The following is a 288358-nucleotide window of genomic DNA, read 5'->3' as shown; positions in this document are numbered from 1 at the left end:
AATGCTCTGAGTGTGTCTGCCATGAGCTGCAGAACTCTGATGAACCTGGGTTTTTAAAGCACTGCTCCTAGTGTCTCTGTATTATTGAGAGTAATGCTCTGAGTGTGTCTGGCATTAGCTGCAGAGCCCTGATGAAAATGGGTTTTTAAATCACTGCTCCTAGTGTCTCTGTATTATTGAGAGTGATGCCCCGAGTGCGTCTGGCATTAGCTGCAGAGCTCTAATGAAGCTGGGTTTTTAAATCACTGCTTCTGGTGTCTCTGTATTATTGAGACTGATGCTCTGAGTGTGTCTGGCATTAGCTGCGGAGCTCTGATGAACATGGGTTTTTAAATCACTGCTCCTAGTGTATCCGTATTATTGAGAGTAATGCTCCGAGTGTGTCTGGCATTAGCTGCAGAGCTCTGATGAACCTGGGTTTTTAAATCACGGCTCCTAGTGTCTCTGTATTATTGAGAGTAATGCTCTGAGTGTGTTTGGCATTAGCTGCAGAGCTCTGATGAACATGGGTTTTTAAATCACTGCTCCTAGTGTCTCTGTATTATTGAGAGTAATGCTCTGAGTGTGTCTGCCATGAGCTGCAGAGCTCTGATGAGCATGGGTTTTTAAATCACGGCTCCTAGTGTCTCTGTATTATTGAGAGTAATGCTCTGAGTGTGTCTGGCATTAGCTGCAGAGTTTTGATGAACATGGGGTTTTAAATCTCTGCTCCTAGTGTCTCTGTATTATTTAGAGTAATGCTCCGAGTGTGTCTGGCATTAGCTGGAGTCCTCTGATGAACATGGGGTTTTAAATCACTGCTCCTAGTGTCTCTGTATTATTGAGAGTAATGCTCCGAGTGTGTCTGGCATTAGCTGCAGAGCTCTGATGAACATGGGTTTTTAAATCACTGCTCCTAGTGTCTCTGTATTAATGAGATTAATGCTCCGAGTGTGTCTGGCATTAGCTGCACAGCTCTGATGAACCTGGGTTTTTAAATCACTGCTCCTAGTGCCTCTGTATTATTGAGAGTAATGCTCTGAGTGTGTCTGCCATGAGCTGCAGAGCTCTGATGAACCTGGGTTTTTAAATCACTGCTCCTAGTGTCTCTGTATTATTGAGAGTAATGCTCTGAGTGTGTCTGGCATTAGCTGCAGCGCTCTGATGAAAATGGGTTTTTAAATCACTGTTCCTAGTGTCTCTGTATTATTGAGAGTAATGCTCCGAGTGTGTCTGGCATTAGCTGGAGTCCTCTGATGAACATGGGGTTTTTAATCACTGCTCCTAGTGTCTCTGTATTATTGAGAGTAATGCTCCGAGTGTGTCTGGCATTAGCTGCAGAGCTCTGATGAACCTGGGTTTTTAAATCACTGCTCCTAGTGTCTCTGTATTATTGAGAGTAATGCTCTGAGTGTGTCTGCCATGAGCTGCAGAACTCTGATGAACCTGGGTTTTTAAAGCACTGCTCCTAGTGTCTCTGTATTATTGAGAGTAATGCTCTGAGTGTGTCTGGCATTAGCTGCAGAGCCCTGATGAAAATGGGTTTTTAAATCACTGCTCCTAGTGTCTCTGTATTATTGAGAGTGATGCCCCGAGTGCGTCTGGCATTAGCTGCAGAGCTCTGATGAAGCTGGGTTTTTAAATCACTGCTTCTGGTGTCTCTGTATTATTGAGACTGATGCTCTGAGTGTGTCTGGCATTAGCTGCGGAGCTCTGATGAACATGGGTTTTTAAATCACTGCTCCTAGTGTATCCGTATTATTGAGAGTAATGCTCCGAGTGTGTCTGGCATTAGCTGCAGAGCTCTGATGAACCTGGGTTTTTAAATCACGGCTCCTAGTGTCTCTGTATTATTGAGAGTAATGCTCTGAGTGTGTTTGGCATTAGCTGCAGAGCTCTGATGAACATGGGTTTTTAAATCACTGCTCCTAGTGTCTCTGTATTATTGAGAGTAATGCTCTGAGTGTGTCTGCCATGAGCTGCAGAGCTCTGATGAGCATGGGTTTTTAAATCACGGCTCCTAGTGTCTCTGTATTATTGAGAGTAATGCTCTGAGTGTGTCTGGCATTAGCTGCAGAGTTTTGATGAACATGGGGTTTTAAATCTCTGCTCCTAGTGTCTCTGTATTATTTAGAGTAATGCTCCGAGTGTGTCTGGCATTAGCTGGAGTCCTCTGATGAACATGGGGTTTTAAATCACTGCTCCTAGTGTCTCTGTATTATTGAGAGTAATGCTCCGAGTGTGTCTGGCATTAGCTGCAGAGCTCTGATGAACATGGGTTTTTAAATCACTGCTCCTAGTGTCTCTGTATTAATGAGATTAATGCTCCGAGTGTGTCTGGCATTAGCTGCACAGCTCTGATGAACCTGGGTTTTTAAATCCCTGCTCCTAGTGCCTCTGTATTATTGAGAGTAATGCTCTGAGTGTGTCTGCCATGAGCTGCAGAACTCTGATGAACCTGGGTTTTTAAAGCACTGCTCCTAGTGTCTCTGTATTATTGAGAGTAATGCTCTGAGTGTGTCTGGCATTAGCTGCAGAGCCCTGATGAACATGGGTTTTTAAATCACTACTCCTAGTGTCTCTGTGTTATTGAGAGTGATGCCCCGAGTGCGTCTGGCACTAGCTGCAGAGCTCTGATGAACCTGGGTTTTTAAATCACTGCTCCTGGTGTCTCTGTATTATTGAGAGTAATGCTCTGAGTGTGTCTGGCATTAACTGCGGAGCTCTGATGAACGTGGGTTTTTAAATCACTGCTCCTAGTGTCTCTGTATTATTGAGAGTGATGCCCCGAGTGCGTCTGCGTTAGCTGCAGAGCTCTGATGAACCTGGGTTTTTAAATCACTGCTCCTAGTGTCTCTGTATTAATGAGATGAATGCTCCGAGTGTGTCTGGCATTAGCTGCAGAGCCCTGATAAACATGGGTTTTTGAATCACAGCTCCTAGTGTCTCTGTATTATTGAGAGTAATGCTCTGAGTGTGTCTGGAATTAGCTGCAGAGTTCTGATGAACCTGGGTTTTTAAATCACTGCTCCTGGTGTCTCTGTATTATTGAGAGTAATGCTCTGAGTCTGTCTGGCATTAGCTGTGGAGCTCTGATGAACCTGGGTTTTTAAATCACTGCCGCGACTGCCTCTGTATTATTCAGAGTAATGCTCTGAGTGTGTCTGGCATTAGCTGCAGATCCCTGATGAACATGGGTTTATAAATCCCTGCTACTAGTGTCTCTGTGTTATTGAGAGTAATGCTCCGAGTGTGTCTGGCATTAGCTGCAGAGCTCTGATGAACATGGGTTTTTAAATCACTGCTCCTAGTGTCTCAGTATTAATGAGATTAATGCTCCGAGTGTGTCTGGCATTAGCTGCACAGCTCTGATGAACCTGGGTTTTTAAATCACTGCTCCTAGTGCCTCTGTATTATTGAGAGTAATGCTCTGAGTGTGTCTGGCATTAGGAGCAGAAATTGGGTGAATATCACTTTTGTCATCGGAGCTAGGATCTGAGCCTTGAGTGACTGTGTTACCACTGGAGCAGAGCTCTGAGTAAGGTTTGTAGAATAGAGATCTTAGTGACTGCAGGAGCAGAGCTCCGAGTGAGGTTTCTAGAATAGAGATCATCTGAGTGACTGCAGGAGCAGAGCTCTGAGTGAGGTTTGTAGAATAGAGATCTGAGTGACTTCCTTAGCAGGAGCAGAGCTCCGAGTGAGGTTTGTAGAATAGAGATCTGAGTGACTGCAGGAGCAGAGCTCCGAGTGAGGTTTGTAGAATAGAGATCTGAGTGACTGCAGGAGCAGAGCTCCGAGTGAGGTTTGTAGAACAGAGATCTGAGTGACTGCAGGAGCAGAGCTCCGAGTGAGGTTTGTAGAATAGAGATCTGAGTGACTGCAGGAGCAGAGCCTTGAGCGAGGTTTGTAGAATAGAGATCTGAGTGACTGCAGGAGCAGAGCTTCGAGTGAGGTTTGTAGAATAGAGATCTGAGTGACTGCAGGAGCAGAGCTCCGAGTGAGGTTTGTAGAATAGAGATCTGAGTGACTGCAGGAGCAGAGCCTTGAGCGAGGTTTGTAGAATAGAGATCTGAGTGACTGCAGGAGCAGAGCTTCGAGTGAGGTTTGTAGAATAGAGATCTGAGTGACTGCAGAAGCAGAGCTCTGAGTGAGGTTTGTAGAATAGAGATCTGAGTGACTGCAGGAGCAGAGCTCAGAGTGAGGTTTGTAGAATAGAGATCTGAGTGACTGCAGGAGCAGAGCTCCGAGTGAGGTTTGTAGAATAGAGATCTGAGTGACTGCAGGAGCAGAGCCTTGAGCGAGGTTTGTAGAATAGAGATCTGAGTGACTGCAGGAGCAGAGCTCTGAGTGAGGTTTGTAGAATGGAGATCTGTGGGACTGCATTAGCAGGAGCAGAGCTCTGAGTGAGATTTGTAGAATAGAGATCTGAGTGACTGCATTAGCAAGAGCAGAGATCTGAGTGACTGCAGGAGCAGAGCTCCAAGTGAGGTTTGTAGAATAGAGATCTGAGTGACTGCAGAAGCAGAGCTCTGAGTGAGGTTTGTAGAATAGAGATCTGAGTGACTGCAGGAGAAGCAGAGCTCAGAGTGAGGTTTGTAGAATAGAGATCTGAGTGACTGCAGGAGCAGAGCTCTGAGTGACTGCAGGAGCAGAGCTCCGAGTGAGGTTTGTAGAATAGAGATCTGAGTGACTGCAGGAGCAGAGCTCTGAGCGAGGTTTGTAGAATAGAGATCTGAGTGACTGCAGGAGCAGAGCTCTGAGTGACTGCAGGAGCAGAGCTCCGAGTGAGGTTTGTAGAATAGAGATCTGAGTGACTGCAGGAGCAGAGCTCTGAGCGAGGTTTGTACAATAGAGATCTGAGTGACTGCAGGTGCAGAGTTCTGAGTAAGGTTTGTAGAATAGAGATCTGAGTGACTGCATTAGCAAGAGCAGAGCTCTGAGTGACTGCATTAGCAAGAGCACAGCTCTGAATAACTAGTTTAGAGAGCAGAACTTGACACATCCAAGTTCAGAAAGCAGTACCATCAGTAACAGGGCTCCACGTGATTATATTGGAAGCAACAGAGAGCTTAATGAGATTCTAAGATCAGAGCTCTGAGTGACTGTGTTAGCAGGAGCAGAGCCTTGAGTGAGGTTTGTAGAATAGAGATCTGAGTGACTGCAGGAGCAGAACTCTGAGTAAAGTTTGTAGGAGAGAGGGAGAGAGAGAGACTGAATGTGTATGTATGTGGTGTTTATATAGCACAAACCTAGCAAAAGGCAGTGGAGCTCTGCACATGGTCTAAGACAAGATTGAAATTAACAAGTAAATGGAGAGGAAGTTGTGGACGGTTAATGCATTGTGATGTAGTGTTCATTAAAGAGGCAAGCGGGGGCGTAGGTTCCATTGTTGCAGCGGGTGCACTGGCACCAGGGGGGTACAGGACCCACTGAACACTGATTATTGCTGTATTTCACAGTTCAAAGAGGGACCCAGGGGTCCATTTACTTCCTTGCACTTGCTATGCCACTTCAACCGTTTTGTAAATTGGAGCAGCGTTGATGCGGGCCTGTTGGATACCTTGGTGTGGTTCCGGATCCTGGGTGCAGAGACGGAAAAGGCTTGCTGCCTTGTGTTTTAGGTCTCTCTATTAACAGCTACTTAGCTGCATGCCGTCTCGCTTGCAAGAGATATTGTATACAACAGGGGCTTGCAGCGCACCCACTGCTTAACATTCGTTGGCTTCATTGTCACTCTTATTTGCTGCCTTTTGATTGGCTAGCGCACCCTGGCTTCATTTCCTCTTCTTTCCGAGTATTGACAAAGTACTAATTGCTTCAGCTTAATTGCTGTCCTTTCGCTGATCGCGCTGGGATTGAGGAAGTACTTTTATTTTTTCTTCTTCCCTGTCTTCCTGGTTGAACCTCTTGCCAGTTGTAGCTTTATTTTACTGTGGAACCGCACTACAAACAAGCCCTTTTCTCCTTTGAAATGAAGGTTTATTGTGGCAACAGGTTTTATCAGATTTTATCTGAACAACAAGTGTTATCTGCTTCCAAATTCATTTTCACCAAGACTTGGTCATGGGCACAATTGCTTTCTTTATGTGAAAGGATTTTTTGCCAAATGTCTTTTTTTTTTTTACTTTTTCACGCATGGGGAGATTAACTGCTCAGAATGACAGTGGTGTTGTGCAGAGTCCTAACAAGCATTGACAAACCCAATGGTTCTCACATTGGTGAATCTTGGCTCATCCGTTGTTTTTGTTCATACTGGACAGCACGGGCATTGCTGACTCTGGTAATGATTTGTGGCCGTGCTGTGTAGTAGCGTGGCTGTTGTACAACGTGGCTAAAAACAGTTTTTTCAAAAGGACTATTATGCATTTAGCGGTAATGAAGTTAAAAAACAAATGCATATTAGCCTTGGCTGCATTATAGTGCTTTTTAAAATTAGTTTTAGCCACATTGCAAAGCCTCAGTGCTGCTGTACAGCATGGCTACATAATATTGCCAAAGCCAATCGCTCTAATAGGCGAGACCTATTGGCTTTGCCAATGCTTGTTCTTTTTTAAACTTCTTAGTTTGCAGTCTGATGGTGTCCAGACTGCAGGTGTGTCGCGAGCTGCTGTCTGATGGTGTCCGACTGCAGGTGTGTCGCGAGCTGCAGTCTGATGGTGTCCAGACTGCAGGTGTGTCACCAGCTGCAGTCTGATGGTGTCCAGACTGCAGGTGTGTCACCAGCTGCAGTCTGATGGTGTCCAGACTGCAGGTGTGTCCAGACTGCAGGTGTGTCACCAGCTGCAGTCTGATGGTGTCCAGACTGCAGGTGTGTCCAGACTGCAGGTGTGTCACCAGCTGCAGTCTGATGGTGTCCAGACTGCAGGTGTGTCCAGAGCTGCAGTCTGATGGTGTCTGACTGCAGGTGTGTCACCAGCTGCAGTCTGATGGTGTCCAGACTGCAGATGTGTCACCAGCTGCAGTCTGATGGTGTCCAGACTGCAGATGTGTCACCAGCTGCAGTCTGATGGTGTCCGACTGCAGGTGTGTCACAAGCTGCAGTCTGATGGTGTCTGACTGCAGGTGTGTCACCAGCTGCAGTCTGGTGGTGTCCAGACTGCAGGTGTGTCCAGACTGCAGGTGTGTCACCAGCTGCAATCTGATGGTGTCCGACTGCAGGTGTGTCACCAGCTGCAGTCTGATGGTGTCCGACTGCAGGTGTGTCACCAGCTGCAGTCTGATGGTGTCCGACTGCAGATGTGTCACCAGCTTCAGTCTGATGGTGTCCAGACTGCAGGTGTGTCCAGACTGCAGGTGTGTCACCAGCTGCAATCTGATGGTGTCCAGGCTGCAGGTGTGCCCAGACTGCAGGTGTGTCACCAGCTGCAGTCTGATGGTGTCCGACTGCAGGTGTGTCACAAGCTGCAGTCTGATAGTGTCCGACTGCAGGTGTGTCACCAGCTGCAGTCTGATGGTGTCCGACCGCAGGTGTGTCACCAGCTGCAGTCTGATGGTGTCCGACTGCAGATGTGTCACCAGCTGCAGTCTGATGGTGTCCAGACTGCAGGTGTGTCCAGACTGCAGGTGTGTCACCAGCTGCAATCTGATGGTGTCCAGGCTGCAGGTGTGTCCAGACTGCAGGTGTGTCACCAGCTGCAGTCTGATGGTGTCCGACTGCAGGTGTGTCACAAGCTGCAGTCTGATGGTGTCCGACTGCAGGTGTGTCACAAGCTGCAGTCTGATGGTGTCCGACTGCAGGTGTGTCACCAGCTGCAGTGTGATGGTGTTCAGACTGCAGGTGTGTCAAGAGCTGCAGTCTGATGGTGTCCAGGCTGCAGGTGTGTCCAGACTGCAGGTGTGTCACCAGCTGCAGTCTGATGGTGTCCGACTGCAGGTGTGTCACAAGCTGCAGTCTGATGGTGTCCGACTGCAGGTGTGTCACAAGCTGCAGTCTGATGGTGTCCGACTGCAGGTGTGTCACCAGCTGCAGTGTGATGGTGTTCAGACTGCAGGTGTGTCAAGAGCTGCAGTCTGATGGTGTCCAGACTGCAGGTGTGTCCAGACTGTAGGTGTGTCACGAGCTGCAGTCTGATGGTGTCCAGACTGTAGGTGTGTCACGAGCTGCAGTCTGATGGTGTCTAGACTGTAGGGCCTCACAGGAAGGGAAAAGAGTACAGTGGGAAGAACCTCCCCACCGAGGATTGGAGACCAGGAGCCACAGCAGCAAGAAACAAACCTAGTTGTGAACCTGTCGTCCAGACAATTGACACAGACAGAAGATGACGTCCTCCAAAAAGGACTAGGCTTTGTCCCAACCCCCAGAGTTGATCTGTTCATGCAGACCTGTGAATTACACCAATTTTTCCGCAAGATCCGACTCAGATTTTTCTTTGAAGGAAAAGCAAAGATACCCGAAACTGATTCGGGTCTTCGCAATCCTTCTACTTTCACCCCACACGCCGGGATGGTACCAAATGAAGTCCTGACTTACGAACAGGCAGTACTTAAGGAAGTGAAAACAATTCAAGGACGCCAATTTTTCAACAACATCAGCAACAAAGAAAGATTGCCTATTGAGACACTGGCCAATGATCCAAGTATCACTATTAAACAAGCCGACAAGGGTGGGGCCACTGTCATAATGAGCACAACAGATTATGACACTGAATGCCTACGACAATTGGGGGATAGGAAATACTACACTCCTATTTCTAAAAATCCTACAGAACGTCTGAAAACAACCATTACCAGTCTGGTTGATTCAGCTGAAAGCCAAGGATGGCTTAGCGAGAATGAGGCTTCCTTTCTCATCAGAAAAGAACCAAAGACCCCCTACTTTTATTTCTTACCTAAAATCCACAAGGGGGTCACACCAGTACCAGGCCGTCCCATAGTGTCAGGTATTGATTCCATTCTCGAACCCCTTTCGCAATTCTGCGACTATTTCCTGCAACCCCGTGATGAAAGATACCCCGTCATACATACAGGACACCACTGATGTACTACGCCTACTTGACCAGATTCAGGGTACTGATGACATCAATTTTCTCATCACCCTAGACGTTGTAGCCCTTTACATCAATATCCCCCAAAGGGCCACTCTGGAGGTTATTGAGGAGATTTTGAATTCAATCCCCTGGGAGTCACTTACCCCTCCATCTTTCATTACAGATTGTGCCACACTAGCACTAACTGAAAACTTCTTTGAATTCAGGGGCCAACTTTATCACCAGACACAAGGTACTTCCATGGAGAGTACCTTTGCTCCTAGTGTAGCCTGTTTGTATATGGCTTCCTTTGAGGGAGAACACATCTTCTGTGACACTAATCCATATCGCCACAACATTCGCCTATGGAAGCGCTTTATCGATGACATTCTCATCTTTTGGACAGGAGATTGTGTAAGTTACACTGAGTTCTTCACATGGATAAATAACCTCAATCCTTACTTAAACTTCACCATAACAGCGTCCCCTACACAGATTGCCTTTCTTGATTTAACCATCAAGCTGGCACAGGGTCACTTCTCAACTACTATGTACAGGAAGGCGACTGATCGTAATAGCCTGTTACACTTCCAGAGTCATCATCCCAGATCACTCAAAGAAAATTTGCCCTTTGGGCAATTTCTAAGAGTCAGGAGAAATTGCAGCACTTTAGATACATACAAAAGTGAATCAGCAATCCTGGCCCAGAACCTGAAAGCAAGAAACTATCCACAGAGGAGTATCACTCTGTCTAACAAACGTGCCCGCAATAACAATAGAGAAGGACTCCTGGAACATAGAAATGAGCCAAGTGTTTCAGAAACACTGACTTGTGTCACTACTTTTACACCGGTCTCCACACAATTGACCCGTGTGTTGAGAAAACACTGGGACATTCTCAATACAGGAACCTTGCACCTTGAAACACCACGCTTTGCATACAAGCGATCCAAAAACATCAAGGATATGCTCATACGAACTAGGCCCAAACCCCAGATTAAGTCCCTACAAAACACACTTTGGCAACTACCGCCGGTGAAGGGACACTATCCCTGTGGGACTTGTAGTGCTTGTACTTTTACTTCTGTACATAAAACAGTCACACTTAACAGCACCTTTGTTTGGGAATTGAGGTCCCACACAAATTGCAATACATCCAATTGCATCTATCTGCTTATCTGTCCCTGCGATCTCTATTACGTGTGGATGACGACTCGCCCTATCAAATTGCGTATTTCTGAGCATCGCAGTAGTTTCCGCTGCCATAAAAACAACACCAAACTATGTGCTCATTTTCATGAGAAGGGACACTCACCGGACTCGGTAAAATGGCTAATTCTAGAAGCCAATTCCCATCTTACCAAACCGAGTCTGTTCGCAAGAGAACAGAGATGGATACACCGTCTATCCTCTAACATTGGGGGCCTCAACGATGATATCCCTTGGGGCTCGATAAAAACCTGAGCTATTCCACATTATACCAGTAGCTTGACCCTTATGTTAGATGACGTTACAGTCCCATTATCAGGCCTACATCGAATTGGCATACAGTCCTAGACACTATGTGCACCACCTACATTATCCTCTCTAGGAGTGTCTCCAACAATCATGATACATCCTTATACTGGGTTTACTGGCCTTAATGTAGCCTCAGTTATGTAGCTATTCTTTAGCCCTCCGTTTTAATATGGCCGCCACAGTTACGAACACCTTTGGTCAATTGATCAAAATTTCATCCCAATCCATGGTGGCCGCCATTTCCTTTCACTACCCACACAGACGCTTGCTCCACCCTCGCCCGGAGTCACCTGACTAAGATTTCCTCTTTTTAGTCCTACCTCTCTGACGAACAAGTCACCTTCCGGACTCGGTGGAGAGGGTAGGTGAAAACGGATGGTATGAGCGACGTGAAATGTAAGTAGATTCACGCCCTGAGCACAATACTGCTAACTCCTGACCTCACTCTTCAACTAGGGACCTGGCCCCCATTAGCCTTAGAGTTAGGAATGCTCAGCGCATTTAGGTCATTGCCTGACAGCTCGTGCCACCTCTAACTAATTTAAACTAGTTCAGCCTATTTGATTTGTTACGCCGAACTCCCGTGACTTTTCCCATCGACTTGCATCGGCTTAGAGACTGCCGAATTGCGACTTTTGGTTTACGGGACTTGTCTCTGGGTATATTAACTTCGATTTCTACCCATTCAATGATCCCTTTACTCAGGATCCCCGTACAGCCGCACGACTAACACCTCATACTCCACACACACAAGAGGGTATTTCTATCAACCGCCTCAAGCATAGTTAACCTTTTGACTCCTCAGGTGATAGGTTAATCGCTCCTCGCTTACAGCCCACGAGTCGTGCTGATTCATTTCTGTACATACCGTATATCTTTGGTGCACCATAGAAGATGACCTCCTTTCACACCGATTATTGATGTATAGATGTTACTTCAATTCATTTTACTTATTTCATTGCTACATGCTTGCAAATACATTATACCAAAATTGTGCTGCTATGCATTGTGTCTTTCATTGTTGCTTTACCCACACCATTATTTGGTCCCGTGTACAGTTCTACTTTATGAGGAATTCTAGCTCAATGTACACCCACCGAGTACTGTTGCTGTCTAAACGGATACTAAATAGGGTAAGTCCTTTCTTTAGTATTTCCCACTGCATTTTTATGAAGTCCACATAGGTGAATAGCCACTTCTAGTTCACCGTGGGGATACACCACCAATGTATTTGTTCTGATGCGTTTTTAGCATTAGAAACCACCACTGTTTTTACCTTTAGCATGGTTGAAGAGTCACGTTTTTGGCTGTTTCCCTGTACCAATGTGTCAACAGTATTCTGTTCTAACTGGCATCATTCACCTTTTCCTTTACAGGTAATACCAGACACTGACAGGTATTTTAAATAAGAGTCACTAATCGACGTGACACCATCCAGTCTAGAATACTGTTATAATTACATTCACTTTAGTTGTAGATAGTGTTTTTTCTGAGGTCCTGAAGAATCGCGAGTATACAAACTCATAGCGAGAAACATGTTGACCATTTTTAAGTTCACTCACACATGAGACATTATACTCCGTTGAGTGCCACATCTTCACGTATTTAATCAGGGAAGGAGGCCCCCAGAATAAAATTGATTCCTAGCTGGCACTCTTAACCCTGTTTTATACCACTTAGTCACATCTACACCAGTTAGGCCCCCTCACCCGCACTTCACCATACGGCAGTCGGATTGAAGATCTCCGACAAAGTGCCCCTTATTAAGGGAGCCCGTTAGGCATTGCACCGCCGGCCCGACGAGGAGCAGCCCATATGATGAAGCATGACACCTGCAAGGGTGTGTGAGGGCATTATTATACGACAAATGGATTACCAATTTCCAACACACGGTGGACACAATTGGTCCTAGCCTTCCTCTTGACTCTTCTCCCTTCTTTCAACTTTGAGGAACAGCGGAAATTTCCTTTTTGAGATTGTGTATCCCAGGGGCATTTTTTCCTGCTGGACCTCCCGTTCTCCTGTGAACGGAAATAGCCCCCCCCTTGTCCCTCTCTTTGTAACTCAGACTGTAGGTGTGTCACGAGCTGCAGTCTGATGGTGTCCAGACTGTAGGGGTGTCACGAGCTGCAGTCTGATTGTGTCAGACTGCAGGTGTGTCCAGAGCTGCAGTCTGATGGTGTCCGACTGCAGGTGTGTCACGAGCTGCAGTCTGATGGTGTCCAGACAGCAGGTGTGTCACGAGCTGCAGTCTGATGGTGTCAGACTGCAGGAGTGTCCAGAGCTGCAGTCTGATGGTGTCCACCTGCAGGTGTGTCACGAGGTGCAGTCTGATGGTGTCCAGACTGCAGGTGTGTCCAGAGCTGCAGTCTGGTGGTGTCCGACTGCAGGTGTGTCACGAGCTGCAGTCTGATGGTGTCAGACTGCAGGAGTGTCCAGAGCTGCAGTCTGATGGTGTCCACCTGCAGGTGTGTCACGAGGTGCAGTCTGATGGTGTCCAGACTGCAGGTGTGTCCAGAGCTGCAGTCTGATGGTGTCCGACTGCAGGTGTGTCACGAGCTGCAGTCTGATGGTGTCCAGACAGCAGGTGTGTCACGAGCTGCAGTCTGATGGTGTCACACTGCAGGAGTGTCCAGAGCTGCAGTCTGATGGTGTCCACCTGCAGGTGTGTCACGAGCTGCAGTCTGATGGTGTCCAGACTGCAGGTGTGTCCAGAGCTGCAGTCTGATGGTGTCCAGACAGCAGGAGTGTCCAGAGCTGCAGTCTGATGGTGTCCAGACAGCAGGAGTGTCCAGAGCTGCAGTCTGATGGTGTCCGACTGCAGGAGTGTCCAGAGCTGCAGTCTGATGGTGTCCACCTGCAGGTGTGTCACGAGGTGCAGTCTGATGGTGTCCAGACTGCAGATGTGTCCAGAGCTGCTGTCTGATGGTGTCCAGACAGCAGGAGTGTCCAGAGCTGCAGTCTGATGGTGTCCGACTGCAGGAGTGTCCAGAGCTGCAGTCTGATGGTGTCCACCTGCAGGTGTGTCACGAGGTGCAGTCTGATGGTGTCCAGACTGCAGATGTGTCCAGAGCTGCAGTCTGATGGTGTCCGACTGCAGGTGTGTCACGAGCTGCAGTCTGATGGTGTCCAGACAGCAGGTGTGTCACGAGCTGCAGTCTGATGGTGTCCAGACAGCAGGAGTGTCCAGAGCTGCAGTCTGATGGTGTCCAGACAGCAGGAGTGTCCAGAGCTGTAGTCTGATGGTGTCCACCTGCAGGTGTGTCACGAGCTGCAGTCTGATGGTGTCCAGACAGCAGGTGTGTCACGAGCTGCAGTCTGATGGTGTCCAGACAGCAGGAGTGTCCAGAGCTGCAGTCTGATGGTGTCCAGACAGCAGGAGTGTCCAGAGCTGCAGTCTGATGGTGTCCAGACAGCAGGAGTGTCCAGAGCTGCAGTCTGATGGTGTCCAGACAGCAGGAGTGTCCAGAGCTGCAGTCTGATGGTGTCCAGACAGCAGGAGTGTCCAGAGCTGCAGTCTGATGGTGTCCAGACTGCAGGTTTGTCACGACTCACCATAGCTGGTGAGTTTGCCTGAAAGATAGGCGGGTGCTGGTCATGAAGGCTGTGCTGATGATGCAGCTGGCTTTGAAGACGGTCCTGGCCAGCAAGGCGAGTCAACAAAGTCCCACCTGGATGGGAGACATGGGGGCACATTTCCTCAGGCCCGGGATGAGACGTGCTGCAGCATGTAGGATACCCCTAGCGGGGTGCCAGTGTGGAGTCGGGGAGGCCATGGATTGGGGCATTACAAACATTCAGGTGGGAGAGTACAAGGGTTTGAACAGTTCTGAAGTTGTTTTCTGGAAGAAATAGTTTGATTTTCTTTAGACGAAAAAGCTGGTTCCCGACCGTGTTTGTCTTTTGGCAGTGTGCTCCTTGAGGGTGAGCTTCTTGTCCAGGTGAATCCAGAGGACTTGGCATTCGGTGAAAGTTGGGGCTCGAGGCCTTCCAGGTTCAATCATTGAGCCAGGCTTTTACTGTATCTTGTTTATTGTTCTTGGCAAATCGCAGGGATTTATGCTCCAAAGATTGTCATAATGTTGTGCGTGAATAGATAACTTAGATGGGACTTCGTTATACCCCACAATATTTCAAAGCAAAACTCTGCGTTGTAGCATTCTTCGTACATTGCTCAGCTCAATATTTAAAGGAGCACAGCTCCCTGGCGCAGTATATTTATGCCGTGCTGCGTAGTGTGGGCACTCGCACTTATGGAGTTTCTTACCTGGCTGGTAAAGGGCGCTACACTTACATGTTCTTTAGTCCTGATGAAGACCAGGTACAACCGTTCCCTGGGGTCGAAACATTGACTTTCTTCTAGCTTTGGACTGCATCTCGCGAGTGCAATTATTATAGTTTATAACACTCCTTTGCAAACTTTTTGTGGCAGCCAAGTCCTGCATTTTCTTGTTTGTTTTTATGTTCATGTTAACAAACCATGACTACAGCACCTTCATTTATTTAATCTTGTGCACCATTATCTATGTTAATTTGATTCAAGTATCTCTAAATAAGTGTCTTTTAGCGTAAGTACCTTTTGCTGTTTATTACTCAGGATTTGTATTTTTGTAATGCCTTTATTTCTCCTTTCTCATATTTGTGTTTGCCAGCCTTGCACCTCTTTTGTAGTTCTCAAGGCCATTATTTCTTACGTTCCCTATTTTTGATGCGAGTTATTTCTACGGTGTCTAATTTGCTTTTGTTCTTATTGCTATTCCTTGTGTTGTGGAGTAGTTGTGCTGTGGCTGAGTGTGTCAGTGGACAACCTTAAGCTGTTAAACTTTTTGTGCGTTCATCTGATGGAAAAACACACTTTTCCCGCACAGAAGGCTGCCAGTGGCGGACTGGCCTAGAGGGCAGTCAGGTAGGGCCTGGTCTGACAATTCAGCATGTGAGACCCTGGTTTGGCTGTTTGTGGTCGGTATGCTGTATTAAGGTAGGGACTTGAAGCCCTGCCCATGTCACTGCCATCTTTTCAATTGGCTCCTGTTACCATTCTATCGAAATCGTTGCTTTTCATTCATGAATAGGCTTAGTAGTCCCTCCTTGGTACCGCCTTGTCTGTATTTGTAGCCCCCATACGACTGGACATTTTACTTGTGTTGTTACACAGTCTGCTTTATCTAGTCAGTGCGAGAAAGCAAAAGACACACAATTGATGGACGGAATGCAGAACAAATCAAAACATTCACCCCCAGTCAAGAGATCTCGGTTAAATCCATCATTCTTTTGTGCACCACGCCACCCCAGTTTAGACCTGGCCATATGCAAATCAGTCTTGACCCTGTGCCTCATGGGAACAGTCCAGCCCGAACTGCCAAACCAGGTCGTTCCTTGACCAGAAACAAGCATCCTGGGATCGGGTCAGGGTTTTACCCCTCATCAGCCAGGATGGCTTGAATCCACTGACACAGTGAGCCCGGGACCTCGTCTGGGCATACCCAGCGCACTTAGGGCGAGAAAGCAAAAGACACACAATTGATGGACGGAATGCAGAGCAAATCAAACCATTCATACCCAGTTAAAATGGATTTATGGCCAGATCTCTGTACTGGGGTGAAGGTATGACATTGTTCGGTATTCTGTCCATCAATTGTTCTTTTTGTATTTATCTGGTTGGTGAGCATTATTTTCTTTAGTTATCTTCCCTATTCCACCGACGACATCGCAGCATGCGGGCACCTTTTATATTGTTATTAGTCATGTGTTTTTTCATTTCCAGCGCGGCCCGCTTTAGTGATAGTAGACCCGTTTATTTAATTATTTAATTTACAGCGTGGTCCGCTTTCACTTTTGTGGCCACGCATATTTATTTATTTAATTTACAGCGCTAGCCACTTTGACTTTAGTGGCTGTGCTTATTTATTTATTTCATTTACAGCTGGACCGCTTTCACTTTAGCAGGCGTGCTACAAAATCTTTACTTTTACATTTTCACTTTAATGTTGGAACACGCCCCTTTCATTAGACGCTGCTCACTGTAACCTGAATATAGTCAGCAGCGTCTAAAGAAAGGGGCGTGGCCACCATTAAAGTGGTCATGCATTTGTGAGAGTTTGAGCTGCTGGCATTAGAAATTACAATGCCTTTTATATATGCGTTGCTTTGGAAAAAACATAAATAAAAGGCATTATCATTTACAATGCCAATAGCTTAAAATCTCGCATTTGCGAGACCTATTGCATTGTAAATGCCTGTTTACTGTTGAATTCCCTGATGTTGAAACAAAGATTGCCTGCAGCAAGCTCAAATCAATGCAGTCTTTCCTACCATGCAAAACACTTACACAGAGTGTCTTTACAGGTTTAAAAGCACGCCAATTTGCAAACATGCGTCACTTTTCCAGGTATTTAATTCACTAATGGGGGGCACTTTTATTGTGGTTTCTGGCCTGTTGTCTGACCCAGCCCGGCTCTGAAGCCACCGAGGCACGGCTCTGTTGGGAACGGAGGTGTGGAAGGAATGATGTCTTTCGGGCCGATCATTGGAAGCTCGCTGCGGCCTTGGTTTCCGGTGAGCACTTGGCACCCAGATGACTTTGTCAGTGGGAAATACTCCTCGTACCCATGGTGCAACGCTTTCCACCCAGGTCTGCCCATTCTTGAAAATACGAACAGCGAGGCCATGCTAACTTGTTTCAGATACTCTTTAATCCGGTGCCTGCGTACTCCCCTCTAACTCCTCCCTCCCCCCATCACACGTCACATCCACAGGCGGCATTGCCAGGTTGATTTTTGGAAGAGTTTAGGGCATCAGACGTTGTGCTGATAGGATGAACTGTGGGTTCATGGTCAGAGTACTGGGTGTGTGAGGTGCCTTGGAGGGAAGGCGCCTGGAGGACTGCTGTGAGGCGCCTGGGGCTTGGGCATGTTGGCTGCTCAGCAGCGGGCACCTGTAGTGGCAGCTGGCGTGTGAGTGGTGACTGTGGGACTAGGTCGGGGCCTCCTGTGGTTTGTCTGCTGTTCCTTCAGCTGGAGCTGAACCGGACCCTGCAGCTTGTTGTCAGAGTTAGGTTGCATCGAGTGGCATGTGTGGCTTGTAGGAGGGTCTTGTTGTCAGGGCTAGGGTGCATCGAGTGGCATTTGTGGCTTGTAGGAGGAACTTGTTGTCAGGGCTAGGGTGCATCGAGTGGCATTTGTGGCTTGTAGGAGGGACGTGTTGTCAGAGTTAGGTTGCATCGAGTGGCATTTGTGGCTTGTAGGAGGGACTTGTTGTCAGGGCTAGGGTGCATTGAGTGGCATTTGTGGCTTGTAGGAGGGACTTGTTGTCAGAGTTAGGTTGCATCGAGTGGCATTCGTGGCTTGTAGGAGGGACTTGTTGTCAGAGTTAGTTTGCATCCAGTGGCATTTGTGGCTTGTAGGAGCCACTTGTTGTCAGGGTTAGGGTGTATAGAGTGACATTTGTGACTCGTAGAGGTATTTCTTTCTTTATAATATTTGGTGGGTGTGAGTGTGCGAGTAGCTTTGTTCCAGGTTCTGTTCTAGGCTACTCTGAGCTTTTTTGCTGACAAGAGGCTGTTAGGTTTCATTCCCCAAGGGGTGTGTGGGTGATAACAGGAAGTGAGGTGTGTGGGTGATGTCAGGAAGTGGGGGTGTGGGCTATAACAGGATGCGGGGTGTGTGAGTGAATACAGGAAGCGGGGTGTGTGAGTGATAACAGGAAGCGATGTGTCTGGGTGATAACAGGAAGCGGGGTGTGTGAGTGATAACAGGAAGCGGGGTGTGTGAGTGATAACAGGAAGCGGGGTGTTTGAGTGATAACAGGAAGCGGGGTGTGTGAGTGATAACAGGAAGAGGGGTGTGTGAGTGAATACTGGAAGCGGGGTGTGTGAGTGATAACAGGAAGCGGAGTGTGTGAGTGATAACAGGAAGCGGGGTGGATAACAGGAAGTGGGGTGTGTGAGTGATAACAGGAAGAGGGGTGTGTGAGTGTATACTGGAAGTGGGGTGTGTGAGTGATAACAGGAAGCGGGGTGTGCGAGTGATAACAGGAAGCAAGGTGTCTGGGTGATAACAGGAAGCGGGGTGTGTGAGTGATAACAGGAAGCGGGGTGTGTGAGTGATAAAAGGAAGAGGGGTGTGTGAGTGAATACTGAAAGCGGGGTGTGTGAGTGATAACAGGAAGCGGGGTGTGTGAGTCATAACAGGAAGCGGGGTGTGTGAGTGATAACAGGAAGCGAGGTGTGTGAGTGATAACAGGAAGCAAGGTGTGTGAGTGATAACAGGAAGCGGGGTGTGTGAGAGATAACAGGAAGTGAGGTGTGTGAGTGAATACAGGAAGCGGGGTTTATGAGTGATAACAGGAAGCGGGTGTGTGAGTGATAACAGGAAGCAAGGTGTGTGGGTGATAACAGGAAGCGGGGTGTGTGAGTGATAACAGGAAGCGGGGTGTGTGGCTGCCGAAGCCACACTCTGTGCTTGTTTTTGGAGTTAATGGAATTAGCTCTAACTGGAAGCTAATGCTGAGCTTGGCAAGATCTACGATATAAATCACAGAGCGATGCAATGGGTCAGCTCCTTTCAGCCATTGGAGGCAGAGGCAGACACAGTGACAGGTTTCTGCTCCACGGAGCATGGACCATGTCAGCTTGACCGCCACACGTGCGCAGTGACAGAGGCAGGCACAGGGACAGGTTTCTGCTCCAGGACCATGGACCATGTCAGCATGAGTGCCACGGGGCCCGGAGACAGTGGCAGACACAGAGACAGGTTTCTGCTCCACGAGCATGATCATGTCAGGCTGAGCACCAAACAGGCGCGGAGACAGAGGCAGTCACAGGGACAGGTTTCTGCTCCACGGAGCATGGACCATGTCAGCCTGAGCACCAAACAGGCGCGGAGACAGAGGCAGACACAGGGACAGGTTACTGCTCCACTAGCACGCACCATGTCAGCCTATCACCAGACAGACGTGGAGACAGAGGCAGACACAGGGACAGGTTTCTGCTCCAGGAGTATGGACCATGTCAGCCTGAGCACCGCACAGGGGCGGCGGAGACAGAGGCAGACACAGTGACAGGTTTTTACTCCACAGAGCATGGATCATGTCAGCCTGATCACCACACGGACACGGAGACCGAGGCAGACAAAGGGACAGGTTTCTGCTCCAGGAGCATGGACCATGTCAGCCTAAGCACCACACAGGCGTGGAGACAGGCAGACACAGGGACAGGTTTCTGCTCCACAGAGCATAGACCATGTCAGCCTGAGCGCCACACAGGCACTGAGACAGAGGCAGACACAGGGACAGGTTTCTGCTCCACGAGCATGGACCATGTTAGCCTGAGTGCCATATGGGCGCGGAGACAGAGGCAGACACAGGGACAGGTTTCTGCTCCATGGAGCATGGATCATGTCAGCCCGAGCGCCACACGGGCACGGAGACAGAGGCAGACACAGGGACAGGTTTCTGCTCCAGGAGCATGGATCATGTCAGCCTGAGCACCACACAGGTGCGATGACAGAGGCAGACACAGGGACAGGTTTCTGCTCCAGGAGCATGGATCATGTCAGCCTGAGCGCCACAAAGGCGAGATGACAGAGGCAGACACAGGGACAGGTTTCTGCTCCAGGAGCATGGACCTTGTCAGCCTGGCTCCTCTTTGTCTCTGCCTCACCTCAGACAAACCTTGGACACACCTCGCCATGATGCGGTCGGTGCCCATTCAGGTGGGATTGGACAGCAGGCGCCATGTTTTCTCCTCTCTGGAAGTGGTGCCTCCTACAAAGAAGGGCTATTATTGGGTTTTTTCCTCGCTCAGCCTCGCTGCTGTGACACAGGAAGGAAGAGGCGTAATATGTGCCTAAAAACAGGAAGCGAGGGGTGTGGAACAGGCAGGCTGAGCTAGAAGGAGTTAGCTCAATTCAGGCCTTCACCTCCATGTGTGAAACAGGAAGTCGACATGACACACAGGAACTGTCGTCACAGAGTGCCCTCTTCCCGCCCAGGCCCTCTCCGCCTTGCCCTGTGGTTTGAAGCGTGAGGAGGAGAGTGTGCCTCGGAGGGAGGAGGACCTTACTCACTCAAAGGTAGACACCCCCTAACTGTGTATCTTTGCACGACACAGGAAGTCAGCATGACACACAGGAAGTGAACATTCTTATCCCTCTCTGCTCTGACCTGTATTTTATCTCTCAGAACTGTTTCCTGCCCCCCCTCCCTCCAAGAAACGGCAGCCTGTCTGATCTTGAGAAGAATCACGTGACCTCTGCTGAGGTTGCAGTAACTCACTCAGTCCTTCAGTGAAGACTGACGCCCTGTCCATCCACTTCTGTGCTCTATATAATGATATCTGCATCGACAGCGCAGGACATGATGATATGGACGTAGTAAAGCGCTTTGACGTTCATTCAGGCTATGCTCTTACAGTTGTAAACGTCGAATAAATAAACCCCCGTGCCCCAGCCCTCCCCCTGCTCATTGAAGACTCTATTATAGGTTAGTTTAGCGAACGGCTTAGTAAATAACTACACATTGTGACCCCAAATCCGTCCATCTCTCTTCCTGCCCCACAGGTGGTAGGCTGGGCCGTTACCCCTGCTGACCTCAGCAGTCCATCGGATGTTCTAGTCTAATGTTTGGGGACAGGAGGAGCACTGCTTAATTTGAGCTGGTGTTTGCCGGTGCTTGGCACCTGCACTTTATTCTCAACACCGGCACTTAAATCCCCCTTGGTGGCGCTGTTTGTCTAACTTTGAGGGGAGCAGAACACAGGGGTGTTTAATAATTTTATATAAATTAAACATTAACAACACTCGGCCGCCCCCGCCATTCTGACACCTTTGGGGGCCTGGAGTGGTCAGAAACGTCACACTTGTAGGAGGAGTGTGATGGTCGGTGCTTGTGTTGTTACTATCCTTGGCAGCTCCGGCGGGGGCCCTGGCACTTAACTCGTGTCACAGTTGCCCCCAGGGCCCAGGCTACCGAATGTTTAATTTCCTCGTGGCACAATTCAGTCAAGTTTTGACCTCCATCAACCCCTGACCCCGTCGAGTGACCCGGAAAGATGGGAGAGCTTTTGCCTAAACTGTTTTCACTCCCGTGGGATTAAATGAAAAGTGTCTCTCCGCGAGGGATGAGACAGCAGGAAACACGCGTTTTGTTTGTGGTCTTTGCACTCTGTGGTTCTCTCCTATGCAATGTTGCATTATTTGACAAACAGGCCCCGCGCAATGGACTGAGCCGGCCAGGCTATCTCTCCACAGAGCGCGTCGAAGGCGACTCTCCTCCCGGCTACGTGTATTTTCGAAATTATGTTTTGGCCTCAGACGTTTCTTCAACTTGATAGAAATTAATGCCAAAACACGATCTGCATAATGTGCACTTATGTTTGTTGTTAGCAAACCCAGCAGGTCTCAGCAGCGCCTTGAAGCTGGGGTAAGCCCCCTGCACGGCGCTGCACACTCTCAGGTCTGCAGCCTGTTGTTCACGAACCCAGCAGGTCTCAGCAGCGCCTTGAAGCTGGGGTAAGCCCCCTCCACGGCGCTGCACACTCACAGGTCTGCAGCCTGTTGTTCACGAACCCAGCAGGTCTCAGCAGCGCCTTGAAGCTGGGGTAAGCCTCCTGCACGGCGCTGCAGACTCTCAGGTCTGCAGCCTGTTGTTCACGAACCCAGCAGGTCTCAGCAGCGCCTTGAAGCTGGGGTAAGCCTCCTGCACGGCCCTGCACACTCTCAGGTCTGCAGCCTGTTGTTAACGAACCCAGCAGGTCTCAACAGCTCCTTGAAGCTGGTGTAAGCCTCCTGCACGGCGCTGCACGCTCTCAGGTCTGCAGCCTGTTGTTCACGACCCCAGCAGGTCTCAGCAGCGCCTTGAAGCTGGGGTAAGCCTCCTGCACGGCGCTGCACACTCTCAGGTCTGCAGCCTGTTGTTCACGAACCCAGCAGGTCTCAGCAGCGCCTTGAAGCTGGGGTAAGCATCCTGCACGGCGCTGCAGACTCTCAGGTCTGCAGCCTGTTGTTCACGAACCCAGCAGGTCTCAGCACTCAGCAGCGCCTTGAAGCTGGGGTAAGCCTCCGGCACGGCGCTGCACACTCTCAGGTCTGCAGCCTGTTGTTAACGAACCCAGCAGGTCTCAGCAGCTCATTGAAGCTGGGGTAAGCCTCCTGCGCGGCGCTGCACGCTCTCAGGTCTGCAGCCTGTTGTTCACGACCCCAGCAGGTCTCAGCAGCGCCTTGAAGCTGGGGTAAGCCTGCTGCACGGCCCTGCACACTCGTGCAGCCTGCTCAGGTCTGTGGTGAAACATTTTCTCTCTCTCTTTCACGCACACCCCTATCCCTGCAGGCACGCACGCACCCTGGTCAGAGCAGCTCAACGTGTTTCGGCAACTTGTTTTCCATCGCTCTGGGGCATTCAGAAGAGCTTCCGTGTGCAGGTGAGAGGCACAGGACGGGCCCAGTCAACCCCATGGGGCATCGGCAGAGTTGGCAGGAAGAGGGTGCCACACCCCATTCTGTGAGCCACGTGCAGTGGTACTGAGCTGACTCGGAGGGGGCATGAGGTACCCTGACTGATCGACACCGTCAAATCAATAAATATCTCTGAACAGAGGCCTCTAGCGGGTTGTTGGTTGAATTCATTCAGGCACCTGCCTTTTATTGGCAGGACATACAATTTTAGGGCCCAAACGATGAACTTACAAATTCGAAAATGAACCCACTGGCATCAGAGGGGCTCCCTGGGCACGATTCAGAGACCGGGTGGCGGTGGATATTTTCACACTCTTTCTTAGTGAGCCTTCGGAGGTGCCCCCGCCCAGGGCGCCGGTTCTTACCTATCCGTCTGTCGTCCATGCTGGTGGTAAAGCCACCTCTGTGCCCTTTGACCCCACACTGAGTAAAAGGCTGGTCACTTGGGTCTCTCCAGAGGCACGGACAGGCAGTCAGAGCCGGCAGCTGCAGTGCTCCATGACTGGTGGAGGGGGCATCGGCCGAAGGTCTGAGGGGCACCACATGCCCACACTTCTTTAATTAAAGAGAAACAGTTCCCCTGCTTTTTGTAAACAGACAGCCGTCCCTGCAGTTAATTGCAACTGTTGAAATGCAGTGGCGGCTGGCACAGATCAGGAGTGGGAGGGCAGAGGGGGTAAAGAAAAAAAAACATACCTCCTCGTTGCGTCTCGCCACCGTCATCTCTCCCTACACAGGAACTTTACACCCAGGAAGCACTCAGGCTCCCCTGTGCCAATTACAATGCTGCAATGCAGCGTTGGGATTGGTCTCAGTGCAGTGGTTCTGGGCCTGGGCATGCTCTCCACCCAGGCTGTAATGCAGCCGGGGTGGGGAACTTGCAAAGTGCACATAGCACCTTGGCTGGCCCACGACAGCTGGCAAAACACTTAGAAAATGCCTACACTCCTCACGCTGCTCTGTGAGCAGAGCTGCCCCGCCCCACCTCGCAAAGTTGCCTCAGCAGGAACAGATGAAATGATAACAAGTTATTCTAAATGTATTTTTCCTTTCTTTCACTGCTGAAAAGCAGTGGGGCGCTGCTTCTCCGCCTTAGCGGAAGAGCCGCCACTCCTGAAATGTGTCAGCTGAAGTGTCTCCTGTGCTGTGACACTGAGGGACGGGCAGACAGCTAAACAAGCCTTCCTGCCAGGGTGCTGCTGCCTGAAAGGAATTTAAGTGTGGGTCTATCTGCTCAAGTGTTTTTTTAATCTGCAAATGTAAAGGGTGCCTGGAAGCCGGTGTTGGCTTTAATTAACAGAATAATAATATTAAGTCATTTATAAAGCGCCTGGCTACACCAACTGGTGTTTCCCTGCGCTATAGGAGCAGTTACATGCGAGAGTCGGGCAGACAAGGTGCTGAGGCTTATATCTGGTAAAGCCAGGTTTCTAGGCCTCGCTAGAAGTTTCCTGAGGACAGAGATTTATTCTTTTGTGGTGTTGGAAAGGAGTTCGCAGCTGAGCTGTGAAGTGTGTGCTTCGAAGAACAGTTATACACAAATTGCACAGCGTACAGTCTGGGAATTACTATAACCTTGGTTTCGGAAGCAGTTTTTTATTTTAATCCTTTATGAACATTTTATAGCAGCCTTTCCTATACTGTGTGTCATCGCGCATCGCTTGGGGGACGATCACCTGCAGGCACAGAGCCTCTGCCTCAACGGGAGACACCAGGAGCTGCGGCGGCAGCGAGAGCAGCGGAGGCCCAGCCCCCTTGACCTCTGATCCCTCTTCTGCGCCTCGCGGGACCCCTCTTCTGCGCCTCGCGGGACGCGCGCGGGCTAAGCCCGGGCAAAGGGCGGGCCGTCAGGGGCCGGAGGAGGCCGGGTCGGGCCCCCCCTCTGAGAAATATCCATATTGAAGGTAATCAGTGTGAAAGTGTATCATTGGTGTGTGTAATGGCGAAAGGGAAAAGCTCCAATCCAAAAACACCAGTTAGTGCCGGTGCCACACTGGATTCATTTCTGATTAGGGCTACGAACTTGCTAGCACATGAAATTGAATTAACTGAAAGGAGATTGTCCTTGGAACCTGGCTGCGCACCATTGAGATTCCAGGGTTTGCCTGCCCCCTTAACTCCTCAAACAATCAATCAAGCCTCCCCAGGTATTCCACGAGACCTACTTGGATTCGAAGGCTCAATAATACATTTGACCCCAAGTATTGGAGAAACTAATTCAACAACTGGTATCCATCCAAACTCACCAACCTCTATCGAGGCCATAACATCACCCCCTAAGCTGAGAGAGTCCAGAACTAGGAACACGTTGGCCGTCTTTAATCCTATGGCCGCTAAAACGGCTTGTGCCACGAAAAAGAAAGTACCTTTAAAAAAACCAACTAAAAAGGTTCCTCAGCCTAAAGCAACCCTTGTAACATCTAACCTAGCTGTCCCTCACGGTATTAGCCAGGCCTCAATATGGGACGATTTACTTAAAAACTGGATTCCATAATAGACCCGATAATTGATAAACTGGCCAGCATTGAAGCAAGGATCTCCAAGTTGGAGACCCAATTTGACAATTTTTCTGTACAAGCTCGGGGCAACCATATACCCAATGGTCCCTCACACTGTTCTCAGCCAATCCTAACAGGAAATTCTCCTACGTCAAGGACACAGGCAGCTCAACCCCTGGCCACAACAGCTCTATCTCTAGAGCACACGGAAACCATGAGGAGCTTAGAGCATTCCAATGCTCCCAAACGTAGAGCAGACGGGCCTTGTGCATTAGACCAGCCGAAAACACCTAAAGTGATACCTACAACGAAGAACACATCTCAAACGCAATCAACGTTCCATCTATCTCCTTCAGCAGCTCCCCTGGTGCTGGTCTTGGCGCAGGTTCCCCCGTTAGTAGCTAACCAAAGAGAGTCTACTATCCATCTAATGGACAAATGGGCTCATTGGATTGCGTCGAATCTTAATGCTCCTGACTGGGTATGCCACTCGCTTGTAAATGAGATCATTATGGCGAGAAGAGTTCATTGGGTGGGCACCCAGGAAAAGAAGCTAAAAGGGGACTGTGTGATTGTACATTTTTCGAACATTAATGTTTTGCCTGTTCTCCTTAGAAATTTTTTTCCCCCTACAAAGGAGATCATATGAAATAGTGCCTCTATCATTTGACTATTTTTATAATAAACGTTATTTTAAAAACACAAGCTTAGCTAGGGTAAACGGTTCTATAGTACAGTCTAGCGCCTCAACCACGGCTAATCCATCTTGTGGCAATATGATACCGCTCTCCAATAGATTTGAAGTATTTTCCAACCTAGAAGAGTGTGACTGACTAGGGAGAAACCTTTTACCCATAAAACAATCCCCCACCAAATACATGAAAGAAAATGCTAACGCTAGTGGGTCTCGTTTTAACATATCCAATCTAAACCATTTGTCAACTCAATGTGTATTGTCTAGTTTTAAAGAACCAGCCTCAAAGGTAGAAACCATTAACGCACCCAAAGTGGAGACTCCTCGTATTAAATCTCAAATCATTACAGCCCCCTGCTCAGACCTTAAAATCAGGATTCTATCTTGGAACATTGCTGGTATAAAAACAAAGTTAGACAATCCAGAGTGGTCCAAGTTTATATCACAATGCGAAGTTGTATTATTCCAGGAGACCTGGTCACTTGAGCCCATATTGTTCCCAGGGTTCTCGGTATATAATGTAGCAGCAACCAAGGGAAAGAGGGGCAGACCTTATGGAGGGCTCTCTCTATGGGTTGCGACCTATTTAGATTGTACCATCTCTGAATTAGATTTCTCCTCATTGGATCTTCAAGGTTTGGTTCTTTCTTTTAAACCTAATTTTAAATTAATTCTTATCAATGTTTATTCACGTCTAACGAGCCTTTCTCAGGAATCCCCGATTTTTGATTTGTTATCTACCTGTATTGTAGATTTACCCAAACATGATAGATTAATAATTGCGGGTGATTTTAATTGTCAATATGAACCGCTTGTTGATCTCCCATATACATTAGCTAACGAGGAGGACATCTGTAGTTTAATACCAGATCCCCAAATTCAGAAGGTAAGGGCCTGGACTCCATTAGTTATGCAAATTAACGCATTTGTCCTTATGCATTCGCTGAGGGCCTGTAATGGCCGCCTAAAATCAGATCAGCCAGGGAAACCTACCTTCAATAGGGTCAATCACTCTTCCCTAATAGATTATATTTTGGTGGAGGTATCTTTTTGGAACTGCATTGTTGATTTTTCTGTCATTTCTCGATTTGACAGTGATCATGATGCATTGCTGCTCGAACGTACCCCGGATAAAATGTTAGAACTCTATGGGTTGATTCTCCCAGCGCTTCTTGAAACAGAAAGGTTATTCACCCCACTTCCGAGTGCCTGGGATCTACAAGCGGTAGAAACTATTTACTCCCATCTTACCTCGGCTCTCAAAACTTTTTTTAACCCTTCCTCAAGTAAATCTAGGCCAAAACATTCTTCTAACTCGTGGTATACTAAAACATGCAGACAGGCTAAAACTGCTCTCATTAATGCGATTAAATCAAAAAACAAGATTACATTGAACTCCTCTAGGAAGCTCTACAATGAGACTATTAAAAAGGCAAAAAAAGCATGGGAACTTGAAAAATGGGAGGCCCTGAAAATAGCACTTTCTAACAAGGATATGAGGGGCTTTTGGAAAATCGTTTCTAACACAGGTAACAAGGACGAACGATCCCCGATTCTCCCGAACATTGCAGCATCTGTTTGGGAAGCTTATTTTAAGTCTCTGTACTCTACTGGAGATGACTTGATAACTGTGGAGGATCTCGTGTGAATCCCGGACCAGCGACGTGGGGTAGGTCTACCGCCACCTCCGTTTTTTTGGAAACCGACACTACAACTTAGTGTCTCCACTAGCTGGATCTGAAACACCTCTGCCATGACCCTAATGGGTTATGTTTTTTGAGTTACAGGTACCACACTTTCTTTGGGTGCTGTAAGGGTGGTCAACAGTATACTTTACCACAGACCACCACCACTTAAGTGTAGGTAGTTATTCTGGTCCTGATGAATTGCCGTCTAAATTGACTACAAGGCAAGAAACATGTTGACCATCTGACAGACGCTATTAACCAGCATCCTTGCAGTTGGTTATAGCGTTGGTTTGTCGTATTATTTTTAATTAGGGTTGGGGCCACGTTCATTAAAATATTTCTGAGTGGACCACCTCCCCTATTTTAGATTCTTCACACACACATCACTATCACCTACACCAATTTTAGGGCCCTCACTTGCACTTCACCAATCGGCTTCTGGAAAAAAGATCTCCGTCAGGAAGGCCCCTACTTGGGTGCCGATCGGGGATTACAGCGCCGCCCCGATAAGGAGCAGACCCGATGATGAAGCATGACACCTAGCTGGCTGGGTGTGTGAGGGTCTTATTCCAACTAGGAGAAGTTTCTTCTCCCCTCTTACACTCTAATATTTACTAGAGTTCACTCTACATTAACATAACCGGTGTATTAGGAACTGCATACCTTCTTTGTTAGAGTCCCCTCCCATTAGTCCAATCTGAATCCATCGAGGAAATAACAGCTTCAGAAGTAGAGGGTGCCATTAAAACTCTTTCTATGTCCAAAGCACCTGGGCTCGATAAGATCCCTGGGGAACTATACAAAGAAGAACCTTCTATATGGGTACCATATTTATGGACCATATTTAATGCCATCATGAAAGGTATGAGTATCCCAGACACGTGGCTAGGAGCTGAAATATTTCCTATATTTAAAAAAGGATCACCATTGCTCCCTGTAAATTATAGGCCAATTAGCCTAATAGATGTTGCCCAAAAGTTGTTTGCTAGAATACTACTTAATCGTCTGCATTTATGGATGGAAGAGATGAACATCTTGAGTGACTTACAGGCAGGATTTAGGAAAAGGGTGTCAACTGTGGACCAACTTTTAAGGCTGCAATTACTATTTTGGAAGACAGTATCAGTGGAGGGTGGCAGTCTCTATCTGATATTTGTCGACCTGAAATCAGCCTTTGATATGGTTCCGAGAGCTAAACTTTGGGCTGCACTACATGAGATGGGAGTCCCTTTGGATCTATTAGCTACGATCATTAGACTGCATACTGGCAACTATGCACAGGTCAGATATGGGAAAGCAAGCTAGTCGACAGAGGTGTCAGGCAGGGATGCGTATTAGCCCCTACCCTGTTCTGCCTATATGTTAATGCACTGGTAACTCATATCAACAAGATGGACAATGGTGACTCCCCTAGACTCAATGGTAGAAAGGTTCCAGTTATGCTTTTTGCAGATGACACCTTACTGCTATCTAAATCCCCGATGGGTGTTCAACGTGTTTTAGATAGTTTTTCAGCATTTTGTATAGATCATGGGCTCGAAATAAACATTTCGAAAACTAAATACATGGTTTTTAACCCATCTAACTCAACTCGACCTAATCCCACACTCAACGGAATAACCCTAGAAAAGGTCTCACTATTTGAATACTTAGGAATTACACTTTCTGAGTCTTTCTCCTGGGCTCCTCAACTAGACAAAGCAGCTATGTGGCTTGCCCAATTATCTGGCGCGATTTTTAAGAACCTCTAAACACACTACATACAAGGCTCCTGGCCCTGCTGCAGAAATTTACAAAGTACAAGTGAGAAACGCAGCCCTATACGGGGCAGAATTGTGGGGCCATTCCCAGATGAAAGGTCTTTCTCTAATCGAGAACAAGTTTATTAGACTTTTATTGGGACTACCGCAAAGTACTCCCTTAATCCCATTACGTTTTGATCTGGCAATTCGACCAATAGATGAAGAAGCAGGCCTACGTCCTTTAACATATTGGCGAAGATTGTGGCTCACAGAGGAGCTAAGATCTTATTGTCGTGACCTTAGCTCAATACTAGCACTATGCACTTTTAAGAAGTTTCCTTGGCTTGTCTATATCGAGGAAATGTGCTTTAGGATTGGTTTGCCTGAACTTTGGACTAATCCTGAGGCATTTTCTTTGATGCTTCCTCGTGTAAAACTGGTTCAGGCATATAGACAGTACAGGCTAAGCGTACTACAAGGAACTAAAACTCTTGGCAGTCTTTCAAGACAATTTTTATCAATCAAAGACCAGTATACCTTTGAGCCATTCCTGAATGAATTGCACCCACCTTTGGCGAGGAAATTATATATTCAATTCAGGTTGGGCACCCTACCACTCAGGGACTTTACTAAGAACTGGTCAAAACATATAGAAATAACTTGCCCAGCTTGCGGAAGGTCGACTGAGCCATTAATTCATGTATTATTTTTTTGTGTCGCATATAGAGCCCCTAGGAAATATTGGCTTATCCCTTTATGTAAGAGTTTAGGATTTACAAGATGTACTGAAGCCTATCGCATTTTAGCTAGTGACACAAGTACTGTTGTAGTATTCGCTGTCTCACATTTTTTACACGCAATGTGGATTAAGCGTTTTAGTTTTAAATAATGTCTTGCTGCTATATACATCCTGTTCTGGTCCATCTTTAAATTAATTGCTTTTTAATGTTTTTTTATCAGCTGTTCAAATGTATTTTTTTTTTAATGTTTTTTATTAGCTGTTTAAATGTATTTTATGTGACTTTTATGATCTTTTGATCGAAATAAAGTTTACAAATGGTAAAATGGTCATGCAACTTTAAAGTAATGTAAGTCACTGTTCTCCACTGCACCAACCAGGATTCAGTTCTGTGGCTCTGGTCACTCACAGACCTCTGCGGTGCATTAACTAATAGAGGTTTCATAATGCGCCCCAGTGTATTTCCCAGATTAAGTTGCCTCGTATTTATTTTGTCACTTACGCTGGGCTTTATGTTTTTACATGTAGTTACCGGACGGTGAATGAATTAAAAAAAGTTACAAAACATTTTCTTTTCTTAGCCATACCTTTGACTCCGCCCCCATTCCCCCCCCCCCCAATCTGCCCATTTGTGCGCATAGCATCACAGTTCCCACACTTTTTATGCACTTCGACCATGCGTAGAGTGCAGGAGCTGCTCTGCGTCGTTCTTTGGGGGTGTCACACACTTGCACCTCAGTGGTTGCCTCTCGAAAGGTCCACCATCCCCTGACTTCAAGATCCACCTAACCAATCAGACGAGCACATCGGCCTTCACCAGGTCTGATGCAAAAAGAACAATTGATGGACAGAATCCTGCACAATGTCATACATTAACCCCAGTACAATGATCTGGGCCTAAATCCATCGTTTTTTTGCTCACCATGCCGTTCCAGTTTGGACCCAGTCATATGAAAATTTGTCTTGACCCTGCGCTCAATGGGAACAGGCCAGCTCCTCCCATGAGGCACAGGGTCAAGACTGATTTGCATATGGCTGGGTCTAAACTGGGGTGGCATAGTGAGCAAAAGAATGATGGATTGAACCCAGATATCTTGACTGGGGGTGAATGTTTTAATTTGTTCCGCATTCCGTCCATCAATTGTGTGTCTTTTGCTTTCTCGCCATAAGTGCGCCAGGTATGCCCAGACGTGCGTCCTGGGCTCACTGTGCCACTGGAATCAAGCTATCCTGGCTGAGGAGGGGTGAAACCCCGAAACCGGTCCTAGGATGCCTATTTCCGGTCCAAGGAGGACCTGGCTTGGCAGTTCGGGCTGGACTGTTCCCATGAAGCACAGGGTCAAGACTGATTTGCATATGGCCAGGTCTAAACTGGGGTGAGCAAAAGAATGATGGATTGAACCCAGATCTCTTGACTGGGGGTGAATGTTTGATTTTCTCTGCATTCCGTCCATCATCTGTGTGTCTTTCAAAAGGTCTGAGGCATCCATCCATGACCATCAGAGCTGCCGAAATTGGAGCTGGGGAAGAAGGTTCGAGTCCGGGTCGGCACAACATCCTGTGAACCTGGGTAAATCACTTAATCTCCCCCTACCTACCAAAAATGAATGTGTATGGGGTCTGTAATGCAACTGGTGCTAATGTAAAGCGCTCTAATACCTTCGGGTCGAGTTAGCGCTACATAAAACCACAAAAAAATGTCCACCTGATGAACATGGAGGATCCTTTCTGTGACCTCTGCATGACCTTGCCATGAGCTTTTCTGGTTGGCCCAAGTTTGATAAGTGATTGATCTCTGGCATTGCTCCCACTGTCGATGCTGACATGTGCCACCCTGGCCCGGGGCAGGGTGGGTAAGCTGGCCTTGTCGCGGGTTCAGGGGGGTTGAAGCTACAGAGGCCCAGAGTGGACACCCCCCCTGGCAAGTGATGAACCACGAGACCCAGGTGAAGGCGCCCTGCACCCAGAGTGGGCACCTCTGGAACCGTGCCTGAGGCATCCGCTGCAGTGCCCACCTCTACCGGGATTGCTTCTGCAGCACCAACCCTGCGTGGTGGTCGGGCGATGACCATGTGCCGCGTGTAGCGCCTACACTCTCTGCCTCATCCCGCAGCGCTGTGCACAGTGCGCACCTCAGATATGGACAGAGGTGCAGCGCTACCCTGCTGGATACGACTCTGTGTGTCATCGTGGTCTCTAAGAGCTGAAATCTGGGGGCGGGGGCAGACCCCGAGTGTGGGCTGGGGGGTCAGGCTAGTTTGCACACAGAGGCGAGTACTTCTAGCAGCTAAGAGCATTCTCCCCACACTTGACATCCCCCCCCCCCGGATTCTGGGGTGCCCTTATGGTCTATAGGCATTGCACTGGGCCCAGATTCAACAATGTGTGAATTAAGAGCAATATTTTTTATCAACACCGCTCCACAGACAATGGGAAAATCTATTATAAAAAACATAACTCCGAGCAATTTTTAAAGTACATTGAAGTACTGAAACAGCGTAAAACACGTATTTACAGTTGATATACAATCTTATGATGGATTCCACCGTATGAATCTTTTTTTTGTGTTGTTTTTTTAAATAAAGGTCTTAAAGTACTGTTTTCATGTGGTATTAGAGGTTTACAAATAAGCAACATGTGAGTGATATGTCTAGGCCCCAGAGAGGTGTTAAAGCTTGGGTAAAGTGGACTCTGCCTCAGGGCCCCAGCCTTTCAGGGGCCCCTGATAGATCTGGCTGTGTTCTCCACACAGTCCTGCCCTGATGAACTTGAATGAAGCTTAAAGAAAGATTGTTTTAAAGACCAGTTTCTTTTAGCGTATTTATAATAGGGGTGACGTGTGGGAGTCTTTTACAGACATTATGCAGAGGAATGTTGTGTTTACGTTTTTCAACACCATGCAGCATTCATGTAAAAGTTCCTTTTAAATCAAGACTGGATCTCGCATTTGAGAAATGTCGCCGGCTCGCAGAGATTGCTTGCACTAATACTAGTGAGCTGCTGCTGTGTTACACTATTGAAACCACTCATCACGACCCCTGAAGATTGGATGGAAACACATGTGGAGTTTGGACCAGTTTGTCTGTGCGCTGTCACTGACCTGGCCAAAGACAGCATAAACAAGATGAAAACAAATGTAAAACCATGATGGAGTAGCGTTTCTTGCAGTTTTATATAGCGCAAACTCCACACAAAGATATTGGATCATTGTGCGTGAGCACCGGTTAAATTACACAAGATCACATTCATGTTTTGAGGCACGGGGAGAAGTGATGTGCCCAGAATCACAGGATTTTGAGCACGCCAAGATTCAATCATGGTTCTCAAATTCGAAATTCTGCAGTTCACGGTTGTAACGCGGTCCCGAAAGTGAAAGAGGACCTCCTCGCTGCAGTCGGAGCATGGGGATATCTTGTCTTTATGGGGGCCATGTGTTTCTAATTAGAAACACATGGCCCCATAAAGACAAGAGATCTTTATGGAGGCTATGTGTTTCTAATTTGAAACACATGGCCCCATAAAGATAAGAAAGTGCTTTGCGACAGCAGCAAAGCAGGCCACCGAGTCCGGATCGGAGGCGAAAGGGCGTTAGTCCATATTCTTACCGTCCACGTGCGCCCACCTGCCCCTGGCACTGGTGGCTGCCCTGAGATACAAGGCACCTCCTGACGCAGGACCATCGGCTGACCTTTGACACCTCTTTACTTTCAAACACTTACACTAATAGCAGCCATTCCACAGACAAACACCGCAACCGTGTCTATTTTAAGCTGCAGCCGGAAGTGCAGCACTGCACAGACTGTAGTTGTACTGCAGCGTGAGGGGGGAAGGGTGCCTCTGGTCCTAGCACATGAGGGAGTGTCACTACACACCGGAAGTGCAGCAATGCACAGAATGAAGCTTCACTGCAGTGTGAGGGGGAAATGGAGGCTCTAGTCCTGGCACAGGAGATGTGACTGAACACCGGAAGTGCAGCACTGCAAAGACTGAAGCTGCGCTGGAGTGTGAGGAGGAAGGGTGCCTCTAGTCCTGGCACAGGAGAGTGTGACTGCACACCGAAAGTGCAGCACTGCAAAGACTGAAACTGCACTGCAGTGTGAGGGGGAAATGGAGCCTCTGGTCCTAGCACATGAGGGAGTGTCACTGCACACCGGAAGTGCAGCAATGCACAGACTGAAGCTTCACTGCAGTGTGAGGGGGAAATGGAGGCTCTAGTCCTGGCACAGGAGAGTGTGACTGAACACCGGAAGTGCAGCACTGCAAAGACTGAAGCTGCACTGGAGTGTGAGGAGGAAGGGTGCCTCTAGTCCTGGCACAGGAGAGTGTGACTGCACACCGAAAGTGCAGCACTGCAAAGACTGAAACTGCACTGCAGTGTGAGGGGGAAATGGAGCCTCTAGTCCTGGCACAGGAGAGTGTGACTGCACACCGGAAGTGCAGCACTGCAAAGACTGAAGCTTCACTGCAGTGTGAGGGGGAAATGGAGGCTCTAGTCCTGGCATAGCAGAGTGTGACTGAACACCGGAAGTGCAGCACTGCAAAGACTGAAGCTGCACTGGAGTGTGAGGAGGAAGGGTGCCTCCAGTCCTGGCACAGGAGAGTGGGACTGTACACCGGAAGTGCAGCACTGCAAAGACTGAAGCTTCACTGCAGTGTGAGGGGGAAATGGTGGCTCTAGTCCTGGCACAGGAGAGTGTGTCTGCACACTGTAAGTGCAGCACTGCAAAGACTGAAACTGCACTGTAGTGTGAGGGGGAAATGGAGGCTCTAGTCCTGGCACAGGAGAGTGTGACTGCACACCGAAAGTGCAGCACTGCAAAGACTGAAGCTGCACTGGAGTGTGAGGAGGAAGGGGGGCTCCAGTCCTGGCACATGAGGGAGTGTGACAGAGTCCTGGCACGTGAGGGGTGTGGCAGCTCACAGGCCTAGTGCCAGGCTGGGCTGTCTGCCCACTGTGAGGGTGAACGCGTGACGCTCTGTCACTCCCGCAGTGGCACCCAGGAGATGTCACGTGATTCCGTCGCCCCTCATGTGTGCCCGGGATCTTGCAGCCTTTGAGCAGTCAGGGCAGGTGGCACAGGCTGGGGTCAGTATCAGACCACTGCCAGCAGCACTGAAGACACCCCCAAGGTATGCGACGCAACACACTCCAAGGGCTTTTACAAGCGCCGCCTTTTATCCTACCGAAATGTCTTGGGCTGTGCTGAGTATTTCTAGGCGCTATGTAAAGTGAAGGAGACCCCTCCTCCCTGCTCAGCATAGCGTGCATTGTTCACAAACTCATTTACTCTGACCCCTCGCATCCTGGCAAGAAATGGAAATACTCTGGTGGTACGACACACATAGCTCTGACAGGCTGCTACCGGAAGTACCGGCCTTCAACAGACAGGCGCCTCCGTATGGGCGTCTGAGGTCTGGAGCTCACTTCCTCCTGCCCTCCACACCACCCCCCACCCGCCTTTAAAAAGGAACTAAAACTGTTTCCTCTTAACCTTCCTTTCCTGATCTGAGTGCTCCCGCCTATTCCTGTCCATGCTGCCCATCTCACTGGCCCCTCCTCTAACACCTGATTGGCTGAATACCCACGATCAGCTTCCTGCAAAGTCTGGACAGTGGTGTAATGAAACTTGAGGGGGTGCCCCTGCAAGGTACAAAGAAGCGCCTCTCACCCGGACTCAACCAGGATCTCTCAGGCTAGGGTACTATGCTGAAGGGGCCCCCTGGAGCTCGCCCTCCACACCCCCCCACACTGCGGGGGCTGCGGGGACCTATGTTACCCCACTGAGTCTGCACTCGCCTGATATGTGCACCTCTGATCTTCTTTTTAGGTATCACCTGCTAGGCAGCGTCCCCGTCCGTTGTGAGAATATTGTCTGATTACCTTGCTCTTAGAGCCCACCCATTATTTACCATTGGTTGGCTGTATAGTCACTCTAATATCCTTGCTTCTTATTTGTTAGCTTGTGTGGGCTTTCCTTCCTCTGCTTGGGTTTGTCCCTCCCCTGGAGCATGGACTCATTACTTGTGTCCTTCCACTGCTCACTTTTCAGGTGCTATTTTTTCTTTTTGTTTAAGCAGTGCACAGAGTCCATGTGTTTTTTACAGCTGTCTCTTTAGTGTACTTCTCCCACTCTGCGGTGCTTGTATTGCTCTTTCTCTGCCTCTGTGCTTCGCCCCGCCTCTCCGTGATGCATTCTCGCTTGTGTTTTCTCCCCTGCCCGTGGTTCTCCCCCAGCTCCACGCTGCTCTCTCATATGTTTGCTTTCTCCCACCCACGCTCTGCGTTTCCCCCTTGGCATTTACTTTCCTCCCTGCTCCATGTCGCTCTGTTTGCTTCGCCCCACCCACGAAGGGGTGGCTTCCCCCCACCGTGTCTTCAATGTTGCTTGCCCCATCCCCGTTCCTGCGTGGCTTCTGCCTGCCGCCATTATGTTTCCGCCCACTCCCCGTGTTGCTTGCCCCCCCCTTTGTGTTGCTTATACTCCTTGGTTTTCTTTTTGTATACCAGTCCAACTCGGATCAGTAAACAAGAAGAAAAAACAGCACTTCCACTATTTTGTTGGCGTATACTTACAAAATGACATGGCTGGCTGCCTCACAGGCTTTTTAAAAATCTTTTTTAGCCATGCTGTACGGTATGTTTGAAACATTGGCAAAGCCAAAGGCAAGACCTTTTGAATATACCAATGCTTGTTTTCTCTTGGGGGCGCTCTTCTCAGCATAGCTTAGACCAGGGACCTCTACTTCGCTTGACATCGGCACTGTGTGATAGGTAGCCAGGGTTCACTGCACAAGCAGGGCCGGCTCTAGGGCGGTGCGACTGGTGCCATTGCACCGGGTGCTGACTTCTGGGGGCGCTGTGTTTGCAATTATGTTATAGTTTTAAAAGCACCTGCTGTTGCATTCCATGCGTCTAGCAATTTTCATACAAGAAAAATGTCTAGTTAAATCCGGTGATTAATGTTTTTCCTGGAGTGAGATCGGAGTTTTGTTTAGTGGAAGTTTTGACTCAACCAATTGTAGCACAGTGGGTTAATATTCCGGATGCAAAGTACGCGTATGTGCAGATCACAGAGTGCGTATAATCTAAAGAGGTCAGTGCTTTTGTCAGAGAGATCCTTTTGTTCCTTGCAGTGTATAAGTTAAAATCCTAATATAGAACTGTAAGCTATTAACTGTCATCAAAGAGCTGCATGCAAACTGCTATATATATATATATCATTAGAGCGTTATGCTTCCCCCCAGCCTTTCATTATTCTAACCTTTCAAAATCGGTTTATTTCTGTTAAAAAAAAAAATCTTATTATTAAATGTAACCCCCAACTATGGTGTTATGTTTTAAATTCTGAGTTTGTGCTTCTCCAGACCAAGCACTCAAACTATTCTGTCTACCAGTATGGATGACATGTGTCTCCTACACCTTGTATTCGTCTGTGTTATGTAACATTTCCTCTACACTGATTTACACATGTGTGATTGATTGTCTCTGTGTAATGTGCATGTGATTTATAGTGCTTTGACACCCTACACTGGTATTAGCGGCGCTATAAACCTAATTAAATGCATCTCAGCGAGTGAGTGGTTATTGAGACGTGAGAAGCACTGTTAAAGGGTGGTAGTGAGGGAATCCATGGCGAAGATGGTCGTTTTGGGGGATGCCAACAAACATTGTTGCACAGGGCATCACAAGCGCTACAACTGGCCCTGTGCGCCAGAGGTCGTTTTGTGATCTAGTTATTGCGTCTCGTGTGTGTGCTGTTGTTCCCTACTGTTACCCTATTGTGTGCCTCGGGCCTACAGGGCGCTCCTTGAACCGCATTTTTTTACCCCACTGCGTTTCTTTCCTTTCTGTCAGACATCGTTGGACTTTAGAGCCCTGATAAGGCCCCAAGCGAAGGGCGAAACACGTGTCGGCTGCTGTTGTGATAGTGTTAACTTTAGACTGTCGGACTGTGTCCTGTTGTTACCTAAGTGAGTGCTTGGAACACGTGGCCTGTCTGTTCGTGAGAGGCCAATAGACAGGGGGTTAGGTCTAATGCATGAACAATGTACTTGTAAACTGGAACTCACCCACTCAGCAGTGCAAGGTTCCTAGGAGGGGGGTTTTACCATTGAAAAGCGCCCTGAAGCGGTCGCCTGCTGCAGGCTTCCTGCCCGGGTGCTGGCTGGGCACCCTCCCAAGACATGCCCACACACTGTGAATATTGGGGCAGGAGAGGGCAGCTCGCCTCTGTGCCGCCCCAGCCCTTTCTTGAATAGCTGAAGTCATAACAGGGGGTTTTACCATTGAAAAGCGCCCTGAAGCGGGCGCCTGCTGCATGCTTTCTGCCCGGGTGCTGGCTGGGCACCCTCCCAAGACATGCCACACACTGTGAATATTGGGGCAGGAGAGGGCAGCTCGCCTCTGTGCCGCCCCAGCCCTTTCTTGAATAGCTGAAGTCATAACAGGGGGTTTTACCATTGAAAAGCGCCCTGAAGCGGGCGCCTGCTGCAGGCTTCCTGCCCGGGTGCTGGCTGGGCACCCTCCCAAGACATGCCCACACACTGTGAATATTGGGGCAGGGGAGGGAAGCTCGCCTCTGTGCCACCCCAGCCCTTTCTTGCATAGCTGAAGTCATAACAGGGGGTTTTACCATTGAAAGCGCCCTGAAGCGGCGCCTGCTGCAGGCTTCCTGCCCGGGTGCTGGCTGGGCACCCTCCCAAGACATGCCCACACACTGTGAATATTGGGGCAGGGGAGGGAAGCTCGCCTCTGTGCCACCTCAGCCCTTTCTTGCACAGCTGAAGTCATAAGTGGGGGTTTCCTCTACTATTGAAAAGCGCCCTGAAGCGGGCACCAGCTGCATGCTTCCTGACCGGGTGCTGGCTGGGCACCCTCCCAAGACATGCCACACACTGTGAATTTTGGGGCAGGAGAGGGCAGCTCGCCTCTGTGCCACCCCAGCCCTTTCTTGCACAGCTGAAGTCATAAGTGGGGGTTTTACCATTGAAAAGCGCCCTGAAGCGGCGCCTGCTGCATGCTTCCCGCCCGGGTGCTGGCTGGGCACCCTCCCAAGACATGCCACATGCTGTGAATATTGGGGCAGGAGAGGGCAGCTCGCCTCTGTGCCACCCCAGCCCTTTCTTGCACAGCTGAAGTCATAAGTGGGGGTTTTACCATTGAAAAGCGCCCTGAAGCGGCGCCTGCTGCAGGCTTCCTGCCCGGGTGCTGGCTGGGCACCCTCCCAAGACATGCCACATGCTGTGAATATTGGGGCAGGAGAGGGCAGCTCGCCTCTGTGCCACCCCAGCCCTTTCTTGCACAGCTGAAGTCATAACAGGGGGTTTTACCATTGAAAAGCGCCCTGAAGCGGCGCCTGCTGCAGGCTTCCTGCCCGGGTGCTGGCTGGGCACCCTCCCAAGACATGCCCACACACTGTTAATATTGGGGCAGGGGAGGGCAGCTCGCCTCTGTGCCACCTCAGCCCTTTCTTGCACAGCTGAAGTCATAACAGGGGGTTTTACCATTGAAAAGCGCCCTGAAGCGGGCGCCTGCTGCATGCTTCCCGCCCGGGTGCTGGCTGGGCACCCTCCCAAGACATGATGATGCCCACAAGCTGTGAATATTGGGGCAGGGGAGGACAGCTCGCCTCTGTGCCACCCTAGCCCTTTCTTGCACAGCTGAATTCATGAGTGGAGGTTTTACCATTGAAAGCGCCCTGAAGCGGCGCCTGCTGCAGGCTTCCTGCCCGGGTGCTGGCTGGGCACCCTCCCAAGACATGCCCACACACTGTGAATATTGGGGCAGGAGAGGGCAGCTCGCCTCTGTGCCGCCCCAGCCCTTTCTTGAATAGCTGAAGTCATAACAGGGGGTTTTACCATTGAAAGCGCCCTGAAGCGGCGCCTGCTGCAGGCTTCCTGCCCGGGTGCTGGCTGGGCACCCCAGCCCTTTTTTTCACAGCTTAAGTTGTGGCCATGACGTGTTTGACCTTTCTGGGGGCGGGAGGGGTGACACGGCCCACACCAGTGTGAACCCAAACAAAAAGCGCTTTACCGGGGGGCGCAAGCAGGGGCAGGCGCGCGTCCATTGAGCGCCAATAAACTACACGTTCTGCCATGTATTTGTTTTAAATCATAAAACGCTCCCAGTGCCTCGGAACACTCGCTTCTAGGCATTGTGTATAAGTAATGGGCGCCTGTGCACCAGAGTGAGCATGTCTCTGCCCTTTACCGGGATCACGTGGTATGTAGTGCCCACGGCGCCCACCCCGTTGCTAGGTGCTTCAGAGCCTGAAAAACAGGATGCCAGAGGCAGCGCGGGAGTTTGGGCACTTTTGGTGGAGTCAGACTGCATGATGTGGGCCCCTGTGTACTGGACAGGCCCGTGAGGGGGCCACGCCCAGGCAGTGACGTCACGCTCCTGGCCCGCTTCCAGGCGCTAGCTTCCCACGCAGGCACTTCAGCCCAGGAATGTCTCCTCGGGGCAGCTGGCTGAGAAGGGTCGGGTGGGACAGTGAAAGGCGACTCCGCGGGGTGCGAGAGGGCAGGGAGACGTCTGGGAGGGAGACGTGTCTGTAATGTGAGAGGCCAGCACCGAGACTTCATTGGGCGAGAGAGGCCAACGGAAGCCATGAGTGAGGCTTCACTTGCACGTGTAAGACCAGTGAGAGGCCATGAGTGAGAAAACAGTGAACGTCCAGCAGAGACTGGAGTATGAGAGGCCAGCGAAAGGCCATCACTGAGATACCGCTGTAGTGTGAGAGGCCATGCGTCAGAGGTCCCTGCAGTGTGTTGGCTATGCGTGAGACGTCCCTGCACTGTGTGAGGCTATGCGTTTGATCCCACTGGAGTGTGAGAGGCCACGTGTGAGACGTCAATGCAGTGTGTGAGGCTATGCGTGAAACGTCCCTGCAGTGTGTGAGGCTATGCATGACAATCCAGTGGAGTGTTTATATAAGTGTGTTGGACGCCTTGCGTGAGACTTCAGTGGAATCTTTGAGGCCTTGCGTGAGATTCCAATGGAATCTGCGAGGCCTTGCGTGGGATTCTAGTAGTGTGGGGGAGGCTATGCCTGAGATTTCAGTAGAGTGCGAGGGTAGCGTCAGATTGCACTATAATGTGGGAGGCCACTCATAGATTAAACTGGGTGATGTTACACGTTGTTAATTTACTACGCCATCTCGTGTTTTTTGTCTGGTTGTGTCTTGTTCCGTCGTGTTGTATTCGTGTATTTATCTTCTTGGCCCCCTTGCGGCTCCGTGTTGCCACCAGTGTTGCCACAGGGGCGAGGGTCGTGCCAGGACCCGTGGCAGGATATTGTGTAGTGTAGATAATAGTGACAGAGAGGGCTAACGGGCATCCTGCAGAAGAAACCCTCTGTGCCCGCAGTAACGCCCCACAGCGCCCCCTGGTGCAGACTCTGCGTGCCGAGCTGTGTAAAGCAGCGCAGCCCTGCACGAGCTGGAGGCGCCTTGAGGCGGAGACGGGGGTGCAGCGCTGTAAATCTGTCCAAGACTCGCCCCACTCATCCAAACCCCCGTTTACCTCAGCAGTGCTGGCACGTGCCACGCACTGATCTCCGCATCACCGCCCTTTCATTATTTGAGCTGCAGCTGCAGGGTATGTAAAGGGTTGCAGAGTTGATTGTTATGTAAGTGCAGCCTTGTGTTCGGTGCATTAGTGCTATAGGCGCCTCCCCCCCCCCACCCTTGCTGCTTGTGAATTGTGAGGGGTGTGTGGTATAGTCTCGCTATAATAAATGTAGTGAGATCCTCACCTGCTCATGCCCCGGTGCCACTGCACCCGCTGCACCAATAATGCCACTCTACCCCACTCCACTGTATGCCTCTGCACTCTACTCTGCACCATTGGACTCCACGCCACTGCACTCTACACCAGTCCATGCTACGCCACTCTACGTGACTTTACTCTATTCCACTCCAATACACAACACTCTCTGCCACTCCACTCTACAACACTCTTGGTCATTCCACTCTACGACACTCCACGCCACCCTCCTCTACACCACTAAATATAAGCCATGCTGAACAGCAGCGACGCTGGTGTAAAACATGGCTAAAACACATTGGCAAAGCCAGGAGCTCTTCCATAGGCGAGACCTATTGGTTTTGGCAATGCTTGTTCCTCTGTGGCACAATCAGTATCACATGTGAAGGATGGACACTCATAAGACAGTCTAGCTGTGGTCACAGGACTCTGAGAAAGGAATGTAAAGCTACGTCTGAGGAGGGAGTCTCTCATGAGCACTAAGTGCTGACAGGCGACTGTCGGCTGGGGCATGTTATATGTGAGACTACACACATGTACCCGACAAGGAGCTTCTTCCTCGTTTGGTGCCTTCTATGTGACACGTGATGGGCATAGCTCATATGGAACAGTCAGTATGTGTTATACTAAATGTAAACACTATCTACACATGATACAAGTCTAATGTTTCTATGTTGCCGCAGCGGTTCCACGCGGAAGGCAAAGTGAAGGAAGAGGGCAGGATCCTGCCTCAGAGCCTTGTATGTGCTTCACATGTTCACTGGCTTTAGTGTACCTTTACACATCTTAAAAAAGGTACATCTGAAATAATCCTTTTTACGCAGTCTAGCTTATGAGAAAGTATCACTCAAACTGTCACGCATCAGTCAAATGTCGCACGTGACCACTCCCCAACCATGCACATGTCACACGTGACCACGCCCGACCATGCACATGTCACACTTAACCGCACCCCAACCATGCGCATGTAACCACATTCCAACCATGCGCATGTCACACTTAACCAAACCCCAAGCATCCACATGTCACGCGTAACCACACCCCGACCATGCGCATGTCACATGTAACAACACCCTGACCATGCACATGTCACACGTAACCACACCCTGACCGTGCACGCCACACATAACCACACCCTGACCATGTACATGTCACACGTAACCACACCCTAACTATGCACGTGTCACACATAACCACACCCCAACCATGCACATATCACACATAACCACACCCTCAGCCATCCACACAAAGTCAACCCCAACCATACATGTCACACATAACCACACCCCAACCATGCACATGTTGCACATAACTACACCACAACCATGCACATGTCACACGTAGCCACATCTCAACTATGCACATTCCACACGTAACCAAACCCCAACCATGCATTTGTCAAACTGGAACGTGGCAACAATGCCTCACCGTTCCTCTGCCCCCTCTCACCCCAAGTCACCCCCGCTCTACTTACCTGACCCTCAACACATTATCCCCTCAACCTGGCCTCAACCTCACCCCCTCCATCCCTTAGCCTGACCACAGTCCATCCTCCCCTCAGTTCACCTCTGCCTCAAATACTCCTCTCCTCAGTCTCACCACAGCCTCAAACCCCCTCCCCTCATCCTTACCTCAGCCTCAACCCCTCCTGACATCAGCCTGACCTCAGCCCTAACCTCTCCGCCCCCCCCAGTCTGATCTCAGACTCGACCCCTCCTCCCCACAGCCTCAACCCCCTCGTCACCTCGGCCTGACCTAACCCTATAGCCCTCGTCCCCTCAGCCTCAACACCTCCTCCCCTCAGCTTGACCTCAGCCCCTCCTCCCCTCACCTGACCTCAGACTCAACCTCCCCTCCCCACAGCCCTATCTCATCCTCAACCCATCTTCCCCTCAACCCCTCCTCAACCATACATCAGCCTCAACTCCTTCTGACCTCAGCACCTCCTCCCCTCAGCCTCACCTCTGCCTCAACCCCTCCTCCCATCAACCAGACCTCAGACTCCACGCCTCCGCCCTACAGCCTGATCTCTGCCTCAACCCCTCTTCCCTTCAACCTGATGTTACCTCATCCTCACCCCACATAACTTCAACATCACCTAAGCTCACTGCTCCTCACCCCAGCGTCACCTCATATCTACTTTGTCTCAACGCCGGCCTCACTTTTCACCTCACTTTAATCCATCATCAACTTCATCTCCATCCAACCCAAACCGGAACCTCACCACAATGCCGTAACCTCACCTCAATGCAGTAACCGGGACCTCACCTCAATACCGTAACCTCACCACAATGCCGTAACCTCACCACAATGCCGTAACCTCACCACAATGCCGTAACCTCACCTCAATGCCGTAACCTCACCTCAATGCCGTAACCGGAACCTCACCTCAATGCAGTAACCGGGGCATCACTTCAATGCCGTAACCGGGACCTCACCTCAATGCAGTAACCGGGACCTCACCTCAATGCAGTAATCGGAACCTCACCTCAATGCCGTAACCTCACCTCAATGCCGTAACCGGGACCTCACCTCAATGCAGTAACCGGGGCATCACTTCAATGCCGTAACCGGGACCTCACCTCAATGCAGTAACCGGGACCTCACCTCAATGCAGTAATCGGAACCTCACCTCAATGCCGTAACCGGGACCTCACCTCGTAACAGGGACCTCACCTCAATGCAGTAACCGGGACCTCACCTCAATGCCGTAACCAGGACCTCACCTCAATGCCGCAACAGGGACCTCACCTCAATGCCGTAACCGGGACCTCACCTCAATGCCGTAACCGGGACCTCACCTCAATGCAGTAACCGGGGCATCACTTCAATGCCGTAACCGGGACCTCACCTCAATGCAGTAACCGGGACCTCACCTCAATGCAGTAATCGGAACCTCACCTCAATGCCGGGACCTCACCTCGTCACAGGGACCTCACCTCAATGCAGTAACCGGGACCTCACCTCAATGCCGTAACCGGGACCTCACCTCGTCACAGGGACCTCACCTCAATGCAGTAACCGGGACCTCACCTCAATGCCGTAACCGGGACCTCACCTCAATGCCGTAACCGGGACCTCACCTCAATGCCGCAACAGGGACCTCACCTCAATGCCGTAACCGGGACCTCACCTCAATGCCGTAACCGGGACCTCACCTCAATGGCATAACAGGGACCTCACCTCAATGCAGTAACCGGGACCTCACCTCAATGCCGTAACCGGGACCTCACCTCGTAACAGGGACCTCACCTCAATGCAGTAACCGGGACCTCACCTCAATGCCGTAACCGGGACCTCACCTCAATGCCGTAACCAGACCCCCACCTCACTTCCCCACAATTTCACCTCCACCTCACCCACTCTTCACACTCACCCCCTTCAACATTTTCAACCCCTTCAACATTTTCAACCCCGCATCCACATCACCCATTCCTCAATCTGTCTGTCCTTCCAGAACTGTGCTCCAGGCGAGGTCTCAGAACAGGACATAACTCTCCAGACGAGGCATCAGAACAGCACACAACTCTCCAGACGAGGCCTCGGAACAGGACACTACTCTCCAGAGGAGGCCTCAGAACAGGACACAACTCTCCAGACGAGGCATCAGAACAGCACACAACTCTCCAGAAGAGGCCTCGGAACAGGACACAACTCTCCAGACGAGGCCTCGGAACAGGACATAACTCGCCAGAAGAGGCCTCGGAACAGGACACAACTCGCCAGAGGAGGCCTCGGAACAGAACACAACTCGCCAGAGGAGGCCTCGGAACAGAACACAACTCGCCAGAAGAGGCCTCGGAACAGGACACAACTCTCCAGAGGAGGCCTCAGAACAGGACACAACTCGCCAGAAGAGGCCTCGGAACAGGACACAACTCTCCAGTTTAGGCCTCGGAACAGGACACAACTCTCCAGAAGAGGCCTCGGAACAGGACACAACTCTCCAGACGAGGCCTCGGAACAGGACACAACTCGCCAGAAGAGGCCTCCGAACAGGACACAACTCGCCAGACGAGGCCTCTGAACAGGACACAATTCGCCAGAAGAGGCCTCGTAACAGGACACAAGTCTCCAGAAGAGGCCTCGGAACAGGACACAACTCTCCAGAAGAGGCCTCGGAACAGGACACAACTCGCCAGAAGAGGCCTCCGAACAGGACACAACTCGCCAGACGAGGCCTCTGAACAGGACACAAATCGCCAGAAGAGGCCTCGTAACAGGACACAACTCTCCAGAAGAGGCCTCGGAACAGGACACAACTCTCCAGAAGAGGCCTCGGAACAGGACACAACTCGCCAGAAGAGGCCTCGGAACAGGACACAACTCGCCAGAAGAGGCCTCAGAACAGGACACAACTCGCCAGAAGAGGCCTCAGAACAGGACACAACTCGCCAGAAGAGGCCTCGGAACAGGACACAATTCGCCAGAAGAGGCCTCGGAACAGGACACAACTCGCCAGACGAGGCCTCGGAACAGGACACAACTCTCCAGAGGAGGCCTCGGAACAGGACACAACTCGCCAGAAGAGGCCTCGGAACAGGACACAACTCGCCAGAGGAGGCCTCGGAACAGAACACAACTCGCCAGAAGAGGCCTCGGAACAGGACACAACTCGCCAGAAGAGGCCTCGGAACAGGACACAACTCGCCAGAAGAGGCCTCGGAACAGGACACAACTCGCCAGAGGAGGCCTCGGAACAGAACACAACTCGCCAGAAGAGGCCTCGGAACAGGACACAACTCTCCAGAGGAGGCCTCAGAACAGGACACAACTCGCCAGAAGAGGCCTCGGAACAGGACACAACTCTCCAGTTTAGGCCTCGGAACAGGACACAACTCTCCAGAAGAGGCCTCGGAACAGGACACAACTCTCCAGAGGAGGCCTCAGAACAGGACACAACTCGCCAGAAGAGGCCTCGGAACAGGACACAACTCGCCAGAAGAGGCCTCCGAACAGGACACAACTCGCCAGACGAGGCCTCTGAACAGGACACAATTCGCCAGAAGAGGCCTCGTAACAGGACACAACTCTCCAGAAGAGGCCTCGGAACAGGACACAACTCTCCAGAAGAGGCCTCGGAACAGGACACAACTCGCCAGAAGAGGCCTCCGAACAGGACACAACTCGCCAGACGAGGCCTCTGAACAGGACACAATTCGCCAGAAGAGGCCTCGTAACAGGACACAACTCTCCAGAAGAGGCCTCGGAACAGGACACAACTCTCCAGAAGAGGCCTCGGAACAGGACACAACTCGCCAGAAGAGGCCTCGGAACAGGACACAACTCTCCAGACGAGGCCTCGGAACAGGACACAACTCGCCAGAAGAGGCCTCGGAACAGGACACAACTCGCCAGAAGAGGCCTCGGAACAGGACACAACTCTCCAGACGAGGCCTCGGAACAGGACACAACTCTCCAGACGAAGCCTCGTAACAGGACACAACTCGCCAGAAGAGGCCTCGGAACAGGACACAACTCGCCAGAAGAGGCCTCGGAACAGGACACAACTCGCCAGAGGAGGCCTCGGAACAGGACACAACTCTCCAGAAGAGGCCTCGGAACAGGACACAATTCGCCAGAAGAGGCCTCGGAACAGGACACAACTCGCCAGAAGAGGCCTCAGAACAGGACACAACTCTCCAGACGAGGCCTCGGAACAGGACACAACTCTCCAGACGAAGCCTCAGAACAGGACACAACTCGCCAGAAGAGGCCTCGGAACAGGACACAACTCTCCAGTTTAGGCCTCGGAACAGGACACAACTCTCCAGAGGAGGCCTCAGAACAGGACACAACTCGCCAGAAGAGGCCTCAGAACAGGACACAACTCGCCAGAAGAGGCCTCCGAACAGGACACAACTCGCCAGAAGTGGCTTCAGAACAGGACACAACTCGCCAGAAGTGGCTTCAGAACAGGACACAACTCGCCAGAATAGGCCTCGGAACAGGACACAACTCGCCAGAAGAGGCCTCTGAACAGGATACAATTCGCCAGAAGAGGCCTCGTAACAGGACACAACTCGCCAGAAGAGGCCTCGGAACAGGACACAACTCTCCAGAAGAGGCCTCGGAACAGGACACAACTCGCCAGAAGAGGCCTCAGAACAGGACACAACTCTCCAGACGAAGCCTCAGAACAGGACACAACTCTCCAGAGGAGGCCTCAGAACAGGACACAACTCTCCGGGCGAGGCCTCAGAACAGGACACAACTCTCCAGACGAAGCCTCAGAACAGGACACAACTCTCCAGACGAGGCCTCGGAACAGGACACAACTCTCCAGACGAGGCCTCGGAACAGGACACAACTCTCCAGACGAGGCCTCGGAACAGGACACAACTCGCCAGAAGAGGCCTCGGAACAGGACACAACTCGCCAGAAGAGGCTTCGGAACAGGACACAACTCGCCAGAAGAGGCCTCGGAACAGGACACAACTCTCCAGAAGAGGCATCGGAACAGGACACAACTCTCCAGAGGAGGCCTCAGAACAGGACACAACTCGCCAGAAGAGGCCTCGGAACAGTACACAACTCTCCAGACGAGGCCTCGGAACAGGACACAACTCGCCAGACGAGGCCTCAGAACAGGACACAACTCTCCAGACGAAGCCTCAGAACAGGACACAACTCTCCAGACGAGGCCTCGGGACAGGACACAACTCTCCAGAGGAGGCCTCGGAACAGGACACAACTCGCCAGAAGAGGCCTCGGAACAGGACACAACTCTCCAGAAGAGGCCTCGGAACAGGACACAAAACTCTCCAGGCGAGGCATCAGAACAGGACACAACTCTCCAGACGAAGCCTCAGAACAGGACACAACTCTCCAGACGAAGCCTCAGAACAGGACACAACTCTCCAGAAGAGGCCTCGGAACAGGACACAACTCGCCAGAAGAGACCTCCGAACAGGACACAACTCGCCAGAAGAGGCCTCGGAACAGGACACAATTCGCCAGAAGAGGCCTCGGAACAGGACACAACTCGCCAGAAGAGGCCTCCGAACAGGACACAACTCGCCAGAAGAGGCCTCGGAACAGGACACAATTCGCCAGAAGAGGCCTCGGAACAGGACACAACTCGCCAGAAGAGGCCTCGGAACAGGACACAACTCTCCAGACGAGGCCTCGGAACAGGACACAACTCGCCAGAAGAGGCCACGGAACAGGACACAACTCTCCAGACGAGGCCTCAGAACAGGACACAACTCTCCAGACGAGGCCTCGGGACAGGACACAACTCTCCAGAGGAGGCCTCGGAACAGGACACAACTCGCCAGAAGAGGCCTCGGAATAGGACACAACTCTCCAGAAGAGGCCTCGGAACAGGACACAAAACTCTCCAGGCGAGGCCTCGGAACAGGACACAACTCTCCAGACGAAGCCTCAGAACAGGACATAACTCTCCAGACGAAGCCTCAGAACAGGACACAACTCTCCAGAAGAGGCCTCGGAACAGGACACAACTCTCCAGACGAGGCCTCAGAACAGGACACAACTCGCCAGAAGAGGCCTCGGAACAGGATACTACTCTCCAGAGGAGGCCTCGGAACAGGACACAAAACTCTCCAGACGAGGCCTCGGAACGGGACACAACTCTCCAGGCGAGGCCTCAGAACAGGACACAACTCTCCAGACGAAGCCTCAGAACAGGACACAACTCTCCAGACGAAGCCTCAGAACAGGACACAACTCTCCAGACGAAGCCTCAGAACAGGACACAACTCTCCAGAAGAGGCCTCGGAACAGGACACAACTCTCCAGACGAGGCCTCAGAACAGAACACAACTCTCCAGAGGAGGCCTCAGAACAGGACACAACTCTCCAGACGAGGCCTCAGAACAGGACACAACTCTCCAGACGAGGCCTCAGAACAGGACACAACTCTCCAGGCGAGGCCTCAGAACAGGACACAACTCTCCAGGCGAGGCTTCAGAACAGGACACAACTCTCCAGAAGAGGCCTCCGAACAGGACACAACTCTCCAGACGAGGCCTCAGAACAGGACACAACTCGCCAGAAGAGGCCTCGGAACAGGACACTACTCTCCAGAGGAGGCCTCGGAACAGGACACAAAACTCTCCAGACGAGGCCTCGGAACGGGACACAACTCTCCAGGCGAGGCCTCAGAACAGGACACAACTCTCCAGACGAAGCCTCAGAACAGGACACAACTCTCCAGACGAAGCCTCAGAACAGGACACAACTCTCCAGACGAAGCCTCGGAACAGGACCCAACTCTCCAGACGAGGCCTCAGAACAGAACACAACTCTCCAGAGGAGGCCTCAGAACAGGACACAACTCTCCAGACGAGGCATCAGAACAGGACACAACTCTCCAGATGAGGCCTCAGAACAGGACACAACTCTCCAGGTGAGGCCTCAGAACAGGACACAACTCTCCAGGCGAGGCTTCAGAACAGGACACAACTATCCAGACTCAGAACAGGACACAACTCTCCAGACGAGGCCTCCGAACAGGACACATTTCTCCAATGAGACCTCACTAGGGAGGTGGGCACTGTAAGCTGTGACTGACCTTCACTTCTGTTCTAGTTGTTTTACCCCTGCTCTGCACGGCAGCATTTCTTTAGCCCCTGACCTCACAACAGCCTTCTCATTTGTTTCACCCTCATGAGTTCCACAGCTAAGAGAGCTCAATCGCGCTCAACTACCTAGGGCGGTCAACCTCGAATCTGGGGAACTGGGTTCGAGTCTCGGCAAATGACGCTGAACATCATGTGATTCTGGGCAAATCACTTAATCTCCCTGTGCCTAACAAAAATGAATGTGTCCTCATGTAATACAACTGGTGCTATGTAAAGCGCTCTGATACCCGATTGCGGTCAAGTTCGCGCTATATAAAACTCTGTAAAAATGTTTTTTTTAAAACTTCCCCTGCTGTAAATGTGTGCATGAATGTGAGAGAATCTTGCACTCCTCCTGCCTGTGGTTGACCCCGTGGAGGTCCTCCGGTATGAGAGCTCAGTGCCAACTCAACTACCACTTCCTGTAAATGTGTGCATGCATGTGAGGGAAGCTTGCACTGCCACAGGCTGCGCTCTACCTTTACGTTTGTTTGCATGGGAAGCTTGCACTGCTCCTGCCTGTATCTTTAAGTATGTTTGTGAGGGAAGTGTGCGCTGTTGTCTGTGCTGTATCTTTATGGATGTTTGCTTGGGAAGCTTGCACTGCTGTTTGTACTGTAGCATTAATTATGTTTCTGTGGGACGCCTGCTCTGCTCCTGCCTGTATCTTTAAGTATGTTTGCGTGGGACGCTTGGGTTAAGAAAACGATGGAGGGTAGTGCCTTCTTAATTGGTCCACGTCAGTGGATAATCAATATCAGAGATATTGCTCGAATGAAGATCATTTGTGTTGTTTTTATTTATCTTTTTATCAAAGGAGCGCAAAAATTTCAAATTGTGAAGAGAAAAACAAAAGCCGACACGTGTTTCGCCCTAGTGGCCCATTGGCCGTGGGCTTTTTCAAGGCGGTGAATATTAATCAACACAGTCTTCCTGTGAGAGTAGAAAAGACGTCTCTGCGGTCCTCGGGAAAGTCGACTAGTGAAAGGAGCTGTCAGATGTAATGGGACGCTTGCACTGCTCCTGCCTGTATCTTTAAGTATGTTTGCGTGGGACGCTTGCACTGCTCCTGCCTGTATCTTTAAGTATGTTTGCGTGGGAAGCTTGCACTGCTCCTGCCTGTATCTTTAAGTATGTTTGCGTGGAAAGCTTGCACTGCTCCTGTGTGTATCTTTTTTTTTTTTAAACTTTTTTTTTCATTTTACAATTAGAAAAATATATCGTCAATGATACAGCAGACAGGGTCATACCTTCTTTTTTGTTGTTGATACTTGGTACAGGTGGCAGCATTGGAGATAGACAATCACAATAGGGACACATAATCATCCTTGTATATAATACAATGAACAGGGCATGGGGTAAACCAAATACATATAGGCTGCACACTTATGGCATTCATTCTCCCGGCCTCCATTAACAAGTTGGTCTTCCTCATCCGACCTCCTCTCCCCACCCTCTGGAGTGTTGTGAGCGGATTTGTCCCCCTCCGTCAACCCTGAATTACACAGTTCTCGCCATTCCATCAGATCAGCTTGTAGTTTTTCGTGCCTACACGTAAGTTTCATATGTGCTTCTTCGGCTAGTGTCCATTCACGCACATCCCTGAGCCAGACCGGCAATTCCGGATCTCTCTGTCCCATCCATGTTATGGCCACCCTACGTCTAGCTAACACTAGTGGTAATTGTAGTAATTTATAAGGCAGTTTCCGTTCCTTGGGCTTCCGTACCGATACTAATAGGCAATACAATGGCTCTGGCCTCAACTGAAGGCCTGTAGCTTCCCTGATCCTGGTGACCACTCCCGTCCAGAACTGCCTGACCACTGAACACTCCCATGCCAGGTGAAGAAAATCCGCGTTCTCTGCGGCACCCCTCGGGCATTTATTATCCCTGCCATGTGAAATGCGTTTTAGTGTTACTGGCGTTAAGTAAGTGCGATGTAAGAAATGATAGTGTGTTAATTTAAATCTAGCATTGCAGGTGACGGTGCGTGTGAGTGCGCCTATATACGCCCACTGTTTCTCTTCCAACTGAGTGCTTAGAGCTTTCCCCCAGGCTACCCTAGACGGTGGCACCGGGGGCTTGGAGTCTTGTTTCATGGCTTTATATAGGAGGGAGACCATTCTACCACCGGTTCCGCACGTAAGTATTAGGGGAATGTCTGGGTATTGTGGCCAGGTGGCCTTTACCACCTCCTGGATACCGCTGTAGTGTAGGAAATGCCCCTGCCCTAGGCCAAAGCGCTCATCTGCCTGTTCATAAGTTATAAATGTCTCACTGGGGAAAAGGTCAGCAAGTACCTCACTGCCACCATCCCTCCAGGTCTGAAACATGTGCGTTTCCTGCCTGTATCTTTAAGTATGTTTGCGTAGGAAGCTTGCACTGCTCCTGCTGCACTGCTCCGGCCTATATCTTTAGGGATGTTTGTGTGGGAAGCTTGCACTGCTCCTGCTGCACTACTCCTGCCTGTATCTTTAAGGATGTTTGCGTGGGACGCTTGCACTGCTCCTGCTGCACTGTTCCTGCCTGTATCTTTAAGTATGTTTGCGTGGGACGCTTGCACTGCTCCTGCTGCACTGTTCCTGCCTGTATCTTTAAGGATGTTTGCGTGGGACGCTTGCACTGCTCCTGCTGCACTGTTCCTGCCTGTATCTTTAAGGATGTTTGCGCGGGACGCTTGCACTGCTCCTACCTCTATCTTTGAGTATGTTTGCGTGGGACGCTTGCACTGCTCCTGCTGCACTGTTCTTGCCTGTATCTTTAAGGATGTTTTCGTGGAAAGGTTGCACTGCTTCTGCCTGTATCTTTAAGGATGTTTGCGTGGGACGCTTGCACTGCTCCTGCCTGTATCTTTAAGGATGTTTGCGTGGGACGCTTGCACTGCTCCTACCTGTATCTTTAAGGATGTTTGCGTGGGACGCTTGCACTGCTCCTGCCTGTATCTTTAAGGATGTTTGCGTGGGACGCTTGCACTGCTCCTACCTGTATCTTTAAGGATGTTTGCGTGGGACGCTTGCACTGCTCCTGCCTGTATCTTTAAGGATGTTTGCGTGGGACGCTTGCACTGCTCCTGCCTGTATCTTTAAGGATGTTTGCGTGGGACGCTCGCACTGCTCCTGCTGCTCTGCTCCTGCCTGTATCTTTAAGTCTGTTTTCGTGGAAAGGTTGCACTGCTTCTGCCTGTATCTTTAAGGATGTTTGCGCGAGAAGCTTGCACTGCTCCTGCCTGTATCTTTAAGTCTGTTTTCGTGGAAAGGTTGCACTGCTTCTGCCTGTATCTTTAAGGATGTTTGCGCGGGACGCTTGCACTGCTCCTGCCTGTATCTTTAAGGATGTTTGCGTGGGACGCTTGCACTGCTCCTACCTGTATCTTTAAGGATGTTTGCGTGGGACGCTTGCACTGCTCCTGCCTGTATCTTTAAGGATGTTTGCGTGGGACGCTCGCACTGCTCCTGCTGCTCTGCTCCTGCCTGTATCTTTAAGTCTGTTTTCGTGGAAAGGTTGCACTGCTTCTGCCTGTATCTTTAAGGATGTTTGCGCGAGAAGCTTGCACTGCTCCTGCCTGTATCTTTAAGTCTGTTTTCGTGGAAAGGTTGCACTGCTTCTGCCTGTATCTTTAAGGATGTTTGCGCGGGACGCTTGCACTGCTCCTGCCTGTATCTTTAAGGATGTTTGCGTGGGACGCTTGCACTGCTCCTACCTGTATCTTTAAGGATGTTTGCGTGGGACGCTCGCACTGCTCCTGCTGCTCTGCTCCTGCCTGTATCTTTAAGTATGTTTGCGTGAGAAGCTTGCACTGCTCCTGCCTGTATCTTTAAGTATGTTTGCGTGGGACGCTCGCACTGCTCCTGCCTGTATCTTTAAGTATGTTTGCGTGGGAAGCTTGCACTGCTCCTGCCTGTATCTTTAAAGATGTTTGTGTGGGAAGCTTGCACTGCTCCTGCTGCACTGTTCCTGCCTGTATCTTTAAGTATGTTTGCGTGGAAAGCTTGCACTGCTCCTGCCTGTATCTTTAAGGATGTTTGCGTGGGAAGCTTGCACTGCTCCTGCCTGTATCTTTAAGGATGTTTGCGCAAGAAGCTTGCACTGCTCCTGCCCTGTATCTTTAAGTATGTGTTCGTGGAAAGGTTGCACTGCTTCTGCCTGTATCTTTAAGGATGTTTGCGCGGGACGCTTGCACTGCTCTTGCCTGTATCTTTAAGGATGTTTGCGTGGGACGCTTGCACTGCTCCTACCTGTATCTTTAAGGATGTTTGCGCAAGAAGCTTGCACTGCTCCTGCCTGTATCTTTAAGGATGTTTGCGTGGGACGCTTGCACTGCTCCTACCTGTATCTTTAAGGATGTTTGCGTGGAACGCTTGCACTGCTCCTGCCTGTATCTTTAAGGATGTTTGCGTGGGACGCTCGCACTGCTCCTGCTGCTCTGCTCCTGCCTGTATCTTTAAGTATGTTTGCGTGAGAAGCTTGCACTGCTCCTGCCTGTATCTTTAAGTGTGTTTGCGTGGGACGCTCGCACTGCTCCTGCCTGTATCTTTAAGTATGTTTGCGTGGGAAGCTTGCACTGCTCCTGCCTGTATCTTTAAGGATGTTTGCGTGGGAAGCTTGCACTGCTCCTGCTGCACTGTTCCTGCCTGTATCTTTAAGTATGTTTGCGTGGGACGCTTGCACTGCTCCAGCTGCACGGTTCCTGCCTGTATCTTTAAGGATGTTTGCGTGGGAAGCCTGCACTGCTCCTGCCTGTATCTTTAAGGATGTTTGCGTGGGAAGCTTGCACTGCTCCTACCTGTATCTTTAAGGATGTTTGCGTGGGAAGCTTGCACTGCTCCTGCCTGTATCTTTAAGGATGTTTGCGCAAGAAGCTTACACTGCTCCTGCCCTGTATCTTTAAGTATGTTTTCGTGGAAAGGCTGCACTGCTCCTGCCTGTATCTTTAAGGATGTTTGCGTGGGACGCTTGCACTGCTCCTGCCTGTATCTTTAAGGATGTTTGCGTGGGACGCTTGCACTGCTCCTACCTGTATCTTTAAGGATGTTTGCGTGGGACGCTTGCACTGCTCCTGCCTGTATCTTTAAGGATGTTTGCGTGGGAAGCCTGCACTGCTCCTGCCTGTATCTTTAAGGATGTTTGCGTGGGACGCTTGCACTGCTCCTACTTGTATCTTTAAGGATGTTTGCGTGGAACGCTTGCACTGCTCCTGCCTGTATCTTTAAGGATGTTTGCGTGGGAAGCCTGCACTGCTCCTGCCTGTATCTTTAAGGATGTTTGCGTGGGACGCTTGAACTGCTCCTGCCTGTATCTTTAAGGATGTTTTCGTGGAAAGGTTGCACTGCTTCTGCCTGTATCTTTAAGGATGTTTGCGTGGGACGCTTGCACTGCTCTTGCCTGTATCTTTAAGGATGTTTTCGTGGAAAGGTTGCACTGCTTCTGCCTGTATCTTTAAGTATGTTTGCGTGGGACGCTTGCACTGCTCTTGCCTGTATCTTTAAGGATGTTTTCGTGGAAAGGTTGCACTGCTTCTGCCTGTATCTTTAAGGATGTTTGCGTGGGACGCTTGCACTGCTCCTGCCTGTATCTTTAAGGATGTTTGCGTGGGACGCTTGCACTGCTCTTGCCTGTATCTTTAAGGATGTTTGCGTGGGACGCTTGCACTGCTCCTGCCTGTATCTTTAAGGATGTTTGCGCGAGAAGCTTGCACTGCTCCTGCCTGTATCTTTGAGGATGTTTGCGCGAGAAGCTTGCACTGCTCCTACCTGTATCTTTAAGGATGTTTGCGTGGGAAGCTTGCACTGCTCCTGCCTGTATCTTTAAGTATGTTTGCGTGGGAAGCTTGCACTGCTCCTGCCTGTATCTTTAAGGATGTTTGCGTGGGACGCTTGCACTGCTCCTACCTGTATCTTTAAGGATGTTTGCGTGGGACGCTTGCACTGCTCCTGCCTGTATCTTTAAGGATGTTTGCGCGAGAAGCTTGCAATGCTCCTACCTGTATCTTTAAGGATGTTTGCGCGGGAAGCTTGCACTGCTCCTGCCTGTATCTTTAAGGATGTTTGCGCGAGAAGCTTGCACTGCTCCTGCCCTGTATCTTTAAGTATGTTTTCGTGGAAAGGTTGCACTGCTTCTGCCTGTATCTTTAAGGATGTTTGCGCGGGACGCTTGTACTGCTCTTGCCTGTATCTTTAAGGATGTTTGCGTGGGACGCTTGCACTGCTCCTGCCTGTATCTTTGAGGATGTTTGCGCGAGAAGCTTGCACTGCTCCTGCCTGTATCTTTAAGTATGTTTGCGTGGAACGCTTGCACTGCTCCTGCCTGTATCTTTAAGGATGTTTGCGTGGGAAGCTTGCACTGCTCCTGCCTGTATCTTTAAAGATGTTTGAGTGAGAAGCTTGCACTGCTGTCTGTACTGTAGCATTAATTATGTTTCTGTGGGAAGCTTGCACTGCTCCTGTCTGTGCTGTAGCTTTAATATGTTTCTGTGCGAAGCTTGCACTGCCGCTTTAGTGTAGCATTGATATAGCGCTCTATAGCCGTATCAGGCCACTCTGCACTGTGGGGGCGCCTGGTTGGAAGGATGCTGTCCCTCCTCTGAGGCTCTGGGGGCAGCTTCTTTGTGGCACGTGAGTGACCTCTCACCTTCACCGCCTGACAGACAGACGCCTACATTAGAATGAAGGCTCGCATTTTTCAATGTTTACAGGTTTTTTTTATAGATAAATACAGAACTGCATCGCTTCCCCCTATTTGCATATACTTTTAAATAAATATCTTCTTTTTCATTATTGACTGTCTGGCAGGCCCGTGCCTGCACAGACTGGCGGGGGGTGGGAGTGGGGGGGGGGGGGGGGGGGGTGTTAACGAAGACGCTTTACTACCGGAGGCAGTGCTTTAAATGGGCCGGTACTGAGTACCGGCACTTCTTGTTTCCCCCCTCTGAGTACCGGAACTTCTCTGAGCCCAGGGGGAGTACCGGTACTCACTGCAGCATGCTGGGATTTCCCAATGATTCCAGAGAAATGGTCACCATGAGAGCATGCACAGCACTTCTACTCTGCGGTGTATGCTCACATGATTAGCACTTCACACTGGTAGAGGCAATCATCTTGGCATCAGCAACAGCGTGAAGTCACCACCCCGTAGCTGTGGGGCAGGAAGGAATGGAAACCCTTTAAATCTGCAGTTTGCAATGGCTTTCCCTTCCTTCTGTGCCATACAGCAGTGACGATCACGGACAAGAAGCCCGTCAGGTGCAGCGCCTGAGTATCAGATTTCCCTCAAGGGCCAGGCAGGGGGCCCAGGACTGTATTCCTGCATCCAGCGCCATCCGGGACCCAGGAAGCAGCGACCAGATTCCTGCAGTTTGCCCCCCCCCCCCCCCCCCCCATCCATACAGCGTCACTGAGGACGCAGGACACCAGGTGGGACATTTTAACCCCTTAGCCTACACTAGGGTCTGCCAGGGTCTTTCACCTGACTCATTTGCCCCCTGATGAGCAGCGACAATGAGCCCATAAAGGGCGAGGAGGAGGTGGGGCGATGGCCTGAGCGCCCTCCCTGGAGTCCAGGTGAGATTGTCTCTGCCCTGGTGGAGTCTGCATATGCTCGGGACCCCCGACAGCCCCCAGTCTCTCTTCTACTGAGAGTTCTGCGGCCGTGGGGGCTTCTGATCCGAATGGACTCAGCCTGCTGCAAAGGGGGACAGAAAAAGGTAAGTAAGACTCGTCACTTTCAGCGATGCAAATTATGACGCCCAGTGACCACAATCTGTTACTGTCGGGCAGATTTGGTTTTTTTTACACTTGTTTCTAGCTGTTAAAATAACCGCACTGGAGTTAAGATGAAGGAGCAAATAGATGCCTTTAAATGTTGTTTTTTCTCTTTCCACGGAGGTTAAAGGTCAGGCGATACCATCAGACAAATTGCTGCTCATTCTTTTAACATGGGGACTTTGTTTACTTTCTTTCCCGACTGTAGGGTGAGAGCATTTTTGAAAGTTTGCAAACATAAATACCTGTGAATGAACTGTACAAATAGATCGATTTTGGAAATAGAAAGGACAAAGGAAGCAGCTGTTTTGTCATTCTGAAGTGTCATGGAAGAATGCGATAGGATCCTACGCCGGGTGATGTTTAAAGCTGGATATTCTCTGGAGCCGGGGGTCTGGCTTCCATGGGTGCAGCAGGTGCAGAGGCCGGGGGTTCACTGAAACCAGGCTATTGCTGAATTTCCCAGATCAAACAGGGGTTAGTGATCCATTTCAGGCCCATGGTACATTGGGTATGTCACTGGCTGGTACCCACTTCCACACGTTGTTCTTGGTGCACTGCAAAGTTTTTGCCAGTAAAACTAGGCCTGTGTAAATTTAGTGGTAATGACAATGGAAAATTCGTTGTCTCTGAATGACTGTGCACCAACACTTGCATACCGATTCCATACAATTGTGGCCAGTAGCCCCGCACCCGGCCCCACCCCTGAGCCCGCCTCCTTGCCCGCCCCTTCGGTCATAGCTCAATCTAGTGAGTACCTGCACCCAAACCCCCCCCCCCCCTCCCCCTTTTAAAGCACTGACCGGAGGTGAAATCTCTTCCGCGTGCAGCTGCTCGGGCTGCTCTCAGGTGGATGTCAGACACTGTCCGGCATGTAAATGTACAGGGGGGCCTCGGAGTTTGGGGTGCTTGGATGAAGAGGGCAATAGAGAAGTCTCTCTGATGAGCATTACTGATGACAAGGGTTCGTGCGAAGATCACACCATGCGTCAGGCGCTTGGGACAGAATCCTAGCATATTAAACCGCAGCTTTCCAACTGCATAATGTTTCTTCATTGTGTGGCGGGGGCACTTCATTATTCCCCCCTCAACTCCCCCCTCATCTCCCCCCTCCCCACTGTAAATTCACTTTAGGGTTTACCAGGCCGTGAGAGCTCAGCCCGTGCTCTAATCCGCTTAAGGCCTCGAAGAGCCCGGAGGCGCCATCTGGGGCTTTAGGACTAAAGGGTGGGGGTGACACGGGGGGGGGGGGGAGTATGTATAGAGTACCCTGTGCTAATCCTTTCCAACTGCTGCACACCTCCAGAATACCTGGGCCACTGGAATTATGCGGCAGGGAAGGGCCGCATTATGCGGCAGCATAGAGTCAAATTATGCAGCGTAATGCATCACATTCTATGATTGTAACACTTCATTATATTGTCATGGTTACACTTGTTCCCACTGCCTGGGCATTGGTTACACCACCTTAGTACCAGTTCAAGACCCACATACAGCAACAAGCAACAGAAAGGTGACCAGTCCAGCCTTGCAAGGTGTCACCCCGCTTTTAGTAACTTTTGAACTGTTTGAGCTAAAGACACATTTTTTTCTGTTCAAATCTGCAGATTATGCAGCAGGTGAGGGATTATGTGGCAAATGCAGTGAATCTATAATGATGTGAAAAATGTTGCGGCCGCACAATCACATAATTCCAGTGGCCCTGTTAATAAACCAGACACCTCCCCTGCACAGCCACAGCACTGCTCGTGGACTGCTGCCCACGGCCCATGCATTGCCCCTGCACTGCTGCCCACGGCCCATGCATTGCCCCTGCACTGCTGCCCACGGCCCATGCATTGCCCCTGCACAGCTGCCCACGGCCCATGCATTGCCTCTTCACTGCTGCCCACGGCCCATGCATTGCCCCTGCACTGCTGCCCACGGCCCATGCATTGCCCCTGCACTGCTGCCCACGGCCCATGCATTGCCCCTGCACTGCTGCCCACGGCCCATGCATTGCCCCTGCACTGCTGCCCACGGCCCATGCATTGCCCCTGCACTGCTGTCCACTGCCTATGCATTGCCCCTTCACTGCTGCCCACGGCCCATGCATTGCCCCTGCACTGCTGCCCACGGCCCATGCATTGCCCCTGCACTGCTGCCCACGGCCCATGCATTGCCCCTACACTGCTCACAGGTTACTGTTACACTGCTCCCCACAGCCCATGCACTGCCCCTGCACTGCTGCCCACGGCCCATGCATTGCCCCTGCACTGCTGCCCACGGCCCATGCATTTTTCCTGCACTGCTCGCAGGTTACTGTTACACTGCTCCCCACAGCCCATGCACTGCCCCTGCACTGCTCGCGGACCACTGTTCCACTACTCCCAAACAGCCCATACTGCAGACCACTGTTGCACTGCTCCCTCACAGCCCACACACTGTCCTGCACAGCCACTGCACTGCTCTGCTCATGGACTGCTGTTGCACTGCTCCTCCCAGCCCCTGCACTTCTCCCTTACAGCCCAGGCACTGCTCATGAACATTTGTTGCTTGCACTGCTCTCCCATAGCTCACACCCTGCTCCTGTACAACCCTGCACTGCTCATGAACAACTCTGGCATTCACTGCCGTTCCGTAGCTCACGCACTGCTCCTGCACAGCCCCTGCACTGCTCATGCACCACTGTTTCATGCACTGCTCTCCCATAGCTCACACCCTGCTCCTGTACAACCCTGCACTGCTCATGAACAACTCTGGCATGCACTGCCTTTCCGTAGCTCACGCACTGCTCCTGCACAGCCCCTGCACTGCTCATGAACAACTCTGGCTTGCACTGCCTTTCTATAGCTCACGCACTGCTCCTGTACAACCCTGCACTGCTCATGAACAACTCTGGCATGCACTGTCTTTCCATGGCTCACGCACTGCTCCTACAATCAATCAATCAATCAATCAATCAATCAAGGAATTTGTATCGCGCGCTACTCACCCGGAAGGGTCTCAAGGCGCTTGGGGGAGGGGGTCTGCTACTGCTCGAATAGCCAGGTCTTGAGCTGTTTCCTGAAGGCGAGGTGGTCCTGGGTCAGCCGCAGGTGGATGGGCAGGGAGTTCCATGTCTTAGCCACCAGGTAGGAGAAGGATCTTCCTCCGGCGGTGGTTCTCTGGATGCGAGGAACGGCGGCGAGGGCGAGGAACGCGGATCGTAGCTGGCGAGTGGGCGTGTAGAAGGTCAGGCGGTCGTTGAGGTACCTTGGACCCTGGTCGTGGAGGGATTTGTGTGCGTGGGTGAGGAGTCTGAACGTGATTTTCTTGTTGACAGGGAGCCAGTGCAGGTCTCTCAGGTGGCTCGAGATGGGGCTGCATCGGGGACGTCCAGGATGAGTCAGGCGGAGGCGTTCTGGATACGCTGGAGTCTTTTCTGCAGCTTGGCTGTGGTTCTGGCGTAGAGGGTGTTTCTGTAGTCTAGTCGGCTGGTGACGAGGGCCTGGGTGACCGTCCTCCTGGTTTCGGTCGGGATCCATCGGAAGATCTTGCGGAGCATGCGGAGGGTGTGGAAGCATGATGAGGAGACGGCGTTGACTTGTCTGGTCATCGATAGGGAGGAGTCCAGGATGAAGCCTAGGTTGCGTGCGAGGTCCGTTGGCTTGGGTGCGGTGCCTTGGGCCGGGGGCCACCAGGAGTCGTCCCATGCGGAGGGTGATGGTCCAAGGATGAGGACTTCTGTCTTGTCTGTGTTCAGTTTCAGGCGGCTGATGTTCATCCATTCGGCGACGTCTTTCATCCCTTCGTGTAGGCTGGCTTTGGCGGTGTCGGGGTCTCTGGTGAGGGAGAGGATGAGCTGGATGTCGTCGGCGTAGGAGATGATGTTGAGGTTGTGTTGGCGTGCGATGGCAGCGAGGGGTTTCATGTAGACGTTGAAGAGGGTGGGGCTGAGCGACGATCCTTGCGGGACGCCGTAGATGACTTCGGTGGCCTTAGAACAGAACGGAGGGAGGCGTACTCTCTGTGTTCTGTTGGTGAGGTATGAGGTGATCCATTCCAGAGCCTTCCCTTGGATGCCGGTGTTGTTGAGGCGTTGGACTAGGGTACGGTGGCAGACAGTGTCAAATGCTGCGGAGAAGTCTAGGAGGATGAGTGCCGCTGTTTCTCCGTTGTCGAGCAGGGCTCGGATGTCGTCGGTGGCTGCGATGAGGGCGGTCTCGGTGCTGTGGTTGGCTCTGAATCCGGACTGTGATGGGTCGAGGGATCCGTTCGTCTCGAGGAAGGCGGCCAGTTGCTTGTTGACGACCTTCTCGATGACTTTGGCAGGGAAAGGAAGGAGCGAGATGGGGCGGAAGTTCTTGAGGTCGGTCGGGTCCGCTGTTGGCTTCTTCAGCAGGGCGCTGAGCTCGGCATGCTTCCAGCTCTCCGGGAAGGTGGCTGTGTCGAAGGAGGTGTTGATGATGTCTCGGAGGTGGGGTGCGATGGTGGAGTCTGCCTTGTTGAAGATATGGTGGGGGCATGGGTCGGTCGGAGATCCGGAGTGGATGGTGTTCATCATGCGGGCCGTGTCTTCGGTGGTCACCTCGGTCCATGTCTGGAGGGTGGCGGCGAGTTGCGCAGGTTCGACCGATGGGTGCGGGGGTGGTGCACCGAAACTGTGGTGGATGTCGGCAATCTTGCGGTGGAAGTACGAGGCGAGGGAGTCGCAGAGGTCCTGTGAAGAAGTGATGTCGTTGTTGCCGGTGCTGGGGTTGGAGAATTCCTTGACGATGTTGAAGAGCTCCTTGCTGTCATGGGCGTTGTTGTCCAGTCGTTCCTTCAGAATTTTTTTGTGCGGATGAGCTGGTGATGTCTGCGGGTGGCGTGTTTGAGGGCGGTCATGTTGTCGGTGGTTTTGTCGAGGAGCCAGGCCTTCTCGAGGGTGCGGCAGGCCTTTTTGGAGTCCTTGAGTTCGTTGGTGAACCGGGGGGCCTTCTTGCTTCTGGGCCTGGTGAGTGGGTTCTTCAGTGGGGCGAGGTCGTCGGCACAGGAGGTCAGCCACTGCGTGAGGTTGCGGGCTGCTGCGTTGGGGTCCGTTGTCCTGACTGGTGGATTGTGGCTGAGGGAGGTGGCGAGCTGGTCGGCGGTGATCTTGCTCCAGTTTCTGTGGGGAGCCTGCTTCGGGTGGTGGCGGACCGTGTTCTTTCTGAAGCTGAAGTGGACGCAGTTGTGGTCAGTCCAGTGAAGTCCGGTGGAGTGGTTGAAGGTGCTGTGCTTGCTGGATGCGAAGACGGGATCGAGCGTGTGGCCGGCGTAGTGGGTGGGGGTGTTGACCAGTTGCTTGAGTCCGAGGTTGGCGAGGTTGTCCAGCAGGGCGGTGGTGTTGCGGTCCTTGTTCTCCAGGTGGAAGTTGAGGACCCCGAGGAGGATGTAGTCGGTGGATGGGAGGGCGTGTGGGCTGATGAAGTCCGTGATGTCTTCGCAGAATTGTGTGCGCGGTCCCGGGGGTCTGTAGATGAGGGTGCCTCTGAGGGTAGTCTTGGGGTCGGTGTGAATCTGGAAGTGCAGGTGCTCGGCGGCGTTGAATGCGTCGATGGAGTCAGTCGAGATGCGAACGGTGCTTTTGTGTACGATGGCGATACCTCCTCCGGTCTGGTTGACGCGATCCCTCCTGATGATCTTGTAGCCGTCCGGAATGGCGATGGCGATGTCGGGGGCTGAGGAGGCGTTCATCCAGGTTTCCGTGGGGAAGGCGACGTCTGGAGATGTTGAGTAGAGGAGGTTCCAGAGCTCTACGGCGTGTCTGTGGACGGAGCGGGTGTTGAGCAGGATGCACTTGAGGTGGTTGCCACTGGGGGTCGGCTTGGTGGGTGCGGTGCAGGTCAGGATGCAGGAGAACTTGCAGGACTGGCAGGTGAAGGGTCCATGGGTGCGTCTCGGGGTGGCTCGGTAGCAGCCGGGGGTTCGGCCGGTGTTGAGTGCGTTGAGGGTGGCGGCGTCGTAAGTCCGGCGGGTGGGGTGGCCTCTGCGGGGGCCAGGGGGTCTGGCGCTGGGCGCGGTCCAGGCGCGGTCGGGCGCAGACGGGCTTACCTTTGGCGCACCTTCTGCGCTCAATCGGTGCTCCCGCTGCGCGCGTCCGCTGCGCTGTCGCTCAGGGGGCGTCATAAGTAAGGAGCCGGGAGGGAGGGTCAGCTGGGAGGCGGGAGCGGGGTGGCCAATGGGCTGCGAGGGGAGGCGGGTCAGTGGGGTCAGCGGCTGGAAAAACGAAGGAAACTACCCAGGGGCAGTGGCGGCGGTGAAAAAGAGCGAAAAAAGGGGGCCGCGGCCGGCAGGGAGCAGGAGGCGGCACCTACCGGGAGGCGAAGGTCAGCGGCGGTGAAAGCGGTGAGCGGCGTCAGCAGCAGCAGGCAGGCAGCAGGAAGCGGCAGAGCAGGGGTGAGGAGCGACCGGCTGTGAGCACAGGGGGTCACACAACCCCTGCACTGCTCATTGACCACTGTTGCATGCACTGCTCTCCCATAGCGCACATACTGTTCCTGCACAGCCCCTGCACTGCTCATGAACCACTGTTTCTTGCACTTCTCTCCCAAAGCGTACATACTGCTCCTGCACAGCCACTGCACTGCTCATGAACAACTGTTGCATGCACTGCTCTCCCACAGCTCACTCACTGCTCCTGCACAGCCACTGCACTGCTCATGGACCACTGTTGCATGCACTGCTCTCCCACTGCTCACTCACTGCTCCTGCACAGCCACTGCACTGCTCATGGACTACTGTTGCATGCACTGCTCTCCCACAGCTCACTCACTGCTCCTGCACAGCCACTGCACTGCACATAGACAACTGTTGCACTGCTCCCCCACAGCCCTTGTTCTGTTCCCGCACAACCAATGAACTGCTCTTGGACCACTGTTGCACTGCTCTCCCACAGCTCACACACTGCTCTTGTAAAACCCTGCCCTGCTCATGAACAACTGTTGCATGCACTGCTCTCCCACAGCTCATTCACATCTCCTGCACAGCCATTGCATTGCTCATGGACTACCTCACATGCAGTGCTCTCTCACAGATCACACACTGCTTCTGCACAACCACTGCACTGCTCATGGACTACTGTTGCATGCACTGCTCTCCCACAGCCCTAGTACTGCTCCTGTATGGCCACTGCACTGCTCTTGGACTACTGTTGCACTGCTTTCCCACAGCTCACACACTGCTCCTGTAAAACACTGCACTTGCTCATGAACAACTGTTGCATGCACTGCTCTCCCACAGCCCTTGTACTTATCCTGCATGGCCACTGCACTACTGTTGGACCACTGTTGCATGCACTGCTCTCCCACAGCTCATGCACTGCTCCTGCAAAGTCACTGCACTGCTCATGGGCCACTGTTGCATGCACTGCTCTCCCACAGCTCATGCACATCTCCTGCACAGCCACTGCATTGCTCATGGACTACCTCGCATGCATTGCTCTCTCACAGATAACACACTGCTTCTGCACAGCCACTGCACTGCTCATGGACTACTGTTGCATGCACTTGTCTCCCACAGACCTAGTACTGCTCCTGTATGGCCACTGCACTGCTCTTGGACTACTGTTGCACTGCTTTCCCACAGCTCACACACTGCTCCTCTAAAACACTGCACTTGCTCATGAACAACTGTTGCATGCACTGCTCTCCCACAGCCCTTGTACTTACCCTACATGACCACTGCAATGCTGTTGGACTACTGGTGCATGCACTGCTCTCCCACAGCTTATACACTGCTCCTGCAAAGTCACTGCACTGCTCATGGACCACTGTTGCATGCACTGCTCTCCCCTGGCTTAAGTACTTCTCCTGTACAACCCTGCACTGCTCATAAACAACTGTTGCATGCACTGCTCTCCCACAGCCCTCGTACTACTCCTGCATGGCCACTGCACTGCACTTGGACCACTGTTGCATGCACTGCTGTCCCATGGCTCAAGCACTGCTCCTGCACAGCCACTGCACTGCTCATACGCTACTGCTGCATGCACTGCTCTCCCATATCTCACACACTGCTCCTGCAGCACAACCACTGCACTGCTCTCCCTCAACTCACGCACTGGTCCTGCACAGCCACTGCACTGCTCTTAGGACAGTGTTGCACTTCTCCCTTTACAGCCCACACACTGCTGCTGTCTGCTCCTGCAGACTTCTTGCATTGGCCATGTGCACATCATGCACCACCTGTCTCCTGCCCATATCATGTCCCTTCTGCCCCTCCTCACGCCTCCTGCCCCACATGCACTGCATCTCTGCCTGTCCCTTTTTCTGCCCCCTTCACACCACCTGCCCCTCATCTGCTGCCTTCTGATCTGTCTTTTGCCCCTCCTCACACCTCCTACGCCACGTCTACTGCATCTCCAGCTGCCCCTTCTTCTGCCCTTCTCACGTCTCCTGCCCTTCTCACGCCTCCTGCCCTTCTCACGCCACCTGCCCCTCCTCACGCCACCTGCCCCTCCTCACGCCTCCTGCCCTTCTCACGCCTCCTGCCCCTCCTCACGCCACCTGCCCCTCCTCACGCCTCCTGCCCTTCTCACGCCACCTGCCCCTCCTCACGCCACCTGCCCCTCCTCAAGCCTCCTGCCCTTCTCACGCCTCCTACCCCTCATCACGCCTCCTACCCCTCCTCACGCCTCCTGCCCCTCCTCACGCCTCCTGCCCCACATGCACTGCATCTCCGCCTGTCCCTTCTTCTGCCCTCCTCACACCTCCTGGCCTTCTCATGCCTCCTGCCCCTCCTCACACCTCCTACCCTTCTCACGCCTCCTACCCCTCCTCACGCCACCTGCCCCTCCTCACGCCTCCTGCCCTTCTCACGCCTCCTACCCCTCCTCACGCCTCCTACCCCTCCTCACGCCTCCTACCCCTCCTCACGCCTCCTGCCCCTCCTCACGCCTCCTGCCCCACATGCACTGCATCTCCGCCTGTCCCTTCTTCTGCCCTCCTCACACCTCCTGGCCTTCTCATGCCTCCTGCCCCTCCTCACACCTCCTACCCTTCTCACGCCTCCTACCCCTCCTCACGCCACCTGCCCCTCCTCATGCCTCCTGCCCTTCTCATGCCTCCTACCCCTCATCACGCCTCCTACCCCTCCTCACGCCTCCTACCTCTCCTCACGCCTCCTACCCCTCCTCACGCCTCCTGCCCCTCCTCACGCCTCCTGCCCCACATGCACTGCATCTCCGCCTGTCCCTTCTTCTGCCCTCCTCACACCTCCTGGCCTTCTCATGCCTCCTGCCCCTCCTCACACCTCCTACCCTTCTCACGCCTCCTACCCCTCCTCACACCTCCTGCCCCTCCTCACACCTCCTGCCCCTCCTCACGCATCCTGCCCCTCCTCACGCCTCCTACCTCACATGCACTGCATCTCCACCTGTCCCTTCTTCTGCCCTCCTCACGCCTCCTGCCCTCTCACGCCTCCTACCCCCCTCACGCCTCCTGCCCCTCCTCACGCCTCCTGCCCCTCCTCACGCCTCCTGCCCCTCCTCACGCCTCCTGCCCCACATCTTCTGCATCTCCGTTGGTCCCTTCTTCTGCCCTCCTCACGCCTCCTGCCCTCCTCACGCCTCCTGCCCCTCCTCACGCCCCACATCTACTGCATCTCCGCCTGTCCCTTCTTCTGCCCTCTTCACACCTCCTGCCCCACGTCTGCTGCCTTCTGATCTGTATTCTGTCCCTCTTCTGCGTCCCCTCACAACTCCTGCCCCAAATGTACTGCATCTCCGCCTGTCCCATCTTCTGCCCCTCTTCACACTTCCTGCCCCTCCTCACACCCCTTGCCCCACATCTGCTGCCCCTCCTCACGCCTTCTGCCCCTTCTCACACCTCCTGCCCCACATCTGCTGCCTTCTAATCTGTCTTCTGCCCTCTTCCTGTGTCCCCTCACACCTCCTGCCCATTCCTGTGTCCCCCCACACCCCCTGCCCCCCTCCGGTGTCCCCCCACACCCCGTGACCTCTTACTGTATGCAGGTGTGTGGTATTTCAATAGCGTGTACCGAACATTGAGGCAGCAGAGCACTGACAGGGTGAAAGACAGGCAGAGCCCAAGGGTGATATGAGCGGAAGCTCGGACACTGACAGGGTGAAAGACAGGCAGAGGTCACGGGTGACAGGACAGGAAGCTGGAGCACCGACAGGGTGAAAGACAGGCAGAGCCCACGAGTGATAGGACAGGAAGCTGGGACAATGACAGGGTTAAAGACAGGCAGAGGCCACGGATGATAGGACAGGAAGCTAGGACACTGACAGGGTCAAAGACAGGCAGAGGGCACGAGTGATAGGGAAGGACGCTGGGACACTGACAGGTTGAAAGACAGGCAGAGGCCACGAGTGACAGGATAGGATGCTGGGACACTGACAGGAGAAAGAAAGGCAGAGTCCACGGGCGATGGGAGTGGAAGCTGGGACACTGACAGGGTGCAAGACAGGCAGAGTCCACGAGTGATAGGACAGGAAGCTGTGACAATGACAGGGTGAAAGACAGGCAGAGGCCACGGATGATAGGAGCGGAAGCTGTGACAATGACAGGGTTAAAGACAGGCAGAGGCCACGGATGATAGGAGCGGAAGCTAGGACACTGACAGGGTCAAAGACAGGCAGAGGCCACGGGTGTAAGAACAGGAAGCTGGGACCCTGACAGGGTGAAAGACAGGCAGAGTCCACGGGTGATAGGAGCGGAAGCTGGGACACTAACAGGGTGAAAGACAGGCAGAGGCCACGAGTGACAGGACAGGACGCTGGGACACTGACAGGGTGAAAGACAGGCAGAGTCCACGGGTGATAGGAGCGGAAGCTGGGACACTAACAGGGTGAAAGACAGGCAGAGGCCACGAGTAACAGAACAGGACGCTGGGACACTAACAGGGTGAAAGACAGGCAGAGGCCACGAGTGACAGGACAGGACGCTGGGACACTGACAGGGTGAAAGACATGCAGAGTCCACGGGCGACAGGATAGGATGCTGGGACACTGACAGGGTGAAAGACAGGCAGAGTCCACGGGCGATGGGAGCGGAAGCAGGGACACTGACAGGGTGAAAGACTGGAGGAGTCCACGAGTAACAGGACAGGAAGCTGGTTGTGGACTGTTAATGCCTCCCCTCTTCCCGGAAGTGGAGCAGCGTTGTACGTATGTACAGAGGCTCCGCCCTCCTCCTGCCCCACCTTCTGCGTCCTCTGCACCCTCCCATTCCTGCCCCATCTCCTGCCCCAGGACTACTCTCTCTTCGTGCCCTCTCTCTCCCCCCCCTCCTGTCTCACCCCACTCCTCCTGCCCAGCTCCAGACCTACCCCGCCTCACGCCTCCCCATTTCCCCCTGCCCCATTACATGTCCCAGCTACAGCGCCATCACTTGTTCCTCTTCCTGTCCCATCCCTTGTTTCTCTTCCTGTCCCATCTCTTGTTCCTTTTCCTGTCCCATCCCATGTTCCTCTTCCTGTCCCATCCCTTGTTCCTCTTCCTGTCCCATCCCGTACTTCCCTTCCTGTCCCATCCCTTGTTCCTCTTCCTGTCCCATCCCTTGTTTCTCTTCCTGTCCCATCCCTTGTTTCTCTTCCTGTCCCATCTCTTGTTCCTCTTCCTGTCCCATCCCTTGTTTCTCTTCCTGTCCCATGTCTTGTTCCTCTTCATGTCCCATCCCAAGTTCCTCTTCCTGTCCCATCCCTTGTTTCTCTTCCTGTCCCATCTCTTGTTCCTCTTCCTGTCCCATCCCATGTTTCTCTTCCTGTCCCATCCCTTGTTCCTCTTCCTGTCCCATCTCTTGTTTCTCTTCCTGCCCCATCCCTTGTTTCTCTTCCTGTCCCATCCCATGTTCCTCTTCCTGTCCCATCCCTTGTTCCTCTTCCTGTCCCATCTCTTGTTCCTTTTCCTGCCCCATCCCTTGTTTCTCTTCCTGTCCCATCCCATGTTCCTCTTCCTGTTCCATCCCTTGTTTCACTTCCTGTCCCATCTCTTGTTCCTCGTCCTGTCCCATCCCATGTTCCTCTTCCTGTCCCATCCCTTGTTTCTCTTCCTGTCCCATCTCTTGTTCCTCTTCCTGTCCCATCCCATGTTTCTCTTCCTGTCCCATCCCATGTTCCTCTTCCTGTCCCATCCCTTGTTTCTCTTCCTGTCCCATCCCTTGTTTCTCTTCCTGTCCCATCCCATGTTCCTCTTCCTGCCCCATCCCTTGTTTCTCTTCCTGTCCCATCCCTTGTTTCTCTTCCTGTCCCATCTCTTGTTCTCTTCCTGTCCCATCCCATGTTCCTCTTCCTGTCCCATCCCTTGTTTCTCTTCCTGTCCCATCCCATGTTCCTCTTCCTGTCCCATCCCGTGTTTCTCTTCCTGTCCCATCTCTTGTTCCTCTTCCTGTCCCTTCCCATGTTCCTCTTCCTGTCCCATCTCTTGTTCCTCTTCCTGTCCCATCCCATGTTCCTCTTCCTGTCCCATCCCATGTTCCTCTTCTTGTCCCATCCCTTGTTTCTCTTCCTGTCCCATCCCTTGTTTCTCTTCCTGTCCCATCTCTTGTTCCTCTTCCTGTCCCATCCCATGTTCCTCTTCCTGTCCCATCCCATGTTCCTCTTCTTGTCCCATCCCATGTTCCTCTTCTTGTCCCATCCCATGTTCCTCTTCCTGTCCCATCCCTTGTTTCTCTTCCTGTCCCATCCCTTGTTTCTCTTCCTGTCCCATCTCTTGTTCCTCTTCCTGTCCCATCCCTTGTTTCTCTTCCTGTCCCATCTCTTGTTCCTCTTCCTGCGCCATCTCTTGGTCCTCTTCCATCTCTTGTTCCTCTTCCTGTCCCATCTCTTGTCCCTCCTCCTGCCCCATCTCTTGTCCCTCCTCCTGCCCCATCTCTTGTTTTTCCTTCTGTGCTATCGCTTGGTTCTCCTCCTGTCCTTTCTCTTCTCTTGCTACTCCTGCCCCCTATCTTGCTCTTCCTCCTGCCCCATATTTTCTTCCTCTTCCCCCCTCGTATCTCGCCACTGTCCCTCCTCGTGCCTTGCCCCTGCCCCTCTCCTGCTTCGCCCCAGCCCCTCTCCTGCCCCTCCCCAACCACTCCCCTGCCCCAACCACTCCCCTGCCCCTCAACTGCTTTGCCCCTGCCCCTCTCATGCCTCTTCCCTGCCCCTCTCTTGCACCGCCCCTGCCCTCTTGACGCTGCCCCAGTCTCGCGCCTCCCGTGCTCACTAATGCTCTTTGCTGGTGGGTAATGGGGGATTATCTGGGACAGGTTGGTGGGGGGAGGGGCGCAAATTGATGATTGGATGAACAGCGTGGAAACAACAGCCGCTTAACTCAGGACTGGGACTGGCCAAGGAGGAGGCTGCCTGACACGTGACCTGCTCTCTCCGGCCTGTCCAGGTCTGACACATCACCTGCTCTCACCGGAATGTCCAGGACTGACACGTGACCTGCTCTCACCGGCCTGTCCAGGTCTGACACATCATCTGCTCTCACCGGTCTGTCCAGATCTGACACATCACCTACTCTCACCGGCCTGTCCAGGACTGACATGTGACCTGCTCTCACCGGCCTGTCCAAAATTGACATGTGACCTGCTCTCACCGGCCTGTCCATGCCTGACACGTGACCTGCTCTCACAGGCCTGTCCAAAATTGACATGTGACCTGCTCTCACCGGTCTGTCCATGCCTGACACGTGATCTGCTCTCATTGGCCTGTCCAAAACTGACATGTGACCTGCTCTCACCGGCCTGTTGAGGACTGACACGTGACCTGGCCTCACCAGCCTCACCAGACCTGACTTGTGACCTGCTCTCACCGTCCTGTCCAGGTCTGAGACGTGACCTGCTCTCACCGACCTGTCCAGGACTGACACATCACCTGCTCTCATTGGCCTGTCCAAAACTGACATGTGACCTGCTCTCACCGGCCTGTTGAGGACTGACACGTGACCTGCCCTCACCAGACCTGACTTGTGACCTGCTCTTACCGGCCTGTCCAGGACTGACATGTGACCTGCTCTGACTCCCACTGGCCTGTCTGTCCAGGCCTGACACGTGACCTGCTCTCACCGGCCTATACAGGCCTGACCGGTGACCTGCTCTGACTCTTACCAGCATGTCCAGGTCTGACACTTGACCTGCTCTGACTCCCACTGGCCTGTCCAGGCCTGACACGTGACCTGCTCTTGCCCTGATTCTCATCAGCCTGTCCAGGCCTAAAAGGTGACCTGCTCTCACTGGCCTGTCCATGCCTGACACGTGACCTGCTCTCACACTGACTCTCAATGGTCTGTCCAGGCCTGACACCAGGCCTAGCTCTTTTTAGATCGAGCCTGGGCAGCGCATGCGCTGCGAGGCATGCTGTATTAGAGTTTGCTCTTGAAGCTCCACCCACTCTCCGCCCATATTTGTCATGGGCTTTTTAATTGTCTTTGTCCTTTGTAAATGCTGGCATCTGATTCGGTAATCAGCTTGTTAGCCCCTCCTTAGTACCGCCTTGTCTTCATTTGTAACTTCCCATGAGGACTGGCCCTTTTACCTGTGTTGTTACACCGTCTGTGTTATTTAGTCTGTGAGCACTATTTCTGTAGTGAGTTTTGTCTTACTGCAGGCACGACGTACTTTGCAGTAACATTCAGTGCGCCATGCGCGCTTTCACTTTCCAAGCAGTCGGGACAATAGCGGCCGCCATAGGTCTCGCATTAAGGACCGTTAGAGCTATAGGCACTGTAAATGACAATAGCTTAAACTCTCGCAAATGCGACACCCATTGCTTTACAAATATTTGTTTTGTGGGTTGTTTCTACGCGCCCCATGTCACGCTTGGACTTAATAGAGGCCACGCCTTTTTCCTACAACGCAGCTTATGTGCAAGCAGGCATGGGGCGCTTGGAAACAAACAATATTTGCAATTTATTAGGTCTCACATTTTCAAGAATTTAAGCTATTGACATTTACAATGCCAATAGCTCAAAGTCTCGTAAATTCGAGGCCTAGTGCATTGTAAATGCTTGTTTTTAAAGGAGGTTCTTATAAGATTCGTACGGGTCAATCAAGGGGGAAGAGAGGAAGAACATCCAGGCGCAAGGAGAGGCACGCGACAAGGCCTGGAGCAAATAACACAAGGCTCTTTTGGGATGTCATGTCCTGCGGTCCTCTGGGGGCCATCATCACCAATCTCTCAGATAAGGAACTCAGTAGTAGTGATGCAGTCACTGCTAAGAAAATGCACACGCCTCTATCCAGGAGAAAGTGGTAATACCTTGGATTTGAAAATAGATTTGTTTACATTTGTTAGTAGATTGAAACTTAAAACATATTTTAATCCCACATAGTAACCCCATAGAATAAAAATTGTTCAGGTATACTATGATGGTTTTTAAATTCACTCGCTCCTTTTTTTGTTTGGGCCCCCACTTAGTTTAGAAGTGCATCCCTGTCTTCAGGTGTATGCCCGCACTCTATCAAACGCGGGTTTTAGAGGGCGAGGACTGGCAGATGATGAAGCATGACACCTGGTGGTGTGTGATGCCAGTCCGTCAATTTTTGTGATTTGCCCCCACTAAATTGGGCATCTCTTAGACACAACTAGGGACGGTCCTTTCAGTGGTTCATAGCTTTGGTTGGAGGCTGACCGTTCTCTAGTGCCCTAACGCCTCTAGTTCCCTCCCCGGGCCAGACACTGGGTGTAACTGTGGTTCTTTATTATGTCCACATACTCAATTATGGTTACATTTTGAGGCAAATGATTTTATGTCTGGTTGCTTATTTAGGATTTTGACATAGGGTTTTTTGATATGATTATCGCATTTGTTACAATGCAGTGGTCCGTCTTTAGGTGCACGGCGTTATTTATTGGGGACAAGATGGAGCCCGAGTAGAATGCCATAGCCATACCTGCTGCTTGAAGTCAGAATGCCTCCACGGCGCAGTAACTTATGTCATTAATTTTGTGTCATATTAGAGACCAGTGATTTTGTATTGTATGTGGTATATTTATCACATTATTGGTTTTAAATTAGATGGCACCCTTTAGAATTTTGCAGCGATAGGATCTGCCTGATGTTGAATGATTTTCTTAGTGCAGTACGTTTGGTGAGCACCTTCACATCTTTGATAACTTATGGCTTTTGATTATGTGGTGTATGTGGTAGCAGGTGGTTTTAAGGTGTGTTGAGTTATTTTTCTATGGACATATAGTTCAGTCAGTTTATATTTTGTCTGATTTTCAGATGTCAGTGAACACATAAAAGAAAGTACCTTTTTGCCTATATGGGAATAGACTTTATATTGGGTGAGTGTGTACCTATAATGATTAATTAGAACTATTACTAGACACGTACTGATGAGATACTTCTATATCATTTTGTCTTATGTGTATTTTAACACAAACTTGGCAACTGTTCGTAATAAGGACATGTTGTTTTTGGTCACTTTCAAAATGTAGGAAGTTGTTAGGACTTTTCTTTTTCTTCTTTCCTGTTTTGCACTTGGTGATGGAGAGATAATTGTAATGTGTCACACTTGGGTGTCAATGCAACAAAATTATTCACAAAAAGTTACGTTTTGTTTACAGTTAGCCCTGATGAAGTCGTAGGCGACACACCAATTTGACGAAACACGTGTTGGCTAGAGGCTAGAGGCCAAAAGATCAAATTAAAGGGCGGAATTTTGAAACATTTATTGTGGATTTTTAATTCTGTGTGCTCAAAGGCAATGCTTAACATTTGATCTTGTTTGGTAAAGAAAAGGCTGTTTGGTGGCCCCCTTTCCTTTTAGAGCACCCTGGCATAAACAGATCCAGACAACTTAATTTAAGAGTTGCTTGTGTGCGCTGACAGCTGTACCCACCACCTTGAGAGCTGTTAGCTGACATGAGACCTACCCTCTCCATGCCTCTCACCAGCCTTTCCAGGCCCAACACGTGACCTGCTCTCACCGGCCTGTCCAGGCCCAACACGTGACCTGCTCTCACCGGCCTGTCCAGGCCCAACATGTGACCTGCTCTCACCGGCCTGTCCAGGCCTGACACATGACTTGTTCTTGCCCTGCCTCTCATCGGTCTGAGAACGACCTCATATCTCGATGCTGACATGACCTCTTATTTTGATGCTACCACCGACCTCATATCTCGATGCTACCCTCCACCGCATATCTCGATGCTACCCTCCACCCCATATCTCGATGCTACCCTCCACCCCATATCTCGATGCTACCCTCCACCCCATATCTCGATGCTACCCTCCACCCCATATGTCGATGCTGCTACCCCATATATCATAGCTGCCAACTCATATCTCGATGCTGCCACGGACCTGATATCTCAATGCTACCACCGCCCTCATTTCTCGATTCTTAGGGTGACCAGACGTCCCCGTTTTCCCAGGACGGTCCCCGTTTTTGGGGAAGTGTCCCCGTGTCCCGACACTTTTCTCCAAGTGACTCAAATGTCCCTGTTTTCAAACAGTGTCCCCGTTAAACACAGAAATGTCCCTGTTTTTCATTGTTCCGGTTGAGCATGCGCGCGCATGCTCTCTTTGCACTATTTACGGCATGTGTCGTCACTGAGGTGAGCGCTGTAGCAAGAAGGGAAATCCTTTGAAGAGAGACATTTTACACGCAGCGCCACCTACGTCATCGTGCCAGCCAAAGTTTCTACTTTGGATAAAACAATATTTCTTCATCCTGTAGCTTGTATTCATAGTCATACAAACTTTTCAGTAGCCTTATGCATACCGTGCAAGGATTAATGCATTGCTCATTGCATGTTTTATTCATAACCAAATGATGCATGCTTTGTGTTCTCCATATCAAAGCTATGACTTGACCTTTTGACTGACCTTTCAGATCACGGCAAACTGTTTAGCTGGAAAGGACTTAAAGGAGTAGGGTTAACGCCTGTGGGAGAGGCGAGCAGCGCTGCTCGAGCTTTTTGCTCAGGTCTTCACACTATTGCACTATGAGATGATACCAATGGCTAGAGTGCACTATACATACCCCAGTAAGGTAACATGACATCCCAGCAGTGACTATGCAAATGTGGGAGGACTGTGTGGTCGGCCAGCCTTTGCCACCCTTAAGACCCTAAGGCAGTAATACCTGGAGAGAAGGTTTTTTTTGTACATTGGTCCATGGCTGCCATTTGGCAATTTAGCATTCTGCAGTTTACCTCCCATGCTTTTCTGTCATGAGCAACTAAGCAACATTGGTGAGTTGTACTGTATGTGGTGCTGACGCGCAGCTCTAGAAACGAGCATTGATAAAGCTAGTAAATCTGGCGTTTGCTAGCCTGTGATGTTTTATTGAATTCTGGCAAATAAATGCTATAGTCCTTAAAAGTGTAAATGTAATAAAAAGTACTAATGCTGCTGTGTGAAGGAGAGGGTTGCCAATAAAAGACCGCGGATTTGTTGTCTGTAATGCTTCATCTCGGTCTGTGGAGGGAGCTGTAATGGTATTCCTTTTTCTAGGTCTATGACAGCTGTCAAATAGTCCCACTTTTATGTCGATGGTTACTGCAAACCGTAGTCCTACTTCTATGTCTATGACCTGTCCCCGTTTTTTGTTTTGAGAATCTGGTCACCCTATCAATACTGCCACCCACCCTGTATCCTGGTACTGCCCCATATCTTGATGCTATGTCAACCTCACATCTCGATGCTTCCGCTGACCTCATATCTCGATGCTGGTGCCCTATCTTGATGCTACTGCCAACCTCATATGTCGATGCTACCAGCGACTCCATATCTCGATTGCTGCCCCCTCCCCATATCTCAATGCTGCCCCCCCCCCCATGTGTCATTGCTGCGATCTCGATGCTGCACCAAACTCATATCGCGATGCTGCTGCCCCATATCATGATGCTACTGCCAACCTCTTATCTCGATGCTACTGCTGACCTTATATCTAAATGCTAACAGTGACCTTATATCTCCTTGCTGCTTCCCATTTCTCAATGCTGTCCCCCCACTTCATACCTCGATGCTGCCCCCTGCTGGTCCACTTTTCAGTGCTGCTCCACAAATCTCAGTGCTGCCCCAGAAGGAAATGCTGCCGCTCACACATTGATACTGCCACATATTTTTATAAATATGTATATTTTTAGCAGTTGAATATAGCATGATCTCGGTCCCTGTCCAAGCCTGACATCAACACCTAACATATAGCCGATTCTCTTATTCGTTTATTTTCTCATTGGCCAAAGTTGGAAAGAGTTTCTCATGTGACTTCGATCACTGTGATGACGTTTACGGGGATCAGTTATTCACGAGGGAAAGTCTTATTAAGGTATTACTCATGGAAAACAGTACAGTTAACCTGCAAAAATATGTTGCATTTTTTTTTAAACCGATAGGCGTCAAACATAGGAAAACATCTTTATACCATCCAGAAGCTAACAGTGTAGTAAAAAGAGTGAATCATAATTAAAGGCAAGTATTCAGTTGTGGAGTAATAACTGTTGTATTGGAGGAGACAAGAACTTAACGACCTGTGGGCACAGAGAATAACCCAGCACTGTTCTGATCTGTTTAGAGGGAGGACACTCGAGATACCTTGCGATCTTCAGGGTAGATGTGCTGGAACAAGGGAAATGTGATCAAAGTCCACAGGGTGAGTGGAGAAAGAAAGAGATGAAGTGAGAATGAAGCATAGTTTGATAGGAGGAAAACTGTAGGTTGGAAAAAGATTAGTGCTAGTGATAAGCTAAGGTTTTTTTCCCACACTCAAAATGGGCACATCCAATTAAAGTAGGTGAATCGTCGCAGGTCGTTTAAGATCCACGGTGGAAGGGTGTGGGGTTTCAGTAGTGTAGGCAGGTGTGAGGAGAGCGCAAGACATCATGTGGATGGAAAAAGACAGGTTTAGGATAATTTGATGGATGCTGAGTATGCAAAAAAAAAATCTTAGATGATTATCTATGTGGAAAATAATAAATTGCTTTGTTTACATCTGATAATCTTTTGATGTAAATACAAGTTATGATCTGAGAGGATCCATATTTTACCAAAGGTGGGAGGTGCGTCTGGATCTTGGAGTGTTGAAGAGAAGGTCTGGAACATTCTAGATTGAATCTTCATCGCCTTCAGACCCCTGCAGAGATATCAGAGGGTACTTCTAGAACACCAGTACCAGGTGTTTGACTCCACTCTTTGGGGCCCTTTCATTCTTTTTATTTTTTATGTATTCATTTTTATTAAGCATGTAAGTGGCAATAGTAACCGGTTAGTAACATTACAGTTTGGGACACACATTTACTTTATCGTTGCATTCCAAGAAGGTAACCATGATCTGCCTCATACTCAAAGTGATAATACCCACAGTTACATTTAAACAAAAAAAAAAAAGCAGTGTATTTATTTAGGTTTTTGTAATACGGTGCAAACCTACATGTGGGAGCTTCAGAGCGCTTTTGGGATGGGAACCTAAAGGAGACAGGGGCCTACACTGCCTCAAAGGCGGGTCATATACCCTAATACTTGTGTGCAAGGTTCAGTCTAGATACAACACTTTTATATGTTTGTATTTACCAGAGTTAGCTCCTAAAACGAGATCTTTGATGTTAGGGCTCCTGCCTCTTCCTAACGCGAGGGATAGCGTTGTAGCCTCAGGCTGGGGTTTCGCGATGACGTCACAGTATCTTGACTCAGTCCTTCTGTCTTCAAGGCGTAGTGATGTCACCAGACTAGTGCTGTGGGGTTCTTGACTGATGCTGCTAAGTTTTGCGCTTGTGAAGCTGTGTTCTGAACTACTACCGCTTTATTCTGGCCTGGGCTGCTATGTTCTGGGCTCAGTTTTAGACTTGTAAAGCTGTGTTCTGGGCTACTGTTTTCTGGACCTGCGCTTTTGTATTCTGGGCTGGTGCTGCTGTTGCTGTGTTATGTGCTGCAGTGTTTTAGACTGGTGTTGGGTTCTAGACTGGCACTGCTGTGTTCTAGACTGGCACTGGTGTGTTCTGGAATACCCCTGAGGTGTGTTCTAGTTGATCTGACCCTGGCTCGCTTCTTTTCACAGATGGAGCTCTCCTTCAGCGAGAGTGACCTCGAGCGGATCTTCGAATACCCCTCGGAAGAGTCCCTCCTGGAAGAGTTTGGCCCCCCTGAGGAGCCTGAGACCCAGCCCCCCAACACCCAGAACGACGATGAGGAGGAAGAAGAGGTCCCTCAGAACGGCCTGGCCGGGTCGGGCAGCGTGGGGCACATCATGAGGACGAAGCCGCTCATCGTGGGTGAGTGATGGGGGTTGGGAGTCAGGGGTCACCGAAGAGAGGCTAAAACCACCTGAGGGACCCATGTCCCACATGTGGAGGGAGCGGAGGGGCCCGTGTCCGACATGTGGAGGGAGCGGAGGGGCCCGTGTCCGACAGGTGGAGGGAGCACATGTCTGTAATGGGGTGAGGGGCCCGTGTCCGACAGGTGGAGGTAGCACATGTCTGTAATGGGGTGCGGGGCCTGTGTCCAATTTTGTGATATGCTGGACCACAGATACGTATGAGGTCAGATGCTTACATATTTGAATGTTGTGAGGTCATGGAGTGTGGTGAGGTCACGGCGAGAATGTAGGGCGATCATTGTTTAGAAGGACGGTTGCAGGGATAGCCGGTTCCAGCCGTGCCCTTGCCAGGGGAAAAGCATTGGTGGGTGATTCTGGGGCACCATATACTATAATCAACAAAGATACTTGGACCAGCTTATTTGACAATAAATTAGGTTCTAAATATTCATCCAGAGTTTCACTGGGGAAACTATAAATCTCCTGGGTTTCTGCTAATTGCTGTTAGAGTTCAAAGGTAGAAAGGCGGAATGTAAATTTTTGTGGCAGTGCCTGGTCCATGTGTTCATGGGATGGTGGGACCAAGGGACATTTGGCATTTTGCTTGATCCCTACAGCTGAAACCGAGTATTAATTGTAAGTGATGACAGAAGGGAGAGAATTGAGGTAGTTAACACATTTCCCAATAGGTTTACAGGCAAAGTGGGTGAACTTAAGGGATTCAACCACAAAATTGTTTAAAAAAAGACCCACATCCATGAATACACAAAGTAAGGAACATTTCCTTGAGTGTGAAAGAGAAAGTGGTTAAAGAGCTGAACAAGTTAGTTGATATTGGTGTGATTCAGCAGGTAGAATCATCGGATTGAGTGGCTCCTCTGGTTGTGGCAGGGAAAGCTAATGGTCGCGTCCGCCTGTATGTGGATCTGAGAGAGTTAAATAGGAGCATTTTTGTGGATATGTTTCCCTCACCCCAAACTGATGAACTTTTATCATTAATAAAGGGGATGAGGTGGTTCTCCACAATAGACCTCACCTCAGCCTACCTCCAAGTGCCCCTACACCATAGCAGTAAATACCTCACTGCATTTATTACCCCCATAGAGTGCTTCCAATTCCTCAAAAGCTTGCAATTCGGGTGAGCCTTGGCTGCTGCTATGTTCCAAATTCTCATGTATAAGCTGTTCCAGGGCTGGAAAAATGGTATCTTTTTTCAAGATGACATCTTGATATTGGTAAAAGACAAAAGAGACCATAACTTGGAGTTGTGTGAGTTACTTAAAACTTTGGAACAGTAGTGTTTGATGGCGGAGGAAACCAAATGCAAGTTTGCTGAAAACACAATAACGTATTTGGGACTCAAAATTAGTTACAAAGTTATCACCCCTAAAAGGGAAATGGTAATTGCTATAAGTAAGGTCCCAACTCTACAGAACAGGGATGAAGTGCGGTCCTTTTTAGGATTGGCAGAGTTTTACTCTAAATTTGTGTATAATATCTCTGGGAATATGTTTCACAACATACAACTGCTGAAGAAGGGTAGTAAATTTGTGTGGTCGGAGGAATGACAGAAGAGTTTTGGGAGCATTAAAGAGGACATTTGCACAGCCCCATCTCTTCAAGGGTTTGACCCAGGATGCAAGGGCTTTATCACCACGGATGCTAGCGGGTGGGCTTAGGGACAGTTTTGTTCCAGCTACAGGAGAATGGTGTAGAACACGTTGTTGCCTTTGCATCCCGGGCACTGACTCCGGCAGAGTTGAAGTACTCCGTCATTGAGAGGGAAACTCTAGGATGTGTGTGGGTGCTAAAACATTTCAAACAGTTCGTTTTGAGGAACCAAGGTGGTTATAAGGAGTGACCACAAACCCCTTACCAAGGTCCTAACATTGCAGAGACTTAGTATTCTATCACCAAGAATCATCTTCAGAAACAAGCCTTCCCCTGGGACGACACCTGGTGGCCCTCCGTTCTCGGCCCTGCACCCACCCCTACTGACCATGCATGCAACCTCGGAATCCGCCTCTGCCTGCTTCCACACCCTCCGCAAGATCTTCCGATGGAGCCCCGTCCCAACCAAGAAGATAGTCACCCAAGCCCTTGGTCAGCACTAGGTTTAACCCTTGAATGGTTGACATCATCATCGTTCATGGCCTATGCAGTTGTTCTTTGGGGAGTCCTCTGTTTAAGTTGAGTCAATGACGGCTCTAAATTATGGAGTCAAGAGGTGCATTATGAGAGCTGCTGCAGCTGTCCCCCAGCTCTGTGGGGCAGGTTTTGTGTATCCATTATGATTGATTGGACCAGTCGAGGTCATCAAAGGAATCCTTTTTTAGGAAGCACAGCCGCTCACCCGCCATTTTGTGGCATGCTTCATCATTGGGCTGTGCTCCTCGTCAGGCTAGCGCTGCAATGGCTGACTAGCCCTGCAAATTGCTTTTGATTACCTAGTGAGTCTAGAACATCAGACTCAAACCCTCAGAGTTTTGTGCGGAGAGGGATCTGTGCAGGTAGATTGGCTGAAAGTGCGAAGAAAGATTGAAATTCACCAGAGGCCCCCAAAGCCTTCATATTAAAGGGGCCTTTCTTAAAATTCAAAACAGTGAAGACCCCTCATAAAATAATGTCCCCAGACGTCACATGGTGATGGCCGACATGTTTCTTGCCTACTTTTGCCCTGTGCAGGAAAAATGGCTCTTCGTCAGGACCAGACATAAATGCCAAATCTACGCAAGTGGGGTGCCTAGTAGGAGAATCACCGAGAGCCTCCCTCAGTTCACACAAAATTGGTGTCCCATTTACCAAACCATATCCAGTACTAGCCCCTTGTGCCCACACTGGAAGAGGAAGTGTTGCAGTGTACAACCTGAAGTCACAAAGAAACAAGACAAGCTACATAAAATCGTAGTGTACCTGCGCAGTAGTAGCTGTTGATCAGGTCCTTGGTGCAGCGGCACTCAGTCACAAGGGTGGGCGTTATGAGTGTACACTCAGTGACAAGGGTAAGCACAGTGAGTGCACACTCAGTGACAAGAGGAAGCACAGTGAGTGCACACTCAGTGACAAGCGGAAATACCATGAGTGCACACTCAGTGACAAGGGGGGCACTGTGAGTGCACTCTCCTTGAATAGGGGGACACGGTGAGTGCACACTCAATGACAACAGAGCACAATGAGTGCACACTCAGTGACAAGAGGAAACACTGTGAGTGTACACTCAGTGACAAGGGGTAGCATTGTGAGTGCACACTGTGATGAGGGAGCACCATGGATGCACATTCGATGACAAGAGGGTACACCATGAACGCACATGTGAGTGTAGACTCAGTGACAAGAGGGAGCACTGGGAGTGCACATCTGTTGCACACTGAATAACAGGAGCGAGCACTGTGAGTGTACACTCAGTGACAAGAGGGAGCACTGTGAGTGAACATCTGTTGCACACAGAATAACAGGAGCAAGCACTGTGAGTGCACACTCAGTGACAAGAGAGAGCACTGTGAGTGTACATTCGGTGACAAGAGAGAGCACTGCGAGTGTACACTCGGTGACAAGAGGGAGCACTGTAGGTGTACACTCAGTGACGAGAGAGAGCACTGTGAGTGTACACTCAGTGACAACAGGGAGCACTGTGAGTGTACACTCAGTGACAAGAGGGAGCACTGTGAGCGCACATCTGTTGCACACTGAATACCAAGAGAGAGGACTGTGAGCGCACACTCTGATCACGGAGTATGTACCCACAGTGCTCCCTCTTGTCACTGAGGAAACACCATGAGGACGCCCTCATTGACAAGAGGAAATATGTGACGACACACTCAGTGGCAGGAAGGAGCGCCGTGAGTCTATAGTTGTTGCACATGGAGTAACAAGGGAGAGCACTATGAGGGCACACTCATCAACTAGAGGAAACACCATGAGGGCACAGCTAACTTCAGTAGCGGCTGGCAGGGAACGAGAGTGGAGGGGTGGTGGGAGGTCGCTGAGGAGTACAACATCAAATTAAAAAAACCTTTCCTCCTCGCCGCATCTCGAGTCCTGTGTTCTCTCCTCCGTCATCCCTCATTTTCTCTCTGTGGCCGCAACCAGGAAGCACACAGGCTCCCTCCCCTAAGCCAATCACAACGCTGAGCGCTGTTCTATGAGGCTGCATGTCAGGGATGTGTTACCTCCCTCCTGCAGGGAGACACACAGGTGTTGGCCCCAAAAAGCAGGAATGCAGGCTTCAATGGAGAAGCCCCCTTTGAACGGGCAAATGCGTAGCACTAGGGTCGAAGGCGGATGCCGAGGAGCTACTAGGCCATTTCAGTACGAGCCGGGCTGCCGCATGCTGAACCATCTGTAGTTTGTGTAGGACTGACTTGTTGGCTTCACCATAGAGGCTATTGCAGTAGTCCAATCTGGAGGTGATTAGGGCCACCACAATGCTCTGTCTCGCTGTACCAGGAAGTAAGTAAAAAAACTTTTTGAGAGATTTTATCAAATGGAAGTAGGTCCCAGCCACCTCTAAGGATTGCTGGTGGAAGGATAGTGCTGAGTCAAATTTGATCCCAAGGTTTCTGGCTACTGTTACTGTGTTGGAGGGGGGGGGGGGAGGTGATGTTGGATGGCCACCATAGACTACGGGAGAAGGTGTTTGTTTTTCCTACTGGCAAGATTTCTGTGTTTTGTCAGAGTTGCATTTTTAAGTGATTGGTTTTCATCCAGTAGAAGACAGCTGTCAGACATTGGCAGAGGTTTTCCTCAGCCAGTGTGGTATTTTTGTCTAAGACCAAGATTAGCTGCTTGTCGTCCGCGTATGAAATGGTCTCGATGTTAAAGGACGATGTCAGACTAATCAAAGGGGCCATATAGACTTTGGGACCCCGGAAAGTAGGGGTTTATCTTCTGACTGGTATTGTCCAAGAGTGATGACTTGTTTTCTATTTTGTAGAACCGATTTAAGCCATGCTAGTGAGAGATGGGAGATGCAATATAACGCGAGACGGTCCAGGAGAATGACATGGGATACCGTATCAAATGCAGCTGATAGATCAAATAAGACCAGCACAGCATTTTTCCCCTGATCCAAAGCGGCTTTCAGGGCTTCAGTGGTGTATAAGAGAGCTGATTCTGTAGAATGTTGGGGCCTAAAACCCGATTGATTGGGATGTAGGATATTAGCTCCTTCCAGATAAGTCATGAGTTGTGAGTAAACTAGCTTTTCAGTAATCTTACTGAGACAGGGAAGTAGGGAAATCGGCCGAAGATTGGTAAGGGTGGTGGGATCCGCTAGTGTTTTTTTTTTGGAGAGGTTTAACTACCGCCCGTTTCCATTCGTTTGGGACTTCCATTCGTGATAAAGAGGTCTTTATTATGTCATTGATCACTGGATTTACAATGTCAATGATGGCATGCAGAATTAATGGGGGACAAGGGTCGAAAGGAGAGCCTGATTTTACAGCAAGAATAGCCTGACGAGATTGTTCTAAGGTAATGCCTTGAAAAGTACTAAGAGATGGTTGGTCGTCCTCTGGATCGGCAGTTGTGGTGGCCGGTGGAGGCGGGGTGCTGGGAAATCTTGTTGCAGTGACTGGACCTTCTGTTCGAAGTAGTCGGCTATCTGGTCACAAAGGAACTGTGACGGGGGGATATCTAGTATAAGGGATGTGGGGTTAGTGAAAGAGTGTACTATTTTAAAGATAGTTTTTTGGTTTGAGTTGGCTAGTTTAAGCATCTTGGTGAAATGAGATTTCTTTGCGGCTTTGATTTGTTGATGATATTTTTTGAGTAAGGTTTTGTACTTGGTTAGATCTTCCTGTTGGTAGGCTTGTCGCCATCTGCGTTCCAGCTTCCTACAGTGGCTGTGTAGTACTTTCAGATTTTCGGTGTACCATGGAGCAGAAGGTTTTTTGAGCATTCGTTTATTTAGTCGGGCGGGGGGTGGGGGTGCAAAGCGGTCCCTCAGAGTGGTCATCCACTGTGTGAACCGTTTGTTGTCCGCTGCTGTGTCACCCGACAGCCTGGGCGTACAAATTTAGGCTTCTTTACTGAGATCAGGATGGGCCTCTCATTCCATTTTGTTCTGATGTTTTGAGTGGTGGGGGGGACCCTAAGGTTTTTCCGCATGATGGTATATCATTTCTAGAGGTATACGCTTATGGTCAGACCAGGTGAAGCTGACTGGAGGCTTGACTTTAAGGGTCATGAGATTTTAGCAGATACCATCCAAAGTGTGGCAAGCATTGTGAGCAGGAGTGGATATCCGCTGCTCTAGTCCAAGGGTATCAGTGATTTCCAGAAAGTTAATTGTACCTGGGTCGCTTTGATCATCTAGATGGATATTGAAATCTCATAGTAGGGTGAAGTTTTCAAATCTAAGGGTTAGTGAGCTTATGATATCTCCAATGCTATCCAAAAAAGTTTTAAATGGACCACGAGGACGGTAGAGCAAAGCCCCTGAGAAAGCAAAAGAGTCCTCTACTTGAAAGCAGAAACCGATGCTTTCCGCTCCTTTGAGGTCGGGTATCTCAAACACTGCACATTTCAGTGAGTTGCGATAAATAATCGCCAGCCCTACACCCCGTTGCTCTGATCTATCCTGTCTGTGGATGAGGTAGCCCGGGGGTAGTGCACAGACGATGTCTGGAGTACACCAGGCTTTAAGTCAGATTTCCGCTATAAAAAGGCAGTCTATGGTATCATCTATGATGAGGTCGTGAATACTTTGAGCGTGTTTGCATAACGAGTGGGCATTAATGAGACCTCCTTGTATGGAGGTGCTATTGGGACTATTTCCCAAAGGTGTGATCTGAGGGGGGCTGAGGAGTGTTTTGCAGCCGATGGGGCCCCTCCATTTAGTGACATCGAGCTGGGTTTTAGAAGTATGTGAGCTCATTTTACATGCTAGAAGGGAGTCTCTGGAAAAACGACTTACTGGCGAAAATTGCAAAGCATCTCTGGCGCTGGTCGTGTTCCGGGCGCAGACGGGCGCAGACGAGCTTGCCTTTAGCGCTGCTTTGGTGTGCCGGTGGTGCTCCCGCTGCGTGCGTCGACTGGGCGTCGGTGCCATCGTCTGTTAAAATATGCGGGGAAGGACCGACTCGAAGGAGGACTAGAACGTCTCCTTTCTAAGATGGCCACCGGAGAATGGCAAACCGGAAATGTAAAAAGTGTGATAGTCCCCCTGACTAGCTCTCTTCCAGAGTTGGTTGCCCCAAAAAACTACCCGACTGCAGTGACACTTACCCAACTTTTCCTTGAAAAGTTTCCGTGTCAAATTAGTTGAATTTGCCAATGCTTGTTCGATGTTGAGTGAAATGCTCCGATTTATAATTTTTTGTAAATTAAATTCCATATCTCCAGAACCCTCTGGTGGATCTTTTTCATTTTGATGTCTAAATTCCTATAAAAATACAGTCTATTTTGTATAAATTGGTGTTAGATTTCCTGAGTGTTGTGTTGATTCCTTCTTCAGTTGTTTTGGTGCTGTTCAAATGCTTTACGCGTGTTCCTCTGTGTAAGCCTTGCTGCTCAGATTTATACTACTCACAGCTAGCCAAGGTCGAGCTCAAGGTTTAGCAAACCAAACCTAAGGTCCTAAAGGGGTTGGCAAGTGTATCACTCAGTGAGATTGCACAATCACACAATATAATACACTCCGCTTCCTCACAGTTACACGTACTGATATTTTGTTGGGTTTGAGGCAAATTAAATGTGTTCCGTGTTTTATTTCAGCAGTGCCTAATTTGTGCTCTTGTTTGCAGGTTTAGGGCATTATCACTTATGTTTGGAGATAGTGACATATTTTCCATCAACACACTTTGACCCAGAGCAAGAAAAAGAAAGGTAGAGGAAGCGAAATATAGGAAAGCAATGGCAAAAGGGAGAAATCAGAAAATGAGAAATTAAACTGCAAGAGTATGGGATGGTGGAAGAATATGACATAAGGTAGAATAAAGATTAGGCAGCTTTGGTATTCATGAGACAAGTAGCGGAGGACGGTGAAAGAATTGGGCATGAGGTGGAATCAAGACAAGGCAGCTTTGATATTCATGAGCGAAAGAGACAAGAAGTGTAGGATGTGGAAGAACAGGACATGAGATCGATTAAAGACAAGGTGCCTTCGGTATTCATGAGTTAAAGAGACAAGAAAAGGTGGATGGTGGAAGAAAAGGACATGAGATGGATTCAAGACAAGCTGCCTTTGTTATTCAAGAGCTAAATAGGCAAGAAGCGTAGGATGGTGGCGGAACGGGGCATGAGGAGGTGGAATCAAGACTAGACAGCTTTGGTATTCACAAGATAAAGAGAAAAGAAGCGTTGGATGGTGGAAGAACGGGTCATGAGGTGGAATCAAGACTGGACAGCTTTGGTATTCACAAGATAAATAGACAAGAAGCGTTGGATGGTGGAAGAACAGGACATGAGATGGATTCAAGACTAGGCAGCTTTGGTAGTTACGAGATAGAGAAAAGAAGCGTTGGATGGTGGAAGAACGGGGCATGAGGTGGAATCAAGACAAGGTGCCTTTGGTATTCATGAGATAAAGAGACAAGAATCATGGGATGGTGGAGGAACGGGGCATGAGGTGGAATCAAGACAAGATGCCATTGGTATTCATGAGATAAAGAGACAAGAAGCATGGGATGGTGGAGGAACGGGGCTTGAGGTGGAATCAAGACTACAAACCTTAGTTATGTGGCAGTGCTGATATTCGGCACCCGCCTCTTTTAAAAAATAAATAATCGAGTTTTATATTGCGCTAACTAGACCAGAAGATATCAGGTATCTGAGCGCTTTACATGTGCACCAGTTTCGTTACATGAGGACACATTCATTTGTGTTAGGTTAGGGTAGATTAAGTGATTTGCCCAGAATCACAGGATGTTTAACGTCGTTGCCGAGACTCGAACCCGGTTCCCCAGCTTCGAGGTCGACCGCTCTAGCCCTAAGGCTACATCCTCTCCCTCTAAAAACAGAACTTTGACTCTGCACTCAGATTTCCACAAATTAAGAGAACCCCAACATTACAGCTATGCATTCTGGGTACTGTAGTCTTTGGTTTGCTTCTATTCCTCTAATTAGACTGGTGGGCTGTAGATGGAAAGCTTAGACCTGGACACAGTGTCCGTAATGACGTGGAGTGAGGTGGGCACTGTACTGGCATGTGATATTGAAGCGTCCCCTGTGGGGGCTGAGTCTCCTAAACCTAATCCCATAGCCTGACACCTAGCCAGAGGTGAGATAACAAACGGGTGACCCAGCAGCATAATATTAGCCCTGCGGTGAGGGGGGGCCCCTCTGGCACTGTGGACAGTGAATATAGCATGTTACAACGCACGCTATTACATCGCGCACTTTTACAATGCGGTCGTTACAACGACCGCATTGTTAGAACGCGATGCCTTACATCGCAAGTCATTAGATCGATTTGCTGTAGGGGGCGCGCTTGACTTAGGAATAGTCTAATTTACTATTCCAACTCCAGCCTGCACAACAGTAGGGAAGGTGTTGGAATAGTAAATTATACCATTCCTTAGGTTAGATCGCCCCCTACAGCAAGTCGATCTAATGACTTCGATGTAAAGGTATCGTGTTCTAACAATGCGGTCGTTGTAAGGACCGTGTTGTAAAGGTAACGCGATGTAATGACAGCGTTGTGAATGCTGTTTCCCGTGGACAGACAGCGGGCCCCTGGCCTGTGAACTCCTACCTGGGTCCTTAGCGTGGGGGGCCCACACTGTGTACTTCGTAGGGGGGGTTCTCACGTTTCATTGCGCCACTAAGCTGACCAGGCACCACAGTGGCATAACGAAACTTGAGGGGGCCCCCCTGCAGGGTACGTGTAGGGGCCCCCTCCAAACTTAATCTGGAGCTCTCCAGTCAAGTGCAGTGCCGAGGGAGCCCCCTGGAGGTTGGGGCCCTCCCGCCCTGCGAGGGATGCGGGGTCCTGTGTTACGCCCCTGAGGCACCGTGAAGTACAGCCTGGCAGGATACAGAGCTGAGGTGCTGAGTACCACAGGAAGGCCAATGCTACTTTAAGGCCACCTAGGCAGCTGCCTTATACTACTACCAACTGATGCCACAAGGGGGTACCATATTACTAAAACTGCTATAAATGGCCTTGCTAGTAGTATAGGGCGCAGGTGTGCGGAAATGTCAGCCTGTGATTCTGCTGGGACCTCCAGAGCCCTGCAGCAGCAGAGGCCAGAGCTGTGCAGTGCCTGTTCGAGCCCAGAAGCAGGGCCTGTGCTCGGATTCCCGTTCCCGCCAATCCCTGATTGAACCCGTAGCAGCTGCACTGTAGATGTGCACTGCATCCCCCCCCCCCCCCCCCCCCCCCCGCCCCCCGCAGAGCAGTGCACTGCAGCCCCACGCAGAGCAGTGATCTGCCCTGAACAGCGCCCCGCAGCAAAGATCTGTGGGGCTGGAGTGCCCTCGTGTGGTCACGGTCGAGAATGCAGCATGCAGCTGCTTGTTCTGGGTCTAGGGCTCTGCTTTCCTCGTCCGCCAGGTCAATTTACTTTGATGTTATTACTTCAAATTCTGTCGATTTTTGACGTTAAACCGGAAACTCAAACTGAAAATGTCTATTTTGAAAGCCGGTTTCACATTAATAAATGGCGGAGTGTAATGCGGGAAGGAGTAACGCTCACAGTAGGAGGCAGGCGTTGTTGTAGTGTCGTAACTCCACATGAACACAAGTTACATCATGGGTGTCCAGTCCTGGGTTACCGAGTTAAGCGCTTGCTGCGGACATTATGTACTGGCCCATTAATCTTTTATGGTGTTTGCTTTACAGCGAGGTTGTGTGGTCTCTTTGTCAGATTTTAGTATAATCACATGATCTATAGTTAAGTATCAATAATTTATATAGAGGTGTCTGTTTTCAACTGTTTATTTCTTGGGGTGTGTAGCACAGTAAGGTAGCAAATGTGTATACATCTGCATACTCCTGGAGCTAGGATATACTTCCTGCGGGAGCTGGACGTCTTCCCTCCCTCCCTTGAATGCAGCTGAAGGCAGCCCTCCTGAGCTGAGGGGGGATGTTATTCCAGATCTTGGGTGCTCCCCAGAGATGCACTCTAGCACAGTTTAGTCTTCTGAAGTTTTGGTATTTCAAGCACTAGTTCCTCCTTGTTAACACATGTCTGCTTTCCCCTAGGATGTATAGTTTATGTGGTAAATAAATGGGGTGTTTTATTGTCGAGCCATATGTGTATCCTTCCTGTCATAACTATGAAGTGTTTGTCAACAGGAGGCAGGGCAGAGATCTCAGAAGGGTCGAGATGAGCTGCTTTCTTAGAGTTGACTTTGCCAATCAGATGTGAGGAAAGAGGGAAGCCCTCTGACTCTCCCAAAAAGAACAAGCTTCTTTCTCAAGCCAGCATCGAAGGCAGTCAACAAACCTCAACCCCAATGTCCAAGACCAAAGCCAGTACCAACTGGGGCCAATAACTTCAACAAGCCTTGGTGTGCACGCGCTCAATGTGGAATGTGACTGTTGTCTCACTTACATGCATGCATCGGTGTGCACTGTGTGTCTGCAAGGGTTTGCACTGACGGTTTGAGGCTCACACCGGTCATCGGTGGCTGCAAGCCTGCTGGTCATTTTCACTGGACCCAGAGCATGAGTACACTGATGGGACACTAGCAAGTATCAGTGTAATGATTGTCAGACACAGCCTCCTTCCTGCTTTTTCCACCTGCCCAGTCTGTGGATTCTGAAGTCCTGTCTCACCTTTTTGGACACTTCTAAGCCTCTGTGGGACCCAACCAGGGACAGAACTGGCCCTTGTTGTAACACAAGATTCCAAGAAGAAGTATCATTCGATTGACCGATAACTGACCGTCTATTCAGCGTTAAAGTTACTCGGTTGACTGTCAGTGTCTTGGGGTTGTGACACTTTTAAGACATTTAGTGTAGTTTTTGAAGCAAATAATCTTGACTCAGGCAGGCCAGTGAGTAGGACCACACTGTAGCCCTGTCTGGAGATAACTAATGACAGATGGCTCATTTGTCGATTCTATTCAGTTATTAATTGTTGCTAGGTACAGAGGGACCAATGTATGACTATTAATGAGACTCTCTTGTCCACTATAGAGTACTTCGCCGCAGCTTTGCTTACTAATGTTAGGCTGTTCCCCAAGGGGCCTGTTGTGTAGTCACTAGCGGCCCTGAAGAATCTGTCATGGTTCTGGCCAGTGTGGACTAGTACTGGACAACTTTAGACTACTTCAACAAATCAGAGGTGTGAGTCGGAAACAGAAGTGAAGGGACAGGGCCGGCATCCGCTGCACCACGGTGCAGTAGGACGGAGACTGCAAGCTCTCGTACCTCACTCCCCAACCCACCTACACTCTGGCCTTGGCAACGCTGTAGAGAGAGTGCCCTGCATATCCTGGCTACTTCCCTTTACTGGGAGAGGGGTTTTAGAGGGTGAATTAAGTATTGGTGTGCACCGTAGGGCTTCATTGAGTAGTCTGTAGTAGTGACCGGCCGCAGCAAGCAGGAAGGATCTTTCTGAGATCTAACGAGGTTCCTCCTGATCCTGAGTACTCTATACTAATGTGCCCTCGCTGTATTTCTTACTCGTATATTGTGAAACGTGAGCTCCCCTCATCTGCCTCCAGGAGGGAGAAATGAGTGCCATGGATTAACCGTGTAATATTCTGACCACGCAGAGTTACTAATACAAGTAATACTGGGGGTGCGGGGAGTTAATGGGGTATTACTGCTGGAACCCTGAGAGTTCCCTGCGAAAGGAGGAATTAGCAGGGAAATCAGTAATTCCAGGTCCATTAATGGCAAGATGTATCTTTAGTCTCTGATTCTTTGTATTACATCACCATGTCTGGTGTACGTTACCCTAACCATATGTGACACTTTGATTCTCAATTAAACAACAAAAGAGTGACAAGGGGATAGGGAGCAAAAAGAGGCACGGGCAAAAACCAAAAATATTTGTTAAAAGAACCCTCACTCACCAACCTAGTTGGTGACATGCTTCATCATCGGGTTCCCACCAGAGAGGCCGAATGCCTCTCTGGTGTGCTGCGACGCCTGTGTTACAGCGGAGCTGGTTTCTGGTTGTGAAGGGAAGTGAGATTAAAAGGTAAATGATTTTAACCAATGACAAGTTTATTCTTGGCAAATCAAAAACCAATAAAAACGTGAATTGGGCAAGATCTGGCTAGTGATGTTAACCAGGGCTTGACCAATTTTTAGGTCGACATGTTTCTGCTTTTGGTGCCTAATCGGCTAAGCTTTCATCAGGACCATGGGAGTCTCCACGGCGGTATGCACACTCTAAGGCGCACCCTAACCTGTGGAGATCAAATGGTAAAACTCACGGTTTTACCCAGGAGCCTCCTAATTATCCGGGGCTCAGAATGTCTGAAAAAGAAAATAAGACAGACAAACCACATATAAAGAGACATACAGAGACAAAACATTGTTTGATTGCAGTTTTGAAACGTGCTTTAGTGAACAAACATTTTTTGGAACCGTGCTGTGGAGCGAAAGTGGGTGTCTTTGTAGCGATATTAGCTATCAACACCTTAATACGAGTGATTATTCATCGTACATAGCTTGTGAAAATGTGGACTAATATTCACAAGACAAAAAACACTACTTGTGTCTACATTCGATTACATCAAGTGAGGTCAGAACTACTGACAAGGTGCAATCGTAGTGGCTAATTGGCCGGAGTGAATGTCGAACATATAGCGAACTCGTGAAGTGGCAGGCATGCTGAAAAACAAGCGTCTGTGGTGTTTGCCAGGCGCCGTTGCTCCAAAGCATGTCTAACGATAAAAATAGCTGCATGGAAAAACCAAATGGCCCTCTTACTTATGTTGTAGTTGTTACTAACATCATGGGTCCGGGAGGGGGGTAGTGAGCTATAGTATCTGGCGAGATAAAAAAGCAAATCGTAACTGTTATCATCTGCTTTAGGAATAGAAGTTGGAAGGAACCTAATGCGGTGTCAGAAAAGCGGTTCGTCAACTTACTTCCATGCTCGCACACTCCCGCGATCAACCTCGATCTGTCCTCCTCGGCCCGGATCTTAGTGAGTGAGCGGGGAACCCGGAAGTAAATACTTCCTGGTTCCAATCATGTGATTGTTTCTACGTACGTATGCGTGTAATCCAAAGGGGCGGGTGATTCCGAATGTTGAGGATGTATTCCTATTGGTCTTACCCTCGTGATTGATGCAACAGGAGGGGCGGGTAATGACGAATGTTAGGGTCGGATTCCTATTGGCTCTCCCCTCACGATTGGGAGGTTGTGAGTTGGAGCGTTTTTCCGTCAAATACTACCATTAGAAAAACGTGATATCCATGTCTGATCTCCAATTGTAATAATTATTATGTGCATATGCGTGTGATGCAGTTTGAAGGGGCTAGCGATGGGAAAGTTTGTGATTGTGATCTAGTGCTTCCCCTTCGTAATTTGGAGGTTGTTTTGATGTAAACGTTTATTAAAACGTAAGTTTCCAGCGTATAATCTCAAAATAAAGACTATTTTCCTGGATGTTAATATACCCGGGTTGGCATATATCGCATCATAAGGAATATCTATGGGCAGCCATGAACGAGGGAGTTAATATCAACATGGTAAATCGTGCTGGCAACAAACACAGAATGCAGTGTGCGGTTCCAAGAACTACACGGAGGCTACTAAGGAGTTGATGTCATGTATGGTGGAATCAGTTTTTCAAAATAGAACCCCAAGGGATATTGTCATTCAGACCTTGGAGGTGAGTAGATAAACGATAGACCCAACGTTGTTCTTTCTCAAATAGCAATTGTTGGTTATTTGCTCCAGGCCTGAGTTTTTCGATGATCGTCCATCTCATGTCATTTGTGGTATGGTTCAACTGTAAAAAATGTTCAGCCAATTTAGTGCTCAGTTTGCGACATCGGATGGTGCTGCGATGTTCGCAAATGCGCTGTTTTATTTTTCTACTCGTCATACCGACGTATCTCAGTCCGCAGGGGCAAGTGATCATGTAGACCACATCGGTGGAATTGCAATTGGTGTGCATTCTCTGTATCCATTGTTTGCCTTGTTCCAGTAGTAAATACTTAGAGGGGGAGGTCAAATGACAGACACTGCATGACCCGCAGGGGTAGTGGCCAACAATGGGCGGAAGACCCCACGTACTGGCAATGGACTGATCTTGATTTCTTTCTTGAATTTTCGGACGGGTATGTACAAGGGAGTCCTTAATACTCCTTGCTCTTTTATAAGAGAATAAGGGCTTCTCCCAATCATGTTTATTGCTCGTCAGAATATTCCAATTTTGATTCTCAGCCACAAAGCCCACCACAGTCCCCCTCTATGAGAGCAGTGACATGTAGTGAAGTGCCACAGTGTAACAGTGGCTGGCTGCCTTGCAGTTGCTCTCGCTCAGCTACAGGGGTCACTATATTGCCTTCTGTCGGAACAGTGACACCTAGAGTCTAGTCGCAGAGTAGCACTGGATGTGCACCTGGATAGGGTTTGCAGTCTGGTTCTCTACCAGAGGGGCCGACGTAGCACCTATTTCTACTCCGGCTGTGGTAATAAATATAGCCGTCAGGTCAGCCCCACTGTCACAATTGGAACCCAGAATATAGTGACATCAGGAGGTGGGGAGTGTGGCACCTTGAGCTGACATGCATGTACTGTTAAAAAATGCAACTGAGTTCTCAGCAGTAATTCCCCCTTTCTCTGACCTTTCTTTTTTTTCACCTTCACAGATGAATCCTGTCGTCGATGATGAAGAGCTTTCACCTTCAGTAACGAGAAGCAAAGCATCCCCCATTTCCCAGTCCACCGCAGACAACACTTCCCGCTCACCCACTGTGACTTCCAGGATGTCAAGAACCTTCACCCGTTCAGTGACGGTGCCACACTGATGAGGGGGTGCAGGGGAGCACTTTGACACTGCCAAAAAGAACAAGCTTCTATCTCAAGCCAGCATCCAAGGAAGTCAACTGACTTCAACCAAAGGTCCAAGACCAAAGCCAGTAAGAACTGGGACCAATAACTTGAACACACCTTTGTGTGCGCACCCTCAACGTGGGATGCGATAGTCATCTCGCTTACTGTTCGATGCTGCATGCATCGGCTCACACAGTGTGTTTGCAAGTGTTTCCAATGACGGTGTGAGGCGTACACCGCCCGTCGGTGAATGCAAGCCTGCTGCGCATTTCCACTGGATCCTGGAGCATGCGGACGGGACGCTGAGAAGAATCAGTGTAATGATTGTCAGACACTTCCTTCCTGCTTCTTCCTATTCAGTGGATTCTGAAACCCCCTCCCATTTTCCTGGACAGTCCTAGGTCCCTAGAACAGAACTTTACACTTGATGTAAGACGGGATTCCAAGAACAGCGTCATTCAGTTGACGGATCTTTCTATACAGCATCACAGTTGCTCTGTTGAATGTCAGTGTCTTGATACTGTGACAGTTTTAGGAAGTTTACCCAAGCATCTGACGCCAGAAGTTCAATGTGTGGTGATGTTGGGTTGGTGTTTTTTATGTACTTTTATGGTCACCAGCCCTTGTCTGTTTGCCATCTTTCCACCGTCTGCTGGTCTGGTTGGAAGATATTGTGTCCAGAAGTACTCCTTCATCGTCTGATGTCTGTCTGTCTGACATCCTTTCGTTGTGTGATTGTCTAAAGTGTTTGAAGATACCGTGTCTTGATGCTCCTCCACTGTCTGATGTCTGTCTGACAAATGTCTGACATCGTCCATTGTCTGACATCTGTTTGTCCAACATCTGACATCATTTCATTGCATGTCTAAAGTGTTTAAAGATGTTTTACCCATTGTTTGATGTCTGTCTGTCCAACGTCTGACTGCATCCATTGTCTGACATCTGTATGTCCCACGTCTGGCCTCCTTTCCTCGCTTATCTGAAGAGTTTGAAGATGTATTACTCCATTCTCTGACGTCTGTCTGTCCAACTTCTGACAATGTGCATTGCTTGATATCTGTCTGTCCAGCATCTGACATCGGTAATTGTCTGACGTGTGACTGTCCAGCATCAGGCAGCATCCATTGAATGATGTGTGTTTGTCCAGCGTCTGTCATTCTTTCATGGGTTCTCTGAAGTGTTTGAAGCTGCAGTACTCCATTGTCTGATGTTTGTCTATCACCGGACCCCCTGTATTGACTGCTTGCTCGTAATGCTTCATGATATCGCTGGATAACCTCCCCTGCTGCGTGTCTGTCCACTCCTTTGCAGTCTTTGCCCACTGCCCGGATGTTCAGCTAAGTATCCCAGGACTTCCCTTTGCTTGACGGAGCAGCGGTAACAGGGAGTGGAATGACATCCACAGTTAACAATGAAAGTGGAAGGCCATTAAATGACATCTGCAGACAACGGAAATACATTCACTGACGAGTAAAGTTACACTGGAAGACAGTGACATGAGCTTGACAAAGAAATTGCAGTAAAAGGTAATGTAATCGGATTGACATGAACAGACACCGCCATGAGGCTGAGCAGCAACAAACCTAGATTAACATTGGAGCGACAATACCAGACAAACATCAACAGACAGTGGAGCAAGCATGACACAAGGACAATCCGTGAGGCACAGACAGACAGTGGAAGGACATTAACATTGAAACAACCATTCGATACAATTAAATTGGCTCAGAATGTAACAACCTTTACCAGAAATGGTAAGATTTTGATCAACAGTGGAATAGCCTCAACTCACAATGGGATTGTATCAAAAGATTACGCCAAACAATATATTTACGTCATCGGGCAAAGGAACAAAAGAGTTACGCTGTAAGACATTAGAATCGATTCAGCGGACAGCTTCACCAACAATCGAGACAATGGATCAACAACAATGAACAATGCAACGCAAAGAAACCAAACCTCTCCTCAGACCATTAAGGATGTACACGGACAGAGGGCCTCTTCTCTCTGGTCCAACCTACTGTTGAAAGACGGTAAAGAGCATCTTTCAGATGGGAGCTTGACACCCAGCATACAAAGGGTTCTAAATCACCCAAGCACTTGATACGTCAGCTGCCCAAGAGAGATCAACTGAGATCAAAATCCACTGGAGCCGCCCACAGAGGGGCTAGGCTGCTGTTTGGAAAGGAGAGCTCTCTGAACCCTCTCATGACACCTTCTCTCCAGGCCAAACAAATCGATAGGCCGCATTGTCCAAAAGTTTGGGCCATGCACGGGGCAAACGTCGTGCCCATGAAGGTAGGATGGCAAGGAGAGAGACATCGATAGAGAGGTCCATGTAGCTTGAAATGGGCAGTGCGGGCAGACCGCCATCCTGCCACGCAGGCTTTAGTGTATAGGGGGGCCTGTATAGATTGTATGGCTGGTGTCAGTATAAGGTGTAAGTGGCTGCCAATGGAGGGTGCAGTGGCATCTGTAGCCGCCACTGATGGGGAACACTGGTCTTACACACTGTACCATGGTGAGGCATTCTCTCTGGTGTCAATTAGTGGGTTCTGCACCTCCCCAGTTTCTTTCACTAGCCCTAGGGTGGCAGTAGAACTGGTACAGGTAGGGCAGGGGAGCACGGGAGGACAAAAGTCATTTCTAGCTACGAAGTGAGCAGGTGGAGTCCTGAAAGCTAGTAACTCCAGCAGCGGGGTCTCCAAGCCAGTATAATTTAAGATTTGCCAATCACTGAAATCCCCTCATCACACTCTTTGGTGCTAGTGAACTGCGCTACAATATCCTCCCACTCTTCCCCCATGCATACGCCTCCCCCACACCTCTCTGTGTAAGTAATGGCAGATTAACAGGTGACTGTGACTGTTCAGTATTGGAAGACCCCTCCTCCTGGTGTGAAAGGACTCCAGACCCTACCTCTCGACCCACCACTCAGACCTTATTGCAGGCCACCACAGACCCCTTCCACTGCACCAGTATTATCATCCAAGACTCCACAGCACTGAAAGACACCACAACTGCACGTCTACCGCCAAGCCCCAGCCTGTTGTCCGAAGATAACTAATACACACCTCTTCCTCCCACAATCACCTATCTATCGTCAGTGGACACCATAGCGCTGATAGACACCACACATGCACTCCATTCCAACTCCGACCCCTAGTCTATCTTCTGGAAAGCATGTCTCTTTTAATCGTCTCTTGCCACAGCCCAAACTCTTCATAGTAGTGTTGGAAGACAGCGCATCTTCGCTGCCTCTCGCGCCAGTATTGAGGTGCTCAAGAACATGCTTTCCCTCCTTATCACTGCCCAGTGTTGGGGGGAATACACACACATCCTTCTTCCAGTCATTATCACCCAGTGTGAGAAGGAATCCTGCCCTGACCTCCTAACGCTGCCTCCACACCCCTCCACTGGAGGCATTCCATCACAAAGAGTAACAGCACCGAAACAAGAGATGTAGGGTCTGCCGTCTGCTCAAACTAACCAGGACCCTAGCTGTGAGAAACCCTTGTGTCTGGGGTCTGGGGGTGTCCCTGCTCCCTTAGCATGACCCTAGCTGTGAGAAACCCTTGTGTCTGGGGATCTGGGGGTGTCCCTGCTCCCTTAGCATGACCCTAGCTGTGGGAAACCCTTGTGTCTGGTGGTCTGTGGTTGCTCCTCCTCCCTCAGTCAGGCCTTGCAGGTGTAATTGTCCAGACATGACAGAAGCTGCCATACCTCAGGCTCTAAATTCCAAAATATAAGCCAAATTCTCTGGACTGTGCTTCATTTTCACTGGATGATCAACAAACAGTAGCTGACACGTCTAATTCATAAGCAAGGACCAGAGACACCGGGAGGGGCTTGCTGTCGCCCACACAGAGCGGAGAGAAGAAAAACATTTTTTATTTTATTTTTAACTTTCGGATGCACTGTGTCTGTGGTTGGCTCCGCGTGAGTGAGTGAGCGAAGTCCTTGTGATCGCTGCGTGTGAGTGGGAGCCAACAAGCATTGCCACTGAGCCCTGGTCAATTTTTTATACTCCTTTACCAGGCAGTACTTTCAGGGTCATTAACCCCAGCAGACACTCCTTGGGTATTTTTCATTCGTTTTTAAAAAACACAAATGTGGATTTTTTGTACATTAAAATGTTACTTTCTCGCGCATATGATGTTGAGACTGCCACTTAAGCACAGCTTTCTTATTTTTACAATTTAAAATAAAGCCATTTGAACAATCTAATAAAAAGTGTTGTCTTGGCAGTGCGCGAGTGCAACCAGGGCTCCTGGGATCTCTTTTTGTGGCTGTTGATGGCGGAGAAAAAGTCAAAGGAACATCAGAAAAGTGGCGCGGCTTACTGAGGGCCTTGGATTGTAATTGTACTGTATTTGCATTTATATAGCGCCTACCAGGCACTGAAGCACTTTATGCCGGCATTAAGCTAGTCAGTGGTCAGGCCTGTGTTTTTGGCAGGGCCACTGGAATTATGCGGCAGGAGAGGGCCAAATTATGCGGCAAGATTGAGTAAATTATGCAGCAAGAAAAGACAAATTATGCGACATAATGCAGCACATTTTGAGATAGTATTACTTCATTATTTCGTCATTTTTAAACTTGCCAACACTGTTTGGACATTGGTGGCACATCATTAGTACCCAAATATAGCAGTAAGCAACAGCCTTCCACCTCGCTGCAATATGTCGCTGCGTTTTGAATAATTTTTGATCCATTTGAGCTAGAAATAAATAAATATTTTTTGGGGGGGGAATCAAATCTAAAGATTATGCGGCAGATGATGGATTTTGTGGCAAAGGCGGCAAATCTATAATTATGTGTAAATCACCGCAGCCATACAAACAAATAATTGTGGTGGTATTGGTTATGGGGGACTGGTCTTGTCCGCTCAATCCAACATTTCATGCACTCACTCAGGCTCCTTTATGGGAGATTAAAGTCATAGGAGTTTTGTGGGATCATTAGTGGGAAGACGGGGGATATGCAAGTTCATGCAGATGTTTGGTGGGGCTAAAGATGAGCTGGAGGAGGTTAGGTCCTATAGGGTGCAGGGGTATCATCTTCCAAAAAGGAGGGGTTGTGACCTTTGGTATGAGCTGTGAGCAATTTGAAGAAATATATTAGTGGAGATTGGAGCAAATTTGCATGTTACTTAGAGACGGTTGTGCTCAGAGAGAGGAGGCCTGCGAAGGATGGAAAGGAAAGTGAGAAACTTTGTGAAGGAAAAAGGAGAGGTGACCTTCAGATGTTTTGAGTAAACATGAATTGTTTGAGTCAGATTTCAGTATTATGAAGGATGTTTTTTTCTTATTTGTGACGGCTTGCAATTTAAGAATGGAAGACTGTTGAAAGAAACAGCAATTTTTGCATATGAAGATAGTGCTATATGAGGTACTTTGATAGGTGCTAGAGTACGGCGAACAATCTTTCCAGAGCTAGGTTACCACTAGACGACCGCTTCAGCAAGGAGAGCTGATCAGCTGAGGGGTTGGAAGTGTAAAGTAATGGCTGGACACAAACATAGAAAAGAGATTCTGCAAATACTGGAGCAGATGTCTCCTGATGTCCAGCCCCAAGTTTAGCTCACAGAATTCATTGTAAATCTCAGTGGGAGCCTCTAGTCTGACATCACAAAAGATGGAAGGCGAGGACAGCCTCCCCAGGCAGTGGAATTACACTGCCTGCACTCCTTTGGATGGAGATGCAGACACTGAGGTGAGGAGGCTCCCTTTAAAGTTCAGTGAAGCCTTTGTTCATCAAGGGGCAGCTGAAACGACTGCCTGAAGCACCGCTCTGTGGCAGATGGCAGGGGTGAGTGGTGGAATGCAGATACTACTGGGCAGGTTGAAGTGGACCCTTTAGGTGAGGTCAAATCTTTTTACATCCTTGATCACCCTTTCAGTGCAGAGACCGCACACCTCTTTGTGCCTCTGTCATGGGTGCTCCAGGCCGGAGACTACCTGCTGCGAGAAGCATCACTCTGCACAAAGGCCGTGTCTGGAAAGCAGCCTGGAAAGGACATTTGAAACCAGAACCAACCTAAATCGGTCCTGCAGGGGTTACCCTCTATGAACATTTATCACTGTAAATGAAGAAAACACCTGTTTGAGGCATATGAGCTGAATTAGATTGCCATCTGGTGTTGGGCTCGGATGCTTGCACATTGTTGTTGTCTTGGAAGAAGTCTTTGTAGTCACGAGATAGGTGACTCCTCCCTTGGACTATAGTGCGCATGGGCATTGACTCCATCCTTAGATTGTTTTTTCCGTCATTGGGTTCGGATGCAACTTTTGCGCTCCGGTTCGAAATTTCCATTTTTTTGACGCGCAAAACTTTCACAAACTCTTCGGATTAACTTCGAATATCTTCATCTTCGACGCGCCTTTCATCGGCTTGATTCCGGTCATCGACGCGGGCCGCTGGGCCTATCCACGCCGTAAGGCCTACGGCTCATGGAAAGGACGCCATTCAAGAAATGCCTCCAGTGTGGAGCAAAGTTCCCGCACAGTGACCATCATAAGGTCTGTAACCTGTGCCTATCACCAGAACACGACGAGTCAAGCTGTCCAGCCTGCGCATCCTTTCGATCGAAGAAGACTATTCGAGATCAAAGGGCCCGTCGACGCATCATGGTGCAGAGATCAGCTCCTGAACCAGAGGACATCTTCGATGAAGGCCCAGATGTCCCAGAAAAAGATTCAGAAGATCTCGAAATCGTGTCAGAGGCAGAAGACTCAGACAACCCCATCACTCCTGGTCAATGAGTGAGTACTACTGCCCCTACCCCAACCCCACCACCAAAACCGAAGGCACTGGTCAAGACTTTGCCTGTTGGCCCCAGTTGCAACCGAAAACACACTTCAGAAGCCCCGCCTCCGGGCCCGGCTCCTAAGAAAAAAGAGAAGCCTTCCGGTAGCTCGGGACCGAGCAAACCTCATATAATCGCCCCGCCGGCATCTTCGGCACAGAAGCAAAAGGAACACTCGGCTCCAAAATCGGTTCCGACTCCTTCCACCTTGAAAAACAAACTGGCCCCAAAAACCTTGAGGCCCATGGATAAACCGGCTTCGAACGCTTCTAAGCCTAAAGATCGCGCTTCGTCTCCGAAACCAAAATCCTCGGAACCAAAAGACAAGCCTAAGGACTCCACCACGCCTCCTAAGGCTAAAGACCAAAAAACTCAACACCAGCCCCGCTCGGAACAGAAAAAATCGACACCGAAAGCGGTTACTGAGGAAGAGGAACTTTTTCATCCAGATCCTATCGATCCTAGGCAGAAAAACATCTATATTAATCCTGAAACAGGACATGTCACAGCTGTGCCATGTAAGAAGAGGAAGTGAGACACAGCACCTTCCACTCCAGTGCCTGTGAAGAAGAAGGACTCTACTATATCTCCTATGCCTCCTTTTTCTCCTGTACTTCCTTCTAACCCACTTCCTCTCCCTAAATCTGTTACAGCACCTCTGCCTGTGACTTCTCCGCCACATACACCACCTTCAGATGATGATGATGATGACCAAGGGGTGGGGGGTGACCCAAATGACCTGTTCACAGATCCAGATGATCCACCACAAGATGATTGGGAGTACCCTGTCCCAACAGATCTACCAGACCTCCCAAGCCCCCAGCCATACCCCTCAAAACCATCTCCCCCAGACGATAATATTGGTTTTGGATAACTGCTTAATAGGGCTGCCGTTTATCACAGCGTGACAATGCACTCAGACACAGCAGAGGAGGACTTCCTTTTGGATACATTCGAACAGTCTCAAAAGACAGTGCAAATATTGTCACTAAGCATGCCCCTGAAGTGTTCAAGGATCCTGTACGTGCCAGAATTCTTAACCCTAGAATCGATAAGAAATATAGACCTGCCCCTGAAGACCCTGCTTACATTAAGGGACAACTGCCTTTGGATTCTCTAGTAGTTTCCAACGCTAGAAAGCGCGCCAACTTACAAACCTCCGGGGATGCACCACCCCCGGATAAAAAATCCAATTTACTGGACGCATCTGACAAAAGGGTAGCAGCGCAGGCAGCCAATCAATGGCGCATAGCCAACACGCAAGCACTACTGGCTAGATATGATAGAGCCCACTATGACCAACTGGAAACCCTATTACAACATTTGCCTGACCAATATAAGACTCAAGCAAATGACCTCATCCAAGAGGGCAAGCTAATATCAAACGCGTCAATTAAATGCGCTCTTGACGCGGCAGACACTGCCTCTAGATCCATCAATACCAGTGTACTCCTCAGACGACATGCCTGGCTGCGCATCTCGGGCTTTAAGCAGGAGGTCCAGACTACCATCCTCAACCAGCCGTTCAACCAAGAACAACTTTTTGGCCCGGCTGTAGACACTGCCCTTGAAAAGATGAAAAAAGATACAGAGACTGCTAAGTCCATGGGAGCGTTACAGTCTCCGCAAACACGTGGCTCCTTTTGTCGCTCCTTCTATAGAGGAGCCTCCAAGAACATGGGCGCAGACACCTCCTCTTCTTTTAAAGCCACTACGCAAACATCTCCCAATAGAGGATATTTTAGAGGTGATACAGAGGGAATAACAATAAAGGAAGAGGTCGCAGTAACAACAACACTCGCACCTCCCCCACTACAAAACAGTGACTTCCCTCCACTCCCCCCAGACCATTCCACTCCGGTCGGGGGAAGATTATCACAGTTCCTACCTGTCTGGAATTCCATCACAAAAGAAAAGTGGGTAAGACAGATTATCCAGTATGGTTACTGCCTGGAACTTACAACTACCCCCCCCCCCCCCCCAAAAAAAAGGAATCGACTCTGAGGCCAATACTCGACCTCAGACCCCTCAATCTGTATATACACTCGGAGCATTTTCACATGATCACTCTCCAACAAGTGCTCCCGCTGCTGCAACAAGGCGATTTCCTTGCCACACTAGATCTCAAGGATGCTTACTTCCACATTCCCATACATCCTGCTCAAAGGAAGTATCTAAGGTTTACAGTGGACGGACAACACTAACAGTTCAAAGTCCTTCCATTCGGAGTCACCACCGCACCCACATTATTCACAAAATGTCTTGCGGTGGTAGCAGCACATTTGAGAAGACAACAGATCCATGTCTTCCCATATCTGGACGACTGGCTAATAAAAGCCAAGTCATTCCAACAATGTGTTCAACACACTCACCAAACCATCCAAACATTACAAAACTTGGGGTTCACAGTCAACTACACCAAGTCGCATCTACAGCCCTCTCATATACACCAATATCTGGGGGCCACAATAAACACCTCCACAGCTCTAGCATATCCCAGTCCAGCCAGGATAGCTAGCATGCAAACCCATATCACAAAATTTCAAGCCCAACACTCTCTCCCAGCCAGAGTGTTCATGCAACTCATAGGCATGATGGCATCTTGCATCTTGATTTTACCTTATGCAAGACTTCAAATGCGCCCCTTACAGGAATGTCTAGCACATCAGTGGAATCGGGCTCAAGGACAACTTACAGATCTAGTGTTGGTAGACAGCCGCACACATCACTCTCTGCAGTGGTGGAACACAAAAAACTTGTCCAAAGGGCAGCGTTCCTCGAACCTGTTCCACAGATAGTACTCACGACAGACGCATCACTCACAGGATGGGGAGCCTATCTCCTCGGACATACAACCCAAGGCAAGTGGACCACTCAACAAAAAGGGCTCCATATCAATCACCTGGAACTACTTGCAATATTTCTAGCAATAAAATCGTTCCAAGTACATGTACAAAACAAAGCTGTCCTGACTTGGACGGACATGACAGCCATGTACTACATACAAAAACAAGGAGGCACACATTCTCTGCAGCTGCCCAGCTCGCACAGAACATTTGGAGATTGGCCATTCCACAAAATATATATCTACTTGCCGAACACCTCCTAGGAGTTCACAATCAAATTCCGGATCTGTTAAGTCGACAGTCACAACAGATTCACGAATGGGAACTACATCCCCAGGTTCTTCTACCATTTTTCCACATGTGGGGCCAACCAGGCATAGATCTGTACGCCACACACGAAAACGCAAAATGCCCAACCTTCGCCGCCAGGTTTCCACACCCATTGTCCATGGGTAATGCGATATGGATGAACTGTCAGGCAGATTTGCGTACGCTTTTCCGCCACTCCCACTGATTCCACTAGTGGTACGCAAGCTCCGACAACAGTCTCTAAAACTAATCTTAGTAGCTCCCACATGGGCACACCAACCGTGGTTCACAACACTATTGGAACTCTCACTAGTTCCACATCAAAAACTACGCCTGTCCCCTTCCTTGCTAACACAGAACCATGGAGAGATCAGAAATCTAGATCCAGGTCAGCTGAATCTGCCGATCGGACTCCTGAAGTCCTAGAGTTCGGTTACCTTAACCTACCACCAGACTGTATGAACATCATTAAAGAAGCCAGATGCCCTACTACTAGAGCTTGCTATGCTGAAAAATGGAAAAGATTTGCCATTTACTGAACCAACAACCATATTGATCCACTGGATGCCTCCATCCAATACATCATTTGCTACTTACTGCACTTGCAAAGATGTAATCTCGCATATTCGTCCATACGTCTACATCTTGCAGCACTTGCGGCTTATTTTCAAAACAGACAACACTTGTCACTTTTTAGAGTCCCTGCAATTAAAGCCTTTATGGAGGGCCTGAAAAGAATCATTCCTCCCAGGTTACCACCCTCTCCAGTGTGGAATCTAAATATTGTTCTTACCAGGCTCATGGGACCCCCATTTGAACCTCTACATAAATGTGAACTACAGTTCCTCACATGGAAAGTAGCTTTCCCTATTGCAATCACCTCTCTTTAGAAGAGTAAGTGAGATCCAGGCTTTAACCATACAAGAACCATTCTTACAATTACATCGTAACAAGATGGTTCTCAGAACAAATCTAAATTCCTTCCTAAAGTCACCTCTCCATTTCATCTTAACCAATCGGTGCAGTTACTAGTGTTTTTTCCAAACCCGGACTCCGTAGCAGAGAGAGCTCTACACACATTAGATGTAAAAAGAGCCCTGCTCTATTACACTGACAGAACTAAATCCTTTCGCAAAACAAAACAATTGTTCGTTGCTTTCTCCTCACTGCATAAGGCCAATCCCATCTCCAAAGCTGGGATTGCAAGGTGGATCGTTAAATGTATCCAAATATGCTACCAGAAAGCAAAACGCACATTAACAATTCCCCCTAGAACGCATGTCCCTTCGCGTGCTCTTCGCTCTATGTCCCTTCGCTTTGCCCGGGTCCCACGCATTAAGCTTCAGAGGCTCGGGGGAAGCTCCTTTGCTGTTAAGGCCAGTCTGGCCTGGAATGCTCTTCCCCTCGACTTACGTTCCATTCAGGACCCTGTATTGTTTAAAAAGAGATTGAAGACTTATCTGTTTGCTTAAAACTCCTTTTCTTTCACCTTTGTGGCACCGCGCCGGGACACTCATGAGTAGCCGTGCTCGTTATAAGTGGATGTAACATAACATAACACTCCACATGCAAACTAGGGGCCTCCATGGCATTCGTAGGGAACATTCCCCTAGAAGACATTTGTAAAGCAGCAACATGGTCTACAACTCACACCTTTACTAAACACTATTGTGTTGACGTGCAAGCCAAGCAGCAAGCTTCTGTGGGCCAAGCTGTTCTTAAACTCTCTTTCAAACTACTGCAACCGATACAGGTGACCACCGCTAGGGGAGATACTGCTGTACAGTCTATGCAAGTGTGTGATCTGCAGCTCATATGCCTCGAACGGAAAATGCTATTTACCAGTATGCATCCGTTCTTGGCATGTAGAGCTGCAGATCCACACACGCCCACCCACCTCCCCGGGACCTGTATCTGTTCCAGTTCTATCTTATTTAGATATAGACACATGGACATCTTTTTCTTTCTACTAACTCCATCATTTCCCATCATGGCGAAAAACAATCTAAGGATGGAGTTGATGCCCATGCGCACTATCGTCCAAGGAAGGAGTCACCTATCTCGTGACTACAAAGACTTCTTCCAAGACAACAACAATGTGCAAGCATCCGAGCCCAACACCAGATGGCGATCTAATGCAAGTGTGTGGATCTGCAGCTCCACATGCCAAGAACAGATACATACTGGTAAGTAGCATTTTCCTTCTTTTTAATTCGCAAACTTCACTCAAGTAATGGGTATAGTTTGAGTGCATCTAAAGCGGAAACAAATCTAAATTATGCAACAACGGAAGGAGCAACAAGTGGGTTTTCGCAAACCCTTGGTTAAGACTCCTAGTGGTGGTAATAAGAAGACCGTGATGAATCGACTGATGTAGATGGATAAACAACCGTAGTTATAACTAATGTAATATGAGGAACAAAACCCTGTTGTATTATGAATGAATGTTAGAGATCAGAGAGTAACTTGTCTCATTCAATATCTGCAGGCCCGTGTGCCTAAAACGTGCTTCAAGCGGACTGCAGGAGAATGTATGGAGAGGGAGACAGAGAAAGAGATTAGTCAGACCAGACAAATAGAATAGACATACAGACAGATAGATCAGGGAGACAGACAGATAGATTAGATGGACAAGAAAAGAGATTAGACTGATAGATCAGGCAGAGAGAGCAGACAGACAGACAGATCAGAGAGACCGACATATAGATTAGTCGGACAGACAAAGAGATTAGACAGATCAGACAGAGAGAGAGAGGAGATGGGCAGATAGATGGATTGAAAGGTGGGTGGATACAGGTAGACATTATGGAGTGCTGTGTATAATGTGTACAACTACACCCGTTATTTCTAGGCTGAGGTATGGAGTCAAAGAGACAGACATGCTGGAGTATTCCTCTATCTGTCTTAACAGTTATTGAAGTGCCACTACACCACAGAGGCCCCTTGCTGTGAAGGGGACGCTCCTGCATCTATTGGGGATCCGGTGCTCCTCAGGGAACAGGTTTTTCTGCATTTCATTTCTGAGAGTTAGTCATCTGGTGGTAGCAGCGCTTTAAATGCTCAGTTAATTTCAGAGTGCGAGTGTCTGCACTTCTCAGCACCTCTGCAATATATTCAATGGGAGAGCACCTGCACTTCTCGTCACTCCTGAATGTATTTAATAAGAGAGTACCTGCATGTCTCAGGAGCAAAGGTGCACTCTAAATAGTGAGTCCTTGCACTTCTGTATTTCCATTTAAAGCACTGGGTGGGAGAGCCCAATCTCCCTGCTTCAGTGGCTTAGGGGGCCTACTAATCAACACCTTCCGACCAAGGCCTCAAGGAGAACAGGGGATGCGTCCAAAAAAGACCCACAGGATTTGAAACCAGAGAAGAATGGCAGAAAGTCGGGTGGACCAGAGCCACTGAAAACAAATTTGAAAGAAAGGAAAAATTGTAGATGAAGCGCAGAGGAACATGAGGGATGAACCAACCGGAAAACCCAGTGCAATAGAGAAAAATGTAGAGAAGAGAGGAGACCAGAGATGAGAACAAAAGGAGAAATGGAAAGAGATGAGACACAACAATAAAGAACATTCATAAACAATAAAAGAAAAGATCATACCCATTCAGGAGGGGAAGCTGGGATGTTCAATTGAAAGAAGACTAAACAATATCAGAACCATGAACAATTATAACACAACAATGGCGACAGACATGGGACCTGGGGAGAGAAGGAGCGAAACCATCGGTGATAGACAAATACAGCAATACAATCATAGCAAACCATTAATAAGTGTAAACAGGATTAGAAGGAGACAAAACGTCAAGAACCATCAGTGTCCCTAGCTTCTTTTTTATGGAAATGGATAAATTCCTTAATTTCTGCTGGAGAGTCAAAAGAGGTGGTCCTGTACTTATAGGTAACTTTGAAGATGCATGGGTGTAGAAGACTGTATCTTGCATTTCTAGCTTTCAACAGGCGGCTGCATACTGAGAAATTCCGTGCAACTAGCAGCTTTGAAAGAGGAAACGTGTTGCGAAATGAAGATCCTATGACCGGACCTGATCACCTGCTTTCTTCACTTGGAAGTGGCTAAAACGTGCACTACATCTGTATATTCAAGGAACAGATTGATAATTCCTCTAGGTTTAGGATTAGAATATGTGCTGGAGGATTTGGGACCAAGACGGAGGGCTCTTTGAATGTTGAGAGGGAAACTGCTAATAAGACCCACTATCCTTGGTAAGTTTGTAGAAAGATAATCATGTCTCCCTCTTCCACTCCCTCTAGTATGCCGTAAAGATGAAGATTATTACACCTGTTCTGATTCTCCAAATCTTCTGTCTTTTGAGTTCAGCTATTTCCTTGACCATTGTATGCACTTGCGAAGTTGCGTCCTGAGACTCTGCAGTGTGGAGTTAAATAGCAGGAACCCATTACTCAAGAGACCATTATCTTCAAGACATTGAAAAGTCGCAGTGGTTTCCATCATGAAGGGTTTCAGTATTTTTAATTCATCCATGGTAATTGAAAGGGGAGATTTCATGGGAGAAGTGGGGTCTTTTTTAAGCCTTTTGTTGCCACCACCAGGGCCCTCCTTAAGTGAAATAAAGGGTGCATTAGTAAGAAAACCATTCTTGGAAGAAAAATTGCCCCACTCTATCATTGGAGATGTATAATTAGGCAAAATAAAGGACACTGCGAACCGCAACAAGCCAAGAAAAAGAAAAAACTGGCAGTGAAAGAGCTGAGCAACCAAAATAGCAAATAACAGTCCCAACGATCTGTACAAAATATCACAAAGCTGAATAATAAATGACAATCACAGCAGACAAAATATAAACTGAGGAAATAAGTGTAAAAATCCTCAGAATGTAAAAATGAATAATGATGTATAGAAATTAGTCATTTTAAACGGGCAAGATCCACACATGCAGATGTATGAGGAGTGACCTGGCAGAGAACGGCGAGTGCTCCAATTCCAGTCAGCGCAGTAAATGGCAGAAAAATGCCGACAGCAGCCTACCATGGGTTACCGCTTGAAGACGAGCGGCATCCTGTTGGTTGCTCATATCAACAACATAAACTCACCACCGTGTTCCCCTCTCTTTCAACCATCCTCCACCACCATGGAATGTTTCCAAATGTGTCTCTGGTCGGCCAATAGAAAAATGTGGGCCGGGGAGTGGGAGCTCAGCCGGCGGCCATCTTGAAAGCACCTTAGCCGCGTCTCCCATTGTCACATCTTAATTCCCTTATGTTTGCTGCCAGCCAGTGACACCTCTTCCTGCAAGGAGGGCTATGCTGGGATCAGCATCCAAGAGGGCCGGTGCATCCTACCAGCCTCCTTCCACAGCTAACCCCCCTACCAAGATCGAAGTGCATCAGAGGGCATCATCCAGTAAGTAAAAGTGGGCTGCATCAGAGCCCTTTTCTTATAATACAAAAGCATATATTTTTATTTGCTAGAAGCAGTCAACCCGTGGACAAGAAAGTAACTGCTGTCTAGTGCACCACCACCTGGCTGATGTCAAACACAATGCTCACTGCCACCCAACAATCACAGCCAGGGGTAGACGTTGGCTCTGCTCTGTAACCTGCAGCTTTTCCGCTCTGGAGCTTTAAAGGTGATTTAAGTTCTGAGTTCTGTACTGCCTCCCCTAGGGCTGCACTGCACAGCTGCACAAACACCAAAAAAGAAAAAAAGGGGTAAATCTAAGCCTTTCCTTGAGTCATCTGTGGGCTGAGGCAGACTCGGATCAGCAGCAGAAACCTGCAGTGCCGCTTCAGTGCGCTATTATGATTTCAGAGAACAGGCGCCCTACACCGCAGCTCTAGACGGTTTATCAACATTCAACAGGAGAGTGGGACAGAGTAATATGGAGGGCAAAGAAACACATGGGAGAGAGAGAGCAATAGCGGCAGAGGGGATAGAAGCACACAGAGAAGCGGGTAATGTGGAGGTCTGAGAGGTGCACAGAAGCACCGTGCTTTAGAGGGATACAGAGCGCATGAGGGAGAGAAGATGGAAGGCAGAGGCCTAGAAAACACATGCACACTCGTAGAGTGCTTCAGGAAAAAGAAAAAAGAGTTCCTGAAAAGCGATCACTGGTGAAGAAACAAAGAAGCCAATCAGACAAGCGTAAAGAGGCTATGCTCCACGGGAGGGACAAAGATAAGATGGACAGACTAAAACAAACAGAACCAGCCAATAGAAAGCAAGCCCATGTGAGTGACAGAACTCAGAGCCAATGGTAAGCAATGGTTAGAATGCATTCCTAGATAAGTTTTCAGCATGTCCCCAATATGTCTTTGCAGCCAGAGCTTCGACAACAGAGCCTTCACTGACAACATAACGAGCAGTATTATATTGTATTGTATTATATCACTTTCTCCTTATTCACAACATTGATAAATACAACTCTTCCAATCCTCTGTGAGATTTATCATAGCGCTACAACAGCCTTGACATTTCAAAGCGCTGTCAATAAAAAGTGCTAATCCTAACCAGTGCGATAGTTAGCATTTAGTGACATCCGCAGACAGAAAGCTTGAACGACTTAGCAAAGACTTGTGACTAGCAAGCAGCGTGCATATTTCAGGTGCATTAACTCACTGAGCTAACACAGACTTTGCAAAAAGGTGGCTTTTTAGCGTGGGGGGGGGGGTAGAGCTCTAGCTGTTGTACATTAATTACTCTTTAAATAACATGCATTACAATTACCCACTCAATGGCACTATGTTTTTCGACCTTGTAAGGATGAAAGCCAGTGTTACGCTGATCTCCACAGCAAGTGTTTTAAACTTCTCGGAGGCTTTACTGGCAGTGAAGTCGGTGCATTCATGCTTTGTAGCGCTTCCTGCTAAAATGCTGGATTTTCACACCGCTGTGAATAACAGCTGTCACTGTCAACCAGAAAGAAAACAGTGGTATTCCAATCTGAAGGTTGCACAGATCTTTATGCAGCAGTGACTTCAACCCACTGTACTGTCTCACCACTGAGGATGAGGGAGTGCAGAGCTGGCACCACAGTCCCACGAATCCTTGGTAGTGACCATAAAACACGAAAAGCAATAAAGCTAAGCAAAAAAGAAAAGCAACATATTTTCTTGAGTTTGAGAAGCTTCTTACCTTTGGAACGGCTTCTTCAAGTGGTGGCTGGAATGGGTTTTTTTCAGTCGTGGTTGTAGTAAGTAAAAGACGGGTGGGTTTCCGAGGGGTCTCCTCTGTCCTTGCGGGGTCTCCTGCTATGACGAGCTGTAAGGAGACGGTGGTGCTATTTTTGAAATAGTCACTTTACCCGATTTACCGACCTCTGGTGCAAACTTGAGTGAGAGGTAGCCTCGACATGGCATGAAGCTGCCTGCCTCTTTTCACTTTTAGTGCCCTCTCCAGTGGAAGACCTCTCCTGCCTACCACTCTCACAAGTGAAACACCTTATGGAAGAATAGCGCTTGTTGCAATAGGGGGCGCTGGATGTTGGAATAGTATAATTTACTATTCCAACTCCAGTCTGTGCGGACAGTAGGGAAGGTGTTGGATTTTAAATCCAACGCCTTCTCCCCCCTAACGCAAGTCGTTGTTCCGACTTGCGTAGTAAAGGTATGCGAACTAACAACGCGGCCATTCTAACGACCGCGTTGTAATGGCATGCGAAGTATCGCATGCAAAGTAAACGCTGTTTACCCTTATGGAAACATCTCTCCATGCCTCTGTCAGCAGGCAAACTTCTCTTAAATGATCATACCAAAAGCACACCAACGGCTAGGACCGGGAGTGGTGTAGTCTCAATACTGGCTTTGGTGGTCCCGACTGGACTGGTCAATAGAACATTTAACATCAAATTAAATAGTTCGCACGGAGGCATTCAGATAACAAGGACAGACACCGGATATAGTTTGAAACTTTATATAAGACGTTTATCAGCAAAGAACATGAAACATGCCAACAATAAGTTTAATAGCAAAGCATAAAATTCATGGTTGCAAAGAACTTAGTACAGCTCCATGTGAGATCCAGCATAGATTTATCTTCCCTCATAATCCTGGGCCTGTCAGTCACATTAGACACCGTTTCCCACCACATCCTGGTCAACAGACTCCACTACATCGTGATCCAGGGAGACGCCCTCAAATGGATCGCCTTATACCTCACTGGAACAAGTTAGAGAATCCGTCTCCCACCATTCACCTCAGGACCCACGATCCTTTGCAGTGTCCCACAAGGATCGTCCCTCAGCACCACCCGCTTCAACATGTACATGACCCCCCTGGGTGATACGTCAGATCGCACAGACTCAACATCCTCTCCTACACTCATCCTCTCACTGTCTGAAGACCTCTCCACCACCAGAGCCAACTTCCATAGATGCATAATGAACATTGCGAACTGAATGAAGGGCAGCTGTCTCAGACTCAACACGGACACGACGGAAGTCCTCATCTTTGGGAAAAATACCTCACCATGGAATGATGCATGGAGGCCCGCAGACCTCAGCCTACCACTCGCCCTGGCAGACTACACCCACAACCTCAGCATCATGCTGGACAGCAAGCTTTCTATGAAGAAACAGGTAAGCACAGTCTCATCCACCTGCTTCCACACCCTACACATATTCCGCAAGATGTTCTGGTGGCTCCCAATAAACACTAGAAGGATTGTAACTCACGCCCTCATCAGCAGCAAACTAGACTACGGAAAAACACTCTACGTAGAAATCACTGCACGTCTCCTGAAGAGACTCCAGACAGTAAAAAAATTCAGCAGCTCGACCTTCCCAGAAGGACCCACATCACACCCCACCTCAAGAAACTACACTGGCTCCTGATGCAGAAGAGATGCCAGTCCAAGATGCTGACCCACGCATACAAAGTACTGCACAACAAAGGCCCAGCAACAAACGCCTGACCTTCCACCAACCGACCAGACACCTTCGATCTGATTCCCTCTCCATCGCCGAGCCCCCACACATCCATTGAACCAACAATAGAGGACGCTCCTCACACCTGGTGGCCAAGGCATTGAACAACCTTCCCCTGCACCTCAGGACCGCACCGTCGCTTCAACATTTCAGGAGAGAACTCAAGACCTGGTTGTTCGAATGAACAACCCACCGCACAGCAGCCAGCATCTCCAATGCCTTCAGACCTTCACGGGTGATTTACTGTGCTTTATAAATGTTTGATTGGTTGATTAAAGGTAAGGAGTAAGGGGTTCTGGGGTACAGAGAAATGCATGTCCTTTTGTAGTATTTTAGACAAAGACTTTATACTTTCTACACAAGTTCATGATTCTCAGCACATGCACCAATGAGGAACAAGCAGGAAGAAGCTTTGTAATACGGAACACATTTTGTGATTCTCTCGTGGTTGTATTACAGTGAATTGTAGTCGATCTCACACTTTATCACGTGCTACGTTGATACATTGTACAACAAAAGCCTGAGACAGTTGGGATGCCGTTGGTTAGATACAGTGTGGGTAAAGTTCTTTGGGAATGCTCTCTGTTTATTAGTGAAATACTCACAAGTCTTTATTTAGAACAAGAAACAATAGCAGTAGTTATCATATGTTGTATTATGACATCAATGCAAGATAGATGGCAGTATCACTGGTGGCTTCCCAACTATATGTATTCATGTCCACAACCATCACCACTGGTGGCTTCTCAGATATTCATCTGCATGTGTCTACCACATCCACTGCGCGTGGCTTCCAAGGATACGTTTCCATGTCTACCACCTTTACCACTGGTGATTTCCAAAGTATACGTACCATCACCACTGGAGGCTTCCCAAGTATATGTCTCCGTGTCTACCAGTTCCACCACCTCAAGCTTCCCAAGCAGATGTCTTCATGTCTACCACCGTCACCACTGGAGGCTTCCCAAGTATATGTCTCCGTGTCTACCACCAGCACAGGGTGATTCCTAAGTGTACGTCTTCGTGTCTACCACCATCACCACTGGAGAAAAGAAACTATTGCTGGAAAAAATAGTTTCTCTGCTGGACACTCTTCTAGATTCATAAGTGATGCTCCCACTCCCCCACTGAAGAAAGGGAGTTGGTGTTAATACAAGCACATCCGAACAAGTGTTCACAAAGCCAATAGGTCTGGCATTGGATGCCAATCTTTTGGTTTTGTCAGTGCTTGTTTTGTTTTTTCATAGTTTTTGTAAAACGTTATTATTGGGGTATCTGCTGGGCTTCCCCATTAAAACAAAATAGCTAATAGGAAAAATATTTTTGGCATCAAAAAGCACACTTTGCCAACGAAATTGCTGGCATGGAAGGGAAATGCTAAATGTGCGGGTGCTCCCCGAAGTGAAAGAGCAGATTGCCTCCACTAACAGTGAAGTTAGCCAAAGGTTGGAGCTGGCTGACCTATTGCTTCAAACTTTATGCATTATTGGGTGGAATTAAAATGTGAATGATACAACAACCGACCAAGGATGAAGAGAGCTAGCTGCAAGCCCCTATAAGTAAGTATATTATAACTAATTTCAGTGAAATCAAAAGGTCCAATGCCAGACCTATGTACATTTATATTGTTTTCCTTTGAAGAAGTTTGAGTCACAAGACTTGTTGCAGCTCCTCTCTTGAAGGCATCAGTGCAAAGACTCCACCTCCAATTGCTTTCTTCCGCCATTGGGCTTGGACACTTGGGAGGCTACTCTGAAGTCAAAGCGCAAGAACACACCAGCCTATGGCAGCTTAGTTCCGTTTCAGGTTCTGCAGGTTCATTTTCCTCCCCCGAGACAAAAACAACCACTTTTCATCAAAGACCTTCATATTTGTTTGTAATCCAATCAAGGGCCCTATGACATCAACTCAGTGTTCCCCCTTTGAGGCCTCTCGAGGCTAGTTTCAAGAATGCACCAAGAACCTAGTCATGTAGCAAACTTCATTCAACTATTGTCCAAAGTGCAATGCAAAGTGCACCTGGCCTGATCAACACAGCATCTGTAACCTCTGCCTCTCCCCAGAGCACAAAGAAACATGCCTGCGAGGCCTGCCTGGCATTTCACTGCAGGAAAACCCTGAGACATAGGAGGGAGAGAAGTGGGAGCACCATAAGACACAGCGCAAGGAGCTATCAGCGACACCTGACCTCCTCGGGACTGAAGATGTCCATGAGACTGAAGAGGAGGAGGTGGCCCTTCTCACATCCCAAGGGGCCAAGAGCAAGGAGAAGGTAGATACCTGCTTCTGAGGCCAGGTCCATGAGACTGAAGAGGAAGAGGTGGCCCTTCTCACATCCCCAGGGGCCAAGAGCAAGGAGAAGGTGGAGGCCTGCTTCTGAGGCCATGTCTATGAGACTGAAGAGGAAGAGGTGGCCCTTTTCTCATCCCCGGGGGCCAAGAGCTAGGAGAAGGTAGAGGCCTGCTTCTGAGGCCATGTCCATGAGACTGAAGAGGAAGAGGTGGCCCTTCTCACATCCCCAGGGGCCAAGAGCAAGAAGAAGGTGGAGGCCTGCTTCTGAGGCCATGTCTATGAGACTGAAGAGGAAGAGGTGGCCCTTCTCACATCCCCAGGGGCCAAGAGCAAGAAGAAGGTGGAGGCCTGCTTCTGAGGCCATGTCCATGAGACTGAATAGGAAGAGGTGGCCCTTCTCACATCCCAGGGGCCAAGAGCAAGAAGAAGATGGAGGCCTGCTTCTGAGGCCATGTCTATGAGACTGAAGAGGAAGAGGTGGCCCTTTTCTCATCCCCGGGGGCCAAGAGCAAGGAGAAGGTAGAGGCCTGCTTCTGAGGCCATGTCCATGAGACTGAAGAAGAAGAGGTGGCCCTTTTCACATCCCCAGGGGCCAAGAGCAAGGAGAAGGTGGAGGCTTGCTTCTGAGACCATGTCTATGAGACTGAAGAGGAAGAGGTGGCCCTTTTCACATCCCTAGGGGCCAAGAGCAAGGAGAAGGTAGAGGCCTGCTTCTGAGGCCATGTCCATGAGACTGAAGAGGAAGAGGTGGCCCTTTTCACATCCCCAGGGGCCAAGAGCAAGGAGATGGTAGAGGCCTGCTTCCAAGGCCATGTCCATGAGACTGAAGAGGAATAGGTAGACCTTCTCACATCCCCAGGGGCCAAAAGCAAGGAGAAGGTAGAGGCCTGCTTCTGAGGCCATGTCCATGAGACGGAAGAGGTGGACCTTCTCACATCCCCAGGGGCCACGAGCAAGGAGAAGGTGAAGGCTTGCTTCTGAGGCCATGTCTATGAGACGGAAGAGGTGGACCTTCTCACATCCCCAGGGGCCAAGAGCAAGGAGTAGGTGGAGGCCTGCTTCCAAGGCCATGTCCATGAGACTGAAGAGGAAGAGGTGGACCTTCTCACATCCCCAGGGGCCAAAAGCATGGAGAAGGTAGAGGCCTGCTTCTGAGGCCATGTCCATGAGATGGAAGAGGTGGACCTTCTCACATCCCCAGGGGCCAAGAGCAAGGAGAAGGTAGAGGCCTGCTTCTGAGGCCGTGTCCATGAGACTGAAGAGGAAGAGGTGGACCTTCTCACATCCCCAGGGGCGAAGAGCAAGGAGAAGGTAGAAGCCTGCTTCTGAGGCCATGTCCATGAGACGGAAGAGGTGGACCTTCTCACATCCTCAGGGGCCAAGAGCAAGGAGAAGGTGGAGGCCTGCTTCTGAGGCCACTGATGCAGAAGGAGAAGTTGAGTCCCTCTAACCACCACCACAGCAGGAACCAGCTTTGGGACGAAACTTAAACACGCACCCCAGCGACCACTGGAGGCAAAGGTACAGGTCAGTCTCCAGCCCTGAAGCGCACAGCTATCAAGGCAGAGCAGTGCTCTAACAGGAGTCGGGCATCGAGTCTAGAGCCCAGGCATCAGAAGCCAAAGCCTTTGAGGGCGATCCCTCTCGATGTCAATTCGACGTAGAGCAAGACAAATGACACTGACCCACATCAAGGTCCATCATTAACTAGCGCCCCAGGCACTGAGATGCCTCACTCGGTACCGAATGCGCAGTCTCAATTAGCCTCAATCTCATGCCACCAACAAGCCCACTTCAATGCAGAAGCCAAAGAGTCAGCACAACCCCCTGCCTTGAGGTGGACACCGAAGCCACATCCGGGGCCGGCTTTAGCATTGGGGGCGCCAGTGCGACAATCTTTGTTGACGGCCCCCCATGACCTCCTTTTTCATAGATTCCCTGAATACCACCCTCCAATGGTGCTCCACATCTCCCCTTAGCCCTTCTCTCACATTTATTTACTTTCGAGCGCTACTCAGCCCAATATAGAGTGTCAGAGCGCTTTACATCACAAACAGATGATACAGAGACAATAGATCATACCAGTATGTAAATCAAGGTATAGGAAATGTTATTTAAGACAATGAGGACTACAAGGCATATGAATCACATATCATCCATACTGGTAGGCTTTATATGTTAAGACTTCTTGTTTTGGAGAAACAAAGGGGGGCGAGGTTTACTGTATTTTCACACAGCACAGTCCTCAAGGTGTTGTGCTGTGTTGCGTGGAAAGGAAAGTGCAAAACAGCACCATGTCTACTAAAATATGGTGCTGTTGCTCTCTTTTCTAGTGCTGACTTACATAATGGTTGCCTTTCCCCAATGCACACACCAATGCACTGTAGTGCAAAGGTGGGTCTGTGTGATCAAGCATAGGTTTTATACTGGAAGCGTACCCCTCCGGCACTAATTCTATGCTTTGACAAAGTTTAACACTTTACAAGTGTGCTGCACTGTACTGCACAAATACAAAGTTGGAAAGGTTTGGAGAAAGTAAATCTGTTCTCCAGCCTCAAGGATGTGCAATTGGTAATGAAAATCCCATTCTGCCAAAGTTAGTAGCTAGGGATTTGAGTCAGAATCCATTGGTGGGGCATAGGAATCTCCACGTAAAACCCCATAACATGCCTTCTTGACACAAAGAAGCATATAGTACTACTTATGTTACCGTGGCGCTACTTTCCAACACAATTCAGGTTTTGCACTGGAAAGTAAACCCCATAACAACACTTTGCATCAGGTTTGCTTCACTTCTGTGGTGAAGAACAGGCACAAAGTGCTAGTAAGTCTGCCCATTAAACTCAGGATTTGAAATGTAACACATTGATTGGGGTGCCAGACTAATAAAATTGAATTAGTACCTAAAGGAGATACTTTTATCAATGTTAGAATAGTGAACGATTGAGGAAGAAAGCAATAAGATGCTAAACCCAAGCTATGCAATTTGCATGCAGCGCTTTGGTGCCAGTTCATTGCTCAATGCGGTATCGTCGAAGTTTTGTAACTTATGAACCCCAAATAACAAAACAATCTCTGTGACAAAAGCCGCACCCCCCTGAGCGACCTACACAAATACAAATGTGTGGTTTGCAGCGGGAACATTAACCCTTCATGCTACTCTATCATGAGTCAAAACTGTAACTATACAACTCATAGCTCTCTCCATTGAGTGCATTACCCACCAGAGATACCATGTTATTAGTTCCTGAAAAATGGCGGGCACAGAAAGATCCCTGCAGACTGCTTTTAGTTTGCCTCAGCATGTCAAAGGGCAATTCTTTGACCTTGACACCCGGTGCGATGACACTGGACGCACAGTCCTAAAATCAGCACTGGCCGTTTGAATTATAAAAGACAGCAATAATCAGGGGTCAGAGAGCCTCTCTGGCCTCTTGGCCCGGTGCCACTGTACCTGCTGCACCAATGGAAGCTTCACACCAGCATGCAATTTACGTATGTGCTAAAGCAGGATAGAACTGCAAACAAGAAGTGTGGGGACTGCGTTCTCACCTTTCCCAGATTTTGTACTAATAAGGTGGAAAAAAACAGCTTTAGGCGAGTTTCCTAAGTTTGTGTCATAGGGACATTAAAATACTGGACTGCCAGGTGCTAACCTTAAGTGAACCAAAGCTTCAAATACAATAATTATTACTACCATGACGAGCCAATCTGACCATAATATACAAGACTGGAGCTCGGCTCTACCTTGCACTGCAATCATCAGGTCACTGAGAGCAGAGGTTTTCTGTGCCTACCGGCCGCTCCAATAGACAGCTGTCCCATCCACTACAAATACACGGCAGCTCGCCTTTCATCATCTTTGATGACGTAATCAGGTGAACACAGTTGTCCCTTTTTTTATTAACCCAATGACAAATGTCACGGAAATGAAAGCGAGACAATGGTGATCTAAAAGCAGGCTTTTCGGAAATGCGATCTGTGCCAATGTCGGAGCGCAAATGGCACCCCTGAGATTTGACACCCGGTGCGGTGGCACCGGTCGCATCGCCCTAAAGCCAGCGCAGCTTCTGCTTAACAGGATGCAGGATCAGGAAGCACCCACCCAGCACTACAATGCAGCGTTGTGATTGGTATGAGCTTCGGTTTTTCTGCTCAGCTAGGGAATGGAGCCTGGGGCATGTTTCCATCCAAGCTGTATTGCGGCCTGGATGGAGAACATGCAAAGTGCGCATGACTGGTTTAGGCGGCCCGAGAGGGCTGATCAAACATTCATTGCGCACATAGTAGTGGGCAAACCACTTCTTCCCTGCCCTGCTCTGTGAGCTCGGCAGCCCGCCCAAAATGCTGCCTGAGCACGGAAAAAGAAAATGATTATAACATCGCATTATTATCTTTATATTTTTCCTTTTTTTGCAGTGCTGCAGGCAGTGGGGCGACACTCCTCCGCCTTAGCGCAGGAGCCGCCACTGGGAGGCAGGTCACTCCGTAGTGCTGTAATGCCATCAAGGTGCCCCCTGATGTGCTGGTGCTGAGGTGGTGGATGGGTAATCCAGTTGTGCAATTGTTGTACAAATGCAGATGGTGCAGAGTGACTACCAGCGAGTGGATGGCGCACACTATTGATTCTGATCAGGTGGCTGCCCAGAGTGGTGATGGAGGAGAGGGGGTAGTTCCCTGGGAACCCATGTCTATGTGCCAGGCTCCGCTTTTACTGTAATGGTTGGCAAGCCTTCATTCCTGAAGGGTCTGTAAAGGAGCCCAGACCCATGAAGATAGCTGACGCATGTCCCTAGATGGAGCTTGGGAAGGGCCCGCCTACTCCTCTTCTCTCCTTCTGAAGATGGTGCTCCTGGAGAGCCAGCAACTGCTGATGCAGCTGCAGAAGGAGGCGTGAGTGCTGCAGATGATGAGGTCACACCTCATGCACCGCCCTGCACTGCAGACGTTCCATAGAAGTGCTGCAAAAACACATAAAATAAAGGAATATCATTCAGAGATGGGAAAACTCCAAAGGAGGCAAAGGTTTATTCACGCAGTGAGATCCCAACACAAGGAGACCTTTTTGCAAACCACCACTCACTCAGACACACACTCAGGGGTACCCTGAGGGACCTGAGCGCTCCAGTGGGGGCAAACGTAGAGATTGGAAATTCCATCCGTATCCGTCTTTGGTCAGTCCTTGCTCACCTTCTCCCAGACCCTTCGGGATGGCTCTGCATCACTGATTCATGTTCTTGTTGTTCCTCTCTCCTTGTTAATGGTTGCTTAGGGTTCTGGATGACTGGGTTGCCGTTTAGAGTTACCGGGATGGTGTCCTGTAGGGATCACCCAAACATTAACGTGGCAGGCACACACTGAATATCACAGTCTTCCGATACACGTCCAGGAAGTTATGAAGCTTCCACACCAGATATTCTCCATGCCCTACCCCTATTCTCAACGCTTTGTACTGGGTTTGCATAAAATGCTTAACATCTCCGTTGGTTTGAGGCCATCTCATGGTTATCTTGCAGTGGCTGATGCAGGTAGTCTTCGAATTCATGCCCTTGAAAGGGTGGGCCCTTGTCCGTTCATATTTCTAGGGGCAGTCCACATGAAGCAAACTTTTTTTAAACTCTGGCTTTATTGGGTCAAAAGCCGTCATCACTATGAATTAGTCTACTGGAAATTTGGTGCACGTGTCCATAGCCTCCAGTGTCCACCTCTCATCCGAGAAGCTTCCAAAGTCGATGCTGATTTTTGCCCACAGGGACTTGCTGAGGTCTTCAGTGATGACTGGAGCCGGATGCAACGGGTCACTCTTGAGTTGTCACGCCCGGCACTCACTGACAGTCTTCTACCATTCTTTCCATTCCAGGAAATCACACCTGGTGATCCTGTGTGGATTCCTTTTTAGTGGTGACGAGGATTGGACACAAACCCACAGCTTCCTTTTAGACCACCTAACCACATCACTGGGCCAGTGTCTCTACTGCTTCTTGCAGAGTCGAGGGAACTACAATACCGTGGTCTTGTAGCGCCAGTCCACCTGACGAGACACTTAGTTCCTCACATGCCCTCCAGAGCTGTGTGAGGGTCTCCATTGGCAGGGTGTTATTCTCACCTAACTATAGTCTTGCCTCCCTTCACATGAGCATAGACATTCCCTGTAGAACTGGAACCTGTTACTTAGCGCTGAGGTAAAAGGCAAGTAGATCATAAAACCCATTATATGGCCTTTAAGTGAAAAGACAATGAGGTAAAAAAAGAGAATGGGAGTAAAATGCAACACAGCAGTAACCTTCCAAACCTATTCAATCACAGATGAAAACAACACTAAAATCAATAACAATGTAAGATAAAAGCACAGACATGACTGGTCCCTAACACGTGAGGCTGGCCTTTGCAAAGGAGCTTTCATAGTACCAAGTTGTGGGATTGTCAGACCCACCAGCGATCTCTCTAAAAGGTTCCGCATCTATGAGTAACAAATTGAAAGAGGACACCATTCTGACTAATGAGGCAACCACTTTCCTCAGGATGGTCATGGATGAAGCAAAGGGATGGCACTAGCTCTGCACTGATCCAGGCTGCTGCAGCGGTCCTGAGACATAGGGCAAGGCTGGGAGACCATGGATCTGTAACGCGTTGCACATTTGTACAATGAAGGCAGCGCCAGCAGCCGTTTATAGAGCGGAGCTTTGGGGCCACTGGAATGTTAAATGTATAGAAAGGGTGGGAAATCATTTCTGAAGATCATAGAATCGAATAAGCCAGAGCCATTACCCCTTGAGCTTGGCATGAACTCAATCGCCGCCGTCCAAATACTTCATTGGCTGAGACTGTCCAAGACCCGGTGTGCTGAAGTAGATAGCAGGTCTGTCTGAGACTGTACCCTGATGGTGGGTTCACCACGTGAAGCCCAGTCTGGCAGGGACGGACCAGCGAAGCTCTGGGCCATTCTCTCTACCATGAAATCATACACCCCAAAAATGGCCAAGAAGGGTTGGAACTTTCAATATCTGAACCTCCTACTCATTGACGAGTGTGGGCCTCTGGTCACAGGTTTAAGACTGATCGTTCATCTTGATGACACATTGACGAGTGTGGACCTCTGGTCACAGGGATAAGGTTGATCATTCATCTTGATGACACATTGATGAGTGTGGACCTCTGGTCACAGGGATAAGGTTGATCATTCATCTTGATGACACATTGACGAGTGTGGGCCTCTGGTCACAGGGATAAGGTTGATCATCCATCTTGATGACATGATCATCATGGCCCAAACTCAAGCGGCTCTTCTCCAACATCTGAAGAGGAAAATCACTCCGTCGCAGGAACTGGGATTTGTCCTGTATCATCAGAAGTTTGTCCTGATTCAATCAAATGGAATTCCATCAAGACTCAAGAGTTGGCTCTCCCCCAGAACTTAAAGACAAGAAAGAGTTGCCTTCTGTGTAGCAAACAGCTGTCTCAGTGAGATCGGTTGCGAGGCGGGTGGGTCTCCTGGCCTCATCGATCCAAGACATGGGTACTCACAAGCATTTTCCCAGGGTCTGTGATGTCACCCAGGGCTACATTGATGCTAGCAGGGTGGCGGTCAGGTGGGGGGCTGAGAGGTATGCAGTAGCGGTAAGGTGGGTGTAATTTCAATAAACCTTTAAATAAAAGCTTTCCTTTTCATTTACCATCTTTTTAATCACAGTGCTGAGTCGAGTAAATGCATCCCAGCACTTCTGCTGACCAGGGGGCAGCATGCGGCCCACAGGCTGTACCTTGAGTATCACTGACCCAAGCATTCGTCCCAGGACCTCTGTATAAAAGGGTCCTGCAGCACATAAAAATTCAACATCTCTGACACAGACTGACCTAGGGTCCGCAGATCCCGCTATCTCAAGATGCAAAAGCGGAAGTGACATGGTGGTGGCAGTACATGGAGGCATGGAACGGCAGCGCCATCTTCAGGGCTGTTCTAGATGTGATCATCTAATTCAATGCCAGTTTATGGTGTCCCTACTGTCCCTGTGCGGATGCTCCCTCGATCCTTGCACTTCCTGCTGTCCCTGCACTGCGCTCCCCGGACCCCTGCGCTTTCTGCTGTCCCTGCACTGATGATCCCCTGGTTCCTGCGCTGCCTGCTGTCCCTGCGCTCCCCCAGTCCCTGCGCTGGCCGCTGTCCCTGTGCTGATGCTCCCCGGTCCTTGTTCTGCCTGCTATCCCAGCGCTGCCGCTTCCGAGGGACCTGCGCTGGCGCTGCCCCAGTCCCTGCACTTCCTGCTGTACCTTCCCTTACCCTCTCCCAGTCCATGCGTTGCCTGCTGGCCCTGCGCTGCCACTCCCCCGATCTCTGCGCTGCCTGCTGTCCGTGCCCCTGCACTCCCCCTGTACCTGCACTGCCTGCTGTCTCTGCGCTACCACTCCCGATCTCTATGCTGCCTGCTATCCCTGCGTGCCGCTCCCCCAGTCCCTGTGCTGCCTACTGTCCCTGCACTCTCCCACTCCATACGTTGCCTGTTCCTGTGCTGTGCTACCCCAGTCCCTGCGCTGTCTGCTGTCCCTGCACTACGCTCTCCTGGTCCCTGCACTGTCTGCTGTCCCTGCCCTGCTGCTTCCCCGGTCTCTCCGCTGCCTGCTGTCCCTGCGCTCTCTCAGTCCATGCATTGCCTGCTGTTCCTGTGCTGGGCTACCCCAGTCCTTGTACTGCCTGGCCTGCTGTCCCTGCGCTGCCAGCTGTCCCTGCACTACACTCTCCCGGTGCCTGAGCTGCCTGTTGTCCCTGCGCTGCCGCTCCCCCGGCCGCTGCGCTACCTGCTGTCCCTGTGCTCTCCCAGTCCATGTGTTGCCTGCTGTTCCTACGCTGAGCTACCCCAGCCCCTGCGCTGCCTGTTGCCCATGCGCTCCCCCAGTACCTTCACTGCCTGCTGTCCCTGCACTGCCAGCTGTCCCTGCACTACACTCTCCTGGTCTCTGCACTGTCTGCTGCCGCTCCCCCAGTCCCTGTGCTGCCTGCTGTCCCTGTGCTCTTCCAGTCCATGCGTTGCCTGCTTTTCCTGCGCTGGGCTACCCCAGCCCCTGCGCTGCCTGCTGCCCCTGCGCTCCCCCAGTACCTTCACTGCCTGCTGTCCCTGCGCTGCAGCTCCCCCGGTCCCTGCGCTGCCTGCTATCCCTGTGCTCTCCCAGTCATGTGTTGCCTGCTGTTCCTACACTATGCTACCCCAGTCCCTGCACTGCCTGCTACCCCTGTGCTCCCCCAGTACCTTCACTGCCTGCTGTCCCTGCGCTGCCACTCCCCCGATCTCTGCGCTACCTACTGTCCCTGCCCCTGTGCTCCCCTGATCTTTGCGCTGCCTGCTGTACCTGCCCTCTCCCAGGCCATGCGTTGCCTGCAGTCCCTGCACTGCCTGCTCTCCATGCCCCTGCCCTCTCCCGGTCCATGCGTTGCCTGCTGTCCTTGTGCTGCCTGCTTTCCCTGCCCCTGTGCTCCCCCGTACCTGCACTGCCTGCTGTCCCTGAGCTGCCACTCCCCCAATCTCTGCACTGCCTGCTGTCCCTGCACTGCCTGCTCTCCATGCCCCTACCCTCTCCCGGTCCATGTGTTGCCTGCTGTCCTTGTGCTGCCTGCTGTCCCTGCCCCTGTGCTCCCCGGTACCTGCACTACCTGCTGTCCCTGCGCTGCCACTCCCCCAGTCTCTGCACTACCTGCTGTCCCTGCACTGCCTGCTCTCCATGCCCCTGCCTTCTCCCGGTCCATGCATTGCCTGCTATCCTTGGGCTGCCTGCTGTCCCTGCCCCTGTGCTCACTGGTACCTGCACTGCCTGCTGTCCCTGTGCTGCCACTTCCCCAATCTCTGCACTGCCTGCTGTCCCTGCACTACAGTCTCCTGGTCCCTGCGCTAAATGCTGTCCCTATGCTGCCGCTCCCCCGGTCCCTGTGCTGCCTGCTGTCCCTGTTCTCTCCCAGTCCATGCATTGCTTGCTGTTCCTGCGTTGCGCACCCCAGTCTCTGCGCTGCCTGCTGTCCGTGCGCTGCCACTCCCCGGTCCCTGCACTAACCGCTGCCCCTGCTGTTCCTACGCTGAGCTACCCCAGCCCCTGCGCTGCCTGTTGCCCATGCGCTCCCCCAGTACCTTCACTGCCTGCTGTCCCTGCACTGCCAGCTGTCCCTGCACTACACTCTCCTGGTCTCTGCACTGTCTGCTGCCGCTCCCCCAGTCCCTGTGCTGCCTGCTGTCCCTGTGCTCTTCCAGTCCATGCGTTGCCTGCTTTTCCTGCGCTGGGCTACCCCAGCCCCTGCGCTGCCTGCTGCCCCTGCGCTCCCCCAGTACCTTCACTGCCTGCTGTCCCTGCGCTGCAGCTCCCCCAGTCTCTGCGCTGCCTGCTGTCCGTGCGCTGCCACTCCCCGGTCCCTGCACTAACCGCTGCCCCTGCGCTCCCCTGCGCTCCCCTGTACCGCCAGGCCCTTTGGTCTTTCATCAGCTCCATGGTGTTTCACCAAGTTGCTTCGACCTGTAGTCCAATACCTCCTGGCACGGGGAGTAAGATTGCTTAAATATCTGGGCGATATTCTCGTCATGGCGCAGAGCAGGGACACAGTTCTTCTTCACCTCTCTTGGACTGTCCAGCTTCTTCAGGATCTGGGGTTCCTCATCAATTCGGAAAACTCGAGCATGGTTACTTCCTATACTCTAGAATGACTTGGTTTTCAGGTAGATTCTATCCTCTAGTGCCAACTCAGATATTTTTCTCCAGTCTTGATCGACGGGTCTTCTGCATGCGTTTCCCCCTTTTTAGGTCTCCCCTAGCGACGCAGTGCATGCGCTGCTCGCCTTGACGAGATCTATTGTCGTCTGTTTCTCTGCCGAAGGGGGACAGGAGATGTGCACTCCGTACGCATGCACATCTCCTGTCCCCGCGTAGGGCTGGCATTCTACACAGCGTGCATGGCGCGCTTTCACTTTCCCTCCCTGGAGCGCAGGAAGCCGTCTCAATATTTTGAGCTCACTGGGAGGACTTCCACGCGCACGCTGCATCACATCTGTGTTTCCAGGGCATTATAAATCAGATTGCAGTAAAGAACTACCAGTCGGCCTCTTCTCTCCTCCGCAGGTGATTCAGGACAGTTCATTTCTGTCAGAACTGACATGAACGGAGATATTGGACTTCGCAGGGAGTTTTACTTTTAAAACTAAACCCCACGGGGTAGAAAGACGCTCATTGTATATCTTGTACATGCGAACAAAGCTAGATGTACTCTGGTGCTGCTTCTGCGGCGCTAACTGTTCTATGGTTTGCCGAATTAAACCTAACGCCGTCCCTAACATTCAATCCTGTGCCCATTTTTATACGAAAAATATAGCTCACATTTTTATGGCAATCAGTAAACAAGCATTTACAAAGCCAATCAACCTTGCTTTGCCACTGCTTGTTTCTTGGTCCTGTCGTTCAGTGTTGCCCCTTCCTGCCCGCTTCCCCCTTCAATGCCCCCCACACCGAGAGGCGTTCTGTCCACTCCCCGCCTCTCACTACAGTTTAAGACCACTCTAGCATCCGCGCTCTCTTGCACCTCGTCTCCGGAGGGGGGGGGCATTATAGCGTCGCTCTGACTTCACAAACCATAAGTTTCGCCATCTTGGAGAGGTCGGAAGACTGTCGGCTACATAACGGCTGCATGAAAAATAAGCCCAACTTCCGCTGAAATATATCATCAAACAAACCCCTGCCCATGGAACGACGACTACGTATTCATGTGTTCAATGTTGCAATAAGAAGACTTTTGAATGTAGAGGATTAGTCCTCTGAAATTAAATGGAAGTATCCAATGAACCTCACGTCTTGCACAAATTAGGCTGTCAAATGGAAGCTCCGAAACGAGAACGGGCGTTGGCATAGTCAATAGGACTGTCCTTGGCAAGCTGGTGCAACCGATTTTTTAAATTATTTTTTACAAGCATAGCAGAGAAAAACAAGCATTGGCATAGCAAATAGGTCTCAATTTTGGGACCTTATAAGTATTTAGTTATGCAGCACAATATCCTTGGTGCAACAACATTAACTGTTGCATGGTTAAACACTTATAAGGTCCCAAAGGCAAGACCAATTGGCTATGCCAATGCTTGTTTAAATTGGCCTCAGGGCAGGGGGAGAAGAATGGGTAGTCAGGGTAGTTTATAGGGCTTAGGGGAGGGCGGGGCAGTTCTTAGGGCTGGCCAAGGACAGTTTTAGGGGACAGGATTTTTGGGAGTAGGGCAGGGGGAGGGCACAGTGTGGGGGTTGGGAGGAAGTAGGGGTATTTGCACCTCAGTGCGGGAGGGGGGATAGTTTATACCATAGAGCGGTGGGAAGGGGGGTGGCGACCTTAACCACATATGCCCCTTTACCATTCATGACTTTACCACGGGAATTCATGTTAAACTAATGCATGGTAAAGCAATGCGTGGTTAAGACGCGGTCGTTATTCAGACCACGTTGTTTAGGCATGCGGGGTAGGGATTCGTTGTTCCGTCATACCAACGTATATTACTATTCTTAAAGATTTTAGGGGCTTGGTCAGGCATGAGAGGAGGTAAAGATATTCAGACTCTGTGGGCATGCAGTTGAATAGATACCTCATAGACAAATGTATGGCAGGCACTAAACCCAAGTCTGATCCTATTGTGTTAATTTTGAAGGCTTATCGTATTTCCAAGAGTACTAGCTGGTATATTGTACAAGACATTCTATAACACAGAGGAATGCCAGTACGTCATTTGGATGAGGAACTAAATTCTATTCCTAGGGTGTAGTATTGTGTGCTTATTTTTATAATGTATTTATAAACACAAATTGATTCGTTTGGATGGACTATACATGGTACATGGGATATTTACGGTGTAGAAAGAGGCCAAGAAAAGGTACGCTTTGTAACCAATTATTGATTTAATACTACACATGCATAGAAAATGGCCCTTAGGAAATGGACCATGTATTACACCAAATAGTAAGAAGGTGTTCCACCAAATACAAATCAATGCAGCGGCACAGTGCTTGTAAGAGTGCTAAGTAAGTGAACATTAAGAGAAAACAAAAAGAATGGCTTGTGAGACTTCAGTAGTATACTGGGCAAACTAAAACATTTTCACAGTTTTGCCAAATTACAAACAAAACATCTAGGTATGACTACAATTACGCGTCAATATTTCAACCCGTAAAATATCCATTGGTTAGGAATCAGGTTTTTATCAGAACAAATATGTATTGGAGACACCCTGTGTAATAGAGATAATTAAGTATGAGGCGTGTGAAAAAACTAGTACACTACGAATCTTATAGACTTGGCATGTTACTCACCCCCAGAATGATCGAGGCGGAATTGCGAAGAGAATAACCGTCTTGCAGAGGCTCTGTAGGTGTCCTGAGGAAAGTGTACTGCAATATATGTATGGTGATTGAATACCACCATTCATATCTGTATACTAATCGAAATGTGGAGTAACTCACCAACATATACCATAGGCGCGGCCTGCATGCAAATGAAATCAACCAAGACTCCTGAATGCTGCTACAGAGTGACTACGACTTCATCAATCACTCAAACTTAAGATGCCTACATAAAAGTGAATAGTTTGGTATTACATCTGTATCAACTCACCCAGATGTAGGTGCTATCAGGGTTGAAAAACTCCCCAAGAGTCTAAAAAACAAATCAAAATCAAAAATAAAGAAAATGTTGATAAAAAGACGATTAAATTGTGGTAAACTGTTTATAGATTTTTCACTCATCTGATTCATCGATCTAGTAGGGTGTGCAGCTACGCTGGGGACCTAGCTAGGCTCCATTTGTTTCACATTCAACAAAAGCGCAAACAGGCAGAGCAAGTAGCTAGATTGCACGCCTCAAATGCCTTTGAGCATCTTTAAAAACAATGTTAAAAGTTGGGGTTCACCGGAGTGTATTCTCCCATTTTGGCTTTATATATAATGATTTTTCCGTCCATCGGTCATATTGCACCCATTTCATAAGCTGAATTATTGAACATTGGACGGATGATAATGATATGAAACTTGCAGCCAAATTAAATATCAGTAGCACGAGAGGTGTTTCCAGTCATGAATATAAAAAAAACGCCATCATGGGAGCACAAAAGGACTTGCATCGCATATGATTTTAACTGATGTTTTGCTATTCCACGTGATTATACATGCTTCGTTATTGACATGATAATAGAGAAAGTGTCAAGCACATATGGTTTTTATTTAGATGTACTGTATCTTTATGATTATTTTCTTTCATTAATATTGGGATATTTTGTTGCTAAGTGGATTTGGGGAGTTGTGAATACCAGGCGGGTGGATTGTTAAGGCATGCCGGGAGTTGTAGTGTGAATGGGTAGGTTGTGTTAAACAGAACGTTGTGAGTTGTACGCACAAAGTCAGGTGTTTGTTTTTATTACACATGTGGGGGGCACCTGGAGGTAGCCGGAGAGCAGATCAAAACTGATAGTTTTCAGTGTTGTCCATTTGGACACATTCGAGAACAGGGCTGCTTTCCCCGATGCTGATGGAAGGACGATGTGATTAATTGAAAGCCAAATATGCTGCTACCATTGAAACAAGCCTGGATTTAGTTACATTGGTCCACTTTGTCACAAAAGAAGTTAAACATCAGACACGGGAAGCATATTAAGTTAAGGGGCATTGCTATAAAGGGCATACTTTAAACATGCGAGTGATGAGCGAGTTGTGTGCGCGTGCGCGTGCGCGCGCAAAAAGGAAATTTAAAAAAAATCACGCGAGTGGTGTGCGTGCATCAGCAGCAAAAGTGATCGCGCTCCAGATGGAGCCGCGCTGAAAGCTGGTGGCTGCGCGCGTCCACACGCGCGTAACTGCAAGCGCTAGGCCAGCAAAAGCGTGTGGTAGCACTTTTAAAAGCCCACTTACTAAATGTCTCGCAGAGCAGCGCATGCGCTGGCACAGGCGAGACCTAAAAAAGGACTGTTTGACTGGGGTAATGGAGGAGCCAATGGGGTGAGTGGGTTGGGGCAAGGGTGGAAAAGCATTGGACAATAGAGAGAGAAACAAGGCAGGTGTAGGGCGGAAGCACACATGAAGAACACACAGTGTAGGTGTGGGGAGAGAAGAACACAGGGGGTGGAGAAGCACTCAGGAGAATGAGAAGGACACAACATTGACAACAACACGGGAGCAGGTCAGATACACACACATGGATGAGAACAACTTGTAGCATGAGGTGGGTGCGGAGAAATACAGACAAGATAAACACAGAGAGTGGGGGTGGCCATTTGCAGGAGCACATGGGGGAAAGAAGGAGAGAGGTGAAAAACACATGCACTCTCATGAACTGCTTAACTAAAAAGAAAATAAATCCCTAAAACTGTCCAGTGGAAGGATAGAAGACAGGCAATCAGACAGAATGTAAAAAGGCTGGACTCCAGGGGATGGACAAACACAAGATGGGCATGCTGGGACAAGGAAATCGATCAAATAAGAAGCAAGAAAAGGAGAGTGACAATATAGCCAACTAATAGGAAACAATGGGCGGCTGCAAACTGCTCTCATTTCTTGATGAGTCCACAATAGGCCATGTGCAACCATCTTCTCCCTCTCACATAATAATAAAATGCACGATACAACTGAAATGCTTGTTACAAAGCATCACCAGTAAAACAGTCAGATGTAATTATTTTTAATTTCACAATATTTATTGCAAGCATATAGTGAATTGGTCAGGTAGCTGCCTGTTTTCTCTTTTTGTTTTTGTGGCGCTTGCAATAAAAAATACCCATCGCGACAGCTTGCCAAGTCCAAATACATTGAGTTTGCCAATGCTTGTTTGTAGTGGCTCGGCTTCCTCTTTGCACCCCGTGGGCTGTCTCAGCTGAGGTCTCATAGTGAGGCGCATGAAGTTTAGACTGCCCACTTCTAATTCAGATGTTGGCACCACCCTAAGAATCGGTGCAAATAATGTTTGCTTCTGTGTTAAAGCATAGCGCCTATGTGGTGTGTAGCGCTATTTACACTTTGTTCACTTCCCCGATCATTGTTACCGGACCGGTTATACTGGTAGCAATAGAAAGTGCAAAAGTAAAAAGAAATGTGTACCCAATACAAAGAAAGATGACGTAAAAGCCGCTTAAACGTGTTTCCTTTATTTTTGAGGTTATTGATTCATTGGCTGCAAAAGCATCTTTCGAATTATATTCACGACAAGAGACAGCAGGGGGATTCTTATCGCCGTGGTCATTTAAAGGACTCTTCCATTTGCCTTTCAAAATTATTTAACTGCACAGAAATGTGAGTTTTTACCTGATTAGCATAAAAGAAAGCAAAGTATGTACATGTCGTGAACTACAATGGCGAAAAATCAGGAATGAATGGAAAATATAAAAGCTACAAGTCCCATAATGCCTCTGGTGAAATGAATCCCTCAACGGGGGCCGAGCACTTTTAAATGTTGAACAAGCTAATTTGTCGGGGTATCTCTAGCGCTTAGTGAAGGCACCCCCCACCTGGTCGCCCCACCCGGATCCCACAAATTTAGACCACACCAATTTCACGTTATGGCAGAATTGAGGCCGCAGTTTATTAGGCAGTTTAAACTTACAAGCGATCCTTCCACCTGCATTACTTCAATTTATATGAAAGCCTGTGACCTCTGTACCATAGCCTGAAGCACTGTGCCCTAAATTCAGTGCCGGCCATCATTCACTTCCCCACCGGGTGACCTTTCACTTCCGGTGCAACCACATGTTTCATTCCGGGTAAGCATCTGCTTCCAACCCGACCGGGTGACCTTTCACTTCTGGTGCCCCACACATTCCATTCTGGGTAAGCTTCTGCTTCCAACCTGGCCGGGTGACCTTTTCACTTCCGGAGCAACCACATTTGCTTCCGGGTAAGCATCTGCTTCCAACCCGACCGGGTGACCTTTCACTTCCGGTAGGTACCACCATGCATTTCCTTCCGGGTAAGCGCCTGCTTCCAACCTGACCGTGTGACCTTACCCTTCCGGTGCCATCATGCCTCCCAACTTCTTCCGGGCCACAGGCTACGCCCTTGACTATTTTCTTCCGGTTCAACCCCCAAGGCCATTGCGGTAGCTTGCCAGTACCCCCTGGGTCCTCATTGTTACCTGTTTGTGGCCTGTTCTAGTTTGACAGATGCTAAGTTTAAGTAGGATCGCTATCCTCTGCTAGTAACACACCCTTCTGTAAGTCTCCTCTGCCCCTGCGACTGACTTTTCCTAAGTGTACTCCGCTCTCCACTATTGAATTTCTCAGCGGGTGGGTGGGTGGGTCTTCTCCGTAGCATTCCCAGGAGAAAGAGGGTGTTGCGACCCGCGCTTCTGCTTAAATACCCCACCACCTCCAGCCAAATTCCTTGCCTAAATTTATGGCTGGGCTAAACCCAGTGTCCTAATCTGCTGCCCAGCCAGTTCCCTGCCTACGCTCCCCTTAACCCCACCCTTTCCAGCCCGGGTTCTGCTCCCGGGGGGTGGCCTCCACTAAGGCCCCCGGTCAAGCCACATCCCCCCCCTTTTGGGGTGGGGGGGGCCGAACCAAGGGGCATAGTGAAGGCACCCCCCACCTGGTCGCCCCACCCGGATCCCACAAACTTAGACCACACCAATTTCACGTTATGGCAGAATTGAGGCCGCAGTTTATTAGGCAGTTTAAACTTACAAGCGATCCTTCCACCTGCATTACTTCAATTTATATGAAAGCCTGTGACCTCTGTACCATAGCCAGAAGCACTGTGCCCTACATTCAGTGCCGGCCATCATTCACTTCCCCACCGGGTGACCTTTCACTTCCGGTGCAACCACAAGTTTCATTCCGGGTAAGCATCTGCTTCCAACCCGACCGGGTGACCTTTCACTTCCGGTGCCCCACACATTCCATTCTGGGTAAGCTTCTGCTTCCAAACTGGCCGGGTGACCTTTTCACTTCCGGAGCAACCACATTTGCTTCCGGGTAAGCATCTGCTTCCAACCCGACCGGGTGACCTTTCACTTCCGGTAGGTACCACCATGCATTTCCTTCCGGGTAAGCGCCTGCTTCCAACCTGACCGTGTGACCTTACCCTTCCGGTGCCATCATGCCTCCCAACTTCTTCCGGGCCACAGGCTCCGCCCTTGACTATTTTCTTCCGGTTCAACCCCCAAGGCCATTGCGGTAGCTTGCCAGTACCCCCTGGTTCCTGACTGTTACCTGTTTGTGGCCTGTTCTAGTTCGGCAGATGCTAAGTTTAAGTAGGATCGCTTTGTAAGTACCGCCAAGCCTTTCTGGGAGCTTTCGTTTCCAGGAAGGCCCCCCCCCCCCGCCAAAACTGCGCCTCAATTCTTCTAATACACCTACAACAGTTTGTATTAAATATTGCCCATATGTTCCGAAGAACATTTGGCCTGACGTTTATTTATTTATTTTTTATTTATTTATTTTTTAACCACTGTATAGCTCCCTTCTTGGGATGGAGCCCCTGCCAGGGACCTCCAGGGAATAATCTCAGAGTAACCCACTTTGTGTAATACATGCTGCACTGTGCCTTACCTTCAGTGCAGCTCTCCTTGCCCTGGTGACCTATCGCCTGGGGACGCAACCCTTCCCTTTCACTCCGGGCAAGCTTCTGCTTCCAGCCCGACCGGGTAACCTTTTACTTCCGGTTCCCAAACACTCCTTGGGTAAGCGTCTGCTTCCAACCCAACCGGATGACCCTTTGCCTTCCGGTGCCCACACACTCCCGGGTAACCAGCCGGTTCCCACCCGGCCGGGTGACCTTTCACTTCCTGTGTCCACACATTTCCTTCCGGGTATGCGTTTGTTCCCAGCCCAACCCTATGCTTCTTCAGTTCCGGTGTGCACCTTCTTTATTACCTGGGCACGCCACTGTTCTTCCCGCCTGCCAAACCTCGTTGACTGTTCCCCCACCCCTCTCTGCGAAGTCAATGATCACAATATAACATTTGTTGACCAGGTGTGGCACGTTTTAATCTTTAAAGCAGTGCACCCATGACCGTTGAAAGCAACAATGCTGAATTCCCCCTTAATGGCCACCAGCTCTGTCTGTAGCCCTTGAAAGGTCACAGTATTTGATCGCCCAACACCGCTCTGCATTCTCACACTCTGTAGCAGCAGCACCTCTCTTCTCCGTAACATTCCCAGGAGAAAGAGGGTGTTGCGACCCGCGCTTCTGCTTTAATACCCCACCACCTCCAGCCAAATTCCTTGCCTAAATTTATGGCTGGGCTGAACCCAGTGTCCTAATCTGCTGCCCAGCCAGTTCCCTGCCTACGCTCCCCTTAACCCCGCCCTTTCCAGCCCGGGTTCTGCTCCCGGGGGGTGGCCTCCACTAAGGCCCCCGGTCCAGCCACACCCCCCCCCCCTTTTGGGGTGGGGGGGCCGAACCAAGGGGCATTCAAGCATATGAACGTGGTCCGTCGGAGCCTTGCTTCCTGTGCGGGGGTGCATGCGCCCCCGAAGAGGCTATTCTGTCCCTTGCCCTTTGAACTGCGTCATTGTTTACACTGTGAGTAGATGTTTTTTTGTTGACAAAGATTAAAGAAAAATCAACATATGTTTGTGAAGACTTAAAGTGCTGAGAAAGAATGACGGACAATTGAGAGACTACGATCCCATGATGCAAAGCGTGAAATGAATCTAAAGGGGCTGGACCTGCCCAACCTGAAAAGTGTGTGATCTGCAATTACTTTGCATCAATTTCATTTCCTGTGTTGTCATTGGGACATCCTTCGCAGCATTACATTTAAATATAGCACCCAGAAGCGATCTAGTCTATACAGTGCTCTGTGAAACTAGAATTTTGCACTAAAAAAAAAAGCGAAGCACGGCACACAGGGAAATAAATGAATTTTCATGCAAACTCACCCCCAGCCTCATGTACCTCTGGCCCTATTACCGCACTGGTGGTCTGAGCTCCTCTTAATGTTTTAGGCGCTATGTGTATGGTTGGGGTTAGGGGTCTGGCTTCGAACACATAAGGGCAGCATTGCAAAGAACAGGAGTGACAAAGAGTGTCTGAACTGTTTAGTTTGTTTACAAATTGTGATGTATCGCTCGTATGCTGCCTGTCTGCTGTTTCAAAGCGCTTGGAGACACTGTAAGCATGCAGGCATGACAAGACAGGGCTCAGAGAATACATTGATAGTGTAATATATATGCAGGGGCACAGTGTAATATATATGCAGGGGCACAGGCTATAGAATAACAACAACAAACAACGCGAGGGTCGAGGGAGGAATGTTGGTGGCAGGACAGAGGATGGGATGGTGTGGCAGTGGGTGTGAGCGGGGGGGGTGAGAGGAGTGGAGGCCAGCAGAGTGATGCGATCTGTGGTGGGGGAGGCGGAGGGAATTGAAGCGCGGAGAAAGGCCCGCAAGGCTTAATGAGCCTTGACAGAAACCCACATGGCGGATGTGCACGTGCTCGCGTGCACACGCACGTGCACGCAAGCTTGAGGACAGCCTCATTTGGATGGTAAACCTGCAGGTGAACTTCTCTTAGTATGCAAGTTGCTTTGAGGTATTCGGTCAGTGTGTTCCCCTCAACCAAAATATTCAATGTTATGGGATGTTGACATGGTTTTACGTTTTCTCAGAGCTTGGCCCGCAAATGATGATCTCTCTTGCAAGCAGTTGCCGCTTCTCCTGTGTCTCATTTCATGTAGTGGGATTTTGGATTTGAGGGCCTTGGATTTAGCAGGTTGGGTATTTACTCCCTCCGGGGTGTCTTTTTCTATTTCACGGCATACTAAAACTGCATCACGATGTATCAGTTATTCTGCTTTCCCTCATAATCAAAATTTGTGTATGGTTTAATGCCTTAAATCCTATGAGGAGCGTAATCATGGGTTGTGGAGAGATTCCATAGGGCAATTGCTCATTTCTCTACAGAAAACTGTCCACCCAGTGTCCTCAGCAACTTTAGCCCAATGGGTTGAAAGGCTATTGGCTGAAGCTGGTATTAATGTATCCATTTTTGTGGCACACTCTGTGAGAGGAGCCACAGCCTCTTACACCTATATTCCTGGTTCTCGTTTGGCGAACATTATGGCTGCGGCAGACTGGTCTTCCGATTCCACTTGATTTGCAGAGCTTTATATAGCACTGGCTAGACCCGGAGGTATCAGAGCGCTTTAAATGAGGATCAGCGATTTACAGGTGACAAAAACTACATCAGTTACAAGCCAAATATAGGCATAGGAGGAAAAACATGAGATTACACAGTAATATCAGTTATTAGCGAGTAGCATAGCCAAGACTCACGTCTGTGTGGGGAAGGGAGGTAGAGGGGGAAAGGTCAACAGGGGAAAGGAATGCAGATCGAGGCAGGCTGACCGGGAGGGGGAAAAGAACTTCAGGGGGAACAAATCAGACAAAGAAGTCAAAGTGAAGGACAGACAAAACCGTGAAAACCCGTTGAAAACAATGTCCGATGTCCGGCTGGGTAGGTGACGGCAGGGGGTGAACCAGAGCCAAACTCCTCTATAGCTGCTTAGGACAACTCCACCGGGCATCAAAAACATTGATGATAAAACATTATGATAAAACATCTTTTAGATGTTTTATCATAAACCTATTGTGGATATTACATTAGCAGTGGTGGCTCAACTTTAAACTAGCATAATCCGAAGCCTCTAGTCCTGCCATAGACTGAAATATGTTTTAGCTGACGAACCAAGAATTTTAAATTCTATTAAGGACACGCAGCTGTTATTCCACACTAGGACAATCAGGGACAATGTGTATGCAGCTGGAATGGTGCCTGAGGAGGTTTGTGGTAATGTTGCAAAGCTGTTAACTTATCGACGGAGGGTGTTTGAGAAGAGCCCAAAGACAGTGTCTCAGTTTCCGATGAGGGAAGTCCATCCCATATATCACCCTGAACTACCGGAGCTACGGGATCAGCACAATACTGTTTTTAGACAGAGAGTAGAGGCCCATTTCCAAGAACAATGGGCCCACACTCCATGGAAGAGGAGTGAGATTTTGTCCCTTAAGACCTGGTTACCTGACCCTAGGAAAAATCCAACTGCATACAATAAGGAATTGTCTTGGCTGAAGCAGCTTCTTCGACTGTAATGACGCTTGCACACATTGAGATGTTCTTTGGTCTGCTGGGGCCTGTCGACATTTGGAGGCAGGTGCACACGCAGGACCACGTTGTGGAATTGGGCGGTACTTGTGAGCAGATTAAAGAATGGGACAAGGACAGGAAACCTGGGGAAATGCCTAAGGCCGAGATACTAGTTTTGCCTGACCAAATTATTACGTATATGCACTCTCTCATTCCACCGAGAAGGGTAGATTGGGATAAGTTAACAGCATGTACTCAGAAGAAAGATGGAAGTGTGTCAGACTTCTTCACCTGGTTTGAGGGAGTCTTTTCTGATTTTAGTGGACAGGATTTGTTGATGGAAGAGGGTGTTCGATTGTTTTTCAATGGATTTGTAAAGAATCTGCTCCCTGAGATAGCGGCTCGTCTGCAGGCTTCGATGAGTACTTGGACGATGCCCTCCCCCTGTTATAATGAGTATGGCACATTATTATGAACACAGGGAGAATGGGGAGAAGGAAAAGGTAGAGAAGAAGCACAAGGAGTTGAAGACGAAGGTGTTGTTGCAGCAGGCATCTAGAGAGAATGGCAGGGGACATGGTGCTGGTCTGACCCGGCCGCTTCCTCGTACTAGCAGAAATGCTGCGCCAGTAGGGCCAAATCAGTGCGCATACTGCAAGGAGGAGGAGCACTGGCGTAGAGAGTGCCCGGTTTTATTGCAGAAAGTTGCGGCTCCCAGGGGACGAGGTTCTCGTGGATGCGGTCGTGAAGAAAGTGACCAAGAGAGGGTTCGGGAGAATAGGACATCGCAGGGTTGCACAGACCAGAATTATTTTGATGATCCTCGAGGGAGACAGTATTACCATGACGACTATGATCTGGATGAGGTGACGGGGGCATCCCACAGCTAGGAGAGCCGTGGACAGGGTGAGGGACCAGTCCAGATACCTGTAGATCAGCGCGGTCATTATGTCACCGCGGATTTGCAAGGCTCAGTTAAGAAATTCTTGGTGGATACAGGTGCAATGAATAGCTCTGTTTCTCGTTCGCTGGTCCCTGGGGCAGCTCTGTCTGGCCAAAATAATGTTTTGGTAGGCTTTTCAGGTGTACCGGTTGTAAATCCCATTCCCAAATCTCTTGCCTCGACTATGGGACCTTTTTCTGTGGATTTGCAATTTCTTTTGACATCCAATTGTGGAGAGAATTTAATGGGCATAGATTTATTTTTAAAGGTGCATGCAGCAATTTTTTTCTCTCTAAAAGGTGTCTACATGACGATGGGACCGAATGTGATAAGATCTAAGCAGTGCCTGTCTAAAGATATGCCTCTTCCTACTGAGTTTAAGGATGTGCCACCCATTTTGTGGGCAACAGGTGACACAGATATGGGACTATTGGAAATTACCCCAATTTCCATTAAGGTTAAGGACAACGCTATTTTGCCCTGTATACCCCAGTATAAAATACTTCAGGCGGGGGAGCGAACTTTTCTACGCATTATACAGGATCTGATTGAGTCGGGAGTGGTTGAAGAGACGGCTGCGAATGTGTGTAACAGCCCTATTCTTTCTATTCTAATGAAGGCATCCCCAGACTCCCCCGATGACACCCAAGATGTTTATTGTTTTGTGATTGATTTGCGAGCAGTTAACAAAATAGTGGTCCCTCAGTTCCCGGTGGTCCCTGACATTACTGCCCATCTAACAATGATTCCTTTCTCTGCTAAGTTCTTCTCTGTCATTGACTTGAAAAATGTGTTCTTCAGTATTCCAATTCATCCTGATAGCCGCCACCTGTTTGGTTTTACACTAGCTGGCAGAAGCTTTAGATTCTGTCGTGCTCCTCAGGGCTATACTGAGAGCCTTAGTTTATAAAGCCAAGCCTTGAAAGCACAATTGGATTCCCTCACGCTTTCTCCAGGTAATGTATTGCTCCAGTACGTGGGTGACATACTGATTGCTTTTGACACTGAACAGGGATGCAAAGACAGTACTGTTAAGTAGTTGCTCCATTTGGCTCACCATGGACATAAAGTTTCACTTTCTAAATTTCAATATTGTCGACAGGAGGTCACCTATTTAGGTCACCTACTGTCGAAGGAGGGTAGGAGATTGACCCCTGAGCGCATTAGCGCCATTGTTAAAATGCCCGCCCCTAAAACTCAGAGGGATGTATGTGCCTTCATTGGCATCACTTCCTACTGTTGACATTTACTCATTACTAATAAAGTGTTTGCTAGCGCTAACCACTAAAGATGTGCATGAGCCCCTGCTTTGGATGCATGATTGTCAGCAGTCTTTTGAGCAATTAAAGGTTGCGCTTTGCTCTGCTCCTGTGCTTGGCATGCCGGCTTATGGGAAGCCGATCGTATTTTACGTACACGAGACGGTTGGTTGTGCGCTTTCTGTTTTAACACACACCTTTGGAGGTAAGCAACCGCTGTGTGCTTATTTTTCTGCTTTGCTTGATCCATTCACCAAAGCCCTCCCGAGCTGTCTAACAGCGGTCGCGGCTGTGGCCACCTCTATAAGGAAATCAGCAGGGATTGTACTTGATACTGACCTCACAGTTATGGTACTGCATGCTGTGGACACTCTCTTGAATAAGACCAAGACACAGCACCTTACCAGTGCACGTCTGACCGGTTATGAGCTAATTCTCTTTTTGCCCCGCATATTATGATAAAAAGATGTGAACCCTGCCCCGTTACTACTCCTCCCTTCTGAGAGTGAGGAAAAAGACATACATGATTGTCTTTTTCAGACAGAGGATGAAACAAAAGGACAGGTAGACCCGACTGATGTTCCCTTATCTGACCCCCAAGGGGGGATATATGTCAGTGGCTCTTGTTTCAAATTACCAGATGGCACCACCACCACTGCATAAGCACTTACTACACTGCATACGATAGTTGAGACATCATGAGTTCCTTATCAGATCGCACAGGCAGCTGAGTTAGTCGCCCTTATTAGAGCTTGTGAATTGAGCGAGGGACTGGCTCTTAATATTTATACTGACAGCCAGTACGCCATTGGGGTCGCTCTTAACTTTGGGTGGCTGTGGGCAGAGAGAGGGTTCCTTACATCTCATGGGACTCGTATTCAGCATGGCCCTCTAATACATAAGCTTCTGACCGCCTTGAACCTCCATAAGAAATTGGCTACAGTAAGGTGCAGTGCCCACATGGCAATTACGAATGATGTGGGAAGGGGAAATGCATTTGCAGACCAGACAGCTAAAGAGACAACTCAAACAAAGATGAAAAATATGTTTGTAGCAGGTCCTGCCAGGTGGGTACCTGAGGCCGCCATGTTTGAGGATAGTCTAGATAATGTGTAAGAAATTCAAAGAGAGGCAAAAATTGAGGAGTTAGCAGTATGGCAGGAGAACACATCACACTTAGATGAAGGTGGGTGCTGGATGGAAAAGTCAGGAAAAAAGAGATGGTTGTTACCAGATGCATATGGACTCTCTGTGATCACTATGGCACATGGGCCAGCCCACATTAGTGCGAAGGGCATCTGCAAAGTGTTAGATCCTGTATGGCAGAACGACAACCTTCCCAAAGTTGCTGCTCACTTAGTAAAGTCCTGTATGATATGCATGAAATGTATAGTTTGTGCTACCATGTGGACGGGGGTCAGTCCCGCTACAGCATTCCAAGGAGGCTGGTCAGATTGGACTCTGCTCTAGTGTATTGGTAATAAACAACTTTGGTATGTATTCTCTACTGTCTGACTGACTCTTCATTTGTTTGGAATGCTGAGCGAGTGACCCAGGTGGCCCTAGTTGGGTCACTTCCTTCAGCGCTGTGCACACTGACGTCATGGGATTGCCAGGGGGAAGGCTCGGATTGGCAGTGGAAACTCTTCCCCTGCCATCCCCCTTTGTGGGGGATAGATAGGCTGCCCATGGGGGGAGCGTCAGCGCTATTCCATGGGTGGGTGCCATGACGGAGCAATTCCGTCATGAGCACGCGCCCACTGTGGCTCATGAAGGAACCGCTCTGTCATGAGCATAGAAAGGGTTAAGGTTTAAACTTTGTATTTATATTATAAAGTAAGGGTGTGTGTTGCCTTTCACTGTATATAGTTTACTTTTGAGTTGTCTGTGTTTCAGGGTTACCATAGTGATGTTTAGAATGTAGTAGCAGCAGATTGATTTGGACACAGTTGTCGAGTTGATGTCTTGTACTATGCTGCTGAAAATAAACTCTTTCCTGAACATTACAAAGTCGCACTATGGATTTGTACAATTTCTTTTCAGGAATGGATGATAAATCGCCCTGAAGCTGGTACTGTGTTGCTGGTGGTAGATCAGTCGTATCGATGCAAGGGAAGTTAATCGTCGCCTGCTGGATTTGGTTGCCCCTGTGGATAGGGCATGTTGGTGTCCAGCTGAAGTTTCTTGTTGGACTAAGGTTTTTGAGGCCTTATGTTGATGTTTGTGATGGAGCAGGTAAAATAAGATTTTGTATACCTCCTCTAATTTGCATGAAATTAATTACGTAATCATTCTAAAATCGATTTACATAACATTTTTGAAGTGGAAGTGGTACTAATCAATATTTGCACCTTAAGAGACATAAATACACGTGGGACTAAATTGCTAATTGCAAGGCAAAATTAAATAATTAACAATGGTACGCAAACTAACCTTAGATTGTGTTGAAATAGTAAAATTGTATGGTTTATATTGCTTTGTGATTGTATTGTGGCTTAAAGTTATCATATGGTAAGTATTTTTGCTTTAAATGTTGCTGCAGCTAGGAAGATACTAACATATATTGGGATTAGTGTGGGTTTGAACATTAGAACCTTCATTTCTACATATTAATTGCTGTTATGTCTATTTTCGCTTAGTTAACATTCGGGCCTCCTAGGCCCCAGTACTCAAGATGGCGTTCTCTGCAGCAGATGCCACCATATGCGCGCGATGATTTCTGCGCATGCCCAGATTGCTCTGGAGATCACGAGGTGAAATGAACCCCTGACACCGTGTTCCCTGCCAAGTTCGATGTGTTGGGGACTTGACCACAAGCCAGTAGATGAATGTATGAGAACCACGGAAGAGACAAAGAATGAACCTGTCAATAGGACCCTTTTGCCTTGAAATGGTACATTTTCTGATCTTCAGATGGGAATCGGAAGAACCATTACAATTTAGGAACTTTTGTGCCAAGTCACTATGAAGAACCAGTTTGCACTGGGAAGAGTGCAATGAACTATTGATAACCCCGAACTGTCCAATCAGAACATTTGGTCTGCCCTTAAAGTTGCCATATTTTGTATGAAGTAAGGCAAGAAAAGGTATAATAAGCCCTAATCTGTCATTATGGGAGTTAGTTGCGGTTACCATTGCAGTTGCGGTTGTCTTTGGGTTATTCTTTGAGAGGAAAGCCTTTGGGAGAGAGTTCTTGTTGGGTGTTTGTTATTCCTCTTTCAAATTTTCCGACTTTTCTATTTTTCATTAAGTTGTATGCTGCCAGTCTGGGTGTGGAGTTAATCCATGCTGCGGATTGATGTATGGACATTGCAGAGATATTGCGTTGTATCCTGTATTTTTGCCTGACAATTTGATCTCTTGGTGAGGGTCAGATAGCCTGTCTAAGGGAGTCTTTACCTGAGAATGCGGATATCTCCCTGTTCGATCTGAAGCTATCGTCGCCTGTTCATTGGTAAATGTTTTACTGCAATTTTCCTAAATTTATGCTTAAATGAAAATTCTACATGCTTGATTACTCTTTAATAAAAGTAATTTTCAAATTATGAGTTGTAATAAGTTAATGCAAGATACAAGGGATTGATTAATGATTTAGATAAACAAAATTTAAATAACAAGAAATGAGTCTGTGGTTTTTAAAATGAATTACTGATGATTAAATGTTTTCCTAGACTTTAATTGTGTGTTAGCTGGTTCTAATTCACCATCAACCAGTCCAACTAGTTGGTCCATCGACCAAACAGTGGAGTGCCTTGATGATAAAGTCAGGATTCTGAAAAGTGTATATATATATAATGTATATATAAAGTAGTAAGAAAATGAATCCTGATAGATAATAAGGTACCCACATGTCCAGCAGCCTCTTCTCCTGTGTACAGATTCAAGTGAGTTTTGTGTGGATGTGAAGTGTGTTGGTGTTATGGGCCCCACATATGAATGTATGAATGAACCTTTGTGAATAAGAATCTGTGACATAAGGAGAATATGTAAATGTTGTCCCTCGCGCTGGATCATTTGCAAAGAAAGAGGATGGATTGTAGCAGACCTGCCAACTCACACAGGCCCACTGTGTGTCACACGATTTCAGCTCCCTTCACACAATCACCCGGTGAAGAGCCAAAATCACATGGCAGGGAAAACGACTGGAAAACCACTGTAAACCGTGGATTTTCAGCTCGTTTTTGGGAGGCTCTAAGCAGCCAATGTTTATTAGCATTGCCCAACGAAGCAGCCCGCAACCTTAACCAGTGGCTCACCAACTGCGCCGACGCCCTCGCACCACTGAAGAAACACCCCATCAGACCCGGTAGCAAGAAAGCCTCATGGTTCACCGACGACCTCAAAAACTCCAAAAAATCCTGCCGAACCCTCGAAAAAGCCTGGCGCCACGACCAGTCAACAGAAAACATGACAGCCCTCAAGAACGCCATCCGCAATCACCACCAAATGATCCGCACCACCAAAAGAACAGCCTTCAGAGAGCGACTGGACAACAACTCCCACAACAGCAAAGAACTCTTCAGCATCGTAAAAGAGCTCTCCAACCCTAGCGCCAGCAACAACGACATCACGCCCACTCAAGACCTCTGCGACTCGCTGGCCTCGTTCTTCCACCGCAAGATCGCCGACATTCCCAACAGCTTCGGCAACCAGACCACGCACCCCACCACCCCGACAGCACCTCCCACTACCTCCCTCCGCACTTGGACCCTCGTCAGCACTGAAGATACCATCCTCGTGATGAACAGCATCCACACCGGCTCCCCAGCCGACCCCTGCCCACACCACATCTTTAACAAAGCCAACACCATCATCGCACCCCAACTTCGGAACGTCATCAACAACTCCTTCGCATCTGCCACCTTCCCGGAGGACTGGAAGCATGCGGAGATCAGCGCCCTCCTAAAGAAACCCACTGCGGACCCCACGGACCTCAAGAACTTCCGCCCCATCTCGCTCCTCTCCTTTCCCGCTAAAGTCATCGAGAAGACAGTCAACAAACAGCTGACCGCATTCCTCGAGACAAACGGCTCCCTCGACCCATCACAGTCCGGATTCCGAGCAAACCACAGCACCGAGACTGCCCTCATCGCAGCCACCGACGACATCAGGTCCCTGCTCGACAACGGGGAAACAGCTGCCCTCATCCTCCTTGACCTATCAGCCGCATTCAACACTGTCTGCCACCACACTCTAACAACCCGTCTCCACCACGCAGGGATTCAAGGAGAAGCTCTGGACTGGATCACCTCCTTCCTCACAGACAGAACTCAGAGAGTCCGCCTCCCTCCCTTCCGATCAGCGGCCACCAAGATCATCTGCGGCGTTCCTCAAGGATCCTCGCTCAGCCCCACCCTCTTCAACGTCTACATGAGCCCCCTCGCAGCCATCGCACGCCAACACAACCTTAACATCATATCCTATGCGGACGACACCTAGCTGATCCTCTCACTCACCATCGACCCCGCCACGGCCAAAGCCAACCTCCAAGAAGGAATGAAAGACGTCGCGGAATGGATGAAGTTTAGCCGTCTGAAGTTGAACTCGGAAGTCCTCCTCCTCGGAACATCCCCCTCCGCCTGGGACGACTCCTGGTGGCCCCCGGCACTGGGCACCGCCCCCATCCCCACGGACCACGCACACAACCTGTGTTTCATCCTGGACTCATCCCTCACGATGACCAAGCAGGTCAACGCCGTCTTATCGTCCTGTTTCAACACCCTGCGCATGCTCCGTAAGATTTTCCGATGGATCCCCACCGAGACCAGAAAGACACTCACCCATGCCCTCGTCACCAGCCGACTGGACTACGGGAACGCCCTCTACGCTGGAACCACAGCCAAACTACAGAAAATACTCCAATGCATCCAGAAAGCCTCCGCACGACTCATCCTGGACATCCCTCACCACAGCCACATCTCTGCCCACCTGAGAGACCTGCACTGGCTCCCCGTCAGCAAGAGAATCACGTTCAGGCTCCTCACCCACGCACACAAGGCCCTTCACGAATTGGGCCCCACATACCTCAACAACCGCCTCACGTTCTACACACCCTCACGCCAACTCAGATCCGCCAGCCTTGCCCTCGCCACCGTCCCACGGATCCGCAGAAGAACCACCGGAGGAAGATCCTTCTCCTACCTAGCAGCCAAAACTTGGAACTCCCTCCCCACCCACCTTCGGCTGACCTAGGACCATCTCACCTTCAGGAGGCAACTCAAGACCTGGCTCTTCGAGCAGTAGCATCTCCTACCCCCCCCCTACCCCCAGCACCTTGAGACCCTCACGGGTGAGTAGCGCGCTTTACAAATGCTATGATTGATTGATTGATTAAAAAGTGTGAAGACAACCTAGGACATCCGCGACAGCTTCGATGACCCTTTGTTTCTGTATTTTATTGGGAGGGGCTGGGGGCATGTAGAGCGGCACAGTGCCTCTTAGATAGCTCTTGGCACCAGGCTCTACCACCTCCAGGCCCGCCCCCTCCTCACACTTGAGGTTATTTTGTAAGTTGACAGGTATGCCGGTCATCTTCTCTACCTGTCATGTTGCTTCTGACAGTGGTGTGTTCTGGATACCGAGGGGGTAGCCTCATTACTCCACATTAATTTAGAATTTTTTAAGTCCCTTTTTTGTTTAGTTATTGATCTTTGATACTTTGTAACAGGTGAAGCTGCAGTCATAACGAGATATTATAGTTAGGACCAAGTTTCCATAGGAATAGCATTTTTTGTTTTGATTATAACTTTGGCGTCGTTTGATGAATCTTCATGAAAATTTCCAAACTAATTGTTTGTTGAGATCAGCTCCTATGTTGAAAGTTTGGGGGTGATTCGTCAAGGGGGGGGCGAGAAAACAAGGAGGTCCCAAAACGTGTTTTCTCCATGTTAATTTCCATAGGAAACTTTAGACAAGGCTGCAGGTCGAACGGGTAAACGGAATTACCCCAAATTTGGCAGGGAGAAGGGTCTTGGTCTAGAAAACCCGCTTTTGTTTATGTGGTGTAAATCCGTTCAGTAGTTTTGGAGAAATATCGAAATTTACAGATATCGATATTTGGGATTTCTGCCATCTGATTGGCTGAGGCGTTACGAGCACGAGCTTGCTGCTTATTGGCTGCGAGACGTGCGAGCGGTTGCAACTGGGAAGTGTTGGCAGCCATTTTGTGATTCCGTTGAAGTGAGTAAGGGGAACAAGCATTTGCAATGCAATAGGTCTCGCATTTGCAAGAGATTGAGCTATTGGCATTGTAAATGACAATGTCTTTTATCTATCTGTGTTGAGAACCTGCAAGCAGTGCGTAAACGGGCACTTTGCACTTATAGCCCTTGCTTATGAGAAGCAAGGCTAGCAGTAAAAGAAGAGCAGTTAATGCTAGCCTTGCTTCTTGTAAGTAACAACTATAAGTACAAAGTGCGTGTTTACTCACCGCTTGCAGGTTTTCAAAACACATAAATAGTCATCGTTATTTACAATGCCAATAGATTAAACTCTCGCAAATGCAAGACCTATTGCATTGCAAATGCTTGTTCCTTTTGCAACCTATCGTTTGCTCCCTCTTGTATTTTGCTTGCTCTTGATACTTGCACAATTGTCACTATTGTCTCATGTAACGTAACGTTTGCTTTTGTAACATGCTCACTTGTAATTTTTCTCCTCATGTATCATTTCTGTTCCTATTGTGAAGCGCTCTGACACCTTCTGGTAAAGTCCAAGCTATATAACAAGCATTGGCATAGCCAATAGGTCTCGCTTTTGGGACCTTATAAGTATTTAGTTATGCAGCACAATATCCTTGGTGCAACAGCATCAACTGTTGCATGGCTAAACACTTATAAGGTCCCAAAAGCGAGACCTATTGGCTATGCCAATGCTTGTTTTAGATTAATCGTCGGTGACAATAAAAGCGATTGCAGCCTGCAATATGCCCATCACTAAATACATTTTACAGTTTTGTGGAATACAGGTTGGATTCTTTTATTGGCATATATGATCTTTTTGTAGGGCTCTGTCAGAAGAATAGTGTGTTTCGATGGTGTCCACTGTTTTGCACCTGTTCAAAAATATATGAATTAAGGCAAAGGGGAGATGTTAGTATCCCTTTGTATGATCTATGTTTTCCGTTTTGGAGCGACTGGTGAGGAGGTGCACAATGCGCCTTAAGGTTGCCTTCTCACTGGAGCCTGACGCGGTATGTAGATACTTTACATGCAAGAACTATTTGCTGCATAGGCGCTGGAGCAATATTCAAAGTCATGACGTCGCCGGGGGTGTCCATTGCATCCTTAAGGCGCGCTCGTTTGTTTGATGAGAAAAGAGAACAACTAAAACGTAAATTTTTCGCTAGTCAGCAGAACATGCCTGCTGACGTTTCTATGCATGACAAAGTACACTACAGAAACAGTGCTTCTAAAATGCATCAACAACTAGGAAATCGACGTTTCTAGTGATGTTTGTGATGCAGGGCAATGTTTCTGTTGCAACGGGGAAAAAAACATGAACACGACAGCCCCGGCATGCAGGCAGCGAGGCTTGCAAGGTCAGAGCGGCGTGTCTCTGGTGCAGCTCTCTGCCGTAGCAATCAGAAAGCCTCCTTCTTCCTGGAGGAAGGGGGCTAAGCATTTCAGCAGCATGAATAATGTATAGCTACTTGAAGAAAACAGATGTTTGGCTTTTTGCAGATCTTAGAAACTGCTCCATCATCAAAAATATCCCCGCGATAACCTCATTATTGAGTCTGGCTTCTCGTAACGTTGTTGTTGATCGAGAGTGAGATTTGAAGAGGAGGGAATATAAAAACAAAAAGGAGAGAGACAGTAGGGTTACTTCAAGTTAAAAGAGAAACAGATTTCACTGGGCATGATTTGGAGGACAACCATCCTTTGGAGTGGACTTTAAATTTATGTTAGATTAACCCCTTCAGAAAACGTAGAGTTAACTCTACCTCAGAATTCGCCTATCAGCATAACATTAGAAAAATGCTCTCTGGTGTCAGAAAAAGGCTAAAGGAGATGTATTTGAAGTCACACGAAGGGTTGAATGGCTGGCTCGTCCTCTCGACCAGCAGGTTTCATGATTCTTAATTAAAGACGGACAGTGAAGGGAGACACACTCAACCCCGATGACTCGCTTTCAAAAGCTGCTCACTAGAACAAGCAGGAAGTGGGATAAGGGAGGGGGTGGCAAATGGTGTGCACTTTCGCGGACGCTTTGATGTTCGCAGTGGCCGCGCGCCTCACTGAACATCAAAGCGCCCGCGAAATGTACACGCAGGCTGCCAAATGGTGCGCGCGCCCGGCGCACATGCACTGTAGTTGGGGGACTGAAAAGCACTCGTTTGCACTTCCAAATCCCCGTTTTCTATAGCTCTCGCCAGAGCAGCGCTAAAACGCTGGCTCAGGCGAGACCTAAAAAAGGGCAAAAAGAGTAGGAAAGAGGAGGGTAAGAGCGCTGTGAGGTCTGTGGGGTGGTTAGGGTGTGCTACACAGGGAGTGTGAAGCGATGTATTCACCCCTACCAGTGTGAAAGTGCTGTTTTGCCCAGAGTGAGATGGTGCTGAGGTGAGGTGCCGCTACACTCGGGGATGAAACCGTGAGCAGATTGCTGTAAACTGATGTGATCTGGGCGCTGTAGAATACTGGCCGCAGTAGCATAGCTGTGCAAGTGGTGTTAGTATGGGTTTAGACTATAGCTGGAGTGGGAAGCAAACTACTCATCCCTACCGGTCTGAAGACTCGAATGGAGTGTTTTAGCAATCAGGAATAAAGAAATAATCGTGAAGAATATAATGCAGAATGTTGCAATGCCAAAGAAGACAAATGGTGAAATCAGGTGTGTTTAAGAAAGTGTCTGTGTTGGATAAAGCGATGGAGTCTGCAAGTTATATAAAAAGTGTCTTTATTTAAGTGCCATATATGGACCCACTGGTGCAAGAGCGAAGGCATCCAGCTGAGGCAAACTCCAACCGCTTTAGCTGTATTCAAACCTAAGCTCCTGCATCAGTCAATTCCACATTACATGTTACAGTTCCATGTGACATAAACAATACCTATTAGACATGAATGACTGTATATTGTAGAATGAAAATAAAGGTAGGATACGATTAACACACTGTGCCAACCAGTTCCTAAACAATGCTGTGTTTTTTTATCTTGATCGCCAGCTCATGAGCAGAGGCTGAGGAAGAGCTAATTTGTGTGAAAGGGCTTCGTGGATAACAGGTAGGCAGAGAGACGTGTGTACTAAGAATTGACATGGTTTCCAAATGGATTTCGGGTTTAGGCTAATTTAGCAAGTAAATAGCGTATTTGCATAGGCCATACATCATCCATCCCTGGTTAGTCTGGAGACATAAGGCCAATAATGAAAACAGAGTTCAAATGCCTAAGCATACTTAGAAAGTTATTATATGAAAATAGTTCAATTTAAGTGTATTAAAATAATTTATAGGAAAAAGTCAAAAAAGTTGGAAAAAATCAATCTAAGAATAAAGTGAATTTCTTACAAGTCTTGGAGATTGCAGTCTGGAAGTTCTTCAGCGGCTTGAGATGTGTAATGTTCCAAGAGGCGATTGTTGCCATCGTGTGAGAAAAGCAAAGTGATTCAATTCATATCCTCGAAGGGACAGTAATGTTCCTCGAATGTTGGAGCGGCAATTTGAATTGGCAGGCAATCTGCGATGTTGTCAAAGGTCGCACGTTGCAGGAGATCTTTCGCGGCTGCGCAGAAATCCCATTCCACCAGGATACCTTTTTGCGTTGCATCCGCCATTGCTCCACTGCCAGAACAATCAAGTTCATGGTTTTCAAGATAATCCATTACCTGCTGGATATCGGAACTTTTGCTGGAATGTTGACAAGGCATAGATCCATTCGCCAGTCGATTGGGCAAGTTTTGCAATAAAAAGATGGTTGCACACAGATTGTATATGTGTAAATAAATGTCATGTTGTAGCTGGCTCTGATAATAGATAGAGGCAGGCAACCGAAAAGTTGTTCTATTTTTTCACGGTATTGATGTAGCTTTGCGTAGCGGCGTATTCTGTTGGATATGCTTGTTACCACAGGGAGCGAAGCCATTTTTAACAAGCTAAAATAGTAGTAGGATGGCCGCAAACAGAGCGAGAATTATGGGCACTGTTCCTGTTATTCCAGAGATGATCGAATGAATGAAGTCTGGTATTAGACTAAAAACTGTTTGAAATCCTGTCACAAGGCCGGAGGAGACAGTGTTAAAAAAATGTGCCAGACCTTAAATGTCAGATGTGTTGAAAATTGTGTAACAATTCACAAAGTGTAATGGGAGGTTTGTATTGAAAAGGGAGTGTATTTTACATGAAGTTCGTGCTACCTGCAGTCGATAAATTACTTTTGGAAAAGTGAGGGACACTTCTGTTTTAAACAAAAGCGCTTTCAGTTTGCTCCGTTTAATAAAATCTGTTTTAAAAGTAGGTATTGAAGGCCAAGTTGAACTTTGGGAGTTACTTTGTGTGGGTGGGAATAGAGATTGCCAGAGGAAGTTATCTGGTTTGAAACAGTAAGGACATCCGGCATGCCAGCTCACATTGCGTAGCAGTCCATGTTATTAAGAAGCAGATAACTGCTGTTAGAAAGCTGTGTGAATGTTGGTCTGATTGTGGGAGTTGGCGTGCTTTTAAGAAAGCACTCAAGATTGGGGGCTGTAAGCTTAGAAGCGTTGTGCAGTTGGACATTCTTGCATAGTAATGAATGTCTGCCATTGTCGACCACTTTTCACCTGTGAGAAAAACTTCTGTATCCTCTTTAAGACAGCAATATGTAAATGGGAGAAACCACAGTTCGTAAATAAACGCGCTACCTTATATAATCACATACAACATGACAAACAACATGTACACCTAGCAAACACAACAACACTACGTACTGTGGGAACCATGGCTAACCATGTACACAAACCAAACATAGCACCTCTGCCACACAATGCAGAATGCGGGGAGAGATGGAGCAAAGTATGTGTGAAGGTGGCAAGTGATTCTCGATTATAAAAGTATACAATGCAAAGTGCTGAGGGGATGTGCCGGACAGACTTGAGCATGCAGAGCACAGACATGTACATGTCAACATACACTGATGGACTATTGAGTGAAGTGGACGCAACCATGATAGTACAGTCAGTAGGGAAGATTACGAAAACATAGCGCGTACGTGCCCCCTTCCCCCCCAAATCTTTAGCGTAGTGGGCTGGCTCGGCGTAGGCAAGGCTAGCGGAGGTGTATGAATAAAAGGCAAGTTTCTCTGGGTGTGGTTCTCTTCCGGAATGGCGAACATGTCTGTCAGGTCTGCGCAGCTTACACCGACATGAGGCTGACGCCGTGAGCGAAGGTGTCAGCGGAAAAATGCTCTCAGCCTGCTGGTACCCAGACCCCGTCATGGCCGCTGCGACGCACATATGCCCCACAGTTCACCTTTCGACACCGCCGTATGTGAAAGAGGGCCCACCACGTGCCGGCAGAAGCTTTTGGGCTGAGGTCTGTGACCTGGGAAGGCTCCTGAGATCAACACTGGCTACCGCGACACAGGCAGACAGCGCCCACCTGAGGCCCAGCACCGTGGAGTGCTCTGTATACTACTAACACAGTAGTCCAACAGGTACCAACAGTGGAACGGTGTCTTGATCCCACAATGGACGATGTTAGAACTGCATCTGAGAGTGCAGATGAAGGTACTCCCTTCGACCAGGTGTAACCAACTCTAGGTCCCAACAGTGGAACGGTGTCTTGATCCCACAATGGACGATGTTAGAACTACATCTGAGAGTGGAGCTGAAGGTACTCCCTTCAGCTAGGTGCAAACAACTCTAGGTCCCAACAGTGGAACGGTGTCTTGATCCCAGATTGGACGATGTCCGATATTACCTGTTGCTTGTTTTTTACAGAACTCCCCCCGTTGAGGTGCATCAGACTCTGTGCTTCCTTAGCTAAGTGCTGCACATGATCATTGGGCTTGGCTGACTGTAGTCGCTGGAGTAGAACGCGGTACAGCAGGTCCGAACAGTGAAACGGGGTCTTGATCCCACAATGGATGATGTTAGAACTGCATCTGAGAGTAGAGATGAAGGTACTCCCTTCGACCAGGTGCAACCAACTCTACGTCCCAACAGTGGAACGGTGTCTTGATCCCAAAATGGATGATGTACGATATTATGTGCTGCTTGATTTTCACAGAACTCCCTCCGTTGAGGCGCATCAGACTCTGTGCTTCCGTAGCTAACTGCTGCACATGATTATTGGGCTTAGCTGACTACAGTCGGTGGAGTACACCGCGGTACAGCAGGTCGGAACAGTGAAACGGGGTCTTGATTCTGTGATTGAGGATGTCAGAAGTTAAAGTCCGTGATGATTTGGGTGTACCCCCTCCGTTCAGGTGCAACCAACTTCATGCTTTCGAATCCAACGGCACGTGGCTGTGAGGCGTTAATGACCACTGGCTCTGGCCTACACTGCGGTCAGCAGGGTTCACAATTCAGATCGAGTGGTGATTGTTTAATTACAGAATCCAGTAGGCAACTAACTACAACGTCTATTGAAATATACACAATAGCCTTTTAGTATACTTGCTTGAAGAACTTTTTTAAGATGACTTATAAGTCTAGTACAATGACCAAATTCTTCTTGGTAGTGGTAAAGAACACTGAATAACAGTCTACACAGTGGACAGCAGAGATCGCAATTCTAATTGTTTTGATTTATTTATTGCAGAGTTTTGTGTAATTTATGTTGTATTCTGTGAAGAGGAAGTGAGAAAAAGTATTCATGGAAGACTGTGCTCACTACTGCCTTCAATTTACACTGCAGATAGCAGTGTTCACAATTCAGATTGAGTCGCTATTGTAGATGACGCAGTCCTGTAGGCAAAAGACATTGCTCCAGTGCGCTCTGTCCGCACCACGCATACGCATCATCACAGGGTCTGCACACGGTTTTTGTTGCTTCGCGTACGGCAAACAGGACAGCTCAAGTCAACGCCACGTGGCTGTGGGCCCTTGCTGACCGCTCTCTGGCCTACACTGCAGACAGCAGTGTTTACAATTCAGATTGAGTTACTATTGCAGATGGTGTAATGTTGTAGGCAACAGACATTGCTCCTCGTACGGCCCGCCCGCAGCACGCATTATCGCTGTCTGTGCACATGCTGAATGCTTTTGATGTGGCTATCTGAGTGCACTAGACCTGATGGACCCTTTATGATACAATCTTTTTGTGTATTATTTCAGATCTACTGCCTGTATCTCAGTATACCCCAAGTTATGGTTCTTTTATGATAGAATGTTGTCTGTATTATTTCACATCTAGTGTCCCTACCTCACTGCAGCACAAACTATTGACTCTTTTATTATAGAATCTCTGTGTGTGATCCAATGATTACTGTTGTAGTTGATGCTAGCAGCAACCATTCCCTGAGGGCTGGTTTACACTCACCCCACACGCATTCAGCACAGACGTCACTAGATATGTGACCCTGATAATAAAAAGGAGTCGAGCGCCTGTGCCCGTACCCACTTCCACTATATATCTGTGTCCGTGTGTTCATTATCTATGTATGATACTGCCCCTGGGCCGTACCACATTACATTGTGCTGTGGACAGCGTATGCAACCATGTTACCTCTGGCAGTGGGGAAAAGTTCTGTTATGTAGCTTTTAGATGCATGGCTATCACAGGTGGAAGCCTACTTTACAGAGCAGGAATATTGATGAAGATGATGGTTGCATGTTGTGTGTAGTGTCAGATATGTGTACATAGCAAAAAGTTTTCAAAAAAGCTCTCTAAGCAGAAGAGGAGTCTCTTATCAAACGCTGTAGACAGAATTACTAAAATGGGTGGGGTCCTCCAACTGTTACAATGGGAAATGTTATGAACCAATCAAATGCTTAGATATAGTTTTGAGACAAAAAAAATAAGGGAATGGTGTACCCGGCGTGACACTATACGTCTATGACGTAACACAGGGCCTGGCAGGGTGCACTCGTCGTATACGCAACGCACAGCGGGTGTGACCCCATACGTACATGATGTAAGGCACGGCTTGGTACTGCGTAACCGTCGCATACCAAAGTAGCAGCTGGCACGACCACATATGTATATAATGTTACGCGAGACGCGGTGCCACAAACCCGTCGGATACGAAATGCGCATCCTTTACGAGTTTAGCAATATGGAGGATAGGATTCGCGTGCTGATGGAGCTTGGTACACTACCGGTACGGGACTTCAGTTTTCTCAAACAAAAAAAAGATATAGATATAGATACTTGTTTTTTGAAGATATAAAACATTACATAGTTTTGAAAATTAATTTTAAAAAAGGATAATAGAGTTCCAAAATATTACAAAAAAATAGAAAAAATATAGGTTTTATAAATATTAAAATATGAAATTAACATTTAAAAAACTTTCGAAATTCACTGAAAAAACCATAGGTTTTACAGACGTTATAGTTAGGAATTAGCATTTAGAAAAACCTTTGAAATTCACTTAAAAACCATAGTTTTCAGGGACATTATAGTTAGTTGGACATTTGACTCATATAAAACCAGAGATATTCGCCCGTTATAGTTAGTTGAGCTAACTATAACTCACGTGCCCGCAATGCACTGGTGATGACGTCACATATTGCATCACTCATGACATGGTCAGTGACATCACTCATGACATTTCAAATGATATCACTGATGACATCACTGATGACATCATCCAGTGAATGTGTGTTTCTGTAAAGTTTAAATATTTTTCATATATATCTATGCCAAGGCGTATTGAAGAAAGAGTAGATTTACAAGTGCCTGAATGGATTATTTAGTAGGTGCGTGACTGACTGTATAAGTGAGTGATTGAATATGTGTTACTGAATGCATGGGTTAGTGACTAAACTATGTGAAAGTCTGTATTAGTGTCTCAGTTGGTGTATAAGTGGCTGCATGGGTTGGTGGGTGACGTCATCACCAGTGCATTGCGGGCGCGCGAGTTATAGTTAGCTCAACTAACTATAATGGGCGAATTTCTCTGGTTTTATACGAGTCATATATCCAACCTACTATAACGTCCCTGAAACCTATGTTTTTTTCAGTGAATTTCAAAGGTTTTTTAAATGCTAATTCCTAACTATAACGTCTGTAAAACCTATGGTTTTTTCAGTGAATATATATATATATATAGAGAGAGAGAGAGAGGAGGCATGACCCCTGTGATTGGATGAGACATTGGGCTTTTGGGGCTCATGGGATGTGTAGTTTCACGTTTTCAGTGTTTTTATTGGCTGCATTGGTTTCCCTGTAAATAAAGAGAAGCACAGTCCTCGCCTCCCTTCCGTCAGCTAGAAAGGTTTTAACTCACGTTATTAAATTACTGGCTTGGGAAGCTTTGGTCTTTCCTCATGCTCCCCTCTGCGTGGTTACTTCTGGGCGGGGCTTCATTCGGGCCTCTTCCCACAGCTGTTAGTGCTTGTTTTCGAATTGCTATAGCATCTACGCTACTGACACCGGAAGCGGAAGCTGCAGGCCAGGAGCAGGGCAGTGTGACTATTTCGGTGGATCGCAGGTCGCCTACGCCGTCTCTGGGGTCTGCACGGCGCCCCTTCCACCCCCCGCCCTGAGGGATCAACTCCAGCTTCCTCCGAGCTACGGCGGGACCGGCATGGGTCATGCTCTTCGGGTACCAGCCGCTTCCGGGTGCCTCTGCACGGGGCGCTGCTGATTGGTGCAGACGGATCTTCCGCTGAAGGATGGAGCCAATGAGGTCGAGGCTCTCTAGTGTCAATCCCGGTGTGGGGGCGGGGCATCCATCATGGACTCCTATGTTTACCTCCTGAGCTGGACCTTTAAATCCATCTTTGGGGGGGGAGACAGTGCACATTGCTTCTGATGCTGCCCTGTTAATTGTGGGGGATAGAGTTGTGTCGCGCGAGGTGAGTCTTTCGGCATGTCTTAGTTCTATACATACGTAAAGCACGAGTGAGTGAGCTCCAGGCCTGAAATCTAACCCATAACTTTACTCACTCCCGCCTTTCATGGGAACTGCAAAAATAATTTCCTTCTCAGTGATTGAATGAGTTAGACGGGATGACGGTTGGCAGCTATAAATCTTGGACAGGCTGTGGAGGACTAGGTGTATTCTTTCTGCTCCTTGGTGTGATTAACATTAATTGTGACTGCTTGAGGTAGGGCAGATTCTAAAGATGCCCCTGAATATCAAACATTACTGTAAGCAGTCCTTCTGTGCTTTTTAGGTCTCGGCTAGAGAGCGCATGCGCTGTCTCAAAGAGACGTGCTGCTCACAGGCCGCCCATCTCCTACCATTGGTAAACTTCAGCATCTCTCTAATTTTCTTTAATGCCATTCGTCATGGCATGCGGACGTTATGCACTCTTTTTGTGTTTAACCCTCCCATGGTGCATGAACCTAGCATATGCCTCCTTACACTGCTCCCGGGTCGCAAGCAATTTTTTTCTTTGTTTTCACACACCTACCACTAAAATGCATGTGCATTAACAAATGCATTTCTTTAAAAGTTGTTAAAAAACGAACAGCACTTGTTTTTTTTTCTTTTTTGTACATGATCTGATGCTATTGGAGCGCTCACTCCGTCCTCCATCTTGCCATAGCGTGAACACGAGCCAATGGTTTTGGAGTGCTTCAAGTGCTCATCAGTTACATTCCACAATGACGCATTCATTTTTGTTGCTGATCCTACTTCGAAAAAGGATTTTTTTCCCCCCTTCATTGTTGCTTGTTCCCACCCTCTCCTGTCGATACTTGCCCCACTCCCCATCCCCCTCCTCCTTCCCTGCTTGTCCCGCACCCCCACAACCTCCCTCGTCCTTGCTGCTTTTATGATGTTTTTTTGCACAATCTGATGGTATTGGAGCGCTTGTTCCCCCTCAATCTTGCCATACTGCTAACACCAGCCAATGGTATTAGAGCACTTTAAGTGCGCACAAGTTACGTTCTACAATGACACATTTATTGTCGTTGGCAGGGATAAGTGTAAGTGATTTGCCCAGAATCACAAACTGTTCAGCCGCCCCTGAGATTCAAACCTTCTTTCCCAGTTCCCTTGTCGGCTGCTCTTCACTTCAAAGCTCCTTAACTGTTTCTCACTATCCCTTCCACATTTGTTTGGCAAGACTCTCAACACCGAATAAGCATTGGCAAAGCCAATGAATCTCGCAAATGCCCGCGCTATTGGCCGTGTCAATGTGAAGGTCTTTCGGCCATGTTGTCTAGCAGCTCATCTGCTCTTCGGCATGGCTGAAAGTCACTTTCTACCCTTAGAGGGGGTGGGTGCATCAACACTGCCAATTTGTGTTTGTCCTTGTTCATGGTTTACCTTCTTTATTGCTCTGGCATTTCTTGTTTTCAAATGCCGGGCGCTATGATTTTGCACATCTGTTCGCAGATGTTAGTGTTCTGTATTTTATTCGGAGAGCCCTTTTTCACATCTGAAGTCCTTTCTCTGGAAGTTTCTTTTATTTTCACTTGAATCTCCTGATGGCGCTAATGCTGGTGCTGATGGTCGCCATAAGTTGGCAGGGTATGCTCAGACGTGAGTCCCTTGCTCACTTTGCTACTGGATTCAAGCAAGCCTGGCTGAAGACGGCTGAAATGCCAGAAACCGGTCCTAGGAAGCTTGTTTCCGGTCCAGGGAAGACTTGGCTTGGCAGTTCGGGCTGGACTGTTCCCATGAGGCACAGGGTCAGACTGATTTGCATATGGCCATGTCTGAACTGGGGTGGCAGAGTGGGCTAAAGAATGGTGATGGATTAAACCCAGATCAGTTGACTGGGGGTGAGTGCTTGCAATGTTCAACACTCCGTCCATCATTTCCTTTGGTTTTTGCTTTGTTCGCCATAAGTTGGCAGGGTATGCTCAGACGTGAGTCCCTTGCTCACTTTGCCACTGGATTCAAGCAAGCCTGGCTGAAGACGGCTGAAATGCCAGAAACCGGTCCTAGGAAGCTTGTTTCCGGTCCAGGGAAGACTTGGCTTGGCAGTTCGGGCTGGACTGTTCCCATGAGGCACAGGGTCAGACTGATTTGCATATGGCCATGTCTGAACTGGGGTGGCAGAGTGGGCTAAAGAATGGTGATGGATTAAACCCAGATCAGTTGACTGGGGGTGAGTGCTTGCAATGTTCAACACTCCGTCCATCATTTCCTTTGGTTTTTGCTGATGGTATGTCTGGGCCTCAGAATCCCACTAGTAGGATGGTGCCATAATCTGCTAGGTAATGGCATGTACCACAGTGATGATGCCGTAATTCTCTGCTAAATGACACTGGGGAATGTTTAGAATGAAATGCAACAATATACGATCAGCGTAAACTCTTGGGGCCGAAAGGCCAAGGCAAGGGCCCCATGGAAGAGCAGTCATGGAAGAAAAGGTGACTGGAGTAAGATGCAGGGTAGTTGCATTGTCCAGTTTGAAAGTAATGTTAAGGTGCTATAGCAGCATGTTCTGGATACGTACAAAGGTTTCATTTGAAGAGCTCTCCTCATCTTTTTGGTTGTTCTGACCATCTCTTGGGCTTGTTTCTTTCAGGAACGGCCTCTGATTGACTGACCAGTTTGAGGTGCATCACTGACCTTTGACGAAAAGGTTACTGATTGGCCATAGCCATGGAAGCAGCTGAAGCCTGGGTGAAGGATCAGCTCCACGGCCTTCTAGGGCTGAGTGACCGGCATGTGGCACAGTTCTTTGTGGGCACAGCGCGCCGCAGTGCCAATCCTGACGACTTGGCAAGAAGACTGCAGGAGACGGGCACTCTGGAGGTAGATGAGAAGGTGCGCCAGTTTTGCAGTGAGCTCTGGAACAAGGTAGGTGTGCAGCAGAGACCGAGTCTTTCATTGGGGAGGAAATTATGTATGCAGTAAGTGCAAGGACCAGGCCAGTGTGTGGTAAACAGAGCCATGTATTTTAGCCCACAGCCAGCTCTGCAAAAAGGAACAGTCTGCATTACAGAGCATGCTCCAAGGCAGAGTCTGGCTGTCATAGTATAGTCTGAAGTGCAATCTGCAGTGCATGGTGTGTGGTGTAATCTGTGTAGCCGAGCCTTGTTTGGGCAATCGTGTGAGAAACTAGGTCCGTGTCGGGGCATGGTGTGTGGTGCGATTTGTGCAGCAGAGCCTTGTTTTGGCTGAAGTGTGGGTGGCAGGAAATGTGAGGCTCTGTGGCAAGGTGTGGTGTAAGGTGCTGTATTGATGGCAGTGCACATCACAAGACACGCGTCAGGCATGAGGTGCAGTATGTTGTAGGGCATGGTGTGGAAATAGAAACGAATCCAGTGCAAATACTTTAGAATGCTAGCACAAATTCAAGGTTTCAAAATAATTCTGCAGTTCCTGAATGCCTGGAATGCCTTTTTTCCATGTTTGTTGATGTTATATTGATATGTCTTGTCTATAATGTTACAGCCCTGACGAAGTTCCCTCTGGCAATAATCGGGAACAAAACACATAGGCTGTGTGCCAGTTTTAAAAGATTGTATAAAAAGAAGCAATTTTGGAACAGATTCCCACTTGCGTATATTGACTTCACAACGAGTGCACCTTCCATTTCCTCTTGAAAATTTGGCTACTACTGACACCTCTGGACGGCGGGTGCAGGAAGTGATTGCACCACTTTCTAATTTATTGTACATGTGGACTGGATGTGCTTGACCTTGGTCTGCCGTTTGCCCTTTCTCTGTTAATTTATTGAATGGCAGTCTAGAACTGGATGCGCAGTGTCCTGGAAACGACCCACAATCTCACCCAGTCTAATTTCAGTTCAAAGAGCTCACCATACAAGTTTTAAAGCAGAGTGCTAATGTCCTAAGCTATGGAAAATGTATTGGAAGGGCTGCAGCAGTGCAAGATTCCCATAAACACTGTGCGTGTCCATGTGTCACTGAAGATTGTACATAGCTGCGGCCTGGATCAGTAAAGGCTAAGGCCTTTTCTTGGTGTCCAGAATCAGTATGTGAAGTGGGCACCAATATAACAGTATATGAAGTGGGCACCAATATAACAGTATATGAAGTGGGCACCAATATACTGGTATATAAAGTGGGCACCAAAATACCAGTATATGAAGTGGGTATCACTATGCAAGTTTATGAAGTGGGATCAATATACCGGTATATAAAATTGATATCACTATACCAGTATATGAAGTGGGCACCAATATACCTGTATATGAAATGGGTATCGCTATACCATTATATGAAGTGGGCACCAATAAACCAATATATGAAGTTGGCACCATTAAACCAGCATATGAAGTGGGTGCCTATAATAAAACATTCCTGTAAAATGTTCCTCTTGTTATGTCTACGAGCCTCGTTGCAGCCCAGCATGGTTTCCCACCCCACAAATCCCTCTATGGCCCTTTCAGCGCCATCTTGGTCTGCATATGCCCAACGTGCGCATGTGTCTCTCCCATATGGCATCTGGATTGTTCCCCTTCATAGGTCCCAGAATAGCCTCTATTTGTTATCTTCTTTAACTGCAGTTCTGCCTGCCCCCTCCTTACACCTCAGATTAGCCTGTGCCTCCTTCACTCCAGTCTGGGCTGTGCCTCCGGTTTGCCTGTCCCTCCCTTACACCTCAGATTAATCTCTGCCTCCTTACAGTGCATTCTGGACTGTCTCCCTCGCTCATCAGTGTTTGCCTGTCCTTCCCTTACACCTTAGATTAACATGTGCCTCCCTTACACCGCTCCTGTTTCAGTTTCTTTGGTCTGTAAGTTGTAATTCTATTTTGATTAATGTGCTCCCTCTTGACTCAAATTGATGAAGTGCTCTGTTTCTACTTTTGACACATTCGCATTCTGCTGAAAATAATTCCTTTACCTCTCACTGTGCAGGTCAGTCAGTCATTCTTAACACCTTCAGACCTTGGTATCTGCATCTCCCTTCAGATCTGTTGTCTTCCCTTAAGAGATCTCACAATTCTGCAGTCCCTCATCTTCAGTTTACCTAAACACTTTATTGCTTTTCTGTGATGTCAGTGGTTCCTCCCTTTTATGAGGACTCTTGGGTAGTGGTGGCTGTCCTGGGGGAATAATTGTTTGTCAGCTTGGGAAAGTGTTCTACTAGACAGGGAATCGATCTCAAAGGTAAGGATTGCATGGAGGAAGACCTAGACACGGAGAAAGGGAGATTAACGATAAGTAACCAGGGCAATACTCTCTTTCGGTCCCATGACTTGAAGGCAGGACACCTGACGTGCAGAGAATCCTGTTACAGAACTGCATGCTTTGTCATAGCAGGACTGCACAGAAGCCACATATACAGGGCAGGCAGTATGGAGTTCGAGGATCAAAGGCAGCACATGAAGTTTGCACTTAAGTATACAAATACAGCGTATGCAGATTCCCCATATAGATCCGAATGCAGGGCATGGATTATCTGAGTATGTGCCGTATCAAGGGCCAGAAAAACCTTTTAACCAGACGAGCATCCTTACTGATTAACACTTGACTCAGGGAATTGCTTATTCCAATTTAAATCACACTTTTCACTCACACATATCTCACTATACCAATCTACACGCCGTACTCCCACACTTCACATACGGCATTGGGACAAAAGATCTCCGATAAAGAGCCCCCTTGTGGGTGGCCGTCGGGCATTGCAGCGACGACCCGACGAGGAGCAGCCACTAAGATGAAGCATGACACCCACATGGGTGTGTGAGGGCCCTAGTTCCTAAAGGTACTGTCCCCACCTCCACTGGTTCCTTTGAAAATTACCTGAGACCTGTAATCCCTTACTCTTCTTAGGAGTTGCATACTTTTTTGTTGATGGAATCTGCTTTTGGGAGAATGCATGCTGGACCTACAAGCACTTCTGATGCCCCTCTTCTTATGACAGACAGGCGCTCATGAGGGCCGTGTATTATCCGCCCAGATCTGCAAATATGGCATGCATTATTGAATTGTAGGGTACACATACGCTTTCTGCTTCTAGAGCGACAAACGGGGCTTGCAGTGTCCCCTTATGAAGTTGCCTACATGCTGTACATTTTTTGTTGTGCGAGCAATGGATGTTAGACTTCTTTGCACACTCATCCTCTGTCTGAGCCCCTCTACTTCTGTTTGTAGATTCCACGGAAGCAGGTGGTGGAGCGCCCAGCCCGGGCTGCAGAGAGGGAGGCATTGGCCATGCAACAGAAAAACCGCATGTATTCATTACTTGAAGACAGTGAAGAGAGCGAGGGTGAGGCCGCTGAGCGCAAACGTAAGCGACGGGCAGAGAAGAAGCAGCGCAAACAACTGAGGCAGAGGAAGGAGGCGTCTTCAGAGAGTGAGGTGGAAACAAAGGAGTAAGTCATAAATTCCTGTTCAAGCACGAACAAATATGTGCTCCCCATGAAATGTAAGAGAATTAACAATTTAGAGTATCCTTCAAGAAAAATGTAATGGGGGATGCAAAGGGGAGGGGGGTTAGTCTCAATACTAAGTAAGGAAGGGGAGTATGCATCATGTATGACATATAAACCAAAGTAGTCCGTGTGCATGCTATTATTTTAGATCATCAAAAAAATTGCAGTACTGTCTCCTCTGTGTTATGTTGGTTCTGTTCACGTGGGACACCTTGCCCTGTCTGCCTTTACATGTTTGAATACAGACTATACGTTTGTTTGCAAAATAGTGTTTTGTCTTTTCCGCTGGCTTTCTCTGTCCGCATCCTACTACAGTCGTACTATGCCATTGTGCCTGTAATCTTTAAGCTATACAAATAATTTCCAATAAGAGCCGATGCTTTTTGATAATGTTAAATGCCCAGGTTCTTGTTATGCTATTATTTGTGGCCATGTGCAAAGGCATGAAAGCCTCTTCCACATCACAGGGGTCGTTGGAGCATACATCTGCGCTGGAAGCAGGATCCCTAGGTACACAAACAGGTGAAGTTGCACTCTGTTTACCAGCCGGTCTTCATGGGTCTGTTTGCTGTGGGAACAGCTACACCTTCTGTCGTCATATGGAATCCTTGTTGTGAAGTCTTGTGGGAGCTGGCGCTCTACTCCCTTTGTGGCACTTTTGGCAATAGGTCCCTTTTCTGGTCTCTCTAGCCTCACAGTACCCAGGTATTCCCACTTCTAATGCCCTATTTGCCCCTCCACCCTCAGGAGCAGTCGGTCACCACCGCCTATACTGGTGGACTCTGAGGATGAGTGGGAGAAGGAGGATCGTGAGCGTCTTCGAGACCTGGAGGAGCGTGACGCCTTCGCTGAGCGGATCAAGAAGAAAGACAAGGAGAAAACGCGCAACATTGTGGAGCGCTCGGACAAAAAGGTGCAGATTGGTGATGGGGAAGTGGAGATTGAATTTAGGAGTGTTTGTAACGAGAGGGATTAGCACCCCACAAGGCCTTAAATGGTTTGAGCGCGTAAAACACCGCCATTTCAGAAGGTGGAGCAGTGTCCACAGAAACGTCTTTAGTACATGGTCTGTGGGTGGTGGTCCTCATTCGAGGGACGAGCTGACAAAACAGCTCAGGCCGGACTGGATTTGGTAGGGAATGTGAAAAAGCACAGATGGTGTAGGGAAGAAAAAGATTAACCTGGCGGAAATAAATATCCCTTATGTATTGCTGTGATTAATTGGATCTCTCTTGCTAATGTGTACTGATTCCATGACTGTGTCATCAGCTCTGATACACTGACTACAATATTTGGTTCTCCCGCCCAGGCCTACGAAGAATCGCAGAAGCGCCTGAAACTGGCTGAAGAAGATCGCAAGAAAATGGTAAACCTTTGGCTGCATTGCACCCCTTGTCTGGCCCTTCTTAATTTTCTGTGGTTCTGGTCTGTCTGGTACTTGCAGCTGTTTTGTCTGGTGGGTGGTCTATAACAAGTGTCCGCACAGACCGGAGGTACTTCTGTCCAGAGGTGTAGTGCTGCTAGATATATGCTATATCAGTAAACCAAAGAGCTGTTTGGTGTCTGTGGCACAACATGTTCCTGCCATTAACTGGGGTGAAACCGCATTTGAGGGGTGGAAGCTGACCCCAGATTGTGCTAGAATACTCTGATGTTTGAGTGCTTGATCTTTATTTACTTGTATGTTCTCCTAGTTCAGGCTTTGTCTGGGCACTGACCTCATTGGTTATTTGACTGTCCTACTGTATCTTTGTAACAAACTGAGAACGACCTCCTAGAGTAACCCTTAACTGTTCCACCTCACTACCCCAAGAGTCAAAACTCAAAGGAGCCTTTGGCACTTTTCATTAGTGCAGTGTTACCCACGGGTGCAGCATTCTAACTAAACTGTAGGGTGCTGGTTCTTTATGTGGTATACCAAGACAACAACTGCACAGTACCCCCCTAACCGCCCTATGATCTTGGGAGAGGGTCTTACAATTGCTGTATATTGGGTACAGCTGGTAAAAAGGGTTTTTTTGTTACTGTCATGGGGCCTGGGGAGTTATCTGCTCCTTTTCATCTCATGCAGGTGCCAGAGCTCCGTAAAAAGTCACGACGGGAATATCTGAATAAGCGTGAGACGGACAAGCTGGAAGATCTGGAGGCGGAGATTGCGGACGAGGAGTACCTCTTCGCAGAGCATGAGCTGACTGAACAGGAGAAAAAAGAACTGGAGTACAAGCGCCAAGTGCGCGATTTGGCCCGGGAGTACAAGAAGGCTGGTAACCAGGAGAAGATTGAGAAAAGCAACCGCTACTTCATGCCTGAGGAGAACCGCAAGAAGGTAAGAGCGATAGTGTTTGCATCTCTGAGACATGGGGCCTGAAGGGATCATGTCCCCTTGTTCTCCTGCACCTGCTGATGGTACTGTTTGCATCTCGGAAGCATGGGGCCGGAAGGGGTCATGTCCCCTGGTTCTCCTGCACCTGCTGATGTGACTGTTTGCATCTCGGAAGCATGGGGCCGGAAGGGGTCATGTCCCCTGGTTCTCCTGCACCTGCTGATGGTACTGTTTGCATCTCTGAGGCATGGGGCCTGAAGGGATCATGTCCCCTTGTTCTCCTGCACCTGCTGGTGGTACTGTTTGCATCTGTGAGGCATGGGGCCTGAAGGGATCATGTCCCCTTGTTCTCCTGCACCTGCTGATGTGACTGTTTGCATCTCGGAAGCATGGGGCCGGAAGGGGTCATGTCCCCTGGTTCTCCTGCACCTGCTGATGGTACTGTTTGCATCTCTGAGGCATGGGGCCTGAAGGGATCATGTCCCCTTGTTCTCCTGCACCTGCTGGTGGTACTGTTTGCATCTGTGAGGCATGGGGCCTGAAGGGATCATGTCCCCTTGTTCTCCTGCACCTGATGATGGTACTGTTTGCATCTCTGAGGCATGGGGCCTGAAGGGGTCATGTCCCCTTGTTCTCCTGCACCTGCTGGTGGTACTGTTTGCATCTCTGAGGCATGGGGCCTGAAGGGGTCATGGTCCCTTGTTCTCCTGCACCTTGTGATGGTACTGTTTGCATCTCTGAGGCATGGGACGTGAAGGGGTCATGTCCCCTGGTGTTCCTGCACCTGTTTGTGGTACTGTTTGCATCTCTGAGGCATAGGGCCTGAAGGGGTCATGTCCCCTGGTTCTCCTGCACCCGTTTGTGGTAATGTTTACTTCTCTGAGGCATGGGGCCTGAAGGGGTCATGCCCCCTTGTTCTCCTGCACCTGTTTGCATCTCCGAGGCATGGGGCCTGAAGGGGTCGTGTCCCCTGGTTCTCCTGCACCTGCTTGTGGTCTTCCACATTATCTTTCCACCATGTTCTCAGAGCTCTCCCTCCTGTTTTTTCTTTCCAGCCTATAATCTAGATCCTGTTTGCTTTCTGTCCTTATTTTCCATTTTTTCTTCACATAGTAGTCCTTCATTTATCTCTTCCTCTCCAGGAGATCTCCATTATTATTCACAAGCAGTGAATTCTCCCGCCCAGCTGCAGGATCACAGCTTATAATAAGACTATATTGGGTAATATTTTTCCTATTTTTGTTGGAAAAAACAATTCTGTATGCGGAGAAGGAGTCCCTACAGAGACGAGAAAACCCTTTCACTAACCTTTTTTTAAGAAAGGTGGTTGAAGACGGGGACCATGTAGCCTCAAAGGCTGAAGCCTGAGAGGCCGGGTAAGCTACTACAGCTCCTCTAAGGAATAGTGACCCGCCTGCCCTGGCGGTGGAGCCAGTTCAAGGATTGAGGGTAAGTCCCTCGCCAAATAGTTTACTAGTCACGTGTTATATATATATATATAGTGACGTTTTCTACATTTTAAAATTTGTGTCTTTTTGAAAGAAAATTGGTGAAAATTTACCATACTGCCTTTTTATAGGCTTCTAAAAATACTTTGTGGTTTTTCAAAATGGATTTAAAAAAAAAATAGCATTTTTTATTATAAAAGGTGGTGCTCTGGGATCCTGCACGTGGGCGAAACAATTCACTGCTTACCATTATAACGGAGATTCCCACGGATGAGACCTATGATTACACCGGTTACTCCTGACTTCTCGCTGCATTTTTGTGCTTTTTCTCCACTTCTATTTCGCTCTCGTTTCCCTTCCTCTTTTCCTGTTTTTTTGTGTCTGTTTTTTTCTATTTTCCTATTTGTTTTGCCTGTCTATTTCTCATTTATTTCTCCTTCGGCTTCGGCTTTCTCTCACCATGAGTCTTTCCGCTCAAATAATCATTATTGTTTACCTCTTTCCCAGTGCACTCTCTTTTTATGCGTTTCCAGCATCTTTCTGCTCCTCTGACTTGTGTCTTCTCTCACCGTCTCCGGCAGCAAATCCCGGATCGCTATGAGGAGCCCCAGACCGAGGATAAGTTTGCGCCCCGAGATGAACAGAAGCGCTGGGAGGAGGACCACATGGGTGCGGCGTCGCTGCGCTTTGGGGCCAAGGATGCGCATGAGCGCAACAAGCAGAAGGAATACGATTATGTGATGGAGGACGACGAAATGATTCAGTTTGTCAGCGCAGTGAGGATGAAGGGAACCGTAGAGAAGGTGAGTCTGAGACTCGTGAGAATTAAACCTACTTCTAAAACATTTAGCACTTGTTTAAATCTCCTGCTTTAAGAATACACATATAGGCTGGAGCTCGTCTTACACCAGACTTATACCCGCAGTGCACTGCAGTGACCCTTGGCATCCCAGTTTATTCTGTTCTGTGGGGCAAGTGTGCCTTCCCACTGGTCCTCTGGAGGAAGAGCCTCTATAGATCATGTTTGCTTGGTTCTCTTCTTATGCTACTGGTCAACCCACCTGACTAGCTACAAAGTATTGTGCTTAGTAAAATAGAAAGAATAATAATCATGGTTACTCCATGGCTGCCCACTCATAAATGCCCCATTAAAGATAAAAGCATTGGGAAGGCCAATAGCTCTGGTGTTGGCGGACAGCCTTTTAGCTTTGTCAGTGATTGTTTTGTCATGTTTTTTTTATTTTTTATAAAACTTTGTTTGGTGGTCTTCTCTCCTGCGACAATGTAAAATATAAAATATTGGCTAAAAGCAAAAAGATTCTTCATCTCAAAACGCATTGACACAGGAGCCTTAACTCTGCAGGGTACAGCTGCGTGTGGGTGTGCTCCATACATGCCAACATTTTAGAACAGCAAAGTCGGAGATTTAAAAAAAAATCGGAGTAGTGTGTTTTCCTCATTGACTTCTATTGAAGCAGAGACAATTTCAGGCAGGAGACTGCCAAACGCAAGCCATTTTCGATGTTTCCGCCTGAGTTGGGTGTGTTGGCATGAATGGTGTGAAAGAGCTCAGTGCTGTCTGCCACTTCCTGTGAGGTTACCTTGGGGCTGAAGTAAGCTGATCCATCGTCCCATGCTGTAGTGAGTGGGAAAAGGGTGCTGACATAAGAGCCTAATAGGAGAAGAGGTCTGGCTGAAAGCCCCCATTAAGTAAGTATATATATATATATATATATATATATATATATATATATATATATAATTTTAGTGAATTAGCATTGAAATGCCAGGATGTCTGGGTTGCATCTCTGTAATACCAACAGTAGCTACAAGATGGCGCCAGAAAGCCATGCATGTGAAATTGTGAAGCAGGACAATTGGCTAACCATGTTACTGCTGATATCATGGAAAGTCACTTGCATTGAATCCATTCCTGACATGTGGAGCCCTGGGATCCTCAAATGTATTAGGATCACTCGTGTCTGGCACCTAGCTGTGGCTGGACATTTAAAAAAGAAAATAAACTGTATACGAGTGAAAATCAAACCATCCCGGTATCTCAGAAGTCCTGTGGGTCCATCTTCATGTAACAGGAGGCCATCCGTGCCAGCGGGCCAGTGTGGGAAGAAGTCTGCCTCTGTTGTTGGATCCTATGAGTCTTTTGCAAAGAACTCTTTCATTGATCCGACCTTGACTTTAGACGACTTTGATGTTGAAAGCACCCAGGCAATCCCGAAGGGCTCAATATGCATCAAATATACAGCTCCTGCGTTCGACCCAGTGCCACTCTACAGCCCCTGCGTTGACCAGTGCCACTGTGCAGCCCCTGCGTTGACCCAGTGCCACTGTGCAGCCCCTGCGTTGACCCATTGCCACTCTGCAGCCCCTGCGTTGACCCATTGCCACTCTGCAGCCCCTGCGTTGACCCATTGCCACTCTGCAGCCCCTGCGTTGACCCATTGCCACTGTGCAGCCCCTGCGTTGACCCAGTGCCACTCTGCAGCCCCTGCGTTGACCCAGTGCCACTCTGCAGCCCCTGCGTTGACCCATTGCCACTCTGCAGCCCCTGCGTTGACCCATTGCCACTCTGCAGCCCCTGCATAGACCCAGTGCCACTGTGCAGCCCCTGCGTTGACCCAGTGCCACTCTGCAGCCCCTGCGTTGACCCAGTGCCACTCTGCAGCCCCTGCGTTGACCCATTGCCACTCTGCAGCCCCTGCGTTGACCCATTGCCACTCTGCAGCCCCTGCGTTGACCCAGTGCCACTCTGCAGCCCCTGCGTTGACCCAGTGCCACTCTGCAGCCCCTGCGTTGACCCAGTGCCACTCTGCAGCCCCTGCGTTGACCCAGTGCCACTCTCTAGCTCCTGCATAGACCCAGTGCAACTCTCTAGCTCCTGCATTGACCCAGTGCCAATCTACAGCTCCTGCATAGACCCAGTGCCACTGTGCAGCCCCTGCGTTGACCAGTGCCACTGTGCAGCCCCTGCGTTGACCAGTGCCACTGTGCAGCCCCTGCGTTGACCAGTGCCACTGTGCAGCCCCTGCGTTGACCAGTGCCACTGTGCAGCCCCTGCGTTGACCAGTGCCACTGTGCAGCCCCTGCGTTGACCAGTGCCACTGTGCAGCCCCTGCGTTGACCCAGTGCCACTCTACAGCCCCAGCGTTGACCCAGCACCACTCTACAGCCCCTGCATTGACCCAGCACCACTCTACAGCTCCTGCATTGACCCAGCGCCACTCTACAGCTCCTGCATAGCCCCAGTGCAACTCTCTAGCTCCTGCTTTGACCAGTGCCACTCTACAGCTCCTGCTTTGACCAGTGCCACTCTACAGCTCCTGCTTTGACCAGTGCCACTCTACAGCTCCTGCTTTGACCCAGGGCCACTCTGCAGCTCCTGCGTTGACCCAGGGCCACTCTGCAGCTCCTGCGTTGACCCAGGGCCACTCTGCAGCTCCTGCGTTGACCCAGGGCCACTCTGCAGCTCCTGCGTTGACCCAGGGCCACTCTGCAGCTCCTGCGTTGACCCAGGGCCACTCTGCAGCTCCTGCGTTGACCCAGGGCCACTCTGCAGCTCCTGCGTTGACCCAGGGCCACTCTGCAGCTCCTGCGTTGACCCAGTGCATCTCTACAGCTCCTGCTTTGACCAGTGCCACTCTACAGCCCCTTGCGTTGACCAGTGCCACTCTACAGCCCCTTGCGTTGACCCAGTGCCACTCTACAGCCCCTTGCGTTGACCAGTGCAACTCTACAGCCCCCTGTGTTGAGCCAGTGCCACTCTACAGCTCTTGCATTGACCCAGTGCCACTCTACAGCGCCTGCGTGGACCCAGTGCCACTCTACAGCTACTGCGTGGACCCAGTGCCACTCTACAGCTCCTGTGTTGTCCTGCATTGACCCAGTGCCACTCTGCAGCCCCTGCGTTGACCCAGGGCCACTCTGCAGCTCCTGCGTTGACCCAGGGCCACTCTGCAGCTCCTGCGTTGACCCAGGGCCACTCTGCAGCTCCTGCGTTGACCCAGGGCCACTCTGCAGCTCCTGCGTTGACCCAGGGCCACTCTGCAGCTCCTGCGTTGACCCAGTGCATCTCTACAGCTCCTGCTTTGACCAGTGCCACTCTACAGCCCCTTGCGTTGACCAGTGCCACTCTACAGCCCCTTGCGTTGACCCAGTGCCACTCTACAGCCCCTTGCGTTGACCAGTGCAACTCTACAGCCCCCTGTGTTGAGCCAGTGCCACTCTACAGCTCTTGCATTGACCCAGTGCCACTCTACAGCGCCTGCGTGGACCCAGTGCCACTCTACAGCTACTGCGTGGACCCAGTGCCACTCTACAGCTCCTGTGTTGTCCTGCATTGACCCAGTGCCACTCTGCAGCCCCTGCGTTGACCCAGTGCCACTCTGTTGACCCAGTGCCACTCTGCAGCCCCTGCGTTGACCCAGTGCCACTCTGCAGCCCCTGCGTTGATCCAGTGCCACTCTGCAGCCCCTGCGTTGATCCAGTGCCACTCTGCAGCCCCTGCGTTGACCAGTACCACTCTGCAGCTCCTGCGTTGACCCAGTGCCGCTCTGCAGCTCCTGCGTTGACCCAGAGGCACTCTACAGCCCCTGCGTTGACCCAGTGCCACTCTACAGCCCCTGCTTCTCAATGGAAAATGAGCTGTGCATGCACCCTACACTATTGGAACACCTTTCCAACACTAGCTGTCACGCAGAGGAGGTCGCACTTCCAAAAGATGCTCTTCTCTAAGTAGAGTGAGTAGTCTGCATCCTCCCAGAGCTGCTCCCACCAAGGTCTTCACAGTTTTGTTCCCGTTGTGAGTCAGCCTCGAGGGGCATCAAAATCTTGAATCATCGAAGCCTTTCTGATGTCAGAAATATTTCACTTGCACAAGGCCAGGCCTATGCTTTGTGAAAAGTGTGCTTCAACCTTGAAAACGTCCGTTTCATGTGCTAGGATTAGGAAGGTTTGGGGTTTTCTTACGATCTGTACACAGCGGCCTCCTCCTCATGGGCAGGCACCACAGATGAGTATGGGAGACGACGTGCCACCAGTGATTGTCATGTCTGACCACGTTTTGAGTGCAGCACCACGTACCATTCTGGTACGGACAGGAAGGCAGCGATATTGAATGGTGCCGGTGTCTCAGCCTTTCTGGTCAAATGTGACATGTGTATGGGGTCTTTGGTTTTATTATTATGTTTGTCACTGCCAAATGTGACATGGTGGAGACGAACAGAAACAAAAGACATTGGTCTTTTCCTCAAAATGTTTAATCACTTTTTATTTTTTTTATTTTAAATTGTCTTTATTGAGTTTTAAATGCGAACAAATAAACATTTGCCAATTGCATAGTATCAGTCGTCTACAACACTGAGTCTCGCAGAAGTATTATCAACACGTAGTATTTGAGCCAACTCCTATAGTATTAGTATAGCGGGACCATTGGATGTAGATTTGTCCCACAGAAGGGGCTATGTGGGCGGGGGGGGGGGGGGGGGGGCTTTCCGTCAGCTGGTGAGGAGGGAGCTGGGCATTAATCAGGAGTGTCTTGAGTTAGGGTTTGGAGATATGTGCGGAAGGGCGCCCAGATATCTCTGGAGCGGGATGTGAGGGGTTGAAAGTTGGGATGGTCCCCTCCCATGCTCTTGCAGCCGCTCATGCTCTCCAGCCAGTCGAAAGGAGTGGGTGGTCTGACACTACCCCAGTGTAATGCCATCTCACTTTTTCCCAGTAACAGTGCCATAGAAACCTAGCGGAGTAATGCGTGGGGCACATTTTGTGTATAGCCAATCAGGGCAACCAGGGTTCTGGGGTCATAGCGTGTTCCGACATGGCTGATATGTGTGTGTATATAGCCACTGAATATGAAGCTACCACCGGGCACGTCCAGGTTAAATGCGCAAAGTCCGCTCCGGGGGCGATACATTTAAGACCGCTCTCAGATCTGGAGTGATAGAATCTGGCGATGTTGGCTTGGGAGAGGTAGTATTGATGCAGTTATTTAAAGTGTAGTAGTTTGTGTCTCTTATAGAAATGTTTTTGGTTTGTGCACAACAGTAGTTCCATATTTGGTCTGTGATTGGCATCCCCAGTTCTCTCTCCCCCCTCACCTGTGTGGTAGTATCTTGTCTCCGGGTCATTCATGAGTGATAAAGTCTGGATGTCATATGACTTCAGTCTGTGGCTGTGACCAGCATTGTCAAGGGTGGGAAATCGTCTGGTGTGAGCAGATAGGAGGGCATAAGGGATCGCAGTGTTGTGTAGCCTCTTAAAAATAAAGAGGTCCATGTAGGGATATCGCGAGCTGGTGTAGTATCTATTAAGTGCAAGACAAGGCCATTGCGGAACAGGTCGCCCATCGTAGGCAAACAGTGTTGGTCAAGCATGCATTTGACCAACGTTTCTTTTGTAAGGGGAGCCATAGGTTGACAAGAAGGGGAAGTGCTGCAGAATATAGAAGACCCCCACCCAACAATCATCACATCTTGTGCCATGCCCAGCATGTCGTAGAGACCATCTGGATATCCTGGACCTCGAACGGTATATCCTGGGGTAGGATCTGTGAATGCAGTAGCCCTCCTAGTTGTGTGCACTCAGGGCGGATGTACAGTATGCGAGCGTCGGTGTGATATCACCGGTAAGTGTAGTGGCATTGGGTGGCTAGATTATAAAAGCAGAAATCCGGTACTCTGAGCCCCCCCCCCCCGCTCGTAAGGGAAAGTCTGCGGAAGGGGAATGTTCGTGAATAAATATAGGCACCTGGGAAGTACCACCATTTTAATTATGGCCACTCGTCCCGCCATGGAGAGGGGTAGTCTGATCCATCTATCCACTTGTGACGTGAAGTAGACCATAGCCGGGCTGTAATTGCGTTGTAGGATCTGATCTCTATTTCTATGGATATGAACGCCAAGGTATTTGGTGCCATCATCAGTGGTTAAAGTTCTGATTTTGGCCAATTGATGAGGAGTCCTGAAAGGACTCCATATCTTGCTATTTCTTGCGCGATTGGGGGTTGATTGTCCTACGGATATCTGATAAAAAGCAGGATGTTGTCTGCATATAGAGAAAGCAATAGAGGGCCGTGCATTCGTTGTAACCCACGGCATGAGCAGCGATCCAGTAAGATGCGGACCAGTGGGTCCATTGCAGCTATAAAAATGAAAGGGGAGGGGTTGTGTATGCTTTACAGTATGTATCTCCCGTGGACAAGGCAAGACCCATGTGGCACCTTACCTCTGTATAATGGTGAATGGGGGTTGGTGTAGGAGGGGAGCAACAGGCATGAGCCCATTTTTGATTGCCATGATCTTTTGATAATATGTTCGTGCAGCTGTCCGCTTTGGCCCAGTTGTGAAAGTTAGATTTATGTCCTCATCCCAAACCTGACCCAGCTTTGACATTGATTCCCTGATTCCAGGAGGAGGGTCCACAGATGTCCGAGGCGGAGAAAGTGAAACTGTCCATCCAGGAGGTGCGTCGCAGCCTGCCTGTGTTTCCTTACCGCAGCGACCTCCTCTCCGCCATTGCTGAGCACCAGATCCTGATCATCGAGGGAGAGACAGGCTCAGGAAAGACGACCCAGATCCCACAGTACCTGTATGAGGAGGTAAGCACATGTCGGCGTAACCAGGAGGCTGTAACCATGTGAGACAGGCTAAGGGAAGTCCACAACAATCGCACAATACCTGTAGGAGGCAATAAGTACTTGTCACGTAACTATGAGGGTCTAATCATTTGAGACAGGCACACAAAAGACTACACAGGTCACACAGTACCTGTACGAGGCTGTAAGCACATGTCACTTGTAACCATGAGTCTGGAACCATGTGAGACGGACTCAGGACAGCCAACACAGATCCCACAGTATCGGTACGAGGAGTTATCCACAGGCGTAACCATGAGGCTGTAACCATGTGAGATGGACTAAGGAAAGACTACACAGATCCCACAGTACCTGTACGATGAGGTAAGCTCATGTTGCACGTAACCATGTGAGACGGTAACCATGTGAGACGGTAACCATGTGAGACGGGCTAAGGGAAGTCGACACCGATTGCACAGTACTTGTTCGAGGAGGTATGCTCATGTGCAAGACTATTCTGCAGTGTCTGTAACAAGAGATAAGTGCACGTGTGAGTCAGCCTTAGGGAGCTGCTCATTTGATCACGTAGTACTGGTATGAAGATGTAACTATGTCAGACGGGCTAAGGGTAGTCGACACGAATCCCACAGTGATTGTATGAGACAGGTAGCAGAACTGCTATATGGACTTGGTTGAGGCCACACAGATTCCTCCTGTATGAAATGGTAAGTGCAAATGCAAGATGGCACAGAGTAAGGCCACATCTCTGCCACTTTAGATGCATGTGGGTGTAAGGCTCTAGACCTGAGCCCTGGCATGTACGCTTGATGAATAATTTGAACTCTTGCTGCCTTTAAGGTTATTACCATGGAGCCTAAATTAAGAGAGTTGTCAACAACCTGTGGAATAGAATGTAGACGATGACTCCTTCGAATCCGTGCTGTTGGCTTGTTCACAATAATCGGGGCCCCTAACTAGGGGAGCACATAATTATGTGGCAGGGTTGACTGAATCATGCGGCAAGAAAAGGCAGATAATGTGACATAATGCAGCACATTTTTTAGTACTCCATTTTACACATGGTGTAATACAAAGATTTGACTACATTAGTACCAACAACCAAATACAGAAAAAAGCAACCAAAAGTTGACGTGTTAACGTTTGCAGAGGGCCTTCTGCTACGCTCTAAACCTCATTGCCATGTTTTAGTAACCTTTGATTCATTGGAGCTAGAAACGTTTTTGTTTTTTTAAATATCTGCAGAGTATGCAGCAGAATTAATATATGGCAAATGCACCAAATCCATAATTATGTGAAAAAAGACGTGGCCACGTAATCACATAATTCTAGTGGCCCGACGAGTCTCCCTATCTATTTTAGCCTCTTTAAATTTACCATAGCGTGGTGCACGCGCCCCTTTTCAAGGAGAGGGACTGGCAAAGGCGAACTTCTGAAATCTAATTCTTTTTCTTGCTTTAGGGTTACACAAAGAAGGACGTGAAGATTGGATGCACGCAGCCCCGGCGGGTGGCTGCCATGAGTGTTGCCTCGAGGGTCTCCCAAGAAATGGGTGTCAAGCTCGGGAATGAGGTACGTGATATAGATGGGTAAGGTTTGAGGGTGAGGTGGTATGTGTGCTTGGTGAAGTATGGAGTGTGCAGGTGTGGCCTGCTCCGGGTATGGCCCTTTGAGGTTGTGGTCTCAGCAGAGCAGTGAGAAAGAGTGTGAGAGTCGTGAAGTCTGTGGAATGAGAGGTTTCTGGTACAGCCGTATGTTTGTAAGGAACGCAGCGGAACCAGTGTATACTTGGCGTCTTAATGTGCGTACAGTTTGAGTCAGATGCAGTACTTGAAGTGAGCCCTGACTAGGTGTAAGTTAGGGGAGAGGATGTACCCTTACAGCTAGAGTGGTCGACCTCGAAGCTGGGGAACCGGGTTCAAGTCTCGTCAACGATGCTCAACATCCTGTGATTCTGGGCAAATCACTTCTTCTCCCCATGCCTAAGAAAAATGAATGTTTTCTTCTGTAACGAAACTGGTGCTCATGTAAAGCGCTCTGATACCCGATTTCTTGGGTCTAGTTCGCGCTATATAAAACTCAAAAGAAAAAAAAAATTAAAAAAAAAAAGTTTGGGATAGGGTAGTCTCAAGCAAAGTAGTGGCAGCAGATAAATCTAGAGTCCTACGCAGAGTGAGGGCGGTGATGGGATGGAAGGTGCATGATCACAGAAGGAACTGATATCTTATTCCAAGTAAAAACATAGTGAGTGCCTCGCGTTGAAGCGAGCAGTGGGACGGGATATATGAAAGAAAATATAAAGTGAGCGAGGTGGGTCGGCATGTGGGGAATTCAGAAGAAAAGTGGTGGGCTTGGAGAGTGCAGGAAACGGGGTCCAAGACTTACTGAGGTTCAGATCAGAATGAAGTCCACACTGAAGCACTATAAATTTGTGCTCAATGGCTTAGTCAAGGTAGGACTGCAGAGGTCTCAGGGTGGGCGAGATTCGAGGTGGAGTAAAATTGCAGCAGGATTCGGTAATAACATGGGTTTGGTGAACACCTGACCATGGGCCTTGATTATTTTTTCCTTGGAGCAGGTTGGATACAGTATCCGCTTTGAAGACTGCACCTCGGAAAGGACAGTGCTGAAGTACATGACTGATGGCATGCTTCTGAGAGAGTTCCTGACAGAACCTGACCTGGCCGGATACAGGTGAGCTCCCTTCGGGTGAACACGTTGTATTTCATGTTAAGAGTTTGACTTGCTCCAGACTTCTGGCGTAGAGTTGACACCGAGGCTTTTGAACCCCTTCTGTGTTATAAGGCTAGTCCTTTCTCCAGGGAGCCCTTTATTCTCTCTCTCTCTCTCTCTCTCTCTCTCTCTCAATGTCCTGTGATTAAAATGTTTTTATGAATGTCCCAACAAGGTTCATATTGTGTCCCTATAAATCACCAGACCTTTCTATCGTGGCCTTATAGCACTGAGAAATGAAGATGTCAAACCATACCTCGATAGAGAGGGCGTATGAGGTTTCTCAAATTCTTTACAATACAAATTTGTGCAATGCTTCAGTTACTCACACAGACAAAAAGCAATCTTTGAGGGGACCTTAGCACTTTTTCGGCTGGTCTTTTGGCTGATTTGAAGGGAGCTCAGCATTGTTTTGGCTGGTCTTTTGGCTGATTTGAAGGGACCCCAGCATTGTTTTGGCTGGTCTTTTGGCTGATTTGAAGGGACCTCTGCATTGATTCGGCTGGTCTTTTGGCTGATGTGAAGACACCTCAGCATTGTATCACCTGGTCTTTTGGCTGATTTGAAGAGAGCTGAGCACTGTTTCGGCTGGTCTTTTGGCTGATTTGAAGAAACCTCTTCATTGTTTTGGCTCGTCTTTTGGTTTATTTGAAGAAACCTCTTCATTGTTTTGGCTGGTCTTTTGGTTGATTTGAACAAACCCCAGCATTGTTTTGCCTGGTCTTTTGGCTGATTTGAAGAGACCTCAGCATTGCTATGGCTGGTCTTTTGGCTGATTTGAAGAAACCCCAGCATTGTTGCGGCTTTTGAAGGGACCCCACCATTGTTTCAGCTGGTCTTTTGGTTGGTTTGAAGGGACCTCAGCATTGTTTCAGCTGGTCTTTTGGCTGATTTGAAGAGACCTCCGCATTGTTTCGGCTGGTCTTTTGGCTGATTTGAAGAAACCTCAGCATTGTATCACCTGGTCTTTTGGCTGATTTGAAAAAAGCTCAGCATTGTTTCGGCTGGTCTTTTGACTGAATTGAAGGGACCTCATCATTGTTTCTGCTGGTCTTTTGGCTGATTTGAAGAAACCTCTGCATTGTTTTTGCTGGTCTTTTGGCAGATTTGAAGATACCTCGGCATTGTTTTGGCTGGTCTTTTGGCTGATTTTTAGAAAGTTCAGCATTGTTGTGGCTTCTGAAGGGACCCCACCATTGTTTCGGCTGGTCTTTTGGATGAATTGAAGGGACCTCAGAATTGTTTATGCTGGTCTTTTGGCTGGTTTGAAGGGACCTCAGCATTGTTTTGGCTGGTCTTTGGCTGATTTGAAGAAACTCATCACAACATGGAGCTATAGAGGGTAAGTGCCAAGCCGCCCTCCTCAACATTCATCAAACCAAAAAAGGCTTGGCATCCAGAGGATTCACAATTTTACTTAGGACCTACACCTCTAGTGGGAATAATTATCTCCCCCCCCCCAGTCTCTGGTATTATATCCAAATTAATGTAGTCCTAGACCTCTTTAATTTCAGAAAAAACCTGTATAACATCCCTCCACTGCCTGATAATCACTCCTCCACAGTCATCAGATCAGGAAAAATCAGAAGAATAAATGTGAGAGTGAGAGGGCACCTCATGTATGCAACACCAGGGAGGCTACCAGACGGTTCTCGCCAGTATGCCCATGTTTTATCATCATTGGTTGCCCACTCACAGGAGCCAGGAAACTAGTGTCCAGTGAAAAGAAAAGGAAACGGATCAAGAAAGAAGATTTACTGTCCCCATCAAAAGAAGAAAGCACCCCGTGTATTGCGAAGAACCAGATGTTCCAAGCAATATTTAAAATAGAGTTAGAAACTCACTTAAGGTTGCCCTCTTTATTCAAACTAGTGAGTCTACTCAACATAAAAGCACTCGATGTTGCTAACCTTTTATAAGGAAGGCCAACATGTTTCATTGCCACTTATCATTGTTCTGGCAAATTCATCAGGGCATAGGCTTTCAATCACTTGCCTCACTGGACAAATACTTTTGTGTTGCGGAAGGGCTGTTAAAAACAGGGAAGAAAACAGAATAGCCATTTCTATTCTATTATCAGTAAAAACGGACCAACCACATGTATTCATAGTCAAGTCTATTGCACACCAATTACTCATTTCGAATGAGTGTATTTACCATGTAGAGGCCGAGGGCATTCGTACCAGCCTCCACTATACCAAACGGGGTTGTGTTGAACACTCTTTCCCCGATTTTTAGAACTGCACTGTCGCTAACTCGTGTTCCACCTGTGGAAAAAGAAGTTCTTAGACTCTTTTTATCAAACTCCTCCATGATTCGTACCTCGCTCTATTTCATATTATATATTTTATATTCTGGATATCCCTATTCTGTCCACAATGGTACTCACTCCAAATGTTTTAAATTGCCTTTTTCCATATTTCGAGGATCATATACCGCATTCAACAATGGAGTGTCAGTCAGTCAGTCAGTCAAAATTCCTTTATTCGATAAATTAATATCATAAAAGACACATACAATCCTAACAAACACAATTAAAAACATTGAATAAAACACACAATTCATGCCATGAATCCCGATCATAATATGACCTATTTCATATTCAGATCTAAATAATGTAAAAACTACAGTTATAAAATTTGTACGTAAAAAGTTAAAAAATGATCTAATTTAAAACCTGCAATGGAAAAACAATTTTTTTCCTAATACGCATAGCTGCGACCAGGAAGCTTGCGACGTGAAACATAATTCGTGGGGTACTTAGTTGCAGTAAATATATAAGTGCTGGCCTAACCTGTCTAAAACCCAGCTCCCTCAATATCGGCAGCAAAAACTTCCTCCTGCAATCCTTGTAAAAACTGCAGAACATTAAAAAATGTAGAGTGTCCTGTCTTGAACTATTGTCACATTTGCAGGGTTCTGCACGATCCACAGTGCACCAGGTTTTAAAAAAGCCCAGGGAAAAGTGCACCAAGTTAAACCTAAATCTGATTAGGAGGAACCGGTGGTATGAGGCATTCACAACAATCAGATATGGTTCAGGACCAGGGGAACTGATCAAGGCATAATTGGCTCTAACTGTTGGCTTTGTCATTTCTAGCTCCTCACGTTCTAAGGAAAATAAGGTCTCAAGGGCAGTTTTGGTCATTGCAAGATCCTTCTTCGTGATAGTTTCTGGTGATCGGAAGAGGGCCTCGCGACCTATCTTTTGGAACCCAGATTTTATGTATGCTAACCATGATATTTTATTTACATTATCCAGTTTTAAACAGTTATTCAATATTACATGGTTTAAAGTAATTTCTTTGTTCAGCCAAATCTTGAGCCAATAAAGGAGAGGGGCGATTCTAATCAGGTCTGTCACAAAACCAATCCCCACTTCCGTGTGTGTAGAGAAAGTCGGAGTGGACTGTGGAACAGAAAGGGTTTCTCGTAGGAACTTATTTTCAATAAGCTGTATTTTATTATGGTTGGTGTAGCCCCATATCTGGCAACCATACGTTGCAACAGCTAGACATTTTGCCTCGTAAACTTTTAGTAGGGCTACAACTGGTCTAGCCCCTAATCTTTTAACAAAGCCTCTAACTCCCGAAACTGTCCTAGCAAATGCCACACTCCGGCTATTGATTTTTAGAACTGCACTGTCGCTAACTCGTGTTCCACCTGTGGAAAAAAGAAGTTCTTAGACTCTTTTTATCAAACTCCTCCATGATTCGTACCTCGCTCTATTTCATATTATATATTTTATATTCTGGATATCCCTATTCTGTCCACAATGGTACTCACTCCAAATGTTTTAAATTGCCTTTTTCCATATTTCGAGGATCATATACCGCATTCAACAATGGAGTGTTCATATATCAGTTATCAACCCTCAAATAGCCGGCACCCAGTACCCGTACATTAATGTGCCGGTAGCGTTTTCACTTTCTACAATGGCCCTGCTGCAACTATATCTCAAGTCCCCTTTCAGACAGCGCATATATTCACCGCAATTGCACACGGCAATGCCCAAAATAACACACAGCCCTTGCAAAGACTGCCAGCAATTCAACCGCTTGTAAGTTTTCTCACCGCAACCAATATCTGAATGGGCCGTCTGTCGTCCCCGCTTCACTTCACAACTGAGTCGTGGCTACTAATCCATTCCTTCCTGGTCTACACCCCTCTACTTCCACCTCACGTGTTCCGGGGCCAGTACTCAAAATGCTTAGAACTTTTACCCGCCAATGGCGGCCATCTTGAAATGTCTAGTGATCCACACAGGGAACATTCAGTCAGTAACTCGGCCGCTAAACATGCTAAATACAAAATGTGCACATCAACATGCACACATGCATAAAATGCGCAGAATCAGCAGTATGTTTTATTATGTGCCTAAACAAATTCGTAATTTTAATCCGCTCGTGTCATCTTAGAGTGTTAACGGGAACTGCTTGGTATATACGTCAAAAAGGCACCACATTCTTTTTGGACCGAACAAGGGTGTGTCCCACACCATATTAAATCGGGAGTACCTAGATATAATGTTATTGTGTATATAACTTACTCCACCCATGATTCCACCCATTCTAGAAGAGTGCTTGTCATTTTGCTTCTCACACATTTAATGCATATCTCATGATCGTTTCTACAGTAAGATATAATGAATTCCGAGATCCTACTGTCTATTGACTTTATTCCACTCAATGTGGTCATTTAAACCTTTTTGATCCACTTTTTCGAAAAAAATCCAACGAGCTTCTCAGGTTGCCAACAATTTCTCCATACAATCATTGCTGGCCATCACCTTCTCCAAAACCACCCACTTCAGGGCCTGCAGATCATGTTTAGATTCACAAAAGTGTTGTACCAAACGTGTGGTAAGTTTACCAGCTTTGATGGTACTTAAGTGTTCTTGAATCCGGACCTTTATTTTCCTTGTCGTAAGGCCAATATACTGTGACCCGCACTGACATGTGAGTCTATAGATCACATTTATTGTGTTGCAATTTGAAAATTTATTCAGATACCATTTTTGCCACTGTTTAGGCTTACACAATTGGTCTTCTCCGTCAAATTACAAACAGAGCAGCTGCCACAAGGATAATGTCCAGCCGGCACTGATGAAATTCTTTGTTTCACTTGTGGTCGTGAATGCACTAACTTATCCTTTAAGTTAGTTGCACGCCTAAACGCAAATCTAGGTTGAAGCATTTTAAAATCTGCAGTGGACAGCAATGGCCAATGTTTCCTCATCGTTTGCCTTATCTTAGAGGACAGGGGGTCATACGTCATCACCACCGTCAGACAGTCACCTGCTTCTCTTGTGTTCCTTTCTAAAAGTGCCTGCCGTGGTGTATTACGGGCTCTTTTACATGCTCTATTGATGATCTTCTTAGGATAGGCTCTTTGTACCAATTTACTTGAGAGCTCTTCTGCTTGCTGAGAGAAAGTCTCTAGAGTAGAGCAATTACGGCGGTACCTAAAAAATTGGCCTACCGGTAAATTATCCCGTAAGGCTCTCGGGTCATATGACTGTGTAGCAATGAATTTCTATCAGACCCTTTTTGATGAACCATTGTATTCAATTTGCTACCCTGCACATTAATATCAAGGTCTAGATATACAGCGTGCTCATTACTCAATGTCCAGGTGAATTTTAAACAAGGGTCAAGATTATTCAATATATATAATACCAGAGACTGGGGGGGAGATAATTCTTCCCACTAGAGGTGTAGGTCCTAAGTAAAATTGTGAGTCCTCTGGATGCCAAGCCTTTTCTGGTTTGATGATTTGAAGAGACCTCAGCATTGTTTCGGCTGGTCTTTTGGCTGATTTGAAAAAGCCTCCGCATTGTTTCGGCCGTGTTTTTTGGCTTATTTGAAGATATCCCAGCATTGTTTCAGCTGGTCTTTTGGCTGTTTTGAAGAGATCTCAGCATTGTTCCGGCTGGTGTTTTGGTTGATGTGAATGGACCTCAGCATTATTCCGGCTGGTGTTTTGGTCGATTTGAAGGGACCCCTGCATTGTTGCGGCTTTTATAGGAACCTAAGCTTTGTTTAGGAGGATCTTTTGGCTGATTTAAAGGGATCCCAGCAATGTTTCAGCAGCTTTTGGCTGATTTGAAGAGAGCAGAGCACTGTTTCGGCTGGTCTTTTGGCTGATTTGAAGGGACCTCCGCATTGTTTTGGCTGGTCTTTTGGCTGATTTGAAGAGACCTCTGCATTGTATCACCTGGTCTTTTGACTGATTTGAAGAGAGCCGAGCACTGTTTCGGCTGGTCTTTTGGCTGATTTGAAGAAAGCTTAGCATTGTTTTGGCTGGTCTTTTGGCTAATTTGAAGAAAGCTTAGCATTGTTTTGGCTGGTCTTTTGGCTAATTTGAAGAAAGCTCCGCATTGTTTCGGCTGGTCTATTGGCCCAATTGAAGGGACCTCAGCATTGTTTCTGCTGGTCTTTTGGCTGATTTGAAGGGACCTCAGCATTGTTTTGGCTGGTCATTTGGCTGATTTGAAGAAACCCCTGCATTGTTTTGGCTAGTCTTTTGGCTGATTTGAAGAGACCTCAGCATTGCTATGGCTGGTCTTTTGGCTGATTTGAAGAGACCCCAGCATTGTTGCGGCTTTTGAAGGGCACCCAGCATTGTTGCGGCTTTTGAAGGGCACCCAGCATTGTTGCGGCTTTAGAAGGGACCCCAGCATTGTTTTGGCTGGTCTTTTGGTTGATTTGAAGGAATCTCCGCATTGTTTTGGCTGGTCTTTTGGCTGATTTGAAAAGACCGCAGCATTTTTTCGGTGGTCTTTTGGCTGATTTGAAGAAACCTCAGCATTGTATCGGCTGGTCTTTTGACTGATTTGAAAGGACCGCAGCATTGTTTTGGCTGGTCTTTTGGCTGATTTGAAGAAATCTCAGCATTGTTTCGGTTGTTTTTTTGGCTGATTTGAAGATATCCCAGCATTGTTTCAGCTGGTCTTTTGGCTGATTTGAAGAGATCTCAGCATTGTTCCGGCTGGTGTTTTGGTTGATGTGAATGGACCTCGGCATTATTCCGGCTGGTGTTTTGGTTGATTTGAAGGGACCCCTGCATTGTTGCTGCTTTTGAAGGAACCTAAGCATTGTTTAGGCTGGTCTTTTAGCTGATTTGAAGGGACCCCAGCATTGTTTCGCCTGGTCTTTTGGCTAATTTATGTAATGCTTCCTCTGCAGAATTCTGTGTTTGTCATTATGGTAATAGGTGCAAATCCATATCGGTCAGCCCAGCCTTACATGTTCCTGAGGTTAATAAAATTAGAACCATTATGTTGGGTAGTAATAAACATGTTATACAGTGGCAAGATACCTCTTGTGATGTGTGTGAGAAAGTGGCTCTGTATATACTGTTCCCTAATAGGTACAGGGTGTACAGAGTCCACAGTCCCCCAGAGGCTGATAGAGGTCAAAGTTAGGTATGACCTTACTCTCAAAAGTGGTAGCTTGGTCGAGCAGTAAGGCAGTACCAGAGGACAGTGTAAAGCATTTATTGTACACACTCAGTCAGCAAATGGTTTCACACACTCAATAACTGAACTCTAGGCCAATGATTTGTATATATAAAATATATGCTTGTTTTATTTTTAGAACCACAAGGGGGTAAAAATATACTTTCTCAGAATGAGAGGTTGAATATAAATACTTTTGTTTCAAGCAATAAATTTGTGTAAACAGTCACAGTTGGTTGCAATAAACAATCCTATTTCCTAAACATAACAATGCATTGAGCTCAATGGTAAATTCAGGTTATTTGTAATAAATTACTTTTCAGATTACTTTTGGAATTCCAGGTCTGGATCCTAGAACCAGCCTGGGGTCAGTATTCAGAATCAAGTGAAGAAAGTCGACTTAATAACTGTAATGATTTTTAGATAATATTTAGCTATTTCAAAAGTTAGCACTTAGAAAATATTTCACAGAAAACATTCAATGGATCTCTATGGCAAGAAATTCAAATTGCAGGTAGAGTACTTTATCGTTACTTTAGTAATCCAGGACTGGGTGCCTAGACCCAGGACTGGGGTCCTTATCAAAAGCAGGTAAGTAATTTCGTTTGCAGAAATGGTACGATTTTAAAAGAATATTTCAAATTTGCAAAAGTAGACACTTAGAAGAAATTTCACAGAAAAGCAGGCAATGGTTTCCTATGGGAGAAAAATGAGTTAGAAGTAAGTATAGTTGTGAACACTTTTCAGAGTCAGGGCTGGGCACCAAGATCCAGCACTGGGAGCTCACCTAGGAGCAGGTGAGTAAATTCGTTTTTGTCACTTGGCTGATTTTTGGTGAATTTTTGCAGTTTTGAAAAGTTCACACTTAGAAGATTTTTGAAGAAAAAGCCAGTCAATGTTACCCTATGAGGAAAATGAAGTTAGCGGTTTAAGGGTAAGTACTCGACTGGTAGTGTTGAAATTCCGGGCATGGACTCAGGGGTCCCCCAGTGTCAGGTAGGTACAGTTGGTTCACCCTCAGCGGTTTCAGGACGGCCGGGTGCAGAGAGAGTTGGGCCCAATGTTATCCTATGAGGGATAGGGGGGCCTTGGTTGGTGGCTGCTGTCTGGCAAGCCACGCGGCTGTGGGAGCTGGGCTCCTGGTCACTTACTCAGGGCAAGTGGGGAAGTAGGTTAGAGTAGAGAGGGCACTGCCAGGGCCACTCGGGCGGCTGGGTGCAGGGTGCTTTTGAGCCTTAGGGCGCTCAATGGAAATCAATGGGAATGTTCCGGTTTGGAAAGAGGCTGCAGGCTCGGGGACGAGGAGGTTTCAGGTGCCACCACCACTTCGAGAGGTAAGTTGGGTAGTTGTAGGTTAGGTGGGTACCCCAGGATTGGGCACAGGGGGTCGCAGGGCGCCGGGTGCAGGGGTGCCTTTTGACGTCGGGAATCTTACCCTCTGGTTGATCGCGGCTGGGGTGGCACTTGGTTCTGAGGCTGCAGGCTTCTTCCGGGATGTCGAGGGGGGTCCTTGGGTGCCGGACTCTGGGTCACAGTCGCCGTGGGGTCGTCCTCTGGGTCTTTGTCCACTCCGGCACTGGCCAGGCTTGGCTGGTGCAGAGTGTGTTGGGTCCGCGGTCCCGGGCTGGTGCCAGGGATAGCAAGTAGGTTTCTTGAGTAGAGCCTCTACTCGTGGGAGTCCCAGGGGCTTAGAGCTAAAAGGTAGCCAGGTCCTCCGGGGTTGGTGAGGTTGCTGGCCACGTGGGAGGCCGCGCTGGTGCAGGTTCGAGAGTCGACAGGCCGGTAGGGCTGGGGCCAAAGCAGTTGGTGTCTTCTTCTCTTTTTAGCAGCTGCAGGGCAGGTCTTTGTTCTTCTTGCTCTTCTTGTCGTTTTTCTATCTGGAATCTGAGGAAGGAAGGTTCAGGGGGCCCCTAAATACTAGATTTAGGGGCGTTACAGGTAGGTGAAGGCCAGGGACCAATGGGTCCTTGTCCTGGGGTGGGTACACCCCCTATCCTGCCTCTCTCCTGTGGGAGGGGGGCAGTAGCCTAATCCTGATAGGGTAGGGCCTCCCATCTTCAAGATGGCGAGAGCCCGGAGATGTGCTTCACCTCGCCTCCCCCACCTGAGGGGTGGGGTGGGCAGGCTGGCACATCCCCTGTCCTTGTATGGGGTTTCCGGCCAAGCTTCCCGCCAGAGTGGGGGGTTGCAGTGGCCTGGGGAAACTCCAACTGGCGGCATGCCTTTGAAGCTTCCCTTTGCTCATCCTGGGGGAGGAGATTTCTCACCTCACCCAGGATGTGCATTGTTGCAGGCCCGGGAGAGCAGGGGCTCTCCCACCCAGGGGTCCAGCAACGTGTCTGCTGTGTGGCAGCCTGGGCAGCCTCAGAGCAGACGTGGATTGCAAGTTAGCTGTAAGGGGGCATCTTCTAAGATGCCCTCTGGGGTGCTTAGTACATTAAATCCTACACTGGCATCAGTGTGGGTTCAATGTGCTGAGAAGTTTGATACCAAACTTCCCAGGCTTCAGTGTTGCCAATATGGTGCTGTGGAGCTCGTGTTTGACAAGCTCTCAGCACCATGTATTCTTAAATGACAGCACTGCACTTACAGTGCCCAGGAATGGACCCGGGTACTGTAGGGGCACAGGGCTCCTGCTCCTGTGCCCACACCATAGGCGTAATGCACCCAGCTAGAGGGGTGGCTGACATATGCCTTGGCAGTGTAGGTGATGGGCATGGTACACAGTGATGTGTGCCATGTCGACTCTTTGTTTTGTCCTGCACCCAGACACTCAGCCTGCAAGGGCAGTGTGTGTGTGTAAGGGTACAGGGCCTCTGAGGGTGGCACAATGAGTGCTGCAGCCCTTAGAGGCCTTCCCTGGTCACAAGGCCCTGGGTACCTAGGGTACCATTTACTAGGGGCTGACATGTGGCTAGGGTTTGCCAATTTGGAGTTTGTGTGGTTTAAGGAAGGAACATAGGCCCTGGGCACCTGATTGGCAGGAACCCAGGGTACACTCAATCGAAGTACATTCAGCAATTTAGCAAAAAGTGGGGGCATACCATGCAAGAAAGATGGCACTTTCTCACACAACCCCCCCCCAAACGAAAGGTGATGAGACTAACCTTGTCCTATGGAGTCTTCATTGTCTAAGTGGAAGAACCTGGAAAGTCCATCTGCATTGGCATGGGCAGTCCCTGGTCTGTGTTCCACTTCAAAGTCCATTCCCTGTAGGGAGATGGACCACCTCAGTAGTTTTGGATTTTCCCCTTTCATCTGCATTAGCCATCTGAGAGGTCTGTGGTCAGTTTGAACTAGGAAGTGAGTGCCAAACAAGTATGGCCTCAGCTTCTTCAGGGACCAAACCACAGCAAAGGCCTCCCTCTCAATGGCACTCCAACGCTGCTCTCTAGGGAGTAGTCTTCTGCTTATAAAAGCAACAGGTTGGTCTTGGCCTTCATCATTGGTCTGGGATAGGACCGCTCCTATCCCTAGCTCAGAGGCATCAGTCTGCACTATGAACTGCTTGGCATAATCTGGAGCTTTTAGAATTGGTGCTGAGCACATTGCTTCTTTTAGGGTGTCAAAAGCCTTTTGACAACTAACTGTCCAGTTAACTTTCTTGGGCATTTTCTTGGAGGTGAGTTCTGTGAGGGGGGTCACAATGGACCCATACCCCTTCACAAACCTCCTGTAGTACCCAGTCAAGCCAAGGAATGCCCTGACTTGGGTCTGGGTTGTTGGAGCTATCCAGTCCATGATGGCCTGGATTTTGGGTTGTAAGGGCTGTACCTGGCCTCCACCTACAAGGTGGCCCAAGTACACCACAGTGCCCTGCCCTATCTGGCATTTGGATGCTTTGATAGTGAGACCTGCACTCTGCAGAGCCTCTAAAACCTTCCCAAGGTGGATCAGGTGATCCTGCCAGGTGGAGCTAAAGACAGCAATATCATCAAGATAAGCTGCACTAAAGGACTCCAACCCAGCCAGGACATGGTTCACCAACCTCTGGAAGGTGGCAGGGGCATTCTTTAACCCAAAGGGCATCACAGTAAACTGATAATGCCCATCAGGGGTGGAGAATGCTGTCTTTTCTTTTGCTCCTGGGGCCATGCCAATCTGCCAGTACCCTGCAGTTAAGTCAAAGGTACTGAGAAATTTGGCAGCCCCCAATTTGTCTATCAGTTCATCTGCTCTTGGGATAGGGTGAGCATCTGTCTTGGTGACAGAGTTGAGCCCTCTATAGTCCACACAGAACCTCATCTCTCTCTTTTCACCCTGTTGATGAGGTTTGGGGACCAGAACTACTGGGCTAGCCCAGGGGCTCTCTGAAGGCTCAATGACCCCTAACTCCAGCATCTTGCTGACCTCAGCTTTGATGCTTTCCTTGACTTGATCTGACTGTCGATAGATTTTGTTCTTGACAGGTGCACTGTCACCAGTGTCCACATCATGGGTACACCAGCTTGTCAGACCAGGGGTCAGGGAAAAGAGGCTAGCATATTGTTGCAAGACTTGCTTGCAGTCAGTCTGTTGTTGGGCAGAGAGGGTGTCTGAGAAAATCACACCATCTACTGACCCATCTTTTGGGCTGTAGGATAGGAGGTCAGGGAGTGGCTCACTCTCTGCTTCCTGTTCTTCATCAGTCACCATCAGCATGGTGATGTCAGCCCTATCATTGTAGAGTTTAAGGCGGTTCACATGGATGACCCTTTTGGGTGTCCTGCTAGTGCCCAGGTCAACTAGATAGGTGACCTCACTCTTTCTCTCTAGGATAGGGTAAGGGCCACTCCATTTGTCTTGGAGAGCCCTTGGTGCCACTGGCTCCAAAACCCACACCTGTTGCCCTGGTTGAAATTCAACCAGTGCAGCTTTTTGGTCATACCAGTGCTTCTGGAGCTCCTGGCTGGCCTCAAGGTTCTTGGATGCTTTTTCCATATACTCAGCCATTCTGGACCTTAGGCCAAGCACATAGTCCACTATGTCCTGTTTGGGTTCTTGAAGAGGCCTCTCCCAGCCCTCCTTTACAAGACACAGTGGTCCCCTTACAGGATGACCAAACAGAAGTTCAAAGGGTGAGAAACCTACTCCCTTCTGTGGCACTTCCCTGTAGGCGAAAAGCAAGCATGGTAATAGGACATCCCACCTCCTTTTGAGTTTCTCAGGGAGTCCCATGATCATACCTTTCAATGTCTTGTTGAACCTCTCAACAAGGCCATTGGTTTGTGGGTGGTAGGGTGTAGTAAACTTGTACTGCACTCCACACTCTTTCCACATGTGTGTTAGGTAAGCAGACATGAAGTTGGAACCTCTGTCTGAAACCACCTCCTTAGGAAAACCCACCCTGGTGAAGACACCCAGGAGGGCCTTGGCTACTGCAGGAGCTGTAGTAGTCCTAAGTGGAATTGCTTCAGGGTACCTAGTAGCATGATCCACTACTACTAGAATGAATTTGTTCCCTGAGGCTGTGGGAGGTTCGAGTGGACCCACAATGTCCACACCTACCCTTTCAAAGGGGACCCCCACCACTGGTAGTGGAATGAGGGGGGCCTTTGGGTGGCCACCTGTCTTGCCACTGGCCTGACAGGTAACACAGGAGCTGACAAACTCCTTCACCTTTTGGTGCATCTGGGGCCAGTAAAAGTGACTCACTAACCTTTCCCAAGTTTTGGATTGCCCCAGATGTCCAGCTAGGGGGATGTCATGAGCCAAAGTTAGGAGGAACTCCCTGTACTTCTGTGGCACTACCACCCTCCTGGTGGCTCCAGGAGTGGGGTCTCTTGCCTCAGCATACAGTAATCCCTCTTCCCAATAAGCTCTATGGGTACCACTGACATCTCCCCTGGCTTCTGAAGCAGCTTGTTGTCTCAGGCTTTCAAGAGTGGGACAGTCTTGCTGACCCTGGCACAGCTCTTCCCTAGAGGGTCCCCCTGGGCCCAAGAGTTCAACCTGGTAAGGGTCAAGCTCCATGGACTCAGTTCCCTCAGAGGTATCTACATCCTCTCCAGGGGGAGAGGGGTTCTGAGTGTTTGGCTGTACAGAAGCTGGTCCCCCAGTCTTCTTGCCCTTCCTCTTGGTTGGTTGGGCCATTATTCCAGGCTCCAAACCTACTTTTTCACCCTTCCTCTTGCTCTGTGCTCTGGTTTGCACACACACCAATTCAGGGATGCCCAGCATGGCTGCATGGGCCTTTAACTCAACCTCAGCCCAGGCTGAGGTTTCCAGATCATTTCCAAGCAGACATGCAGCTGGCAACTTTGGAGAGACCACTACCTGTTTCAGGCCAGTAACCCCCCCCCAGCCTAATGTTACCATGGCCATGGGATGACTAGTGGTGACACTGTCAGCGTTGGTGACTGGGTAAGACTTCCCAATCAAGTATTGCTCAGGGGAAACCAGTGTGTCTTTCACCATAGTGACACTGGCACCTGTATCCCTCAGAGCTTCTACCCTAGTTCCATTCACCCAGGGGTACTGTAAGTATTTCTTCAAGTTGGGGGGCCACACAGCCACAGTGGCAAACTCCACTTCTCCCAAGGAGACTAAACTTGCTTCAGTGTGTTCCCAGATTTGCTCAGGGTACACCTCTGATCCCATTTGTATACTTGCTGCCCCAGGAGTGGCTGTACTGGGTGCCTTAGGGGCTTTGTTTTGGGGGCAAGATACAGTTAGGTGTCCCTGCTTCTTACAGGTATTACAAAAGGCCTTTAAGGGATCAAAGTTCTTCCCCCTATATGGTTGGGGCACATAGGGAGTAGTTTGGGTCCCACCCACCTGAACAGGTTTTTGGGGCCCTTTGGAAGACTCAGACTTTTTATCTTGGGGATTCTCACCACCTTTCCCCTGGGGAGGTTTTGTGACCACCTTCTTTTGGTCACCCCCAGTGGTTGTCTTGGTCACCCTAGTCTTGACCCAGTGGTCCGCCTTCTTTCCCAATTCTTGGGGAGAAATTAGACCTAGGTCTACCAAATGCTGATGCAACTTTTCATTTGTGCAGTTACTCAAAATATGTTCCTTCATGAATAAATTGTACAATCCAGTAAAATCCTGCACACCATGTCCAGCTAACCAACCATCCAGTGTCTTCACTGAGAAATCTACAAAATCAATCCAGGACTGGGTCTGGGTTTTGTGAGCCCCCCTGAATCTAATTCTATACTCCTCAGTGGTGAATCCAAATCCCTCAATCAGAGCTTTCTTCATGAGGTCATAGGATCCTGCTTCTGGCCCAGAGAGAGTCAGAAGCCTGTCCCTGCAGTTACCAGAGAACAGTTCCCACAGGAGTGCCCCCCAGAGAGGTTTCTTTACTTTCCTGATATCACAAGCCCTCTCAAAGGCTGTGAACCATTTGGTGATATCATCACCTTCCTCAAATTTAGGGACAATCCCTTTGGGGATTTTAAGGTCAGAAGTTTCCTCCCTATCCTTGTTTTTATTATTGCTGCCACCATTGATGGGTGCTAAACCCATCTCTCTCCTTTCCTTTTCTAGAGCCAGGAGCCTGGACTCTAGATCTATTCTTTTGGCCAGCCTCACAAGGCTGTCCTCTTCACTGGGGGGTCCCCCAGTGTTGTCTCTGGGACCAGAGCCACCTGTGTGGTCTCTAGGTGCCCAGATGCTATGTCTTGAGTTGGAGGGTATGGGTGCCATCTCCTCCCTAGGGAATAGTATGGGGAGGTTGCTGTCCTCCTCCCCTGTTTCCCTTTCCTCATCTGACTGGCCATCACCATGTTCAGATGGGTGGTCTTTAGCATACTCAGCCAGGAGCTCCTGGAGCCCTTGTTTGGATGGATGCTGACCCATTTGTAAATTTTTGAGTTTACATAAGGACCTCAATTCCTTGAAAGACAAGTGTAAGTAAGGTGTGAGGTCGAGCTCCTCCACCAGGTCCATGTTATTATTATCACTAATAGCTGGGTTTGTTTGAGACATTCTAACCTGACAGTTCTAACCCTCTACCCTGACTATAGTGACTTTTATTTTTCTAAAATTCTAATGGGACTTAAGCAAGGCCCTAGCAAGACTTTTAGTAATTTTGGAAAAACCAATCAGAATTCTAAAGGCAATTTTTAAGAGTTCTGTCGTGTGATCAGATGGTAACCAAGTAGTCCAACAAATGCAAGTTTGTATCCCACCGCTGATCCACCAATGTGAGAAAGTGGCTCTGTATATACTGTTCCCTAATAGGTACAGGGTGTACAGAGTCCACAGTCCCCCAGAGGCTGATAGAGGTCAAAGTTAGGTATGACCTTACTCTCAAAAGTGGTAGCTTGGTCGAGCAGTAAGGCAGTACCAGAGGACAGTGTAAAGCATTTATTGTACACACTCAGTCAGCAAATGGTTTCACACACTCAATAACTGAACTCTAGGCCAATGATTTGTATATATAAAATATATGCTTGTTTTATTTTTAGAACCACAAGGGGGTAAAAATATACTTTCTCAGAATGAGAGGTTGAATATAAATACTTTTGTTTCAAGCAATAAATTTGTGTAAACAGTCACAGTTGGTTGCAATAAACAATCCTATTTCCTAAACATAACAATGCATTGAGCTCAATGGTAAATTCAGGTTATTTGTAATAAATTACTTTTCAGATTACTTTTGGAATTCCAGGTCTGGATCCTAGAACCAGCCTGGGGTCAGTATTCAGAATCAAGTGAAGAAAGTCGACTTAATAACTGTAATGATTTTTAGATAATATTTAGCTATTTCAAAAGTTAGCACTTAGAAAATATTTCACAGAAAACATTCAATGGATCTCTATGGCAAGAAATTCAAATTGCAGGTAGAGTACTTTATCGTTACTTTAGTAATCCAGGACTGGGTGCCTAGACCCAGGACTGGGGTCCTTATCAAAAGCAGGTAAGTAATTTCGTTTGCAGAAATGGTACGATTTTAAAAGAATATTTCAAATTTGCAAAAGTAGACACTTAGAAGAAATTTCACAGAAAAGCAGGCAATGGTTTCCTATGGGAGAAAAATGAGTTAGAAGTAAGTATAGTTGTGAACACTTTTCAGAGTCAGGGCTGGGCACCAAGATCCAGCACTGGGAGCTCACCTAGGAGCAGGTGAGTAAATTCGTTTTTGTCACTTGGCTGATTTTTGGTGAATTTTTGCAGTTTTGAAAAGTTCACACTTAGAAGATTTTTGAAGAAAAAGCCAGTCAATGTTACCCTATGAGGAAAATGAAGTTAGCGGTTTAAGGGTAAGTACTCGACTGGTAGTGTTGAAATTCCGGGCATGGACTCAGGGGTCCCCCAGTGTCAGGTAGGTACAGTTGGTTCACCCTCAGCGGTTTCAGGACGGCCGGGTGCAGAGAGAGTTGGGCCCAATGTTATCCTATGAGGGATAGGGGGGCCTTGGTTGGTGGCTGCTGTCTGGCAAGCCACGCGGCTGTGGGAGCTGGGCTCCTGGTCACTTACTCAGGGCAAGTGGGGAAGTAGGTTAGAGTAGAGAGGGCACTGCCAGGGCCACTCGGGCGGCTGGGTGCAGGGTGCTTTTGAGCCTTAGGGCGCTCAATGGAAATCAATGGGAATGTTCCGGTTTGGAAAGAGGCTGCAGGCTCGGGGACGAGGAGGTTTCAGGTGCCACCACCACTTCGAGAGGTAAGTTGGGTAGTTGTAGGTTAGGTGGGTACCCCAGGATTGGGCACAGGGGGTCGCAGGGCGCCGGGTGCAGGGGTGCCTTTTGACGTCGGGAATCTTACCCTCTGGTTGATCGCGGCTGGGGTGGCACTTGGTTCTGAGGCTGCAGGCTTCTTCCGGGATGTCGAGGGGGGTCCTTGGGTGCCGGACTCTGGGTCACAGTCGCCGTGGGGTCGTCCTCTGGGTCTTTGTCCACTCCGGCACTGGCCAGGCTTGGCTGGTGCAGAGTGTGTTGGGTCCGCGGTCCCGGGCTGGTGCCAGGGATAGCAAGTAGGTTTCTTGAGTAGAGCCTCTACTCGTGGGAGTCCCAGGGGCTTAGAGCTAAAAGGTAGCCAGGTCCTCCGGGGTTGGTGAGGTTGCTGGCCACGTGGGAGGCCGCGCTGGTGCAGGTTCGAGAGTCGACAGGCCGGTAGGGCTGGGGCCAAAGCAGTTGGTGTCTTCTTCTCTTTTTAGCAGCTGCAGGGCAGGTCTTTGTTCTTCTTGCTCTTCTTGTCGTTTTTCTATCTGGAATCTGAGGAAGGAAGGTTCAGGGGGCCCCTAAATACTAGATTTAGGGGCGTTACAGGTAGGTGAAGGCCAGGGACCAATGGGTCCTTGTCCTGGGGTGGGTACACCCCCTATCCTGCCTCTCTCCTGTGGGAGGGGGGCAGTAGCCTAATCCTGATAGGGTAGGGCCTCCCATCTTCAAGATGGCGAGAGCCCGGAGATGTGCTTCACCTCGCCTCCCCCACCTGAGGGGTGGGGTGGGCAGGCTGGCACATCCCCTGTCCTTGTATGGGGTTTCCGGCCAAGCTTCCCGCCAGAGTGGGGGGTTGCAGTGGCCTGGGGAAACTCCAACTGGCGGCATGCCTTTGAAGCTTCCCTTTGCTCATCCTGGGGGAGGAGATTTCTCACCTCACCCAGGATGTGCATTGTTGCAGGCCCGGGAGAGCAGGGGCTCTCCCACCCAGGGGTCCAGCAACGTGTCTGCTGTGTGGCAGCCTGGGCAGCCTCAGAGCAGACGTGGATTGCAAGTTAGCTGTAAGGGGGCATCTTCTAAGATGCCCTCTGGGGTGCTTAGTACATTAAATCCTACACTGGCATCAGTGTGGGTTCAATGTGCTGAGAAGTTTGATACCAAACTTCCCAGGCTTCAGTGTTGCCAATATGGTGCTGTGGAGCTCGTGTTTGACAAGCTCTCAGCACCATGTATTCTTAAATGACAGCACTGCACTTACAGTGCCCAGGAATGGACCCGGGTACTGTAGGGGCACAGGGCTCCTGCTCCTGTGCCCACACCATAGGCGTAATGCACCCAGCTAGAGGGGTGGCTGACATATGCCTTGGCAGTGTAGGTGATGGGCATGGTACACAGTGATGTGTGCCATGTCGACTCTTTGTTTTGTCCTGCACCCAGACACTCAGCCTGCAAGGGCAGTGTGTGTGTGTAAGGGTACAGGGCCTCTGAGGGTGGCACAATGAGTGCTGCAGCCCTTAGAGGCCTTCCCTGGTCACAAGGCCCTGGGTACCTAGGGTACCATTTACTAGGGGCTGACATGTGGCTAGGGTTTGCCAATTTGGAGTTTGTGTGGTTTAAGGAAGGAACATAGGCCCTGGGCACCTGATTGGCAGGAACCCAGGGTACACTCAATCGAAGTACATTCAGCAATTTAGCAAAAAGTGGGGGCATACCATGCAAGAAAGATGGCACTTTCTCACACAACCCCCCCCCAAACGAAAGGTGATGAGACTAACCTTGTCCTATGGAGTCTTCATTGTCTAAGTGGAAGAACCTGGAAAGTCCATCTGCATTGGCATGGGCAGTCCCTGGTCTGTGTTCCACTTCAAAGTCCATTCCCTGTAGGGAGATGGACCACCTCAGTAGTTTTGGATTTTCCCCTTTCATCTGCATTAGCCATCTGAGAGGTCTGTGGTCAGTTTGAACTAGGAAGTGAGTGCCAAACAAGTATGGCCTCAGCTTCTTCAGGGACCAAACCACAGCAAAGGCCTCCCTCTCAATGGCACTCCAACGCTGCTCTCTAGGGAGTAGTCTTCTGCTTATAAAAGCAACAGGTTGGTCTTGGCCTTCATCATTGGTCTGGGATAGGACCGCTCCTATCCCTAGCTCAGAGGCATCAGTCTGCACTATGAACTGCTTGGCATAATCTGGAGCTTTTAGAATTGGTGCTGAGCACATTGCTTCTTTTAGGGTGTCAAAAGCCTTTTGACAACTAACTGTCCAGTTAACTTTCTTGGGCATTTTCTTGGAGGTGAGTTCTGTGAGGGGGGTCACAATGGACCCATACCCCTTCACAAACCTCCTGTAGTACCCAGTCAAGCCAAGGAATGCCCTGACTTGGGTCTGGGTTGTTGGAGCTATCCAGTCCATGATGGCCTGGATTTTGGGTTGTAAGGGCTGTACCTGGCCTCCACCTACAAGGTGGCCCAAGTACACCACAGTGCCCTGCCCTATCTGGCATTTGGATGCTTTGATAGTGAGACCTGCACTCTGCAGAGCCTCTAAAACCTTCCCAAGGTGGATCAGGTGATCCTGCCAGGTGGAGCTAAAGACAGCAATATCATCAAGATAAGCTGCACTAAAGGACTCCAACCCAGCCAGGACATGGTTCACCAACCTCTGGAAGGTGGCAGGGGCATTCTTTAACCCAAAGGGCATCACAGTAAACTGATAATGCCCATCAGGGGTGGAGAATGCTGTCTTTTCTTTTGCTCCTGGGGCCATGCCAATCTGCCAGTACCCTGCAGTTAAGTCAAAGGTACTGAGAAATTTGGCAGCCCCCAATTTGTCTATCAGTTCATCTGCTCTTGGGATAGGGTGAGCATCTGTCTTGGTGACAGAGTTGAGCCCTCTATAGTCCACACAGAACCTCATCTCTCTCTTTTCACCCTGTTGATGAGGTTTGGGGACCAGAACTACTGGGCTAGCCCAGGGGCTCTCTGAAGGCTCAATGACCCCTAACTCCAGCATCTTGCTGACCTCAGCTTTGATGCTTTCCTTGACTTGATCTGACTGTCGATAGATTTTGTTCTTGACAGGTGCACTGTCACCAGTGTCCACATCATGGGTACACCAGCTTGTCAGACCAGGGGTCAGGGAAAAGAGGCTAGCATATTGTTGCAAGACTTGCTTGCAGTCAGTCTGTTGTTGGGCAGAGAGGGTGTCTGAGAAAATCACACCATCTACTGACCCATCTTTTGGGCTGTAGGATAGGAGGTCAGGGAGTGGCTCACTCTCTGCTTCCTGTTCTTCATCAGTCACCATCAGCATGGTGATGTCAGCCCTATCATTGTAGAGTTTAAGGCGGTTCACATGGATGACCCTTTTGGGTGTCCTGCTAGTGCCCAGGTCAACTAGATAGGTGACCTCACTCTTTCTCTCTAGGATAGGGTAAGGGCCACTCCATTTGTCTTGGAGAGCCCTTGGTGCCACTGGCTCCAAAACCCACACCTGTTGCCCTGGTTGAAATTCAACCAGTGCAGCTTTTTGGTCATACCAGTGCTTCTGGAGCTCCTGGCTGGCCTCAAGGTTCTTGGATGCTTTTTCCATATACTCAGCCATTCTGGACCTTAGGCCAAGCACATAGTCCACTATGTCCTGTTTGGGTTCTTGAAGAGGCCTCTCCCAGCCCTCCTTTACAAGACACAGTGGTCCCCTTACAGGATGACCAAACAGAAGTTCAAAGGGTGAGAAACCTACTCCCTTCTGTGGCACTTCCCTGTAGGCGAAAAGCAAGCATGGTAATAGGACATCCCACCTCCTTTTGAGTTTCTCAGGGAGTCCCATGATCATACCTTTCAATGTCTTGTTGAACCTCTCAACAAGGCCATTGGTTTGTGGGTGGTAGGGTGTAGTAAACTTGTACTGCACTCCACACTCTTTCCACATGTGTGTTAGGTAAGCAGACATGAAGTTGGAACCTCTGTCTGAAACCACCTCCTTAGGAAAACCCACCCTGGTGAAGACACCCAGGAGGGCCTTGGCTACTGCAGGAGCTGTAGTAGTCCTAAGTGGAATTGCTTCAGGGTACCTAGTAGCATGATCCACTACTACTAGAATGAATTTGTTCCCTGAGGCTGTGGGAGGTTCGAGTGGACCCACAATGTCCACACCTACCCTTTCAAAGGGGACCCCCACCACTGGTAGTGGAATGAGGGGGGCCTTTGGGTGGCCACCTGTCTTGCCACTGGCCTGACAGGTAACACAGGAGCTGACAAACTCCTTCACCTTTTGGTGCATCTGGGGCCAGTAAAAGTGACTCACTAACCTTTCCCAAGTTTTGGATTGCCCCAGATGTCCAGCTAGGGGGATGTCATGAGCCAAAGTTAGGAGGAACTCCCTGTACTTCTGTGGCACTACCACCCTCCTGGTGGCTCCAGGAGTGGGGTCTCTTGCCTCAGCATACAGTAATCCCTCTTCCCAATAAGCTCTATGGGTACCACTGACATCTCCCCTGGCTTCTGAAGCAGCTTGTTGTCTCAGGCTTTCAAGAGTGGGACAGTCTTGCTGACCCTGGCACAGCTCTTCCCTAGAGGGTCCCCCTGGGCCCAAGAGTTCAACCTGGTAAGGGTCAAGCTCCATGGACTCAGTTCCCTCAGAGGTATCTACATCCTCTCCAGGGGGAGAGGGGTTCTGAGTGTTTGGCTGTACAGAAGCTGGTCCCCCAGTCTTCTTGCCCTTCCTCTTGGTTGGTTGGGCCATTATTCCAGGCTCCAAACCTACTTTTTCACCCTTCCTCTTGCTCTGTGCTCTGGTTTGCACACACACCAATTCAGGGATGCCCAGCATGGCTGCATGGGCCTTTAACTCAACCTCAGCCCAGGCTGAGGTTTCCAGATCATTTCCAAGCAGACATGCAGCTGGCAACTTTGGAGAGACCACTACCTGTTTCAGGCCAGTAACCCCCCCCCAGCCTAATGTTACCATGGCCATGGGATGACTAGTGGTGACACTGTCAGCGTTGGTGACTGGGTAAGACTTCCCAATCAAGTATTGCTCAGGGGAAACCAGTGTGTCTTTCACCATAGTGACACTGGCACCTGTATCCCTCAGAGCTTCTACCCTAGTTCCATTCACCCAGGGGTACTGTAAGTATTTCTTCAAGTTGGGGGGCCACACAGCCACAGTGGCAAACTCCACTTCTCCCAAGGAGACTAAACTTGCTTCAGTGTGTTCCCAGATTTGCTCAGGGTACACCTCTGATCCCATTTGTATACTTGCTGCCCCAGGAGTGGCTGTACTGGGTGCCTTAGGGGCTTTGTTTTGGGGGCAAGATACAGTTAGGTGTCCCTGCTTCTTACAGGTATTACAAAAGGCCTTTAAGGGATCAAAGTTCTTCCCCCTATATGGTTGGGGCACATAGGGAGTAGTTTGGGTCCCACCCACCTGAACAGGTTTTTGGGGCCCTTTGGAAGACTCAGACTTTTTATCTTGGGGATTCTCACCACCTTTCCCCTGGGGAGGTTTTGTGACCACCTTCTTTTGGTCACCCCCAGTGGTTGTCTTGGTCACCCTAGTCTTGACCCAGTGGTCCGCCTTCTTTCCCAATTCTTGGGGAGAAATTAGACCTAGGTCTACCAAATGCTGATGCAACTTTTCATTTGTGCAGTTACTCAAAATATGTTCCTTCATGAATAAATTGTACAATCCAGTAAAATCCTGCACACCATGTCCAGCTAACCAACCATCCAGTGTCTTCACTGAGAAATCTACAAAATCAATCCAGGACTGGGTCTGGGTTTTGTGAGCCCCCCTGAATCTAATTCTATACTCCTCAGTGGTGAATCCAAATCCCTCAATCAGAGCTTTCTTCATGAGGTCATAGGATCCTGCTTCTGGCCCAGAGAGAGTCAGAAGCCTGTCCCTGCAGTTACCAGAGAACAGTTCCCACAGGAGTGCCCCCCAGAGAGGTTTCTTTACTTTCCTGATATCACAAGCCCTCTCAAAGGCTGTGAACCATTTGGTGATATCATCACCTTCCTCAAATTTAGGGACAATCCCTTTGGGGATTTTAAGGTCAGAAGTTTCCTCCCTATCCTTGTTTTTATTATTGCTGCCACCATTGATGGGTGCTAAACCCATCTCTCTCCTTTCCTTTTCTAGAGCCAGGAGCCTGGACTCTAGATCTATTCTTTTGGCCAGCCTCACAAGGCTGTCCTCTTCACTGGGGGGTCCCCCAGTGTTGTCTCTGGGACCAGAGCCACCTGTGTGGTCTCTAGGTGCCCAGATGCTATGTCTTGAGTTGGAGGGTATGGGTGCCATCTCCTCCCTAGGGAATAGTATGGGGAGGTTGCTGTCCTCCTCCCCTGTTTCCCTTTCCTCATCTGACTGGCCATCACCATGTTCAGATGGGTGGTCTTTAGCATACTCAGCCAGGAGCTCCTGGAGCCCTTGTTTGGATGGATGCTGACCCATTTGTAAATTTTTGAGTTTACATAAGGACCTCAATTCCTTGAAAGACAAGTGTAAGTAAGGTGTGAGGTCGAGCTCCTCCACCAGGTCCATGTTATTATTATCACTAATAGCTGGGTTTGTTTGAGACATTCTAACCTGACAGTTCTAACCCTCTACCCTGACTATAGTGACTTTTATTTTTCTAAAATTCTAATGGGACTTAAGCAAGGCCCTAGCAAGACTTTTAGTAATTTTGGAAAAACCAATCAGAATTCTAAAGGCAATTTTTAAGAGTTCTGTCGTGTGATCAGATGGTAACCAAGTAGTCCAACAAATGCAAGTTTGTATCCCACCGCTGATCCACCAATGTGAGAAAGTGGCTCTGTATATACTGTTCCCTAATAGGTACAGGGTGTACAGAGTCCACAGTCCCCCAGAGGCTGATAGAGGTCAAAGTTAGGTATGACCTTACTCTCAAAAGTGGTAGCTTGGTCGAGCAGTAAGGCAGTACCAGAGGACAGTGTAAAGCATTTATTGTACACACTCAGTCAGCAAATGGTTTCACACACTCAATAACTGAACTCTAGGCCAATGATTTGTATATATAAAATATATGCTTGTTTTATTTTTAGAACCACAAGGGGGTAAAAATATACTTTCTCAGAATGAGAGGTTGAATATAAATACTTTTGTTTCAAGCAATAAATTTGTGTAAACAGTCACAGTTGGTTGCAATAAACAATCCTATTTCCTAAACATAACAATGCATTGAGCTCAATGGTAAATTCAGGTTATTTGTAATAAATTACTTTTCAGATTACTTTTGGAATTCCAGGTCTGGATCCTAGAACCAGCCTGGGGTCAGTATTCAGAATCAAGTGAAGAAAGTCGACTTAATAACTGTAATGATTTTTAGATAATATTTAGCTATTTCAAAAGTTAGCACTTAGAAAATATTTCACAGAAAACATTCAATGGATCTCTATGGCAAGAAATTCAAATTGCAGGTAGAGTACTTTATCGTTACTTTAGTAATCCAGGACTGGGTGCCTAGACCCAGGACTGGGGTCCTTATCAAAAGCAGGTAAGTAATTTCGTTTGCAGAAATGGTACGATTTTAAAAGAATATTTCAAATTTGCAAAAGTAGACACTTAGAAGAAATTTCACAGAAAAGCAGGCAATGGTTTCCTATGGGAGAAAAATGAGTTAGAAGTAAGTATAGTTGTGAACACTTTTCAGAGTCAGGGCTGGGCACCAAGATCCAGCACTGGGAGCTCACCTAGGAGCAGGTGAGTAAATTCGTTTTTGTCACTTGGCTGATTTTTGGTGAATTTTTGCAGTTTTGAAAAGTTCACACTTAGAAGATTTTTGAAGAAAAAGCCAGTCAATGTTACCCTATGAGGAAAATGAAGTTAGCGGTTTAAGGGTAAGTACTCGACTGGTAGTGTTGAAATTCCGGGCATGGACTCAGGGGTCCCCCAGTGTCAGGTAGGTACAGTTGGTTCACCCTCAGCGGTTTCAGGACGGCCGGGTGCAGAGAGAGTTGGGCCCAATGTTATCCTATGAGGGATAGGGGGGCCTTGGTTGGTGGCTGCTGTCTGGCAAGCCACGCGGCTGTGGGAGCTGGGCTCCTGGTCACTTACTCAGGGCAAGTGGGGAAGTAGGTTAGAGTAGAGAGGGCACTGCCAGGGCCACTCGGGCGGCTGGGTGCAGGGTGCTTTTGAGCCTTAGGGCGCTCAATGGAAATCAATGGGAATGTTCCGGTTTGGAAAGAGGCTGCAGGCTCGGGGACGAGGAGGTTTCAGGTGCCACCACCACTTCGAGAGGTAAGTTGGGTAGTTGTAGGTTAGGTGGGTACCCCAGGATTGGGCACAGGGGGTCGCAGGGCGCCGGGTGCAGGGGTGCCTTTTGACGTCGGGAATCTTACCCTCTGGTTGATCGCGGCTGGGGTGGCACTTGGTTCTGAGGCTGCAGGCTTCTTCCGGGATGTCGAGGGGGGTCCTTGGGTGCCGGACTCTGGGTCACAGTCGCCGTGGGGTCGTCCTCTGGGTCTTTGTCCACTCCGGCACTGGCCAGGCTTGGCTGGTGCAGAGTGTGTTGGGTCCGCGGTCCCGGGCTGGTGCCAGGGATAGCAAGTAGGTTTCTTGAGTAGAGCCTCTACTCGTGGGAGTCCCAGGGGCTTAGAGCTAAAAGGTAGCCAGGTCCTCCGGGGTTGGTGAGGTTGCTGGCCACGTGGGAGGCCGCGCTGGTGCAGGTTCGAGAGTCGACAGGCCGGTAGGGCTGGGGCCAAAGCAGTTGGTGTCTTCTTCTCTTTTTAGCAGCTGCAGGGCAGGTCTTTGTTCTTCTTGCTCTTCTTGTCGTTTTTCTATCTGGAATCTGAGGAAGGAAGGTTCAGGGGGCCCCTAAATACTAGATTTAGGGGCGTTACAGGTAGGTGAAGGCCAGGGACCAATGGGTCCTTGTCCTGGGGTGGGTACACCCCCTATCCTGCCTCTCTCCTGTGGGAGGGGGGCAGTAGCCTAATCCTGATAGGGTAGGGCCTCCCATCTTCAAGATGGCGAGAGCCCGGAGATGTGCTTCACCTCGCCTCCCCCACCTGAGGGGTGGGGTGGGCAGGCTGGCACATCCCCTGTCCTTGTATGGGGTTTCCGGCCAAGCTTCCCGCCAGAGTGGGGGGTTGCAGTGGCCTGGGGAAACTCCAACTGGCGGCATGCCTTTGAAGCTTCCCTTTGCTCATCCTGGGGGAGGAGATTTCTCACCTCACCCAGGATGTGCATTGTTGCAGGCCCGGGAGAGCAGGGGCTCTCCCACCCAGGGGTCCAGCAACGTGTCTGCTGTGTGGCAGCCTGGGCAGCCTCAGAGCAGACGTGGATTGCAAGTTAGCTGTAAGGGGGCATCTTCTAAGATGCCCTCTGGGGTGCTTAGTACATTAAATCCTACACTGGCATCAGTGTGGGTTCAATGTGCTGAGAAGTTTGATACCAAACTTCCCAGGCTTCAGTGTTGCCAATATGGTGCTGTGGAGCTCGTGTTTGACAAGCTCTCAGCACCATGTATTCTTAAATGACAGCACTGCACTTACAGTGCCCAGGAATGGACCCGGGTACTGTAGGGGCACAGGGCTCCTGCTCCTGTGCCCACACCATAGGCGTAATGCACCCAGCTAGAGGGGTGGCTGACATATGCCTTGGCAGTGTAGGTGATGGGCATGGTACACAGTGATGTGTGCCATGTCGACTCTTTGTTTTGTCCTGCACCCAGACACTCAGCCTGCAAGGGCAGTGTGTGTGTGTAAGGGTACAGGGCCTCTGAGGGTGGCACAATGAGTGCTGCAGCCCTTAGAGGCCTTCCCTGGTCACAAGGCCCTGGGTACCTAGGGTACCATTTACTAGGGGCTGACATGTGGCTAGGGTTTGCCAATTTGGAGTTTGTGTGGTTTAAGGAAGGAACATAGGCCCTGGGCACCTGATTGGCAGGAACCCAGGGTACACTCAATCGAAGTACATTCAGCAATTTAGCAAAAAGTGGGGGCATACCATGCAAGAAAGATGGCACTTTCTCACACAACCCCCCCCCAAACGAAAGGTGATGAGACTAACCTTGTCCTATGGAGTCTTCATTGTCTAAGTGGAAGAACCTGGAAAGTCCATCTGCATTGGCATGGGCAGTCCCTGGTCTGTGTTCCACTTCAAAGTCCATTCCCTGTAGGGAGATGGACCACCTCAGTAGTTTTGGATTTTCCCCTTTCATCTGCATTAGCCATCTGAGAGGTCTGTGGTCAGTTTGAACTAGGAAGTGAGTGCCAAACAAGTATGGCCTCAGCTTCTTCAGGGACCAAACCACAGCAAAGGCCTCCCTCTCAATGGCACTCCAACGCTGCTCTCTAGGGAGTAGTCTTCTGCTTATAAAAGCAACAGGTTGGTCTTGGCCTTCATCATTGGTCTGGGATAGGACCGCTCCTATCCCTAGCTCAGAGGCATCAGTCTGCACTATGAACTGCTTGGCATAATCTGGAGCTTTTAGAATTGGTGCTGAGCACATTGCTTCTTTTAGGGTGTCAAAAGCCTTTTGACAACTAACTGTCCAGTTAACTTTCTTGGGCATTTTCTTGGAGGTGAGTTCTGTGAGGGGGGTCACAATGGACCCATACCCCTTCACAAACCTCCTGTAGTACCCAGTCAAGCCAAGGAATGCCCTGACTTGGGTCTGGGTTGTTGGAGCTATCCAGTCCATGATGGCCTGGATTTTGGGTTGTAAGGGCTGTACCTGGCCTCCACCTACAAGGTGGCCCAAGTACACCACAGTGCCCTGCCCTATCTGGCATTTGGATGCTTTGATAGTGAGACCTGCACTCTGCAGAGCCTCTAAAACCTTCCCAAGGTGGATCAGGTGATCCTGCCAGGTGGAGCTAAAGACAGCAATATCATCAAGATAAGCTGCACTAAAGGACTCCAACCCAGCCAGGACATGGTTCACCAACCTCTGGAAGGTGGCAGGGGCATTCTTTAACCCAAAGGGCATCACAGTAAACTGATAATGCCCATCAGGGGTGGAGAATGCTGTCTTTTCTTTTGCTCCTGGGGCCATGCCAATCTGCCAGTACCCTGCAGTTAAGTCAAAGGTACTGAGAAATTTGGCAGCCCCCAATTTGTCTATCAGTTCATCTGCTCTTGGGATAGGGTGAGCATCTGTCTTGGTGACAGAGTTGAGCCCTCTATAGTCCACACAGAACCTCATCTCTCTCTTTTCACCCTGTTGATGAGGTTTGGGGACCAGAACTACTGGGCTAGCCCAGGGGCTCTCTGAAGGCTCAATGACCCCTAACTCCAGCATCTTGCTGACCTCAGCTTTGATGCTTTCCTTGACTTGATCTGACTGTCGATAGATTTTGTTCTTGACAGGTGCACTGTCACCAGTGTCCACATCATGGGTACACCAGCTTGTCAGACCAGGGGTCAGGGAAAAGAGGCTAGCATATTGTTGCAAGACTTGCTTGCAGTCAGTCTGTTGTTGGGCAGAGAGGGTGTCTGAGAAAATCACACCATCTACTGACCCATCTTTTGGGCTGTAGGATAGGAGGTCAGGGAGTGGCTCACTCTCTGCTTCCTGTTCTTCATCAGTCACCATCAGCATGGTGATGTCAGCCCTATCATTGTAGAGTTTAAGGCGGTTCACATGGATGACCCTTTTGGGTGTCCTGCTAGTGCCCAGGTCAACTAGATAGGTGACCTCACTCTTTCTCTCTAGGATAGGGTAAGGGCCACTCCATTTGTCTTGGAGAGCCCTTGGTGCCACTGGCTCCAAAACCCACACCTGTTGCCCTGGTTGAAATTCAACCAGTGCAGCTTTTTGGTCATACCAGTGCTTCTGGAGCTCCTGGCTGGCCTCAAGGTTCTTGGATGCTTTTTCCATATACTCAGCCATTCTGGACCTTAGGCCAAGCACATAGTCCACTATGTCCTGTTTGGGTTCTTGAAGAGGCCTCTCCCAGCCCTCCTTTACAAGACACAGTGGTCCCCTTACAGGATGACCAAACAGAAGTTCAAAGGGTGAGAAACCTACTCCCTTCTGTGGCACTTCCCTGTAGGCGAAAAGCAAGCATGGTAATAGGACATCCCACCTCCTTTTGAGTTTCTCAGGGAGTCCCATGATCATACCTTTCAATGTCTTGTTGAACCTCTCAACAAGGCCATTGGTTTGTGGGTGGTAGGGTGTAGTAAACTTGTACTGCACTCCACACTCTTTCCACATGTGTGTTAGGTAAGCAGACATGAAGTTGGAACCTCTGTCTGAAACCACCTCCTTAGGAAAACCCACCCTGGTGAAGACACCCAGGAGGGCCTTGGCTACTGCAGGAGCTGTAGTAGTCCTAAGTGGAATTGCTTCAGGGTACCTAGTAGCATGATCCACTACTACTAGAATGAATTTGTTCCCTGAGGCTGTGGGAGGTTCGAGTGGACCCACAATGTCCACACCTACCCTTTCAAAGGGGACCCCCACCACTGGTAGTGGAATGAGGGGGGCCTTTGGGTGGCCACCTGTCTTGCCACTGGCCTGACAGGTAACACAGGAGCTGACAAACTCCTTCACCTTTTGGTGCATCTGGGGCCAGTAAAAGTGACTCACTAACCTTTCCCAAGTTTTGGATTGCCCCAGATGTCCAGCTAGGGGGATGTCATGAGCCAAAGTTAGGAGGAACTCCCTGTACTTCTGTGGCACTACCACCCTCCTGGTGGCTCCAGGAGTGGGGTCTCTTGCCTCAGCATACAGTAATCCCTCTTCCCAATAAGCTCTATGGGTACCACTGACATCTCCCCTGGCTTCTGAAGCAGCTTGTTGTCTCAGGCTTTCAAGAGTGGGACAGTCTTGCTGACCCTGGCACAGCTCTTCCCTAGAGGGTCCCCCTGGGCCCAAGAGTTCAACCTGGTAAGGGTCAAGCTCCATGGACTCAGTTCCCTCAGAGGTATCTACATCCTCTCCAGGGGGAGAGGGGTTCTGAGTGTTTGGCTGTACAGAAGCTGGTCCCCCAGTCTTCTTGCCCTTCCTCTTGGTTGGTTGGGCCATTATTCCAGGCTCCAAACCTACTTTTTCACCCTTCCTCTTGCTCTGTGCTCTGGTTTGCACACACACCAATTCAGGGATGCCCAGCATGGCTGCATGGGCCTTTAACTCAACCTCAGCCCAGGCTGAGGTTTCCAGATCATTTCCAAGCAGACATGCAGCTGGCAACTTTGGAGAGACCACTACCTGTTTCAGGCCAGTAACCCCCCCCCAGCCTAATGTTACCATGGCCATGGGATGACTAGTGGTGACACTGTCAGCGTTGGTGACTGGGTAAGACTTCCCAATCAAGTATTGCTCAGGGGAAACCAGTGTGTCTTTCACCATAGTGACACTGGCACCTGTATCCCTCAGAGCTTCTACCCTAGTTCCATTCACCCAGGGGTACTGTAAGTATTTCTTCAAGTTGGGGGGCCACACAGCCACAGTGGCAAACTCCACTTCTCCCAAGGAGACTAAACTTGCTTCAGTGTGTTCCCAGATTTGCTCAGGGTACACCTCTGATCCCATTTGTATACTTGCTGCCCCAGGAGTGGCTGTACTGGGTGCCTTAGGGGCTTTGTTTTGGGGGCAAGATACAGTTAGGTGTCCCTGCTTCTTACAGGTATTACAAAAGGCCTTTAAGGGATCAAAGTTCTTCCCCCTATATGGTTGGGGCACATAGGGAGTAGTTTGGGTCCCACCCACCTGAACAGGTTTTTGGGGCCCTTTGGAAGACTCAGACTTTTTATCTTGGGGATTCTCACCACCTTTCCCCTGGGGAGGTTTTGTGACCACCTTCTTTTGGTCACCCCCAGTGGTTGTCTTGGTCACCCTAGTCTTGACCCAGTGGTCCGCCTTCTTTCCCAATTCTTGGGGAGAAATTAGACCTAGGTCTACCAAATGCTGATGCAACTTTTCATTTGTGCAGTTACTCAAAATATGTTCCTTCATGAATAAATTGTACAATCCAGTAAAATCCTGCACACCATGTCCAGCTAACCAACCATCCAGTGTCTTCACTGAGAAATCTACAAAATCAATCCAGGACTGGGTCTGGGTTTTGTGAGCCCCCCTGAATCTAATTCTATACTCCTCAGTGGTGAATCCAAATCCCTCAATCAGAGCTTTCTTCATGAGGTCATAGGATCCTGCTTCTGGCCCAGAGAGAGTCAGAAGCCTGTCCCTGCAGTTACCAGAGAACAGTTCCCACAGGAGTGCCCCCCAGAGAGGTTTCTTTACTTTCCTGATATCACAAGCCCTCTCAAAGGCTGTGAACCATTTGGTGATATCATCACCTTCCTCAAATTTAGGGACAATCCCTTTGGGGATTTTAAGGTCAGAAGTTTCCTCCCTATCCTTGTTTTTATTATTGCTGCCACCATTGATGGGTGCTAAACCCATCTCTCTCCTTTCCTTTTCTAGAGCCAGGAGCCTGGACTCTAGATCTATTCTTTTGGCCAGCCTCACAAGGCTGTCCTCTTCACTGGGGGGTCCCCCAGTGTTGTCTCTGGGACCAGAGCCACCTGTGTGGTCTCTAGGTGCCCAGATGCTATGTCTTGAGTTGGAGGGTATGGGTGCCATCTCCTCCCTAGGGAATAGTATGGGGAGGTTGCTGTCCTCCTCCCCTGTTTCCCTTTCCTCATCTGACTGGCCATCACCATGTTCAGATGGGTGGTCTTTAGCATACTCAGCCAGGAGCTCCTGGAGCCCTTGTTTGGATGGATGCTGACCCATTTGTAAATTTTTGAGTTTACATAAGGACCTCAATTCCTTGAAAGACAAGTGTAAGTAAGGTGTGAGGTCGAGCTCCTCCACCAGGTCCATGTTATTATTATCACTAATAGCTGGGTTTGTTTGAGACATTCTAACCTGACAGTTCTAACCCTCTACCCTGACTATAGTGACTTTTATTTTTCTAAAATTCTAATGGGACTTAAGCAAGGCCCTAGCAAGACTTTTAGTAATTTTGGAAAAACCAATCAGAATTCTAAAGGCAATTTTTAAGAGTTCTGTCGTGTGATCAGATGGTAACCAAGTAGTCCAACAAATGCAAGTTTGTATCCCACCGCTGATCCACCAATGTGAGAAAGTGGCTCTGTATATACTGTTCCCTAATAGGTACAGGGTGTACAGAGTCCACAGTCCCCCAGAGGCTGATAGAGGTCAAAGTTAGGTATGACCTTACTCTCAAAAGTGGTAGCTTGGTCGAGCAGTAAGGCAGTACCAGAGGACAGTGTAAAGCATTTATTGTACACACTCAGTCAGCAAATGGTTTCACACACTCAATAACTGAACTCTAGGCCAATGATTTGTATATATAAAATATATGCTTGTTTTATTTTTAGAACCACAAGGGGGTAAAAATATACTTTCTCAGAATGAGAGGTTGAATATAAATACTTTTGTTTCAAGCAATAAATTTGTGTAAACAGTCACAGTTGGTTGCAATAAACAATCCTATTTCCTAAACATAACAATGCATTGAGCTCAATGGTAAATTCAGGTTATTTGTAATAAATTACTTTTCAGATTACTTTTGGAATTCCAGGTCTGGATCCTAGAACCAGCCTGGGGTCAGTATTCAGAATCAAGTGAAGAAAGTCGACTTAATAACTGTAATGATTTTTAGATAATATTTAGCTATTTCAAAAGTTAGCACTTAGAAAATATTTCACAGAAAACATTCAATGGATCTCTATGGCAAGAAATTCAAATTGCAGGTAGAGTACTTTATCGTTACTTTAGTAATCCAGGACTGGGTGCCTAGACCCAGGACTGGGGTCCTTATCAAAAGCAGGTAAGTAATTTCGTTTGCAGAAATGGTACGATTTTAAAAGAATATTTCAAATTTGCAAAAGTAGACACTTAGAAGAAATTTCACAGAAAAGCAGGCAATGGTTTCCTATGGGAGAAAAATGAGTTAGAAGTAAGTATAGTTGTGAACACTTTTCAGAGTCAGGGCTGGGCACCAAGATCCAGCACTGGGAGCTCACCTAGGAGCAGGTGAGTAAATTCGTTTTTGTCACTTGGCTGATTTTTGGTGAATTTTTGCAGTTTTGAAAAGTTCACACTTAGAAGATTTTTGAAGAAAAAGCCAGTCAATGTTACCCTATGAGGAAAATGAAGTTAGCGGTTTAAGGGTAAGTACTCGACTGGTAGTGTTGAAATTCCGGGCATGGACTCAGGGGTCCCCCAGTGTCAGGTAGGTACAGTTGGTTCACCCTCAGCGGTTTCAGGACGGCCGGGTGCAGAGAGAGTTGGGCCCAATGTTATCCTATGAGGGATAGGGGGGCCTTGGTTGGTGGCTGCTGTCTGGCAAGCCACGCGGCTGTGGGAGCTGGGCTCCTGGTCACTTACTCAGGGCAAGTGGGGAAGTAGGTTAGAGTAGAGAGGGCACTGCCAGGGCCACTCGGGCGGCTGGGTGCAGGGTGCTTTTGAGCCTTAGGGCGCTCAATGGAAATCAATGGGAATGTTCCGGTTTGGAAAGAGGCTGCAGGCTCGGGGACGAGGAGGTTTCAGGTGCCACCACCACTTCGAGAGGTAAGTTGGGTAGTTGTAGGTTAGGTGGGTACCCCAGGATTGGGCACAGGGGGTCGCAGGGCGCCGGGTGCAGGGGTGCCTTTTGACGTCGGGAATCTTACCCTCTGGTTGATCGCGGCTGGGGTGGCACTTGGTTCTGAGGCTGCAGGCTTCTTCCGGGATGTCGAGGGGGGTCCTTGGGTGCCGGACTCTGGGTCACAGTCGCCGTGGGGTCGTCCTCTGGGTCTTTGTCCACTCCGGCACTGGCCAGGCTTGGCTGGTGCAGAGTGTGTTGGGTCCGCGGTCCCGGGCTGGTGCCAGGGATAGCAAGTAGGTTTCTTGAGTAGAGCCTCTACTCGTGGGAGTCCCAGGGGCTTAGAGCTAAAAGGTAGCCAGGTCCTCCGGGGTTGGTGAGGTTGCTGGCCACGTGGGAGGCCGCGCTGGTGCAGGTTCGAGAGTCGACAGGCCGGTAGGGCTGGGGCCAAAGCAGTTGGTGTCTTCTTCTCTTTTTAGCAGCTGCAGGGCAGGTCTTTGTTCTTCTTGCTCTTCTTGTCGTTTTTCTATCTGGAATCTGAGGAAGGAAGGTTCAGGGGGCCCCTAAATACTAGATTTAGGGGCGTTACAGGTAGGTGAAGGCCAGGGACCAATGGGTCCTTGTCCTGGGGTGGGTACACCCCCTATCCTGCCTCTCTCCTGTGGGAGGGGGGCAGTAGCCTAATCCTGATAGGGTAGGGCCTCCCATCTTCAAGATGGCGAGAGCCCGGAGATGTGCTTCACCTCGCCTCCCCCACCTGAGGGGTGGGGTGGGCAGGCTGGCACATCCCCTGTCCTTGTATGGGGTTTCCGGCCAAGCTTCCCGCCAGAGTGGGGGGTTGCAGTGGCCTGGGGAAACTCCAACTGGCGGCATGCCTTTGAAGCTTCCCTTTGCTCATCCTGGGGGAGGAGATTTCTCACCTCACCCAGGATGTGCATTGTTGCAGGCCCGGGAGAGCAGGGGCTCTCCCACCCAGGGGTCCAGCAACGTGTCTGCTGTGTGGCAGCCTGGGCAGCCTCAGAGCAGACGTGGATTGCAAGTTAGCTGTAAGGGGGCATCTTCTAAGATGCCCTCTGGGGTGCTTAGTACATTAAATCCTACACTGGCATCAGTGTGGGTTCAATGTGCTGAGAAGTTTGATACCAAACTTCCCAGGCTTCAGTGTTGCCAATATGGTGCTGTGGAGCTCGTGTTTGACAAGCTCTCAGCACCATGTATTCTTAAATGACAGCACTGCACTTACAGTGCCCAGGAATGGACCCGGGTACTGTAGGGGCACAGGGCTCCTGCTCCTGTGCCCACACCATAGGCGTAATGCACCCAGCTAGAGGGGTGGCTGACATATGCCTTGGCAGTGTAGGTGATGGGCATGGTACACAGTGATGTGTGCCATGTCGACTCTTTGTTTTGTCCTGCACCCAGACACTCAGCCTGCAAGGGCAGTGTGTGTGTGTAAGGGTACAGGGCCTCTGAGGGTGGCACAATGAGTGCTGCAGCCCTTAGAGGCCTTCCCTGGTCACAAGGCCCTGGGTACCTAGGGTACCATTTACTAGGGGCTGACATGTGGCTAGGGTTTGCCAATTTGGAGTTTGTGTGGTTTAAGGAAGGAACATAGGCCCTGGGCACCTGATTGGCAGGAACCCAGGGTACACTCAATCGAAGTACATTCAGCAATTTAGCAAAAAGTGGGGGCATACCATGCAAGAAAGATGGCACTTTCTCACAATGTGCACTTTACAATTATGTTTAACTGGAAATTACTCGGGTAGGTTATTTCATGTTGTAGACTCAACAAGCCCCAAAGTGTAAGTTTTGCACGTCTTTTCAGAATAACCTTGAGTCGTGTACCTATTCTCAAGCGATTAAAGATAATCTCTGGACTCGAACCATAGCAGAATCGCATGATTTCTAGATCTGAAGATTCCGTGGCTGGATGGCCGGCATTCCCTTCTGCCTGAGTGGCTAAGAGACATTGTTGAAGACTGGGAGTGATGGTAATGCTGCAAATGTGTGATTGTTGTGTTTGTGATAACATTCAAGTGACCAAGCACTTGGTAAAGTAGCTCTGGTTTTCTGTGTACGTCCTGTTCCATCTCTTTGCATTTCCTGAGAACATTTTAACAAGCACTGAGGCAATGAAAGTTGAAAACAGCATTGCTGTAAGAGCCACACGTCTATTGATTTACATCACGCAGTTCGCAACTCGAAATAACAATATAATTTTTTAAGTCCTTTTAGTCTATCTTTGGTGTTTGACTTTCTTTTCTGTCTGAACCATAATCAAAATTCCACACAATTCTCGTGAAAAGTCATATTCCGAGATTGGAGTAGACATTCACATGTTCCCATGAAGGTAACCTGCATTTATAAAGTACCTGTTTATCTATTAGGGCATTGAAACCCATGTCCATGAGCCTGCTTTTATCAGATTTGGCAGGATGAAAGGCTGAGTGAACTCGCTGTGATTGAATGCTATGAGCAGATTCCTTTAGTGGGTGCACTTGGCTGCCGTGCCTCCAGACCTGGTTAAACGATCAACGGCGGGAGAATCCAGTCTAATATCTTCTTCCTTCTTCAGTGTCATCATCATCGACGAGGCCCATGAACGCACCCTGCACACTGACATCCTCTTTGGACTCATCAAAGATATCGCTCGCTTCCGGCCTGACCTAAAGGTGCTCATCGCCAGCGCCACCCTGGACACCGAGAGATTCTCAGCCTTCTTTGATGACGCCCCCATCTTCCGGATCCCGGGCCGCCGCTTTCCTGTGGACATCTACTATACAAAGGTGACCGTGGCAGCACAGGGCCTCTCGGTGGGGGCCGGGGCAGCACAGGGCCTCTCGGTGGGGACCGGGGCAGCACAGGGCCTCTCGGTGGGGACCGGGGCAGCACAGGGCCTCTCGGTGGGGACCGGGGCAGCACAGGGCCTCTCGGTGGGGACCGGGGCAGCACAGGGCCTCTCGGTGGGGACCGGGGCAGCACAGGGCCTCTCGGTGGGGTCCGGGGCAACACAGGGCCTCTCGATGGGGACCGTGGCAGCACAGAGCCTCTTGGAGGTGACCAAGGCAGAACAGGGCCTCTTGATGGGGATCGGGGCAGCCTAGGGCCTCTTGATGGGGATCGGGGCAGCCTAGGGCCACTCGATGGGGACCAAGGCAGCACAGGGCCTCTCGATGGGGACCAAGGCAGCACAGGGCCTCTCGATGGGGACCAAGGCAGCACAGGGCCTCTCGATGGGGACCAAGGCAGCACAGGGCCTCTCGATGGGGACCAAGGCAGCACAGGGCCTCTCGATGGGGACCAAGGCAGCACAGGGCCTCTCGATGGGGACCAAGGCAGCACAGGGCCTCTCGATGGGGACCAAGGCAGCACAGGGCCTCTCGATGGGGACCAAGGCAGCACAGGGCCTCTCGATGGGGACCAAGGCAGCACAGGGCCTCTCGATGGGGGACCAAGGCAGCACAGGGCCTCTCGATGGGGACCAAGGCAGCACAGGGCCTCTCGATGGGGACCAAGGCAGAACAGGTTCTCTCGATGGGGAACAAGGCAGAACAGGTTCTCTCGATGGTTACCAAGTCAGCCCTGGGCCTCTCAATGGGGACCGGGGCAGCACAGGGCCTCTTGATGGGGATCGGGGGGCAGCACAGGGCCTCTCGATGGGGCAAAAGTGGCGGTAGGTTTTAAGAAATGAGCTGGGTGCAGGAGGGATTTGGTGAAGATGGGAAATTATTGATTGAAACGTTGTAAGCGTCATCTGTGAGTGCCCCAGGGAATGAGGAAGTATGGGGTAGATTGACAGTAGAAGGAATGGTATAGAAGGGATATGCGTCCCAGGGACAGAAGAAGGCTGGAGATAAATGTGGGAGTTTGAGTCATGTAAAAATGATTTGGAAGTGTCACAGAGGATGAGGTGGGTGACCATAGTTATGGAAGTGCGATGGGTAGGAATGATGTGTTTACCAGAGAGCAATGATTGCTGAGCATGCCAAGGCAGCAGACTGAGTATACGGAGGCAGTGGTGATGTTCCATGCTCTGCCTCTATATTGTAAAGAAATGCACTGGGAAGCCCCAGAAAGTTATTGAAACTGAATGATAAGCCAGATTGCTAGCTGTGATATTACAGTGCTCCTTTTAGAAGTGAATTCCATTCTTCACAGGCCTCTACTTCTGTTTCTTTCGAAGGTCCACTCTCAAAGATCAGCATTACAACTTTAACAATCAAGAGGCTTCGAGTGAGTGACTTTTTTTTGGAAATTAACGTTGTCTGCCTGTCCCCTTAGGCTCCAGAGTCGGATTACCTGGAAGCCTGTGTGGTCTCCGTCCTTCAGATCCACGTGACCCAGTCCCCTGGAGACGTCCTTGTGTTCCTCACTGGGCAGGTGAGAGGTCTAATTTCAGTGCAGTTCAAACTGGTGCATCTTGTCTTCTGTTGGGGGTGGAATTTAGAGGAGGAAAAGTTGGAAGAAAGAGTAGATGTCTGCACACCAAACTGTCTTCTAGTGGAATAAATGGATCTCTGTGTTCTGCAGGAAGAGATCGAGGCTTGCTGTGAGATGCTGCAGGAGCGCTGCCGTCGCCTGGGATCCAAAATTGCTGAGCTCCTTGTTCTGCCTATCTATGCGAACCTGCCCTCGGACATGCAGGCTAAGATCTTTGAGCCTACCCCTCCAGGTGCCAGGAAGGTGAGTAGATAAATCACAGTGGATGTCCTAGCAAAACAAAGTTTCCCTTCTTCTTGTGTTAGCTGGGTCAAGTTATTTGTTCTTTTAAAGGATCCATTGATCGTGTCTGAAAATTAATGAGGCAGAAAGTAAAGATACTTTTTATATAGGTTTGCATTGGTGACGTCTCAGAAGGGCTAGCAATTTAGGGGCATATGTATGAACAAGTCCTTTTGCGATTCCTTAATAGCGATTTTTAGCGATTCGCTATTAAGGACTCGCAAAATGCTATATATGTAGGAATCACAATAATAATTGTGATTCCTTAATAATCTTTAATTGCGAATCGCAAATTGCAATTAAGGAATACCTTCCCATTCATTCCTATGGGCCTCTAGGCCCATAGGAATGAATGGGAAGACATTCGCAATTTGCGAGTGCCCATTAGGTACTCGCAAATGCAATTTCAAGGGTGCAAGGGTGTCAAAAGGACACCCTGTTGCACCCCTGAAATATATATGTGTGCACATGTGGCACACATACACGCCCTAAGGGTAAGTATGTGCACCACATGCCACTTTAAAAAAATGCAAAAAAGTGCATTTTCATAGAAATCGCAAATTACCACCAACTTGATATTGGTGGTAATTTGCGATTTCTTAGGGCAAAATCGCACAACTTGGGTGCTTCCTGCATTGCAGTTAAGGAATCGCAATTTGCGATTCCTTACATGCATTTGCAAAATAGGGAATCGCACATTTTCCGATTCCCTATATTGCGAGGGCCTTTTGGGATGATACATCCCAAAAAGCTTTTTCCCATTCGCAAACGGGCCGTTTCTGAGAATCGCCCCGTTTGCGAACGGGAATTGGACTTAATACATATGCCCCTTAATGACCACCTTATTGAAGCAAAAATGTATGTGTAAATTGTAGCAGAAGTATGTGAGGTTTGGATACTTCTACTTGCAGACTCCTCATCTTCTGACTATCCCCAGACACGAGACTGGATCCAGAAACTTTGCCACAGCTTTCCTGCAGTGGCAGATAGCGCTAGCTCCAATCTGATGTCTGTCACGAGAATGTAATGAGCCTAGATTCATATAGGCAATACCTGGGTGTCCTGATAGCTGTTCCCGTTTTTCCACGCCACTCGATATGGATCGGGGGCTACACTCTAATTTACTTTTTTCTTCGTGTTTCTTCATATCGTCTTTACCAAAGTGTTTCTTATTGGCCAATGCTTTATGGATGTCACCCCCTAAGAAGCCAGGTTTGAAGTCCTGCTGCTCCTCTCTTGGGCGGATTTGCATCTCCATTCCCCATGAGGTCTGCCTGTGGTGCTTTGGGCCGAAGGAAGACTCCACTTCGGATGACAAATGCTGTCTCATTCTGTGAGAAAGTGCCATCTTTCTTGCATGGTATGCCCCCACATTTTGCTGAATTGCTGATGTACTTTAACTGAGTGTGCCCTGGGCTCCTGCCAATCAGGTACCCAGGGCCTATGTTGCTTCCCTAAAACAGTTTTGAAGCCTAAACCCAATTGGCATCTCTGGCCACATGTCAGCCCCTGGTAAATGGCACATTAGATACCCAGGGCCTTGTGACCAGAGAAGGCCCCTAAGGGCTGCAGCACTTATTGTGCCACCCTTAGAGGCCCTGTACCCTAACACACACACTGCCCTTGCAGGCTGAGTGTCTGAGTGCAGAACAAAACAGTCGACATGGCACACATCCCTGTGTGCCATGCCCACAACACACACTGCCCTGGCATACATCAGCCACCCCTCTAGCTGGATGCCCTATGCCAGTGGTGTGGGTACAGGTGCAGGAGCCCTGTGCCCCTACAGTACCCAGGCCCATTCCTGGGCACTGTAAGTGCTGTGCTGCCATTTAAGAGTGTATGGTGCTGGGAGATAATCAACACGAACTCCACAGCACCATGATGGCTGCACTGATGCCAGTGTGGAATTTAATGTACAATGCACGACAGAGGGCATCTTAGAGATGCCCCCTGAACCTAACTTACAATCCACGTCTTGTCTGAGGGTCTGCCTAGGCTGCCACACAGCAGCCATGTTGCTGGACCCCTGGGTAGAGAGCCATCCGCTCTCCTGGGCCTGCAACAATGCACATCCTGGGCGAGGTTCTAGGTCTCCTCCCCCAGGATGGGCAGGGGAAGCTTCAAAGGCATGCCGTCTTTGAAGACTGGCTGGAAATCCCAAGGAAGGAAAGGGCGTGTGCCAGCCTCTGCCAACCCCACCCCTCAGGTGGGGGAGGCGAGGTGAAGCACATCTCCGGGCTCTCGCCATCTTGAAGATGGGGAGCCCTACCCTATCAGGACTAGGCTACTGCCCCCTCCCTCGGGAGAGTGGCAGGATAGGGGGTCTACCCACCCCAGGGAGGGGACCCATTGGTCCCTGCCCTTTACCTACGTGTAACGCCGCTAAATTTAGATCCAGATTCCGAAACAAGAAAGAAGATCAAGGAACAAGAAGACCTGCCGTGCAGCTGCTAACAAGAGGAAGACACCAACTGATTTGGCCCCAGCCCTACCGGCCTGTCGACCCTCAAACCTGCTCCTGCTAAACACCGGCATGTCCAGTGGTTAGCAACCTCAAAAACCCTGGAGGACCTGACTGCCTTGTGACTCTAACTAACTGGGACTCCCACGAGCAGTGGTACTGCTCTAAGCAAGTAACTGACCCCTGGCATCAGCCAGGAACCGCGAACCCTGCACACTCTGCACCCGCCAAGCCTGGCCTGTGCCGGAGTGGACAAAGACCACAAGGACGTCCCCCCGGCGACTGTGACCCTGAATACAGCACCCAAGGACCCAGCTCGACGCTCCTGACAACGCCTTCAGCCTCAGAACCAGGGACCCCTCCAACCGCGACCAGCAGAGGGTAAGATTTCCCGACGCCTAAAGGCACCCCTGCACCCAGCGCCCTGCGGCCCCCTGTGCCCAACACCTGGGTGCCTACTTATCCTCAAACTACCCAACTTACCTCTCGAAGTGGTGGTCGCACCTGAAGAATCTTCGTCCCCAAGCTTGCAGCCTTTTTTCGTTCTTGAGCTTCTCCATTGAAATCCATTGAGCGCCCAACGGCTCAAAAGCACCCTGTACCCAGCCGCCCGAGTGCCCCTGGCAGTGCAACCTCTACTCTAATCTACTTCCCCATTTGCCCTGAGCAAGTGACCAGGAGCCCAGCTCCCACAGCCGCGTGGCCTGCTAGCCAGCAGCCACTAACCAACGGCCCTCTGCCTCCCATAGGATAACATTGGGCCTAACTCACTGCACCCGGCTGCCCCTGTGCCGCTGAGGGTGTAACAACTGTACCTACCCGACCCTGGGAGACCCGAGTCTATGCCGAGAACCTTATCTCTGCCAGACGAGTACTTACGCAAAAGCCGATAACTTTCTTTTCTTCCATAGGGTGACATTGACTGGTTTCACTTGGAAATTCTTCTAAGTGTTGAGTTTTGAAACTTTAAAATTTTCATCTAAAATCAGCCAAATTACGAAAACGAATTTACTCACCTGTTATCAGGAAAGATACCAGTGCTGGATCTTGGTGCCCAGCACTGACCCCCAAAAGTATTTACAACTGTACTTAACGTTAACTTGATTTTCTTCCATAGGATAACATTGCCTGTGTTTTGCCAGAAATTCTTCTGTCGATTTTGCAAACTTACAAATATTCGTTAAAAATCGCCTATGTTACAAAAACACATTCTTTCAACCGTTTACAGGCGATGCCCCAGTTGACTGAGTTAGAAAAAGTAACCCTAACCCCACTTACCTGCTTAGTGAATTTCCTCCCATAGGATAACATTGTTGATTCTATGTGAAAAAGTTTCTGTCAACTTTTAAAATACAATAATATTCCTTAAAAATCACAACTGTAACCAAAACGTTTTTACTCAACTAATTACAGGAGATGTCCCAGGACTGAATCTAGGATCCAGTCTTGTGGTTAGAAAAGTAATCCAAAAGATAATCTATTACATTTAACTAGAAATTCCCATTGAGCTCAATGTATAATTGGGTTTGAAATTGTGTTTCCTATTGCAACAACTGTATCTATTGCATCCAAAAGTCTATTGCCTATTGAAAGTATTTATCTAAAGCCTTTCATTCTGAGAAAGTATATTTTGATACCTATTGTTGGTTCTAAAATAAAACAACTATATATTTTTATACAAAACTATTGGCCTAGAGTTCAGTTCTTGAGTGTCTGAGACCATTTGCTGACTGTGTGTACAACAAATGCTTTACACCATCCTCTGATACTGCCTTACTGCTCGACCAAGCTACCACTTCAGAGAGTAAGGTTATATCTAATTTTAGCCTCTGACAAACCTCTGGGGACTGTGGACTCTGTGCACACTGTACCTATTTGGGAACAGTATATACAGAGCCACTTTCTTACACATGCACACTAATCCTATCAAGGAGCAGGAGGCCAAGCTTTTATGGCATGTGCAACAAGCATCAGCCAGACGGCGGTTGCGGCCATGTTTGAAGTCCCAATCCCCTCCATCGTCTAAGTCCTCTAAGAAAAGAGGAAGAAGCACAGAAAGAAGATGAAAAGTGACGACTCTGCACTTTGGCATTCACTCCTGTTACTGCGGTAGTTCACCTCAGTGTTCTTCGCCTCCAGCTGACTCCTATTCAGATCTAGAAATAGTGGACATCACTCCTCTCAAGAACCCTTTGCTGGCCCTGCTAATTCCTTCTCTGGCTCCTGTACCTTCTCCCACAAGGGCTTTCTACTGTCCCCACTCCCTGCACTGGCCCTGCAGTCAGGCCCAGCAGATATTGTGGTCTATGTGGATTTCTCATCACACAGCGTTGATCCTGTACAGTTTTTGCTCACTGTTGTGCTTTTCAGGAACCAAGCAGCCCCTCTGGTGCTCTTTTTGGAACCCATGGTTCTGTTCAAGGCTCCGATTGTGATGTATCTGATGGGTTCACCCTGAAAGCCTTTGGCCCTAACGGTTGTCCCTCAAAGCGGACCACCGATGCAGCCTGGAGCTGCACCAGCACTAAATCTCTGCCAGTGTTTCCTCTAATGGTGCTGATACTACCAAAGCCAGCACTAGAGAAGCCCCGACTCCAGCACCTCCATCCCCAGGAACAGACCCTAATACAATTCTTATGAGATCCAGGATGGAAACACCACGGTTGGCTGAGGGACTCTGGTATGAGAAGCAATCCTAGCCTAGGCTCACACTTTAGCAAAAAAACTGGCAAACAATAGATGACCTCTTCGGGTCAGATTTCAACCATATTCAGATGCCAGAAATAATGCAGCAGGACTATGGCGATGATAATGAGGCAGCCACTTTACTACCTCCTACTTGGTGGGAGGAGTCGCAGCAGATGTTGTAACAACTTCTTCAAACAAAAGTAAGTTATAAACGTCCAGGCCACAATTCTTGCTAGCAGGAGCATGTAGAGCAGTGAATCTACAGTATAACACTTGAGTATGCAGAGCAGTGAATCTACAGCATGACACACTACGAGTAGATGCTTTCAGGGTAGTTAACATTTTTCTTACTACCCCAGTGATAGAAAATGGCGCAACGAGCACGGGGTTAATTTAGGGTGGAATCTAGGCAGACGTAAGAAACCAGTTGGGAGCAGACAGAATCTCCCACTTCATCGTTAGTTGCACGGTGACGATAGAACACTTTTTATAGGATGCCTAACTCAAGTTTAGGTACAATATAATTTTGCGATGGACCATTGGATAGTGGATTTGACAGGTGAGACTGAAGAAAGCTGAGAACAAATGGAAACGTATGTGGATGAAAGACATAAGAGCAGAAAAAGGGTGACCGGTGAAGTGCACGCTGAAGTGATACATATATTTAAAAACAATTCAGCGACAAGAATCCATTCCACGGAGTCTGTATGATATTGTGTAATTACAGACCAAAATGTTTGATGGCTTCATTCATATTTTCAGTCAGCCCATCATTAACGGGTAGCAACTAGTGGACATATGTCCTTCTATTCCTAAAGAAAGGGATAAAGTCCTCCATAATCTAGAAAAGAATTGAGGACTTCTGTCCTTATCTGTGACATCAGGTAAGTCATGTAATCGCAGCACTTTCTTGAATATGACTTTGATATTGGAGCTGTTGGTAGTGCTGGCAATAGTATGAAGTGTGCTATTTTGGGAAAATACTGGACTGCCACTAACAGAACGGTAAAGGAATCTGAAAGCGTCAATTCAGCGATTAAATCCATAGAAATTCGCAACCAGAACAGGACCACATGGACAAGAGCACAAGCGCACAATTAGTTTAGTAGGACAGGAGTTAGCTTGTGTACAGGTAACACGAGAGAGAACATGTTCTTTCACATCCTTGATGTATAGCAGTCCGCCAAAAATATAGAGAAACCAAATCTATCGTCCTTTTAGGCATTGATACCCTGCAGGGTAACATGGCACGAAATACTTTTTCCTCTTCAGGAGAATTAAACATCTTGATTATTTCTGGTACTTTGCAGGAATATTGAAAACATGTCACTAAAGTCTTAAGGAGATTCTGTTGCCATCTGTATGTATCTCTGTGTACAGGAAAGAATGTCTTTGAAATGAAACTACAAAATAAATGTCCAGTATGTCTGACTACTTCATTGAGTAGGTGCCGAAAGGTAACAGTGGCATAACATAATCTGAAAGGCATTAATAAATATTCTTAATGCCTGAACTTGGTGTTAAATGCCTACTTGCATGCATTTCCTTCTCTAATTCTAACTAGATTATAATCTCTTCTCCAATGAAGCTTGGTAAACAGTTTGATCCAGTCAGACCGAAGAAAGGAGTAATTGGTATATGCTCTTGATTGTAACAGCATTTAATTCCATATATTGTCCACATAGGGGCATATGCATCAACCAAACTAATACCGATTCTTTAATAGCGAAAAATAAGGAATCGCCATTAAGGAATCGGTAATTGGCATGCATCAACAGATTCGGTGAAATTTAGCGATTCCTTAAAAATCGCTAAATTTACAGATTCCTTAATAGCGGGGCACGCAAACGGCCTCACTAGCAAATAGCGAGTTCGGTAATACCGATTTGGCTAATAGCGAGTTCGGTAATACCGAATTAGCTATTACCGAATCGGTAATAGCGAAATCGCAAATTGCCGCGTCGCACCGGGAACGGGCTGATGACATCACCAACCAGGAAATACTGCTGCCCCACCCACATAGCCTCGACAGAGGAGCAGACAGGAGCTGGAAAGAAGGACAGGCTGTGCAGAGTGAGGCCACACAGATTCTGCCATTCACATCAGACATCCATCATGTCGCAGGAAGTGCCATCCAGCGCAGAATCTGCACGCAAGCGCAAGAAGAAGTTTTCGGACAGGGAGCTGGAGTACCTCATCGAGGGAGTGTCCAGCAAACACGACCGCCTCTTTGGCAAGCTGTCCCTCAAGGTGCCTGAGACAGAGAAGCGGCGCATCTGGCAGCGCATCCGTGAAAGGGTCAATGCGGTTGGCGTCACTACCCGCAGCATCGACGACCTTAAAAAACGGTGGTATGACCTGCGGAAGCGCGCCAAAGAGAGGATTGCTGAGAGGCTCCGGGAGGCAAGAAGGACTGGAGGCGGAACAACCACTGCACCATCCAACACAGCCCTGGAGGACCTTGTGGAAGGGACGATAGAGCGGGAAGCCGTCGTGGGGGTGATCCAGATGGACACGTCCGGCGCAGCCACAAGTGCCCAAGGTAAGATGCATGCCTGTGCCACACCCAGCATAGCGTAAATCCATACCCATGCCCCCAGCCCAATCTCACTGTGTCTGCAGCTCTGGCACAGACAGCTCCACACATGACACTACTGCATCTTGGGAGTTGTAGTCTAGTCAGCCCAGAGTGCAGGTACAGGCGTAAATCCTATGAGCATACACAACATATTTTGTACATGGCTGTAGACTGTTCATTTGTTGGACCACAGAGGGACATTAATGGGTACAACACTATGTAGGTGTAATCATCCCACTAATCATGCACTGTTTCACCCACAGATGCATCACCTGGGGACTCTGACGACAGCGACCAGCTGATCATTTCTGAGACACCCGTGGAGTCAGACCAGGAGACTGCGCAGGATGCGCACGCACCGCCAACACCTGCCACCCCACCAGCACCACCTCCACCAGCGCCACAATCAACGGCACCAGCACCAGTGCCACAAGCCAAGGCACCTGCGCCACAAGCCAAGGCACCAGCACCTGCGCCACAAGCAACGGCACCAGCAAAACAGCCTGCAGCTAGTACAGCCACAATACCGCAGAGGCACAGGCACCAAGTTGCGCCCTTGCAGGAGATGGCAACCCCCCCCCCCGCAATTGGCACCCACGCAGCGCACATCCACACCACCTGCTGCACCACCTGGAGGCTCAAGACACGCACGGCGTCACAGGGCCCGTCGCAGTTCCGTCTCCTCAGCAGACCAGGATGTCCCAACACCCTCTGCAATCGAGGAGAGGATGCTGCGTACACAGAACCTGCAGGGAAGACATGTGGCTAGCATCAGCTGCAATATCGTGCGCCTAGCGAGGGAGATGCGCGCCATGACTGCAGCAGTCACCGACATGGGCTCCGCGGTCAGGGACATGGGCACGGCGGTCAGGGACCAGACCACTGCGGTTGCTGATGGCAATGCTCAGCTCAGGGAGGAGGTACGTGAGCTCACCCGTGCCATCAGGGAGGGCCATGAGTCCCAGAGGAGGAGTAACCGGCAGCTAATGTTGCGTTCTGCCGCCGCTACCAAGGCCATACAACGGCACAGCAACTGCACCGCTGTGTTGGCACGCCGCACAGTCTCCCTGCAGGTGGACCTTGGGCACTTCTGCGGTGATGTGGCCAAGTCACTGGGACACATCACCACTGCTGTGGAACAACTTCAGAGCAGCACATGCAGTGCTGCAGCATTGGGAGGGGATGACACCAGCGAGGCTGCCTCCAGTGTCAGCAGCGTGTCACTGGCAGAGGCCAGCACCAGGCGCCGCAGTTCGCGTGCCTCCACGGGGACAGGCCGTGGTGAGGCTTTGGATGCACCTGAGCGGAGGCTTGGTGTACGTGGCAAGCGCCACTAGAAATGTGGACATGCTGCAGGTCCATGGTGGAGCAACCATGGCCATCCAATTATTGTGTTTGCACAGGCCTGACTTTAAGGAACCTTTTATTTACATTTATGCAATCGGAGCATGATTCACAATGCTAGTTATGTTGCACAATCCTCAGTGCTACTGTGCATTAAACAGTTGCACCCAACACCAACTTGTAATGTCTCATTTTACCCAGGGTCAAAAATGATTTTGCATTATGTATGTCCGCCTCCTATGGCCCTCTGCTGTGTTTGGGATGTGTGCCGGTCGTCGTTGGGCGGGTGGTTGGTCAGCCTGGTGGTCGTGATCCCTGTCCACCTCCATGGGTATCCCCCTTCTGGTGGCAATGTTGTGCAGCATTGCACATACAGCAATTATTCGACAGCATGTGTCTGGTTGGTATAGCATGGCGCTGCCAGTCTTGTGGAGGATACGGAAGCGGCTCTTGAGAATCCCAAAAGTCCGCTCTATCACATTCCTCGTGCTGATGTGTGCAGCGTTGTAGCGATGTTCCTGCGGGGTTGCTGGATTTAGGTATGGGGTGAGTATGTATTCCCGCAGGGCGTAAGCACTGTCACCTAGAAGATAGAAGCATAGACTTCGCATTGGTGATGTACATACATGTGTGGTGTTGGTGTGGGGAAGCGTATTTCTACGAACCTAACAGGAGTCCCTCTCCAAATTCTCCATTGATCAGTCGCCTGTGCATTCCACTGTTGCGGAAGATGTATGAGTCGTGTGTGCTCCCTGGGAATTGTGCCACTAGGTCCGTTATGATGTTGTTGGCATCGCACACAACCTGCACGTTGATCGAGTGGTATGACTTGCGGTTCCGGAATAGGTACTCATTTGCTGACGGAGGACATATGGGGATATGCGTGCAGTCGATGCATCCAATCACATGTGGAAATTGTGCCACCTGGTAGAATGCCTGTTTGGTGCGGTCCAACTGCTGTGGGGTTGTGGGGAAGCTGATGTGTGTGTGGAGCATTGTCAGCATGGCATCTAGGAATTTCTTGAAGAAGCGTGACAGTGCGCTTTGCGAAACACCTCCGGCCACCGCAATTACCCCCTGGAAACTCCCTGAGGCCAGTAGGTGCAGGCTGCATAGGACCTGAACGTGCGCAGGGATAGCATTTGTCCTGTGTGTCTGGTGCTGCAGTAATGGTTCCAGGTCTGCAATCAGGCGCATGATCATAGCGCGATTGAGGCGATACTTCTGGTACACCTCGTCCTCATTCTGGCCGAGCAAGGTTATGCGCAGTCTGAACACTCGCTCCTGGACCCTTCTCCTGCGCTGTCCTGCTGCATTGATCCGCATCCTCCTTGCAAGCACGTAGAGGGCAGCCATTTTGTGGGAGCCAACAGGGTCTCCTGGGCCACATTTAAGGGTTTAGTGATTGCCTCAATCATTTGCACATGTAGGAAGAATTTATCCTCATCTTTTTTTTTTTTTTGTAACTTTACCTCCAGGTTTTGATTCCCCTTATTTAGCTCTGGCAAAATAGCGATTTTTGGGATTTTCGTTATTAGCGAGTTTTGTTGCATTGGGGTGCGATTCGTTATTTGCGATTGGCAATTTCCGGGAGCTAATAGTGATTTCGGTAATTGCTAATTCGGTATATAGCGAATCGGTAAATTAGCATTTTGGGTATTAGCGATTCGGTATGTTCGAGGTTATTTATTTAGCGAATCGTTATTTGCTCGGGTTTTGGGTTGATGCATTGGAATTGGGTATTTTTCACGCAATACCGGGAGCTATTAACGAATCGGTATTTTACCGACTGGATTTTGGCTTGATGCATAAGGGTGATTGTGTCTTAACTTTCCATTCTGTTAAAAATGAAAAAGGTAGGAGCACCAGCATGAGATGCTGAATGCAGTATGAACCCTTGATTTTCCTGAATATTACACTTTAATTGAATGAATGAGGATATATGTTCAACCGCAAGGTATTTTTACTCCAGGAATTAAATCTGTGGTGCAGTTGACCTCTCTATGAGATGTGGGAACATTGGCAGACATTTCGTTAAACACACATGCAAATTATTGATAAGGCACTATTTAGAAGTTGCAAGACACAACAGAGGCTGTGTAATTTGTTGGGAGTAATCTTAAAAGACGCCTCCTGACAATAAGCAGCAGAGAACTCCATTTAATCCAGTCAATAGAAGGATTAGGTTTCCTTAGCCAGGGAGTTCCTAAAGTAATGGGGCTAGGGAATAGATGATATCCAAACTCTCCCTTTCGAGATGTGTGCTACATGTGCCCATGCACAGTTCTTCACTGGTGTGTGTAGCATCTCCTAAAGCGAAAGGCTTGTCATCAGCTGCCCGAATAAGCCCTGCTGGAATCTTTTTTGAAATGTTCCCTTGCAAACTTGCTATCCATAAATATTCTAGATGCCCGAAGTCCTCCATGTCTAAAGTACATGTAATTCTCTTTGATAAACAGATCAGGGCAGAAAAAAGAAATGGGCTGCATTATCAGTTGGTGGAAAAGTCTGGTTTTTGCCTGTTGTTCAGTTGCAGACACTCCTGTTTTCCGACAGCTGGGGACTTGCTTGAGGAAGTGTCCAGAGATACCACAGATTAAGCATGAGTTGTTTGTGCGGCAGCGATCTCTCCCCTCTCGAGACATTTTCCTAATTCTAGCTGTTTGCATAGGGTGGTCAGTGGTAGGTGAAGAAGAGGCAGCTGTGAGAAAGTGGCTCTGTATATACTGTTCCTTAATAGGTACAGGGTGTACAGAGTCCACAGACCCCAAGGGTTTAACAGAGGTTAAAGTTAGATATAACCTTACTCTCCACAAGTGGTAGCCTGGTCGAGCAGTAAGGCAGTATCAGAGGACATGTAAAGCATTTGTTATACACATTCAGTCAGCAAATGGTTCCACACACTCAATAACTGAACTCTAGGCCAATGGTTTCTATATAAAAAGAAATATATGCTTGTTTTATTTTAGAACCAACACTTGGAATTAAAATATACTTTCTCGACAGGAGATGTTTCATAAAAATACTTTTGTATATGCAATAGACTTTTTAGTAAACAGTTACAAGTAGTTGCATTAGGCAACTCTATTTCTAAACACAATATATTGGGCTCAATGATAAATTCAAGTTGTATGCAACAGATTACTTTTTAGATTACTTTTGTAATTCCAGGACTGGATCCTAGATTCAGTCCTGGGTCAGTTCTCAGAATCAGTTGATGAAAGTCGACTTTGGTACTGTAATGATTTTTAACTAATATTTATCTATTTTAAAAGTTGACACTTAGAAAATATTTCAGAGCAAACAATCAATGATTCCCTATGGAAGAAAATTCAGGTTATAGGTACAGTATGTTCTCGTTACTTTTGTAATCCAGTACTGGGTGCCTAGACTCAGTACTGGGACCTTTATCCAAAACAGGTAAGTAATTACGTTTTCAGATATTATACGATTTTTGAAGAATATTTAAAGATTGCAGAAATCAACACTTAGAAGAAATTTCACAGAAAAACAGTCAATGGTTTCCTATGGAAGAAAAATGAGTTAAAGGTAAGTATAGTTGTGGGTACTTTTCAGAGTCAGTGCTGGGCACCAAGATCCAGCACTGGGAGCTCACTTAAGAGCAGGTGAGTAAATTCGTTTTTGTCACTCGGCTGATATTTGGTGAATATTGGAATATTTGAAAAGTCCACACTTAGAGGAAATTTCAGGAAAAAGCCAGTCAATGTTACCCTATGAGGAAAATAGAGTTTGCGGTTTAAGGGTAAGTACTCGACTGGCAGAGTTGAAGTTCTGGGCACAGACTCCGGGGTCTCCCAGGGTCAGGTAGGTACAGTTGGTTCACCCTCAGCGACACTAGGGCGGCCGGGTGCAGAGAGAGTTAGGCCCAATGTTATCCTATGAGGGATAGGGGGGGCCTTGTTTGGTGGCTGCTGTCTGGCAAGCCACGCGGCTGTGGGAGCTGGGCTCCTGGTCACTTACTCAGGGCAAGTAGGAAAGTGTAGAGTTTTCACTGCCAGGGCCACTCGGGCGGCTAGGTGCAGAGGGCTTTTGAGCCTTCGGGCGCTCAATGGATTTCAATGGGAAATCTCCGGTTTGGAAAAAGACTGCAGGCTCGGGGACGAAGACTCTTCAGGTGCCACCACCACTTCGAGGGGTAAGTTGGGTAGTTGGAGGATAGGTAGGGGATTGGACACAGAGGGCCGTGGGGCGCCGGGTGCAGGGGTGCCTTTTGGTGTCGGAAAATCTTACCCTCTGTTGATCGCGGTTGGGGTGGCTGTTGGACAGGCCTCACAGACGGCTCGCGCCCTCCCCGCTCGACAAGGCCAGGACTCCGGGCCACCTGGCATAACCCCGCGACCAGCACCTGTACCCTGTCCCCCGACGGACCCTCTGCCCTCGGACCCCTACTCATCACGGGGTCCAGCCCCACCGGCTTTCCCGGCCGGGTCAAGCCGCCATCTTGGACCCTGTACCATGCGGCCGCCTGGCCTCCCCTCGACCCTAACCCCGGGCCTGGCCGGCCCCGACATCCCGGCACCACTATCCACCCAGGAGGTGAGCGGACCACTTGGCAGGTCAATGGGAGACCGAAGTGTCAAGGGCTCTCCCCCGCCAGGTGCCGATCGCTCCCAGCTCCCCCAGGCACTGGCTCCACCCCCTGCTGGGTGTCTGGACACCTTCATCCCGGACCCTCCGACCTCCAAGTGCGAGGGTCCGGACATCAAAGGGCACCAGCCCTATAACTGAGGCAGCTCCGGAGCAGGAAGGGAGTTGTATCCTGGAGTCGAGAGACACCGAGTGAACTCAACCCTGACGGTCTACTGGCGCTGCCGTAGCCCGCTCTTGTGAACCATCGTCCTGCCTGCTGGCGCTGCCGCGGCCTTCTGCAACCTTCATCTTCCTGGGACCTGCTGGCGCTGCCGCGGCCCTCTGCAACCTTCATCTTCCTGGGACCTGCTGGCGCTGCCGCGGCCCGTTGTAACGACCATCCTCACCGGGACCTGCTGGCGCTGCCGCGGACCGTTCATCTTCCAGGGACCTGCTGGCGCTGCCGCGGCCCGTTGTATCGACCATCCGCACCGGGACCTGCTGGCGCTGCCGCGGCCCATACCACCTAACCACCAAGCTCGAGGATTGTGAGCTCATCACCATCTCATCCGAATTACCTGATTGGTAAATAGACTGTCCCGCTACCCCCTTCCCTACCTTACGAGACTCTAATCGAGGGGACCCCTGAGTCCAGACCTCCTTGTACCATTTTACCGTACCTTAAATAAGTGCCTATAAAGATCACTGAACCTTATCCGTGTGTGGTATTTGTCTGTGGGGGGGAAGTTACTTGTCTGTACGATCGCTGGAGACGGCTCTCCCCGGAGACCTCTCCTCCTGACCCCGGCCGACCCTCCCGGTCCGTCTACCTTTTCTAACATTGGTGGCCAGCGGCGGGATCCGAATCAACGCGTAATCGTACAGAGAGTAGCTCACCCCACGACAAAGCACGATGTCGACCAAAGATAGCAGCTCCACCGAGAAGTTCCAAATGGAGAAACTAGAGGAGTACAACCACCGCGAACTGAGACAATTTTGCATAGAACTTGGCATTGCTACCACTGGCCTGAGTACCAAGGATGACCTAAAGCACGCCCTTGAGTCGTGGACAGAAACGGGGGTCGCAAGACCCTCCGACCAAAGCAGCGTCACACCAGACCAAAACAGCGTTACACCAGAGGGGAACGCCACGACTCCCGAGGAGCGGGGAACGGGCCTCTCACCGGAGGAGATACGAGAAAGAGACAGAGTCAGACTGCACGAATTAGAGATGGCACGACTCAAGATGGATGGGGAGCTCAAGTTAGCTGAACAGAAACTCAACCTCGAGCATATGCGGATTCGAGAGGAGCGAGAAGAAAAACAGAGACAGAGAGAGCTGGAAGAGAAAAAGATAACGCTCGAGCACGAGCGCCAATTGGCAGAGATAGAACTGCGCAAACAGCATAAGGACTTGGGGGTGCCTGAAAGACCACACACCCCGGGACCAACTGAGAAAAAAGTTCACATCCCCAAGGATGTGGTCCGCGAGTATGTCCGAGAAGACGACATACAACAATGGTTTAAGGCCTATGAGATCGCAATGACCTCCCACCGGATCGACCGGAGTGATTGGGGAGCCGGACTTTGGGGGAGATTTATCAACGAGGGTCGCGATGCCCTGCTGCAGCTCCCCGATCACCAAATGTCGTCCTACGACCACATGAAGGCTGCCCTCCTCACCCGCTACGGCCTCACGCCCGAGATGTACCGCCAGAGGTTCAGGGATTGCACCCGGATCCCAGGTACCACTTGGGTGGAATACGTGAACTATTTCAGCCGGGCCTTCGAGGGTTGGATCAAGGGAAGTCAGGTCACCACCTACGAACAGCTCTTCAACCTCATGGTATGGGAACACCTGTCAAACAACTGCTTCGTCGAGCTCCGGCAGCACCTACTCGACAGTAAGCTGACTGACCCCCGGCAGCTCGCCGCCGAAGCTGACCGGTGGGAGAGCACCCGAGTGGGCCGGAAAGGGCCACACGACCAGAACAGAAGCAACCAAGGCCAGCACCGTCCTCGGGGAGGAGGAGGAGGCCAGGGGCGGGGGAGAGACGCCTTACCAGCAACAACCGTGGCCAGCACCCCGCCGCCGGCCGGCCGGGGCAACCCCCCGTTGCGGCCTGGGTACCGAGCCAACGTCACGTGCCACAGATGCCAGCGACTAGGCCACTACGCCAACGATCCGAACTGCCCGCTGAACCAAACGCCCAAGCCCCGCCAGGTAGCTGCCGCTGCCCTGGGGGAGGAGCAGTCGTGGAGGGTCCCGAGGAGTGTGAGCCAGACCAGCAAGGGTGGGAACCGGCCGCCATGGTCCTGGCATGCTTAGGGGGAAGAGACATGGTTCCGCGGGCTCCCCTACCCGCCAACACCAGGAAATACGGTCAGTGGGTGACCATTAATGGACAGAGAGCTGAGGCCTTGCGCGACACCGGCGCCAGCGTGACGGCCGTCCGCTGTCACCTGGTGAAGCCCGAGCAGATCTTGCCGAACATTCTCTGCCCCGTCCGCTCGGCAGATAACTCTGAAAGCATGTGCAAGATGGCCTGCGTCCCGTTTGAATGGGGAGGGGTCTCCGGCCTACTGAAAGTGACGGTCCGGAACGATGCCCCCGTGGACTGCCTCCTGGGGAATGACCTCGAGAGTTCCCCGTGGGCCACCGTCGAGAGAAGAGAGCACTTGGGGATGCTGGGCCTCCCGGACTGGGCCTGCATAACCACCCGATCCATGGCCGGCCGGGCCGCCCCCCGATCAGAAGAAACCGAATGGCCGGCACCTCCGCCCCCGGTTGCCCCCGTAGAGGACAACGGCGAGGCCGACCTCCCAGACCCGGCCCCCGAAGAAAACGCGCAACCCCAGGACCTTCCGGATCTGGCTCAGTGGCGGCAAGAAGGGGGGCCCACCCAAGAACAGTTCCGCCAGGAGCAAAAGACCTGTCCCTCCCTCGAGGGACTTCGCCAACAAGCCAGCACCCAAGCCGCCGGGGACACCACCGGAACCCACTGGGTCTACTGGGATAACGACCTGCTCTACAGCGAGCAAAGAATCGCCGAGCTGGGGGCCAGTCGAGTTCTGGTGGTACCGCTCCGCTTCCGAGACTTTCTACTCAACCTAGCCCACGATGTCCCCCTGGCTGGGCACCTGGGCCAAGATAAAACGTACAGTCGGCTGGTGGCCCCCCTACAACTTAAGATTGCTGCCATCCAGTCCTGGCAGCCCCCCGTCACCCAGACCGAGGTCCGAGCCTTCTTGGGGCTCACCGGCTACTACCGGCGGTTCGTGAAGGAATACGGCAGCATCGTGGGGCCCCTCACGGGTCTCACATCCAAGAACCAGCCAAAGCGGGTCAATTGGACTCCTGACTGTCAAGCGGCCTTCGAGGAGCTGAAGGCCGCCCTGTGCACCGCCCCGGTGCTCCAGGCCCCCGATTACAGTCGGGAGTTTGTGGTGCAGACCGACGCCTCCGACCACGGCATCGGAGCCGTCCTCTCTCAGTTGAACCCCAAAGGTCAGGACCAGCCGGTGGCCTTCATCAGTCGACGTCTCCTGGCCCGAGAACAGCGTTGGAGCACCATCGAGAGGGAAGCCTTCGCAGTGGTGTGGGCCCTCAAAAAGCTCCGGCCCTATCTCTTCGGTACCCACTTCCGGGTACAGACCGACCATCGACCCCTGCAATGGCTGATGCAGATGCGGGGGGAGAACCCAAAACTCTTGCGCTGGTCCATTTCCCTGCAGGGAATGGACTTCACTGTGGAGCACCGACCGGGCCGAGACCACGCCAACGCGGATGGCCTGTCCCGCTTTTTCCGCCTCGACGAAGAGAGTCCCCAAGGGGATGGGTGACTCTCCCCGCCTTCAGCTGGGGGGGACGCATGTTGGACAGGCCTCACAGACGGCTCGCGCCCTCCCCGCTCGACAAGGCCAGGACTCCGGGCCACCTGGCATAACCCCGCGACCAGCACCTGTACCCTGTCCCCCGACGGACCCTCTGCCCTCGGACCCCTACTCATCACGGGGTCCAGCCCCACCGGCTTTCCCGGCCGGGTCAAGCCGCCATCTTGGACCCTGTACCACGCGGCCGCCTGGCCTCCCCTCGACCCTAACCCCGGGCCTGGCCGGCCCCGACATCCCGGCACCACTATCCACCCAGGAGGTGAGCGGACCACTTGGCAGGTCAATGGGAGACCGAAGTGTCAAGGGCTCTCCCCCGCCAGGTGCCGATCGCTCCCAGCTCCCCCAGGCACTGGCTCCACCCCCTGCTGGGTGTCTGGACACCTTCATCCCGGACCCTCCGACCTCCAAGTGCGAGGGTCCGGACATCAAAGGGCACCAGCCCTATAACTGAGGCAGCTCCGGAGCAGGAAGGGAGTTGTATCCTGGAGTCGAGAGACACCGAGTGAACTCAACCCTGACGGTCTACTGGCGCTGCCGTAGCCCGCTCTTGTGAACCATCGTCCTGCCTGCTGGCGCTGCCGCGGCCTTCTGCAACCTTCATCTTCCTGGGACCTGCTGGCGCTGCCGCGGCCCGTTGTACCGACCATCCTCACCGGGACCTGCTGGCGCTGCCGCGGCCCTCTGCAACCTTCATCTTCCTGGGACCTGCTGGCGCTGCCGCGGCCCGTTGTAACGACCATCCTCACCGGGACCTGCTGGCGCTGCCGCGGACCGTTCATCTTCCAGGGACCTGCTGGCGCTGCCGCGGCCCGTTGTATCGACCATCCGCACCGGGACCTGCTGGCGCTGCCGCGGCCCATACCACCTAACCACCAAGCTCGAGGATTGTGAGCTCATCACCATCTCATCCGAATTACCTGATTGGTAAATAGACTGTCCCGCTACCCCCTTCCCTACCTTACGAGACTCTAATCGAGGGGACCCCTGAGTCCAGACCTCCTTGTACCATTTTACCGTACCTTAAATAAGTGCCTATAAAGATCACTGAACCTTATCCGTGTGTGGTATTTGTCTGTGGGGGGGAAGTTACTTGTCTGTACGATCGCTGGAGACGGCTCTCCCCGGAGACCTCTCCTCCTGACCCCGGCCGACCCTCCCGGTCCGTCTACCTTTTCTAACAGTGGCACACTGTTCTGAGGCTGCCGCCTTCTTCAGGATTGTCGAGGGGGGTCCTTGGGTGCCGGACTCAGGGTCACAGTCGCCGTGGGGTCGTCCTCGTGGGTTTAGTTCACTCCGGCACTGGCCAGGCTTGGCTGGTGCAGAGTGGGCTGGGATCGCGGTTCCGGGCTGCTGCCATGGGTGAAAGGTAGGTTCTGAGTAGAGCCTCTACTCATAGGAGTCCCAGGGGATCAGAGTTCAAAGGTAGCCAGGTCCTCCGGGGTTTCTGAGGTTGCTGGCCACAAGAGATGCCGGGTTTGGAGCAGGCGCAGGTTCGAGGTCGACAGGCCGGTAGGGCTGGGGCCAAAGCAGTTGGTGTCTCCCTCTCCTTCGCAGCTGCAGGGCAGGTCTTCTTTTCTTCTCGCTCTTCTTGTAGTTTCGGAATCTGGAATCTGGGGAAGGAAGGTTCAGGGTGCCCCTAAATACTAGATTTAGGGGCGTTACAGGTAGGTGAAGGATCGTGCCTTGGTCACGGGGCATTCGCCTGGGACACGCTCGTCTGGTATTCTTAGCGGCCATCTTGAGTGCGACGCGCGTTTTTCGCGGTCAGCACTCTAGATGTTGCACGCTGTTCCCTCGGCCCAGCCATGCCCTTTAAGTGGACGGCCTGACAGGAAGCGCAGCGGACGAGCGCAGCGGGCGCGCCGACAGCGCGCCGAAGGCGCGCTAAAGGCAAGCCCGTCTGCACCCGTCAGCGCACTGTCAGGGCACAGGGCATGTCACTCTGCTCGTTCATCCTCTGAGGCGTCCTGTCCCCTGAGTTACGCGGCCGATATGCTAAAATCCTTTCAGCCCCCCCGCTGCTCTGAGGAAAATATCTGCTCCAATCTCCCCTCCTTCGATTATGTCTGCGGCGGATGCGCGTTTCACTTTACCACGGAACGCGTTTTAATGGACTCAGGTGCTGCTCCTTTCAGCCCCGGTTCCATTAGCGCCTGCCTCATCAATGCCAGATCCGTGAAGAAGCACCATTTGGATGTGTTTGACCTGATCATTGATAATAATCTGGATATCCTGTTTGTCACTGAGACTTGGCTTGATGCCTCATCAAATCCTCTAGTTAATATGGCTACTCCTACAGGATTTAAAGTCCATCGATTGGATCGTGGTTTAGGCAGAGGTGGCGGTGTGGCCATCTGGTATAGGGAAAATTGGACCTTCCGAAGTGAAATTTCCACTCTTTGGGGTAACTGCGAGGCATTGCATTTCAGCTTGCAACTCTCAGCCCACTTCACCCTTGGCGGCTCTTTAATTTACCGACCCCCTGGCTCAGCTGCGAACTTCTTAGCTCTTTGCAGTGAGGCGTTAGCTGAGCGTGCTTTGAGATTTTCGAAATACATTTTTCTTGGGGATGTCAATATCCACCTCGATTGCAGTAAAGAGGTGGATTCAGCTGCTTTTCTTGATTCTTTACATCTCGCTAACTTATCCCAAATGGTCGTATTCCCTACTCACCAGGGCGGTCACACACTTGATATGATCTGTACTAACTTCCCTATTTCTGTTCTTAAGCCGCATCCTGTGTCATGGTCAGATCATTTTCCCATCTTTTTCACCTGGGCACTGCATGAAGCTGGGAGACTAACCAGTTGTTACCGGCCGCCTCTTTCATTGAAGATGGCTTCCACCCAGCTTAGCCTCACGCTTGCTGCGTCTCGACCCACTTTCGGCTCAGCTCTAGAGGCCAATCTCATTCAATTCAATGAGTGGATCACAGGTGCTGTTACCTCAGTCTCGGCGGCTGGCCAACCCAGGCTGAGAAGAGAGTCCCCCTCTAAGCCTTGGTTCACCCCTTTGTTACGGAGTCTTAAACACAACTGCAAAGTTGCAGAAAGGACCTGGCGTGCCCGTGGCTATCTGCTCCACGACAAATTGCTTCTCAGATCTGAGCAAAAACATTATTACAGAGCAATTGGGGAGGCCAAGGGCTTGTACTTTGCTACGCGCATTGAACGAGCCAATAACAACGCCAAGGAGATTTTCGCCATAGTGCAGTCCTTCCTTGCCCCGAGTGCTCAGGTAGCTGTAGCTCCAACAACGGACACCTAGTGTAACACCCTGGCTTCCTTCTTCAAGGATAAGATCATTAGTATCCAGGAGACATTTCGGCCTCTGATGAAGTCACCCAGCACTGAGCTGGTTTCCACCTTGCCTAAGATCTCTCCACTTTCCCGCCTTTCTGATTTTTGTCCCATTGAGTTAGTTGACTCTCTTAAAATCCTTAAAGCCCTCAAGTCTGGCTCTCCGCACAATCCTTGTGCCGCCCGATTACTTTCCGACCTGGCAGACACCATCAGCCCCGAGGTCAACCATTTGGTCAACCAATCACTTAGGGAAGCTTCTGTTCCCTTGGCTTGGAAACATGCTCTAATTCTGCCACTTCTTAAAAAACCCTCCCTTGACCCTCTGCTCCCAGAGAACTATAGGCCTATTTCACTCTTGCCTAGTTTGGCCAAAGTGTGTGAGAAGGCAGTCACATTTCAACTGACCAACCATATTGAGGCGGATGGCGTGCTTCATTCGGCGCAGTCTGGATTCCGGGCCTCCTACAGCACCGAATCCGCTCTGCTGGAGGTCTCGGAGTCGATTCGTGAGTGTCTGGACGCCGGCGGGAGAGCAGCACTTATACTGCTGGATCTCTCTGCGGCGTTCGACACGGTGCCCCACGCCAAGCTCCTCGACAGCCTCCTGGACATTGGAGTGTCTGGGAATGCGTTGCTCTGGATCAGGTCTTTCCTGGAGGGCAGGCTTCAGCAGGTCTGGCTCCCTCCGTGCACTTCGGTTCCCCTGAATGTCAACACGGGGGTCCCTCAGGGGTCGTCACTTAGCCCTCTGCTTTTTAATATCTATGTGACTCCACTGGTTTTTCTGGCGGAGTCTCTGGGGGCTAAAGTGATGGCCTACGCTGACGATACCCAGCTGCTGTTTACCTGGAGCAAAGCAGATAACTCGGTGGTTAAACCTCACCAGTGTCTGTCCTCTGTATTTCAGTGGCTGGCTAATGCACAGCTAAAATGCAACGAGGCTAAGTCAGAAGTCCTGCTGTTCGGCTCCTTCCCCCCTGATTTTAGAACTAGACTTTGGCCCGTGGGCTTTCCATGCCCCCCAGCGATCATTGGAGCCGTTAAAAACCTCGGCGTTTGGTTTGATGACAACCTGAACTTCGCCTCACATATAAAAAAACTCACCGGAACATGTTTTGGGCTTCTGCGGAGCCTTAGGAAGTTTCTTCCCTTGCTTCCTGACAGGGCTAGAGAAACGGTGGTGCGTGCTTTGCTCTTATCCCGTTTAGATTATGCCAATGCCCTTCTGGTAGGAAGCCCTGGTTACCTTGTATCGAAACTACAGGTGGTCCAGAATTCTGCAGCCTTCTGGGCGGACTCTCCTCACGGCAAAGTGCCCGGGACCAACTGCGGTCACTCCACTGGCTTCCCGTTCAGTCTCGCCTTAACTTCAAAATGCTGTCTATTGTACAAAAAGCCCTCTATGGTTTCGGCCCCAAGTATCTTCAGGCCAGATTTTCCTTTTACATTCCTAGGAGACAGTTGAGGTCTGCTTCTTTGCTGCTTATGCAGACCCCTAAATTTGAGCGGGCCCGCTTGGGGGGCAACTCCTTCGCCCGTAGAGCTTGCCTGGCCTGGAACGCTCTTCCCCTGTCTTTGAGGGCCATTCGTGATCCTCTCTTGTTCAGGAAATCCCTGAAGACCTTGCTGTTTTGATGAATGTCCTGGGATGGTTGCCTTTTCTGCTGTCAGCGCCGGGACACTCCTGAGTATCTGTGCGCTCAATAAATTCAAATAACATAACATAACATAACATAACAATGGGTCCCCGTCCTGGGGTGGGTACACCCCCTATCCTGCCTCTCTCCTGTGGGCGGGGGGCAGTAGCCTAGTCCTGATAGGGTAGGGCTCCCCATCTTCAAGATGGCGAGAGCCCGGAGATGTGCTTCACCTCGCCTCCCCCACCTGAGGGGTGGGGTTGGCAGGCTGGCACATCCCCTGTCCTTATTTGGGGTTTCCGGCCAAAGCTTCCCGCCAGAGTGGGGGTTGCAGGGGTCTGGGGAAGCTCACAGAGGCGGCATGCCTTTGAAGCTTCCCCCTGCCCATCCTGGGGGAGGAGATTTAGCACCTCGCCCAGGATGTGCATTGTTGCAGGACCAGGAGAGCAGGGGCTCTCCTACTCAGGGGTCCAGCAACATGTCTGCTGGGTGGCAGCCTCAGAGCAGACGTGGATTCGTAGGTTTAGGTTTCAGGGGGCACCTCTAAGATGCCCTCTGGGGTGCTAGGTACATTAAATCCCACACTGGCATCAGTGTGGGTTTAATGTGCTGAGAAGTTTGATACCAAACTTCCCAGTCTTTAGTGTTGCCTTTATGGTGCTGTGGAGCTCGTGTTTGACGAGCTCTCAGCACCATGTACTCTTAAATGGCAGCACTGCACTTACAGGGCTCAGGAATTGACCTGGGCACTGTAGGGGCACAGGGCTCCTGCTCCTGTGCCCACACCTTGGCATAAGGCACCCAGCTAGAGTGGTGACGGATGTATGCCATGGCAGTGTAGGTGATGGGCATGGCGACTTTGTTTTGGTTTTGCACCCAAACACTCAGCCTGCAAAGGCAGTGTGTGTGTGTAAGGGTACAGGGCCTCTAAGGGTGGCACAAGGTGTGCTGCAGCTCTTAGAGGTCTCCCTTGGTCACAAAGCCCTGGGTACTTAGGGTACCATTGACTAGGGCCTGACATGTGGCCAGGGTTTGCCAATTGGGGTTTGGTTTGTTTTAGGGAAGGAACATAGGCCCTGGGCACCTGATTGGCAGGAGTCCAGGGCACACTCAGTCAAAGTACATTCAGCAATTCAGCAAAAATTGGGGGCATACCATGCAAGAAAGATGGCACTTTCTCACAGCAGCCTCTACCGAAGGTTTAGGAGAACAATAAGAACGTCGAGTATCCTAATGTCTCTCCTCGCAACATCACTTATTTCTGTTCAGCCTAAAGAGTGAGTTCAATGACCGGTGTGTGTTAATAGTACGATTGACTACCGAGGATGAGGTGGCATTCAGTTCGTCCTTAAGGCTTTGATAAAAGGCCGCTGCGGCCGCCTTATCGGTCCAATTAACCTCATTTTGTAACTGTTAGAAAGGGATAACAAAGGTTACTTGTTATTGTGAGCCCTTTCTCAAAGTCAAGAGACCCCTGTGTGATGCTTATATTTCCTTTCAAGTATGGACTAAAATTGCTAAAGTTATAGATTGTAATCCGTAAGCACGGGACTTCGTTTTAGAATAAAGGAGTTTGTTCTGCTGCAAAGCATCCTCAGGGAAGTAGGACAATTTAAAGATACTACCAAGTATCTGAACTGAAATTTGGGGGGTTAAAACAAAATAACTGGCACTGAAAGAAAGAAATTATTTTAAAAAAAGTTTAGGGTTTCCAAAATGTTTTTCAGGCAGTGTCATAAGTACTTCAGTCATATTGTTCACTAGGACATGCTGGATGTCATGACAGGGCCCGCTTTAAACCCTTCATATTATTCACTGACACATGCTGGATGTCATGACAGGGCCCACTTTAAACCCTTCATATTATTCACTGGGACATGCTGGATGTCATGACAGGGCCCGCTTTAAACCCTTCATATTATTCACTGGGACATGCTGGATGTCATGACAGGGCCCTCTTTAAACCCTTCATATTAATCACTGGGACATGCTGGATGTCATGACAGGGCCCACTTTAAACCCTTCATATTATTCACTGGGACATGCTGGATGTCATGACAGGGCCCACTTTAAACCCTTCATATTATTCACTGGGACATGCTGGATGTCATGACAGGGCCCACTTTAAACCCTTCATATTATTCACTGGGACATGCTGGATGTCATGCCAGGGCCCGCTTTAAACCCTTCTCCTTTGGAATGGGCTGTGATAATAGGAGAAGGTGTTGCAGAACTAGAAGGCTGTAAAATTCTGCTCTGCAATTGATTTATCTTATCGAAGAGTAAAACCGTTTCCAAACAAGTTACCTGAAGTTCTCTATTCATATCTTGAATACCTTGAGCTAAGGTATAACTGGGTCGCAAATAGATTCATATCAGCAATCAGATATATGATTTGGCCTGGCGGACTATCAGGCGTGCAACCAGAAGTACAGTCAGTGGTTTGCTGACTCAACCCACTGCTTCCACAACATCTGTACTACTAGTAGTAATTGGGATGTGCGCAGCAACAGGGGAATTGGGAAAGGCATCTACTACGGTGGGATTAAATAGGTATGTAGCGCTCTAATGAGTCACATGCAAGTTTTTTGGTACAAGGGTTTTCCCCCACGGTGTTCTCAAAGTGGGAAGAAACGCCCCACTCCCCCAAAAAGTCTAATCCTAGGATTAACAACCAATGTTTCAACAGTATGAGGTGCTTGTGATTATATCAGAAGTTGGTATACAAAACCGTGTATAAAACAAAGAGAAGAACATTTCTTGATGATATTGATTTCTTTTCCGGTGCTTCGACACTCTTCTTTAGGCAATCTTGTAAGCTTTAGCCAACCCGTCTTTCATCGTATATGGGGGGTCTCCCCACGACTTCCTCAAGGCTCTTAAATTGCTGTCATCTTAAAGAAGGTCCTTATATCCAGGTGTGCTTGCAACTGTTCATATGAAGTATTCGGAGGCCGAAAACTTTATATTAACAGTTGCAAGCACACCTGTGCTTGCAATGTGTATGACTCTATTCCCTGGAGAGTCCTTCCAGAGATAAGTCTGTGGTATGACCTGAGATCTGTATTGTACGTGAGCGATGGTCCGTTGCCAAATTAACTGCCTTTTTGAGATCTCCTCAAAATTATTTATGGGTATTACCCGCTAAGATAGGTCCAATCTCTACTCTCTGCTGTTACAAATGAATATCTATATTCTAAGGACTGTGGAAAAGTCCTCTTATATCGTGCTCGATCCTCTCTGGAAACCGGGAGAGTCCTCCCTGAGCAAGTTCTTGTCGCTCGCATCCGAGCGAGACAGCTGCTTTCAGCATCTGATAGTTGGGGAAGACACTGGAACAAAACAAGAGAAAGGGGTAATAGAAAATCCTGGCATCATCTACAGTGTCAGTCCAGAAAGGCTTATTTTATGGCAGGGAGCTCTATGCAAAAAAGATGCATCCAAATGATGATTACAGGACCACAAAGCAAACCAGTCTGGAGAAGAGAAAATACTCCCTAAGGGGGACCAAAGAAACAAAGGGAAATTAAAAGGAAGGCTGGGTGCAACTTGGAACAGCGGAATGTATCTGTGTTGTGAGGCAAATTGATAAAGAATCGCTGGCCTTACATGCTCAACTTACTCTGCAAGAATATTCACTCACATGAAGTATTTTTCACGTGACTTATAACTTTCTGTGTTCCTCTTTACTTTCACCCACAGCAAGAAGGACACTGCGCACATCTTTCCCTTCTTTTATTCCTGTTGATTAGGTGGCCGCATCGCGTGTATGACGCCAGTGCTACAATATGAGGGAACCTCCTTGAGCGCTCTCCTGGACTCCAAAGAGGTTATCATCCCAGTGCTCACAGATTCCATAAACAATCCCTTCAGACAGCCCCCAGTAAAGAGACCTCTAGCCTCAGATTCCTTACCTTTGAACTTCCCAGGCATCAGACTGGATCTGGAAAATGTTTCTTGAGCAGTACCCCTGCGCGCCATTAGGTGATGTGGGTCGACTCGGCATGACATCTTAGGCGGCATCTCCGTCATCGGGAAATCCGCGTCCTCTATGTAGGCGCCACCTCGCACACTCTGATGTCAGTTCTTTTCGAAATTTATCATTGTTTCATGTAGGTTCCATCATGTCCAAAAAGACCTCGGGATTCAAACCGCGCTGCGCCTGTCATGTGCCATATCAGTCACAGATCCCCACCTCGTGTGCCTTTGATGCCTGGAGCATGACCATGACCCGAAGTCGTGCTCTGACTGCCGGGCCATGGAAAAAGAGCATTATTGTTCTACCTGTACCGCACTAAAGAGTTCCAGGTGGGCGATCAACTCTCTCTGGGGTACGTTGGGGCTAAGAAGGGACGTGCTGTGCAGAAGAGTACCATCTCTCGATGTATTATGCTCTGCATTAAAGCTGTTATACTCTGGCAAAGAAACAGCCTCCTGAAGGCCTCAGAGCTAATTCTACCAGAGCTAAGGCAGCCACAACTGCTCTCCAGCGTGATGTCACGTTCCTCGACATCTGCTAGGCGGCTAAGTGGGCATCCCTGCACACGTTTGCCAAACATTTTTGCTTGGACAATTGAGTCCATAGGGAAGGGCTTTTGTCCTTTCGTTCCTACAGGACCTTCTGGTTTAAACTCTTCTGGAGTCTCGCCTCCAGGGATGATATTGCTTCGGTATCTGTTCAAAGGTAAAGAATCTGCGGCTAGATGTCTCTATCAGATGGACAAGTTACTTGCCTTTGGTAACTCCTTATCAGGTACCAACCTACCCATCCTCCCCACACTGCAGATCAGTTCTTAATTTCAGGGCTGTTCACCCTCCGGGCCCTAGTTGTCTAAACACACCACTGTCCGTCAACTTCATGTCTCTGCGCTTCTGACGTAGAAAGTAGTGAAAAGTACTGATGTCAGTGGGCGGAGGTGGCATCTATATAGACAACGCAGACGTCACAATGACTGAGACGACGTCACACAGAGTGGACCGACCGTGCCTAACGGCGAGCAAGGGTACTGCTCAAGAAAAATCTTCCAGATCCAGTCTGACTCCTGGGAAGTTCAAAGGTAAGGAATCTGTGGCTAGATCATATCTCTACAAGGTAAGTAACTCATCCTTTCGCACAGGACTTAACACAAGTGGTGTTTTAATTTGTCTTATAAAGATAGATAACCTCTATATCCAAACATGGAAGTGTTTCAAGTGCAGCTGGATAAAGAAGAAAGTCAATGTGCCCTCTCGTGCCCTCATCCATATATCTTTCTTATCAAATGCTGACTGCACATTGAACTGGATTTCAGGCCTGATTGAAAACAAATCCTCTGCTTTTGTAACAAACAGAAAAAAAATTGTATTTATTTTTTATCCCTCAACCGGTTTCCTTATCTGCTAGAGCATGACATACAGCAAACTATAATTTGAGGAGTTTGTGGTGAGCTGAGCCACTGCCAACCAAAACTGCGGGTGCGAAACTTTCATATCATTTGTTTTATTCCTTGTTTTCAGGTTGTGGTGGCCACCAACATTGCCGAAACCTCCCTGACAATCGATGGAATCATCTATGTAATAGACCCCGGCTTCTGCAAACAGAAGAGTTACAATGCCCGCACAGGCATGGAATCCTTGATTGTGACGCCGTGCTCTAAGGTAGGAAACGCCTCTGACATGATGTCCTTGTTGGTGACGCCGCTATTGCAGTCCTGCTGACTAATCGAAGCACCGTGCTTTAATGTATGGAAAAGCCCTTGCACCTGCATAAGGTGCCTAGAAAAGGCACCACATTGCACCATCATTGGCTTTCACTATTTACAGACCAAGTGTGCCCCTCCTGGGAGCGAGTTTGAAACTATGGCTATTGTGAAAATAGTGTCTATGACTCTACAAAGAAAGGAACTAATTCTCTTGGGGGTCTTGAGTTCCTGGAGGAGACATCGGTTTGTGGTACTGTAACTTTATCCATCTGTATCTTTATCTTAAGAAGGGGACTACCACACCTCCGAATTTGTCCGAGTTCTTGTCGGTAATTTCGTGCTGCAAGATACAGGCATTAGTGGGGGCCACCAACCACACTTTTCTGCCTCCTGGTTCTTGCAGGAATCAGGAGACCAAGAGCTGATTGTCCTAGTTCTGAGTAAGTGTGCTGACCCACTGCCTTCTCGCTAACAAAGGACTGCTTCGCCTCTCCATGTGTCTTTTGTGGTAAATTCTCCCATTGTTTGTGCATGCCTGTTCAACCCTTTACCTCTTACATTCCCTTCTTCTCCACAGGCCTCTGCCAACCAGCGAGCAGGTCGAGCAGGGCGTGTGGCGGCTGGAAAATGCTTCCGCTTGTACACAGCCTGGGCCTACAAGAATGAAATGGAAGACACAAGCATTCCCGAGATCCAGCGCACCAACTTGGGCAACGTGGTGCTGCTACTGAAGAGTCTGGGTAAGGAAGACTGGGGAATCTTCTCCACACACTTAACTCTGCCTGTCATACAACTAGTAACCTCATCCAAACATTATTCCCAGACCTAAATACCGATCTGACGTCAGATGCCACAGAGAATTGTTGTCGGGATCCTCCAAAACCTCCCTCAAATGCGAGGCTAGACTGACCTCCGGCTGAAAGCCACATTTCAGGGTTTACGTCATGGCAGGTACAGCACACACTAGGAGGGTTCTCCAGATGCAGTTTACCTTTGTCCACCATCTAAAAGCCCCATTGTAGTCACTTACGTGGAGTTTGGCTTTACTCATAAGAGACTGGGGTTTCACGTTAATTGTTATGGTCCAGCCCACAAACCTTGCACTCTGCTGGTATTGTCAGGAAATGATCTCCATGTTCAATACTTTTTAGAAACGGTCACAAAAACAGTAGAACCAAAACCACTCATTTGCAGGACCAGGTTTTACTCTTGTTGCTAACCATGCACATATCTACATTTTTCATTCACATCATTAGAAAAATCAAAGGTAACTTCAATAGCAGTGTCATAGATGACGTCAGTGATGCCATCATTGATGTCATCAAATATGTCATTGAGCAGCCAAACCCTACGCAAAAACCCACATGACATTTGGCAAAACTTTAGCCTGTTTAGTTTTCTGTTAATGTAAAGGTTTATGCAAATTTAAGGGAAGGAGGGGACAAAAATCATTGATTTTTCTAATGTCTATAATGTCTTACCACAGATCTGCATGTAATTTTGCAGACCCTTGTGTTTAGCTGACTGTATGTCGTATGCAGGAGGTAGAATTAGAAGGTTTGTATGTCCGTGTCTGATTTGGATCATTCATGTCCTTCTCTGCGCAGGATTGTTCTGGTTGGAATGTGAAGGCAGTTAGTGGCCGAGCTGCTAGCTACAAGTGGCCTCAGGGTAAGAGGTAGTTAGGGGGCTGGCAGTGTGTGTGGGTTGGTCTCAGGTTAGAGGTAGTTAGGGGCTGGCAGTGTGTGTGGGTAGGTCTCAGGCAAGAAGTAGTTAGGGGCTGGCAGTGTGTGTGGGTTGGTCCCGGGGTATGAGGTAGTTGGGGGCTGGCAGTCTGTGTGGTTTGCTCTCAGGGTAAGAGGTAGTTAGAGGCTGGCAGCCTGTGTGGGTGGGAGGTAGGTGTTGACTGGTGATGCTAGGTAATGTTGTGTTTTAAGAGGTAGTTAGGGTGCTTGCAGTCTGTGTGGGTTGGTCTCAAGATAAGAGGTAGTTAGAGGGCTGGCAGTCTGGGATTGTCTCGGGGGTAAGAGGTAGTTGAGGGCTGGCAGTCTGGGCTGGTCTCTGGGTAAGATGTAGTTAGGGGTCTGGCAGTCTGTGTGGGCTGGTCTCTGGGTAAGATGTAGTGAGGAGGCAGGCTATCAGTCAGTCTGTGTGGGTTGGAGGTAGGTATTGACTGTAGTGATGCTAGGATATGTTGTGTTTAAGGAGGTAGTTGCGGGCTGGCAGTCTGTGTGGGTTGGTCTCAGGGTAATAGATAGTTAGGGAGATGGCAGTCCGTGTGGGTTGGTCTCAAGGCAAGATGTGGTTTGGCGGCAGGCAATCTGGGCTGATCTCGGGGTAAGATGTAGTGGGGGGGTGGCAGTCTGTGTGTGTAGGTCTCAGGTAAGAGGTAGTTAGAGGCTGGCAGCCTGTGTGGGTGGGAGGTAGGTGTTGACTGTGGTGATGCTAGGATATGTTGTGTTTTAAGAGGTGGTCGGATCCGCGGCATTAGGATTGTAATTGTAGAAAGGAAAAACTGAAAGCTGGAGGTGCCCCCGGAAGACTCCGCCTGCAGATCTGTAGGTTCTCATTTCTTCTTCTCGTTTCCTTCTCTGCAGGGATCAATGACTTGATTCACTTTGACTTCATGGATCCCCCTCCTCACGAGACGCTGGTACTGGCTCTGGAGCAGCTGTATGCCTTGGGGGCACTGAACCACCTGGGGGAGCTCACCAAGGTACGAGAAGAAATGCCAGCTTTTGAGCATGACCAGACCGATTAACAGGAGGCGAGGGACGTTTGTACTGTAAGCCAGTCTGTGTATCTGCTGCCCTAAGCCTCCTGATACATTACCCTATGTCTGTCCTGTTAGTGGTCTGTGGCCCTTGAGTAACCGCTGATGATGTTCTCCTGCCCGATGTCCAAGCCTGGAAGTCTAGTGTAATCTGAGGCGTAGTTCTGCTTTCAATTGTCTAAACCTGTAATTTTGGGGATATCTTCACTGTCTGAGTTCTTGGCTTCTGCGCTGCTCCACCTGTCTTCATCTCCAAAAATGAAATGTGTTTCTTCTGCTACTTAGACTTTGGACTGTGGGGCATGTGGCAGTCATTTGTTTTTTTCCTGAGCATAGGAGGAGCTAGTTGCTGGACACAGAAGGCCTCACTTTCCACCCTTGTCAGTGCGGCTCCTCAGTTAATTAATTCATGTGATGGCTTCGGTGCTGGCCTGGGAAGGATCGCCTTCCACCTGTGACAGCACAGGGTCCCAAGTGTGCAAATTCATGGGCCGGCCTCTGCTGGAGCAGGACGGCCTCTATGGGACTGCATCGGTGCAGGTCTGGGAAGGCCTCTATGAGACTGCATCGGTGCAGGTCTGGGAAGGCCTCTATGGGCCGGCCTCCGTGCTGGAGCAGGACGGCCTCTATGGGACTGCATCGGTACAGGTCTGGGAAGGCCTCTATGGGCCGGCCTCCGTGCTGGAGCAGGACGGCCTCTATGGGACTGCATCGGTGCAGGTCTGGGAAGGCCTCTATGGGCCGACCTCCGTGCTGGAGCAGGACGGCCTCTATGGGACTGCCTCGGTGCTGGTCTGGTCTGGGAAGGCCTCTATGGGCCGGCCTCCGTGCTGGAGCAGGACGGCCTCTATGGGACTGCATCGGTGCAGGTCTGGGAAGGCCTCTATGGGACGGCCTCAGTGCTGTAGTAGGAAGGCCTCTATGGGACTGCCTCGGTGCTGGTCTGGGAAGGCCTCTATGGCATGGCCTCAGTGCTGTAGTAGGAAGGCCTCTATGGGATGGCCTCATTGCTGGTCTGGGAAGGCCTCTATGGGATGGCCTCATTGCTGGAGTAGGAAGGCCTCTATGGGACTGCATCGGTACTGGACTGGGAAGCCCTCTATGGGACTGCTTCGGTGCTGGTCTGGGAAGGGCTCTATGGGACGGCCTCAAAGCTGGTCTGGAAAGGCCTCTATGGGACGGCCTCACGGCCTCAGTGCTGTAGTAGGAAGGCCTCTATGGGACAGCCTCAGTGCTGGACTGGGAAGGCCTCTATGGGACGGCCTCAGTGCTGGAGTAGGAAGGCCTCTGTGGGACTGCCTCGAAGCTGGTCTGGGAAGGGCTCTATGGGACGGCCTCAAAGCTGGTCTGGAAAGGCCTCTGGGACGGCCTCACGGCCTCAGTGCTGTAGTAGGAAGGCCTCTATGGGACAGCCTCAGTGCTGGACTGGGAAGGCCTCTATGGGACGGCCTCAGTGCTGGAGTAGGAAGGCCTCGATGGGACTGCCTTGGTGCTGGTCTGGGAGGGCCTCTTTGGGACTGCCTTGGTGCTGGACTGGGAAGGCCTGTATGGGACTGGCTCGGTGCATGTCTGGGAAGGCCTCTATGGGACGTCCTCAGTGCTAGAGTAGGAAGCCCTCTATGGGATGGCCTCATTGCTGGAGTAGGAAGGCCTCTATGGGACGGCCTCAGTGGTGGAGTAGGAAGGCTTCTATGGGACTGCCTCGGTGCTGGACTGGGAAGGCCTCTATGGGACTGCGTCAGTGCTGGATTGGGAAGGCCTCTATGGGACTGCCTCGGTGCTGGACTGGGAAGGCCTCTATGGGACTGCCTCAGTGCTTTAGTAAGAAGGCCTCTATGGGACTGCCTCGGTGCTGGACTGGGAAGCCCTCTATGGGACTGCCTCGGTGCTGGACTGGGAAGGCCTCTATGGGACTGCCTCGGTGCTGGACTGGGAAGGCCTCTATGGGACTGCCTCGGTGCTGGACTGGGAAGGCCTGTATGGGACTGCCTCTGTGCTGGACTGGGAAGGCCTCTATGGGACTGCCTCAGTGCTTTAGTAAGAAGGCCTCTATGGGACTGCCTCGGTGCTGGACTGGGAAGGCCTCTATGGGACTGCCTCTGTGCTGGACTGGGAAGGCCTCTATGGGACTGCATCAATGCAAGTCTGGGAAGGCCTCGCCTTCCACCCTTGACAGCATCGGCTCAACCGGGAATAATTTCTGGGAATGGCCTCTATGCTGGGCGAGCCTAGCATGTCGCGTGTGATGGCAATGGCTCATAAGCAATGGCCTGTTGCTGGGCTGGAAAGGTCTCGCCTTTCACCCTCGACAGCATGGGTTCATCAGTGGATAAGCGCAGTTTGTAAGGACGTCCTTTGAGTGACCTTCTTTAACTCCCTCTATTCCTCTTGTTTCTCCAGCTCGGAAGGAGAATGGCTGAACTTCCAGTGGACCCTATGCTTTCTAAGATGATCCTTGCTTCTGAACAGTGAGTTGAGACTGAAACTTTAATTCCTTTATAGTAATAACGATATTTTTCATAGGTTGTGAAATGATGCTCTTGGGCCTACTCGTTCTTTAGCTTTGGATCTTTCATTGATTCATGTGCTTGGATAGTCCCCCGTCCTCCAGCTGTGAACCCTGAGTCAGCGATGTTCAATAGCAGTGTGCCTGTACGCAAGACAACTCTGAAAGTAACATAGACATCATGCGACCTGTCCACCTCATTCTATCACCTAAAGTCCGGCCCGTCTGAGTGACTGACACTGAGCTCTTCTCCCCTCAGTGGCTCGAACTGCCAGAGGTTTCATCACAAGAGCTCACTTCCTGGTGTTTCTCAAGATTCTTCCTTTATCTAAAAAATGTTCTAGGCCTTGGGTATCGGAGGATTCAGTTCAGGTGGCCTCAAGACAAGGGGGTGGGCGGACGGGAGAGGCGGAGGGTGAGGCCAATCACGATGAAGTTGACAGAATCTCCGATGATGATGGCAGCGGTTCAATTGATAAGACAAACGCTGGTGAAATGAACACAAACATTGTCAGTCTGAGCGCTCAAGATGAAAGCGATCCAGGACAATCAACAGACCCAGGATTGGGGGAGTATGTGGCTTCTATATCAGAGATCAAGGACTGACGCCCGATGAGATCAGGAAATTTGAATACCCTCATCAAAATAGCATCAAGTACATTGAGTTTATCAGTGTCTGCATTTGACAAAATCGTATTTCCAATTTTTATCTTAAAGAAAAGGCGAGCAGATGGGTCAGACTGATTCCTGTACATACCCACATTTAGAAAAGGGTAGTTTGGCTTTTCTAGGACTGGCAAGAAATCTGAAGTACCGTATAATTTGCTGTCATGCTGCATGAAACGGGTGAAAAAGATTTAGTAATTTCATTGGCTGCACATAGGAGATAAAGCAATCTCAATATATCATGCATGGCCGCTACAGGCGTAGAAGGCAGGACATGGGATTCCTCGGAGCTGCCAATGCATCAGCAATGTTAAGATATTGTAGGAAAGTGAGTTATTATTTGAGGTGAACAAGTATCCACCTCAGCATAAGGTCCCCCATTGCTAGATGTCACACAAATTAAATTAAATAAACCTGTGCTCAATACCTGGTAATGTGATTTGAGGCAGTCAAACTTAAATCAAAGGCAACGTGTAAAGACTTCGAGCAGGCGTACACCGTAGAAAAAGTTACACAAAACACAATAAAATCCCACAACCTATTTTAAAATAAAGAGAAATAGTTTGAGTAAAATAGGATCAAAACAACAAAAAAATGATAAAGGTAACCACAGACCTGAATTTTAAATATTTAATTGAAAATAGCAGCGCAAAGCTCCTGTCTATGGAAGTGGCAGACCGTGACATATGCGCGATACAAGACCGACAGCAATGGAGTCCTGCTGGATACTCCATGCGGATTGGTCCCAGTGAAAGTCTGGTAGTCAGACAAGTTAAAGTCCAAACGCAGGAAAGGATTTTGGCACTTTTGAAGAAGAAAAATCCTCCTTGAGCTGGCCGCTGCTGAAAATGTAGCTGCTGCTGTGGAGACAAAGGCTGGATTCTTGAAGTGGGTTTGTCCACCTGGAGCTATGGATCTATGGAGATTTCTTGCTGACAATATTTTAAGTCCCAACACAGAATGTGATGTGGTATTTTTCGGAGGTGCTGGGAGCCTTAAACAGGTTGCTGCTGAAATTTAATCTGACACAGTGGCACTGCACGTAGGATACTTTTACCCACAGGTCCCCCTCACGCTATGTAGGAAATGTTTTTCCAAGTATCCAAACTTTCTTCTGGTGCCCAAAAACCCAAACTAGTGCACTTCTTCACAGGGTAGGCCTAAAGCGACGTTTTCACTGCCACTGTAGTGGATGACACATAGGTACTATAGTCTACAAGTGGCATTTAAATTTCCGTGCATAATTGTATACTCTTAAGGACCTCAGAGAAGGCACTTAAACTCTCCGGGTGCGACAGAGCCCAGCAGCAAAGTCCAGTCCAAGTTCATATTCCACTGGTCAGCTGTGTACTTCCAGGAAAAGGTCTCTTGCAGCGTGCTATGTCCCTGTAGCAACACAGGCGGTCAGCCAACTGACATTTAGAGTCCACCTCTTTGTCTTGTGTACAAGTGAGGGAAGCGGTCCATCCTTCAAGGCTCCTCTCGGGTCACTGACGGCAGATTCAGTCTTCTTCTGTTCTTCCACAGATCCAAAATGTGCTCTGAGAAATCCAGGTGATGGTCCTGCTTTGCAGAATTCACCAGCCTGTGCTTGGCACCGACTCGTGGCATGAATCAATAGGGTAAAAGTTCCCAGGAGCAACCCTACCCACTGTTTCAGAAGCTCCTGCTTGCCCTGCTGAAAACAATCCCACAATGCCCCTCACCTTCAAAATCCAAGGTGGGGAAAGCCTTCTCTCTTTGTGCAGTACCCGTGTTCCCTCTCAGAGGTGGATTACTGTATAGAATTTTTTACGAAATGCACGAGTCAAAAAAGGACAAACCTCTTACTTTTAACATAGGTGAAACTCCTGACAAACTTTGAACAGGCTATTGACTCAGAATAACATCAAGTACTTGTCCAAAATAATAAAGTAATAAGTTAATTGATAAATGTCAATAATGTGTATCACATAATGCACAGACTCCTTCATTAATTTCTTTGTTAATAATTCTTTTGAAATCATCTCCACGTGTCTGGTTGTAGCCAATGCGTTTCATCCATTCGGATGTCTTCAGGGCTTCGTTTAATGTTTTAATCTCCGGTGTCAATAGAGATTATATGACCACCAACATCACATCATTCCATGAAAAAAATTAACTGATCCCAAAATACTATGGATCACGCTTGTGTTTCTTTTTATCCTTTATTGAAGACCAATGTTTTCTGTATCTTGAAATTAAGATTACATAGAGACCCACAAGTCCAAAGGTTTCCCTTTTGTTGGGACCTGGTGTTTTAGATTTCCTTTTGTTTCAATATCCTATCAGGCAGAGTCCTCTCGATTTTTGTTTTTTTGAGCATGGTAGCTTCCAATAAAACAGGCATCGAAAATTCACAAAACTGTTACTAAACCTGCAGGTCTAGTGACTTAAATAATCTACTCACCTACTTGTAATGCTCTTGACCTATAAACTAGTTTCGAATGATGTGATCGTGGACAAATGATTTAATTCATGAGCCACCATTTTCTTCGTTATCACACATGAGAGCACCTTCAAATGTCTGCTGTACAAAAAAAGTTCTTGTTGCATTTAATAGACTAAACGTTTTGTCTGTATTTAATACGAATCTAGCCCATATAGGATGCACATGACCCCTGACTTGCCTCTTAGTTTATTAACAGCATTTTCATCGGGGGGCAGGAATGTTTCTCAAATCATGTTTAAAAATATCACTTTTAGCAAATACATAACTAAAGCATGAAGTGGTAGGACACTGTCATTATTAATCAGCAGATTTTACTTTGAAATGACCACAAGCTTTCCACTGACATGCAGCTTTGCTGATAAAACTATGTAGTGTACAAACAATAATGCTTGGAAATAGAGTTTCTGCAAATGTGTGTCATTTGCACATCAAGTAAAGTCTTCTGGTTTGTTTTGCTCCTATTTAACTCTTTGTGTGCATCACACTTCTTAATTACAAATTGCTTTTGTATTTCCCGATCTATTTTGAAATATTTGTAATAATAATTTACAGGCTATTTATTTAAATGTTGTGTTACAGAAAAATAACTGACGGCTCACTTTACAAAGACCTCTAATTCTAGTAAGAGAGAAAAATAAACCTCCTTTTCCAAGCAGCGATTAGTTAAAAGACAAACTGACATTTGACCTCTTTCCTTGAACAGGCAGAAATGTGTCAAGATAAAAACAAGATTGAATGGCATCTTTATTGCTCATTCACTTTCGGAATGAACAGAACACCTGTTCCTTTCCAGCCCAAGTTTACTCTCCAGATGGGTCTAGTAGGTGCCAAAAACAGCTCGACCTGATAAGATTTTACTCGCAATTGCGAGTGGGCGAGTCCTTTTTCAAGGCCTGCAAAATCATATGCGGCAAGCTGGAATCCGTGAAAAACAAGGTTTGATTAGGGGTGACCTATTTAATATTTAAAATCATGTTTTCATACCTCTCAAAGGGATGATTTTGACAGGTCTTGCTGCAAGGTTCAAGCTGTTGTAGTCAGGCTACACAGGGTAATGTGGTGGATGATTAAGGAGAGTGTAACTAGCTAGTCAATCATTCACCCACACAAAGCTACAAATGCTTATAACAAGAGTTGCTTCTCAAACAGGTTTGGGAATGTATTTGAGTGGCATGCATGTGCGTGAAAGCAGATCTCTCTTGGAATCCACACTTCACAACTCGGGGCAGTCAGATTGGCCCTCAAGCTTTTCTTCTCCATGTGAAAGTCTTTTAAGTGTTAATGTGAACAGACAGCACCACAATAATGCACATCCGCAAGCAAAGGGGCACACAATCTATTCTGTTGCTTCTGGAAGATGCTTCTGGAATATAGAAACAAAGTAGGCCTTTGTATGCCGGACATGTACCCAGGCTACAGAATGTCCTTGTAGGCGCTCTCAGCCTTAGGATTCCTCCCCTTTTGTATATTCCCCAAGCACTGGCCTGCATCTGAGAAACTTAACAGCAGTGCTGTCCAACAGGTTAGTTTAGTGTTAAACAATTTTAATTAGTTTCATTAAATGGACCTCAGCGCAATAGTGACAGGCATCCAATGCAGATCATAAATGATGTGCACTGCATATGCCATCATTTGCTGTAAAGAGGTATGCAGATAATTGTAATAGATTAAAAGATAGATTAAAAAGGAGAATTACCCAAGTAACTATAATTAACAGATTAAAAGTGTTAATAAATATATCTCGTATGACATTCAAGCCTATTTCACCTATTGTAAATTTCATACATATCTTAGATCCACTAAAACTACTACAATAAAATTATAACATCAATTCCTTCACCCACAGTTACCCCAATCAAGTAAAGCAGCCATAAAGTGCCAAAATGTTCCACATTAACGGGTATATCAGACTAGGAGTACCCATTATAACCCAGTTATATCTGAATTAAACTACGTTTCCCTTCTTTCACCCGCACGGACTCAGGGAGTTTTTCAACAAATCTGTGTCTGCTTCTGAGGCCAATGAACTATCCACCAGGTGTTCCCCCGCTTTAACCCTTTCAATTATCCCGTAAGATTATTCTATTAATATATTCTATTACTTCCATTCAGAAACCCGCTAATGAAGGGCAGTACCATAACATGTGGAACATTTCTGCCTCCAACTCCCCACATCTAGGGCATTTTGCAGCAGCAGTCACATAGAACCTGTTAATCCTGCCAGGTGTTAGATAAGCTCTATGCAGGATATAGAAATTAATTAATTTGAACCTAGCGTTTCTAGAAACAGCTGGTATATGTGCTACAATCCTAAGTGCTGCCCAGCAGGTGGGGCCGTACGCCCCACCCCATTGGCTCTGAACCACCCCAGAAGTGACGGAACAGAGCCACATGAAAGCACCACCCCAGCTCACTGATGTTTGTACTTTCCTTTCCGCACCGTCTGACAAGAATCTGAAGCTCAGCTCCCAACTTTCGTTGGTCTTCTGACGACCACTAAATATTTCTATAATGTGCTAGGGAACCATATCCTCTTCAAAAACTACAGGTTTTAAATTGTGCTGCAACTGCTGAAAGAAAATGGTGGGTAAGGATTTGCATCAGGTGGGTTTCTGGTACCTGGGCTCCTGGCACGACTCTTAAGTTGTGCGACGTGTGCCTTTATGCACCTGAAGACAACCCAGGACTAGAAGGTTACGCTCTACATTGCTGAACATAAGAAGAGATCATAGTTGAAGGACAGATTCCACTCTCACCTTAGGTCCAAGTTGTGGGCCTGGCCTCTGCCTCAGTCAAGTTCACGCTCGAAGTCCAGAGTAAGCCGAAGTTTATATCCAAATACAAACCGAAAAAGACAAATGGGACCTCTTGTCACAGCAAGAAGGCAGGTCTTGCATCCAAGTCTCCACAACTTACACCTCCGTGCGTGGGGCAAATAAATGCGTTTGACTTGCCTGCCAAAGTGGTGGATGTCATTCTTGCTGCCAGATGCCCTTCAGTTAAGTCCATCTACACTGGGCTTGGGAGCACATCTATGCCTTGTGTGGTACCTGCGATTGTGATGTGTTGTAGGCTGGACTTGCTGAAATCCTTTTGTTTGCACTCGTGTTGGCCCAGCAGTGCCTTTCAGTTGCAACGGTAAAAGGTTACTTGTCCACTTTCTTCTGTTTGCCAGACCAACCGTCTTTGTGCAGGTCACCTGTTGTGATGCTTTACATAAAAGGTTTGACACATATGTTCTTCTAGCTGCATTCATGAAGGCTTCCTTGGAGCCTTTCTACAGATCCTCAGACCAGTACTAGTCCTGGAAGACCGACATCTTATCGGCTGTGACTTCTGTTTGACGAGTTGATGAAATACACGCACTGTCGATTAAAAAGACGTATTCAACTTTTTACCAAGGATCATTGATTCTCGGAGCAAATCCTAAACTTATTCCAAAGTTGCAATTGTCTTTTCACTTAAATAGACGCATTGTGTTGCCAAATATTTTCCTGAATCCAACGATGGCTCAAGAGAGATTATTACACTCTTGGGATGTTGAAAGATATCTCATTGGAAACAGACAGAATCTTTTGCAGGACATATGAGCTATTTTTAAGTTTTGGGTAAGTGAATAACAGTAGACCCTTGTATAAGCAAGGAAGACCCTTGAATGAGCAGTGTTGCTAGATGGAGTGTTTCTTGCATTGAACTTGCTTGTGGGCATACTTATCAGTGGCAAAGTTCTAGCAACTACAGCTCTGTTTTCTAGAATAAACCTGAAAAAACAATGTAAGGTGAGCCTCATTTTTGCCTTCTCTTATGCTTATATCTATGAAGGATTTAATGCTGAAAGTCACTTACCTGTAACTACTGATCTCAGCACGTGTATCTTTCACAAATTCTCATGTGACCTTCAATCCTTTCCTTTCTTAGCAAGGCTGATTTAGGCATTCCGATAACCTGATGAACTCCTATAAATCGGACAGTTGGAGCCTCTGAGGGGAGTAGGGATGGGTCCTCTCTGGTTCGCCAGGTTTGGTGTCATATACCACAGGCACACTGCTATTGACGTTTGATTCACAAGGGTTCCTGGCCTGACGGCCGGGTAATATTCAAGCATGTGACTCTATGACAGAGCCAGTGACGAAGCACTGCTGGTACCGGTAAATAACCTCTTTCTTGCCCCCCCCCCTTTACAGGTACAAGTGCTCTGAAGAGATCCTCACCATCGCCGCCATGTTGTCCGTCAACAACTCCATCTTCTACCGTCCCAAAGACAAGGTGGTACACGCGGACAATGCTCGCATGAACTTTTTCGTGCCTGGAGGGGATCACCTAGTGCTGCTGAATGTTTACACGCAGGTGAGACTGGGGCACGCGCTGTTTAAGAGGGAAGTGTATGCACAGAGCATCAATAGTCCATAGCCATGGTGGGGTGTATTTGTATATCCTGCAGCGCTACCTTAGTGAAAGAAGGTCCTTTGTCTCACTATGAGAGGGGTCATTTCACACTGCTTACAAGCTCTCATCTTCCTCCCTTTTCACTTTAAATCGATGTGTGGATGACCATCACCCCTGTACTCTAAAGAGCGCACAGAACTTTGAATTCAAAATAATTGTTTCGATGCGGCTCTAAAAAAAACTGGTGCATTTTTCAGTTTTTTATGTTTATATTTTTTGTTTTTGTTTTCAGCAACCTTCTTAATATCGCAGAAAAAGAGAATGCCTTAGGCTCATGTGTTTTAGAAAAACAATGGTTCAGGTGTGTTTAAGGTCCATGTAAAAAGTGACCCTGTGGGGGCACTGTTTGAGAATAGGAAGTGAATTCCTGAACCCAACTTTGCCTCGTAAACAAATGAAACCAATAAAAGATCTGATTAACATCCTCCAAAAACTCCACTTTTAGAATTTAACTTGCTTGAGTGTGTTTTAGAAACCAACAATGCATGCAAACAGCTCTGTGCGGTTGCATGAATATGATAGTAACAAAGATAGCAATTTCCTAATGGACGCCCAGGAGCTGAGATTTACTATTCAATATGTTTGATTCTATAAAATAAGGCAGGGAGTAAATAGGCTCTTCTCCTGCATGTAGCACGGCAGTACAGTGGGCAAGGACTGAAAGAGCACATGGTCTAGGGCCTTTCATCATCTTCTGTTTATTTAATTGTTCAGCCAAACCCTATTTGCAACAAAACACTGCCACGCAGCACTTTCCAGAGAGCTGAAACAATTCACTACATAAAACGGTGGGATAATATGTACATTTTAGGGCCTTGAAGCCATTGTATATCTGAAAACGTTTTTTGTGTAATCAGTGCTGTCCTGCGTGTAGTGTTGGAGGTTAGCCTTGTTTACCTGGTGAGAGATTGTCTTTAGCCTTCTTGCCCTGGTGAGGGATTGTCTTTAGCCTTCTTGCCCTGGTGAGGGATTGTCTATAGCCTTGTTGCCCTGGTGAGGGATTGTCTTTAGCCTTGTTGCCCTGGTGAGGGATTGTCTTTAGCCTTGTTGCCCTGGTGAGGGATTGTCTTTAGCCTTGTTGCCCTGGTGAGGGATTGTCTTTAGCCTTGTTGCCCTGCTGAGGGATTGTCTTCAGCCTTCTTGCCCTGGTGAGGGATTGTCTTTACCCCATACACTGATGGCTGCTATCATGGCTTGGACTGAGTTTAACCCATTGGTGTAGTTCATGGTACTTGTGTCCACACTTCATATGTGTAGGCAGCTGATGCATTCTCCTAATGGATACTTCTTCCTGCATATTCCCCACCTCATGGTTATCTTCCTGCTGTACTTGCCTGTTTTTCTGTGCCTCAACGACAAAGGTACAGGGTTCTTCTTGGTTGTTACCAATGAAAATCTTTAGTAATTTCTGAAGCGGCTCTGTCAAATGACACCTCCTAAGGTCTTGGGTTTTACAAATCACTGACCATATTGTAAGAAGATGCCCTTATTGGATTCACACATCTGTCTGTGATTGGACCACAACCCCTTGGCTTGTGACAGTGGCTCGTTCTTGCACCTGAAGGCCATTGGGAAGTGAAAGGCTAAATTTTCCTTTATGTAAGTCCCCTACCAGGTGGTTATTCCCCCCCCCCCTCCCAAAGGATCTTCCTGCAAAAAATATTAAATGTGCAGTAGGGATGGAAAAGTTCTCTTCTTCCTCGAAGTAAGACCCACTCCGATGACGGCTAGGAAACTCAGAGGCACTGTTTCCTCTTCTGTGTCTGAGCTGATGTTTGTTCTGATAAAGGTGAATCTGGAGTTCCTGACTTCTGTGCAAACCTTTCTCAAGCAGAGACATTTTGACAGGCCATGTTGGATATTTTTATGATGCCCATGCAAACCTCCGGGCCTCTTCCCAAGGGTGAGCTCGCTCCTACGACTTAGAGATTTAACAGCTACAACGACGCCTGACTCTGTTCTTTCACAGGTTCAAATTTTGGCTGTGCTTCCAAGAAAGTTCCTATGTCCTAACTCTTGTGCATTTGGCACTGCCTACAGCGTTGTCACTAGCACCTCCCTTAGAGGGTTGAAGCAGCGCCACAATTGTCTTTAAGTCGGCAAACAGTATATGGATAACAAAAGAAAGGGTCCTTGCTTCTTCTAATGGCGAACCACAGACATAGCGCCTTCCTTTAAGACCCAGATTTGCACAGACTGAGGAGCTCCTCAGCAGACTGTCCTCCTCCTCCTCCTCCCCATCTCATGAAAGCTGGTGTTTACATAGGCTTACAAAATGCCACTTCTCTAGAAGGTGATTTTCTTACCCCTTCAGTGGAAGTTCGGTCCTTTACCTTTGTGGTACAGAAAAGAGCAGAAGCTCCATCTCCAGTCAATATAAATTGCTCTTGGTGCCTTTTGTTGAGAAATCCTTCTCCGGCCTGGCAGCCCATAGACCGATCCTGTGCCTTCCGATCTTCAGTTCTGAGGCTACTTCTCCTGGTCCAGTTACTCATGCATCTTGTGTCCGAGAACTGCAGACGGCGTCAGTACAACCACCACACACACTTTCTTTCCAGACAAGTTGGAGCTTTGGACCCGGGCACCCTTTGTACCAAAGGTCGTGTCGTGTTTATATGTGAGCCACCACTGGAGAGTTTTTGCTTGGGAAAAGATTCCTGGATCAAGTCTGGTACCTGGAGTATAGTAATGGGTGAGGAATCTATAATAAGATATAGAAATATCATTAGTTTAATGTAAGTAACCTTTTATTCTCTGTAGGTGGCGCGCATTAGTGTTAACAGTGTTTTGGGTCTGATAATCATAAATGACTGACTTCTGCCCCTGTCCTTTCTTTATCTTCAGTGGGTGGATAGCGGCTTCTCTACTCAGTGGTGCTACGAATGCTACATCCAGTTTCGCTCGATGAGGCGGGCTCGAGATGTGCGAGAGCAGCTGGAAGGGTTGATGGAGAGAATCGAGGTGGAAATGACAAGCTGTGATAGAGACAGTATACCAATCCGGAAGGTGAGGACACTTGTACAAAAGAGTATGTAAGGCACCGAGAATTTTCCACATCTGCTTATTTTAGTCATATATTTATTAATATATTTTGAAGGGAGAGAGTGGGCAAAGAATTCCTGCAAAATTCATAGTCTGAATGCCAATAGTGTCTCAACAAGTTGGTCATCTGAGATTGTTTTCGTGGGAAGCAGTGCTTCTCTATCTATATTGGACCCAGCTGTGCTCTCGTAGTCCAGCCCCTTCAGTCCTACACATGGGATGTTCAATATCAATGGACGGCAATGGAGGAGAGGAAAAGCATTTAAAAAGGGGCCTGGGAATAAGAGTACTAAAGCCTAACAGCCATCCCCCACCCACACTACTACATCTTCATGTGCTAATTTCAGGGCCCAGGTCTTCATTCTTTCCATGCTTTGCTCTGAGCACTCTTTCTAGTAACACTCGGTCACACGTAATCTGTATTTATTGACACTTCCTCTCCTTCTGAAACTATCTTCATGAATGTCTCTAAAAGGTACAAGCATCCTTCCTGACTGGCACTACCATGAGCATGTTGAGCACACGGACACATGCCAGGGCACCGGTCTCTGTGCTTTCTCTCTTCTCTAGAGACTATTCAAGCATTCACCCCAGATACCCCGAAACCGGTCCCAGAATGTTTGTTTCCGGTCCAGGGAGGACCTGGCCTGTCAGTTCGGCTGGACTGTTCCCATTGGGTGCAGGGTCAACACTGATTTGCATATGGCTAGGTTTAAACTGGAATGGCATGAGGAGCAAAGAAATGATGGATTTAGCACCAGATCTCTGTACTGGGGTGAATGTTTGACATTGTACAGCATTCTGTCCATTCGTTGTTCTTTTTCCAGAGGTACCAACATTGACACACAAACTAATCGTGTTGGCGTAACCTTTTCACTACTGTGCACAGAGACTTTCACCGAGCCCTGCTCTGCTTCAAGCTGCAGCTGATGTGTCACTAAACCCCACTCGGTTATTGCATCTCAAGCGGCACAAAGCACTATGTGAGAGACATCCAAGGATCAATACGAGCAGAGGTGTGCTTCTTGGAAAGATGAGTGTGCCGTGGACTCAGACTTGGATGTGCTTTATAAGTTCACAGTGATTTACAAATGTCTGGTTAATGTTGGTATCAAACCAGAGAGAGGCGTCTGGACTTCAATAGTTTAGTGTAATCAATCAGAGAGGCACAGTGAGCATCATACATGGTGTTCCAGAGCTGGCATGCTGCTGTCTGTGGAGCACCAGACTAAATCATTCGGAGCATCAGCCGAATAATTAAAGGTTCTTGTTCTCTAACCCACAAGTTCCCACACGCCCGTATCAGCTGCATCTGGGATCTGAGGAAGGAAGGTTCAGGGTGCCCCTAAATACTACATTTAGGGGCGTTACAGGAAGGTAAAGGGGAGGGACCAGTGGGTCCCTTCCCTGGGGTGGGTACACCCCCTATCCTGCCACTCTCCTGTGGGAGGGGTCAGTAGCCTAGTCCTGATTGGGCAGGGCTCCCTGTATCTTCAAGATGGCGAGAGCCCGGAGATGTGCTTCACCTCGCCTCCCCCACCTGAGGGGTGGGGTTGGCAGAGGCTGGCACACCCCCGTTCCATTCTGAGAAAGTATTTTTATACCTACTTGTGGTTCTAAAATAAAACAATATATTTTTACATTTGGCCTAGAGTTCAGTTCTTGTGTGTGAGACCATTTGCTGACTGAGTGTGTACAACAAATGCTTTACAGTGTCTTCTGATACTGCCTTACTGCTCGACCAAGCTACCACTTTAGAGAGTAAGGTTATATCTAACTTTTACCTCTGCCAAACCTCTGGGGACAGTGGACTCTGTACACACTGTACCTATTTGGGGACAGTACATACAGAGCCACTTTCTTACACTGTCTTTACTTCATTCCACCAGTCTCCCTCTCAGACCATCAATGCTTGATGCGGGTCCAGATCTGTGAGGAAATGAAAATTAAAGCAATTTAGTAAACTATCAGTTGCCAGGGCTAAGGTAGGATTTCCGTATAGTGGCTGATGTGTGTGACTAAGTAATATGAAGAAGGTTCTCACATATGCCGTGCATTTTCATGCTTAAACATCCATGCTTATCCCAGAAAACATTATCATAATTCCTCAGATTTTGTGCTTTTTGATCATACAGTCACTAGTGAGCAAAGGTTTTCAGACCATCGATGCCAAAGGATGGGTGTCCTCTCTGTAGTGAGTCCAGGTTTACGTCTCACTTCCTCACAAATAGAGGTAATCTTTAGAGGAGCAAGTGTTGCAGTCACAAGACCAATGCCTCCTCCTTCGGTGGACAATGCGCATGGGCATCGGCTGCATCGTTAGATTGTTTTTTTCCGCCATCGGGTTCGGATGTGACTTGCTGCGCTCCGGGTCGGTATCGTTATCGAACCCCCTTTCCATGCGCAATCACACTTAACCGACGGTATTGTCTCGATCGCGTGCGTTCGACGCGCGCCTTCGACAACTTTCGAATAAACTTAGACGCCTGTGGACTTCGATGCGGGCCACTGGCCCTACCTGCGCCGGTATAGACGGACGTCGATGGAATGGACTCTGTGAGAAAGTGGCATTCTGTTGCAGTAGCCCCCCCCCCCCCCCTTTTTTTTTAGGTCTCGCCTACGCAGTGCGCATGCACTGCATAGGAGACCTTTAGCCGTTGTGCAGCTCTTTTTCAAAGCACATACTTGTGCTTGTGGCGGCATACAGCTTACAGGAGTGTGTAGCGGCGCGCCACAAGCACGAGTATGTGCTTTGAAAAAGCTGAACGCGCACGCACACATGCTCCGTCGCTTTTACTTTCGTGGCCGCACGCACACACGCCCGCGGTCGCTTTTACTTTCCAATGCTTGCTTTTACTTCGCGGCCGCGTCGGCTGCGCACACACGCGCAATCGCTTTTACTTTCCAATGCTTGTTCTCTGTTTCATGCCTTAACGACTGCACATACGCGCGATTGCTTTTACTTTTGCGGCCGCATCGGCCGCACACGCGCGATCTCTTTTACTTTCCAATACTTGTTTTCTATGTGTGCACATGCCATTTCCCTTGCTCCCCACCCCACCCTGCTCATTGTAGCTCCCTAGCACCATTCAGTATGGCCACTTTTAAAAACCGATAGAGGAAACGTAAACACTGGTGTCCTGGAGGAGGCGCTGCTTTAGATCAAAAGGGAGACCATTTTCATGACTGTTAATGAGGTGTGGACTTGCTAGCAGGAAAGGGACAAAAGGCCTTTTTGTGGGGCAGTATTGTTATAAAGCAAGCCCAAAGGGGATGATGGACGGAGTGTTGAACATTGCAAGCACTCACCCTCAGTCAACTGATCTGAGTTTAATCCATCATCATTCTTTAGCTCACTCCGCCTTCCCAGTTCAGACATTGCCATATGCAAATCAGTCTGACCCTGTGCCTCATGGGAACAGTCCAGCCCGAACTGCCAAGCCATGTCTTCCCTGAACCGGAAACAGGCATCTTGGGACTGGTTTCTGCCTAATCAGCCGTCATCAGGCAGGCTAGCTTGAATCCAGTGGCAAAGTAAGCAAGGGACCCACGTCTGGGCATACCCTGCCAACTAGGTATGTTGACTGACTGGGGGCGAGTGCTTGCAATGTTCAACACTCCGTCCGTCATCCCCTTTGGTTTTGCGGTATTGTTATACCCTTGACTGGATGACCTGTGGGCTGCGCCCAAAGACTTGCTTAACTTTAAAGAGGCCTACCCTGTGACACCTAGATATATCGAACACCAAGGCCTGAAACTTCAATTGCACGCTCCAGCCAGACCATCCTCCATCACAGTGGTCCTCTTGTGGACATCACAGTGTCAGATCATGCTGGAATGGGAAGACCTGCTTGACAGGTCGGCTGGAGTATTTTATATAACACTTGAGATGCACTTCAAAAGAGGTCAACAGATTGCCAAAACAATATTTGTGTATCCACTGTCTCATTGATGAAAGCTTAGCTTTGTCCTAACAGTCTTGTATGTCAGAGTTTATTGGCGGTACAAGAACTGACTTAAACTGGATTTTAGTGTTAGATGTGGGAAGGGCACTAGGATTTAATAATAATAATGATCCACATTTGTAAAGCGCGAACAATCACCCGTAAGGGTCTCTAGGCGCTGGGGGCCGTCGGGAAGATTAAGCAAGCTATTGCCCAGAGTCACATGGTGCTGGGCTAATCTGCCGCCGGCGATCGCACCGTGATCCCCAGATTCCGGAGTCAGTCGCCCTGGCCACGGCGCCACACATCTTCCTGGATTTCCATAGTCCTCGGATTTCCCCACATGCACCCATTCCCCCGAGCCAAATTGATAGTGGCCAAAGACTTTGGCCACCTCAAAAATTATGAAAGTGGGTAGGGTAGCCTTGGGAACCTTTACCCCATTCGTTAGGGCGTCTTCATGGGTCATTCCCACATACTAGCTTGTGCAAGGCATAATTGTGGCATCTCCAGACATCCACTCAAGAACACTCCTGTACCTGTGGATGATCAGAAGAGAACTGAACTGAACTGAGACTTGAGAAGAGCTTAGGAGGCTAAACCTGCTCACCCTCTTGTACTCAGGACAAAGACATTGGCTCCAAGCGTTATAAGGTGGGTCTTCTGTTAATGCTACAGGCCTTTTCTTGCTGCTGACCAGGGGCAACTGGACCTCGACTGGACTCTCCTCTTGGCCTCTTTCCACCCTGTGAGTCTCTAGGTGCCTTCTCCGAGGTCCTGGTACACTTTAGAAGTGTACTCCTGTAGCGGGTTGGGATTTAAAGGACTAAAGTCAGAAAGTAAAATATTTGACCTGGATAAATCTGTTTAGTGTATCCAACCCGTGCTCCGCGTCAAATTGCACCTCCGTCCTCTCTTGCCTCGACTGTTGACTATTGTTAGCTCTCTTCGCTTCTTTGCGCTATTTCTATTTAAAACAATCATATGTCACGCATTAAAAACTCACATCTCTGGTGCCCTTATTGGATTTTTGGCATGTTGATGTAATTTGGTTTATTAAACATTAGTCTATTTTTCAATTCTTTTTGTGATTTGTAATGTTTTGCATTAAAGCTTTATTACTGTTTTAGTACTGCATAAATAATTTTCACATTGTCTCCAAGTTATGTCTGTCTGCCTTGTGCCACAGCTACCGGGGGGTTGAGCTCCGGTTTAGTAAGTGACCTCAGTGGTTCACCCTGATAAGGAGTGCTATTATTACTTGAGGTAGGTGCCCCCCCCCCCCCCAAACTAATAACCCAACTTCTTGCAACTATAAATACAGTATTCTGCGGACATTAACAGATTTCTGTACAAGGCAGTCTCGCACCAATAGATGGCAGCAGTAGCCAATTCATAGCAGATCCACTCTGTGTTTCAGAGCTTTTAGCTGATTTGGCACTCTCCAAGGTGAGCAAAGATCGTTCCCGGGTCAGAGTATGGGGCGTGTTGTGTGACTTGGTGAGAGGCTTCAGCCTAGAAGTCAGAGAGCCCCTCTGTTATTTCACAGCCTCTTCTTTCTCCCACAGGCCATCACTGCAGGATTCTTCTACCACACGGCTAGACTCACACGCAGTGGCTACAAGTCTGTCAAGCATCACCAGACCGTGTATGTGCATCCTAATAGCAGTCTGTTCGAGGAGCAACCACGGTGGCTTATCTACCATGAGCTTGTGTTCACCACCAAGGAGTTCATGCGACAGGTAACTTGATTTCCACTCTGGGACTGATAGAGGGGATGCGTGTAGAAGTGGTATCTCGTTTGTTCGAGTGAAACCTGTGTGAGAGCTCTTTTGATGGACCCTGTAAGATCTCTGCACCCTTAGGGAAAGGTCTGTTGTCAGGCCATTTAAGATCCAAGTAATGTGATCTGTGCAAACTGGGGCATAACTCTGCTGTTATGGGCCGCTCTGAGGGGGAGCACAGGGGTACTGGCCCCCCAACTGTGGTTGTGTGCCTCTGGTGTCTGTCCTACTACGGCACTGTAAAATGGGTCACATACCCCCTTACCTCACTTGCCTCCCATGGTAGCAAGCGTGAGCGGTGAAAGACTGCTCAGAGATTGTGTGTGGGGTAAGACCTCAGACTCCACAGTCCAACAATAGTAGTTATATGTTCGAGGCATATGAGCTGCAGATCACACACTTAGGATAGTAGATCGCCATCTGGTGTTGGGCTTGGATGCTTGCAGGTTGTTGTTGTCTTCGGAAGAAGTCTTTGGTCACGAGATAGGTGACTCCTCCCTTGGACTAAAGTGCGCATGGGCATCAACTCCATCCTTAGATTGTTTTTTTCCGCCATTGGGTTCGGATGCAACTTTTCTGCTCCGGTTGGAACTATCAATTCCAAACTTTTCGAAGCGCAAAAACTTCACACAAAACATCGAAGCACCTTCATTCTCAACATCGATCTCATCGGCTCGATTCCGGACGTCGACGCGGGCCGCTGGGCCTATCCACGCCGTGAGGCCTACGACTCATGGAAAGGACGCCGTTCAAAAGATTTCCCCAGAGCGGAGCAAAATTTCCGCACAGTGACCACCACAAAGTCTGCAACCTGTGCCTATCACCGGAACACGACGAGGCCAGCTGTCCAGCCTGCGCATCCTTTCGATCCAAAAAGACCATTCGAGATCGAAGGGCTCGACGACACATTATGGCACAGAGACCAGCTCCAGAACCAGCGGACATCTTTGATGAAGGCCCCGATGTCCCGGAAGAAGATTCCGAAGATCTACAAATAATTTCCGAAGCAGACGACTCAGACGACCCTATCACTCCTGGGCAACGTGTGAGTACTACTGCCCCTGCCCCAACCCCACCGAAACCAAAGGCATTGGTGAAGACTTCGCCTGCTGGCCCCAGTCGCGACCGAAAACACCCTTCAGAAGCCCCGCCTCCGGGCTCGGCTCCGAAGAAACATAAGCCTTCCAGTAGCTTGGGACCGAGCAAACCGCATGTCATTGTCCAACCGGCACCCTCGGCACCGAAGACAAAAGACCACTCGGCACCGAAATCGGCTCCGAAGCCCTCGGCCCCGAAAACACCAAGGCCGACCGGCACCGAAGGTTCCCAAGCCCACAGATACACCTTCGGCTCCGAAACCTACATCGGCACCGAAACCATCATCGGTACCGAAACCACCGGCTAAGGACTCTCATACGCCTCCTAAAGCCAAACATACTACCGATCAGCCAAAACCTCGATCGGAACCGAAAAAATTGGTACCAAAGACTGTTCCTGAAGAACAAGAACTTTTTCATCCAGATCCAATCAACCCAAGGCAGAAAAAGATTGATATCAACCCCAAGACTGGACAGGTCACCGCGGTGCCATGTAAAAAACGGAAACTGGACACACCACCTGCCCCAGTTCCTGTAAACAGGAAGGACTCTTCAACATCCCCTATCCCTCCTTCCTCTCCTATACTGCCTCCTATCCCACCCCCTCTGCCTACACCATTACCTTTACCCTCTCCATCACACACACCACCACCACAGGATGATGATGATGACGACGATGACCTAGGGGGTGGGGGTGATCCTAATGATCCGTTCATGGATCCAGACACCTCACCACTGGATGATTGGGCATTCCCTTTACCAGACATGCCTTACCCACAGCCATATCCCTCCAAACCATCGCCTCCTGACGATCACCTGGGGTTTGGCCAATTATTAAATAGGGCAGCACTATACCACGGCGTCACAATGCACTCCGACGCACCAGAGGAAGACTTCCTATTAGACACTTTCGAACAGTCTCAGAAGTCAGTACAAATTCTGCCCATGATTAAAGGAGTCATAAAACATGCCCCCGAAGTCTTTAAAGACCCCGTTCGTGCCAGGGTTCTCAACCCACGGAGCGAAAAGAAATATAGGCCTGCCCCTCAAGATCCTAATTGCATCAAAGGGCAACTCCCTTTTGGATTCTTTGGTCGTTTCCAATGCTCGGAAACGCGCCAACTCCCAAACCACAGGAGACACACCACCCCACGACAAAAAATCCAAACTATTGGAAACCTCTGGCAAAAGAGTAGCAGCACAAGCCGCTAATCACTGGCGTATTGCCAACACCCAAGCCCTACTAGCACGCTATGACAGGGCCCACTACGATCAATTAGAGACTCTCTTACAACATCTGCCAGACCAGTATAAAACCCAGGCAAATGATCTCATTCAGGAGGGAAAGCTTATTTCAAATGCAGCAATGAAATGTGCGCTTGACACCGCAGACACCGCCTCTAGGGCGATTAACACAAGTGTGCACTTTCGACATGCCTGGCTCCGCATTTCAGGCTTTAAGCCAGAGGTATAAACTACCATACTTAGTCAACCATTCAATCAGGAACAGCTCTTTGGACCAGCAGTAGACGCTGCCCTTGAAAAAATGAAGAAGGACACAGAGACGGCCAAGTCTATGGGTGCATTACAGTCTCCCCAACCACGTGGTGGAGCGGAAGGAAGTCGCTGTTTTGTAGTGGGGGAGGTGCGAGTGTTGTGGTTACCGTGACCTCTTCCTTTATTGTTATTCCCTCTGTATCCACCTCTAAAATATCCTCTACTGGGGGATGTCTGTGTAGTGGCTTTAAATGAAGATGAGGTGTCTGCGCCCATGTTCTTTGAGGCTCCTCTATAGAAGGAGCGCCGAAAGGAGCCACGTGTTTGTGGAGACTGTAACGCTCCAATGGACTTAGCAGTCTCAGTGTCTTTCTTCATCTTTTTCAAGGGCAGTGTCTACAGCCGGGACAAAAAGTTGTTCTTGGTTGAATGGCTGGTTGAGGATGGTAGTCTGGACCTCCTGCTTAAAGCCTGAAATGCACAGCCAGCCAGGCATGTACACTGGTGTTGATGGATCTAGAGGCAGTGTCTGCCGCGTCAAGTGCGCATTTAATTGACACGTTTGATATTAGCTTGCCCTCTTGGATGAGGTCATTTGCTTGGGTTTTATATTGGTCAGGCAAATGTTGTAATAGGGTTTCTAGTTGGTCATAGTGGGCCCTATCATATCTAGCCAGCACTGCTTGCGTGTTGGCTATGCGCCAGTGATTGGCTGCCTGCGCAGCTACCCTTTTGCCAGAAGCGTCCAGTAATTTGGATTCTTTATCAGGAGGTGGCGCATCCACGGAGGTTTGTGAGTTGGCGCGCTTTCTTGCGTTGGAAACTACTAGAGAATGCAAAGGCAACTGTCCCTTAATGTAGGCGGGGTCTTCAGGGTCAGGACTATATGTTCGAGGCATATGAGCTGCAGATTATACACTGTGCAGAGATTGCAAACATCCCGGCCCAACACCAGATGGCGGTTTGTTTTTCCTCTTGGAAAGTCTTTGGGAGTCACGAGGTCGGTGACTCCTCCTCTGGTTAGTATTGCGCATGGGCTTCGGCTCCATCCTCAGATTGTTTTTTCCGCCATCGGGCTCGGATGTAAAACTTCTCGCTCCGGTTCCGAACTTCCCAGTTCACCGATCGACGCACAAATCCTCGCTCATCGAGCTTCTTCAAAGACATAAATCATCTTATTCATCTTCTCTTCGGCACTTCTTCGATTCCGGTGGTCGACGGTGGCCTTTGGGCCTATTCCGGCTCCGGTCTCGGCTGATGGAAAGAACTCCCTTCAAGAAGTGCCCTCGATGTGGGTCCAAGTTTCCCCACACCGATCTCCATGAGGTGTGCAACCTCTGCCTCTCCCCAGAACACGAGGCCAGAGACTGTCCCGCCTGCAAGTCTTTTCGCTCAAAAAAGACCATTCGAGGTCGACGGGCTAGACGCAACATGGCGCACTCCTGGACCTCCGCTCCAGTCGACATCTTCGGGGACGACGTCGAAGCTCCGGGACAGCAGGACATCGAACAGGAGGACGACGACCTCGTCAGCGCTTCAGAGGCCGACGACTCAGATGTGGAGGACATCACCCCGGCGCAGCGGGTCGTGAGTACAATTCCCCCTCCCACGCCGATCCCGAAAAAGGCTTCGGTCACACCTTCGCCTCCGGGCATAGGCAAGACCAAGGACACTGCTTCTCACACCCCACCTTCGGGCCCGGTGAAGAAGCCTTCCGGCAGCTCGGGCTCGAGCCAGCTGGCCACCGGTGCCGACAAACACCCTTCGGCACCGAAGAAAAAATCGGCCTCCACCTCCACACCAAACCCGGCACCGAAGTCTTCGGTGCCGAAACCTGCTCCGGTGCCGACCAAACATCACAAGACCCTCGGCACCGACACTCCCGTGCCGAGACCCCCTTCGGCACCGACCAAAAAACCGGAGGTTCCCAGGAAGCACGGCTTCGACAAACCTAAGAAGCCGTCGGCCCCGAAACAGTCGGCGCCGACCGATCAACCAGTGTCACAGGAGCTCTTCACACCGGATCCTTTGCAGAAAACCCTCACCAAGGATCCAAAGACCGGACACTTGACATTGTCTTCAAAAAAGAGACACTTGGACAAGCCGGCTCCACCTCCAAAGAGAAAGGACATTGCTACCTCTCCTTTCAGGGTGCCTTCCCCTCCTCCTTTACCTCCTCCACCCTCTCCACCTCCACCCCCTCCACCTCATCGGTCCCCCACCTTGTCCCCTGTCCCAGACGATTTGGGGGAACCTTACTATGATCCAGCAGATGTGCCACAAGATCTCACCCCTACTGGATCCCCAGACCCATGGGATGATTATAACAATCCGGACATCCCAGATGTCCCACAGGATGACCTTTATCCATCTAGGCCATCCCCTCCTGAAGATTCCTTGGGTTTTCACCACTTGTTAAAACGGGCGGCACACTACCACGGGGTGGAGTTACATACCGACCCAGTGGAGGAGGACTTCCTCCTAGACACCTTCGATGATACACATAGGTCCACTGCCATTCTACCTATGTTAAAGGGCGTAATTAAACATGCCCCTGAGGTTTTTAAAGACCCAGTCAGGGCCAGGGTCCTAAACCCTCGGATAGAAAAGAAGTACAAAGCCGCCCCTACAGACCCTTCATACATTAAGGGCCCTGCACCATTAGATTCCCTAGTGGTATCTACAGCCAGGAAGCGCTCAAATTCTCAGCCGTCAGGCGAAGCGCCCCCACCTGACAAAGAGTCCAAGCTCCTAGGTGCGTCAGGGAAGCGCACTGCGTCACAAGCGGCCAATATATGGCGAATTGCCAATACGCAAGCACTGTTGGCCCGATACGACAGGGCGCACTATGATGAGCTAGAGACCATCATGCACCATCTCCCTGAAAAGTACAAGACTAGGGCTAATGAACTTATTCAAGAGGAAAAAACAATAACCAATACCTCGATACGATGTGCCCTAGATGCGGCAGATACAGCCTCCAGGGCCATAAACACCAGTGTCCTTCTCCGTCGCCATGCCTGGCTCAGGGTTTCAGGGTTTAAACCAGAGGTTCAAGCCTCTATACTAAATCACCCATTCGACCAAGATCATCTATTTGGCCCTAAAGTAGATGAAGCCCTGGAAAAAATGAAAAAAGATACAGACACGGCGAAATCTATGGGAGCCCTACAAACACAGACTCCCAGGCGCTCCTTTCGCCGTTCTTCCTTTCGGGGCACGGGCAGAGGCTACTCATCGGACAGTGCATCCACGTCCTATAAATCCCACCCCCCCCCTCAGTCTACCTTCACAAAAGGTTATCAAAGAGGCGGATACAGAGGTAATAATAATAAGGGCAGAGGCAAAACAAATACCGCCCGCTCTGCCACACCTCCTGCCCAATGACTTTCCCCCGCTCCCTCCAGACCATTCCACTCCGGTCGGTGGCAGACTACGACATTTTCTTCACGTCTGGGAGACAATCACCTCAGACAAATGGGTGACACAAATTATTCAGTCAGGGTATTGCCCAGAATTAACATCTACACCCCCCAACATTCCACCCAGGCACCGCCCTATGTCACAAGAACATACTGCGCTACTGACACACGAGGTGATCTCCCTCCTACAAAAAGGAGCAATAGAGCAGGTCCCCATAAATCAACGAAATTTAGGGGTCTACTCCCTGTACTTTCTAATTCCAAAGACAGACGAGACTCTACGACCTATCTTAGATCTCAGACCTCTAAACACTTACATTCATTCGGACCATTTTCACATGGTAACCCTCCAACAGGTTCTTCCACTTCTCTCCCAGAACGACTTTCTCACCACTCTGGACTTAAAAGACGCGTACTTTCACATCCCAGTACACCAATCTCACAGAAAGTACCTCAGGTTTGTGGTAGACGGACAACACTACCAGTTCAAGGTGCTCCCGTTCGGGGTAACAACAGCACCAAGGGTGTTCACCAAGTGCCTGGCAGTAGTGGCTGCACACCTCAGAAGACAGCACATTCACGTCTTCCCCTATCTGGACGATTGGCTCATAAAAGCCACGTCCTACCAACAGTGTGTGCACCAAACCGCCGCTACAGTCCAACTACTTCACCAGCTAGGCTTCACGGTGAACCATCAAAAATCCCACCTGGTACCATCACACACAAAACAATATCTCAGTGCCACCATAGACACCTCAAAGGCCATAGCCTATCCCAACCCTGACAGGATTGCAAAAATACAGGCGCTGCGTCAAATATTCCTATCCCAACACTCTCTCCCAGCAAGAGTGTTTATGCAGCTCATAGGGATGATGGCCTCTTGCATCTTTATAGTGCCACATGCAAGACTCCAAATGCGCCCACTCCAAGAGTGTTTGGCGTGCCAGTGGAACCAGGCCCAGGGGAAACTGACAGATCTGGTGTTGGTAGACTGTCGCACCCATCGCTCTCTGCAGTGGTGGAACACCACAAACCTTTCCAGAGGTCGGATGCATCGCTCTCCGGCTGGGGAGCTCATCCGTTACATCTCACAGTACAGGGCACATGGACGCCGCAACAGAAGTTACTCCACATAAACCATCTGGAGTTACTGGCGATTTTCCTCGCCCTAAAATCCTTCCAGGCGCAGATTTCAGGCAAGGCAGTCCTCATTCGCACAGATAACATGACTGCCATGTACTACATTCAAAAACAGGGGGGCACACACTCTCCACAGCTCTCTGTTAGCACAGAGCATATGGAGATGGGCAATTCCACAAAAGATTTTTCTCCTAGCCCAACACGTCCCAGGAGTACAAAACACCATGGCAGATCTGCTGAGCAGACAGACACAGCAGATCCACGAGTGGGAACTTCACCCACAGGTTCTTCACCCGTTCTTTCAGAAGTGGGGGCATCCACACATAGACCTATTCGCCACCCACGAAAACAAAAAATGCCCAAGCTTCGCCGCAAGATATCCACACCCATTGTCCAAAGGCAATGCGATATGGATGAACTGGTCAAACAAATTTGCATACGCTTTTCCACCTCTCCCACTAATTCCATTAGTGGTGCGAAAGCTACAGCAGCATTCCCTGACTCTGATCCTAGTAGCTCCAACATGGGCCAGACAACCGTGGTACACCACGCTGCTGGAACTCTCAGTAGTACCACACCAAAAGCTACACCTCTCACCATGCCTCCTAACCCAGAACCATGAGAGATCAGGCTCCCGGACCCAGCTCAGCTCAACCTTGCGATCTGGCTCCTGAGGTCCTAGAATTTGGATACCTTAACCTTCCCCCTGATTGCATGAACATTATCAGGGAAGCTAGACGCCCTACTACTAGGGCGTGTTATGCAGCAAAGTGGAAAAGATTTGTAGTTTACTGCCACAACAACACAATAAATCCCTTAAATGTATCCATACAACACATTATATGTTATTTACTCCATTTACAAAGGTGTAACCTAGCATATACCTCCATTCGGTTACACCTTGCTGCAATTGCTGCCTATTTACAAAACAGGCAGCAGCACCTCTCACTTTTCAAAATGCCTGCCATCAAAGCCTTTATGGAAGGCCTCAAAAGAGTAATTCCACCCAGAGTGCCACCCTCACCTGTTTGGAACTTGAATATAGTCCTTACACGGTTAATGGGACCCCCTTTCGAACCATTACATAAGTGCGAGCTGCAAATCCTCACATGGAAAACAGCTTTTCTAGTGGCCATCACTTCCCTCAGAAGAGTTAGTGAAATACAAGCACTCACGATACAGGAACCTTTTCTTCAGATGCATCACAACAAGGTTGTACTGCACACCAATCCCAAGTTTCTACCCAAAGTCATTTCTCCATTCCATCTAAACCAGTCGGTAGAATTACCAGTCTTTTTCTCGCAACCCCAAACAGTTGCGGAAAGAGCCTTACACACACTGGATGTTAAAAGGGCTTTACTTTACTACATCCAGAGAACACAACCTTTCAGGAAAACCAAACAGCTATTTGTTTCCTTCTCCCCACCACACAAAGGCAACCCTATTTCTAAATCAGGGATAGCTAGGTGGATTGTAAAATGCATACAGATTTGCTACTACAAAGCAAAACAAACGCTATCGGTTCCCCTAAAGCCCACTCTACAAGGAAGATAGGGGCTTCTATGGCTTTCCTAGGGAACATACCACTAGATGACATCTGCAAAGCAGCGACATGGTCAACACCGCACATCTTCACAAAACATTACTGTGTAGATGTGCAAACCAAGCAACAAGCTAGTGTGGGCCAAGCTGTACTAAAAACACTGTTTCAAACGACTGCAACGGATGCCGATGGTCGCCGCTAGGGTTGGGTACTACTATATAATCTATGCACAATGTATAATCTGCAGCTCATATGCCTCGAACGGAATATGCTACTTACCAGTATGCATCTGTTCTTGGCATGTAGAGCTGCAGATCTATACACGCCCACCCGCCTCCCCGGCTACCTTTATCCGTTCCAGTCTTATCTTATTTAGATACAATACACATGGGTTTCTTTACTGTTACTACTACGCTCCATCTTTCCCTGCTGGCGAAAAACAATCTGAGGATGGAGCCGAAGCCCATGCGCAATACTAACCAGAGGAGGAGTCACCGACCTCGTGACTCCCAAAGACTTTCCAAGAGGAAAAACAAACTGCAAACATCCGGGCCCAACACCAGATGGCGATCTATGCACAGTGTATAGATCTGCAGCTCTACATGCCAAGAACAGATGCATACTGGTAAGTAGCATATTCCTTCTTATCGATTGTAGGGTTAAGAATCCTGGCACGTACGGGATCTTTGAACACTTCAGGGGCATGCTTAATGACCCCTTTGATCATTGGCAATATTTGCACTGTCTTTTGGGACTGTTCGAATGTATCTAAAAGGAAGTCCTCCTCTGCTGTGTCTGAGTGCAGCGGCAGCCCTATTAAGCAATTGTCCAAAACCAATGTTATCGTCTGGGGGAGATGGTTTTGAGGGGTATGGCTGGGGGCTTGGGAGGTCTGGTAGATCTGTTGGGACATGGTACTCCCAATCATCTTGTGGTGGGTCGTCTGGGTCTGTGAACGGGACATTTGGGTCACCCGCCACCCCTAGGTCGTTATCATCATCATCTGGAGGTGGTGTATGTGGTGGAGAAGTCACAGGCAGAGGTGGAGTAACAGATTTAGGGAGAGGAAGTAGGTTAGAAGGAAGCACAGAAGGAAGCACAGAAGGAAGCATAGGTGATGTAGCAGAGTCCTTCTTTTTCACAGGCACTGGAGGGGCATGTGCTGTGTCTAACTTCCTCTTCTTGCATGGCACAGCTGTGACATGTCCTGTTTCAGGATTAATATAAATCTTTTTCTGCCTAGGATCGACAGGATCCGGATGAAAAAGTTCCTCTTCCTCTGGAACTGCCTTCGGTGCTGATTTATTTTGGTTCAGAGCGGGGCTGGTGTGGAGTTTTATGGTCTTTGGCCTTAGGAGGCGTGGTAGGGTCCTTAGGCTGTTCCTTTGGTTCCGAGGATCTTGGTTTCGGAGCTGAAGCAGGATCTTTAGGCTTGGAAACATTCGAAGCCGGCTTATCCACGGACCGAGGTTTTTGGGGCCGGTTTGTTTGAGGTGAAAGGCGTCGGAACCGATTTCGGAGCGAAGTGTTACTTTGGCTTCGGTGCCAAATGCGCCGGCCGGACGATTATGTGAGGTTTGCTTGGTCCTGAGCTACCGGAAGGCTTATCTTTTTTCTTCGGAGCCTGGCCTGGAGGCGGGGCTTCTGAAGTGTGTTTTCAGTCGCAACTGGGGCCAACAGGCGAAGTCTTGACCAGTGCCTTCGGTTTGGTGGTGGGGTTGGGGTAGGGGCAGTAGTACTCACTCGTTGACCAGGAGTGATGGGGTTGTCTGAGTCTTCTGCCTCTGACATGATTTCGAGATCTTCGGAACCTTCTTCCGGGACATCCGGCCCTTTGTCGAAGATTTTCTCTGGTTCCGGAGCTGATCTCTGCGCCATGATGTGCCGTCGAGCCTTTCGATCTCGAATGGTCTTCTTCGATCGAAAGGATGTGCAGGCTGGACAGCTTTACTCGTCGTGTTCAGGTGAGAGGCACAGGTTGAAGACCTTATGATGGTCACTGTGCGGGACTTTTGCTCCACACTGGGGGCATTTCTTGAATGGCGTTCTTTCCATGAGCCGTAGGTCTGGATCGGCCCAGCAGCGACAACCGGAATCGAGCAGATGAAAGGCGCGTCGAAGATGAAGATGTTCAAAGTCAATCCGAAGAGTATATGGAAGTTTTGCGCTTCGAAAAAAGTTTGAAATGGAGATTTCGAACCGGAGCGCAAAAGTTGCATCTGAACCCAGTGGCGGAAAAAAACAATCTACGGATGGAGTCTATGCCCATGCGTGCTATCGTCCAAGGGAGGAGTCACCTATCTCGTGACTACAAAGACTTCTTCCAAGACCACAACAAGGTGCAAGCATCCGAGCCCAACACCAGATTGCGATCTAATGCAAATGTGTGATCTGCAGCTCATATGCCTCGAACACACTTTTTCAAACAAATGCAACAGCTGCAGGTTAGCCATCGCTTTGGGAGTTTACTGCTGTATAGTCTATGCAAAGCATGTGATCTACAGCTTACATACCTCGAACGGATAATGTTACGTTCGAGGCATATGAGCTGCAGATCACACACTGAGGATAAGATCGCCATCTGGTGTTGGGCTCGGATGATTGCAGGTTGTTGTTGTCTTCGGAAGAAGTCTTTGGTCACGAGATTGGTGACTCCTCCCCTGGACAACAGTGCGCATGGGCATCCACTCCATCCTCAGATTGTTTTTATCCGCCATTGGGTTCGGATGAACTTTTTTCCGCTCCAGCAGAAAACTTATTGCAATCACTACAACTCTCAAAATTTGAAAACTCGACGTTGAAATCCATATCGGACCTACTCCGGACGCGGCTGATGGAAAGGACACCTTTTAACAAAATGCCCCCAATGTGGAACAAAGTTCCCTCATAGCGATCACCACGAGGTCTGTAATTTGTGCCTTTCACCAGACCACAACGAATCCAGCTGTCCAGCCTGCGCCGCATTCCGTTCGAAGAGAACTATCCGGGACCGAAGAGCTCGACACCATATCATGGCCAAGCCGGTTCCGGAATCAGAAGACATCTTTGCACAGGATGTCCCTGACGATGACTCCGAAGATCTCCAGATCGTGTCCGAGGCCGACGATTCTGATCCGGGGCAGCCTGTGAGTACCAGCCCCCCTACCCCAACACCACCCAAAAAGACATTGGTCAAGACTCTGACAGCTGGGCCCAGTCGCGATCCAAAAACATCTTCAGAAGCCCCGCCCTCTGGCCCGGCTCCGAAGAAAAGTAAGCCTGCAGGTGGCTCGGGCTCGAGTAAACCTCATGTCATTGTGCCTATAATACCTTCGGCACCGAAGCAGGCTCCGAGACCGAAATCTCCATCGGCCCCGAAACGTCACTCGGCGCCGACATCTCCACCGGCACCGACACGTTCTTCGGCGCCGAGGTCTCCACCGGCACCAAAAGGTCCTTCGGCACCGAAAAATCCACCGGAACTGAAAAATTCTTCGGCACCAAAAACATCCTCGGTGCCAAAACAAGTCCATAAAGAACAAAAATCAAAATCAGAAACAAAAAAGTCGGCGCCAAAGCCGCCTTCAGACAATGAGGAACTCTTTCGGTCTGATCCAAAAGCAAAAACGGATTTACATAAATCCGAAAACTGGACATGTCACAGCGGTGCCCTACAAGAAAAGGAAGCTGGACACACCTCCTCCAGCACCTCCAAAGAAGGACTGTGCCACTTCACCCATACGTCCTTCCTCTCCTACATTACCTCCTATTCCATCCCCCCCACCGCCTTCACCTCTACCATCTCCTTCTCATACACCACCTCCACAGGACAATGATGATTTAGGGGGAGGGGGGAGACCCAGATTTCTTTAATTATCCCACTGATCCTACTGATCCCTTTACACTCCCGGACACAGCACCAGTAGATGACTGGACTTACCCTATGCCTGATATGCCTGACCCCACTCCATACCCCTCAAAACCCTCCCCTCCTGATGACCATTTAGGGTTCGGTCAGCTTATAAACAGAGCAGCATCGTTTCATGGTGTCACCATGCACACCGACACTTCTGAGGAGGATTTTCTACTCGACACTTTTGAGCAGTTCCAGAAAACAGTCCACACTCTACCCATGATTAAGGGAGTGATAAAGCATGCCAATGAGGTTTTTAAAGACCCTGTCAGGGCCAGGGTTCTCAACCCCAGTATAGAAAAAAAATATAGACCGGCGCCACAAGATCCTGCGTACATCAAGGCGCAACTCCCCCTAGACTCACTAGTCGTATCAAATGCCAGAAAACGGGCGAACTCCCAAACAACCGGAGACACGCCACCCCCAGACAAGGAGTCTAAACTCCTGGAGGCTTCCGGCAAAAGGGTTGCCGCTCAAGCTGCTAACCACTGGCGTATTGCAAATACACAAGCCCTATTGGCTCATTATGATAGAGCCCATTATGATCAATTAGAGGATCTCTTGCAACACCTGACTGAACCATTCAAAACACAGGCCACTGACCTCATCCAAGAGGGCAAACTAATATCCAATGCCTCCATTAAATGTGCATTAGACGCAGCGGACACCGCCTCTAGGGCAGTCAACACAAGCGTATTGCTTAGACGCCACGCATGGCTGCGCATCTCCGGCTTCAAGCCGGAAGTACAAACCTCCATTCTTGCTCCACCCTTTAATCAGGAGCAACTATTCGGCCCTGCAGTAGACACTGCCCTAGAAAAAATGAAGAAAGATAATGAGACTGCCAAGTCTATGGGAGCATTGCAGTCTACTCAACCCAGAGGCTCCTTTCGTCGCTCCTTTTATAGAGGAGCTTCCAAAAATGGGGGAACAGACAACTCTTCCACCTTCAAAGCATCAGGTCAAACATCCCCTAACCGAGGATATTTTAGAGGAGGTTATCGGGGAAACAATACTAAAGGCCGAGGACGGGGCAACAACAACAACACCCTCACCTCTACAGCCACCAAACAGTGACTCGCCACTACTCCCCGCCCCTCCCCAGACCATTCCACTCCGGTCGGGGGAAGACTTCAACAGTTCCTACCTGTCTGGAATACCACCACTACAGACAGGTGGGTAAGACAAATTATCCAATCCGGCTACTGCCTCGAACTCATAAACCCACCCCCAAACATACCACCCAGGCACCGTCCCATGACGTCTCACCACCTCACGCTCCTCAAACAAGAAATACAGTCTTTGCTTCAAAAACACGCAATAGAACCTGTTCCACTACAACATCAGGGCACAGGAGTATATTCCCTATACTTCCTCATTCCCAAAAAAGGACAAAACCTTAAGACCCATACTGGACCTCAGACTACTAAACCAGTACATACAATCGGATCATTTCCACATGATCACTCTCCAACAGGTCCTTCCATTACTTCAACAAGGAGACTTCCTTGCCACAATAGACCTCAAGGACGCATATTTTCACATCCCTATGCATCCCGCTCACAGGAAGTATCTACGATTCGTGGTAGACGGTCAGCACTATCAGTTTACAGTTCTCCCATTCGGAGTAACAACTGCACCCAGGGTGTTCACCAAATGCTTGGCAGTTGTGGCAGCATACCTCAGGAGACAAGAAATCCATGTCTTCCCCTATCTGGACGATTGGCTCATAAAAGCCAACACTCTAGACAAATGCGTTCTCCACACTCACCGCATTATTCAAACACTACACAACTTGGGATTTACCATCAACTATCCCAAATCTCAACTACAACCCTCCCAAGTACAACAATACCTGGAAGCCACCATAGACACAGCCAAAGCCGTAGCTTATCCCAGCAGAGCCAGGATAGCCAACATACAGAGTCTCATCAAAACATTTCAAACACAACACTCTCTCTCCGCAAGAGTGTTCATGCAACTCTTAGGCATGATGGCGTCCTGCATCTCCATAGTACCCTACGCACGCCTTCAAATGCGTCCCTTACAGGAATGTCTAGCACAACAGTGGAACCAGGCCCACGGACAACTTACCGATCTGGTGTTGGTGGACAGCCGCTCACTTCGCTCGCTGAAGTGGTGGAACACCATCAACCTGTCCAAAGGGCGGCCGTTCTTGGAGCCTCTTCCACAAGTTGTGCTGACCACCGACGCATCTCTCACGGGGTGGGGAGCCCACCTCCTTCAACACACCACTCAGGGAAGGTGGACCACTCAACAAAAACAGCTCCACATCAATCACCTAGAACTTCTAGCGGTGTTCCTAGCACTGAAATCCTTCCAAGTGCATCTACAAAACAAGACTGTCCTCATCCGCACGGACAACATGACCACAATGTATTACATACAGAAACAAGGAGGGACACATTCTCTACAACTGTCCCAACTGGCGCAACAAATTTGGAGATGGGCAATTCCCCGAAACATCTACCTGCTAGCAGAACACCTCCCAGGGGTTCAGAACCAGGTGGCCGACCTCTTAAGTCGCCACACACAGCAGATACACGAATGGGAACTACACCCCAAAGTCTTACTCCCATTCTTCAAAAAGTGGGGACAACCAGACATAGACCTGTTCGCCACACAAGAAAACGCAAAATGCCCAACCTTCGCCGCCAGGTTCCCACACCCACGGTCAAAGGGCAATGCAATATGGATGAACTGGTCAGGCAGATTTGCGTATGCTTTTCCGCCTCTCCCACTCATTCCATTTGTGGTACGCAAACTGAAACAACAGTCGCTGACACTCATCCTAGTGGCTCCCACTTGGGCACGTCAACCCTGGTTCACCACACTTTTGGAACTATCGCTAGTTCCACATCAAAAACTGCATCTCTCCCCGGATCTTCTAACCCAGAACCATGGAGAAATCAGACACCCAGATCCTCAAACACTGAACTTGGCAATCTGGCTCCTGAAGTCTTAGAGTTCGGGTACCTCAACCTTCCTCCAGAATGTATGAATATCATTAAAGAAGCCAGGAGACCTACTACTAGGGCATGCTATGCTGCAAAATGGAAACGATTTGCCATTTACTGCGCTAACAATGACATACAACCACTGGATGCTTCCATCCAAAACATCATTTGCTATTTATTACACCTGCAAAGATGCAATTTAGCGTATTCCTCTATACGTCTACACCTAGCGGCATTAGCAGCCTATTTGCAAAATAGACAACACCTGTCCCTCTTTAAGGTACCAGCCATTAAAGCATTTATGGAGGGTCTTAAAAGAATTATTCCTCCAGGGTTACCACCTTCCCCGGTGTGGAACCTTAATATTGTTCTAACAAGGCTCATGGGTCCCTCATTTGAACCAATGCACAAATGCGAACTGCAGTTCCTAACATGGAAAGTGGCTTTCCTCATCGCAATCACATCCCTGCAAAGAGTAAGTGAAATACAAGCCTCAACTCTCGAAGAACCCTTCCTACAACTACATCGGAACGAAGTGGTTCTTAGGACGAATCCAAAATTCCTCCCTAAAGTAATTTCCCCTTTCCATCTAAACCAGTCAGTCGAACTGCCAGTCTTCTTCCCTAATCCAGACTCCGTAGCTGAGAGGGCACTTCATACCTTAGATGTTAAAAGAGCCTTACTGTATTACATCGACAGAACCAAACCTTTGCGGAAAACCAAGCAACTGTTTGTTGCTTTCGCTCCACCGCATAAAGGCAACCCTATTTCCAAATCAGGTATCGCCAGGTGGTTAGTTAAATGTATCCAAATATGTTACCAAAAAGCTAAACGTACTCTTACCGTTCCCCCTAGGGCGCACTACACGCGTCAAATAGGGGCTTCTATGGCATTCTTAGGGAACATCCCCTTAGAAGACATTTGCAAAGCAGCCACATGGTCTACTACACACACCTTCACTAAGCATTACTGTGTTGATGTGCAATCCAAACAACAAGCTTCAGTAGGCCAAGCTGTCCTAAAAACTCTATTCCCAACTGCTGCAACTGATACAGGTGACCACCGCTAGGGGAGACACTGCTATATAGTCTATCCTCAGTGTGTGATCTGCAGCTCATATGCCTCGAACGGAATATGCTACTTACCAGTATGCATCTGTTCTTGGCATGTAGAGCTGCAGAGCCACACACGCCCACCCGCCTCCCCGGGACCTGTATCCGTTCCAGCATTGTCTTAATTAGACACTACACATGGACATCCTTTCTCTTTACTTCTTACACACTCTATCATTTCCCATCATGGCGAAAAACAATCTGAGGATGGAGTGAATGCCCATGCGCACTGTTGTCCAGGGGAGGAGTCACCAATCTCGTGACCAAAGACTTCTTCCGAAGACAACAACAAACTGCAATCATCCGAGCCCAACACCAGATGGCGATCTTATCCTCAGTGTGTGGCTCTGCAGCTCTACATGCCAAGAACAGATGCATACTGGTAAGTAGCATATTCCTTACCCAGCAAGCATCTGTTCTTGGCATGTAGAGCTGTATATTCACATGCGCCCATCCACCTTCCCGGTTCCCCATGGTCGTAGTTTCTTATTATACTTATTATACTTACATACGCATGTACATCTCTATTCTACACTTACTAACTCCATTCTCACCCTCTGCGCGAAAACTATATAACAATGGAGTCCATGCCCATGCGCACTGTCACCGAAAGGAGGAGTCGCCTTACCTTGTGACTGGAAAGACTTCTACGTAGTTAAACAACTTGCAGACAACCGGACCCTACACTACATGGCAGAAGTATGCAAAGCATGTGAATCTACAGCTCTACATGCCTAGAACTGGTGGTTACTGGGTAAGTAACATTATCATATCTGATTGGATTGATTCTGATGCCTAAATGCACATAAAGATGTGTGTTATTTTCATAAGTTGGAGTGGATCTCGTTATTGAGTCGTGTGCATCATTTATTGACTGTATGTGTATGAGCACTAACCAGGAAAATGCACTGCATTATAGTGAATGTGCTGCCCCTAGGGCAGCCACAAACAGGTGCTGCCCCAGAGCAGTGCATTCAGGTGAAAAAACAGAGGGACTGCTTTAAAGCCACTCTGTGTTTCACAGTGCAGGCAGCAACCCACCTGCAATTGGAAGGGGGATTAGAGAGCCCCTTGCAGGTGGGTGCAGTGAGTGACTGTACCTGCCTGCAAGGGGATGTCAGGGGGGTCCATGGGACCCTTTTTCCCCCTGCCAAAGGGCTGCCATCATGGGGCGCACTGACAGTGCATCACGTTTTAAGTGGCGCTTTGTCAGTGCGCCTACTGACAGCTTCTTTCGTCTGCGCCCGCAACTGTAATACGGCACGGGCGCAGAGGCAAAGGGATTCCCTATAGCCCCATGCAAATGAGGGAACACCATCTGATAATAGCGCTGGCGCATTATGTGCGCCAGTGCTATCGGTATTACAGAAGGGGACGCACAAGTGTCTGCGGCCCCTTCTGTGAGACCAAAGTGCCCAGAGTGCGCGCAAAGCGGGTGCAATCCCTGTTGCGCCCTCAGGACGTTCTGGTAATACGGCCCCAGGAGGTAAGACTTTGACAAAACATCAAATAATAACTAAGAGGTAGCTCTTCCTGGATTTGCGCTGGCTGATACTGAAATAAAAGAACTGCAGTGTGCCTGGGTGGTGCCTATATAGGCGCAGTGAAGAACGCCAAGTGGAGGCGAACAACGCCACATACTGTTCATTAAAGATTTCCAGATCCAGTCTGACACCTGGGAATAATTGTAAGGAAAGGAATCTGAGGCTAGATAATGTTATCATATATAGAAGGGCATGGGGAGCTTGCCTAAGGGTACAAAATGTTTGTGTAACCCAAGTGTTACAGTTGCTTGCTTGAGGGTGCAATGTATGTGCAATCCAAGATTTAGGGCTGGTGCGCTAAGGGCGCACTGTGTGCAAAACATAAGTGTGTGTGTGTGTCTGTCTGTCTGTCTGTCTGTCTGAAGGTTTAGGGCCCACTTGCCTAAGGGTGCAAGGTGTGATTGTGTAACCCATGGGCTATAGCTGCTTGCCCGAGGGTGCATGGTGTGTGTAATCCAAGGGTTAGGGCTGCTTCTCTGAAGGTGTATGGTCTGTGAAACGTAAGGGTTAGAGCTGTTTGTATGTGTAGTGTAACTAAATGGATAGCTGCAGCCTGAATCCTACCATTACAAATTGCTCTGATTTTGTTATCTAACCGACCCAAGAGGTACCTTCTTCCTCAGGTCTCATTTACCTTATCTGTTTTCTCCCCCTTTAGATTATTGAGATTGAGAGCAGCTGGCTGCTGGAGGTGGCCCCACACTACTACAAATCCAAAGAGCTGGAAGACACGTCCAGTAAGAAGATGCCCAAGAAAGTGGGCAAGGCACGTGAAGAGCTGGGCTGAAGTACTCTGCCCAAATGAAATTACCAACTTCACCTTTTAAAGAGAGAAGAGGACATAGAAAGACCCACCAAGGCAATTGAACCATCTGCACTGGACAAGTACTTCACCCTTGAGAGGAGTCAGGGATACCCCAGATGCCGAAGGACAACCATTCACCGCTGACCCAGTGGTCTTCCTGGGGTGGGGAGATAAACCTAGGCAGAGGGTGTACGACCCTCACCAAAAGAAAATGATCCACTTCACCTGGACAGTTTTTATACCCAGGAAATACTGAGGTCCAAACTGTTCCCCAATAAGAAGTGTGTCCCCTTCACTTGGGCAAAACTGAATGTGGGAGGTGACCTTGGAATACCTACCAGGTGGAATTCGCTGCAGCTGGGCACTAGAGAATCCCCTGTAGGTATTACACCTCCTCCAGCATTAGCTTGAGATCTACGTCATGGAAGAGTGTGGTTTGTCTGCACCCTTTTTGGACTGAGGAGACTTCGAAGTCGGGGTACTGGGGTTGTGGGTGTATTGTACACTACTGTGTAAACTGCCCTCGGCTAACATCTCTCTACAGATGAAGAGTAAAAGAAGTGGCTGAAAAGGTGTGCTCTCTTATGGACAATGGTATGTTTCTAAAGCCTAGCTACCTTGCACATGTAGGGAGAACAAGTGCAGTCAAGCTGACTGCAGTGATATCTGCACTTGTCTTCCATATGCAGTCTAACAACAACAGTGATTTTTTTATTTATTTAATGAATAAAAAAATTTAAAAAATCAAGAAGTGCTCCTTTGTTCTGCAATTAGTGAATTTACTACCATACCCAGGATTCCAGTGACTTCTGTTCAGGTGGACCTTTTTTGACCAATTTATCCTTTTTAAAGAAAGGATTACCTATAGTGTGAGAAATTGTTACATCTGAAAGAAACTATTAGTTATGGATTCCTCACCTTAGAATTACCCCCAGGCGTCAGACTGGATCGGGAGAATTTTTCTTCAGCAGTACCCCTGCGTGTCGGTAGGTGGCGTCGGTTGACTCCGCGTTCGTCGTTGGCATCGTGGTCACTGGAATGACGTCACGGTATATACTTATACGCTGCCCCTTCGTGCTGACGTCAGTGCTTTCTTTTTCCGTGCCAGCCAGCACAGATCTGGAGAGAGCGGTACCTCGAGTCACTTTTTGCGACATTTTGTCGACATCTTTTTTGAGTCGTTCGACTCCTGGTGCACACAGGAGTCGAACCAGCTTCAAAGCTTGCAACTCCTGACGCAAATTGTTGTCGGTTACGGACCCGCACCTCTTGTGCCTTTGATGTTAGGAGCACAACCACGACCCGAAGTCGTGCTCCGACTGCCAGGCCATGAACCCAAAGTCTTTGCGAGAGCAGTCTTATAAGCTTCTTGAGGCCCGGCAGTTAGCTCCATAGCACTCGAGGTCCCGATCGAGAGGGAGGTCCGGGACCGATTGCGGAGCCATCACCACCACTCATCGTCAAAGTCTTCGTCCTCAGGTAAGTCGAAGTACAAAAAGAAGGCAAAGAAGCATTGTCGCTCTTCGCGTTCACCCCCCTCCATCGGGCGACATGACGAGGGTTGCAGAAGGTAGTCGTCCGGCTCTGGCCGCGGAGCCTGTTGGGTCGACTCTGAGCCTCCCTCCCTTCCCGGGAGCCGGGGTGACCCCTGCCCAACTTTAGAGTTTTGTCCGAAGCCCTCCATTCGATTTTTGGGCTGCTCGACTCTGCCGGCGCGCCTTTGGGCCCCGCAAACTCGACTGGGGGCTCTAAGCCTTTGATGCCAGCAGCTTCGGCTCCGGCACCGCATGGCCCCCTGGGATCCAGGCCTGGATGGGTGCTGGTCGACCTTCGGTATGGAATCCATTGGCCACGGCTTCGCCCCCTCCAACACCAGTTTACCCTAGCCTCCCCCTCGATGTGACACGGAGCCAGACCTGCGCCAACTGCTACTTTTTTACCACTGTTCTCCCCTGGTGTTTCCTATTGCCCTTAGTGGCTACCAGAGGAGGGTGAGGTGGACTGGGAGGGGCCTGTGGACTCTCTGGCAGACCAGTTAGAAGAACTGGATTGGAGAGAGGAGTTGGGTGAGGCCAGTGGTCTGGACACCTCCCCAAACCTGGGCATGCTATCTACCCCTACCGTGGCTACGGAGGAGGGTGCATCACACGCAGTGGTGTTGCGTAGGGCGGCTGAAGCCTTAAACCTTGAGCTACCTACGTTCACACTCAGGACTAACCTCCTGACCGAGGTTCTTCAGCCGGCAGGGGCTTCTTCGGGGCCCATGCTGCCGTTCAATGAGGCCCTCACGGACATCCTTTTGGGCACTTTATCCAAGCCCAACACAGGGGCTCCTGTGGATAGTATGATTGCCCAATGCCACTTCCGAGTGACCCCATTTTCCTCTCCCAACACCCCGCCCCTAAGAGCTTGGTGGTCCAAGGCTCTACTTCCAAGGGTGCATTCCCTCCCGCACCACCTTATAGGGATTCCAAAAAGCTGGACCACCTTGGGAAGAAAATATTTGCTTCCTTCAGCTTAGGACTGAGGTCGGTGAACACGGCATGTCCCTTGGGCCGTGCTCTCTCATGCAGTTGCCGAAGGGAGCGACGCAGCCAAGTTCTCTATACGATGTGGGCTGGACACCGCTGACTCGCTGGGCAGGAAGATTTCAACGTCAGTAGCCCTACGACGCTACGTCTGGCTGAGGTCCACTGGTTTTTCGGGTGATGTCCAAGCTACACTTTTGGACATGCCCTTCGATGGCCGTCGCTTGTTTGCCGACAAAGCAGACAAGCGCTCGAGCG

General features: G+C 49.1%; 3 protein-coding genes across 4 annotated transcripts in view; all 3 read left to right on the top strand.

Moving 5' to 3' along the window:
• PPP1R18 (protein phosphatase 1 regulatory subunit 18) overlaps window positions 1–99727 on the top strand; it is a 141895-nt gene extending 42168 nt beyond the window's left edge. Inside the window, exons 2-3 of the mRNA XM_085611609.1 lie at window positions 79324–79537; window positions 95311–99727. Of these exons, the coding sequence (XP_085467735.1) occupies window positions 79324–79537; window positions 95311–95330 (234 nt within the window). The 3' untranslated portion in view covers window positions 95331–99727. The remainder of the gene's footprint in view (window positions 1–79323; window positions 79538–95310) is intronic.
• Window positions 6091–10275, top strand: LOC146869692 (uncharacterized). Its single transcript, XM_085611749.1, has 2 exons — window positions 6091–7891; window positions 7931–10275. Exons 1-2 carry the CDS (start codon window positions 6986–6988, stop codon window positions 7991–7993), a joined length of 969 nt encoding a protein of 322 aa, XP_085467875.1. The 5' UTR covers window positions 6091–6985; the 3' UTR covers window positions 7994–10275.
• A 57703-nt stretch (window positions 99728–157430) lies between the features above and the next one.
• DHX16 (DEAH-box helicase 16) lies at window positions 157431–286320 on the top strand. 2 transcript variants are annotated; one of them, XM_085611390.1, is made up of 21 exons: window positions 157431–157866; window positions 160498–160772; window positions 164041–164261; window positions 165069–165234; window positions 165631–165687; window positions 166393–166647; window positions 168674–168895; window positions 175516–175704; window positions 177160–177270; window positions 178277–178392; window positions 214587–214797; window positions 216293–216391; window positions 216542–216694; window positions 244727–244867; window positions 245489–245651; window positions 247509–247627; window positions 250085–250152; window positions 257511–257673; window positions 260617–260778; window positions 266327–266500; window positions 285426–286320. In XM_085611390.1, the coding sequence occupies exons 2-21, from the start codon at window positions 160575–160577 to the stop codon at window positions 285552–285554; spliced, it is 3117 nt and encodes a 1038-aa protein (XP_085467516.1). In that variant the 5' UTR covers window positions 157431–157866; window positions 160498–160574; the 3' UTR covers window positions 285555–286320. The 2 variants fall into 2 exon arrangements, with proteins under 2 accessions (XP_085467516.1, XP_085467596.1); XM_085611470.1 differs by having other exon boundaries at window positions 157561–157697.
• Window positions 286321–288358: the final 2038 nt, after the last annotated feature.

The sequence above is a fragment of the Triturus cristatus genome, chromosome 1_1 (assembly GCF_964204655.1).
Source record: "Triturus cristatus chromosome 1_1, aTriCri1.1, whole genome shotgun sequence".
Lineage (NCBI taxonomy): Eukaryota > Metazoa > Chordata > Amphibia > Caudata > Salamandridae > Triturus > Triturus cristatus.
The sequence above is the reverse complement of the archived record's forward strand: the minus strand, read 5'-3'. Positions and strand labels throughout refer to the sequence as shown.

Coding starts and splice junctions, on each gene's coding strand:
- LOC146869692 (XM_085611749.1), top strand. CDS start 6,986: ATGGTGTCCGACTGCAGGTGTGTCACAAGCTGCAGTCTGATGGTGTCT. Junction 7,892..7,930: donor CTGATGGTGTCCGACTGCAG/GTGTGTCACAAG, acceptor GTCCGACTGCAG/GTGTGTCACCAGCTGCAGTG.
- DHX16 (XM_085611390.1), top strand. CDS start 160,575: ATGGAAGCAGCTGAAGCCTGGGTGAAGGATCAGCTCCACGGCCTTCTA. Junction 164,262..165,068: donor AGTGAGGTGGAAACAAAGGA/GTAAGTCATAAA, acceptor CTCCACCCTCAG/GAGCAGTCGGTCACCACCGC. Junction 266,501..285,425: donor CCAAGGAGTTCATGCGACAG/GTAACTTGATTT, acceptor CTCCCCCTTTAG/ATTATTGAGATTGAGAGCAG.